This window comes from Engystomops pustulosus, chromosome 7 (assembly GCF_040894005.1).
Source record: "Engystomops pustulosus chromosome 7, aEngPut4.maternal, whole genome shotgun sequence".
Lineage (NCBI taxonomy): Eukaryota > Metazoa > Chordata > Amphibia > Anura > Leptodactylidae > Engystomops > Engystomops pustulosus.
In genome coordinates, this window is record NC_092417.1 from 151,333,772 (window position 1) to 151,588,716 (window position 254,945).

The 254,945-nt window shown below is 43.3% G+C and overlaps 13 protein-coding genes across 28 annotated transcripts; 6 read left to right on the forward strand and 7 right to left on the reverse strand.

Annotated features, from left to right (window-relative positions):
- Positions 1–13,652: 13,652 nt before the first annotated feature.
- On the reverse strand, positions 13,653–19,959 carry ZFPL1 (zinc finger protein like 1). Of its 3 annotated transcripts, none has more exons than XM_072118262.1 (8): positions 19,835–19,959; positions 17,899–18,014; positions 17,696–17,807; positions 16,854–17,047; positions 16,656–16,731; positions 16,410–16,571; positions 15,779–15,902; positions 13,653–15,155 (listed from the first exon to the last, which is right to left on the reverse strand). In XM_072118262.1, exons 2-8 carry the CDS (start codon positions 17,998–18,000, stop codon positions 14,969–14,971), a joined length of 957 nt encoding a protein of 318 aa, XP_071974363.1. In that variant the 5' UTR covers positions 18,001–18,014; positions 19,835–19,959; the 3' UTR covers positions 13,653–14,968. The 3 variants fall into 3 exon arrangements, with proteins under 3 accessions (XP_071974363.1, XP_071974362.1, XP_071974364.1); XM_072118261.1 differs by having other exon boundaries at positions 19,706–19,841; XM_072118263.1 differs by lacking the exon at positions 19,835–19,959 and adding an exon at positions 19,491–19,639.
- Positions 19,960–19,969: 10 nt separating this feature from the next.
- CDCA5 (cell division cycle associated 5) lies at positions 19,970–34,657 on the forward strand. 2 transcript variants are annotated; one of them, XM_072118259.1, is made up of 10 exons: positions 19,970–20,100; positions 20,181–20,391; positions 20,767–20,837; positions 21,799–21,861; positions 22,949–23,068; positions 23,154–23,192; positions 26,029–26,145; positions 26,232–26,270; positions 26,845–27,333; positions 32,769–34,657. In XM_072118259.1, exons 2-10 carry the CDS (start codon positions 20,334–20,336, stop codon positions 32,847–32,849), a joined length of 1,077 nt encoding a protein of 358 aa, XP_071974360.1. In that variant the 5' UTR covers positions 19,970–20,100; positions 20,181–20,333; the 3' UTR covers positions 32,850–34,657. The 2 variants fall into 2 exon arrangements, with proteins under 2 accessions (XP_071974360.1, XP_071974361.1); XM_072118260.1 differs by having other exon boundaries at positions 19,976–20,100; positions 20,184–20,391.
- Positions 34,658–37,370: 2,713 nt separating this feature from the next.
- LOC140071042 (uncharacterized) lies at positions 37,371–46,487 on the forward strand. The gene is made up of 7 exons (XM_072118266.1): positions 37,371–38,557; positions 39,271–39,299; positions 39,720–39,851; positions 40,309–40,375; positions 41,032–41,139; positions 43,184–43,585; positions 45,276–46,487. The coding sequence occupies exons 1-7, from the start codon at positions 37,451–37,453 to the stop codon at positions 46,215–46,217; spliced, it is 2,787 nt and encodes a 928-aa protein (XP_071974367.1). The 5' UTR covers positions 37,371–37,450; the 3' UTR covers positions 46,218–46,487.
- A 3,126-nt stretch (positions 46,488–49,613) lies between these two features.
- Positions 49,614–56,837, reverse strand: SAC3D1 (SAC3 domain containing 1). 5 transcript variants are annotated; one of them, XM_072118267.1, is made up of 3 exons: positions 56,706–56,837; positions 54,546–55,172; positions 49,614–51,138 (listed from the first exon to the last, which is right to left on the reverse strand). In XM_072118267.1, exons 2-3 carry the CDS (start codon positions 55,144–55,146, stop codon positions 50,648–50,650), a joined length of 1,092 nt encoding a protein of 363 aa, XP_071974368.1. In that variant the 5' UTR covers positions 55,147–55,172; positions 56,706–56,837; the 3' UTR covers positions 49,614–50,647. The 5 variants fall into 5 exon arrangements, with proteins under 5 accessions (XP_071974368.1, XP_071974371.1, XP_071974372.1 ...); XM_072118270.1 differs by lacking the exon at positions 56,706–56,837 and adding an exon at positions 56,569–56,680; XM_072118271.1 differs by lacking the exon at positions 56,706–56,837 and adding an exon at positions 56,621–56,642.
- Positions 56,838–62,247: 5,410 nt separating this feature from the next.
- Positions 62,248–102,211, forward strand: LOC140071044 (pre-mRNA-processing factor 39-like). 5 transcript variants are annotated; one of them, XM_072118274.1, is made up of 14 exons: positions 62,248–62,707; positions 74,990–75,186; positions 77,272–77,397; positions 82,397–82,515; positions 87,720–87,887; positions 88,069–88,219; positions 88,878–88,982; positions 94,894–95,058; positions 96,683–96,809; positions 96,973–97,241; positions 97,582–97,757; positions 98,137–98,193; positions 99,666–100,428; positions 101,017–102,211. In XM_072118274.1, the coding sequence occupies exons 2-14, from the start codon at positions 75,001–75,003 to the stop codon at positions 101,077–101,079; spliced, it is 2,475 nt and encodes an 824-aa protein (XP_071974375.1). In that variant the 5' UTR covers positions 62,248–62,707; positions 74,990–75,000; the 3' UTR covers positions 101,080–102,211. The 5 variants fall into 5 exon arrangements, with proteins under 5 accessions (XP_071974375.1, XP_071974374.1, XP_071974373.1 ...); XM_072118273.1 differs by lacking the exon at positions 62,248–62,707 and adding an exon at positions 73,201–73,323; XM_072118272.1 differs by lacking the exon at positions 62,248–62,707 and adding an exon at positions 73,203–73,335.
- Positions 91,315–94,289, forward strand: LOC140071045 (uncharacterized). Its single transcript, XM_072118278.1, has 2 exons — positions 91,315–93,791; positions 93,864–94,289. The coding sequence occupies exons 1-2, from the start codon at positions 92,199–92,201 to the stop codon at positions 94,164–94,166; spliced, it is 1,896 nt and encodes a 631-aa protein (XP_071974379.1). The 5' UTR covers positions 91,315–92,198; the 3' UTR covers positions 94,167–94,289.
- A 1,792-nt stretch (positions 102,212–104,003) lies between the features above and the next one.
- Positions 104,004–108,278, reverse strand: MRPL49 (mitochondrial ribosomal protein L49). Its single transcript, XM_072118287.1, has 4 exons — positions 108,090–108,278; positions 107,596–107,758; positions 105,216–105,340; positions 104,004–104,300 (listed from the first exon to the last, which is right to left on the reverse strand). Exons 1-4 carry the CDS (start codon positions 108,276–108,278, stop codon positions 104,154–104,156), a joined length of 624 nt encoding a protein of 207 aa, XP_071974388.1. The 3' UTR covers positions 104,004–104,153.
- On the forward strand, positions 108,235–111,602 carry FAU (FAU ubiquitin like and ribosomal protein S30 fusion). The gene is made up of 5 exons (XM_072118288.1): positions 108,235–108,380; positions 109,923–110,005; positions 110,845–110,989; positions 111,079–111,134; positions 111,441–111,602. Exons 1-5 carry the CDS (start codon positions 108,248–108,250, stop codon positions 111,564–111,566), a joined length of 543 nt encoding a protein of 180 aa, XP_071974389.1. The 5' UTR covers positions 108,235–108,247; the 3' UTR covers positions 111,567–111,602.
- Positions 111,603–117,349: 5,747 nt separating this feature from the next.
- On the forward strand, positions 117,350–119,033 carry ZNHIT2 (zinc finger HIT-type containing 2). Its single transcript, XM_072118280.1, has one exon. The coding sequence runs from the start codon at positions 117,445–117,447 to the stop codon at positions 118,831–118,833; it is 1,389 nt and encodes a 462-aa protein (XP_071974381.1). The 5' UTR covers positions 117,350–117,444; the 3' UTR covers positions 118,834–119,033.
- Positions 119,034–120,601: 1,568 nt separating this feature from the next.
- Positions 120,602–132,247, reverse strand: TM7SF2 (transmembrane 7 superfamily member 2). 5 transcript variants are annotated; one of them, XM_072118282.1, is made up of 11 exons: positions 131,379–131,571; positions 126,951–127,013; positions 126,667–126,863; positions 126,414–126,468; positions 124,575–124,769; positions 124,378–124,481; positions 123,657–123,776; positions 123,224–123,392; positions 122,695–122,775; positions 122,267–122,389; positions 120,602–121,759 (listed from the first exon to the last, which is right to left on the reverse strand). In XM_072118282.1, exons 1-11 carry the CDS (start codon positions 131,452–131,454, stop codon positions 121,599–121,601), a joined length of 1,344 nt encoding a protein of 447 aa, XP_071974383.1. In that variant the 5' UTR covers positions 131,455–131,571; the 3' UTR covers positions 120,602–121,598. The 5 variants fall into 5 exon arrangements, with proteins under 5 accessions (XP_071974383.1, XP_071974382.1, XP_071974387.1 ...); XM_072118281.1 differs by having other exon boundaries at positions 126,951–127,016; XM_072118286.1 differs by lacking the exon at positions 131,379–131,571 and adding an exon at positions 132,207–132,247 and having other exon boundaries at positions 120,604–121,759.
- Positions 132,248–134,526: 2,279 nt separating this feature from the next.
- On the reverse strand, positions 134,527–138,488 carry LOC140071046 (toll-like receptor 5). The gene is made up of 2 exons (XM_072118279.1): positions 138,382–138,488; positions 134,527–136,617 (listed from the first exon to the last, which is right to left on the reverse strand). The coding sequence occupies exons 1-2, from the start codon at positions 138,383–138,385 to the stop codon at positions 134,675–134,677; spliced, it is 1,947 nt and encodes a 648-aa protein (XP_071974380.1). The 5' UTR covers positions 138,386–138,488; the 3' UTR covers positions 134,527–134,674.
- A 7,153-nt stretch (positions 138,489–145,641) lies between these two features.
- VPS51 (VPS51 subunit of GARP complex) lies at positions 145,642–155,408 on the reverse strand. Its single transcript, XM_072118289.1, has 10 exons — positions 155,149–155,408; positions 152,647–152,776; positions 152,402–152,548; positions 151,994–152,213; positions 150,320–151,028; positions 150,007–150,222; positions 149,668–149,886; positions 147,869–147,990; positions 147,694–147,781; positions 145,642–146,209 (listed from the first exon to the last, which is right to left on the reverse strand). The coding sequence occupies exons 1-10, from the start codon at positions 155,314–155,316 to the stop codon at positions 145,949–145,951; spliced, it is 2,280 nt and encodes a 759-aa protein (XP_071974390.1). The 5' UTR covers positions 155,317–155,408; the 3' UTR covers positions 145,642–145,948.
- Positions 155,409–159,740: 4,332 nt separating this feature from the next.
- Positions 159,741–183,753, reverse strand: EHD1 (EH domain containing 1). The gene is made up of 5 exons (XM_072118290.1): positions 183,204–183,753; positions 178,044–178,141; positions 165,461–165,873; positions 164,863–165,027; positions 159,741–163,567 (listed from the first exon to the last, which is right to left on the reverse strand). The coding sequence occupies exons 1-5, from the start codon at positions 183,605–183,607 to the stop codon at positions 163,043–163,045; spliced, it is 1,605 nt and encodes a 534-aa protein (XP_071974391.1). The 5' UTR covers positions 183,608–183,753; the 3' UTR covers positions 159,741–163,042.
- Between the last annotated feature and the right edge of the window lie 71,192 nt (positions 183,754–254,945).

Here is a 254,945-nt window from a genome sequence, read left to right on the forward strand (position 1 = left end):
GATGTTGGCTATGCATAATAATTGCACTGCCTGCATTAAAACTACAAGAGGGTTTGCAGGGGTTATCAATTTTTGGAACCCAAACAAAGTTAGGTCTTCAGAGGTCCATTTATTCCCAGATCTTCAGGCTGCGTTCACACATGACGTTTGCCTTACGTTATGAAATGCAAGACAAACCTGCCATGATTGTAAAAAACAGCAAGGCAAACGCCACATGGTAACGCAGCCTTCGTGGCGTTATGAACCCGTTTTTTGGCCATTTTTAAGGCTGATGCCACACACGGGTTCAAAACGCCACATGTGCCCCCGGCCTAAGGGTGGTGGCACATGTGCCGTTTTGTCTGCGTTTGCGAACGCAGACAAAGCCGCACCCACCGGGGCGGTCCGATCTACAGCCTCCACACAGATACGTGAATTATATGTTTGGTTCCTGTGTGCTCACCCGGGCTGTAACAATTGGAGGAGACATGGGGAGTAAGCACTACTCACTCCTCCACTCTCCAGAGGGCGAATTCCCATGCGCCGTTTTGTCCGTGTTTTTAAGCGCATCCAAAACGCAAGTGGGAGGGGGGTGGGCCAAAACGCAAATGCATTTGGGCCAAACCCCCTCCCACTTACATTTTGGATGCGTTTAAAAATGTGTAGAAAATGGCACGTGGGAAACAGCCCAAAGGAAACTGAGCGCCCATGACATATGGGTCCAAACATAGGGAATGTTTTATCTTTTGTTGTGTTGTTGCCCAGCTCGCACAGTGGGGCAGATTTACTTACCCGTTCCCGTTGCGATCCCGCGGTGCTTTGTCCGACGAGGATTCGGGTCCGGCGCGATTCAGGCTGGTGCCACACGCACCGCAGTTTGTACGATCCGACGCCCCCCCCCCCATTTCTGTCACGTGCAAGGCAAAATCCGATCGCGTGCACCAAAATCCCGGGGCAATTAGCGCGAAACGGAAATATTCGGGAAACCCAACAAAAGTGCGGCATTCGGACCCTTAGTAAATGAGCCCCAATGTGTTGGGAAATCCAGCCATTCAAATTAATTTCCCATAAGGGTGATGTCACACATGGCGTTTTTAGGCCGTTTTTGGGGTGTTTTAAGTTAGGGTGAAGACACACGTGGCGTTTTTAGGCCGTTTTTAGTTAGTGCGTTTTCAGATAGTTAAAAACGCATGCGTTTTTGTCCATTTTTTTATTGCACAAATTTTTTAACGCATGAGTTTTTAACAATCTGAAAACGCACTAACTAAAAACGGCACAAAAACGGCCTAAAAACGCCACATGTGTCTTCACCTTAAGTGCGGTTTCAGATCATAAAAACCGCACGCGTTAAAAACCGCATCCGTTTTTAAAAACTGCATGCATTTTTGTCCATGTTTAACTGCGCAAATTTGGAAAACCGGAAAAAAAACGGCCCAAAAACTACCTAAAAACGCCATGTGTGACATCACCCTTAATGTCAAAGCCTCATTTTGTCTTGTTTTACGGACATTAAAGTTGGGTGTTTTTCCACTTTAATTTTGTGGATGACTCCAATTCAAGGCTTCCATTGGTTATTAAATTAAATTTTATTTCCATTGATGTTTTTTGGGTGATTTTGTTAGCACATTCAACTTTGTACAGAACAAAGTATTCAATGAGAATATTTCATTCATATATAGGATGTGTCATTTGAGTGTTTCCTTTATTTTTTGTGCAGTGTATGCAGCTAATAGAGGTATAGTTAATGGTTCAGGATGGTGGCGCAAAAGCCTCCCGTGGGCCCCCACACACAATATAAAAACAGATAGAAAGGCTTGATCCAGGGATTTATTCTGATCGCCATATTTGGGGTCAGGAAGAAATTTTCCCCTTCAGGACAATTGGCTCATTCCTTACAGGGGTTTTAGGGTGATGCCCCACATTTGGCGTTTCGAGACCGTTTTTTGGTCCGTTTTTAAGCAATCCATTAACAAATGCATCCGTTAAAAAACCTATCCGTTTTTAAAAAACGTGTGCGTTTTTTTAAAGCGCATCCGTTTTTGACAGGTTTTCCGAATTTGCGCTATAAAAAACGGACAAAAACAGATGTGTTTTCGCAAACGCAGACAAAGTCGCGCCAACAAAACAACCAAAGTGCAGGGGTCACCTAAAGCAATCAGAGCCACGATTATATATTTTCATTATATAGAAATAATTTGGCTAAGGCTGGTGCCACACGCCCGGGGCGGGCCGTGATCGGGAACGAGCCTGCGATCGGGAACGAGCCGCTGGTGTTTTGCATTAAATTACCGCAAAACACTGGCGGCTCGTTCCGTGTGGCACCAGACTTATTTATCTACCCATGTTCCCCATAATTTTTGTTTTAAATCACACAGTTTTTAGCAAACAGATTTTTCATTTAGTGACGAACTTGGCACAAAGACAGAAGAAAACCCCCTGACAACTACTCTCCCCCATTGCCTCAATTCCCCCCATTTTACCTAAACAAGTGCAACAAGGGCTGACACAGAGTTATATCACTCCCTTGATGCTGATGGGAATGAATGACAACATTTCAAATGACTTTTGTGAAGTGCATGAGAAAGTCACATTTGATAAGTAACATAAAATTACACTATGTGATAGGATTCATACGACTCTTGCGTCTGACAAAGCCCAATACATGTAGTAGTGGAACCTAATGTGACTATATCTACAATATCCTTGCTCTTCATGCTATTCATGTAAACTTGTTAACTTTGGGAAAAAAACAACATTTCACTATATGCCACGGCATGCCACATTCCTTTCTTCAAGTTGTAACACCTTGAGGAGCTGCTAATGAGTAAAGTGATCAGTTCAACCGAATAGGAAACTCAACCAGAGGGCTCAGCAATCAAATTGCTTTGGGGTCTACTTTGGTGACAGCGAACTTGTCTTTCTGCCGCGGCCATGCAATTACTATTACGTATAAAATGATAGTGTAATATATATTGCAGTGTTGAAGCAGGACCACAGAAGTGTTTCTTGTACTGTGGTCATTCTCTAGAGGAGTATTTCAGAATGTATTTATTGATTACTTATCCTTAGGTCATAACATCGGATAAGCGTGGGGCTAACACCCATGGCACCCCCACCATTCAGCTGTTGGAAGTGGCTACAACTCTCCAATGAGTTTCAATTCTGGGCCCTGCAATGTCCCATCCATTGGTGACATGGTCTTTTGGTAGCTCAATCGATTTATAACCTTTAACATATACAACCAATGTTCTTAACTCTGTTTGAAGAGGACACACATGCTGATCCCTCTCCATAGGGGGACAGGTGTCTTATGTATTATAAAGGAGATGTTTGCTGTCATACTTGTGTTTTAAGTGCCACCTAAAGTGTAACACAACTTTCCACAACATTTTGTAAATCAATAGGGTTGTAAATCAATTTTGGTAAACTTTTTAATATACTTTATCAAATAAATCTGTTCCTGTGCCCTTCTTTTTCCACTGTCTTTCTTCCTTATTTAAGAAGTTTCTATAAATCTACTTTGTAGAAAAGTTGAAATATAAAAGAAGTATCTATTGATTTAACTCTTTGCAGGCAGTCCCTGGATAGTCCAATCACCCCAGAGAATGGAATAATCAAGGGAACTTTTCTCTAGGAAAGTGTTGAAGCGGTTGTCTCAGAGTATGACAAAATTAGGAGCCGGGCTGGAGGTAACATGTACTTACCTCTTCCGTTGCTCCTGAATTCCCGCGCCACAGTCCGTCTGATCCGTGTCCCTGTTTGTTTACAGGGGCACAGAAGCTGTGCTTGGGGAGCTTCCGGTCAGCAGAGGTGTTTTGCAACACCCAACTGTCACCATATCCCAGCACCTGATACAGTGCTGAGAGATAGGGACAGATAGGTACCAATGTAAAGTACAACATGTGACGAAAAAACAATCAATCTCAAAATCACTTTGATAAGTTAAAGTGTTCAAAAGCTATAACCATATAAAACAACCAGGGGCGTGAGTACAGTGGTAGCAGCCATCTCAGTTGCTATGGGGCACACAGTATCAAGGGGCCCAGGCATCCCATCTGACACAATGAAGAATGGAGGATGTGCACCATAATATGTATATAACAGTGCACATCTTCCACAGTACACAGCTTGAAATGACAGTTCCAATAAGAAATGTCAGGCAAGAGGAAGGGGGCAGCAGAATGACAGGACTAGGAATCTGTCCTCTCTAATTCCGGTTGTCTACTTCCTCCATGTGGTCAGTAGCTACTGGGACAGATCTATGTAAATGTATAACTGTATATATCAGTGCGATTCATGACACTGGCCTGTGGGGAAGGGCGTGAGGTTCATTACTAGCTCACAAAATACCACCCCATTAATCCAGCAGGGAGCACAACGGAAGGCGAAAATCGCCTACTGGGTGGTGCACCCGTGGTAGTGGGCGCCATTCAGATGTCTGCTATAGGGCCCTGCCTCAACTAGTTGCGCCCCTGAAAACTATGCATGTCGGTTGACAAAAAATGGGGCTGAGCCTTAACCTATAAACTGGCTGAAAGGGTTAAAGCATAGCAGTGTAAGGGCCCACCCCCAGTAAGTGTTGGTTTATTTTATTATAAAATTATTGTGGGGGCCTATACTCCATTAACATATTGGAAATAGATCCTGGAACCCTCAAATATGTTTTTCTTCTCCTGGTCAATTGGGGTTCAGCATTGGGTTAAGACTTGGGCCAATCAGATGATCACATGGTATTCTGGTTTTTCAGTCCAACACGGCCCCCAGTGCTACAATCCATTCAAAGTTCAGCTTCTACTATCAACACCCCCCCTTTAAGTTTTTTTTAAATAAAATATAAAGGAAGTGTCCTTCAGAACTTGCAGATTGCTGATATGCAAAGTGACCAATTAGTAAGACTAGTGAAGTCAGAAGTTTACAGATATCTCCGAGGCCCACACCCTAAATTTAATTAAAGCTTTGTTTAATTACGATACAGCTAGATTTTTTCCTGTACCCAGGGTGTATCCATTGAGTCAGATGAGTTGTGATCTAGTGAAAGCGAGTAATATGAAATTTGGCTAATGTCAGTAGGTCAGTGCTTTCAGGTGAGGAGGAGTTGGCCGAATCCCAAAGTTCTAGTCATCACATTAAATTACATTAACTTCTCTATAAAAATGCATTGGCTTCTTGTATAAAAAGCATTCCTGGAAAAAGACATCACACCTTTTATTTTTATATATGTCGTGGGAAAATGTGAGCGGGAATCTAACTGGTTGACACATACATATTGGGATGTTGTCGTTCACTGGGACCCTGCAGATTGCGAGCATGAGGGGTCCAACCGACGCTCGACGATCTCCGTCAGCTCCATAGAGTTTAATGGAGCAGAACAGAACGGTCATACGTGGCCGTCTGCTCCATTAGTCTGAGGAGCGGTGGGGTCTCAGCACGGAGACCCCCACTGATGAACAAGTTAGGACCTATCCCGTGGATAGAGCCTAACTTGCCTTTGTGGGAAAACCCCTTGTCACGGGTGCTCCCGCGATCCATGTCGCGGATCGCGGGTACACCCGTGCTCCACTGCCTCGCGGTCCCCGCTCCCCCAGCCCTCACTTACCTCTCCTGGCTCTGGCCTGTACTCTGGCTCCCAGCGTGTAGGCCGCACGCCTCCTTGCCTGCAGTCGCTCGCTCTCACCACTAGAGGGCGCGCGCACACGGACTTCTCAAGCCTTAAAGGGCCAGCGTCCTCCTGATTGGCTCCTGCTAATCCGGCTTGCCCTTATAATCCGGCACCTCCCTTCTATCCCGGACGGATCTTCCCTCCTAGGATCACCTATGGTTTCCATGCCATTTCTTCCCTAAGCCGTTCCTGTGGAAGAGAAAGCCCATTAGCGTTCCCATACGCTCATGGTGTGTCCTGTCTTTCAGCGTTTCCAGACGCCTCCGTGTCTCCAGCGTTCCCATACGCATCTGGTGTTCCTTTCTCCAGCGTTACCAGTGTTCCTCCGTGTTCCTGTCTCCAGCGTTACCAGGGTACCTCCTTGTGCTCCTGCCATCCTGTGTCAAGTCTTCAGTTTGCCTCCGAGCTTCCTGCTGTGCCTCCCAGGGTTCTAGTCCAGCGGTGTCTGCAGTCCGTGCCAGCGTTACCAGTGTTCCTCTGTGTTGCTGCTGTCATCCCACGCTTGGACTGTTTCCTGCACTTCCCTATACCTTGGCTGCCACCGCAGGCCTCATACCATCTCCTGCGGTGGTCCAGAGGGTCCACTGGTCCACAGACTCCTCCCTCCGGACTCTTCCCATAGAGACTTTTAGTTCTGTTGTCTGTGTGACCCGTTACACCCCTTTAAGGTTCTTTGATGAGCTCAGATGATTTGGACTTTCTGGACTTTCCCCAGCTTGGCCAAAACAAAGGGAATAAAGCATTCTTCTTGACTTGTCTTATCGAATGAACATAACCTGCCATTTCTGACCTCTGCCTATCTGACTATGGCTTTCTCCTGCGATTTCTGACCTCTGCTTAACCAAGTTTTTTCTGACAATTTAGTACTACCGTAATTCACAGACATTGGTCATGCAGAACTATATATCTTGTCCTCCCAAACGCTGCCCCTTTAAATAGAACAGACCTAATAAAGAAGGCCAAACATTGTAGGATCTTGTGAGGAGACAGTTGCACAGTTCAAGAAACTTGAAGAGACTTGGATTAGTTCCTCTTCATTTATAGGAGGAGAAGGAGTCACTGCTTACCTAAAACTTTGCAAGTCATTAAAGGAAAATATTATCTATTCTGTAAAGTTCTGTCTGCTTCTTAAGTTGTCCGTAAATATAGAGGAGGCTACTTTCATGTGTCTTCACAAGCAATGGATGAAGACACCAAAAGATTTGTTCCTTCTCCTGCTGCCCAGCATTGGTCACCAGGGGGAGCTCACAGCAGAGGGTTTTTGCCTCTATATAACTTTATATGCAGTGGGCTCCGCCTAGTGGTAAGTTTATATACAAATCCTGAACTATACTTACAGGTTTGTTTGCTTAGCAGCAGGTATCTAACTTACATCCATTGGTAACATATCATTTATGCAGTTATGTATAAATATATACAGCCCCCTTATAATAAATATATCCAGAACCCCTATAATAACTATACATCCCACTGTAATAACTATATACAGCCTCCCTATAATAAATATACAGCCCACTTTAATAACCATATACATCCCCCTATAACTATAAATAACTATATCCAGCCCCCTATAATAAATATATAGAGCCCACTGTGCTAACTATATATAGCCCACAATAATAACAATATTCAGCCCCCCTATAATAACTATGTACACCCCCAGCAATAATTATATACAGACCCCTTATAATAAATATATACACCCCCAGCAATAACTACAGCCCCCTGTAATAATTATATACAGTCCTACTATAATAAGTATGTACAGGTGACTGTGATTACATCCAGCCCCCAATAATAACTATATATACCACCTAGTAATAACTATATCCAGCCCTCAGTAAAATAATAAAATTATACTCACCCTTCCCGGTTCCCACGATGCACGACGACCTCCTCCTCTCCCACTGTGGATTCTGACAGAATCCTCTGTGTAGTCCCCGGGGTTGGGCTTTGGTTTGGATGCATTTCAAAAAACAACATATGACTTGTCTGTACTGCAGACTACTCAGCTCTCAGACCCCACCTTTGTGCTCCTGTACAGCTCCTCCATTTCCCACTGATGTCAGCTCACCAGGCTGTGATCTCTGTGAAGGAGCAGAAGGAAAGAGCTTTACAGGAGCAAAAAGGTGGGGGCTGAGCAGTCTTCAGCACAGAAAAGTCACATGTTGTTATTTAAAATGTATCCAAACCAAAGCCCAACCCCTGGGACTACACAGAGGATTCTGTCAGGGTGCAAGGTAAGGGTGTATTCATTTACCCGTCTGTGGGGATGTATATGCGTCTGGAAATTTGTGGCTGCATAATATGTCCCCATAGATGGCAATGGCTGCCCGCCCGGCGTTACACATGTGTGGCACCGATCCGCACCATTCACTGGGAAAAGATAAAGCGTGTGCGGCCGTGCACCATTTTTTTCTATAGAGAGGGGGGAGGGGTCACCTCCTCATCCTCTTCAGCGCACAGCTGTATACCCGTCCGGCTGTGGCCAGATGGGCATACGGCTGTGTAAATGTACCCTAAGGTGAAAAACACAATTATATTGTAATGCAAATGCTTATAGAAAGCAGAAAGATATATTTGCACTGCAGCTGTAATGGGCTTCTGTAACCTGTCTTTAGTGAAAATGAGGTCCTTTGTGACAGCTTGCCTTTAAAGCAGCAGCCGATTCAGAGAAAAGCTAGGGAGCCAGACCTGCACAAATCCGCCCAAATCACCCACACTTGGTGGGGGGCCCTGGCCTATAATTCAGCCCTGACCATGTATAAATGATGTGCTTCAACATGTGTAAACTTTATGCAAGAGGGTTCTCATCTGCAGCGATTTAACACATGTGGGGCGATGGATCAACCAGCCAATAGAAGCAATCATCGACCGGGGGAGGGGTAGCAGTGAAACCCCTCTGGATTACGAAGCAAGATGGATGGCTATCGGGGACATTTGCTATCTTGCCGCGATCACGGTGTCTGGTCCACTTCCCGCTGCGCTGTTCTTTTACTGCACACATTGGGAAAGGGGTTAAGGGTTATACAATCATTAATCAGTATTATTATAAGTATAATTACTGGAATGACCAGCCATGCGCATCCAATTGTTTACCGATCGCATGTGTTTTACTGCAAAGGAGGTGGAGAGTTTAACACTGAAGTCAACTTCTCTCTTCCCCAGAAAGCCCCTTCCACTGTAACTACCTCCATCCAGAGACATCACTAACTAGATCTCCTGAAGTCTGACGCACATTGTCAACCACAGAGTAGGAGGTGTTCACAGCTCCCACCCTGACTTTAGTGTTAAACTCTCCTCCTCCTTGACTTTATACAACCAATTTATATGTCACTTCAAAGTTGATTTTCTGGATGATGCCACCACATTGGACCATGAAAGATACAAGAACTAGAAGGTGTTATGTTGCCTGACAATATATCAGTAGTGGTTTATTAGATCAATTGCTGATGACAGATTCCCTTTAATGATATCAGAAAAATAGTTTTACAACTTTTAGTATTTTTTTAAAAGAGGACACCACAAAGAAGAGGAAACAAAACACAAAGTGTAGAAAGCATAAAATAACACTTTATTTGATCAATTAAAACAAATCCATTTAAAAAGACAACATACACAGAAAATGTCCACCAATGGTCAAAATAACTATATATACATGATAAATAGATCACAGTAACCTGTATAGAGGTATATGTCAAGGTCAAGTCCTCAGAACAAGCAATGTCAGGCGAATCAAGACTTGTTCTGAGGACTATACCTTCCATACCTCTATACAGGCTTAGACAGCATTCGCACGGCCATTGGGGGATTTATATATGGCTGCAGTATATACATTCCCCAATTGGCCGGCAATGGGCCCAGGGAGCCGAATAGAGCGGTACAATGCAGCCGTTATGTACCTGGGGAAAAGATAGTCCTATCTTTTCCCATATTAGGACGCGTGGGCCGTGTATCTCTATGGAGAGGGGTTGGGGCAAGCAGCACTCACCCCCTCCTTCTCTCCCGTGCGTTGATGTGTTCCCGCCGTGCTACAGTACGGCGGGCATGCGTTCATGTGATTTCGCCCTTACTGGTCCACATTTATCAAAAACAGTGTACGCCAAATGATGAATTGCACGTTCTTTATGAATCTGTCGCTCCCTGCAATGCTCAAAAAGTATGCACCATTTTTTTGGTGCACTTTGTTTATGCTGCAGAATTGTGGTGCGCGGTCGACAACGCACGCCCCTCTAGGTGCACAGTTTTTCTTGTCTTGTATATAAACACGCTCAGGGCAGTTTCAAGGTATATTGTTGTAAAGGGCGAAAACAAAAACATAGCCCCTCCACCAAATATTTTTTAAAATAATTTTGGGTTTGCAGTACTTTTGATAATGTGGGCTACTGTGTCCCCCTTTAATTAAAATGTACAGTGGGCCACATTTATTAACCCCTTACCGACGTGTGACGTATTAGTACGTAACACATTGGCTGCGGATGTAGGAAGAGGGCTCACGGGCTCAGCAATCTTCATACAAGGTGGGTGTTTGCTGCGTATTACAGCAATCGCCCACTGGTAACACTCGCAATCGGTTTCAGTGTTAACCCTTCCACTGGCAGCAAAAAGTTAGCCATGTTGGCTTAGATTGTTGCTCCCTGTGACGTTATCAGGGAGCAACGATTTGTCTCCATGACATCAAAGGGTCTTTGTAAGTCCCGAGGCTATATGATTTCTGGCCATTTGGTCAGCAAAATCTCCATATTTTGCCATACTGTAGTATGGCAGAAAATGATAGGATCAAATCAGACAACTTGAGTTAAAGAACCCTAGGGAGTAAAAAATGTTTTTTGTTTTTTTTTAAAGTTTAAAAATAAATGTAAAAAACATAAAAATTCAAATCACCCCTCTTTTCCTAGAACTGATATAAAAATAAACAATAAAAAATCATAAACATATTAGATTTCGATGCGTCTCAAAATGTCCGATCAAGATATAACGTATTTAATCCCATAAAAAATGGGAAAATAGGGCTCAAAGTCAAAATGACACTTTTTCTGCATCGTACAACAAAAATTTTATAAAAACTGATCTAAAGCTGTATTGGTCACAGCCTCCCAGTATATAACCAGCCAGCCCCCTTTACTATACAGCCATTCCCTAGTAGTAAACAGTCAGCCCCCAGTAAGATACAGCCATCCCCCTGTAGTATTCAGCCAGCCGCCTGTAGTATACAGTTGGCCCCCAGTAGTAAACAGCCAGCCAGCCCCCAGTAGTATACAGCCAGCCAACCCCCGTTTGCCCAGCACTTACATACTAAAATAAACTTACATACTCACCTTCAGGCAATCCCAATGCTCGGCTCCTGTTCTGCCGGCCGGCGCATACTATGACATCATCAGTGGCCGCATCATAGTGTGAGCCGTTTGACAGAGCGCATGGCTACGTCTCTGCCGGCTGTTACAGAAGACAGAACAGGAGCCACTGGGACCGGAGCATCGCAGAGAAGATAAAAGAGGAGAGTATGTAAGGTTATTTTTTTTTAATTGACTCGTGTATAAAAGTCGAGGTGAGGTTTTTCAGCACTTTTTTCAGCACTTCACCACAACAAAGCTCAGTACATACATATGGCACCAGCATGGAGTTACATAAGTACAGTACTAGAACTGAGCTATATACAGAAACTTAGCACCAATTCACCAGGTAAAATACTAGATAGGTTCTTTAGTTTTGTACTTAAATTGAATATGTATGCAAGTCAGAACAGGTATATTTTATCATTGTAGCTCCAGACAAATAATTTTTTTTGTCCCTGTGACATTTGGATTTTTACAACATTTTTGTGCTGCCATAGGAACAATAATTACCCATAAAGCTTCATTATAGACCCCTTAAAGCTGATCATTGCAGTCTGGGACTATAGTAATAGCATCCAGAGAGCTTCACCAGAGGTCACACGGGACAGAGGGGTCCGTCTTTAACTAGGGATTGATGTGTAAGTCGGGTCCTCCAGTACCCCAAAATGATTTGACATATGTACAGACCCCTTTAATTTACATGTATAAAGTACCACCATAATGAATACATTGATCACACGTTTTATACCACTAAGGCATCACCCCTGCAGGACGGGAGCACTGTGCTGGTAACCACAGGGAGAAAACAAAGAATATTCAGAATGGCAGCTTAGGAATCCTGCCCACTGACCGCCCCACCCACCGCCAGTATATAGGTATCCTGCCCACTGACCCCTCCCCCTGAGTATATAGGTATCCTGCCCACTGACCGCCCCCCCCCCCAGTATATAGGTATACTGCCCACTGAACCCCCCCCCAGTATATAGGTTACCAGCACACTGCCTCCCCAGTATATATGTAGGGAGCACACTGCAGCATTTCCCCCCAGTATGTAGCCATCAACACACTCCACCCACACCCAGTATATAGGTACAGAGAACACTGCAGTCCCCCAGCATATAGATATCCAGCACACTGCAGCCCCTTCTCCTGCATATAGGTATTCAGTACACTGCCCCCCCCCCCATTATATAGGTACCCAGCACACTGCTGCCCCCTCCCTTCCCCCCATGCATATGGGTATCCAGCAAACTGCAGCCCCCACAGTATATGCACACTGCAGTCCCCTCCCCCCAGTATATAGGTATCAGCACACTGCAGTCCCTACAGTATATGGGTATCCTGCACACTGCAGCCCCCCTTCCCCCCAGTATATAGGTATCCAGCAAACTGCAGCCCCCTCCCCCCAGTATATAGGTATCAGCACACTGCAGTCCCTACAGTATATGGGTATCCTGCACACTGCAGCCCCCTCCCACCAGTATATAGGTATCAGCCCACTGCAGTCCCTACAGTATATAGGTATCCAGCAAACTGCAGCCCCCTCCCCCCAGTATATAGGTATCAGCACACTGCAGTCCCTACAGTATATGGGTATCCTGCACACTGCAGCCCCCCTTCCCCCCATTATATAGGTACCCAGCACACTGCTGCCCCCTCCCTTCCCCCCAAGCATATGGGTATCCAGCAAACTGCAGCCCCCACAGTATATGCACACTGCAGTCCCCTCCCCCCAGTATATAGGTATCAGCACACTGCAGTCCCTACAGTATATGGGTATCCTGCACACTGCAGCCCCCCTTCCCCCCAGTATATAGGTATCCAGCAAACTGCAGCCCCCTCCCCCCAGTATATAGGTATCAGCACACTGCAGTCCCTACAGTATATGGGTATCCTGCACACTGCAGCCCCCTCCCACCAGTATATAGGTATCAGCCCACTGCAGTCCCTACAGTATATAGGTATCCAGCAAACTGCAGCCCCCTCCCGCCAGTATATAGGTATCAGCACACTGCAGTCCCTACAGTATATGGGTATCCTGCACACTGCAGCCCCCCTCCCCCAGTATATAGGTATCAGCACACTGCAGTCCCTACAGTATATGGGTATCCTGCACACTGCAGCCCCCCTCCCCCAGTATATAGGTATCAGCACACTGCAGTCCCCACAGTATATGGGTAACTAGCACACTGCAGTCCCCTTCCCCCAGTGTATATAGGTGTCAGCACACTGCAGTCCTCACAGTATATGGGTATCCTGCACACTGCAGCCCCCCTCCCCCAGTGTATATAGGTATCAGCACACTGCAGTCCCCTTCCCCCAGCGTATATAGGTATCAGCACACTGCAGTCCTCACAGTATATGGGTATCCAGCACACTGCAGTCCCCTTCTGCAGCACAGAGACATGGCTTTTGGGGCAGAGGAGTACTCAGTGACCCCAGCATAGTCTCATACTTACCTTGTGAAAGTTTGGAATAAGTAGCCAACCCCTTAAAGCCTCATCCATATATTTCTTACTTATAATACAGGGATGTGGGTTTTATGATTTCAGTGCATTACAGACAACACAGTGTGCATGGAATAATTTAATGGGGTCATGTTATAGCTTTCTTTAATATCTTATTTCTTTTAGAAGTATCCAGAACTAAATAAAAAAAATCCACTTTTACACAGTGAATAAAGCTCATGTTGCTTCTTCTTCAATAGTAAAATTTAATTGAATTTCACTTCACAATTTTGTTACAAACTTTCCAAAGAGGATGATTCCTTTGTGCAAATCTGTCACCTGGATAATGTATACACACTTGAAGAAAAGGTGAAGTTAAAAAAAAAGAAACAAAAAAACACTTTGTACCCCAATTCCGGCCACAAATCTCCCTCTATTCTCATGTGAAGCATTTCTCATGATTCTTGTCACTTGATAACACTCTACATCTCCTCATATCTACCCTATGTAGTGGACCCTGTTTTCCTGCTTATCACCCCATGTACCCCCCATAGCGAGTAGATATCTCACCAACAATGGCCACCTATTACCAGCTTTGGCTTACCGTCCTAGATGAATCTATCCAGTCAGGTTGGTACAATGGATGAATTCTGGCTACAAAAAACCCCATCCAGGAGGGTCTACTTTTCCATGAACACTAAGGACACAATGTAAGTAGGGGCAATGACCGATGCTGGAAGAATATATACGAAAGCTAATAGCTCAGTCTGTTTCTCTATCTGCAAATTGAAAACCTTCTCATTGTATCCTATTAAGTCAGCAGAAAACATATGACAAGGCATCTGGAAACCAAAAGTGTAATAGGTAAATTCAGTCAAAAATGTGGTTTAAATCAACTTCTATAAGTGATCCATTCTCGTAGTGTATGTTAGTCTCGCTTGTACAAATGATATCACAGAAAGTATGAATGTTAAAAATTCTGAAAAACTAAAACCGCTGATGTTGTCTAATCCACCTTGCACCACTGGTTAATGGTTATGAGTAAAACTATGAACCAAAGAAAATCTTGCTAGTATATTCACTTAAAAAAAAAAAAAAAAAAAACCTCTGTACATAGAATGTTTTATCCAGTCATACTTGTAGGGTATGATATTCTCTTGGCAAGTCTCTGTATCCGATATTTCCACTATACATAGAAAATTATCATTGTTAAATTAAAGCGCATAACAAAAAGTATAGAAGGTGGTAAACAACACTTTTATGATGTTTGACATGGGAGACTGAGTCTTGCTGTGCACCAAAGTGTCCCATAGCCCATGTAGCATCTAATGCATCCATAACTCTTCTCCGGGCAGAAGAGTCCCCTCAGATGTACAGATCTTTGTTACACCGAAAGGGCAGAGCCTAAAAGATGTAAAGAGACTGGAGACCATCCCTTTACCAGACCACCAATGCACTTCTCCACCAGAGATTCCTTAGGCCTTCTAATTATTTGCAGTTGGGGACAATGTTTGCAATGTTCTTCCCCTGGAATGTTGCGGTATTATCTATTCCTGACCAACGCGGATATGAGGATTGAACAGTGGGTTAAGGTTTGGGTCATTGTCAGCTGATGCTCTGCCCCATTTGGACATGAGGAGAATGAGAGTTAGAAAGCCCAATATACCAATAACTAGGACAACCAAGAACCGTTGTTTGGTGGAAACCGGTCGTGACTTTGATCCAGTGCGATTACTGTAATAGAATCAAGAAAAAAGAAGAAACTCATTTTTAGACTAATTATTCTCAAGGTAAATCTGAAAATAAGGACAAAAATAAGACTTTTCCCTCTAATAAGAACATATGGAAACTTATATACAGGCAGTCCCCGGGTTACATACAAGATAGGGTCCGGAGGTTTGTTCTTAAGTTGAATTTGTATGTAAGGCGAAACTGTATATTTTATAATTGTAGATCCAGACAAAAAAATTTTTGGCCCCAGTGACAATTGGAGTTTAAACATTTTTTGCTGTAATGGGACCAAGGATTATCAATAAAGCTTCATTACAGACACCTTACAGCTGATCATTGTAGTCTAGGACTATAGTAAAGCATCCAGAGAGCTTCACCAGAGGTCAAAGGGGTCTTTCTGTAACTATGGGTTGTCTGTAAGTCGGGTGTCCTTAAGTATGGGACCACCTGTATATATAAATACAAACACATTTTTTTTTTTCAAAGGCCCATAAATAAACAATTTCAGGAACAGTAGAGAATGGAAAAAAAAAAAAAAAGATTTCACAAAGAGGAATAGATGCAGGTATCAAGAACTTATCATACTAGAAAGTACAGTAGTAAAATGTATACAGCAGGCAGCTTACCGGAGTATACGTGCCAACCAGCTCAAAGTGGGTCTCCTTCTGTACTTGTCATCGTCAAAGTCAATGACAGTTTCTTGTGAAGCAGCGACATCTCGAGTATCATAAATCTTTCTAGGAGTTGAAGCTACAGAAAGGGAAAGCAAAAAGAAATCTCCAGTCTTGCACCGATGCATTAAAGAGGTCTTCCACCAATTCATTTGGTTTGTGTAATGAAAAGTTGTACAATTTTCCACTATAATTTCTGTATCAATCCCTCACAGTTATCTAGATCTCTGCTTGATGTAATTATGAGGAAGCTTCATTGTATACTTCCCCTGGATAAAACCGTTCCCTGGCACGGCTCGTTTTACTCCTGGTCATGTTATGTCACACGGGTGCACGGCTTGTTATATTCCCTAGTCATGTTATGTCACACAGGGGGCACGGTCGTAATACCAAAGAGAGTTACCACAGCTGCGTGTTGTAATGGGCCATGCACCTGTGTGACATCATATGACCAGGGACTGGTATTCAGGACACCAGAGAGTTTCAGCCGTCCTGAAATCCCATATAATTAAGTGCAGATCCGAGTTTTTGGCCTGTGGACTCATTAACCCTTCTCCTGGTAAACATACATTTTCTATATTCGTACCTGCATTGATAGTAACACTATCGGCACTTCCATCTCCAATCATGACAGTATGGTCTTTTGACAGGCCACCTTGCTGAGCCATGGAGGTAGGTGCACTGCTGTAGAGATACCCAGACTGCTGTGGTACTTCTGAGGATTCTGACAAATGATCGGATGAGGAGGCTGAAGAGGAAGCAAACACAGAAGCATGAATACACAACTCTTATCTACACCATTATATAGGACAATATATCATCAAATACTTACAATTGACAACTGACCAATCCCGGTAATCTGTGACATCGTGTTCTGCAACCTCCTCTACAGCGGCAGACTCTTCAATCTAAAATCAAATAGCACATACATGTTATGAAAATGTATGGAGTCACCATTAGAATTGGAAAGACAATAGTCATCAGTCAGTAAATGTAAGCCTCAAGTACAGAGACTCGGTTCTCTACTCACCAACGGGAGGCCCAGTCCTGCCCTTGCCCAATTAACCGTAGAGAGCCTCTCTCGGAGGGTGGAGGCCACTGGGCTGACAAGGTTACCAGGAGGAAAGATGGGTCCTTGACAGCTTGGACATTGGTACCCAGCAGGCGCAGTGTTTGGTGGTAGCTGTGCGGCCAGGTCATTCAAACAGGACCAGTGGAATAAATCTGAGGCAACACAGTAAAGTAGAGGTCATGTCTAAACATCATAAAAACGATCTTCTGTTTATAGACTTTTTGATCAGGGTGTTGATGGCCTAAAGAAAATCTCTTTAAAGTAGTTGTACCAATATAGGAAGCTACTCCCCTATACTGTGAGATGGCCCAACAAACTAACGAGTGAGGGTCAGACTGCTAGGACCTCCACTGATCATGAGAATGGGACCCCCAACCATCTGGACAACAAGGGTGCGGTTCCCAGTAATGGGAGGAATGGCAGGGCCAGCATGTGTCTCAGCATTCCATTCAATACTATCAGAGCAGTTGGAGATTGCAGACCACAGCGAGGAGGTGGCATGAATACATGCTCACCCCACCGCTTCAGCCATTAGTGAGAACAGGATCCCTGTTCATCGGATCTGTGGGAGTCCGATTATTATCCCCCTATACTCTGCTTCCACCTGCAGTTGTAAGCTATGAATAGTGAATTCTATATGTTGACTACAGACTCTCATATGTTCAGTAAATTCTTTGCCATGGAGATAAGTAAGAAGAATTTTTGTTTTACAATGAAATAAGCACAGTTTGTATATAAAAACTATAGAACTGTCATATGTCAGCAGGTCCTGTGAAAAACCAGAGAAAGTCATTTCATACCATAACAGACAAGGCGAGCCGTCTCTTTAGAAGACAAGAGAGTGTTACACAGGCGGCAGTTCGGGTTGTAATCGCTGTCCTGAAGCCATTGTAGATATGACTGAACAATGCACTGGAACAGACAATATAAGTCTATTAGATTGTGTCAGGTCTGAATGGGAATAGTAACAGACTAGGTCCAATATAATTACTGTAAGCCTCACCTTAGGATGGTTGGCCACCAGACAATGCTCACAAACATTCACACGGTGTTCAAAGCAGAAGAGATTTGTCACTTTTCTCTTGGGACATTTACAGAGACCCATGATGGCAGGGACACCTGTCGGAGAGAATGAAGATTAGAAATGGAGTAAAATGAATATAAATAAATAGCGTTCTTTATATTTTGTTCCACGAGAAGCTTATCACATAGCATCCTATTCCTAGGGTTTTATAAGAGACACTGCCACCAGCTTTTACCCACCTTTTATGTGAAATCTCAAAATCTCCTCCAAAAACATGTAAAAATAACCAAAGAGGAGTCATAGTTTTCTGAAATGGGTCAAGTTTAGAGGCTGCAGGGGGAGAGTCATTTCAGATGCCCTGAGCTGTGGTTCTATAGCACCAAGAAACATGCAACTGGAGTCATATTACAAATAAGAATCTCATCTTTCAGATCACATCTTTTGGTTCAGTGAACAACAGAACTAGAAATACAGGCAATGATAATGATAAATAAATAATAACAACTAACTAGGTAACTAAAGATATTGTTGGAAATCCAAGCTGTACATAGAAATCAGGTTTCTGTCTTTATCTCTGGTTCTGTAGCTCACAGAACCACAAACCCGATGTGATCTGAAAGATGGGATTTTTACCTGTAATATGTCACCAGCATAAAGAACCAAAGATAAGGGGATCTGAAATGACACTTCTACTGCAGCGACTAAACTCTCCTGCAAAAATATTCTCTCCTCATTTTCACATGACTTTGGAGGAGACTGGTAAATGGATGAGATTCACATAAAATAAGGAATTCTAGAAAGCACATTTTATACCCTACCTGAGGGAGATCGTAGTTTAATGGGCAAAAACTGGTGGCAGAAGACCATTAAAGTGACTAGCATGAGATTGTGAGGAAACCTGGTAATAAGTTATATAACCTTGGCACCATCAATCAGACAATCAGTGCAGGTCAGCTCAAGCCAATGTGAAAAGAAGCAATGTATATGATCAATTACATCACTAAATTACAGGTCTGTCAACTCAGGTGACAGTGGTAATGATTCAGAAATGATCAGACCCGCCTATAGGTGATGAAGACTCAGGAGAAGAGCAAGACATATGTTACAGGAAGACACTTCACATTCATATAACTTCCCTGGTAGAGCAGGGGGGGAGCTTTGTATATCCTGGTATTATTGTTATAGGGCCATTGTCCCTTTAATAGTAACAAGGAACAGTGTTACCCTCATTTTGATCTTTTAACAGGACAAACATTAATAAAAACAGTCATCTAATGCCTATTAGGGCATTTTAGGGCTCCTGTACGTGGCGGTATTTTAGGGCTCTGTCACATGTAATATGTAGGGTGCTCTTCCATTATCCATCAAAAGCAAAGGAAGTCCAATGGCTGAGCATCAGTCTTCATAATACATTTATACAACATAAAATCCTAGGCCTCTCAGATAGGGTATGAAATGTCATTTCTAGAATTCCCTCATATGTCAAAATTTTGTCCATTTACCTGAAAAAAAAATCTTACAAGAAAAGTTACAAGAGAATTAGAATAGAAGAGTAATGGGATTCAAGTTGCCAGAGGTGAGTCAAGTATAGAGGCTGCAGGGGGAGTAGCACTGTAGATGCCCCTATCTTCTGTTCTGTTGCACCTAGAAACAAGCTACTGGTGTCTTATTAAAGATAAGAATCAGATCACACCAGGGGATGGTTCCATGAGCTATAGATGTGGAGATAGTTGGAAATACGAGCCGCAGATGTAATCCCACCCCTACCCCGGACTCATGGACATACCTTACACTGCCAGGGTCAATCACGCCCCCACTTCCGTGTTGTCCTCGCCCCTTCTTTCTCCTGGTTATCAGTGTATGTGATGCCCCCCGCCCCCTCTCCCCATCACACCCTGCACACGGCTCCTGTCACCCGTTACACCCAGGTTCTGTTTCCAGACTTCTATCTGCCACGTCTCTTCCTGGTGACAGTGACAGCCTCAGTCTCGGGGCGCAGTCTCCTCATCGTCACTTCCTCCACCTGCAATATGGCTGCGGGCGATGTGTCATGACGTCACTTCCTCCACCTGCAATATGGCGCCGGGCGGGATGCCAGCGTCACTTCCTGTTCCGGGAACAGAGCGGGCGCGGGACGTTTGAACTATTTCCTCCGATCTCATCGGCGGGGAGACTTTTGGGGTGGATTGCGATGTTTGTCGTATAAGCGGAATTATCTGCTTATAGAAATTCGATTGATGAGAGACGATTTTTTTTTTTAGTAGGAAAGACACGGTGGTCTGGGAGAGGTGTGCGGCGCCGCGTTATGTAATCGCTGTACACACGGTGCGGTAGTACGTAGGCATCCTTTTATATCTTAATACAACACATTACACTGGGAGAGGAGATCAGTGCTGAGAACTGGAGCCGACAACATGTCTGATCGGAAGAAAAAATGCGGCAGCCAAGGGACTGTCACCTGGGGCCATGACAGTGAGTGCAATCAGATGGGCGCCTCATATAGCTCACTACTATATATAGGAGACAAGAAATCTCTTAATACACAGCTGCAAGGGATATTTTCTATGAAATTATTGCATCAAACTTTTTCCATATTTGCATTTCATTTTGGTAGTATGGTACTCCCTGTATCTAGTCATCAGTGACGTCATCAGAGGTCGCTGTGTGTCAGAGGGAAACGTCAGATTTATAATGACATTTTATAGTATATCTGAAGTCTATTTGTGACCCCACCCCCTTGCCATTTATTACCTAATATATTTACATGTATAAACATATGGATAATGCCCTGACTGCTGTAAATTGACACTTTTGTAAATTATATTGTTAATTCTTCTGACCCTGCAGGTATCACTTCTCCACCCACCAGAAGATCCCAGAGAAATTCTGCTTCTTTCAACAAATCTTGTGACAGCCCGGTATGTTTAATGCAAATTATATATTTTTTTGTATGGGCTTCTTGGATTATTAAGGGCACCCTATCCCCAGATTTTACCCCATTAAACCACCAGCCCCCCCCCCACAGGTAGGGGATGAAATGTCCTTTTGAGTATTCCCTCTTTTATGTGAAATCTTGACCATTTACCTTTTAAGAGAAATCTCATCCTAAGTCATGTGAAATTGAACCAAGAGAAGTCAAGTTTAGAGGCTGCGGAGGGAGAGTCAATTTACATGCTCATAGCTTTGGTTTTGTAGCAAATTGAGCAGGTTTATTGGTGTCAAATTGAAGATAACAATCTCAATATAAGTCAGTTAAAAATCTACATCTCACATTTCCAACTATTGAACTGCCTGTATCTCTAGTTGTAGTGACTCTTGTCGCTTTGTTTACATATGACTTTGGAAGGCTAATTTAAAATAAGGGGGAGTTTTAGAATATTTCATACCCTTCCTGAGGGGGGCTGGTAGTTAAGTGGTTTAAAAATTGACTATTTGTCACATGACCCTGCTTCACATCAGTCCCAGACCAATAGTTGTCTGCTTCAGAGACCAACACTTTTTGTGTTCCCGTGTGGATGATCCACCATTTGTCCAAGGTTTTTTTTATATTCTCATCCTAGCTCAGCACTGATATTACAAGTGCAGCCCTAAGCATTATTTAAAGGAATTGTCCATGTCATATGGAATGCTGTTTTATGGCACCTTACTTAAACAATTTCTAATATAAATGTATCTGACCCACTCCATTTTAGCACTGACCGCCCGGTGCCGCTCATAGAGCTTTTGTTCAGCCGCTCTATCATGGCTGTTTTAAAGACATCACTGACTGCTTTACCGGTGGCACTTCAGTGACTGACCTAGCAAAATAACCTGATCTTGAAGTTCAGATCACCTGATATCATCCGAAATAATATCCAATAACATAATCTTTTCTTACAGATGCCTGCACCAGTCATGAAACGTTCCGTCACTGCTAAGAAAATCATGCCTCGCAAAACTCTGGTAATTATCCGTTCAGCAATTTTTTTTGTTCTCTTGTTTAACCATATTAAAATCCTGACCAATCCCTTTTAGAGTGATTTGTTATTCGCAATGGTTGTACCTAAAGGTATTCCTCTAGTCATAAAATATAAGCACATACATTTTATAACCCAATTTTGTTTTATATATATCTATATATATCTATATATATAGCACCTATTCTGATCACCATGTTGTGATAGACGGCTGCAGAGCTAATACCTGGAACCAGTTGCTTCTCCATATGTAGTAGGCAGCAAATCTCCATGTCTTAGTGCCTTCTGTTTTTTCCTCCAAGTTGGTCTTGGTGAATTAGCAAAGGACACATAAGAGAGTATGACTGCAGGATCTGACTACACAGTTTGTTGTCTGCTACCATGGAGACACACAGATCTGCATAGGTGCTGTGCTAAAAGACTGGAAAATGTTTAATTACCGCCAATGACATTTGTTCCATTACACGGTTCAGATGCTTTGCTCTAATAAATTAGAATTAGTTTTGAAAAGGATATTATTTCATAAAACCTATGACATGTTAGGGTGATGGATCAAGACTCTACAGCTGGATGACTGTCCACCTTTATTCTCTGTATAGGTTACAAAAAACCTGTGGCTGATTTTTTTTTTCCAGATACAGCGCCTCTCCTGATTATGGGTAGTGCATGGTATTGTAACTAAGCTCCATTCATCTCTATACAGCTGAGTTGCAATACCAGCACTAACCACGGTCAGGTGTAGCGCTGTTTCTGGACTCTATGTACAAGTTTAAGAGAGGCCTGGATGCCTTTCTGGAGAGCAAAAATATCACAGGTTATAGGGAAAAACATTTAATTCTTAAAGGTTGGACTTTAAGAAGTCCAACCTTTTATATTATGATACAATCCTGGAAAACCCATTTAAGTCTGGCAGTTGGTCCAAAAACCTGATGTGTCTGGCGATAATGGAATGGGGCAGTGCTGGGGTCTGCTTACTTGTTTGATCCCTATGACCTCCATATATTTATAACTTTTTATTGAATATATTACTTGTATATAAATTAATAGTACATCTGGTCCCATTTATCTTCCAGGCCGCCCTCGCCTCTGCTGAATCCAAGCCCAATGTTACCACTCTGATAGAAGAACCCAGTCCTGGCTCCAGATCATCTGAGCCTAACACTCCACTGACTGCAACACAGTCCACCCCAAAGGTAAGTGTTTCAACTGTTCTAAAGATGCTTCATCAAATCTCTTGGCAAGGAACTTGAGTGCTATTACAATTTCCTTTAACCTTAGGAGAAGCCGCAGTCTTTGAAGCCCAGGAGAAGCTCAAGGGTGAGTGCAGATTTAGCAATATGATGACTCCTGATAACTGTGTGCTTCCTAGAAGGATAGGATTCACCTAGGAAGGGGATCAGACATTCTGCATGCCAGCCATTTGGATCAAAGCTATTTTATGTGTATGACTTAGAGGTTTTCTGGGTTCAGAAGATTTTTGATATGTGCCTCTGGAGGTATATATCAAATGCTTCATCACATCTCTTGTTTAAATTTATTCATATACTATTTAGACTATCTTGAGCTGTGCATGCGCAGAACGCCATCATGACGGACGAGGTAGCTGCGCGCCGCACGCAACAGGGTAGGAGGAGTAATGTGGCTACTGGGGCGTGGAGTAGCCGCGCTGTGTAGCCTCGTGCCGGCTACTCCACGCCCCAGTAGCCGCATAACGAAATTTACATATTAGGTCAATAAAGTGTACCAAAAGTTAGCGGGGACGTGAGGATTAGCTCTAAAAAGAGCTCTCCTTTATAGGTAGATTCGTGGTGGTAGGTTCCCTTTAAGTCCCATCCCATGCAGTAATCAAATAAAACATTTTTTTAAAAAATGAAAATCGCCAAAAAACACAACACATAGGGTATCACAATGTCGGTAACAACCTGTACAATAAAATAAAATTGTCACTGAAACCGTACGGTGAGCGCCGTAAAAAAAAAACCACAAAAAAACTTTCAAATTATTACATTTTCACGTGTGACCACATAAAAAGTGATCAAAAAGTAAAATTTATCCCAACATGATACCAAGAAAAAGTACAGCTTGTCCCGCAAAAAATAAACACTAAACCAGCACTGTAAACAAAAAAATATAAATGTTCTACCCATTGTTACTTGCCCATGCAAAAACAAGCAAATTTCTCACAAAATGAGTTCTATATTCTGCAAAACAAGTTTACCATAAAAAAGCCATATAATTGGGGTATCGCTGTAATCGTGATGACCCATAGAATAACGATAACACATTATTTTTATGGTACAGTGAACGTCCGAGGAAAAAAAATGCTAAAAACCATAAACAAGAATTAATTATTTTTTTTAACCACCACCAAGAAAGAGTTAATAAAATCTGATTAATAGCTATTGACAATGCAGATCTGCTCTGAATGGCGCCTCCTACCCTTCTATGACCAGCCGTGCGCCCGTACAGCAGTCACCACCACATATGGGACATCCTCATACTCGGGAGAAATTGGGTATCAAACTTTGGAGTTTTTCGTCATTTAATACTTTGTGACAGTTTAATTTTTGGCCAAAATTAATATATTGTCTAAAAAAAAACTTACAGCTTGTAAATGACACCTCTATTTTGCATCTGTGAAGCATCTAAAGGGTTAACACACTTCTTAAAGTTGGTTTTTTTTCTGCACATTGAGGGGTGTAGTTTCTAAAATGGCATGATTTATGAGGGTATACTGCTATTTAGGCCTCTCCAAGTCAGTTAAAACTGCGGAGATGCCTCTAAGGGTTTTGGTGATTTTCATAAAAAGGAGAAAAATTGCACCCAAAATTCTGATCCTCCTAACAACCTAGAAAAGAGAGAAGATACAAAAAACCCTATGCCGATATGAAGCAGACATTGCGGAAATGTTAGTTATAAAGTTGCTGTGACTATCTGCCTGAAAAGCAGAACATTTTGAACTTTGAACATGAATAATTTTTAGAAATTTTTGCCAAATTTCAATTTTCAATTGTATTCAACTAAATACAAAAGTTATCATCAAAATTTTTCTATTACTTTGTTTTACCGTCACACATTGTACTTCAATCTCAAAATCCCCTGGATATGTTAAAGCGTCACGAAGTTATAACCTCCTTTAATGATACCGGGCAAATTTTAAAAATCAGGCCTGGTCCTAAAGGTCTAAAATGAGAGGTTAAGAGAGACCACTCACCTTTTTCAGATGACGCCGGAACAGTTTTTTTGTGGTTATGTGCTAGTCATTGTTTCTATGGCTAGTATATGTCCATATTCTCTTCTATGTACTCAAGCATAGGGTTGTTGTTTCCCTGTCCCTGTGTATGAGCTGAAAAACTGAGAGCAGGTCCTATTCCTGTCCGAGTTTATGGCTTGAGCTATCTTTTATTGTCATTGGCACGTAAAGGGACCTCACACATGGCTAACACTCAGCCTGAGAGCTACGCACAGTCACACGAGGTTAGCCTATGGACGTATCGGATGTTTGATATACAGGCGGTCCCCTACTTAAGGACACCCGACTTACAGACAACCCATAGTTACAGACAGACCCCTCTGACTTCTGGTGAAGCTTTCTGAATGCTTTACTATAGTCCCAGACTGCAATGATCAGCTGTAAGGTCTCTGTAATGAAGCTTTATTGATAATTCTTGGTCCCATTACAGCAAAAAATGTTTAAACTCCAATTGTCACTGGGGCCAAAAAAATTTTTGTCTGGATCTACAATGATAAAATATACAGTTTCGACTTGCATACAAATTCAACTTAAGAACAAACCTCCGGACCCTATCTTGTATGTAACCCGGGGACTGCCTGTATGCCGCGAGTGGGTGAGGGCTCATATACTCCTCCTGTGAATTTCTTGTCCTGCGCCATTTTGTGTGCCCACTGACTGCTACTGCAGCAGGTGCAAGGCTGTGGATGATGCGTCACTGCCTCTATTTAAAAAAAAAAAAAAAAAAAAAAAAAAAACGAGCCCGGCTAGTGGCAATGCTGCTGGCTTGGAGTTCAGGAGAAGGAGAGTCTGAGCGGTTTATTATTTCTATAGCCTCCCCATGTGCTCTATATATTTATAACCTTATATTGATTATTTGAGTTGTAAGCTAATTGTGTCTGTGTCCCATTTATCTTACAGACCACTAACGCCTCTGAATCTATGCCGAATACTATAACCCCAGTAGAACAACCTAGTCCTGGCTTAAGGTCATCTGAGCCTAATACTCCACTGTCTGCACCACAGTCCACACCAAAGGTAAGTATTCCAACTACGCTAAAGATGCTTCATCAAATCTCTTAGCCAGGAACTTGAGTGATAGTTACAATTTCTCTTATTCTTAGGAGCAGACGCAGTCTTTGAAGCCTAGAAGAAGCTCGAGGGTGAGTTCAGATTTACCATTGTGATGATACCTGATGGCTGTACGTGTGCTTTCTAGAAGAGGGGCAGACATTCTGCACACCAGTCATTTTAACTAAAGCAATTTTGTGTGTATGACTTAAAGGGATTGTCTGGGCATAAACGTATTAAAGTGGTTGTCCAGTTACCACAAGTGAGTTTCTATCCTTTGGATATGAGCTAACTTGTTGGTTGGTGGGTGCGGACCACCACGGATCCCAAGAATGCGCCTGTTTCTCTATTCATTTCTATGGCGCTGCCGGAAGTTCCATAGACGGTGAATGGAGTTGCAGCGCGCAAATGCGACTGGCTGCTACCTCCTTTTGGGGTACACTGGATCTTACGATCCATTGGGGTCCCACCACTAAGACCCCCACTGATCAGCTTACCCTGTGGATAGGGGCTCACTTGTTGAGACTGGACGACCCCTTTGAACCTCGTACCCTCTTCAGCACACTCGTTCCACTGCGGCACCCTGCCACTATTGTTGATTAGCCTATTGTCTGTGAAAGCTTGTAGTAATACTATGTCTTCTGAAAAAATGTCATTCTTTTACAGATATCACCAAACGCAGAGAAAGAAAATGCAGAACTTCACAAGCCCCAAGAAATAACTAAAGCCGCACCAGACCAATCCATAACCTCCAAAATAGACATCTTATCTCCTATTCCCCTGAATGTACCTCAGTCTCCTGGCTTCGAGGACCGGCAGAAAGTGATGTCCCAGAAGGTGCGGCGCTCCTATAGCAGGCTGGAGATGTCTATGAACGGCAGCTCATTTCTGTACAGTCCCACTAGAAATACGGATTCATCCGACACCTCAACCCCAAACTTTACATCCAAATCTGGGAGGAGGTCACTTTTTGGATTTGACAAGCTTCTGAGCTCAGAAGAGGAGGTGGAGAACAAGAAAGTTAGTGAGAAAATGAAACAGACATTTAATGAAAGTTCATCCAAGAGGTTATCTATGGAGGAGCCCGATCTGAATATTCCTGGGGTGGCTCTTGTCAAGCAGAAGAGGAGGAAACGTAAAGTTCCACAGATTGAGGTACGAGTGGGGTTCAGGAATTTGTTAACACCAGAATGCTACACTGCTGGGCTTTACATTGGGGGAGAAGGATAAATCATTACTCCAAATTTTGTTTTCAAATATATACGTTTTCTAGATCTTTTTACTGAAAAAGGATTTTCTAAGTTATAAAAATTGAAAGGTATATATTCACCCATATTTTTATGGTGGCACAATTGGTAAATTGTGCTTAATTACAAAGTAAACTTTTAATCTTAAAAGAAAACAAATGTTGTATTTAAGGGCAGTGGAGTTGTCTGTGACCTTTGGTGGAGTTGTGATAAAATGAATCAACTCGGACGCCACAAACACGTGATATATTTTAAAAAAAATAAAAAAAATCCCTATAAATGCCTGTTCTATTCCTGAAAGTGCTCGGATAGCGATCGGTTGGCATGGCAGCCCACAGTCTCATTGAGACCCGCAGGCTTGCCATGTGCAATGATCTCTAATAGTAGTACTGCAGTATATAGTATTAGCAATCGGACCCTGCAGGGTTAAATTACCCTGGAGGATCTGAAATAATGGTTAAAAAAAAATAAGTAAATCGCCCCCCTTTCCCTAAATCACATATAAAAGCAAGTAAACCGTAAGAATGAGAAACATGTTTGGTCTCATCGCGTCCCAAAATGTCCGAGTTTAACCCCGTAACGTAAAATGGTGCCCAAAGTCGAAAGTGACACTTTTTTGCCATTTTGAAAAATATTAAAAATTCTATAATAAGTGATCAAAAGGCTGTACAGTCCTCAAAATGATAGCATTGAAAACGTCATCAAAATTCTCAAAAAAATGACACCACCCACAGCTCCGTGAACTGAAGTATGACAAACGTATTAGTTCCAGAACATTGCAAAATGAAGAAGTTTTTTTGTACAGAAGGTTTTAATTTTTTTAAACTGCAGACACTGATGCACCAATGTATGTGCTCGTGGCCGATGTGATGGGGTAAATCATTTTTGTAGACCGATATTTCAGTGTAGGTATCACACTTGGATACAAAGAATAGGGAGAATGTACAAGTTGAGCAAATTATTTTTGACATCAATTTAAAATTCCCTGGTGGTCACAAACGGCCAAGCACATAACATGCAGTTCAGCTACTTACCTTGTGGCAGAGTGCTTCTTCTCCCATCTCCTGCTACCGAACTACTACCGGCAGCATTAAAGGGTATAAAGGAGTTATCTGGGTATACAAATTTAGTTATGGCCGGGCTGTGGCAGGCTATTTAAAAATAATAAACGGGTACTTGCCTCGTCTGGCCCTGCTGATGTCGGCGCTCGGCGGTCAGTCTCATTTGTGCGCTGGCCGGAAGCTCCCATCCGACACCATCTCCCAGCGCTTACATTGCTTAAAAGGACGAATGGGAGGAGCCGGCCACATCGCGGACCGGACTTTCCCTGTGCGCAGCTTCTGTGCCCCTGTAAACAAACGGGCACGGATCAAACGGACCAGGGCGCGGGACATCAGCGGCAGCCCAGCCCTCAGTAAATTTGTATACCCGGGTAACCCCTTTAAGGACTTTACAGTGATGCAAGAAGCATGTAATAAGGTCACTGTAAGGTCCTAAAAGAGAACCTGTCAGTGTGATTTGGGTCACTAAACCACCCACAGGTCCTTATGGACCTGCGGTTTGTCTCTCGTCACCCTTTACCATGTCCCTATGTGGCTTTATACTTGCCTAGATATGAGTGCACTGGACTTATCTCTTGTGCTCTCGCTCCCTTGCAATTTTTCAATGAAGCTGCAGCCGGGCTTTATTGCACAAGAACAGTAAAAATGAAGCCACGGTGTAGTACGCCAGCTTGACTGCGCAGTACAGGCGGTCCCCTACTTAAAAACACTCGACTTACATACGGCCCCTAGTTACAGACGGACCTCTGGATGTTGGTATTTTATTGTGCTTTAGTCCTAGGTTACAATAAACAGCTATAACAGTTATCACAGGAGTCTGTAATGAAGCTTTACTGTCAATCCTGATTCTTATGACAACCCAACATTTTTAAAATCCAATTGTCACAGAGACCAAAAAAGTTCTGGCTGGGGTTACAATGATAAAATATACAGTTCCAACTTAAATACAAACTCAACTTAAGAACAAACCTACAAACCCTATCTTGTACATAACCCGGGGACTACCTGAATTAAGCTTATTATGTTAATAGTGGCCACTGAGGGACTTGATAAGAGGCCATAGGCTCAGTGGTTTAATGTCTCTGACAGGTCCTCTTTAACCTCCCTAATTCAGCTGGGAATAGTTAGAACCAACAAGGCTGTGCTCTCTGTGATTGGACAAAGTCTTTGGCATCGTTACACAGATACTCAGGACAAGGGTCAGTAGAGGCTGGCGGTGCTGGATTCTCCTGACATTTATTTGCTAAAAAAAAAAGTGCAACTTTATAGTTCAACGTTTATATAATCAAAAAATTAGTTTAACCCCTTATCACCGACACTAGTTTTCAGCTCAATGACCAGACTCGATTTTTCAAATCTGACATGTCTCACGATAATTGGTTATAACTTCGGAACGCTTTAACATATCCAGGTGATTTTGAGAATGTTTTCTCGTGACACATTGTACTTCATGTTAGTTATAAAATTTAAGTGATAAGTTTTGCGTTTCGTTCTGAAAAAAAGTGAAAATTTGGCAAAAGTTTGTAAAAATTCTTCATTTTCCAAGTTTGAAATGTTCTGGTTTCCAGACAGGAAGTAAAAATACCCAAAAAGTTTGATAATTAACATTTACAGAATATCTGCTTTATGTTGGGATGATATTTTATGCTTCCGGTCATTTTTCTAGGATGTTATGAGGTGCAGAACTTTAGGTGCGATTTTTCTTATTTTCATGAAAATTGCCATAACTCACATTTTGAGGGACAACTCAGCTTCCAAGTGACTTTGAGAGGCCTAAGTAATAGTAAAACCTCATAAATTACCCCACTATAGAAAGTTCACCCCTCAACATATGTAAAACAACTTCTATTAAGTCCATTAACCCTTTAAGTGTTTCACATGGGTTAAAAAATATGGACCTGCGATTTAGAAACTATGGAATTTTTTTGGAAAATACATTCATTTAGGCCAAAACTGACATTTTCAGAATAAATTAAATGATGAAACGCACTGCAACGCTTGATGCCCAATTCCTCCCGAGTGTACTGATACCCCATATGTGGTGGTAAACTGCTGTACGGGCGCACGGCCGAGCATAGAATGAATGGAGGCGCCATTCACTGCAGATTTGTATTGTCACATTGTACGACCTATAAATTTTTATTTTTTTTGGTAATGCGATCATATGAGGGCTTATTTTTTATGGGATGAGATACAATGTATAAATAATTTATTTTGGGAGTCTAAAGCTTATTCATGAGATTTTATTAACTATTTCAAGGGGGACACAAACAAAATCATCAATTTTTATTTTGGATTGTGAGCATTTCCCCCCCAAACTCCCCCCCCCCCCCCGCTCACCGTAACGTAAATATAATATTTTATCTTTATTCTCTGGTTCACTACGATTGCGGTGATACCTCATTTATATAGTTTTTCTTATTTTGCTCAATTTTCCTGAGCAAAACCAATATTGGAGAAAATCGCATTGTTTTTACTATTGACAACTTTTCAGGGCCATAACTTCTGTATTTTTCTGTTGTCAGATCTGGTTGAGGGCTTATTTTTTGCGAAAACAGTTGTTCTTTTCAGTCGTATCATATTAGGGAACGTAACTTTTTTTGATCACTTTTTAGAACATTTTTTGTGATGGTGTTTGATGAAAAATTGTATATTATGGGAAGTTTTTCGAGTTTTTTTTTTACGTAGTTCACCGAGCGGGTTCAATATTGATTTAGATTTATTGTACAGATTAATACGGACGCGGTGATACCAAATATGTACGTGTTTTGTGTTTTATATACTTTATTTGCATTTTATGTGTTACTGGGGAGATTATGGGACTTTTATTTTATTTATTTAATTATATTATAAAAAGATAAAAAAAAATTTTTTTTACTTTTTTACATTTTCTATTTCTTGGCTTGAATAAGCGATCATCCGATCGCTTATTCAAGCCTTTACACTGCAATACACTTGTATTGCTGCGCATGCTCAGTTACTTACAGCCGGGTCCTGCCAGGAAGGCAGGACCCGGTAAGAAGAGGAGCCGACAGCCCCGGGTCACTCGTCGGAACCCGGGGCAGCGGCAGGAGGGATCGGATCCCCCGGTAAGCACACCGGGGGGGTCCGATCCACGGGGGACACACTTGCACGCCGCGGTCATGCTTGACCGCGGCGTGCAAGGGGTTAAACACCCGGGATCGGAGTTTTTCCGATCCCGGGTGTTAGTGCCGGGTCTGGGCTGTGATATCACAGCCCGGCACCAGCGAGACCCGGTGTCCCGAAAACTTCTTCTGATGCGCCGCCGTAGAAAGGCGTCGCATCAGAAGAAGTACCCTTAATGACCGCCGTAAAAACCCGATAGGGCGGTCATTATGGGGTTAAAGGAAACCTACCACTTGAAGTGGCAGGTTTCAGATGGAAATACCGAGCACCAGCTCAGGGTGAGCTGGTGCCGGAGCTGATTTTTGTTAGTGTTTTAAACCGCTGTATTGCGGTTTAAAACACTTTTTAAACTTTATAGCTGGAGCAGGGAGGTACGCGCTCGGCGCTTACCATGCGCGTGACCGTGCGCGCGGCTACATAGGAAGTGAAGGAGCGCCGAGCGCGTACCTCCCTGCGCCGGCTATATAGTTTAAAAAGTGTTTTAAACCGCAATACAGCGGTTTAAAACACTAACAAAAATCAGCTCCGGCACCAGCTCACCCTGAGCTGGTGCTTGGTATTTCCACCTGAAACCTGCCACTTCAAGTGGTAGGTTTCCTTTAAAATGCTTAGTTACCCTGTACACCTATGGATGTGTATTGATTTCTCTCTCCTCTCACAGTGACTGGTGGCAGTGCCAAGGGCAGCGATCCATTATGGGTCTGAGCTATTTGTAGTTGTGGTTGTGATCAATAACTGGTGCCTGCAGTATATTCCATAGCTGCTGCGCTGTCGCCCTCCTCACTGCGTTATCGTAGAGTCACATCATTACTGTAGTTCTTTAACTGTTCTTTGTTCAGTGCCGCATAGAGGTAAATGTAGCTTGACTTGTATGGGAGCTACTGGACCCCACTTTATTTAAAAATAAATAAATAAATACGTTTTTGACTGGCTAGCAAGACGCCATAACCGGTTTATTGGCAGTACGCAGTGGGTACTCGGCTGACCAATTGCCAGACAGAATTGGTCACGTGATATGTGGAGTAAAATGGGAACCTGCTATTCATAGTCATTATATTTTACTGATGGTTTTACTAAAAACATACAAGATCCTATAAAATGGCGCATTGCTTAACACTTTTCATGTTATTCCCAGGTGTCGGCACTGGACGAGTGGGCGGCAGCCATGAATGCGCAATTTGAAGAAGCGGAGAAATTTGACCTTCTTGTGGAGTGACCGCACCGCTTCACATTGGACTCTGCTTGTATATAGACGTCTCTAGATGTGTTCTTATATTGAGTTGTCTTGTTTGTTGTTGTATATGTTTATTTACGTTGCCTATTTTATGGTGGCAGGTTCTTTTTACTGAAGATGGATTATGTAATGTTTCTTATATTCCCTCTATATTGAGGAGTTAAATATAGCGTGCTTCCAGTCACGAGTATATACCGTATTTTTAAGATTATAAGGTGCACAAAAAATCATTTGATTTTCTCAGAAATCAAAGGTGTGCTTTATAGTCCGGTGCGCCTTATATGTGAATCGTACTTACAGACAATAGCTGCCTTGAACTGTGCACAGGTCTGCCACCTGCTGGTCATTCATCCTTATATGAACCTAGACGTTTTAACAGGCGTTTATTGATGGTGCTCCTTATAATCCGGTGCGCCTTATAGTCCAAAAAATACGTTCTATTATATTCCATGATGGTGGTTTAGTGTAGCCTCCATAGAACGGATGGGTCCAGAGCCATATCTTCATTCACAAATCTATGAACAGATGTGAATACTGCCTTGCAAGATGAGGAACCTACGTGAGTTGGCTCCTGTAAACCAGAGATGCCACTTCTTCTACAAAATGTATGGCGTGGGTGATAATGTATTCGTATATATTCGCATATGTGTTAAAGTTCAGTGTAAATGTAACATAGCATTAATAGATGAATAGCAGGTCTGGTTCTGCTACATCTTCAAATGCTAATAATTTATTAATTGGCAATAGAAGTCCCTTCACAGCCAACCATATGAAATGCACAATATATTTACGGCTTCATTCACACAAACATAGAATTTGTGTGCAATTTGCAGATTACAGGGGTAGTACATGGGTAATATAATTTGGGTAGGCTCATACATAGTTTTTTCTGCTATTGTCTAGTGGATAGACCTTGCACGCCAATGATAAATGGTCCACCAACAACAGATCTGTTGTTTGGCTCCAAGAAAGCACACGAAGCAGGCTAACAGCGATGAAATAATTACAGTGGGGGAGATTTATCAGAAGTCTCTGAGGTTAAACTGCTCTAGTTGCCCATGGAAGCCAATCAGAGCTCAGCTTTAGTTTTATAAACAGTTGTGGGAATATAAACACTGAGCTCTGATTGGTTGCTGTGGGCAATTACAACAGTTCTGCTCTCAGACACTTCTGATAAATCTCCCATAATATATGTCTACCATCCAGGTGTGTCACATACAAAAAGGATGTTTAACATGCATTGCTCTGTGTTATAAATCATGAACGTTTATAGTCCAATGAAGCTAAAATGGCACAGAAAATAAGTGGCAGAAAATTGTGGTTTAGTTATTTTAGGTTTTCCAATGGATGTTTATTAAGATTAATGGATTATTGATAGTAGTGTCCGCTATGTGGCATTATCCCCTAAGCAGCTACAGTTTTAGTTTATGGAGTTGCCTGGTAATAATACACTGCTAAATGACATCAGATCTGCTCCATGGTTAGATGATGTCACGGCCTCTCACATTCAGATATGTTGGATTACTGCTCAGGGACTTCTGAAATTTTCACTCATTTTAATGTATTATATCCCTTTTCCTTTAGTAAACCTAGCCGTATAACACAAACTGTGTCCTTTTATTAAGATGTTGTTAATAAAAAAAAATGCAGATGAATATCCCAAATTCATGCTGAACATGGTAACTAAGATTTTAAGAAACTATGTATCATAAATCTGTGTGTGCATGGAGAACAAAATGACATGTCACTAGAAATGTGTCCTCATCCAATTAAAGGGGATGTAGCAAGTTTCCAAGTTGTCCACAAGACCTATTTTTTGTTTTACCAAGTTTTATGATAAACAAAGGGGAGGTGTACAAGCCTTGAAATAGTCAAATTCTTGGCACAAGGCCACCTCCAAATAAGGAAGGGGTGGGGGGCTGGAAATGCCCTTCATCAGTCAAAGAAGGGATTTAGCCACAAGGTTGTGTGCCAGATTTTTTTTTTTTTAAGAGGACAAAGCCTCTTACTAAATCCAATGTAGCTGGAGGAACATGCATCAGCTCTTGATAAATCCCCAATATTTTGGGGGATTTGTGATGTTCAAAAAAAAAAAAAAAAATCTACTTGTTGTATTTACTATAAAGTGATATATTCTGTAGAGATTTTCTGTACAGCAGTTCTGTCAATTCACATATACATCCACATATAGGTTAACAATAGAAGAAATCCTGAGATCACAGCTTATCTACCCCTATCTGTACTGATCACATCTCTAAAATTCTCGATAGACCCAATGAATCAACTCTAGACCACTTCTGCCTAAGGCCACGAGAACAGAAAAAAAAAAGCATAAGCCGTATAACAAAATGCTGTTACTAGAGCTCAGGCAGAATGGCTGCCCCTATAATTATTGATCGGAAATGAAAGAAAGAAAACGGATTCCAAAATGAGTAATATAGTTACGTAAATAGTTGATGCAGTCCCTTTAATTACTTCAACAAGGATAGTGTTGGATATAACCTGAAGATTGGTGCAATTCTCCAAGGATTTGACTCTGCAGACCATTGGCTAGTTATTCTGGATGATAATGCAGGCGTTCCTTAAACTTGTGTGAATCTGCTCCTGTTTCAAATGGACAGATTCATATCTGAGTTAAGTAGTAACTTTTTGCTACCTGTCCTTCCACATCTTTAAATTTCTGGCCCCTTGAGGCCACCTTGAAAGAAGGAGGGCAAATTCAGACTATTGTTGTAGCTTCTCTCTGGGGTCTCTCTGTACAGGAAGAATGGTGGTTCTAGCAGGATGATCTCCAAAAATAACGCAGTTCTGTCAAAACCGTCTAAACTTTCCTGCAGTTCCAAACAGCCGAAGAAGTTTCGCTTTAAAATAGTGCTCAGAGCAGCATTGCCTGGGACTGAAGGAAGATTCAGTGTTTGGTGAACTCTGTCCTAGGGAGATGACCTGAGTGCACCTCCTGTCAGTCCACTTTCCATGTAGTGGGTATAAGTGAGAAAATAGTTGCAATTCCTTTAGTCCTATTTAGATTTAGAGAATATAACATTAAGAAGCACTAAATAATTTAATGAATAACAAGGATTATTATTATTTAGGAACACTGGCACGTGTCATTTTTGCATACATCAATCATACAAATGAGTATAAGAAACTTTGTAATATGTCGGAGCAAAGTTCCAGTTACTTTGGCAGTGGAGCAGTGAGTCACAGCAGCTACTTCTCCACCCAGTAGCTTTGACAGGTCTACAAGCCATTCATGCAGACTGCAGTGATGAGATAAACTCCAAAATGAAGGCTACGTGTCACATAATGTCCAGAAACAGTAATAGAAAACAGAAAATATTGTCACACATTACAAAATTAGTAAATCTTGCACGTTTGGCATATACTTGGCTGGTACATGATCATTCAAACTAGAGGACACCCTCTTATTTTGGGAACTAAAGAAAAAATTACATATGTGAATAGTAATGGCTTGGGGGGGGGTTCTATCTTATAAAGTATGCCCAGAACATAGTTGCCATCTTGAAGGCCACTATCAGTGGCATAGCTTATGGGCCCCAGTGCAAAGTCTGTGCCAGGCCCCCCGACTATAATGTATGGTATATAGTGCTAGTTTTCTCATATGGGAAAGTGACACCTCATGGGCCCCTAAGCCTCCAAGACCCGGTTGTGATCGCACTCTCTGCACCCCCTCAAGTTACGCCGCTGGCCACTATATTGGGTAAAGTTTTTTCAATGAAAAGTGGTATAAATGTAGTTTATTCCCTTCTGCCCTATTCTTTCTATGCCTTGGATCGAAATAGCTGAGCACCGTCAGTTCCATAGACAGTGAATGAAGTGGCAGCATGCATGCCCAACCTGCCACTCCGTTCTTTTTGGGGACGGATGGATCCCTGTTCTCGTGATCCGTGGGAGTCCCACAACTGAGACCCCCATTGATCACCAATTTAGCTCCTATCCTCTGGAAATGTGGGAAATATTTATTGTGGTTCTAAATTTATCAACATAAAAAGTTGCAAGCAACAACAAGTCACATTGCATGTGGTGCACAGCTATTTCACATGTTCTTCATGGTGCTGAACACAGAGCTAAAGACACTGGACCCGCATGAGAATCCATAGACAATATCTGGACTGATGACTTTTGAAGTACAAGAGATGGCCTAAAATGCATGACATATTTCGCTTGTTTGCAGTACCCAGTGACAACAACTACTAGGCACGAATAAATGTCATTATTTTGCTCCCTAATAAAACTTCCTCTGCACTCTGCGGGGTTATGTAACAGTACCTTGTACACATTCATGCTCCACAGGGTCATTGATTAAATGTCAGGTCACATTTTTGCATCCAGTTACATTTTATATTTCTCCTTTTAATGGAATGGATTTTTTTTTCATCTCACTATGCCCACAGGTGTTTTTCACAAAAGCCATCAATATTACTCACTGTGATGTGTTACATTTTCCGCTCATGTGCCTTTCTGTACGTCAGCGGGCTTCAGTTCCGTACTCATATTGAGATACAGGAGAGGAGGGGGAACACATTTAGTTTGTGGTGGGCTCACAGGGTGTTTTAGAGACCATGAATACTAAGCAAGAGGTTAGAAGAAACAGACTTTCAGAACCCAGGTCAACCTGGGAGGATCAAGGTAGTTCTGAAGTAGCCGCTGGAAAATTGGAAGTTATGGAGAAATTCTTTACACCATTACCCCATTCTTCTGGCCACAGAGCAGAGAAGGGTAGAAAGAAGGAAGAAGCAAGATGGGAAGGAATTAGGGACCAGTACTATAAAGAGTGTATGTCTTCTTCTTCCCCATCCTCCTCTTCATCTCCATGGTCATCAGAATCCAATTACGGAGTCAGAGGACGGTTTTCTGGTTACCAGTCTCTTGCCCCCCACTCACGCTCCTGCAATGATCTATCTATTGCAAGGACAAAAGGTAATGGAGAGAAGAATGATTACATAGTAAAGCAGAAGGATCTAGAACATCTAAGAAAAGCTAATAGAAGTAGCGCAGAACGACTGTCCCCAGGAATATCTAGAAGTGGATCAACTCAGAAGAGTCATGGAGGACAAACCAGAGATGCGACACCTGAAAGAAAGAGTCGACCGGATGATAAAAGAACCCTAAAAAATGGAGGTCGCAGGGCAAGATCCATGGAAGCTCTAGCAGAAAAACAAACAAGGAAGGGGCAAGGAAATGGTAGAAGAAAGGGGACAGAAGAGAAGCAGAAATTTTCTCGTTTTCTAGATGAGATTACCATACAAGTATTAAGTCCTTCAAACCTTAATTCTCTAGGAGTCAAGGAAAGACACAGTTCACACAGCAATCGAGAACAATGGAAGAACTCGAGCACAGATAGTTCAGGCTCGAGAGGCAAAAGGACTCAGCACAGTATTTCAGGAGAACAAAGGAAAGGAAAAGGCAAAGCTGAAAAGGCAAAGACAAAAATGGCCACTGAAGTTCCTGTACCTCGGAGGAACAGAGACATGAGCACCAGCCCTGATTCTGTATCTTCCGCAACATGGCGGAGAGGAGAAAGAGTTGAAGACAACCTAGGTGCCTCGACCCATCAACCGAGGAGGGCGAGCCGCAGGATGTCACACGAGAAAGGGATGAATAGCGGAAACACAACCGAAATACAAAACGAGAAAAAGGAAAGTGGCGGAAGTTCAATAAAGGGGAAGGTGAGTTGATGGCCTCTTAACTATCTTGTGTATTGCACGCTAATTCCTTGGTGCCAGGTTGGTAGTGTAGTATGGGAACTGGTGTATTCTATAACATGTGAAATGTGGTTTCTATCTTAGTCTTACCATATCTCAAACCAACCCCACAGTCTTTCTGACCGGAGGTATTAGATTGGTTTACTGGGATAACAATATTGATAACCCATCCATGGATTAGGTCCTAAAAAAAGACCCAGCACCCTCATACATTACTTGTTCTCTGCAGTTGAGGTGAGTTGGGGGCTCATTGGTTAGCACTACAACCTTGCAGCGCTGCAGTCCTGGGTTTAAGTCCCATCCAGGTCAACATTTTCAAAGAGTTTGTATGTTCTCTCCGTGTTTGCATGGGTTTCCTCCCACACTCCAAAAACATGCTGGTAGGTTATTTAGATTGTGAGCCGCATTGGGGACAGGGACTGATTTGGCAAACTCTGTGCAGCGCTGCGTAATCTGTGAGCACTATGTAAATAAAGAATTATTATTAAGCTGCAGTGACTTGATTCAGCCACAGCACTGAGAATGGCAGTGTCTCCTTCCTGCTCCATACTCTGTTTGTCGATCATATATATCCTTAAACCTTTCTCTTTACTTTACGGAACAGAAATGTATGTGAATCCCCAGTGACATTATTGAAATCTAAACTCTAACCATTATTTTTTTTTTATTATTTTTAGGTTTCATACTCTGAAAAATCTCAAAACAGGTTAGTTACTTTAGATCTGAATAATTTCATATATGTTAGTACATTTTCATTTAATAGGGTTATTATTTCATATCAGGCAGTTCTTGTGATGTATCTGTTTTAGTACAATTATCCGCATTTTCTCTCGTTTGGTTCAGATTTAATAACTGCATCATTTTATTAAAGCAATTACCCTTCCCGAGCTTCTATTATATGAAAAATTGTTTTGTTTTATTACTGTGATTTGTGAATTCCTCCTGAATGGATGAACTAGTGGATCTCTTTCTCCCTATCAGTATCATTGACATCACTCTATAAGTGATCATTAATAAAGAGTAAGATACACATTAAGTGAAGTGACAAAATGTTCTTATTGGAGTCTTAATTCTTTGTATCTGGTTGTATCTCTCTATTGTTGATGTATTCTCTTCCTTCCATCAGCGGGTGTGCCACAGCCCATACTACTAAAATGCCCATCACACCCCAAACATCTTGGTGGGGGAGTCCTAGTGGCCCACTTTTATCTCCTCACTCTGAGAAAAATTTGGAGAACTTCACTGATACATCTAGAAGGTATGGAATCTGTTACTACGAAAATTCAGCACAATTGTGAAGGCAGCCTGTATCTGCAGGCAGCATGTTATGTAGCCGGAGGACATGAGAAGATTGTACATAGAGTCCTATCTGCAGGCAGCGTTTTATAGAGCAGGAGGAGCTCGGCAGATTATACATAGTGTCCTATCTGCAGGCAGTGTGTTATAGAGCAAGAGGAGCTGAGCAGATTGTCCATAGTGGCCTATGGTGCCCCATTATGATGTTTAGATATATCAGTTATCTAAGGAAAAATTACAGCACAAAAAAATGCCTGCATACAATATTCATTAAGTTGACCAAAGATTTTTTTTGCTAAATACTATTTGATTTTTTGTTGTTGCGTTGCAGAACATATAAAATCTTTGATTTGTAAAGTGCTACGGAATATGATGACGTCATATAAAGATTATTATTTTACATATTTTCTCCTTTTCAGAAAGAATGATAAGTTTTCTGGCACACACGCAACCGTCCAGATCCAAGACACTGATCACCAGTCCTCGGTGAGTTTGGTTATGCTGCCCGAGTTCAGGAGGAGGGGTAGGCAGCCACTCTGCCACTCAAATTAGGGATTAAACCTGGGAAGGGGGTGAGTGTGAGTTCACAATGCACACTCCAGTTAAGAAAGTGTACAAAAACAAAACAGAGCACTCTCCTCGTGTATTTAAAGATAACCAGGGTACCCCTTTCATATAAGTAAGGTACTTACCTGATGCAGCAGATATAAAAGCATATAGATGTATAGCCTGGCAGCTGCTCCTGTGTTGCCTCTCCCCCCGGTGTTCCAGGAAAAAAAAAACGTGGGAGATGTCAAATGATGCGAAATCCGGTAAATGTGAGACAACGTTTTTGTTACCACAGTATATAGGGCATCATTTTTAGCATCACAGTATTGTGTATTTATCTCATCTGAGTTTTTACATTTTTTTCCTCTTTTATATAATTTCCCCATTACTTGGCCTCCAGCCAATAAACCGTGTGAAATATTATATGGTGCCGCCAGAAAGCACAACTCGCTCTCCAAACATAAAGCCCTCATATGGTTATGTGAATGGAAAATTAAAATGGAAATAGATTGTAACTCAGATTAACGCTTTTGTACAAAATACCCAGTAACAAATATTTCCTATATCTCCCTCCTTACTTCTAAATAACCCAGACTGAGAACTTGGATCAAGACAAGGATTCCTTGAACCAGAAGATCACCGAGCTCCTGGATCATCTTGCACGGGCACAAAGTACTATTTGTGCTCTGGAAAAACTTAATGTAAGCTCCCTCTATTTATTCTCACAAACAAGCTACCGTATATACTCGAGTATAAGCCGACCCAAGTATAAGCCGAGGCCCCTAATTTTACCACAAAAACCTGGTAAAACCTATATATTTTTTACTCGAGTATAAGCCGAGTTTGGGTTTTCAGCACATTTTTTGTGCTGAAAAACTAGGCTTATACTCGAGTATATAAGGTACATATTCCAGATGTAAGAACCAATATTCACTTATTTCCTGGTTGATCTTAAAGTGTAACTAAACTTTAGACAAAATGTTTAAAAATCAATAATGAAGCTATTGATAAATTATTGTATATACTTTTTTGTTATTCAAAGAAATCTGTTTCTGTGTCCTTCCTCATTTAAAGGAAAGCTACTATCAAAATCCATCATGATATACCAGGGTCATTTACTCTTAGATCCAGGCATCGTGACTGTGGTAATCTTCTTATATTGGCTGTCTACTGTTTCCTTCCCTCTAAAATCACCTTTTGTAATTATGTTAAAGGAAACCTACCACTGCCCGCATGATGAAATCATGCGAGCAGACCACCCCGTAGGCTACTTAATGCTGATGCCGGCACATAGTTTTGTTAGGCTCGGCAAACTTTACTTATGTAAAAAAAAAAGTTTTTTTTAGCTAATTTAAATGAGCCCTCCGGTGCTACCCTGCGCCATCTTCGGGCTGGCGGTGGCTTTCGATGTTTAATTATTCCTCCTTCAGGTGCCGAGAGCTTGGTGACGTCACGGCTCTCGGCACCTGAAGGAGGAATAATCAAACATTGGAAGTCATCGCCAGCCCGAAGATGGCGCAGGGTAGCACCGGAGGGCTCATTTAAATATGTAAAAAAATAGTTTTTTTTAGCTAGAGTAAAGTTTGCCGAGCCTAACAAAACTATGTGGCGGCATCAGCATTAAGTAGCCTACCGGGTGGTCTGCTCGCATGATTTCATCATGCGAGCAGTGGTAGGTTTCCTTTAATGAGTTAGTGGGACTCTAAAAAGTCTTTCCAGAGCCCCTCAGTGGTGTAGCTTTGTGGGCTGTTACAATGAGGAGAGCAGGTCTCCCCTCCTCCTGCACTTCCAGCTGCTGCTAGATTACATAGGCTAAAGGGAGGAGGAAGCAAGCAGGGGGACGGGTGAGACATGTTTTGCTCATTGTAACAGCCTGTGAATCTGCAGCATGGAGGGACTCTGGCAAAATCCTGAGGAACCCTTCAAACTCAAAGCATAATTTTAAGATGATTGATTTTAGAAGGAAGGATATGAATAACAAGTAGAAGAAGATCATGGTGACTAGATGTATGAGTAAAACTAAAGTTTTAGATACTCTTTAATTAAGGCATTTATCTGCGTTTCTAAATAGAGGGAGAAGCCGTTAGAATTAAGCCCCAGTCTGGGGGTGTGGACAAAGCAGGAAGTCTGCGAGATGCAGCTTCAGCCAATAGTTGCACTGCAGGAAGTAAAGACCGAGAACTTTGAGGGTCCAGAGTAAAAGACTTTTTCAATCTTTAAATATAAAATAACCCGAATTGTTCTATTTGACTATGTTTTCACAAACTTTCCATTTGTGTTCTATGTATGATATTGATCACTGAGTCATGTGGAGGGGGGTTCCCTTTACTAAGTTATGATCATGTGTATCTGATATCAGACTATTTTACCATAGCATAAACTATGTACATATACAGCAAATACAAACATATATTACCATACCATATGCACACACTTACAGCATATACACACCTAATGCATACACAAGATTCTGGGGTCCCATAGCAGCTGCTATGGCTGATCTCCCTGTAGTTACACTCCTGCATGGGGAGATAAATCTCTCTCAGTCCTTTCTCCTTAGTAGGGGGAAGAACTGGCCAAAAGGCAGAGTAAGGTGATGGGAAGCCCCGCCTAGCTGGCTTTCAAAATTTCAGAATTTTTATAAAAATGTCAGAATTACACGCTGCTCATGGCTCAGGCTCAACGTACAAACCAGGAAACAGGTTACATTTTTAATACACTTTGTGTTTCTATACTACTATACAGGTATCCTCCATTCTTCAACATTTACCTGCTGATAAGTTGGACTCAATGAAAGAATCCCACCGAGGTCCTAACAGTGGCCTTCAAATAGAAAGCAAACAAGACCTCAAGTCGACCAGCACCATCTCTCTACAAACTAGTTGTGCGGACATTAATAGTGGCGATGTGAAATGTAACAGAGAGGAGAGCAAAGAAGAGGGGAACGCTACACCACGTCTGACTGCGTTCACACCATGGAGTCCTAGGAGGCAAAGGTCATTCCCTGCCCTTCATACCCTGTACACCTCCACTGAAAGCGAGTGCAGCTTAGAAGATACTCTACCTACATGTAAACTGCTGTCTCCACGTTTTCCTAACCTTGGGGAAAGTTTTTCAGATGACCGGAAAGATGATGGAAACTCTGATGTAAGAGAATGCATTTTCAGTGGATCAAGGCAATTAGGCTAGGAATGAAGTAAAGAGGGGAGAAAGACACCTAAGTGAAGTTGCCCCCCGCCTTGTTGAAATCTAACAAAATTGGCGTCAACCGTTTGTGCAGCAGAAATTTTAATTTGTGCCAGTATCGTTTTTAAGATATTAAGAAAAGTTTCCAGAGGTCATCAGAGGTTAAGCAGGCCCCCCCCCCCCCATTACCCAAATCAAACAAAACTGGTGCCAATCAATTGTGCTTTGTATTTGCTGCTCAAATTTTTGTTTGTGAAGCTTTTGTTTTGAATATATTAACACAATTTTAAAGGTTAAAAGGTCGCACAGTGCCTGCCCCCCCCCCCCCCAAATTAACCGAATCAAACAAAACTGGTGTCAAACATTTGTGCTATGTTTGTGCCGCTATCGTTTTTAATGTACTGATCATTTTTTTCCAGACGTCATCAGTTCATTCCTTCCAAAGTGCAATGTGTTTGCTAGCTCCCTCTGGTGATCAAACCAGGGAAGTGTCAGTAGGTTTGTTTTTTTACCAGTTCATCCTAAACACCTAAACCTATGTAAACACCTAAACATACTTTAAAAACGATAGCAGCACATGAAAATTTTTGCTGCACAAACCAGCACGAATGTAGCACTAACGTTTGACACCAGTTTTGTTTGATTCGGTTAATGTGGGGGAGGGAGGGGGCCTGGTCGACCCTTTGCCCTTTAAAATTTTGTTAATATATTCAAAACAAAAGCTGCACAAACAAACACAGCACAATTGATTGGAACCAGTTTTGTTTGATTTGGGTAATGTGGTGGGGCTGGTTGACGTCTGAATGACTTCTGGAAACTTTTATTAAGATCTTAAAAACGATAGCGGCACAAACGTTTGATGCCAATTTTGTTTGATTGAACAAGGTGGGGGGGGGGGGGGGCAACTTCACTCAGGTGAGAAAGATTAGTATCAGATTTTTGGATAGAGGATGTACCACATCAGAATGGCATTGAATGTCCAGAACAGGTCACCTCAACATACTGTATATTTCTATATGATGAAACAGAACAATCTAGGGTAAGTTCACATCTACGCTAAAGGTTCAGCTATGAGCCTCCATCAGAGATTATCTGACAAATCAAGTCCAAACAAGCCTTTTGCATTTAGGACTTTTATGTCCAACAAAATGATAGACACCGAAACAAGTCCAATGAACCTCATTGTCAATGGGATCTTATCGGCTCCTTTGATGTTTGTCATTCATTAGTGTAAAAATTGGGGGTTTCTGTTAATTTAATTGTTCTGCTCCTATGACGAAGCAGAACATTGGAAGCTCCCACAGAACGTAGTCTGCATCTATAAATACTGTAGTTACTCAAATGTTGTGAGACCATCTATATTGCTGCTCCTTTATATATGCATAACCCAAATTGTACAAAATATAAAATGATAAACAGTTTGGTTGCTTTGCAACTATCCTCCAAGATTTACATTATAGGGTGCACCCCTTAGAACCTATAGTTATATTAGCAGCCCTACCTGGAAGCAGACGTGGTGGTGCTTAAGCAGTAGACCAGGCAGATGAGTAGACGTAGTTAATTGATTTTCTCTTTGATTTTACCTTCCGAAATGTTGTAATAAAACACGCTCATGCTGATCACACTGAATATAATCTATTTATACTAACAGAACTGTGAAACCAGAACAGAACAAAAACTATCCGGGTCCTTGAAGCCTTCTCTTCCTCTTCCAAGCCTACTTCCGACACATCGCATCCCACAACCAAACCATCACGCCAGAGCCAGTAGTTCGGAAAGCTCTGGGGAGGATACACTCATTAACTGGGTTGAGATGAGATCGCAGGATCCAGCACTAGATTATATGTCTGCACAAAAGATCCTGGATACACTTTTAGGATTGACCCCACCTTCGGATAGATTTGCCGTTCCTAAGTCTCAAAGTTTTGTTGAAATCTCCTCAAAGATTGAAGGGCATGTAATGAGAGGCGAAATTCAACTTCCAAACTACCCAAAAGGAAATCCTTCAACTAGTGATTCAAAGAATATGCCGTATACAGCATCACACCAAGATGATTTCTACAACTACAATGAGAGATCTTCTCAACCAGACAATATGGTCTACAGCTATTACAATCCTTTGCACAGTCTTCACGATGACTTAAACCGAAGAATGCAATCTACAGACTTCATAACATCTCCAATACCAGCTAAAAGATCTTCATTTTCAGGAAGTTTTGCAGATACTTGCCCTGTGGGAGAGGTTGGGTTTCGACCTTTAGGAAAACATGAAGCTGCCGCCCACCATAAATCAGTTCCTCCAAGTTCTTTGTCCATACCTGATCAGCCTACTGATCCCCATAACCAATGTATTCCATTTGTATTAAGAAGTCCATCGGGAAGTGAATCACTTATGGGAACCTGGGAAGGCCAACATCATGGTCAAGAAGGAGGAAAGGAAAGGAAGGCCAAAAAAGAAAGGACAGTGACTTTTCATACAACGATTAATGATAGTCAACCAAAACACAGTCAGATCACGGTCAGGTCAAAGTTTATGCCCACCAGGTTTGGAGATCAAGGAGATAACTCATCTCTGGATTCTACTTTACTCTAGGAATTGTGTCCATTGTACATTTAACATGGACACAATACTATACATGTTGCACCATAATATGTTGTGTATTTATGGATTTTGGACAAAGGCTTGGCGAGAGATGAAAAACTATCTATTGTTCCATGACTGTGATAAGTCACCTTAAATTTATATTTATTCTAAGCCAGAATGACATTTAGACATCTCAGATTGCTTCAAATATGTGTATTTAAAAAAAAAAAAAATCTTCACACCAAGTTTTTACAATCAGTTCACTATATACGTTGGGAAGGTTCCCAATGAATATGGTTAACAGGCCAAAAAATGAATTCCATTGGGAAAATAAGGTAGTATTCCTTCGTCGTCGGATCAACCTGCATGAAATACCACTATTTGATGTGCTTAATGACATAGAAGCCTATGTCGTTGGATACCAGCCATGAGGAGGCTTCTTTGACCTGATGGTCGCAATCATATTGTAAACAGTTTGAAGAACCATGGTGTAAAAGAAGCCTTACTGTAACTATATGTTGTATGACCTGTAAATTCCACAGGAGTAGCCTATATTCTGTTCACCCTACAATTATGCCTTCCTGTATTAAAGTGGATTTATTAGAGTGACCGCCTCCTTATGAAACGGCATGAGCCTGCGGGACATTACATCTGTACACACTGACCTTGAAAACTTTCTGCTAGGTCCTACACCCCCTCCTCTTCCTTTTCCCTCACAAGGTTTGAAATAAATAATCTGTTCAATAAAAACAGAATATAATTTATCGCTTTAGAATTTAATGTATTGCTCCACAAAAGGATAGCATAAATCAGCTCCAGGACTGCAGCACTAGTAGCCAACACAACACAAAAAGCAGCACCAGGAGAATACATAAACTGTGTGGTTTTGAGTCCAGCTGTATACATGAGGACTGATACCTCCCCTTGCTTATAAATGCATACAGGAAATGTGGAGTAAAAAGTCTGCTCATAAATACAGCTGAACTCAAACTATGATCACCAGTACTACTGACCTATAGCTGTAATTTTCTGTGGATTAATTCAGTGGTACACTTTACCGAGATATACCAAGTTAAATAATTCCATTCCACCAATACAAAATTATTTCTAATGGCTCCATTCCGCTGTTATAGTAAAAAAAAAATAAAAAAAATAGTAAAACAGTCTATACATTTAAGGCCTTCATACAACAGCAACCTGCAAAACTTTAAGACTATATTCACACACACTTGTGCCAGCCGTAACGTAGCACAGTGGGCACACGTCGACACCCAGGACAGCGATATATGGCACACGTGTGCTGCAGCGTACAGTTCCCGTATAGCACCGTGCACCCATTGCCATCTAAGGGGGACGTATATACGTCCCCCATACGGCCATGTGAATGTAGCCCAAAACTTATAAAACAATCATTAAAAAGGAAGATATTTATATTGTATATTGTGTTCCTTGAAGTTTTGGGATCCATTATATTAAACAGTTCTAGTAAATATCCACAGTTTATCATCTTTTTTAGTCAGAGTTCACTTTAAGGAGGGATTTTCCTCTTGAAATTTATTGCCATGTGTAAGAATTGCCCAGACTAACAGTGCCTGCTGATAAAGGGTTACAAGTCCTTCCCTGTACCTTAATTACAGCCATTTTTCTGATATGCAAATTAGCTATTCTAAGAGATACCAGTGAACCATGCCCCATTACTCTGACTGACAGCTCAGTGTCTTTTCAAATCTGCCTCCTTGTACTTAGGGACCATCTACTAATATTCAACTACAGACATATAAAGCTCTATGTACAGATGGGAAATATTGTGTCAATCTTTTTACACGGTGCCTTGTGTTACATTCATGACATGTGACCAGTGACAGTGACATCACAGGTCCTTCAGACTTAAGAATAGCAAACTGTACCTCATGTATGTGTTTTCATGAAATCACAGCAGCCTCCATGGAGGATGGAGAGGAGTTGAAGTCCATGGAGGCTGCTGTGACTTCATGTGGTCAGATACATGCATGATGTACAGTTTGCTATTATTAAGATGCTAAAGGACCTGAGAGGATGTCACTCTGGTCACATGACTGTGACCATTAAGGAGGCATAAGGAGTATTAGATGGGAGGGGATGGCCAAGCAGGACACGCCCCCCTCTGATGCCAGGTAATATAAGGTAAAAGGTGATTTCTGAGGATGTAAGCGAAACAATTTTTAGCTAATAAGAAGTGTGTCAGTCAGTGAATAGAGCTCTATAGGAACCTGTCTGTTTATGTGCACTAGGGACACTAGCTGTATATGTGCAAATGTAGTGAAAGGTTCCCTTTAAGCCAGAACTCACATCTGTGTCTTCAGTTTAGCTACATTTTTTTACAGGAGAGGAGACAGAGTTCCTGCCTTGTTATTGGTTTAGACCTCTGCCATTCGGTCTACTTACATGGGATGTTATGTATAAATTAATTGGAGTTTTTCCTTGTGCAGGCACAGTGGGTACAAGGCGCAGTGCAGATGAAACCGAAGTGCACACATGCAAGATCTTACAGGAAAATAGTGATGTTATATGCTCGGGGCAGCTTGCAGCATTAGAAGAGGTGCTGTAGGAGCAAAATCAACGTGTCAAGCACCAGGGGTAGTGGACCCAATGGACCACCGCTGACGATGACACAAGTCTACACCTGGGACTGGAGTCTAGGTGGCACTCTGTCTTCACCAGAGCCTCATGCAAAGTGGGTTGAACTTGCTGCGTCGTGGTACCACCAGGTCGTTCCATAGGTGCGACTTTATTCGCAGTGGCAGCCAGGACGTCAAGACAGACGGCAGAGGTTCAGGGTTGGAGGCAGAGCAGAAGGTCAGGACAGGCGGAACAGGATCAGGGTCAAATGCAGAACCGGGGTCACAACGGGAAATCCAAACACTAGCACAAGGCAGGGTAAAAAATAAATAAATGCTTTCTCAACGGCATGAGCCAAAGATCCAGCAGGGAATGCTGGGAGACGTCGGCCTTTAACCACCTCCTGAAAAGGGCCAGCACTAATCGGGCAGTGCGCTGGGGCTTTAAATCTTCTGAAGCCAGCGCGCGCCCTAGGAGACGGCCACTAGGCAAGAGTCAGGAACGGCGAGAGGCAAGACCGTGTAGTGGGAGCGCTAGGGCACACGAAGGATCACGGGTGAGCCCGCGACCCGAGACTGCGTCACAGATGCTCCCGCGACCCACATGTCACAGGGGAACAATTTAGCTAAAAAGCACAAAATGTATGTAAGAAAGGATGGGCCTGTGCTTTCTGTAGGTAAAGGTATGTTTAATATGTAGATCTAGGAAACCGGTTACATATTGCTAGGGAACCAGATTAAGAACAAAGAAGATTAAAGTATAAATTTGGACACCTTCTCCAAGGCACAGAGAATACAAGAAACCAGAAATGATCCAACGCCTAATTTATACAAAAAAATAAAAAACAAAACCTGTATTTACATGACTTTTACAATATATACCCATATACACCAATAAATAGCTCAGTAAAACAACCCCCAACCCTCCATGAGCAGACTGAATGAGAATGACCCCCACTAGACACAGGACGAAACCAGCAAAGGGGAAAAGTGCTCTTAATACAGTTTATAAAATCTTAAATTATGACAAGTTTTTGAATGTAAATCCATGTCATTTCACTCATAAAAAAATACTTAATTGCTGAAAACTGTGAAAAAACGTCAACTTCACCATCCGAATTCTTTACCATCACACATTCATCTCCATAATACATAGTCACAATTTCTGAGATCAAATAAAACGAAATTCAGCAACTTGATAAATACTATAATATTAGATACATCTGTGCTCTTATTGTTTTAGCATTAGTTCCTATGGTCTCTCACGGCAGGGACTTAAGGTCCTTGCCCATATGCTCTGGTAAACCTGGGATTAAGGGCACGGTGACATGGTACGTTCTTAAACAAGTTGAAAACGCATTCATTTCTGCATGTTTACCAATGGTTTGAATAAGTTTTCTGGAAGTGCAAGTCTTTCCATTATGTATCACCTATGTATAGACACTAGAAAGACTTGCACCTGTTCTATCCTTTCTGGCTTTGAAGAACAATAACTGATGACCTATCAAAGAAGTCAACTGGGCCTAAACAATGACCACCTATCTGATACTAAGGAATCCGTGATAAAATATCAAGAAACCCCCTTTAAGCTGAACTCCAGCAAAGCCAATTGAACCATCTTAAAGGCCAATGTGTGATACTGCATTTGTCCTGCATCAGGTCACCTGTTCTGTTTCACACATTCGATTCTGTCCTGCAGAAGTATAACCCAACTTATTAAAAAAAATAACTATAAAAAAAAAAACTCAGAATAAAAGTTATCCCATAGTGTGGCAGAAATAAAAACAACCACTATAGAGATGACACATCCAGTCTTCCTGGTTGTGGAATATAGAGATGTTATTACGTCAAGTTTGTGATGACGTTTTCCTGTCCAATCATCACTTCTGACCACGACGATTTGCCTTTCTTTTGCTCCACTAAGACAATCTCTCGGTTAGGGAGTTCCGGCTCCACATCGTTGAGTGCAGTTTTCAGGAAGAGGACGTACGTCTGTTCTCCGGATATTACGGTCTGTCCTCGCTGGGTGCACATGTTGGCTGTCAGTGAAGGGCTATCCAGTGCCAGCAGTCTGGTCAGGTGGTAGAGTGGGAAGCGACAGTTCCGGCTGCTGTAGGCATGTATCATGGTGCAAAGTGCCTTGTTACGAGAACGTGATAAGTGGCGGTAGAAAGCGCAAGCCTGCAGGCAGTTCAGCTGATGGAGTAAGCGGAAAAGCCGTACCCAGTTATTTTCTAAGTGCGCTTTGTTTATGTCAATAGCTAAGCAGACATGTGGCCATTGCTGGACCTCACTGGGGAGTTGCAGACATCTGCGTATAGTGTCCAAATTACCTTCATGGGGAAAAAGGAAAAAAAGGAAGAGGGAACACATTATTATATGCATTTCAAATAAAAATAGCATTTGTCTGGATAAGGCATTCTGACATTTTTTAATCAACCAAAGTCAGGAGTAAAGAAATAAAATGTAATGGAAAGCTGAATATGCTTCACTTTTTAAGCTACACAGTTTCTGGGATATAGAAGTTATTCTTAACAGGGTTTTCCCAGGAATTTTCACTGATTGTTTATTCTCAGGACCAACAACAAGTCCAAGCACTGATCAGTGGTTTTGGCTACAGACAGAGCGCTCTGACCTGTATGCTCAATGCATTGGACAGAAGCCAGAACTACAGTCACAGCTCCAATACAATTTACCAGGAGCCATGCATGAGGTTACAGGTTCCGGCCAATACACAGAAAACTGTTTGGGGCTCCTGGCTGTTAAGAGATTGATGGCCTATTGAGAGGATACACCATCAGTCCTGAAAAACCCTTTTCTGTTCAATAAGTTTTATTGAAGGATATAACATACATAAGAAGATGATGCATATGTGCATAAAATATTGCAGTAGATAAGAAAAAACATAGAGAGAAGAATAGGACACTGAGACAATACTCAATGTAGTGACAAAATATCAGAATCCAAGTCTCTCCATACCAAAATGATACAGGACTAGAATAATAGGCAATTGTCCAAGTCAACACAGACAACACACTAAGGCTGCACTCACACGACAGTCGAGGGGACGTATATATACGGCCGCAAGCTTGTCCCCCGTAGACGGCAATGGGCGCACGGAGCAATACAGAGCAGCACACGCACGGCACCGTACTGCTCCATACACAGGGAAGAGATAGGACATCTCCCATCTTTCCCCGTGTTTGGCTCCGTGCATCCCTATGTCACCCCTCCTTTCCATCGCTTCGAATGTATGCCCGCTCAGCTGCCCATTTGTGTGAATGCAGCCTAACAAAAGAGAGGGAAAGGAAAAGGGGATAAACACTAGGGAGGTAAACTATAAGATGCAGGGAGCATAAAGGGGAGGAAATACAGTAAACACATATGGGAAGGAGACAGGAGGCAAGGAATCTAGCTGTCAAGTCACAGAGCTAAAAATGGGAACTGGACAGCATGAGTTACCTAAACCCAAATCAGGGCCACCTCCTACCCAGTGACCCAGAGGCTAAATGCAGCTGAGCTACGGAAGTCAATCCACGGGGACCGTATCATGGTAGATCTCGAAATATGTAGATCTGCCAGGCGCTCCATGGATCTCATCTCTTCCATCCTCATGATACGATTAAATGCTTTGGCCCACTGAGACCGGTAGGGCATGTAGTGGATTTCCACAGCCTGGGAATAATTTCTCTCATAGCCCAAATGCAGCGCCTCAAGTATCCTTTTTTGATCGAAGAGATCCACGAAGCACGGACAGAAGAGTCGGCATGGCCGGCACCAGAGGTTGCATTAACGCCTCACCATGCATCATAGATGCACGATGAGGCACCATTACCCCCCAAAATAATTGTCATGCGTAAAGTTACACTTGGCAATTATTTCCTGTAGCGCGCAGGCTGAGCGATTCGGCGCACGCTGTAAAAGAGTGAAATGTCAGTAGCGCGATTACAGCGCGCGCCGGACCACTCAGCTGTTTGCAGTGTGTGAGTGTGCATTACCGAAATTTATATACTCCTCCTCGGCTAAAAAATACTCCTCAAAAACGGTGAGAGAAGTATTTTTACCCTTCTGGAAAAATGTTAGCGCAACCTCTGGCTGGCACCTTAGCAGACCATAGTTTGATGTACAGGACAAACACCGCTTCCCATAAGTACCTGAGCCCAGGGCACGACCATCATATGTCTACCATGTATCCCCTCTCCGCTTTTCATCACCAGCAGATATTCAAAGTATTGGGGAACATCCTGTGTAACTTCGCAGGGGTTCGGTACCCCCCAGAAATTATCTTAAAGTTTGTTTCCTGAATCTGCAGACACATAGAGCTTGTGTGTCAGAATACATGCCTTATCCGATTCTTCAGGGAGAAAAAGGGAGATGTAGCTCCTTTTCCCCTGCAATAAGGGACATAACCTAAAAACCCTTTCAATAAAAAGATACATAAATATAATTTTTCAATTTGATTTGTTTCTTTTCAGAGAAAATATTCTTGAATGTTAAAGTGCTGCCGATTTGGGTTATGTATTTTCCCCATCTCTGAGTCCTGCAAACACTAATAAGAGAACCCCTTCTTTACCATTACAAATCTACGTGGCTCTTACTCGGATGCCCCAAAGGTTCTGGGCCTTCATGATACAAAGGAAACGCTACACAGCCAGTCATTGCTTTAGGTAGGTCAGTATTGCAGTCAGTGATTGGCTGAGCAGCAATTACTTGTGTGTCAAGCCGGGGCCTAGGTAGTGTATGAGTGATATAGCAAGTATGGGGTTTATTTTTAACTGAACATCTCCGTTGTAGAAAAACACATATTGGTGTGACAAACCCTTTAAAACACAACAGTCAATTTTAGTCACTGAAATAATGGTAGTGGCTACAGAATAGAGGCTTTTTATGGTTATAAATGGCTGCAGTGGAAATTGTGCTGTATTCTGTCCTGTCCAAGGGTTTTTGCCATGAAGGAAAGTTAGGCCCCATCCATGGGATAGGGCCTAACTTCCCAATCAGTGGGAGTCTCAATGCCGAGACCCCTGCAGATTGTGAGAACGAGGGGTGCGACTGACCCCTTGCCGCTCCTCAGACTAATGGAGCAGACAGCCGCACATGACCGTTCTGCTCCATTAATCTCTATGGAGCTGGAAGATTGCCAAGGGCGGCACCGTCTGCTCCATTAGTCAAACTTCTGGGTTGAGCATACAACATAGGGCATCATGCACGCTGCTCCATGCTAGTTTGTTCCTCTCAAGCTTGAATTGGCTGTGGCTGTGGATGAATGATGCATCGTAAGACTATGGTGCATTTCACTCCCGTACCGGAGATGGCTTCTATTTTACACCTGTGGACACCACAGGTCTGATAGCCTAGGGAGCCAAACTGGACAAGATGTGTACTAGTGAGGTCCATGAAACAGAACGGTTGCTACCTCAAATGAGAGTGACAATAACAAAAAAAACTCAAATTTCATAGTTGTGGCAAGAATTCAGAACATTCATATTTAGGCCTCATGTTCAGATCTTCATACAAGGTGACATGGGATGACACTAGCTCCTGCAAGACTCTGACATCACAACTTTTTGTTGGGCACATAGCAGCTACCTAAAGGTAGCCTTATGATTAGTCAGATTTAAACGAAGATGAGTGAATATGTCCTTGCTGCCTTTGCAATCTATTGGCCACTAGCAGTCGAATATTTGGGGATCATTGTATGACAGTAACAGTGATATATAATATATTTGATAACCCTTACCAAGGTCATAAAGAAGAAGAAGAGACTGAAATTCTGCTTGTCTGCAAAATCGTCCACCACCTTTGTAGCATTCGATCAGTTCTGCAAAGCATTCCCGCACTTGTGTAGAGTGTAGCACTTCATCGTAGTCCGCCAACGGCAGGTCCCTCACCAAGTAAGGGGCACAAAGCAGAAACCCAAGGCTTCCTTCTAGAACAAGAGCCCCTGCCTGCCCCCTAATTCTCTGCACAATCAGGTCCTGTCTAACAGCACGTAGCCGGTCAAACACAAAGGTGTAAGCCTTGGCCAAACTCGACAAATCCTTGTAGTTGACACTTGACCAAATTTCCATCAAGAGATACTGGACAGTTTTCACCAGGGTTGCAGGTGTTCGAAGGTCCGTGGGAACGGACAGTTCTTTCCCTGCTGCAGGACGTCTATACTCCTTGACAGTCTTTTTGGAATCAGCAATAGGACGACCTCTACCTCTGCGACCTTTATACGTCCACTGAATGTTCTGTATTTCAAACTGATGCAGGCGTCCTTGGCTCTCTCGATCACGTCTCTCTCTTTCTGGACACATTTCAAGGCACAACCCAACCACAGCAGAGGAGGAGTCCATGATTCCTGACTGCAGATTACTATAGTCTGAAAAGTAGAGGAAAAAAAAAAGTCTGCATTTAACCCTGAAAATGTAGAGATTAATTTCACAATTCGATTCATTATTAACCACAGTCCTGTGACATTACATCTATGTGCTTTCTATTTGCAGCTCTGTACCAATCAAGTGAATGGCGCAAGGCTGCAATACCACGCAAAGCCACTATATTATATGCAGTGCTGTACTTGGTAGACAATTTTTTTTTTTAGTTAAGCTGCAAAGTAAAAATGGAAAAACAAATAGAAATAATAGGTGAGATTTAACAGTGCTTCTACACATGGCTGCCGGAGTGTGCCAGCACGGGGCGTTCCTGCCACTGAACATTTACAGGCTTTTACGCAAATGCCAGGTCCGACCTTTGGATCTGCCACCACAGCATGGCTCGCAGATCATAATCTCTAAGCCTCATGATGTATTCACCGTGGCGTCTGGGCTTTATTATACACACAGTACAGACGAATGTTAAATCTCCCCAAGAGGAACACATTATATTTGTTTAAGGGAATCAGACGTCAGCTTTTACTCCTCAGGTAGGATATGAAATTTCCTTTCTAGAATTCCCTAGAAGTCATGTGAAATCTCAACTGTCTACACACACAGACGGTCCCTGACTTAAGAACACTAGACTTCCAGATGACTTCACTTTAGCCCCAGCCTGCAATGATCACCTTGATATCCCCAATTTTTTTTTTCTAATTGTCACAAGGACCAAAAAATAATATGTTTGGAGTTACATAAAATATACCAGTTCCAACTTACATACAAATTCAACTTAAGATCAAACCTACCAAGTCTATCTTGTACGTAACCTGGGGACTGCCTGTATAATCTTCTTCAAAGTAATATGCAAATCATCTGAGAAGTGTCACACTGCTTCAGGTATTTTGGACTCCATAGGTGTCATATTAAAGATAGGAATCTCATCTTACAGAGCTAATCAAGCTTGTAGTGTTATAGGCTACAGGATTGGAGTTACCATAGTTACCAAAATAGGTGGGAATTGACTTTCTTATTGGTGCAACTGAGCACAAGGTTATACCTAAAAGAGGGAGTTTCATAAAGAACATTTTATGCCCTGCTTGAGGGGGGCTGGCCTCTTATTTAGGTAAAATCTGGCAACAGGTTCCCTCTAACAATACAAACTCTCTAAATAATCCCCAATACATAGTGATGGACATTTCAGCCAAAGTTTCTGCAATTTCCAGTCCTGTAGTGTCTGGTCTAGTGTACATTATGTATTGACAGATCTGAAGAATAGACTGGAAGGCGGAGAATCCATAGCACAGCCTTTACGAGGTATAGAAGACTGTAATCAGCCGTAAAGCAGAGCTACATTACAGCAATAGTATCACAGCCATGCTCAGCACCTGTTCACACACTCACACTACAGCGCCTGGCAGGGATAGACAGATCCCCCTATACCCCAGCCACGCACATGGACCCCCACATTGCACCGCGCCAAACGTGCCTGTCCAATCACTCGTGTTTACTTCCGGGTTCCCAGCATGCCTCTCGCTTACCTGGGGCGAGTTATCCCAGCATGCCTCTGCCTATCCACACTGCGATGCCGATATATAAGCGAGAGAAATGTGTACTCTTCGGTTTAGGACGACGTTGTCACTGCGCATGCCCAGTCAGAGGCGTCAGCGGCTCGTGGTGCCGTAACATGACTCTACTCTGGCTGTAGTGCGTGGTACTCACCACTAGATGGCGCTGTAGCATCGCGCGGGCCTCTGATTACATTACCTTACGTGTAGGACAAGTTTTTTACGTGTTACGTTCTGCATGATGGATAATAGTGGAGATGAACGGCATCTACACATAAAGTAAAGAAAAGAGCAATTTATTAGGAAATTGAGGAATTTTTTTTTTAAATGTGGTGGAATTGCCACATGAAAAGCAGCACCTGCACCATTTTCTTAAAGGAATTGGTCACACGTTTACAGCTCCGCGCTACCGTACGGGGGCAGCATGCGATTGCTAACCAGAACCCAGTGTCTAGCAGTAAAATAATGGTTACCCATCGCTTGCCTTTCAATAGAAACACATATGCAATCCTGCCGAGGCCCCCGTGCGCTAGCGCTGCGTCTTCATGTGACCCTGATGAGGGTTTAGTTTTCTGAGCTTTCACTATTCTTTGGGTCAGTTCGATTTATTATATTTTGTTATGTCCTATTACCGAAGAATAAGAAATACATTGCAAGAATAAAAATGTATTTCTATCATCATATATTTAGACCCATACATTTATAATTAATAATCTTTATATAGCGCAATCATATTCCGTAGCGCTTTACAAATCATAGGGGACGTATACAGATATATTACATTACAAAGAACAAACAATCATATAGAACAATAGGAGTGAGGGCCCTGCTCACAAGAGCTTACAGTCTATGAGGATGAGGGGGTGACACAAGAGCTTACAGACTATGAGGATGAGGGGGTGACACAAGAGGTTGTATAATGGTCCAGCCATTCTTTATAAGGGAATAATATAAAATAATTTAATAAATAATTCAATAAATAAAATTCTGCTGCTTGAACCAGCCATCAGCCGCCATCTTATTTAAAGGGTCCAAGGTGAATAAGGCTGCAGAGAAGCCTGGAGCTTGGTATATATCTGCTGTTCGCCGAATAACAGACGGAAGATTGGATATAGGATTAGTAAAGGGAGAGTTGACGTTTCATGCAGTTAGCAAGTGTGATAGACTTACCTAAAGAGCTTTGGAGTGTGGGTATTAGTCTAAGAGTCCGGGGGAGGGCATTCCAGAGAATTGGGGCAACTCGAGAGAAGTCCTGAAGACGTGCATGAGAGGTTCGAATTAAGGTAGAGATTAATCTAATATCACTGGCAGATCGAAGAGCACGAGAAGGGCGATAGACTGAGATGAGAGAAGAGAGCATAGGGAGGTGCAGCATTATTAAGCAGCTCAGTGTTAGAATGATAGCGTTATCGGTGTATTCATGACGGGGCAGGATTGTGGGCAGGTTTAGGAGAGGAGACTGCTGCATGACGCGTGGCAGTCACCGCCGGACTATGGAGCGAGTGGGGCGGTCTAGGGAAGAGGCAGCGTCTCGGACCACCCCCTTATGAATACACTGGACCGCTTTCCGATAACGCTATCATTCTAACACTGCAGCGTTTGTTTTAGCACTATGAGGTGCTTACAATGTTTACAATGTACTCCGCCGCAGGGGTTTGCGGGGGGAATCTGTCGCATGCGATCGGATTGTGGCGCACCTGCACTGGAATGTGCCCCTTTGTGTTTGGCAGCCATTAAGATCTCATTACCAATTGATTGGGTACATGCCACAGACCTAACTGTACAAGATGCAGATAATCAACCTTGAGAATTTCTTCTATATCAACACTTTCGTGTCCATAACGATCATCTTCATGTCAGCCTTCATAGTCTGCAGTTCCCCCATAGTCTTCTCTATTCCTTCCAATGTCACCTGTGAAGTAACAGTATGAACTTATAATGAACATATTTTCTTACTATCCACACCCATCAAGGAGTATATGGAATATATACATTTGTCCCATTGTTGATCTCCTGCCAAGCACAGGGATCTTCCTTGGACACTTTGCATGAAGGATTTCTGCTCCTCCTTCCAGTGATGATTAATGGTTGGAAACAGATACATGGATTGGTGTCAGGATTCAGGAGTGATGGACCCACTGGACCACCGCGAACGATAACATAAGCAAGCAAAAATGGGTGTATATACTGAAACTATGAGGGACTGGATATAATTAATCCATGGGGTCTGTATTTAATAAAACATGCGGACTGTATGTAATATACCTATGAGGAGCATATTTAGTGTGTTTTGTTTCTGTGTTTTTCACGCTGCCACATGAGTTCACTTGAAAAGGACCCCCTAAGTCTCTGTCACCCAGGCGCCTACTGAAAGCTGGAGCCGACCTTGGCAGCAGATATCAGGACATTTCCTACTGGTTCATATTCTGGTTCTTATGTCTTGGCTTTCCCACAGGAAACTTGCAACGAACCTCAATGGACAAATGAGACCCATTTGTTTCCTTTCTATATTGTTTAAGTGGTGACATACATTTAGTATTACCATTATCAGCCATTTGAGACAAGAGTCAAAAACGATATACTTTTCTTCTTTAACAAGCGTTTCTACTAGTGAAGTCCTGAAAGACATGTTTTACATCATCTTCATCATCATTTGGAACCAAGAATGTTTCTTCCTCACTTAATTCAATGATCAGGAATGAGGAGGTGTCATTCAAATCCTCTAGTTCATCATGCACCTGCAGAGCAGATGTTTTCAACAAAGTTGGATGTTTACAATGTGAAGCTATAGGTTCACTTAGAATGGGCAAAATACTTTAGATTTTATTTTGGGATACAAAGAGCGTCATATGTTGTGGTGGAGCTAGAAATTGGAAATTGTTCCTCTTCTGGGTTTTTTTTCTGGGTTTTTCTTCAGTGTTTTTTTTTTCACTAAGACAAATCACACGTATAGGTAGCAGATGTTAGCAGATTTGGATACCAGACTCCTATATACAAAAGACAGAACTGATTATCCAAAAGTTAAAACCACTGTCAAGTACGAGTTCTCCTACCCCGTCTACCTATCCTGCGAACTCGCTATGGTCTACAACCTACCCTTTACAGATGTCACGTGAAGCTTAGGACAGAACTGGGATGTACAGTAAAGTGTCCTCACCGCACGGCCATATTGCCAGTTATTGTTCTTTTAATGGCCAGCGTTGTGCGGTTATATAGATTTATATAGAAGTAGATAAAAGGGGTACACTTTCAATTAAATAAAAAACAGGGTAGACCAAATGGCAAAGAAAAAACCCCACATATTTTCTTATATTACCATATAGAACATATGAAGAAATAATAGTGGTTGCAAAATGACTAGGTTAGTTAAGCAACTTTCATATACAAGCAGGGGTGCACCACCCATAAGGCGACCTGAGGAACTCGCCTGGGCCGGCAGCGCTGCCCCCCCCTCCGTTAAATACTGTCTGGCGCAATCCAGGAACACCCTCGTAGGCCGCAGCAAGTGAATTTGCATGTTACAAAAAAAAAACCACAATATCCTCACCTTCGGCTTCTTCTCCCCATGGCTCCGTCTTATTTCGCTCACGGGCCGGGAATAAGACGGAACCACAGGGAGAAGAAGCCGAAGGTGAGGATATGTTTTTTTTTTTCTTAAAGGAAACCTACCACTTGTAGTGGCAGGTTTCTGATGGAAATACCGGGCACCAGCTCAGGGTGAGCTGGTGCCGGAGCTTATTTTCCTTAGTGTTTTAAACCGCGGTATCGCGGTTTAAAACACTTTTTAAACTTTATAGCCGGCGCAGGCAGGTACGCGCTCGGCGCTTACCATGCGCGCGGCTACATAGGAAGTGAAGGAGAGCCGCGCGCATGGTAAGCGCCGAGCGCGTACCTGCCTGCGCCGGCTATCAGAAACCTGCCACTACAAGTGGTAGGTTTCCTTTAAGGTATCCTGCTTTAGACATTACATTATGTGAAGGCTCTACAGAGGACATTACATTAAAGGAGGGCTCTGCACGGGACAGTATATTAAAGGGGGGCTCTGAAGGGGACAATACATTAAAAGGGGGACTCTGCAGGGGACATTGCATTAAAGGGGGGCTCTGCAGGGGACATTGCATTAAAGGGGGGATTCTGCAGGTGGCAATACATTAAAGAGGGGCTCTGCATGGGACAATACATTAAAGGGGGGACTTTGTAGGGGACATTATATTAAATGGGGGACTCTGCAGGGGACATTACATTAAAGGGGGGACCTTGCAGGGGACATTACAGTAAAGGGGGGCTTTGCAGGGGAAATTACATTACAGGAGGACTCTGCAGGAGACATTACATTAAAGAGGACCTGTCACCCATAAATTGGGCACTAGGAGCTGCTTACTAAAGTACTAAAGTAAGCAGCTCCTAGTGCTTAAAGAAACGCCGCAGTGTTAGAAGGATAGCCTCCGGTAACGCTATCTAACACTGCGGTGGAGTACAATATAATCGGCGCTGCCTCTTCCCCGGACCGCACCGCTCACTCCATAGGCTGTCGGTGACTGCCGCGCGTCATGTGGTATAATTAGGTGCCTCGGCTTATACTTATATATACAGTATGTATAGCTTTTTAGACAAATAAAAAAAACAAAATTCCTTCATATTCCCCTAATGACTAAAGACACAAATGTGTAGTCGACTACTTTCTTTGTAGTCAGGTCACATTTGTTCCCTACCAACAACTTATTAAAGGGAACCTGTCACCAGGGACTTCATTTTCACTAAAGATAGGTTGCAGAAGCCCATCACGCCTGCAGTGCAAAAATGCCTTTTCTAAGCATTTGCATTGCAATATAATTGTGTGTTATAACTTACCTTGCAGCCTGTCCCTCCCCCACTGATGTCATCTCACCAGGCTGTGACCTCTGAGAAGGAACAGGAGGTGGAGCTGTACAGGAGCACAACGGTGGGGGCTATGCTCTGAGGAGTGAGTGACACAGACAAGTCACATGTTGTTTTTTGAAATGCATCCAATCCAAAGCCCAACCCCTGTGACTACCCCAGGATTTTGTCAGGGTGCAAGAGTAAGTTATAACACACAATTATATTGTAATGCAAATGCTTATAAAAGATAGAGAGGCATTTTTGCACTGCAGGTGTGATGGGCTTCTGCAACCTGTCTTTAGTGAAAACCTGGTGACAGGTTCCCTTTAACATATTTACTGGCATAATGGTATATCTCCTGAAGCCACTGCTTTACATCGGTGAAGGATTCCTGGTCTGTAGCATCGTACACCACAATGATACCTTTCCTGGCTGGCCGTATCACATATTTTTAGTTTAATAGTTTTTCCATCTAATTCTTTAGTCCCGATTTTAAAATCCACACTGATTATACTGATGTAACTTTCCACGTATGTTTCATCTGCAAACCTAAGCAGAAAGCAAGATTTCCCCACATCAGATTGAGAAGCAATTTAAATAAATAGTCATACTCGGGATTCATGCTGGACATGTCCCTGAACTCCCACGCCACTTCTGAACAAACACTCGCACCAGAGACCCACCACCTGCCAAAGCACAACCGGGTCCAAGAGCGGAAGGCGCCACAGGAGGAAAAAAACTGGAAAGAAATTTAACGTCTACAAAAAGAGGGTAAAAACCCCCTCTTCAGCCAGACAAGAATCGACCCAGCGTCCCGGGAAGAACCCCTCCCAAGAAAGAAAAACACGGCAGAGACATCGCAAGCCCTTGTTCTTTCTGTAGCCCCAAAATTGTTCCTCTTCTGTTTTTATCTTGAGTTCTGTTTTCAATATAGTAACGTCAAGGTACTTTTTATGGTTGGTAAAAGAACACCAACTGCTTCCAAAATGTCAAAAGAATCATTGTCATCGCTGCATGACCTGGAAGGACAACGGTCACTAAATTCTAAGATTTCCATGACGGAAGGAGGAACATTGGAGTCTTGGTGATCAGTTGCTTCACTTGGAACTGACAAGGTGCACATAATTTTACAATGTTTTGATTTAAGTTTGTGTACTTGCATTTCTTTTGCTATACATTGGGTCAGTGGAAACACAGCAGCTTCTTCTGTTTGTGCAGTTATCGGTGTTGACACCTTTGTCAACCAGTAAAAGCTTCTGAATCAGACAAGATGGTTGGGCCAATGTTGCACTGCTTGCTACAAAATAAAATTTTGCTGTATTAACAGATGTTTGGTCAGGCAAAACACTGGGTGCTGTAGAGGATGTAGGATGTGGTTTCAAAGGAACAGTAATTTCCCTAAGCTTTCTTTTCTTTGATGGGGGCTGGGGATCAGCATTTAGAGTTTGTGAATTAGATGTTTTAAGTGGAATATGGAAAACAGATGTAGATGTGTCAAACCAGATAGGGCTGTTGGCGTTTGCATGACAGAGGACACTTTTCCAGAAACTTGAAGAGCTGTTATGGGGCAAGCCTTTGTGTCAACAACCACAGTCAAAGGTTTAGTGTCGGGAGTTTTAGAAGAAGACTTTTTAAATCCAGAGGCAGAAATTACTGGACTTGATGCGGAGGATAAGGATACCATGGAACAGGAAGATGTGGTGGCAGATGGGATGTATGTGCTGGAAGATGTAGCTTCTGACCTGAATTCTGTACCCAAAAGCAATTTCAAATTTGAGAAAACAGAAGAGGGTCTTTGCAGAAATATCATAGGGACTGAAGTACTTTCCTGCACTTTAACAGGTGTACGCTGTTCTCTTTGAGTAACATGTGGTGATGCTATGAGCTCTGAAATAGCAGATGTGCTCTGAACGCTCGATGATGATACTGGAAGAGTAAAAGGTTTAGATGACTGATGACCAGAAAATCCTAAATACATTTTTGTGGCCTGACATGTAGTATTTGCAGGCGACAGAATAGTTACTGATGATGTTGTTGTTGTTTCTGTATTAGACATTTGGCTACTTTCACATGTTTGAAAGAAAACAGTTTGAGGAACCACAGGGACTAGAGTCATTTGCTGCATGGTGGGTTGTGGGGTTACCTTTGGATGAACACCCCTTGTTTCTGTTTTTCTGTCAGAGCAGAAGGGAAGAGTTGCTGACTCAATAAGCTTGATGGAACATTGGAACATAGCCCAGACACTGATGGAATATTTGTAGATCCTAAAGATAATGATAAAACTGAAGATGGATTTATGCCATTAAAAATAGTAGGAAGGGCATTCTTTTTTAAAGTTCTCCGATAAGCATCATGGTAGTAGCTATCATGTGTGAAGTGTAAGGAACACATTCTATAAACGTCATTTGCTTTTCCTAGACATACTTTAAGGACCATATCATCAAGGTCATCGCCATATTGTTTTGTCTGTTGCAGCCAGAGCTTAATTTTTTCAGGTTCTTTTGGAAAACTATGAAGAATTATAGGAGGATCTTGTTTCTTCTTTGCACGAACACAGCCATGCACAATGCAATTTGGCATGATGGAATGCCTACTAAAAAAAAAAGAAAGAAAAGCATTGAGGTATTGTTTATGTGAGAACAAAACTTTGTTGTAAATAGTTGATGTTAATCCAGGGAGTTTTTTTCCCCATATTGGGGTCAGGAAGTATCCTAAACCTATTTTGACCATTTGGCATCAGCCCTGCAGGTTTTTTTAATAATAATAATCTTTATTTATATAGCGCCTTCATATTCGGTAGCGTTTTACAAATGATAGGGGACACATACAAATAAAATACTACATTACAGAATACAAACAGTCATATGGAACTATAAGAGTGAGGGCCTAGCTCGCAAGACCTTTCACTCTATTGGCTTGTAGGATTAGCAACCTTACGTACTATGATAAGATGATGTGTAAAAAACACAATGGGGGACAATTACTATGCCAGAACCTGGCAAAAAGGCATAAAAAAGATGTAATTTATGGCTCCAAAAGTGGGTGTGACAGGGCCAGGAGAGGAACGGGCCAGGGTATGTACAATTGGCCTGATGTATTTACTATAGACTTAGAGGAGATTTCATTCCGGCGGCTGAGTGCACATCTGGATTTACTAAAAGAAGTCTTTACCTTGTACAACCTTCAAATGTAGGAAGCGCTACTGAGAAAATTAGAATCTCATTGCTTCCTATACTAACCTTAAAAGGGGTTCCCCCACTAATGACATGGGATGTTTTTTATTGAGCCAAATTAATGAATTCAATAGGAATATTGAATAGGGAAATATATTCTCAGTTTAGGTGATGAATATTTTGAGCAGTCTGAAACCGAGTATCCCCACCAAGCAGCACTTGGGGTGCCCTAGTAAGCACCCAATTATACTTCACAGACCATTAATGTCAGGTCCATGAGTCATGTGACCTTTTTGCAGATTGGTCCAATTCAGGTGTAGAGAGCTGAACAGCAATATAAAGCATAGCCACCGCACAATGTACAGCAAATAGGCAGTATTCTCCTCAAACAAAAGATCAAAATGAATCATCAATCCTAGGTAAATGTACCATACCAAGTGCCTTACAATAATGGCAACCAAAGACTTGATGTTTTCCAAATGTGTCAATTGTATTGTGCAAGAAACACACGGGGGCACTTATCAAGTGTTGCACGTGGCAGAATAATGGCGCACAATACACAAGTCTTAATAAATCCCCCCCCCCCCCCCCGCTGTGACTAGAGATGAGTGAATCATCCAAGATTCACTTCACTAAAGTTTTGCCGATCTTTTCGAAATACAGGCGGTCCCCTACTTAAGAACACTCGACTTACATACGACCCCTAGTTACAAACGGACCTCTGGATGTTGGTAATTTATTGTGCTTTAGTCCTAGGTTACAATAAACAGCTGTAACAGTTATCAGAGGTGTCTGTAATGAAGCTTTATTGTTATTATTGATTCTTATGACAACCCAACATTTTTAAAATGCAATTGTCACAGAGGCCAAAAAAGTTCTGGCTGGGATTACAATGATAAAATATACAGTTCCTGTGAAGGAAACCACAACGTTCCGGACCCCTGAAGGGTACGTAAGGTCACTCAGTTATCCTTTTACAGACACTCCCAGAACGCACGGGTTCTGAGAGGCGCAGGAAGTGATTTACAGTTGTCCACACAACTTCCGGATATGGCACAACCCTAAATCAAATCCCTGAATGGCTATAAGATCCCTCTCACTAGCCGCAGTGAGACAGAATATTATCAGCCTTATGCTGCCACCAGTTCTCCTTTAATATAAGCCCGGTCCGTAACGGGATTATATAGGGTGAGGAACCAACCCGGTAGCATGTATATAAGCGAGAAACCCGGACGTAAGATTCGTGATCGAGATAAAAGAGCAACACAGATTAGATTTTATATTTAATTGCCTTAAGGGCACACTAGACAATACAGTACACACAATAGATATATACGGTAAACAGAGTACAAATTACACGGGTAGCACCACAAGTCTAAGCAGTTTAGTTAGTTAGTTAGTTACCTTTGTGTGTGGCCTAATGGGGATGGATAGTCCACACTTTTAGATCTTCCCTGCGCTTAGTTGATGTTAGTTTCCCCCAGGACAAAAGACACCAGCCCCTTCAAGGGCGCCCGATTATATCAGGTGTGGACACACCTCTGTCCACCCTAAGGGGGGTCAATGGTCCCTCCTACCTGATATTACATCCAGAGCCCTGGAGAAGCCACAGCTACCCCATGGGAAGGTCCTGGGGTCATGGTTCTGGTATCATTGGATCCGGGTGAATCCCAGGATCGCATTGATACCAAACCTGACCCATTTGCTATGGTCCTATCCAGAGATATTGATATCTCTGGATCTAAGTATCCTAGAGCAATGAACAATGGGTTGTTATGATTTACGAAGAATAACCAATCCAAAAATGTATTTGGTGTTCTGGTGAGACGGACCATAACTTCATAACTGTCTCTATTCAACCTGGTGATGTGAAAGTTTTAATGGCTCTTTGTTTGAAACTTGGGAGACGAGGGGGCGTGAGGCCTGCAGTCGGTATGTCTGTATAGGTCTTTGAAGCCCAGCCACATGCTGGTTTTGTCAACAAACTGGCTCAATTAGGTTAATTTATGGTGGTGAATACCAGCAGGCCTCCCCTCCCCCTGGTCACATCATCACACCTCCCTCCTATAGAGGGCGCTAAGGGGTAATACCTTTGTGTTTCCCCATGCGCCCACTCACTACCTCTCTATGCCTGAGAGATACCCAGCTTCAGCATCACGTCAGTCACCCAGCTGTGGCACTGTTGCACCTCAGGAGGGACCCGGTATGCTGAAAACTGGGATGGGGTTTGGTCCCCGGGGTCCATGTGATGGACTGCCAACGGGTTCCTCCCAGGTTGGTTGCTGAGCAACTCCCGGAAGGGGTGAAGGGTTGCCCGCAGCTGGGACCTTCGGTCCGCCCGGAGCTGCTGGCAAGCCTCTACATCCGCAATGGGTTCCTCTGCCCAAACTGGACAGGGTACCATTGCATGTGGGTCACTGAGCCATACCTCCGGTGTACCCTGCTGAACTGTCCTCTGGTACAGTCGCCCTTGGTCCCAGGCCCGCTTGGAGTCTGAGTCCAAGGGGGACTCTACCACCTGCTTCTCCTTAATTTTCAGGCAAGCGTCAGCGTCTAACGCTGCCGGAAACTCCTGGCTGGACGTGGCAAGAATTGGTGCAACTGCCCCATCTTCTGCTGGCTTCCCAGGATCGATCTCCTGGCCTCTGTCTGACTTGGCAGCCAATTGGTCGGAAGGGAGGAAGGCAGTGGACCCCCAAAGGGCCTTGACGCTACGCCTGCACGTCACCGCGGCAATGGTCTCCGTGACCGCAGGTAGTGTCTGCTTCCTCTCAGCTTCCAACCCAGTCTCCAAGGCAGACAGACTGACCTGGTGCTGTGACATTCCAGTTGGGGATGGGACATGTAGCGAGTCCTTGCCGTGAAGACCTACCTCTACCGGCACTTTCCCGTCCTCGCTGACAGGCCCTCCCTCCTGAGACCACTGACTCGACGTGGTGAGAGTAGAAGAAACCCCCACGCCTTCTGCCAGTTCCTCCGGATCTGTCTCCTGGCCTCCATCTGACCTGGCAGCCACTTGATCAGAAGTGAGGAAGTCGGCGAGCCCCCGAGGGGCTTCAACGCTCCAGCTGCGCGGCCCAGCGGCGATGGTCGCTGTGACCGCAGGTAGCGTCCGATTCCTCACTGCCTCTGACCCAGTCGCCAGGGCAGACAGGTGGGCCCTGTCCTGAGACAGTTCAGTTGGGGATGGGCCATGTAGCGAGTCCTTGCCGTGAATACCTACCTCTCCCGGCACTTTCCCGTCCTCGCTGTCAGGCCCTCCTTCCTGAAACCACTGACTCGATGTGGGGAGAGTAGAAGAAACCCCCACATCTTCTGCCAGCTTCCCCGGATCTGTCTCCTGGCCTCCATTTGACCTGGCAGCCACTTGATCAGAAGGAAGGAAGTCTGCGAGCCCCCGAGGGGCTACAATGCTACGACCGCACGTCCCAGCAGCAATGGTTGCTGTGACCGCAGGTAGCGTCCACTTCCTCTCCACCTCTGACCCAGTCGCCAAGGCAGACGGACGGGCCCGGTCCGGAGACAGTCCGGTTGGGGATAAGCTCTGCACAGAGTCCTTACCTGGGCACTTCACTAGTCCCGGTATTTTCCCGTCCTGCCCTGCAAGCTTTTTCCCCGCAGCTGTTAGCCCCCTGTCTCTCCCTACTCTAGGAGTGTCAGAGGACAACAGGTAACCAGAGGCTGACAGGCCACTCCCTATAGTAGCCTGACCCTCTGCTTCGATGGTCCCCTCCCCCAAGGGCAAAGTGGGACCCATGACCCTACCCACCCCCACATTCCTGGCAGTAGGTAGGTCACACACATCAGTATTATCATTGACAATATCAACATCAGAGTCATAACAATCAATCTCAACAGTTACAGCGGCCGGCTGCATATTGCTGTCTGAGCGATCAGTCCCTGATGATTCTGGGGTCACATACTGTGACACTAGTCGGCCCAAGTCTGTTCCCAGCAGAACACTCACAGGAAGGTCAGGTGACACGCCCACCTCCCTCATGCCCCTCCCCGCACCCCAGTCCAAATACACCTTGGCAATGGGCAGTGCTGGTTCTGTTCCTCCAATTCCAGAAACCGTGAGTGTTTTCCCAGGTATCAAATCCTGTGGGGACACCAGTTCAGGCCGTACGAGGGTCAACCCAGCACCAGTGTCTCTCAGTCCCATGGCCCTAGCCTGGCCTATGGTGACGGGCTGCAAATTATCATGGGATCTCCCACCACCCCCACCCACACATAAAACAGGGGACGGTTTTAGGGACGGTACCGGGGCCCTGTGACGCTGGGGACAATTTGCTTTGGAGTGTCCCGGCTGTTTACACAGATGACATACTCGAGGTTCACCAACCGGCATGGAGAGGGAAGGATGGAAATATGCCCCCTTGGGCTTAGGGACAGGGGTAGCAGGGATGGTCTCCCTGACCGGGATGGTGTTGGTCTTACCCCCTCTCCAGCCAGCAGGTCTCCTGGTCTCCAGAGTCCGGTTGTTGCTGTATTCATCTGCCAGGCCAGCTGTTTCCAAAGCATCTTTGGGTTTCCGGTCACGAAGGTGCTGCTGTAACTCTTCCGGGCAATTCCACAAAAACTGCTCAATGGCGATTAGCTCCTTCAGCTGCTGGAAGGTGGTAAGTCCCAGTCCTGAGGTCCACTGGTCCACTGCTCGGAGAAGAGCCCTCATGTGATCAGTCCAGCTGTCAGCAGACCCCCGCTGCAAACTCCGGAGCTTCTTCCGGTAATTCTCAGGGGTTAGGTTGTACTGATGGACCAGAGCCTGCTTGATATCCTCATAAGTCAGGGTGGTCTCGCTAGACAAATAGCCGAATATTTCAAGGGCCTTCCCTCTGAGACGAGGGGTAAGGTACCGAACCCATTGGTCCACAGGCACATGGTACTGTTGGCAAGTTTTTTCAAAAGCCAGCAAAAAAGTGTCCAAGTCAGTACCCTTATCCAGCAGGGGAAAGTCCTCAGTCCGCAGCTTTGGGACATGGTTCTCCGGCAACACTGGACTAGCAGGAGCAGACTGTTGTAGCTGGAGCATCTGTAGCTGGTGTTCACGCTCCCGTTGCCTTTCTGCGGCCTCTGCTTCCACTCGCTCCCGCCGTTCTGTAGCCTCTGCTCGCTCTCGCCGTTCTGCAGCAGCCATGAGGGTCTCGTATGCAGCATGGTTCCCCGCCTGTAAACTGGACAAGGCAGCTTGCAAGATGGCCGCCGAGCCCATCAGACCATGTGGGTGGGCGGGCAGTGGGCGGTCCAATGTGGGACTGACCACTGGCGACTGGCTCCTTGGGGAGTCTGGGCAGAGCTCCCCCTCGCCTTGAACAATAGCGCCCCCCACCTCCTCCTGGTCCAACTGCGGTACTGCATCGTCCTCTGTAATGTCCACAGCACTGGCAGCATTCTTCCTGCCTTTGTTCCTACCGGCCATTATCACAGCTCTTGGTAACTAACAAAGAACTGCAACTTGATGTACCTCACACCTTACTGTAATTGCACTCTGCTTGTGTCTAGTGCTGAATCGGTCTTAAGATCCCAACACAAAAGCTGCTGTTGGCAATCTTTAGTATTTGAGAGTATGGATTACACAATCAAACACTATTATCTCGATTATCCCACCGCTTGCCACCAATGTGAAGGAAACCGCAACGTTCCGGACCCCTGAAGGGTACGTAAGGTCACTCAGTTATCCTTTTACAGACACTCCCAGAACGCACGGGTTCTGAGAGGCGCAGGAAGTGATTTACAGTTGTCCACACAACTTCCGGATATGGCACAACCCTAAATCAAATCCCTGAATGGCTATAAGATCCCTCTCACTAGCCGCAGTGAGACAGAATATTATCAGCCTTATGCTGCCACCAGTTCTCCTTTAATATAAGCCCGGTCCGTAACGGGATTATATAGGGTGAGGAACCAACCCGGTAGCATGTATATAAGCGAGAAACCCGGACGTAAGATTCGTGATCGAGATAAAAGAGCAACACAGATTAGATTTTATATTTAATTGCCTTAAGGGCACACTAGACAATACAGTACACACAATAGATATATACGGTAAACAGAGTACAAATTACACGGGTAGCACCACAAGTCTAAGCAGTTTAGTTAGTTAGTTAGTTACCTTTGTGTGTGGCCTAATGGGGATGGATAGTCCACACTTTTAGATCTTCCCTGCGCTTAGTTGATGTTAGTTTCCCCCAGGACAAAAGACACCAGCCCCTTCAAGGGCGCCCGATTATATCAGGTGTGGACACACCTCTGTCCACCCTAAGGGGGGTCAATGGTCCCTCCTACCTGATATTACATCCAGAGCCCTGGAGAAGCCACAGCTACCCCATGGGAAGGTCCTGGGGTCATGGTTCTGGTATCATTGGATCCGGGTGAATCCCAGGATCGCATTGATACCAAACCTGACCCATTTGCTATGGTCCTATCCAGAGATATTGATATCTCTGGATCTAAGTATCCTAGAGCAATGAACAATGGGTTGTTATGATTTACGAAGAATAACCAATCCAAAAATGTATTTGGTGTTCTGGTGAGACGGACCATAACTTCATAACTGTCTCTATTCAACCTGGTGATGTGAAAGTTTTAATGGCTCTTTGTTTGAAACTTGGGAGACGAGGGGGCGTGAGGCCTGCAGTCGGTATGTCTGTATAGGTCTTTGAAGCCCAGCCACATGCTGGTTTTGTCAACAAACTGGCTCAATTAGGTTAATTTATGGTGGTGAATACCAGCAGGCCTCCCCTCCCCCTGGTCACATCATCACAGTTCCGACTTACATACAAACTCAACTTAAGAACAAACCTACAGACCCTATCTTGTATGTAACCCGGGGACTGCCTGTATATGGGTTGAATCCAAATCTATTTAGTCTGAACCAATCCTCATATCAGTTTTGTTCCAAATCCTTATGATTTTTTTCCCATTGCCGCTTCCCCTGTCTGCATTACAGTAGATAGCAAATATTTACAGTATACGCTGAGTATATACGCCAGGACAGCTCTAGATATATACACTCAGCATATAAATACACATTCTGTTCAGCATACAGTATGTTGTATACTGTGTAAAATGCAGGATGCAAAGACACAGGTAACAACTTTCCTTTTTGCTGCCTCTTGCTGAGCAATGTGTCAGGGGCCCCTGCCCACTCCCCCCCCCCCATGAATTCAGGCATAGCATACAGTATGATATGTATATGCTATATGTTGTAGGGACACATTAGTAATCCTCTTAATGTATGGATGCTTCTCTATGGCAGCCATGAGCACAGCTGTCATCTGCAGACGTGTACATGGAGCCTATGGCGACGTTCACAAGGTGTGTTTTGAGACACAATCCAAAAGCTCGACCCCTGCTGATATTGCGTTATGTTGAGGTAACATTTGATAACCTAATGTCACTTTCAGGAGGTGGTCACATGGTGCGTTTGGTTGAGTTTTGAAACACATTACAACAGCTAAGGAGAGGTGATTTGCCTAATTACATTACTGTTAACATTTGTGTATGCAAAACAGTGTAAATGTGATGTTAACACATGTGTTAACAAAATTAAAACAAAAACCCATTGTTAACAGGTGCCCCCATTAACCATAATCGGTTAACCATGCCCCATTAACCTGATAAAAATCGCGTTAAAGGTGATGTGGAGAGGGGGAATAGCTGGGCTGATGCTCCCTATTACTGAGTGAGTAGCACTTTTGCCTTGCAGCACTGGAGTCCTGTGTTCTAGTCCCACCCAGGTCAACATCTGCAAAGAGTTTGTATGTTCTCTAGGTTTTCCCCGGGTACTCCGGTTTCCTCCCACACTCCAAAACATACTGGTAGGTTGTTTAGATTGTGAGCCCCATGGGGACAGGGACCAATTTGACATGCTTTGTGCAGCGCTGCATAATCTGTGCGCACTATATAAAGAATTATTATTATTATATGTAATTGGGAGCAGTTCAGGAACCGGCTCTTATCAGCGAGCGAAGCCTAATGAGCCAGCTCACTAATAAGAGCCGGACTTCCCATCACCGTGTGAACATGGCCTTACTTTGTCCTTTATGGCCACCTGCACAGGAGCATATTATGCTGTAGCTGTACACAGTATGGAAGGACGTGCTACATCTGTAATACATCACATACACAGCCATCAACACAAGGGTTGACCCAACAGAACCCAAGGCTGGTCTGGAAGAGCCCGACTTATATTAAATCCAGCACTGCCTGGGGGTCTCTGCTTGTAATGGATTTAAACAAAGACTGAAATGAAAGTTTTATTTAGTTTTTAAAAGTTTCTACTTTTCCATTATTGATGAATGTTTTATATTCCCTCCATACATATGCCGTGTATATAGATTCTACACATGTATATACAAGACTCCCTCCTCCTATAGTGCACTAGTGTACATTCCATACACATCAGCACGTATCACACCGCGCTCCTGCCAGTTACCTCAGCAGCACAGGGCGCCGCCCACAATTCTCACACCCACCACATGGTGTGCCTGACGTCATCACCCGGCGACCTAGCAGCGCGGTGTACGTGACGTCACGCAGAGAGAAGATGGAGGGTGAGTGGAGAAGTAAGTCGGGGTTTTCTGCAGCTGTTGGGGCATGAATTGTGTGGGGGCAGAGAGCACAGCCCCGCGTGCTGCCTGCTGTTACCTCGGGGGGTGCAGTGCAAACATTTTATCTACATTTATATGTAAATATTCTTGTGCTTGTATAAATCGTGCAAGTAATTTTAGCAGCTGTTCTTCCAGTGTCTGGTTACATTACTGAGCCATGGCATGAAGTGCTGTATGTGACCGGTATGTCTACATGCTTGGTACACATAAAGCAGTTTTTATGGATTAAAACAATGATCATTTATTGTAACATTTAAGGGGTATTCTCGTCTGGGCATTCACATTCAGTTTGATTAATCTGCTGTATATAAACATTTCTTCACATAGGTAAAAAATTTTTAATAACATCTATGTGAAGATAACTTATCATAAATGTGGTCATTTGGTCCCCTAGAAACAAGATGGCTTCCTCGGATACAACCACCTCACATTTTGGCAGAGGTGGCCAGACATGCGCAACTGAGTCCTGTCTGACTCAGGGCGGCTGTGGGACCTGCAGTAACTCCCGGACATTTCATATACAAAAAGCTTTTGTTTCTTTGAGCAATCACTCCAAAAAGATTTTTGTATATGAAATGTTCGGGAGTTACTGCAGGTCCCACGGCCGTCCTGAGTCAGACAGGACTCAGTTGCGCATGTCTGGCCACCTCTGCCAAAATGTGAGGTGGTCGTATCCGAGGAAGCCATCTTGTTTCTAAGGAACAACATTACTACATTTATGAGAAGTTATCTTCACACAGGAACATTTTTTTTAATAACATCAAATTGAAGAAATGTTTACATATGGCAAATGCATTAAATTAAATGGGAATGCCCAGATGGGAATGCCCCTTTAAGTCCTCAGTATGAGGCTGCGTTCACACATTGGGGCTTATTTACTAAGGGTCCGTGGATCACATTTCCGTCAGGGTTTCTGATCGCGCCGCAGGGACAGGTATTTAGAAGGAAGTTTTAGCGCACGTGATCAGATTTTGACGTAGTGGCACCGGGTTTCATGCAACACAAATCGGGGGGGGGGGGCAAGACACTGCACCTACACCAGGAGGAAGATTGTGAACTCCGTCCGATCTTATTGAATCGCGGCACAGTGCATTGTCGTGGGAAACTACAAGTATAGGTCATTTATAGAAATCCCAAAGGGGCCACATACAAAACAGGTCTTCATCCCAGACAACCCCTTTAACAATGATCACTGTTGTTTAATCCTTCAGATTTTGCAATCTTCTACTATGAGAAAGTGACCCCCCCCCTTTCCTGAAAAAAGTTTAAATTAAGTGATCTAAAGGGTTCGCATAGCAATGAAATTTATAGCTCAATCTGTAAGAAACAAGCCATCAACATACTTTGTCAATGGATATATATATATATCATTAAAACCCTTCAGATGCCTGGCATGTGTCAAACCTGTGGGAATTATCTTTAAGTGCTCCATACTGCACACAGACCTTTGAGACAAGCACACACAGTATTAGTGACTGTGTAGGGACATATCTCACAACATTGCTGGATCACAGTCCACTTAATCACCCGTGTGTTGTGACATTTTAGACTTTATATTGCACAAGTGCTCGTCACATTCTGACGTTCATTCTCTTGCTTTATTTAACAGGATCCTTCTCTATGTCCAACCGATCATCCCTGGATTGTGATGTCCTCACCACTGAGGATTGTTCAGGCAGTGATGATGAGGAAGAATCCAAAGATCCAGATATGCCCCCAGAATTTACCAATTACTTTAAAATTGCTGTCGCTAAACCGGATGATTTTGCAGCATGGACAAAACTGGTTGCATATGCAGAGAACAAGGTAAGACCATAATCTATATAAATAGCCTCATCATCATTAGAACATTTTTTTTACACCATACATAATATCATGTAACATTAAAGGGGTCCTTTTACACTATTTCTCCATGTGTTTCATGTATGTTAAAGGGGTTGAACCAACTTTGCAAGCTATTACCTATTCACATGATAAGAGATATCAATCTGATTGGTGAGGGTCTGACTGATGAGACATCCACCGATCACAAGAACAGGACCCCAAAGATCCATTCATTTATATGGTTGTGTTGTGGTTGCCTGAGTTGGGCCTTCAGTTAGAGATAGCGCTGTGCTTGGTTATATCTGACAATTCCACACAATTGAATAGATCTGCAGTACACATGGTCCTCCTGCCACTTCACCCTGTAGTGTGAACTGGACCCCTCTTCTCTTGATTGGTGGGGGTCACAGTTGTTGTACACTCAACTTATAAAGTTGGGGGAAGGCTCACAGCCCCATTGGTAACGCCCACAAAGAGGGAAGTATAGCTGGCAATATTGACCTTGACCATTGCTTCCTGTGACGCAATCGGGGACTGATGATCAGGTGCCATGATCTATACCAAATTCTCCATCTACTGCAACACATTATTATTGCGGTATATGGTAGGAGCAATCAGATTCCCTAGAGTTAAAGTATCCAATGGGGTCTTAAAAATAGTAGCCGGCCCTCCTGTTATCCTGGGCCATCTTCCGTCAGTGCTGTGCCTTTGTTTGTTTACAGAAGCAGGGCATGCTGACCCCACCACTGCTGCTGGGCACAGCTTTATATTCAGTGCTGTAGCTGGCAACCGTAAGTTGCTAGATCAGCGTACCCCGCCTCTGTAAACTAACAGAGGCACAACACTGGCGGGCGACAGAGCAGGACATTGGCAGCATCGACGAAAGTAAATATAAGCTCTTTTTTCTTTTCTTACCCACCCCTTGCTAGTAATATGTTGAATCGAAGAACCCAAACAATAAAGGGGAGATGTCATTTGGAACGAGCAGTAAAAGATGTAAAATCCGAACCCACGAGAAAATGGAGCAAATGTGTTTTTTCTGCAAAGTACAAGTTTGAAAAGCATTTTCTTGCTATCCAGTACAGGGCATGGAATATTAAATACTGTCCCTACAAAATACAATCTGTTATGCAGAAAACAAACCCTCTCACAAGTCTGTAGATTTTTGAAGATGGGGAGAGAAAAATAAAAACACAAAAACAAAGTATGGCCAAGTTGTTAAGGGGGTTAACCAGAAAACACCTGAATAGGACAAAAGGTGAGAATTGTCAAAAGTGATGCAGGTTGCAGATTAACTGCTTGGAAATTCCTAGACCTGCATAATGTTGTTTATTCTGCATGTCATTTTTGTATTTTTATTGTTGCATCACAACATTTTATACAGAAGTGGAGAAGATAATCTATTTGGGTTCTGCTTAATTGTGGACCTGCACTTTATTTTTATATACCATATACAGCCAATACAAGCCACTTACAATATTTCCAGTAACAATACTGTGTTTATCCCCGAGGGGAAATTTGATTACTGCATACAGCTCAACTATACAATACATCCAAAGATACACAACACATATAAAAAATAGAATTGGTATAAAAATTAGTAGAAAAATTAATAACTATATGTGCACATTTTCACTTCCTTACAAGTGCAAAATGTGTAAATCTGTCTTACACTTCAATTGTAAATACCTGTTACTAAAAACACTTTTTTGACTCTCTAATATATCATGGACTGGATGTTCCGAATTCTCCATCAATTTTCCTAAACCTAGCCAACACTCTCTTTTCTAACACATCATCCCAAACATCTAATTATTGCCCAACTACAGAACTTGCCCTCCTGATTCGCTTATTCAGCCTGGATTTGTCCTGCACTGCAATACACATACCCCACCAGGCAACCGCAAAGAAAATTGTGCTCTCAAATACAGTAGTGCCCTTTCTTCTCAGATCATGGGCGCTAGTTTTCACTCGCTCTTTAGTGTACATGTAACATTATATAATTCTTTTATTGGACCTTTGTTATGTTGTTTTGATGTGTAACCTTTCCTCTTTTAACTTCCACAGAAAAACCTGGCAGCTTGTAGGAAAGCTTTGGAAGCCTTCCTTATTCGTTTCCCATTTTCCCATATCTATTGGAAGAAATATGCAGACATAGAGCTAAATCTTGGCAGTGCAGAAGAGACTGAGAAGGTAAGTGTGTCCTACACCATAAAACAGTCGGTAATCTTATAGAACGGAGGGGAATTGTTAATATATATATGTGCACTCCACATACTACTTTCTATTACAGGGTACAGTTTTTGTTTGCCATTTCTCTCAGTAAAGATGTCTATTTAGCAGTGAATGTGGTCATGAGAGGGTTTACAAAGGGGGTTAAAAAAAAAATCTACTTTAAAGTTGTGGATTTTAGTGCTCGCTAGTGAAATCTTCTCTCCTGGGGGTTTCCCCATTAAGTTGCAGTTCACAATACAGTTATGTAATATCTCAGTCAGGTACACTCCACATTACTTCAAGTTTGAGAACATTAGTTGGTCTTTAGGCTTTTGCTTATTACATTAAATTGCAAATGTCCTTTACCTTTTTTTATTCTTTACATTATGGAACGTTCATGTATTGTATTCTTTTTCCCTAAAGAAATATAGTATAAAGGAATTTGTTATTGATATATGTAATATCTAAAATTCTCTGTTTTTAACTTGTACACTCTAGTGCAGTATTAAATGGGTTTGTATTCCATTTTAAGGAAATGGGTATTATCGGAGTGGGATTGCTTTGGACCCCTCACTTTGAGCAAGGACAGAGGTCTGCGTTGCGCAAGTTTCTCCTAGACTAATAGACTTAATCTGACCAAATATTACATGGGCAACCAATTGTATCAATATCTGCCATGCAGTTCTACTATTTTCCTGTAATATCTAGATGGCAGCTACGTTGTTAGGGTACAGAATCTAAGGGCCATGTTTAGAGAGGTATTGGGGGAGATTTATTAATCTGTCAGTCTTTTAGACCAGTGCAGTAAAGAACTATACGGTTCTCTGCTGCACCAGATTTATCATTGTGTCTGATGCTGGATGATAAATCTGGTGAACTATAAGACTGGTGAGTCGTATTTTGCACATCCTTTTGGTTGATCTAGTTTGTTGTGCCACAATATTGAACTTTATGGCTCACGGAATAAATTTTCTGTTGCACAGGTTATTTCTGGCTTAGGAGTCGGAAAACAGACTAAAATTGCTCTAAAACCTTTAGTAAATGTGCGCAGGGCATTTCATGTGCAAATTACTCCAGTTTTCTGGTGTAGACAGATTGATACATCTCCCCCATTGTCTTTTAAATAGAAGAACCAAAATTAAAATTACAGCAATAGATAAAAAAATATATATTTTAAAGGAAACCTACCATTTGATTTGATGCACTATGAAGCAAACATACCTTGAGATTGCTGTAGCTACACTGATCCAGGATCATATCTTGGTTAAACCCTGTGCTAAGTGGTTTTGTTGATAAAACAATTATACCATTCAGGACCTTTGGAAAGCTGGGACAGGCTTGAAATTAAAAATGGTGGTTAGTCAAGCATGCCTAGTCAAGCACTAATCAACCTGAGCTGGATCACTCATACACAGCAGCTGGGGGATGGTGCAGCAATTGATTATTCTGTCTCCAGGCACAAGCCAGATTGCATCAATCTTTCCTGCAGTCATGTGCTAGACAAGCTGTGAAGGAGCCACAGAAGCCATTATCATAATGTTATCTCTGTTTTATCAGCAAAAAGACTCAGCTCAGGGATTAACCAAGATATGATCCTGCATTAGTGTAGCTACAGCAGTCGCAAGGTATGTTTGCTTCATAATGCATCAAATCAAATGGTAGGTTTTCTTTAAAAGTACTATTGATCTGGATTTGTTAATCACAAAATTTGGGTCAAATACAAGGCCAAGTCTGCTCTCTGCTTTCCAATGTGGCCACTATCTTCCACTATGGCCAAGATGGAGCCTAGAGAAGAGGAACAACGAATGGTGGACTGCAGGAGTTATCCACGTTGCATTGTGGTAAGAGTCACCTCTCCAGCAGAATGCTCAGTATGACACTGCTCCTCAGACTGTTCTGGAGTCAGAAGAAAGAAGACAAGAAGTTGAAACATGGAAAATCTGAAGAAGCAAAGTCTCTCCTACAGTGCAGTTTGTTGCTTCAGTCTGTTGAAGTATTTCTGAAAATGAAGAGATTGTACAGGGTGGATGTTCCTCTCTGTAGTATACGGCACAATACAGTACAGTACACCCCTGTATTCTGTCACTGGAGACCCTCCACATTATCCTAAATAGATAAAAGAGAATTTTACATAATTTTTCTTCCAACAGCTTTTGCTATGCAGATACCTGGAAGATACCACCAATCAACAGCACATTGTATATGACTGTCCCCTTCCATATAAAGTCTTATTATTCCCCTTGAACTGTATAATATGCAGATATCTGTGTATTGATGCTAACATTCACTTATTATTTTCTCTTTTTTTCCTGATTTGCTGTTATGTTTTTTTTTCACATTTTGGTTTAGCTGATGCTAAAAATTATGGACCCGCTACACATGTGGTGATGATGTATGTTGGCTGTTGCATGTGTGACTGACTATGGAGGGATGGGAAAGTTAGAGGTGTCTGGAAACTGCTTCTGCCTCCATGTGCACACTTGGCCAAGCTGAGCCTGAACATTTATTGAGTGTCTTTAAGTCTGGGGTTGTGAAGAAACTTGTTGATTGGGATATGAATGTGTTTGTTGTATATAGTTTGGTGTAGAGAATAGAAAGTGAGCAGTGAGATGCATATTGTTACCGTATTTTTTGGACTTTAAGGTGCATCGGATTATAAGGCGCACCATCAATAAATGCCTGCTAAAACATCTAGGTTCATATATAAGGCGCACCTGATTATAAGAATGAATGATCAGCAGGTGGCAGACCTGTGCACAGTTCAAAGCAGCTATTGTATGTAACTATGGTTCATATATAAGGCACACTGGCCTTATAGTCCGAAAAATACGGTACTTTTTCTTTTGAATGCTGGACAACCTATTAAAATAAGGCTAAGGCCACCCAAAAACTGAAAATTTAGAGGTAATTAAATTTCATTTCAATCTAACTTGCTTTCTACAAAGACATACACAAACCATTCTTTATACTATTTAAAGGGAACTTATTATCAGGTTTTCATGTTTAAACCTAAGAGTCCAAAGCTTCTTCTATAATAAGTTATGTGGTTGCCGCTCTCCATCCTCTTGACTCATCATGGAGCAATGGCTCTCACAGCTCCCAATTTCCCCCCTCCCTTCTGACTATGTCACTGCTTAAAAGGGGTTGTCCTAGATTTAAAAAAAGAAAAAGTGTATGTATGTATGTATATATATGTATATATAATATATACACTCACCGGCCACTTTATTAGGTACACCATGCTAGTAACGGGTTGGACCCCCTTTTGCCTTCAGAACTGACTCAATTCTTCGTGGCATAGATTCAACAAGGTGCTGGTCCATATTGACATGATGGCATCACACAGTTGCCGCAGATTTGTCAGCTGCACATCCATGATGCGAATCTCCCGTTCCACCACATCCCAAAGATGCTCTATTGGATTGAGATCTGGTGACTGTGGAGGCCATTTGAGTACAGTGAACTCATTGTCATGTTCAAGAAACCAGTCTGAGATGATTCCAGCTTTATGACATGGCGCATTATCCTGATGAAAGTAGCCATCAGATGTTGGGTACATTGTGGTCATAAAGGGATGGACATGGTCAGCAACAATACTCAGGTAGGCTGTGGCGTTGCAACGATGCTCAATTGGTACCAAGGGGCCCAAAGAGTGCCAAGAAAATATTCCCCACACCATGACACCACCACCACCAGCCTGAACCGTTGATACAAGGCAGGATGGATCCATGCTTTCATGTTGTTGACGCCAAATTCTGACCCTACCATCCGAATGTCGCAGCAGAAATTGAGACTCATCAGACCAGGCAACGTTTTTCCAATCTTCTACTGTCCAATTTCGATGAGGTTGTGCAAATTGTAGCCTCAGTTTCCTGTTTTTAGCTGAAAGGAGTGGCACCCGGTGTGGTCTTCTGCTGCTGTAGCCCATCTGCCTCAAAGTTCGACGTACTGTGCGTTCAGAGATGCTCTTCTGCCTACCTTGGTTGTAACGGGTGGCGATTTGAGTCACTGTTGCCTTTCTATCAGCTCGAACCATTCTCCTCTGACCTCTGGCATCAACAAGGCATTTCCGCCCACAGAACTGCCGCTCACTGGATGTTTTTTCTTTTTCGGACCATTCTCTGTAAACCCTAGAGATGGTTGTGCGTGAAAATCCCAGTAGATCAGCAGTTTCTGAAATACTCAGACCAGCCCTTCTGGCACCAACAACCATGCCACGTTCAAAGGCATCAAATCACCTTTCTTCCCCATACTGATGCTCGGTTTGAACTGCAGGAGATTGTCTTGACCAGGTCTACATGCCTAAATGCACTGAGTTGCAGCCATGTGATTGGCTGATTAGAAATTAAGTGTTAACGAGCAGTTGGACAGGTGTACCTAATAAAGTGGCCGGTGAGTGTATATAATATATATATATATTATATATATATATTATGGCTGGGGGAGGTGGAGTTATCAAAAAAAATAATAAGCATGTTGTATTCTCATTTTCCGGCACCCATGGCACCTGTCACTGCAGGTCTCTGTTTGTTTACAGAGCCCGGTGGTGGGGTAATGACCACAGCTGCGTGCCTTCTACAGAAGGAGTTTCACTTTCTAAAGCTTTCTTTTTTACTTAAAAACAACAATGGATTTTTGTTTTAAGAGGCATTTTACTGATGACGGGTTCCCTTTTAATAAGAAACAAATGTCAATTCTTTTTAGATCACATTTCGTTTTGCCTGTAACCTGAATGGGTGGTGTGTGACTGTTATATTCCATTAATAAGTATTTTCATTGCTCATAAAACCGAAAATGCTGAAAATTTATTTTTTAATTTTTAGAAAATGTATTTTATACAAATTTTTTATTTTCTCATCTATAGTTTCTTTTTGTCTCCTGCTATATCAGGGGGGAAATCTGTTTTTTCACTTTCTTGGCAGAATATATTCACTAGGTGATTTTGGCCTATGATTACTAATGTTTGTGGTTTATGCAGATCTTTGCTCGTGCTGTGAAGGCAAACCCACTAAATGTGACCATTTGGACGAGCTACATCTTATTTTTGTTAAAGCAAGTGAATAAGAAACTACCAAAGACTGCTGAGACTTTACAAGGGTAAGGGTGATGGTAATCTATTAGCATGTGAATATATACATATACTGTATACACACACACACATACACTCACACACACATACACACATACACACACACACACATACACACACACACACACACACACACACATACACACATACACACATACACACATACACACATACACACATACACACATACACACATACACACACACACACACACACTAACCAATGTTTGTTATATAATGGTGATTGGATTCTTTTTCAATTTATAAATGGACTTATTTTGTAGATGCCCTTCCTATACAGCTTGCTGGGGTCCACCACCCATACACAAGTACAATTTACGTTGTTTTATTTTGTATGTCATTCTGATTTCCTTCTCCAGGACCATCCTTTTTGCTTATTTGCAGGGTAGGTGATTAATGTTAGAATAGTGGGGCACATGTGGTGTCTTCCCAGCTGCTTGGCTGCAGCTAGGAAAAATGTGAATCCAACCAGAAGCCTATTACAGCTGTCACTCATAGCAGGGGGGGTGGTCTATGAGCAGATGGCTCTTCCAATTCAAGCATCTCCCCTTTTGGCACTTGCAGAGCTGCAGACATGGATACACATTTAATTTTTCACAATCACGGTGCTGCTAACAACATACATAAAGGCACAAAACACCAAACACTATATGCAGCTTTGGATGATCAAAACTGTTGATTCCATTGTGAATTTTGTGGTCCTTACATTTTTGGGATTTTGTTTATTTCAATCCTTTAGGAGCTTGTCTGTCACTAAGTTTGAATGCCTATGGAATAACAAAGGAGGTGTCACTTTATCTATGCTCTGCCGGTATATGTAAAACATTTGAGGAATTAAGTATTACCCACCAATTGCCACAGGCATGGTTCTATCAATATCTCCAGCTGCCGCATGCATACAACACTCAGAATCGTGCAGGTTAGATTATATTGGGGCCTTGTGGGGCCTTGAATAGAGCGCTGAAGTCCACTACAACCAAGGGACTAATCTCCTTCTATAATGTTGTTTTATTAAATAAATCCCTAGGCAACACACATATCAAAAGCCATATTAAATGGAAAAGAGATTTAGGTCCTATATCGGATGAACAATGGTCCGACTGTTTAGAAATTGTGCCTACTTTATCTCCCAGTGAGGCCCATAGGATGTCCCATCTTCTTATTCTGCATAGGGCATATAGATCAGCACAGTTGCTATGCCACATAGGGGTCCGTAGAGACTCTAATTGCCCTAGGTGCGGGTGTGAGGAAGCCGGCATCTTGCACGTGATGTGGGGAAATGGGAAGTCTTTGGAAAGAACTACTGGAAATCTTAGGCAGGGTGTTCTCGGTTACTATCTCCTGTCTGTTTGGATTTATGGATATAGATAACTTATTGACACTTCAAACTGTGGGGATTCAGTGGTCTCTGTATCAAGTAAGGATTAGGCCACAACCTCCATCTGTGAGGGAATATATAAATAGGGTTAATAATGTAATAATTCTGGAATATAGTTCTTACTTGAACAGAAATTCTAAAGCTAAACTTTGGGGGAAATGGATGGATACATTGGGACTGCCATCACAACAGCTGCTACACATAAGAACGAGTATGCAATATCAACTCTCCCTAGCTTCACAGGCATGTTACCGATGTTACGGGATGTAGTGAAATAGGGAGGTGTGATATTCTAGGGTGTATGTGCCCTGCCCTTGGGAGCTTTCGTTATCGCATTTTGTTTAATTAAAGAACCATGCTTTGGCTAAATGTCCTTAGGTTTATTGTACTTCAGGATTGTAGGAAAATACAGGCCACGCTTGGCTGACTATGTACATGTCTCCTTATAAAGTACATATAACCGACTGTAACGATATGTTTGTGTATGTATTTGCTTATGCTATAAAATCAATAAAAACAAGTTTGATTTAAAAAAAAAGCTTCAACGCTTATAGGATAAGTATAGGTGAGAAATGTATGATAGCTGAGACCACCATCAATCAAGGGGATGGGGTCCCTGTATCATCCTCAGAATGATGCAGTGGTCACACATGTGCACTACTTCTATCTATAGGACCAATATAGAAATTGGAGTAAAGCGCTCAGTGGTGCTGAAGAGTTTGGGCTAACATTAAAATCTCATCTCAATTTTTCCCATGAGGGTTTTCCCAACTTATCTCTATTCCCACAGTTTCTTCTTACCTTACCACAATCCAGCTCTCTGTGACCCTGCTGCTTATACCTCTCTACCCCCATCCATGTTGCCCACACTTTTTCCTATTTCCCCACTTCTCAGTTTCTCATTTTCCTCTGTTGCCTCCCTTCCATTGTGCTGTATGCTGTCATCTCACTTATACCCTCCAATTCTATAAACTAAAACAGGCAGCATCCAGGAGATGGAGAGATGAGCCCCCAGCTCCAGGGTGGAGATAACATGTGGGCAATGAGCTGTCCCCTGTCCCTGATGATATTTACTCTGCCCCCGTTCTGCTGTAAGCTCCTCCCTGGAGTGGAGACAACAACAATTTTGTGGTTTTGTTAAAAATCACAATTGTTCTCCTTTGAATTGGTGCAATCTGCATTGGTCCCATAGACATTTATTCTAACCATACTGTTCATGAATGACCACAGCTTCTGGGGGTCCCTGAGAATGAAACTCCATGGATTAAACATTTTAACATAATTTTTTTTTCAATAGGTGACATGTTATTAATGGGCAAGCCACTTAAAGCAACAGAGAAGATGTTTTTATTTTATTTTAGGTGTATGTTCTTATACCCTGTTTTATTTCCACTGTTAAACTTCTATTACAATTGTATTACTTTGTATAATATGTATGTATTCATTTAATAAATCAACTTCAGTTGTTATTTTTTATCCTCAGTGATAAATGTATTATATTTAAGAAGACTGAAAGTTTAGCTTTTTTGTTGCATGTAGTTGAATGTAGTTCTTGCTTAGAATAGCTGAAGCAAACTTCAAGAGGTGCAATGGGTTATAATACAATAAGATATGTAATATGTTATAATGGGGAAACCCTTTCATTTATTTAGTATTTATTATTCCATTATAGAGATTAACACCTCCAGGATTATATATTATATATTTATAATATTATAGATTTTAATATATATTTTATATATATCTCTGAGGGAGGGGGTTTAAACAATAACTCGCTTATACTCACCATCCAACCCTGCTGGGTCCGTTTACAGAGGATGGTGGTGCAGCCCCGACCACTACTGCACAGCTGCTATAGCATGAAACTCCTGCTGTAGCAGGCCTGTGACTGTGGTCAGGGCTGCACCACCATCCTCTGTAAACAAACAAAGACCCAGCAGTGATGGACAGCACTGAGGATAAACCAGAACATGGCGAGAGGTGCATAGTTTTTATAATCCTAACCCATGGGGTGAAATGTAGTAGAAATCACCCTGCAAGTCAATACAGTAATCCACAAATAAAACCTGCAGTAATAATTGACTTTTGTTTCAATACACTTTGCTGCAGCTGTAAACTGATGCAGATCAGCCGCCCACGAAAATGACCTCCGTGACATTGCTCTCCATACAGTTCAAAAGTTTTTTTTCTTTGTCTTCCCTGATCTCATCTAATGTATTTATTATCGGTTTCTGTAATTGCCTTCTTCTCCCATTGACCTCAGTGCTACGGCTCATCAGGTCTCCAGTGCCAATACCAAACATCATTTAAGGTTTTGTTTATAAAATCTCTTAGCCCCACTCCTCAAAAAGTTACATTACTTTAGGAATGTTTATTCTTCTTTATATTTAAGCCAACTTAGTAATGCCCAGTATTCTCATTTAAACTAAATGAGGTTAGTTTTATTGTGTTTTTGTGGACCATGGGGCCACTTAAATAAAAAATAAAAAAATTAGCTCTCTATGGGACAACCCTTTTAATGTCTTTTTGTGTATATCCGTCATTGTAAGAACCTAATGTGTGTGCATGTGTGTTTGAGCGATGTATGCACTTATCTGTGTATATCCATGTCTGTGACTATATATGTATTGTAAACCTTCATTAATATTAATGTGTGCATAAGAATGCATGTGTTTGTGTGTATATGCGTCTGTTCTCATCTCTGTATATCCATATTTTATATGTGTATATGAATGTATCTATGAAAACAAAATACCTTTATGTCTGTGTCTGTTTTGTGTTAAACTTCCTGTGGGTATATGTTCTTGTGTGTATCTGTAATTGCTGTGTTCCTATATACTTTATGTTTGTGTTTATTATGTACCTATATGTTTGTAGCTGTTCTTATTTTTATTCTTGAAGCTTTCATTTAGTGCAGAAGATAGCCTGAAGTTTTATTGTGATTGTGAATTATATGGGTTTTATTCACTGGGTCATTTCACGGGTACCATTAAAGGGGTTGTCTGGGATTTTTGCTCAGTGCCAAGCACACCACTTTACACAGTACAGAGGCTGCGCTTGGTGCTCTTGGGTCCTTCCACTTGAATGGGACTTAGCTGTACATGGACAGAAGTACGTAGTGTCACTGGCCTGTGATGTAGAAGGGGCACTCACTGGAAGGATTGACGCTGGTCTGGCACCCCTGCCAATCTCCAAGTGATCACCTATCTTAAGGCTAGATGATACATTTTTGTAAAAGTGTCTGTCTATATCTAAATCTGCCGTTTGTTTATATATCTATGAAGTATACATCGAAATGAGGCTGGTGATGGATGGAATAAACTGATGTCTGGTACGGTGCCATACTGAAAAATACAAGCCCCCATTTACGTTTCCTCCTTCTGCTGTGTATTTTTATACAGCTAAAACGCTTCTCCATCAGGGACCTTTGTTGCTAGGTGTCTGTTAATTAATACAATACTGTTTGTTTATGTGGGTTTTCACATCGCATCCAAATCCATTCAGACCTATGATTGACTGCCCTTGCATCACATTACAACAACTGGAGCTGCAGCATCCTAAAGAGGGTAGTCAGCGTTGGATCGAAAGGGTGAGTTATAATGTTGTTTTTTTTTTTTTGTTTTTTTTACTACTATGTTGTACTAAAGCAACTTTTAACTTTACGCCTACAATGTGGCATCAACATGAGAGCCAGGTCAATTTAGGTAACAAAGCAGGCCAGCACATTCTCAACCACGCCCTGCTAGAACAATCAGAATTTGTGATGATTCAGAAACCGAACCTTAAAATATGATTATAATATAAACTTTTGCAGAGTGTTCAATGAAGCCGTGGACGCTTGTGGTATGGAATTTCGCTCGGACGATATCTGGAACCATTACATAGAACACGAGATAAAACTTGGGAACTTTAAACAAGCCATGGAGCTATATAATCGTGTACTGAACATCCCTACTCAGCGCTATGTGCAGCAATATGAGAGGTGAGGGCTTTACGTATTCCTATACATGTGGTATGTGTCTGGGAAACATCTTCCCCTTTAAGCATAACTAAACTTTTGACATTTTTTGTTTTTATTATTATAAATGAATAGAACAGATGATAATGGTTAATTATGTAATCTTTTAATAAAGAAATATTTTCTTATCTCATATTTTGTACAGGTTCAAAATATTTGTAGCCAAATATTCTCCTATTGAACTGTTGACCACAGAGGAGCTGAACACGATCTACTCGAAAATACAAGACGAAATTGAAGATGATCAGATCGTGTCAGAAGATGTACCTTCAGCGGACTTCACAGAATCACTAACAGTGTGTAATGTTCCTGACAAATGCCAAATCAATGGGTGCCCCACCACTGGGACCACCACCCATCTCTGAAGCTTCTATTTCCCTTACTGCACTACAGTGGTAAAGAAATCTTGGTTGTGCACTAGGGGGGGGAATAGAAGTTTTGGACTCTAATTCATTTGGTCAGTGCTGGTCCCCCTGTAGTCACCGGACATGATGCACTGGCCTCTTTCCAAAACGTTCTTAAAAGTAATAAGAGAGAATCTATGTATTAGACGAGTTCTGATGGTTCTTGGGATATGGTTATGCAATCCAGAACACATATTTGCAGGCTAAAGATAGATTGGGTCTAAAAAGCAGTTTTACAGTAATTTAGGAAACCATAATCGGGATAGCTGTAAGACAAAAGAATAAAGTATACTTACCCTACCTTTTGCTCCCCAAACATTGCCACTCTCTGATGTTAGCCGTAAGAGCACAATCGTTGATTGTCGATGGTCATTAAAAAGTAACTACACCACTTCCTATAGAGACCACTGATTGGCCATTACAGCTCACCCCTGGTTAAATCCCCAGCGGATTTGGTTCCTAAAATTTTGGGGATAAAAGAAGATAAATTTTCTTCAACTAAACTTGGATCATGGGTTTCTGGTTTTGTGTCTTTTTTGTGTGTGTTAAGGCTGAAGAACTGCTGAAGATACGTCAGAATATTCTAGATACAAGGAAGCAGATGTTTCTTCTAAATGAAGAGCAAGTTCTTAAACGGCATGTGTTTGAATGTGGGGTAAGTATTGCTGAATATCAAACATAAAAATCATTGATTAGGGTTACGTTCAAACATAGGTTTGGACTTCTGCTTCTGGACTTCCATAGGTTTGGGAGCAGGAATATTTCACTGTTCTTGTGATTAAAAACCCCAACAATACATCATAAAGTGAGTGTAGCCATTTGTTGATGATATGCCTGCTATTAATAGCACCTCAGTGTTGTGGCTTCTGTAATAAACTAGGCCACAATGCAGGGGCTAAGGGGTTGTGCCACTAACAACACCTATTTCCATAACGTCCCCCATGACGGCCCACTAGGAGGATGACCCTTGACCTCTGTAGGGACAGGAAGCAGAGAGGTTAAAAGCCTCCCCCCCACATCCTCCCGCCAGTGTCTTCCTGTCCCTACAGGGGTCAGGTCAAGAGAGGGTCTCTCTCCTCCTAGGGGGGGGGGGGGACGTTTTAAAAAAAAAAAAAAAAAAAAAAAACGGAGAAGGATCTCCATACTTACCAACCTTACCTGGGGTTACGCCGACTGCGGTCCAAGTTCCCCTCCGGACAGATCCTCGGTTAGCCCGGCGGCTGCGGGCTCTCCCTGGACGGAAACATCGTCCGGCTGGCGTCCTCTCCGGCGGGCTGGCCTCCAGACTCTCGCGCGGACGCAGGGAACTACGTTTCCCAAAATTCCCCCTGATCGATGACGACTTCCGGTCGCGACCGGAAGTGACCGCGGACCGGGCGCGGGACGCGGAGGAGGCCACCGGCAGGGGGATGGGCTCCCCATGAAGGTATTTAAACCCTCAAAAGCGGGTAGTCAGTTGGTCTGAGGTCTATGACTTGTTCTTCTTGGCTGGCCGTCCCAGACATCATAATGGCTGATGAGGCAGACTTGGGCCTACTCCACCCCCCGGTGCACGTGAGTGGTGCTGTATGGCAACATATACAATTATTTTTTGTTGTGAGCTCCAAGTCATTGTCTCCTTGCCTTCCTTCCCTAGGAGCAAGTTTCTAAGGGGAAAGGCAAGGAAGAGAAATCAGGAAAGTCTGAAAAGAGTAGAGAAAAACCTGAAAAAAGCAGGATTCCTGTTAAAAAATGCAGTATGTGCTTCCGTACCCTACTAGAAGGCTATAAGAAACCGATCTGCAAACCCTGCATCGAAGAATTTATGCGGGAGGAGAAGACGTCTTTTATGGACGAGCTTAAGTCCTTTATAGACGAGAAAGTGGTTTCTTCAGTGGCGGCGGCTACGCCGGGAGCCCCCCCACGTAAGAAAGCTCGGATAGTACCGGCTTCCTCCTCAGAGGAAGAAGAGGGGTGCATTTCAGACTCTCCTTCCTGCTCTCTGGCGGGAGACCAGGATCATCAGGATCGTGAGCAGGCAACATGCTCCCGTTACTTATTCCAAAATGAGGATCTGGACGATCTTCTGAAAGCTATGCGAGATACATTGAACCTCGAGGACGAGGAACCCCCTCTTTCTCGTGAAGATGAACTATTTGGGGGACTCAAAGCCAGGAAACAGCGTGTTTTTCCCCTCAACGATACCCTGAGGGGACTAATTAGTCAGGAATGGAGAGACCCTGAGAGGAAAATCGCGGTCTCTAAGAATTTCAGGAAACGCTTAGTCTTCGACCCTGAAGAGTCAAAGGATTGGGACTCATTCCCCAAAGTTGATGTACAGGTTTCCAAGGTCTCTAGGAAGATGGACCTGCCCTTTGAAGATTCGGCTCAGTTAAGAGACCCGATGGACAGGAAATCTGAAGCTCTTTTAAAGAAAGCATGGGAAACTTCCATGCTAAGCCTAAAGTCGAACTTAGGAGCCACCTCGGTGGCAAGAACACTATATTTCTGGTTGGGGAAATTAGAGTCCCATATCCGGGAGGGTACTCCCAGAGAAGACTTACTGGAAAGCATACCATTGTTAAGATCAGCTACTGCCTTCCTTGCTGACGCATCTGCCGAAGGAATAAGGTTTGCTGCAAAAGAAGGAGCTCTTACCAATGCCACCAGGAGGGCCTTATGGCTGAAACAGTGGAGCGGGGACATCCGCTCTAAATCCAAATTGTGCAGCATTCCTTTCTCCGGGGACTTTGTGTTCGGACCCGAATTGGACGCTATACTTGAAAAGGCGTCTGACAGAAAAAGGGGATTTCCAGAGTCCAAAACAATACCCAAGAAATCTTCCTTTCGTCCTTTTAGGAACACCGGAGAGACTTACCGTGGCAAAGGTAAGCAAGGACGGTGGAGTTATCCCAAAGGAGGAAGGGGAAGGGGGTTCCTTTTCTCTAACCTCCCAGAGGGTCCAGGAAACAAGAAACAATGACGCCAGAGTGGGGGGGCGTCTCCTGGGATTCCTATCCCAGTGGACAAAGGTCACCTCGAATCCCTGGGTACTGTCTATCTTGGAATCGGGCTACAGGATAGAATTCTCATCACCCCCCCCTTCTCCAAGGTTTGTCGCTCCCTTACCATCTCTCTCTCACTCTACACATTCCTTCATTTGGCAGGAAGTATTTCATCTAATCCACATGGGAGTGGTGGTGCCGGTCCCTCAAGAACAAGAAAAATTGGGATTCTACTCCCCGCTGTTCCTTGTCAAAAAACCAGATGGATCAAATCGCCTAATTATCAACTTGAAAGAACTAAACCGCTTCATCGTTTACAGAAGATTTCGCATGGAGTCGGTAAGAACAGCTACCCAACTTATTCACACAGACTCCTATATGTGCACTTTAGATCTAAAAGATGCATACTATCATGTACCTATTCACCCCTCATCTCAGAGATTCCTAAGATTCTCGGTTCTCTCTCCCGAGGGCTCTGTCTTACACTTTCAATTCCGGGCACTTCCATTCGGTATCTCATCGGCTCCAAGGGTCTTTACCAAGATCATGGTGGAGGTGGTAGCCTTTTTAAGACTACAAGACATATCAATCATCCCTTACCTAGACGACTTGCTAATTATAGGGAAAGACAAACAAAAACTAATTTTGGCAAGAGAGTCTTCCCTAAGAATTTTAACAGAGTTGGGGTGGTTAATCAACCTGAAAAAATCAAGTTTAGTACCCTCCACTCGAAAGACCTTTCTAGGGATCATTCTAGACTCAACTCACCAAATGTCTTTTCTTCCTCAGGAGAAAATATCCAACATAAAGCATCAGATTCGTTCATTCAGACGGAAGGACTCTGTACCAGTCAGACAGGCGATGAAGATCCTGGGGCTCCTCACAGCATGCCTACCTGCGGTCGCCTGGAGTCAGAGCCATACTCGGATCCTTCAGAATTGGATCCTAACTTTCTGGAACAGGAAGTCTTCAGGTCTAGACAAGAAGATCCGGATTCCTTCCTTTGTAAAGAGGGACCTGCTGTGGTGGATGGAATTAAGGAACCTAGAGAAAGGGGTATGTTGGCACCACCTCCCAACCATCACCATAGTGACGGACGCAAGCAGCTCAGGCTGGGGAGCAATCCTTCCTTCCCACTACGAGCAAGGGTCCTGGACTCTAGCCCAAGCAAAAAACAGCTCAAACTACAGGGAGTTAAGAGCGGTCTGGGAAGCGCTAAGATCGAACACAGCCTATCTGAGGGATCATCATATCCACATTCTCTCGGACAACGTCTCGACAGTGTCCTATTTAAGGAGACAAGGGGGTACAAGATCCCCTGTATTATCGAGTCTGGCTCGTACCATCTTCCAGTGGGCAGAAGAAAACATCCTTTCCATCTCTGCCACTCATTTGAAGGGATCCCTAAACAGAGAAGCGGATTATCTCAGCAGGAGAGAGATCCTACCGAACGAATGGTGTCTCAACCAGGAGATTTTCCTACATCTAACCAGCGTCTGGGGCATGCCCCAAATAGACCTATTTGCCACGAGGGAGAATTCAAAATGCCAACAATACTTCTCTCTGGAGGCCGGCGAGTCCAGAGACCACTTGGATGCGTTCAGCCATCGTTGGAGCGGAAGTCTCATGTATGCCTTTCCCCCAATTCCCCTAATTGCGAGAGTACTCAGAAAAATCCTGCTCGACCGGTCAAGGGTGATCCTGATCTGCCCAAACTGGCCAAAAAGAAGCTGGTACCCACTGTTGAGGTCCCTATCTGTCCAGCAACCTTTTATTCTACCGATTCAGAAGGACCTTCTATACCAAGGTCCGATTTTCCATCCCGATCCAGGAAGACTCCGTCTGGCGGCTTGGATCCTGAGTTCGAGTTCCTAAGGTCCCAAGGTCTCTCTCGAGCTGTAATAACTACGTTGAAGGCAAGTAGGAAAAAGGTTACTTTCGCCATATATCATAAGATATGGAAAAAGTTTGTGACCTTTTGTGGGGCTAATCCCCCCTCTCAGTCTAACCCAAATATTTTACAGGTACTAGACTTCCTGCAAAAAGGACTAGAAATTGGTCTTTCTACTAGCACTCTGAAAGTCCAAATTTCGGCTCTGAGCGCATTCTTCGACCATCCCCTGGCGGACCACAGGTGGGTCAAAAGATTTATTGCTGCTGCAAATAGAATTAGGCCTCAGATTCTGAAGCGGGTTCCCTCCTGGGATCTCTCCCTGGAGAGAGACGCTAGTATAAAAAACTTAACTTTAAAGACTTCCTTATTGGTAGCTGTGACTTCAGCTAGAAGGCTGGGGGAACTCCAAGCCATTTCTATTAGAGAACCCTATATGTGTATTCTCCCTGACAGGATAACTCTGACTCTGGATCCAAGCTTTGTTCCCAAAGTGGCGTCCAGGTTTCACAAGAATCAAGAAATAATTCTTCCATCATTCTACGGGAATCCTTCTTCAAGCAAGGAATTGGAGTGGCATTCCCTGGATGTAAGGCGCTCGGTCTTAGAGTACTTAAAAGTTACAAAACCCTGGCGCAAAGATCACAATCTCTTTGTTCAGTTTCAGGGGAAGAACAAAGGGGTAAAGGCATCCAAAACCACGATCGCCAGATGGTTAAGGACTGCCATAGCCTCTTGTTACACAGAACAAGGGAAAGAAGTTCCTCCTAACCTTAAAGCCCATTCCACCAGAGCCATATCCGCCTCCTGGGCAGAGAAGAGGGGCGCTTCTCTTGAACAAATCTGCAGAGCTGCCACCTGGGTTTCTTCGTCCACCTTTGCAAAACCCTATCGGCTGGACTTGCCTAACTCACAGGATCTCGCCTTCGGTCAGAAGGTTCTCCAGGCTGTGGTCCCACCCTGACTCTACTAATTTTGTAGATCTCCTAGTGGGCCGTCATGGGGGACGTTATGGAAATTGGGAATTAGACTCACCGGTAATTCGGTTTCCATCTAGTCCTCCATGACGGCCTATATATTTTTCCCTCCCATGTTTCTTTCACTTTATTGAAAATCCTGTATGTGATTCAAACAAGACAGAATAAAAATATGTTGTATCTTCCACCGGTGTAGTTATTTGGTAGACACTGGCGGGAGGATGTGGGGGGGAGGCTTTTAACCTCTCTGCTTCCTGTCCCTACAGAGGTCAAGGGTCATCCTCCTAGTGGGCCGTCATGGAGGACTAGATGGAAACCGAATTACCGGTGAGTCTAATTCCCAATTTTTTATCCGCAGGGCAGAGGGTACATGTCTGTAGGTAGGGATCTGAGCACTGGGACTCCCATTGATCACATAGACAAGAATCACAACTCTCCTCATTTCTAAGCAATTGTTGCTTATAGCCACTACTGAACCTAGAGGAAGCCAAGTATAGCACCATGCTACAGCCAACCCTCCACTCTATTCAAAAAAGGGGTCCGAGGTTTCTCAAATCTTGTGATTGGTAGAGGTTAACCAAATCTATTGTACTTTATCCTGTTGATAGGTGATACCTGTTGTTTATAGTACAACCCCTTTAAAGAGTTGTAAATTAAAAGTTCTGGTGAAAATAAGAAACTTTGGTAATTTTTTTTTTTTTTTGCTTCATTTAGATTAAACGGTTGTATTACTGTGCATCACCACTAAATGTAAAACAGCTGCAGAACTGGAGAAAATATCTGGACTTTGAGAAGTCTCAGGGTCGGCATGAACGAATTATCGTATTATACGAGCGCTGTTTGATGCCATGTGCAAAGTATGAAGAGTTCTGGTTGTCGGTAAGAGTTGCTATAAATGTTTCTAAATATGCTTGTGCTTGGTCCATCATTCAGTATTAATTATAATAAGATTTGTATATGGATGCACAATCACGGCCCAAACGGTATTGTAAGAGAATACATGTTACTCATGGCCATAGGAGAGTTGTATTACATCCCTCTGGTGAAGCGGATGTACAAAGAACAGTCGGGAAGTACAAGAAAGTGGGCTAACCTCTTTAACGGCAACCTGTCACCAGGAATGTGATTTTTAGCTGATGACAGGTTCCAATTGCTGTGAAAATGTCTTTCACAGCATACTGAGTAACTGAGTAATTTCGGTAGCTTATATAAGTTTATTTTATATTACCTCGCTCCCTGTCAGGAGTGTATGGTGAGTCCTGAGGGATGAGGTGAAGCTGCAGCAGCCTGTTTCTTGCTCTCTTTTCCACACTCGTCCAGCACCCACTCCTCTCTTCTTGTCATGTGTATTGGGAAGGGAGGGTGATGGTATGGAGAAGAGGAAGAATTTATGAGGAGACTGAGACACAGGTTGCCGCAGCTGCCCAAACTAACACCCACCACTGCTGGCAGGGAGCCAGGTAATGTGAAATAAAGTTTTCTAATGTAGTGATTGATTCAGAATGCTGGCAAAGACATTTTTAAAATCAGCATATTACAGTTTTTAGGAACCTGTCAGCAGCTAAAAATGATATTCCTGGCGAAACAGTGCAAGTGTTGTCAAAGTGTCTGATACTGGATGATCTGGCTAAGTTTTTTTTTTTTTTCGTATCTCCTATTTTTTGGTTTAGGTAAGGCTAAAAAAAAGTAGCAAAATTTGATGCGTCTTGTCAGTGTACCAAGAAATAAGTCTGTAGCATAGTTTCCTTTTCCTCCACATAACAGACTCCTTTCCTTCTTGCCCCAATCTCCCTAAACTGAACTTGGCCTGTGCGCTGCTTCTGTGTGAGAGAAATAAACTCTGTTTTCTCCAAATACTTTCTATGGGAGAAATTATCTCCTCCTTTAGGATTAGAAAACTGGGGATTAGAAATGAAGCCTACAGATAAGTCATAAAAAATTGCCACTCCTCAGGGGTGCACATATAGTAATTTATCCTAAAAAGTTACTATAAACCTTAAGTACTATTTAAAAAAAACAAAAAACAAACATACAATATGATAATGAAATTTGTGTACGTAGTTTTCAAATGTTGGCACTAAGAAAATGTGCCCTAACATTACCTTATAGGAAATATACCATATATACTCAAGTATAAGCCGAGGTAACTAATTTTAGTTAGGTAAACTAAACATATTCTGCAGCACATTACAAATCATGGTCCCATTACAGCAAAAAATGGGTAAACTCGAATTGTCACTGGGGCCAAAATTTTTTTTTGTCTGGATCTACAATTATAAAATATACAGTTTCGACTTACCTACAAATTCAACTTAAGAACAAACCACCGGACCCTATCTTGCAGGTAACCCGTGGACTGCCTGTACAATAAAACATTCTAGTAATAACAAGGTCAGATGGAGCAATATGAATGAGGGCCCCGCACACAAGAGCTTACATCTATGATAAGGAAGGGACGTATATAAGCTGGAATGATATCTGTATATGATGTATATCTCCCCAGTATGCTCAGTACATGGAAGAATATTCTGTGGATTCTGCCCGCGCTATATTTGAGAGAGCCTGCCGGGTGCATTTGCCACTAAAATTTACCCTGCATCTTCAATGGGCTTTATTTGAAGAAAAGCATGGTAAGTCTAGTTCTATGGCTAGTTGCCCATTATCCATACTCTGCAATGAGTTTCTTACCTCATATATATATATATATATATATATATATATATATATATATATATACACATATATATATTTTATTTTTTTTTTCCCATGGTGCCAATGGTTTTCTGATATCAGGACAACTGGACTCTGCTCGGGCTATTTTTCGCAACCTAGAAAATGTATTGCCAGGGGTCACCATGGTGCGCCTGAGGCGGGTGAACTTTGAGCGACGTAATGGAAATCTGCAAGAAGCAGAGAGATTGCTCCAAGAAGCTGCACGGAATAGCTCTGGCTCAGAAATGGCTACATTTTATACTGTCAAGCTTGTTCGACTAGTGCTGAAGCTGAAAAGAGATCCAGAAAAGGCCAGAAACATACTCATCGAAGCTCTCAAGAAGGAACCAGTAAGTAAATAATATCCAAAGATAGCCGAGCACTGTGCTCTGCAGCTTCCTACACTCCCCTAGTATTAAATGGAGCAGAAGGACACAGGCTTGATCTGTTGCTACACCCTCTAGTAAGAACAGGACCCCCAGCAATCTAGAGAATCGGTTCTTGTTCTTACTAAATACTATGATCAGTCTCCTGATTGGTGGGGGGGTCATATTAGTCGGACCTTCAAGAATCGGCTTGTTATTCCCTAACCAATTTGGAAGGTTGGTACAAATCTCTCAACTTGTGTCTTATGATCTGGCACTGCAAACACAAAAATAAGTCAACTTTTTTTTCACTTTTTTCTTTTAGAATAGTCCTTACCTGTATCAGTGTCTGTTGGAAATTGAGATCTCCCGAAATGCTGTGGATGATGTGATGGACTGTGTGGAAAGAGCGCTGCACAGCAAGATCCATGATGGTGCTAAGGGGATCCTGTCACAAAGACGTCTTGAGTACCTGGAAGACTGTGGCAACAGCATTAAAAGGTTGAGAGTCCTCATTGTATTGTAAGATCATACACTAATACCTAAGATGCCTGGTATTAAGCATGTATAATTAATTGGCAGTGCTGTCTTGTATGACTTGTAATCTACTCTTATTTCTTTAAAAATTTTCATATGTTAAAAAAAAAGTAGAGTCCCGCCCACGCCATAGAAGCTTATAGTGGACACCAATTATTAGCCACTTGCAAATAATGTAAAATACAACATGGTAAAGTAACTGCTAAGATTCATTCATTGCCATTGTATGTATAGACCAACTAAATCGGAATCAAGCACAGATATGCAGTTCACCAATACTGTATGTTCAGAAACAATCTATGCTTTACATTGTAAACTTTACTGCTTTTATTTCTACTTGCAGTTTATTAGCTGCCTATGACGTGCATCAAACACTACTGAAGAGGAAAACCGATGAAAAGTAAGGGCCTCTATAAACTTATGCAAAAACAAACCCTCAGCTAGGTCACAGATACAGTTGCCCTGATATCTGCATGTCTTAGAATTTGGATTCCAATTCCAGCCTCAAAGATTTATACTAGAAACAAGTTTAATATACTCACAATTGATCTGTATATAGATATCACTACTGACAATAGATGATGTCACAGCTTATCTCCTCCTCCCTATACAGTGACCTCTATATAGATAACACTGACCCATCATTACATCACTACTGACAATAGATGATGTCACAGCTTATCTCCTCCCCCTCCCTGTACAATAACCTCTATATAGATAACATTGACCCATCATTACATCACTACTGACAATAGATGATGTCACAGCTTATCTCCTCCCCCTCCCTGTACAATGACCTCTATATAGATAACACTGACCCATCATTACATCACTACTGACAATAGATGATGTCACAGCTTATCTCCTCCCCCACCCTGTACTATGACCTCTATATAGATAACACTGACCCATCATTACATCACTACTGACAATAGATGATGTCACAGCTTATCTCCTCCCCCTCCCTGTACAATAACCTCTATATAGATAACATTGACCCATCATTACATCACTACTGACAATAGATGATGTCACAGCTTATCTCCTCCTCCTCCATGTACAATGTCCTCTATATAGATAACATTGACCCATCATTACATCACTACTGACAATAGATGTCACAGCTTATCTCCTCCCCCTCCCTGTACAATGTCCTCTATATAGATAACACTGACCCATCATTACATCACTACTGACAATAGATGATGTCACAGCTTATCTCCTCCTCCCTGTACAGTGACCTCTTTATAGATAACATTGACCCATAATCTCATTACATGAAGGCATAACCATAAGTTTCACTGTCTGTTTTTTTTTTTTTTTTTACTCGTTTTATTGAAAGCGTACAACAATCACAATAAAAGAATTGACCACAGTACATGATATTATGTCTTTACATGTCATGCGTACACAGATTAATAATCTGTGAGGAGCAATATTAAACAAAAACATACCAAAAACAAACTCTGCAGTGCTGCTGCTAGACCACATCCATAATTTCCATTATATATGGGATATCAGTTTTAAAGAAAAATTCTCAATGAATACTTTTTCCCATTAATTTGCTATGCCATTCCTCTCACTATCTGGTTTTTATAAGTAAAAAACATAAATGATGATCAACTTTCCTATAAGGAGGTTGTCTGGGATTAGAAAATCATCTCTTCCAAACACAGCACCACGGCTGTCTGCAGGCAGTGTGTGGTATTGCACCTTAGTTTTATTTACTTATGGAAGTGAGGTAAACTGCAGTACCAGATACAGTAAAGTATAAGCATTTCTTTACATAAGGTCGTCTCTTCCTCCTCTCCATTGATTACCTGCCTACACTGATTTCATTGCTTAAATTTAATATTTTGTCTTCCTATACAGGGATGAAGAAGATGAAAATAACAAAAAATCCAAAAGTGATTCTGCTAGCCCCCATGAGGACATTTCCATCCCTGGTGTATCACAAGCCACAACTCAATCTGTTGCATTGACACAGAGTGTTTCTACAACAACTGCATGTACAACTATATCAACTACAAAAACTACACAGAGAATTGTAGAAAAAGTACCAAGACGAGCAAAACCTGTCAAGTTTCAAAGACGCCCTGTACCAAGAACCCAAGTATGGCCATATCGCCCTCACAGAGCAATGTATATAATACAGCCCCTCTTTAGACGTCCTTTTCCCCCACCCATGCACTATATACAACCTATGCCTCTGCATCACATGGGAGGACCTCCTGGACCCGTTCCTCATAACATGGGAGGCCTTCCTGGACCCAATCCTCATAACATGGGCGGACCTCCTGGACCCGTCCCTCCTAACATGGGAGGACCTCCTGGACCCGTCCCTCCTAACATGGGAGGACCTCCTGGACCCGTCCCTCCTAACATGGGAGGACCTCCTGGACCCGTCCCTCCTAACATGGGAGGACCTCCTGGACCCGCTCCTCCTAACATGGGAGGACCTCCTGAACCAGCTCCTCCTAACATGGGAGGACCTCCTGGACCCGCTCCTCCTAACATGGGAGGACCTCCTGGACCCACTCCTCCTGACATGGGAGGACCTCCTGGACCCGCTCCTCCTGACATGGGAGGACCTCCTGGACCCGCTCCTCATAACAACTATGGAACATGGTTTCAGGTATCTGGATATATAGCCTTAAAGAAAATCTGCCAACAAAAGCTTTCATGATAAATCAGGGGCACTTACTCATAGATCCAGGGACTGTGACTGTGGTAATCTTCTCATATATATTATGCATGGCCTCCTCCTTTCTAAAATCAACTTTTAAGATTGTGCTAATGAGCCTGAAGTCCTCTGGAAGGTGTTACCAGAGCCCCTTATTGCTGCAGATTCACAGGCTGTTACAATGAGCACAACCTGCCACACCACCTCTCCCTGCTATCTCCCATTTGCCTGTGTAATCTAGCAGCAACAGGAAGTGCATGAGGAGCTGAGACTTTCTCTGCTCATTGTAACAGCTTGTGAAGCTGCACCAATGGTAATGCCTCCCATAGCAGGTTGGGATTATTAGCATAATTGTATTAGTATTATGAAGGAAGGAGGTCAGGTATAACAAATTGAAGATTACCACGGGCACGGTACCTGGATCTATGAGTTAGTGCCTCAGGTTTACCATGATGGATTAAGATGGTAGATTTCCTATAAGATGTTTGTATTTTTGTTTTAATCTGTTTTAATACAAACAAACCTTTTAATTCCTCCTAGAACTTCAGAGGACAAGGCTGCCCGCCACCTTGGAACTACAACAGATTTTACCCGCCATATTGATTGCCCAGTTGTTGCTGACTGTTTCAAGCCTTAAATTATGTAGGAGATATTTTGAGATGACCTCTATTATCGGGACCTGCCTGAAAGATACCATTAGCAGTGGCGTCTGAGTAACAGATGCAGAAAAGTCGTGGTCGGCGGCATTTGTTTGGAGTTCATGTTAAAAGTTTCCAGGTTTGGGGCCTTGTGCTTATTCTCTTGTGGTTTGGTGACCCAAACCTATTAATCTTGTTCTCATCAATTGATAACGTTTCCCTGGAGATTGGCCCCAGATTGGACTCTGGATACGTGTGCATTGCACAGATAAAGCCAAGAATCTACCTTACTACATTGTACAACGAAGCGCCATGTTTTATTCTCCACTACAGCAGCAGATCTAACTTACAAGTTATTAAACCCAGTGATGGATGGGTACGAGGTTCCCAATGTGTGGGGCCCTAAACCCCAACTGAATGAGCTGATTAAGGAGTTACTTTGCAATCATTTCTTTAAAGGGGTTTTCCCTTGAACACAAGTTAGGCCCTATCCACAGGATAGAACCAGCTTGCTGATCAGTTGGGGGTCTCAGTGATGAGACCACACAGATCACAAAAACAAGGGGTCCGATGGGGGTCCCACGTACCTCCGTCGGACCCCTCGGCGCTCCATCAGAGTAATATAGCAGAAGGCCGTGCGTGACCATTCTGCTCCATTAATCTCTATGTAGCTGGCTGAGATAGCCTTGTGTGGCGCTCACCGATCTACGGCAGCTCCATAGAGATTAATGGAGCAAAACGGTCATACGTGGCCGCCTGCTCTATTACTCTGATGGAGCTTGGAGGGGTCCAGCAGAACCCCCTCATTTGCATCACTAAGACCACCACTGATCATCAAGTTAGGATAGGACCTAACTTGTGTTCATGGGGAAACCCCTTTAAGGTTGGGTTCATACGGTGCGAGTGTGTTATATTTTTCATGCGGAACAGCAGGAACTGATCCTTATAAGAGCTATGAGAGACATGTGAACCAGTCCTTGCTTTTAAATGTTTGCTTTCTTTTAGTTCAGGACTGTTCTAAGAATGGGGAAGACAGAAAAATTTTGTTTTACTGTTTTTGTTTTTTATTTTTGTATTAAAGTTAAACAAAGAAACCATCTAAGTGTCATGGGGTCCAATACTACAAGGTTTGAAGGGACATTTATGGGACGAGCTGAAAAAATTCTGTAACCCACTTTCAGGGTCGAGTACATTTTTAACCCAATTTATTATACCAAACATAAAAACCTTTTTGGTTTTACAATATTGGTGGCGTATCCTAAGAAGAGGTCAACAAACTGTGGATTTTATATAGATGGCGCCCCGACATTTACACCTCTCTAGCCCCACTTGGTGTGTGGGTGGTGTAATGGGGGGAACAAGGCAAAATCCCTTGCAGTGCGCCAGGAATTGCATCTACCCAAGGGCTCGTACTACAGACTAAATGTACAAGCCCTGATAAAGTGGCCCAATAGGTCCCTTCTTCCCCACAGAAAGCCTGGGCAGGTTCTAGTCTTAACCTTGTACCTTAACTCTTTGTAGTCTCCAAATAACTGAAGCAAAAACTGATGAAATAACAGGTGTTACTTGCACAACCTTTGCATGTAATAGCTTTACCTGCTTGTTTAGCAATAGTTTTTTTTAAGTAACTATTACCAAAAATATAAGGACTGTGTAGATTGTACTGTCAAAATAAGTGATGGTTAACCCTTTATTCCCACGTTATTGCCCAGGCAATTTTTGAATATATATTTTTTTTCTCGATGCCTTCTACAAGCTTTAACTTTATTTTCCAGTACCACAGCTGGATGGGGTCTTGTTTTTTTGATGGGCCAAAATTTAGTTTTTAATATCACAATTTTGGGTTTCATAAGTCCTGCTATTCAGCTTTTATTAACCTTGCTGTGCAGCATATTTAAAAAGGACCGCAAATCTGACATTCTTAGGTCCCACCATAAATTAAGAAAATTACTAACATAAAACCTGGTTTTGGGTCAATATGCATACACCGATATCAAATGTATTGGGTTTTTTTAATGACCATTTACATAATGAAATCCTTTTTATGAAAGAAAAAACATTCAACCTTTAATTTACTAAAGCCATAAATATTTTGTCAGTGTGCTGTATGAGGGCTTATTTTTCACATAAAGTCCTGTAGTTTGTATTTGACGACATGAATAAGCCCCTCTGCGGCCGCTGTCAGCGCGCCGCATCACATAGTCGGCAGCGATTGTGCAATACATGCGCTGCTGCCGGCGATTCTGACAGGGGCGTGGAGGGGGGGGGGGGGGTGTAGGCCGCCCCCCTCATGAATACATTAGACTGCCAGGGGACCTGTACGACGATAAGACCTCTTATTTGGTAAGAGGTCTGATCGATTAAAACTATGTTTGCACACACAAATTGTAATAAAAATTTTATAAATTTAAAAGGGCAGGGGACAGGATTAGGGGGAACATATTTGGTGGGGGTATTTTTCATGGGGGGACAGGTCCTCCTTAAAGGGGCTAGTGATATGTTTTTTCTTTCCAATTACTTTGCCCCACTAGGGGAGACTGAGAGGAAATCACTTGATCTCTTTTATTATGCAATGCAGTACCTATAACCGGTCTATCCTGACGCCTACTGCCAGTTTTTCTAACCTTCAAAGAGCACATGGGCTGCTTATGTCATTGGCACCCAGTGATTGCTGCTCTGGGGTGCCGATGGGTGTCAAAGGAAACCCATTCCCTCTGCACCTGCTTACATACACTCAGGATGGGAGCTTTCTGATCCCAGGTGTTTGTGGGGTTGGGCTTTGGCAAACAAGCCTGATGTCCTGCCATCTTCCTAAGAGTTATCCTGAATGACCGCCGTAAAAAGCCGATGCCATGGTCATTAAAGGGTAAATATCAATAAACAATCATATTCACACATCAGCAGATTTATTTTTTCTTTTAATTTTAGACAAAGTTATTTTGGAATAATGGAGTTCTGAAATCTGCCAGTCTTAATACATTGGGAAGGGTTTGACTAAAGTCTCTGTGTTTTCCTTTAAGGATAGTAGTTCCAGTTATGTCAAAATCCCTTTTCAGCCAGCCATGTCTGTAGTTCCTTATCGTAATAGCCTTTAATCCGGATTGAGTTGTTGATTTCATTAACTTGAGTTGCTGGAGTCTTTCCTGTCAGATTGGTCAGAAATTCCCGGACTTCTGCTTCAAGAGCCTTTTAAAAGATAAAAAAAGAAAAAGTGGATAAAAACATTTGTCAGTACCTTTCACATGGAATACATACAGTGTAACCCCCAAGTTTTTGAATAGTTCTCAGATGTAGAATTAGATGAGATTGTTAATGTGCAAGTCTTTAAACCAGTTCAAAGTAGAACTAGACAGTTTAACATTCTTAGGCTACATTTACACGACGTGTGCCCGCCTGAAGCACGCCTCTCAATAGCGCCGCTTTAAGGATAGGACATGTACGGCGCCGTGAGCTCATTGCCGTCTATGGGGGATGTAAATACGTGCCCCATACGGCCGTGTGAATGTAGACTTTTATACTGCACCAGATACCGTAATTAATCTGATGTACAAGACTGGCGAGTCGTACTTTGCACCTCCTATTAGTTAGCCTAGTTTGCTGTGCCACAATATAGAAATATTCTATGTCCTGTGAGGCCATGCTGCTTTTCATAGACAGATAACTGCTTAAAAATGGACTATAATCCTCAATAAATGTGGCGCTTATTGTTTCAGGTGCATATAACTCCAAATGTTCTGGTGTAGACAGATTAATACATTTACCCCAATGTCTACATAATGCTGCTTCTGCCAGAAAGGAATAGTGATTTACTTACCCGGTCCATTCGCGATCCAGCGGCGCATTCTCTGCACTGGATTCGGGTCCGGCCGGGATTTATTAAGGCAGTTCCTCCGATGTCCACCAGGACATATATCGGAAATATTCGGGTAACACGTTGGGAAACCGCGAATCGGGCCCTTAGTAAATGACCCCCATTGTTCAGGCTCGGCAGTTGCTAGGGGTGTCAAAATGCTGAATCGGCCGGGAATATGTTAAGGTTGCGCGGCCGAACCTGTACGTTGGGTCCTCATTTCTAGAGACAAGTTCAAAGATATCACTCACCCATATGTCACCTTCAATCTTTCGGATAACAGTCATGTGGCGATTCCCATGAGTGATGTCCGTGTACACTGGAATATTGTGCATGCGGGAACGTCTGACAACGTAAGGAAGATCTGGTGGTATGTCTAGGAAAAAAAACAAAAAAAAAAAAAAACAAGGTTTACAATCAACATAGTAATAATCTAAGACTCCTTCACACAAGCATATTTAGTCTGTCAAATAAAAACCATCTGCACTGCTCAGAAGATATAGAAAGGGAACTTGTCAGCGGACACTGACCTAATGAACCATTACCAGTATGTTGTCAAACAGCTTAACACCTTCCAAATAATGTATTTTTTTCATGGACCTGTGTAGTGACCTCATCCTGAAAAATCTACTCTGAAGTGCAATGTAAATTGGTTGTATAAAGTCAAGGAGGGAGAGAGTTCAGGACTGAAGTCCAGCTCTCCCCACCTAATAACACCCCCTCTGCCATGATTAACAGTCCTGCGTCATCTTACATCACAACAGACTCTCCAAAAGTCTAAGTGAATGGTGTCACAGCAGAGCTGAGATCTCCACTTTTATAACAGAACCAGTTTACATCTTGCTTCAATGTAGATTTTCAGGATGAGGTCACCACGTAGGTCCATGAAAGAAACAATCTGGACGGTGATAAGATGTTAATTAGGTCAATATTTGCTGACAGGTTCCTTTGAAATACCACATCCTAGATCTCAATGAATGAAATATTAAAGTTGCAATTCTTCATTCCTTACATAGTATAATGAGTTGAGATCAATGAAACAAAAATGTTTTCAAATGTATCAAAATTGCCATGAAGGTCTGGATTTGGAATGATACTCAACATCGAAGTGGAAAGATCAAACTTTAGGCTGATCCAACTTCAGGTAAAGTGGCTTAGTAGTGTTTGTGACCTCCACATGCCTGTATGACCTCCCTACAATGGTTGGGAATGATCCTTATGAGGCAGAGGATGGTCCCCTAAACAATCTCCTCCCAGACCAGGATTAAAGCCTGGACAGTAAGCGATGTAACATGGTGAATTGAACAAGACATGATGTCCCAGATGTGCTAGATTCTATTCAGGTCTGGGAAATGCGCCGTCCTCTCCATAGCAATAGTGACTTCATCAAGCAAGAATTGCTGACACATTACATCCACATGAGGCCTAGCTTTATTATCCATCTGAAGCAGCCCAGGGCCCACTGTCCCTACATATGGGATCTCATCCTGGTACGTAATGGCAGGTTAACTGGGCGGGTTAATGACACAGAAGTGTGATGTTACATTGTGTTATTCCATTGTGTCTATCAGTCACACTGAACACTGACCCCTGGACCCAGTTTCTGGACAGTTATCGATTACCCAAGAAATCCCTCTCTCCTTCTAGGACTATATCTTTATTCTGTAATCTTACTTTCAGTTTCAGTGTTGAGAGGTGGCAGGGCTCCTGTGTTCTGGGTTCAGTCTGGAAACATATGGTTCGTATTTTAGGGACGGAATAGACTGGCATGAAAGGGGTCCAACCTTGAAACATGTCTAAAACCAGTTTAAGATGAGTGTAACATGGCTGCATTTTGCAAATATTACAGACACCATGGTGTATGATGAAGCCCCTGTCCCTCCAAATCGATCAGGAGGCTCGCTATAGTACAGGTACTGGGCAGGAACACCCACTCTGCTGCTGGCCACGACCCACTTTGCATAAAGGGGGCAATAATCACAATTACTGGCGTTTTGCTGGTGATTGCACTTATTACAGGGCTTGTACGGCAGAAAACTTATCCCCCAAGATTGTTATGATGTCAGAGGTGCACAGTTGTCACAACCTTATTACGGTCATGACTGATCACCATTATTGATAATGCATGAGCCATACCCTATTGAATGGAATAGAGCTGCACCAATAGATTACTAAAAAAAAAAAAAAATCATATAGATCGTATTTAATCTTGTACAGCCCCTTCGAATCAACATGATCAGGAATTTCACAGACCAACCACATTGCAGAGGATAGGACTCAGTGTATCACAGTGATATTTGATACTAGGAATCTCTGCTTCCCCGTTAAAGAGCAGAGGTGAATTGTAGTCATGATTATAGTTCTGCTCTACAGTTTTGCAAGGAAGCAAGGACTACGGGACTATCACTACGATGCTCCGATTCCCATCTTCTGCATTGTGGTCATCCAGGAAAACCGGCCAGTGTATAGTCCATATTCAAAGATCGACCCCACTTGTGTGCTGCTGGTCTAAACTGAAGGGAAAGGGAGAGGACATGCTCACTTAGTGAACCATAGCCGTCTGGTCGACATCATGCAATATTCCTACACACCTGTGTCAGTATCCTGCACAGAGAACTGTCGTGTACAAACCTTTAGGGGGGATCCATCCTGATGGGGTTACTCCTGTATGTTTTGGAGGTTTGGGCACTTGTGTCGGGGGTATGAGACGCTCCACATAATGGAACTCTTCATGGGACTCTATTAACCCGGGGTACTGAGAGGTCACGTTGGCAGCTGACCCGCTGCATGGACGCTGTAATAAAAAAAATTACCAAATAAACTGAATATAACAACACAAAATTCTTATTTTCTGCATTGAGTGCGTTAGATGCATATAAGGCAGGGTGTCTGCACAGAGATGACGTCACGTATGTCCATCACCCACCCCGCCAATCACTTACCTCTGTGATACTGGTACATGTAACAGCAGTGGTGTCATTATTCTATACCATGTCATGCACTTACAACCCCTGTAACCCCCAATGAGAACCTATAAGTAGCATCATTTCTCATGTCATGTTTATAGTGACAGCTCAACTCTTAAAAATGACATAAACCTGCCAAGAATTAAATAAATTCTGTACCTGGAGCTTGATAACCGCATTGAGTGCACCCAGTGCTGTCCTTCTCAACATGGGGGCAGCCATCTTTACTCCGCACTCCCCTCCAGCTTCCGTTTTTCTTTGGGTGTAGAAACATGGACGCCACGCATCATCCTCAGCGCACTTTTTAGAGTACCAACATGGGGGGACAGCGTCGCAGCTTGACGTCATTACCTCATGTACGTGCGCGTTCAGGGATCGGTTTTAAGATACGTGCGCGCCGCCGTCTCCTCCTCTTTCCTTTCCTCCATTTTGAGAGACGCGGAGCGGCCGGTGAGAGACTCAGGCGGTGTGGAGGGGTTATCTGCCGGGCGGCGGAGGGTTACGGGAGGCGGGTGGCTCAGGTGTGATGTGGCGGCAGTGATTAGTCGGTCTCTGTGTAGTTCCGCCGCTCCTGGCGCCTTATCACGTGTCACATGTGATCCCTGCCCCGGCCATGGAGTAACGTGTGAGCTGATGGAGGGCTCCCCTCTGTTATAAGCCTCCCCCGGGTACATTACACCGGGGCGCTACACATCCGCCTCCTCTTGTGTTGTGGCTTATCACATAGCCATGTTCACACCACACTTTATCCCTAGTAATCCTACCTCCGTTTAATGGCCCAGGAAGTGAAACAGCAGCTATAGAAAAGTGAATATTGCATCAGGAGACATCACATCTGCAGTGTGAACATGGTCTTACATATCCATATGTTACAATTGAATTGTTTTGAACCCAAATTCAAACCTAACATATACTTTACCCTAAAGTAACAAAGTATAATGCGTTTAACCTCTTAGATTTACTGGGGTCCTAATAAGCTGCCTGTCGGTGTCTAATACGCTGCAATATCACGTGTCCAAGCGCTGGTCCTAAAAATGTAAAACACCAAATCTGTAAACTGTTCCAAAAAAAATACACAATTTCTCTTAAAATGCTGTTTTTATAGCAAAATTGACACTTTCGTAAGGCTCAGGGTATTGTGTTGTGTGCTGAAAAACGAAAAGTAAAGTTGGACCCTCCCTGATCAACTAGTTACCCCCCTCTGATAGGGGATAACTCAAATAGGTGGTCCAACCCCTCTAAGCTCCACAGCCCAGTCACTGCTGCTTGTTCATTGCCCTTATAACTGCATCCTGACAGGCGGCCACGGATGACAAATCTCAATGTGCAATTCTTTAGTTCTCTATGGATAATGCAGTGTTTGACAGTGACTTAGGTGTTAAAGGGGTTTTCCCAGGAAACAAGTTAGGCCCTATCCTGTGATGAGACCCCCACAGATTACAAGAATTGGGGTTCTGATGTACCCATGTCGGACCCCTAGCCGTTCTCAGAGATAAGCGGAGCATCTCTATGCAGCGCTTGGCGATCTCCGTCAGCTCCATAGAGATTAATGTAGGAGAACGGTTTTCGTCTGGTGCATTAGTCTGAGGAGCAGCGAGTGGTCGGACCCCTCGTTTTCACAATCTGCACGGGTCTCAGCAATGAGACCCCCCACTGATAAGCAAATTAGGCCCTATTCCTCGGATAGGACATAACTTGCCTTTTGTGGGAATTACTGAGGAAGAGTATCTGTATCATCCACACTTCCATGCAGTAACCTGAATGTGTTAGTGCAGCTTCTGCACATGTCCAATGAATGGTTAATCCAGATGCATAAAATTAGTCTTCAATTTCCTTTCTTCTATTGTGAGAGGAAAATTGACATGTTCAGATGGTGAACATTTGTTTGTATGTCCTCACCCCCCAAGATATGTTAAGAGTAATGTGTTTATGATTGCATCACAATACAAGATCTCTAAATGTGACCTTTATCTCATTCTTGTCTCTTTGCAGCTGAAACCATGCAGCTTTTTGTAAGAGCGCAGAATCTGCACACCCTTGAGGTGACTGGGCAGGAGACTGTTTCCCAGATCAAGGTAAGGACATGGGAATAAAAAGCACTCGGGGCAGATTGGAGATGAGTGTCTCTATGTAGGGGCTAGCAGCTGGGAAAAATAGTACATAAACTTCTGATTGTCCCATATATTAAAGGACACCTGTTGTGAGGTTCTCAATATTAAACCTAAAACCCGGTTCCCACAGAAGTCTTCATACTTTGCTTTGTAAAAATCCATCGCTCTGTTCTAGCCAAAAACACTGAAAAAAAAAAATCTAAGCGGCGTTTTCTCTTCAACCATGTCCCCTAAAGATGAGGGGGGTTGAGAGAGATGTTGTAATGTGTGTGTGATTCTGCTCAGCTCCCTCATTCCCCCCTCCCTCAGGATTTCTCTTCAGCGAGTCACACACATCCAGCCTCTCAACTCCCTAGAGAGAGCTGAGGTCTCACAGTGACTTGGATGAAGAGAAAACAGGCCCCTGTGACTCAGTCTCCTGGCAAGGTGCCATAACTGGTTGGTGGTTGTTTATTTTCTGTCTTTTTTAAGCTTGTGATTTTAGCTCATTCTCATTTGCAGATTTTTATTAAGTAATAGAAAAATACCGGGCACACTAGGGAGACTTCTGTGTGATCCTGTCATTGGGTTTAATGGGGCATACTTGATGATGGGTTCCCATTGATGTGGCCTCTGGCACCTTATCAAAGCGGGGACTACATTTGTTTCTGTGTAAGCTCTTTCGCCTCAGTATTCTTCCAGAACAGATCTAGATGTTTCTACTGTACATACTTTGTATTCAGCATGGCTCAATAATACAATGTGAATGATGCTGTATACAGCACTGAAGTGACTACTGATTGTTCTTTTATCTGTTTGTTTAGGCTCAAATCTCCTCCCTTGAGGGAATCGCCTGTGAAGAGCAGGTTATCCTCCTTGCTGGTGCCCCTCTCTCCGATGAAGCCACCCTAATCCAGAGTGGAGTTTGCGAACTCAACACCTTGGAAGTTGCTGCTCGTCTTTTGGGAGGTTTGTACATTTCACTGGAAGTTTTCCTACTGTTGTCAAAGTAGTGAATGAAACAAGGACTATAACATGTAAGTGTTCTCTACCAACAGGTAAAGTCCATGGTTCTCTCGCTCGTGCCGGAAAAGTGCGTGGTCAGACCCCAAAGGTATGTGCTGGACTCCATGTTCTTCTGGTTTAGATTGTGGAGAGGAGCTGAGTGATATTTCAACTCACGGTTCAGGGGTTGGACGTGTCTTGAACTCATTTTAGGATTGGGGGAACACACAGCTGCCTGGATATCCTACGATATTCACGAGAGCTGTAAAGAACAGAGTATGTTCTGTGTGTTTTGATGGACATGTTTTCACTGACCTGATTCTCCTATTGAAATTGACTGCTTGAGAGCTGATTTTTGGCCATGTATGATATAGCCTGGATGCATGGTGTGACTATATACTTCTATCTGTTGCAGGTGGCCAAGCAAGAGAAGAAGAAAAAGAAGACTGGACGGGCAAAAAGACGCATGCAGTACAACAGGCGTTTTGTCAATGTTGTTCCAACCTTTGGCAAGAAGAAGGGACCCAATGCCAACTCTTAATTTCCCATAAAGAGTTAATAAAGATGTAGATCTTCACTGTTCTGTCTGGAGTCTGTGAAATTTTTGGGGGCAGAATTATAGGAAACCTGCTTAGGATTTAGGCCACTTTCACGCATTGCCTTTTAAATTTAGTTTTATTAGCGCAATTCAAGTACATTGGGGAGGAGTTAATCCTGAACACAGAGGAGTCCAGACCAGTGTTGGTCTGTGCTCCGGGACTAGAAAAACTTTTGCTGACGGGCAATACATGTGCTGGCAGTCCCAGAACGTTTGGTATAAACGCATCTGTGTTCAGGAGTATCTACTGTTTGATGCGCTTGAATTGCATTTCATATATTGATGCATCTTATGAATAAGTATAATAAACCAATCACCATAACTGTGGTAATCGTATATATTTGTTATCCATGGCCTACTTCCTTCTAAAATTATGCAAATGAGCCTCGGGCTGCAAATTCACAGGCTGTTGTTACAATGAACAGAACATGCCTCATCCTACAGTCTGTTCTCTGCCTGAGGCCGCGGTCACACGTACCGCTAGGCGTCCGTCATAACGCATGCGATCTGCTTAACAATCGCATGCGTTTCCCCGGAAACGCATGTGCGTTAGGGCCGAGGACCTCCCCCTGTGCGCTAGCGTCGCGTTATGAACGGACGTCTAGCGGTACATGTGACCGCGGCCTAAGTAATCTAGCAGGGGGAGGGGAGTCCTGCTCTGCTCGTTGTAATAGCCTGTGAAGCTACAGCACGGAGGATCTTTGAAAACCCTCACCAGAGCTCATTACGGCTCATTAGAATAATTATAAAAGTTTATTTCGGAAGGAAGGAGGTCAGGGCATTTTAAGATGATTAATAGACACAGTGCCTGTGTCTGAGTAAATGGCCCTGGTTTATCATGATGGATTTTAATGGTAGATTTGCTTTAAGTATTTTAGATAATGGTGCATGGATTTCCACTTTGTACTAAGGTTGCGCCAGTCTCTAGTAAAAAAAAAAAATTATATATATATTATTATATATATATATATATATTTTTTTTTGCTGCAACACTTATCACTGTGATGATATTTCTGTTGCAGGATGTTGGTACCTAGTTTTAGTTGGTTTAAGCGTCTGCTGGCCACCAGCTAGGTAAGGGGGATCGTGGGTGTATATTACCCAGACACACTGGGTCCTCTACTCTGCTCCTTGCCACCAGCTGCTTGCCTTGCTGGTATCTATTTGGGGAGCTTGTCAGCTATAAATGATACAAAGAGTTTTGTCCATACTATGCTATGGGTTCCTCATACTGATAACTGGTTGCCCACTTATGCAATAAAGCTTATAGTAACTTTGGAGGCCGCAGTGCACATGTCATTCTCTTTAGTTTAGAATGGATGTGTTGCAGTGATGGTGTAGGGTAGGTGTTGGTGTATGTTACAATGTGAAATCTCATGAACACGAATGTGTATGCATGAGGGCTACAAACAACAAGCTGTGGACAATTGCTTGCAGCCTGGCGGATTTGTCAATTGAGTGTGACTGGCCGCTCCGCAATAGGACTTGCTTCTTAATTTGAAGCACTGTGAATGTTTATAATCAATGTCAATGGGGCTATGGAAGAGCCACAATTTGTTCCGAATACGGCTGTGTGCATATGAGGCCTTGGTGTATCAGATGTATTACAGTGACACTGGAAAATATAATCCACACCCAGTGGTTGTCCGCACCTGGCAGTGGTTAGGAGGATGGGGCGCGTGCCAGCAGTGAGGGCTCTGCGTGCCCTCTCTGGCATGCGTGCCACAGGTTCGCCATCGCTGGCCTATAGTAACAAAAGTATATATATTTATAAAGTATATATTAAAAATAAATCTATACATACTAGGGGACATTTATCTGGACATTTCTGTCATGTAAGTCTTGAAATAATCCAGAGTAACCAGTGGCGGCAGTGGGGAAGAGACTTATGCTGGTGAAGGAACACCAGTGGATGATAAATATACCCCACTGTAAATATTGTGCTGTGCCTGGCGTTATTAGTTTCTGGAGAGGTTAATGTTCATATTCATTATATAATATGATCCCTATGGGGCAGATTTATCAGGAGTGTCTAAAAAAGAAATGTTCTAGTTTCCCATGGCAACCAATCAGAGCTCAGGCAATGCCGAACATGCAATTCCACTTTTTATGAAGCTTGTTTTTAACTGATCAATTGTGAGTATACCTATTAAAGTTACAATTTTAATAGTGAAAACCTTGTTGCACTATTGCGATTCCTGAGTGGAACTGGTGCTTTGTGGAGTCAAGCGGAACTAGTGGTGGAGCAGTGTGGTTTCCAAGCCGGAAGACCGGACACCTGCACCGTAACACACCTCGAGCCGTGAGACCATCAGGCCACTCCAGTCGGATGAACGCCATACAGAGGGAATGAATACACAATAGGATTTTGCCTCTACTCGAGTAAATAAATTAGGAGCTTCAAAGGTACTGTTCCTACTGACTGTCCTACATTACATGGTTATTGGAGAGACATTGAAGCAGAGAAATCTTTGTATTCTTGCAATCAGAGCTCAGCTTTTATACTCCAAGAGCTGTTTATAAAATTACAGCTCAGACATTTCTTATATATCTCCCTCATGTGTATATACTGTTGTGGATGTTTATGATGGCTAATTATTTTTTCCATTCGTCATGATAAATTTTTTACAAAGGGAAAACATTATTATAAAATCCCATTACTGCATGTGTAAGCAGCATTACCTCTATGTGTTATACAGCTTCTCCCCTGTTTTCCCTTTGGCCTTTTCCCAAAATTGCTGCTGATGGTGGGAGATGTGACTAGACCTTTCCATCAGTGGCCTCCATTATATCCCCATCACACATAGTGCTGCCAGTGCGTCATTAAGCAACTAGAAGAAGCCGAACATTACACCTCTACTGTATACACTGTGTACTGCGGGTATATTGTCCTGTGTATAGTGTAAGTAATGTGTGACTAGGACTTACCAGGGGGTGCAACCTGCAACCAAGAAGAGTCTTAATAATACAGAATAAGAAACAACACACAGAAAAATATGCAAATACACCCAGTGACAATTACAAATACACACAGACAAAAACAGACACCCAGTGACAAATACAAATACACACAGACAAAAACAGACACCCAGTGACAAATACAAATACACACAGACACACACAGACAGTGACAATTACAAATACACACAGCAACACAAAGCAACAAGTAATACACAGGCAAATATACACAGAACAACAGGTAACAAAAAACACAAAGATAAAGCTCCTGTGCGGCTTAGAAGTAGAAGGAATCCAAAACGCTCCTGGAACAAGATGCTGTGGACGCTTCCTTTCCACTGACTGGCAGTTGGTCAGTTACTGAGCACGTGGCAGGTAGTGACCAGTCACATGCCAGGCATGACACTGTCAGCGTCCTGGAGGGGAAGTGTTGGGCCTAGGATGAGGCTTCAGGGAGAAAAAGTAGGTGAGTATAAATTTGTTTTATTTTGTGCCGTGCTGCATGTATATATACTGGGGTATGTGCTGGGCTACATATAAACTGGGGGCAAGTACTGGGCTACACATATACTGGAGGCTTGTGCTGGGCTATTTATATACTGGGGATATGTGCTGCACTACCTGTAAACTGTGGGTTTGTGCTGGGATACTTACATACTGGAATATGAGCTGTGCTGAATCTGAGTGTGCCAGTAAGAAGACCTGAATGGACCAGGCCAACACAGATGTATAAGTAAACAGCTGCAACTTAATTTGAACAGTAAGTGCTGTCTGTGCATGTCTGAATGCAGCCCAGGTGTGCAGTATATTTAACCCTGGTATATATTTTATTTATGTGTGGTTATTTACAGCTGATATATATTCATGTGTGCAGCATATTCATTTCTGGTATATATTTATATGTGTGACCTAGTCTTTGGTATCTCTGTGTTTGGTATATTAATTGGTGGAATCTATTTCTGCGTTTGCTACATTAATTTCTGGTAAATATTTTTATTTGTGGTAAATACATTGCAGGTATATATTTATATGTTTTAACCAAAGACAATTGGAGTATATGGTACAAAGTACACATTTTTTTTTTCTTAAAAGCAATGAAACTATATTAGACTTACAAATTATTATAAGCACAATATGTCAAGATCCCGAAATAACACCTATTCAGGCACATAAATACGCACGGGCACGAGATTGCGTCAAAGAAGTTATAAGTAATAGACTAATGGTATTATCTATACAGGACACATCTCAGAGAAACACAATAAGTTGCGTGCCCAGTGGCAAAGTAACATCCTTATCCATGTTGTGGGAGATAGTGGCACCTGACGCCCCGACGCACGTTTCGCGGATTGCTTCCTCAAGGGATACACTGTCATAAAAATCTAAAGCTCTACTTGCAAAACGCTTGTTGATTGTTACTGATCGCAAGCATTTAATTGGAAATGCATATGTGATTGTGCAGAGCCCCGTCCCCTGACGTTTGCATTGCGTTTCTGTGCACTATGTAAACGCCCCATATAACTGCACCATAAACTTTGAATTCAGATAATGCTTTTTCCTTTACTTGGAAGTATTGTATCAGTGTTGAGTATTGTGATGCCTCTCTTGGTATCGTATCAAACTCAAAATTCTGGTATTGGTGCAACCCTACTCCTAGCATGCATGATGTTACTGGAAAGAGCAGAGCCTCTTGGAAATGAGGTACAGCGAACAATAAGAGGGGGAGCTGCTGAGGAAATTATACTGTGTGGGGGTGGATTAAGGGCCAGAGTAAAAGACGTAGTTTAGGAAAATAAACCTCTTCTGCTGCTCGTTACATGCACTGCATTGTTTGTCCCTATTTTGCCTCTATGAATGGCAGTATTCTTTACATTTAAAGGAAATCCCCCCCCCCCCCCCCCCCCCCCCCCAGCAGCTCTGGGCCCCGGCACTTGCCCAGCTCTGAGCACTGGGGACCTGGGTTCAATTCCCAGGGTCAACATCTGAAGAGTTTGTATGTTCTCTCCATGTTTGCGTGGGTTTCCTCCCACACTCCAAATCATACTGGTTGGTTCATTAGATTGTGAGCCCCATTGGGGGCAGGGAACAATTTGTCAAGCTCTGTGCAGCGCTGCGTAATCTTTGTGCGCTAAATAAATTGCTATTAGGGGCTCTTACTCGTAGATCCAGGTACTATGACTGTGGTAATCTTCTTATATTTGTTATTCATGGTCTCCTTCCTTCTAAAATTAACTTTCAAAATTATGATAATGAACCAGAACTAGCCCCTCTATTATCTGGCTTCATAGACCGTTACAATGTACTTTTGCAGTGAGCACTTCCTGCTGTATTCTCAGCTCTGAGGAAGCAGGAGGGTGAGACGGTGTAACAACCTGTAAAGCCAGATCACTAGAGTAGCCCCTCGGGCTCATTAACATAATTTAAAAAGTTGATTTACAGATAACCCTTATAATAAGATTATCACAGCCGCGGTGCCTGGATCTATGAATAAGTGGTCCTGGTTTATCATGATGGATTTCGATGGTGGAGTTGTTTTTAAAAGATGTTCTGCAGCAGCTGGAAGATCCGCCCCTCCAGCCTGTTATGTAGTGGAGTTTGTATTGTGTAATCAACTCCATTTTAACTTCTCACTAGTAAAAGGTCTTGAATGGAATTGCTGGAGGGAGGACAAACAAAAAAGGAGCTCTGGGCGTCACGTTACCACTCACATGCTATAGGTTTCTTTCTACGGAAAGCACCAAGGGTCAATTCGACGCGTGGTACTGAGCGGCTTCCTGTTCTGGGGTCACGTGACGCACTTCATGGTCCTCATTGGCAGACGCCGGAAGGCGCGTAGTTCGCTACCACGGTAACCCGGCTAGTAATGGAGCCTGACATCGTGTTACCAGGCCGCGGCTCTTCTCCCACACCGGCTGACGATGGCGGCAGGAGCCCCGCGGTGTGTGCGCTGTGCCTGTCTGCCCCCGGGAAGTACACGTGTCCCCGGTGTAACGCGCCCTACTGCAGCCTGGCCTGTTACCGGGGCGGCCGGCACTCCGCCTGCTCCGAGCTCTTCTACCGGGAGTCCGTGCTGCGGGCACTGAGCGAGGAGGAGGCGGGGAGCGGCGGGAGGAGGCAGATGGAGGACGTGCTGCTGAGGCTGAGGGAGGAGGAGGCTGGTGGAGGCGGGAGGCGGCACATGGAGGACACTGCTGGGGATGAGGAGAGCGGCCTGTGGAGCAGCCTGTCCCGCCAGGAGAGGGAGCACTTCCAGAGCCTGCTACAGAGCGGCCATATTGGGGTTCTGGTCCCTAGGTGGAGGCCGTGGTGGGACACCCATCAGGGGTCAAAGATCACAGTGCTTCCTGATCTGTGCCCTGAATCCCCTCTGCCGCCCGGTGACTCCCAACAGACCTGTGATAGATCAGCAACCAGATCTACACAAGAAAAGCACAACCACAATGTCTCCACCAACCACCAACAAGACATAATATCTCCTGAAGAAGTCCAGAAGATGGAACTTAAAGAGGAGGTATCTGCCAAACATGGCAGCCACAAGACCAAGGATGACAGGAGGCAGGATGATAAAGTGTCACAAGTTATAGAAGGCGACGCGTCCTCAGTATCAGAGATTCCATCCATTCTACCTTCTATCCCACCGCTCAGTACACTCACTCACAGCCCCTCCCCGCTGGTGCGTTACATCTTGGTCAATGTCATCTACAGCTATTCCTTCTCCCTCCTGAGACACAACGGTGACCTGGGTGACAGTGAGATGATGCTGGAGTTTATAGGGACCTTACTGTCTGTGTCCGGTGCGCTCAGCACCACCAGTGTCTACAACTCCACAGCTCACGCCATAAAGAGCGCCGTACGAGCCGCCTCAGACCCTCTATTGGGAGGAGATGAAGGTGCGGCTGTTTTGGCCATGGAGGCCACAGCTAAAATCCTTCTAGGTGATGGTGGTAAAAGCTATTCCCTGGCTGCCCTCTCCCATCTGCACCGCGTCCTGGGAAAGATCCGTAAACTTGTGACAGAAGAGAAGGATTTGAGGAAGACTGCTTATAACGCCAAGAAGAAATGCCTGTTCCTGGCGGCGTGGGTGAATGAGAATGGGGAAGTTTTGCCTGTGTTATCTGCGGAGGTCACGATGGAGTATAAACAACATCTGAAAGATCTGAATGAGATGTCACAGCTGACAAAAGGACTGGAGAACGTCTGGGGTGGAAAAAGGCCACCCCCCAAAAAGCAGCTCATAGAAGAGGTTAACTGAGAGAAACTGTCCACGTTTTCTAATTTATAAATGTGCCCTTTATTGGGTTTTCTGGATATGAGTGGTGCAAGTCCAGCTTTGGGGGAAGGTACATTTCTGTGTTCAGTCTGGAATTATTATGGACACACAGACTACATGTGGTCTTGTGCATGAACCTGCACTCACAACACCTAAAATAACTAAATTATCTTGAGGAAGGACACAGCTGTATGTTAGAATGGAAACACCTCAGAAATGATCTGTGTGCTTTACTTTTGGTTGTCTAAGAGTCTGTTGGTAACAGATAGATGAACCGGGGCCCTCTCTTAGAATAGAGAAAATTAATGAATCTGAACAATTTTAATCTATCTTGATAGCTACAACCATAATAATAAATTATTATACCCCTGAATGGCTGGAGCGAGGGCAGGGAATATACATAAATGATACCTACGTCATTCTGGCCTGTTTCCCACGTCCTTCTATTACATTAACACTTTTGTCTGGGTCATGTATGTGTTGAATTACTCTGTTTCTCCTTCCGATTAATGCTTAGGCCACAGTGATCACGCAACAGATCAGTAGATAGAGCAAGTTGCCTGTAACTGCTATTCTGTAATAAAATAAGAGCGGTATAAATAACGTGTGTGTAACAGAAGGAAAACTAGCGTAAAGGCTTCTGTTTACTATTGTTCACAACTTCCACGGAACAGACTCGCAGATACCACTAACTGTATCAACACTTTTTTTCTTTCCCCCTGGAGCTTTTCATTTAAGGTGGAATCCGTGCAGTGGAGGATACGATTTCTGTATTCATAGCACTTTCTGATTTCCATTATCATGAGTCCTCTGTCGCCAGCTCTATACACGGCCAGTCTGCAGGTGGATAGACACTGGACTAGTAACATATAGCACGAGTGCTTTTCATATTTTGTCTCTGTGGCTACGAAACTGTTTTTTTTTTTTTTTACACATGGATTTTCTATTCAATAAAGGCCTATTTTTGTATCCAAAGTATTCTAAGGTGTGTAACATAAGGGACCCCTCCTGTGCCTGGTAGACTGGGGCCCTGGTAGAGGATCTTCCAGAATGTCTATAGACTAGGGTTGCATGATGCATCCAAATCTCGGTACTTGATCGATACACGGAACAGTTTAATCCTGGGTTTCTGTCATGTTTGGTACTGAATGACTTGTGCTGTTCTACAGACTCCTTGTATTTGTCTGCAGGGGAGACATTGGGCAGGGAATTCTTTGAATAGGTGTCGCTGGTTGATCATTACTGATAACATGCACATCATTGGAAATTCAGTCTTAGGGCTGAGCCCTGTCCCCAGACATTTTCAGTGAGTTTCTAAACACAATGTAAATGCTCCACGTGACCACACCCCTTGGATTAAATTCGAATAATATTTTTCTTTTCTTGAGAGTATCGTATTGAGTATCTTGATACCCATAGAAGTAGCATATCACACTCAAAATTCTGGAATCCGTGCAACCCTACTATAGACATGACAAGGTGAGAATGGAGGTTTGAGGTAACATCGTGTGTAACTGATTCATATTCGGGAGCAGAGTTGCTATGTGTGACCTGCTGCCTTCACAATGAATGTAAGGGTATATTCTACCATTGACTTCATTGGTGGAAAGGGATGCATTCTTTGGCAAGAATTGACCCTTCTAAAGCAAGAAGTGGGTTCTCAATGGATCTCCAGGACATTGCACAGTGAAATAAAATTGCCATTTCTTCTGTTAAATTATTTTATTGCATTTTCTTTTAATTTTATACAAATTACCCTCCAGTAAAATGTCCCATAGGATCAATAATCTTGGCATTCTGGCGATTTTTACTACAGCTTTGTACAGGGGATCGGATCCCATCAGGAGAGTAAAAAAAAAAAAAACCCAGGGAATTTCACCTGTGAAGGTTTCCCGTCTTGTCATCTTCTCATCCTGTTCTCGGCTCCTGCACATGGCCATAAATTGGGCTGGAAAACCTGTTCTGTGGATTACTGCAAGTCCATGGTTCTGCTGACCTGACATGATGAGTTCAGTTCAGAGTCGTATTTGACCCAGTAGATCAATGCAGTACACAAACTGTTTACCAGCTGAAATGGGCTGTTTCAATCCAGCCAATGAGCAACTACCTGCACATGAGGCGGCTTGATTGATTTAGTTAAAATATAAAATAAAAACAAAACAGCATATGGTATGTAAATCTTGATTAGTTGTATGGTATGAGAACTGCTGCACACCAAGGACCCAACTACTTTCCCCACCCCCATTGCTTACCAGGTCCTCTTTGATCTCCAGGACCTGTCCTTACACACTGAGAATGCCCGCTCAGCCAATCACTAGTCGGTTCCTGGCATTTCCTTTGTGTCAGGATGAGATCAGGCAGTAGAAAATGACCTGAAAGTCCTTGCAAGTGGTCTGGTGATGGCTAAGGCAGCTTTAGACGTTATGTTGGGCAACCACATGCTAATCACTGGCCTCAGCAGGAGGTTACTGCTGAGGCCAGTGATTGTTCCAATGGTGACAGACATCACACAGATATATAAAAGCTGCTGAAGTTACTGTAGTAGAAGGGCCTGCATGGGAACAAGTCGGTAAGTCCATTTTATATACTCGTACACATTGCTGCTTTCAAACAAAAAAAAGACACCCCCTTTAAACCATGATGTCCTTTGAAGATCACACTGGGATTTCCATAATCCACATACATTTTAGCAGTCTGTGCTTGTTGTGTGTTTGTCACACTGAAGCACTAGATGATAGATTAAAGATTTAATAGATATATGGGAATATCCTGTAAGGAACCCTTCTGCAGTATTCCTGCCAGGCCAGTCCATACTTCTTCATACACTGATGCTCATCTCTTGCCTCCCGATGAATCAGGAGACCGGTGAAATAAATAACATAGAAGTAGGGCAAGATGTGGCCAAGACCTATTGGAAAGAACAACACACTTGCTTAGCGTAAGTACAGTGAGACTGAAAAATAATACATTTTTTATAAAGAACCCTCCACATTGTGATTAGACTATGCTAGGAAAACATCTGAAAATATTGCAATGTTACATAAATGTGACAAACTATAAGGATGACCTGTACTACATTGTGTTTTATGAAATAGGATATGTTTCTATGAAGATAAAATGACACCAGAACTGTGTGTTTAGGTGCTACAGTTCAGATATAGCAGTTTGTATCTAGGGCTTATTTTTGGAGACCCATGGTACTACATGCAATGGTGAATAATAATAAATCCTTATAAAGCGCCATCATACTCCATACGGCTTTACAAATCATGGGGTACACATACAAACAAGACATCACAGTAATAACATCGTCATAGAAAACTATAGGAACAAGGAACTTGCTCACAGGAGCTTAAAATCTATGAATATTATTCCTCCCACCACCAGGAATACTTGAACGGCACCAGGGACTCACCACATGGCAGTGACCAGGCCAGAGCCATAATTAAGTCTCCAAGGTAATTTGGATGACGCACAAGACCCCACCATCCGGATACCAGAAGCCGCTTTCCAGTTGCTGTTGGGATGGTTTCCAGCCCTATAAGTATTGGAAGCAATGGATTACAAACACTCCGGAAGACAATCTCAGGCAAACCAGAATATTTCAACAAAAGTAAACAATCTTTTTGGATTCACCATCAGTTTATCTCACTGATTTAGGTGAGTCCAAATGTAAGGACCCAAACCAATCCTCAAAATAAAAGAGCAAACCTCCCCCCCCCTCTTGCACACTATCCATCCCCTGTGTAAGTGGTGTCAACAATTTCTAGATATTGCAATTTTGGATTCCTGCATGAGGATGCAGCCTGATACTAATTAATTTCCTATTATAAGATTTCTTACCTGCGACACTTGGGTCAGAAGGATTTCTTCTGAAGGCGTTTTTCTGGGAGTTGGAACCTCGGAAAATGATGTATCCAACACCTGCCAGAATGTACATATATTAACATCCATAAACCTACAGATGTGTAGATAAACCCCATGCAGGACAAAACCCGAACAAACATCCAATCCCTTTATAGTAGATCTGACCCCAAGTGTTGTTAAAATTCAGAAAGATGCATAGAAGCTGCACTCCCAAGTAATGGCATCTATGTATTCACCCATGGTGCAGGACACAAGGTGCAATGTTTCAGCTGATTCAGGGTGATTTTAAAGACTTCAGTATGAGTCGTATTATTATTAATCCCAATTTGTTGAAGGGTTCCAAACAAAATTGAGGATAAATAGCAGCAGCCCCAAACTACAGATTTTTCAGCCAGTAAGTGCCACATACACACCCTACCACATTATACCATCATCATCATCATGACCATCACCACAAGTACTGCAAAGGCATGTTGGAAATTTGATAAATCTAGAAAAATCCTACCATTGAGAAGGACAATGCCCAGAGCAGCCAGGGTGCTCAGTTCCTGAGGGTGACGGACTAAGAAGTATGCCTGGAGTGAATATGTGAACGGGACCCAGCACAAATCTCCAAACGCCAGCATAAAACCAAAGCCATCGTGTACAATGTCCATGGTAGTGAGGATCGCTTCCTATTGACAAAAAAGTGCACAAAATGTCATCTGCATCCCCCAATTTAGTTATGGTCTGTGCTCTTCACAACCGTATTGTATCCAGATTCTGGTATGGCTGTACCAATCCGGGTGGCCGCTCAGCTTTGTATGGAGAGGGGAGGAGTGAGGAACACTCCCCTGTCCCTTTTCTCCTTTGCTGCACCATGGTTACGGCCCCAGTGGTCACACAACTGTCTGCATGAGGCCTAAATATGATATATTTCTAGAATAAGGAACACTGACCTCATGCCAAAGAGCATCCATGACATAAAGAGCCTGGAATCCACACACCAAGATTATGGAAAGGGAGGGGGAGCCACGGAGCTCAATGTCCTTCATCAGGAAGCACAGGTTGATCAAACACTGGAAAGGAATATATTGTGTTATATACATTAGGACTGATTAAAGAATAAGAATTATTACAAAAATTACAAGGACGCTTTGGTCCAAGTTGCCTCCTGCAGTGCTATAAACCAGACATTTTGCTGCGGCAGTTGAGGAGAGCTAAACTGTTGCACTGCTCTTGTGTTATGTACCATATTAACCTGCAGCAGAACCCGCAGGTTCACAGCGAGCGGATGGGATTTGTATAACTCCGATTCACTTTGCTGCAAGAGTAAATCATTGCAGGTTAGGCGCAGACTATTACAATGTGGGTTTCCCACATTCAACCCGCTATGGTAGTCCCCCAACCTTAGTGTCAGATAGCTGGAAGTCATACAACAGAAATGCCAGCAGTTAAAGAGGGAACAAAAGTCCCCCTGGTCCCTACTTGAGTATTAGAACCAGCGTTCTGCTAACTACTACAGGGCTGTTCAAGAGCAACGCCATATAAGTGAATAGAGCGCAATTCACACAATAGAATTATCACAAAACAACCTACATAAAAGATCATCATCTTGTCTTTGTCTTTCTATAATCTTTCTATAGATTTCCCTCATAGGTTATCAAAATGAATTCTCACCCAACCAATGAGTCCGGGCCGGAGCTCACAGAAATACTTCAAATCAAAGGAGCCAATACGAGGGTTCAGTTCATGGCCAATAAAAAAGTCATAGATGAGATTTCCTTTATTAAGAAAAGAACAAAAGTCAAAGCAATAATCAAGTTGATTGAAGACAATATTTCATCATTATAGTTAATGATCTTTATTAATTGTACCTGAATTACCGCCTGGCGCCAGCGCAGACTCTGGTGCCCCCAGAGACTTCATGTAAAGGAAAATACTGAGCGACAATGAAATTATCGCTGCGGCCACAGCAAACTCAATGAAGTGGTCATAGACATAAGAGAGGTGAAGCTCCATCTTTATTGCCAGGCCTGCCAGGAGGGCACTCACCAGGAACGCATAAAATGCTGCCAAGACACAAAGAAACAGAACACCCTACATGTAAAGAGATGTTAACTGTTTGGCCATGAAGGTAAATTCTCAAATTATAATCCCCTAGTCATGGTTACACAATAAAGATTATTTTTAGCCCCCATACTTTGCAATTTTACTCAGTTTTATTGATGTTTTAGCTCCTAGTGACGGTCAGTGTAATATTCTCGAGTGTGGTTGGTGACTCTCTAAGCACACACTTCATGATCCCTCTAGTGCTGTGAGATGCTGTGTGCTGACAATGTGCTTAGATTATCAGTGTCCAGGTTTATCTACAGTTATCTTCTGAACATTCTACTAGTATCTGACACATAGAAAAGGAGAAATGAGAGAGATCAGAGATGAGGAGATCAATGATCAGCTATGCTACATGTCTCCTTTCCCTGCTATAAAATCTTATCTGCAGCTTGTAGAGCAAGTTTTTGCAAGCTGCTTGCCAGCAGGAATTGTCTGAGCTTGTCTTGTAATGGGGGGGGGGGGGGGGGGGGAGATCACACTGCATGGAGCAGACAGGAGAAGCAATTCATGAGAAGAATCTGTCCTGCCCAACCGTAAAAATCTGAAGATTTACGGTCGGATCCTGGGGGAAATGAAATTGTATACAGCAGGACTGATAGAGAAAGGTTGGATTTATATCAGTAAATTGCTGTATTTTTGTTAATATCAGTGAATTAGAGAATGTGTTATTTTGTATATTTAAGAATCTTGTCTTTGTGGGAATACCCCTTTAATTTTAGAAACCGTGTAGGTAGATCTGATGGCAAATTTCCACCATCTACCTACTACTTCCCTGTCCAATCTTTACATTCAGTAGATGCTGAGAAAAATCTTATGCAAATGATCGGCAGAGACTACTAGGAATTGGAGTAGCCTTTCTGTTGCTCCATTTGGCTCTGCGCAAGCACAGATGCTACGTGATAAGATAGCAGCAGGGAGCTGAAACGTGCCGAGGAAATGCTGGGAGTGGGATCAGCTGAGGCTTCTGGATAGTGGAGTAGCCTTGGCTCTGCTCCTTGGAGAGGCTACTACATGCACCAGTAGCCCCTGCCAATAATTTGCATAAATAAAATAAAAGAATTTTCTCAGCATCTACTGAATGTAAAGATTAGACAGGGACAAGTAGGTAGCAGAAAACTACCATTGGATGTACCTTATTAGGTAGATCCCTGATGATGGTTTCCTTCTAAGGGAACCTATCATCAGGATTTTCCCAATTACAGGTTTCCTTTAACCCCTACTGCAACACCCAGGATCAGAGAACATCTGGTCACTGATGTTTAACCCTTGCGATCAATAAAGATTGGACAACTCAGGTCTTTGAAACTCCCCTCCAACCACTGCTATGGGAGTGGTTATGATGGAAGAGGCGTGCATACAGTAATAGCTTCTGGCGGATGGAGGGGGACGTGCAGATATCAGGATATTGGGCTCCACAGAACAATCCAGGGTTTTGTTGTACGTGTTCTGTGGCTCCCAGTAGAGATTGAGAAACTTTATCAGGGTAAGTATAATATTGTTGACCCTATTAGGGTCCTTTACTTACCCTGTTATACATTTTCTTTAAATGGCCAACCCCTTTAGCGTAGGCATATTAATATCTGTAAATTTGTATAACTCACCATTTATTTTATACTTCAGGCGAGTGTTGTCTCTCAAAGTGATCCCTTCTGCTATCTGAAATGAAAGCACAGCAGGTTATTTTAAGACTGTAGTAAAAAAAAAAGACGACATGGCAGTCCCCAGATGTGAGGTCTATGGGAATGATTAGAGGGGATACTCCACATCCACTCATTATAGTCTTACATTATACAAAACATTGTATGTTCTACTTAAAGTAGGTTTTTACAAAAAGGAGAAGAAAAATGACCATACCGTTCCTATGGGCAGCATATATATCACCGCCTGTAGTGCAAACCAGCAAAGCAGTAAGATCAAAGCAAATGGGTTCCATAAAGACTGCAGCGTGGGAAGAGGACCTGGCACCTGGAAGACACTGGCGCTTTCTGTGTTACATGTGATAAGGAGGTAGAGGACGGTGCCAGGCAGAGCTATCAGCATGAGTAAGGCCCCTACATACAGAGAAAGAAAAATCTGTAAGTATATCTGTAATACCGCAATATTGTGTCACCTCAACTGATATCATCATACACACTTACCAATGGCTCCTCCAAACTCACGTTCTTTAGTACGTGGAGTTTTTATCTTGTCCGCCATGTTTCCTTCTAGAAAAAGAAATTTTATTAGTCATGAGCAAAATACTGAATTGAAAATACAAGATAAATGGACGTCCAAGTCTTTAACGCCTTAATGGGTGTTTGGGCTTTAAGGGTCGAGATTATTTCTCCATTCTCAGCTTCCACAAGATAGAACTTGTATTTTCTAATGGCATACACATATGACGACTTGGAGTTTTTCAATGGCACTATTTTTAGTGTAAATATTCATAAAAGTTAGTTTAAGAATTTAAATGCATTCACACTGGACTAAAAGAGCAATCCAGCAGCTTGTTTTATCAAATACATAGTTTTGTGCCACTCTCCATACAGTACAAGCAGGCCCCAACTTAAGGAGCCAACTTACAGACGACCCCTAGTTACAGACGGACCTCTGCCCACTGTGATGTCTAGTGAAGCTCTCCGGATTCTGTACTTTAGTCCCAGGATATAATGATCAGCTGTAAAGTGTCTGTAATGAAGTTTTATTAATAATCTTTGTTCCCATGACATCATAAAATTTAGCAAATCTAATTGTCACAGGGGCAAAAAATTGTTTTTTCTGGAGTTACAATTATAAAATATAAAATTTTCGACTTACATAAAAATTCAGATTAAGAACAAACCTAAAAAACCTATATTATACATAACCTATGGACCACCTGTATTAATAATATGGTAGCAATACTCCATAGATCAGTACAATTACAGTGTTACCAAATATGTACAGGGTGTTTTAGGATTTATTACGGTTATAAAAAAAAAAAAAGAAAGCTTTTTTTTAAAGAAAAACAAATAACTTTTTGTGTCTCCATATTTTGAGAGCTACATCTTGTTTATTTTTACAGGGCTTGTTTTTTTGTGCGATGACAAAAAGGTTTTATCTTATTCCATTGACAGTAGCCGAGATATCAAGGGAAAAAGTGGAAGGTGGTTTATGTTATTATTCTTGTCATTGTTGGTGGGAGGGAAAATGAATCTCTAAGGCTACATTCACACACATGTATGAGGGACATATATATACGGCCGACATACATCCCCCATACACTTCTATGGGCTCACGGCCCTGTACGGGTCGGCTCCGTAGCCCGTAGGACATGTCTCATCTTTCTATCTTTCTACGTGATACGGCGCTGTGCGCTGCATATTCCTATGGAGAGGGTCGTGGGTGAGCGGCGCTCATCCCCTGCTCCTCTCCGCAGCGCTGATGTATGCCCACCGTACATCGTGTGCATGTAGTCTAACACTGTATATTCTCGGTGTAGATTTTTTTTATTTTGCACATAACGTTCAGGAGGGACTTTAACCTGCACTACAGATACAGATATCAGGGACCTGTGACCTTTGTGTTAACGAGATATGTAAAGTGATTTGACTGAAGGCCATGGCTGAGCCTATATTACACAGGAGAGGTCAGACCCAGGTAGTTCATTGGTACATAAAAACGCTCATGTGCTGAGAGAGTATCTATAGACACTGGATATGTTGATATTATCTATGGACAAAGCAATGATATTTTCACTACTGCTCCGTACTCATAGCCTTCTAGGGCTCAGGGTATGAAGAGAGAAATTGATGTAGGAGTCACTTCTATACACTCTGGGACACCTGTCTGACTTGCAAGGGCAAGGAGACTGCCCCCTATAAATTAAGTAAAGGAGATTAAAGGGGAAATTCTGACTTCTGATTTGTCTGTCAGGGCACATGGTCCACTGTGTAAATCTTGCACATCATCTGTCCGCCCCGTCTATATATATGCTTATATAATGACAGACGGCGTTAATAAATCTGCCAAAATTAGTTGCCCATCCTGTACTGATCACAAGTTATAGAATTAAAGTAGATGTTCTATGGGCTCAAAGCAAAATGCGCAAATTAGATTTAAAAAATAAATAAAAAGGGTTTAAAATAGAAATTTAAATCAAAGATTTAAAGGGAACCTGTCATTAGGAAGTTCATTTTTAGCAGGTGATATAGCCTGTGCTATGCTGATGTTAAAAATGCATCTGTCAGCATTCTTAGTACTGCAGCAGCCTGTGTTCTTCCTCTCCTCCATAACATCCCCCTCCCTCTCCTGGCTGCGCAATGCACCTCCCTTTTCCCCCCTCCATGACTTACCACATGCTTCTGGCAGGGACACAGGTAATGTGAATTAAACTTATATAAACTACTAAAATGATTCAGAATGCTGACAAAGTCATTTTTAGAAAATCATTCACGAAGATCCTGTCTGGTGAATTCTGTGCTGGGACAATGGCCTGGGTGCCCCCACTGGCATTGGCTATTGGAACCTGTCACCAGCTAAAAATCACATTACTGTTGACAGGTTCTCTTTAACCCCTTCCCGACAAGCAAAGGCTTACCGGTAACACCCGCGATCTGTGCCGGTGTTTTACCGCTGATCGCCGCCGGCAAAGGTTTTCGCCATCTTTCCGTGGATTGTCGCTCCCCGTGACGTCATCGGGGAGCGGCGATCCGTCGCCATGGTAGCTTCGGGTCTCACGAAGACCCAAAGCTACTTCGGGTTAACCCATTCATTACAATGTGCTGTCAGTATGAGTAGTAAAATCCACATATACTGCTATACTGTAGTATGGCAGTATATGATAGGATCGAACAGACACCCTAGGGTTAAAGTACCCAAGGGAGTCTGAAAAATAGTAAAAAAAAAAAAAAAAAATTATAATAAAAAAAACTAAAAATTCAAATCACCCCCCTTTCCCTAGAACTGATATAAATATAAATAAACAGTAAAAATCATAAACATATTAGGTATCACCGCATCCAAAAATGCCCGATCTATCAAAATATGATAACGCTTTTTCACTGCGATTAACCCCGTAACGGAAAATCGCGCCCAAAGTCGAAAATGGCACTTTTTTGCCATTTAAAAAAAAATTTAAAATTCTATAAAAAGTGATCACAAGGTAGTACAGTCCTAAAAATGATAACTTTGTAAACGTCATCAAAATCCGCAAAAAACGGCACCACCCACAGCTCCATACACTAAAGTATGAAAAAGTTATTAGCGCCAAAAGATGGCAAAATCCCCCCAAAAAATTTTGTACAGGAGGTTTTAATTTTTTTAAAAATATGAAAACATTATAAAACCTATACAAATTTGGTATTCCCGTAATCGTACCGACCCAAAGAATAGAGTAGACATGTCATTTGGGGTGCACAGTGAAATCCGTAAAATCCAAGCCCACAAGAATACGGCGCAAATGCGTTTTTTTTTTACCAATTTCACTGCATTTGGAATTTTTTTCCCGCTTCCCAGTACACGGCATGGAATATTAAATACCACCATTTTGAAGTGTAATTTGTTACGCAGAAAATAAGCTGTCACACAGCTCTGTACATGGAAAAATAAAAAAGTTACAGATTTTTGAATGTTGGAGTGAAAAATGAAAACGCAAAATCGAAAAAGGGCTGCGGCGGGAAGGGGTTAAGCTGTGACTTTCCTGCGGTAAAGGGGTGGCTCCCGGACAGAATCCTCTGTATAGTCCTAGGGGTTGGGCTTTGGTTTGGAGGCATTTCAAAAAACAGCATGTGACTTGTCTGTGCTGCAGACTCCTCAGCTCTCAATCCCGCTTTGCATTCCTATACAGCTCCTCCCTCCCCCACTGATGTCAGCTCCCTAGGCTGTAACCTATGTTCCTGTGAGTGAAGCAACTGTACAGGAGGACAAAGGTGGGGGCTGAGAGCTGAGGAGTGAGCTCACATGTTGTTTTTTCCATGCATTTAAAACAAAGCCCAACCCCTAGGACTTAACAGAGGATCTTGTTGGGGTGAAAGGTAAGTTATAACACACAATTATATTGTAATGCAGATGCTTAGAGAAGGAAGAAATGGATATATGCAATCCAGGTATGATGGGCTTCTGCAACCTGTCTTTCTTGAAAATTAGGTCCCTGGTGACGGGTTCCCTTTAATAACACAGTATGACTACATGTTTATGGTGACGTTCAGACTGTGAGTGGAAGGATCTGACAATCAGAATAATGGAAGGAAAATAAATTAATCTCTCTCTATTTCTTCCCTCATTCATTTTTGGGTTTCAAAAATATATAATTTACCTGTTTGATAGATACAGCTGGCTCCTACATGGAGCGGCGTCCTATGATCACTAATTCTGCCTCACAGTGAATCAGAATAGATTAACATTTACTTCTTGTCACCCCAATAATGCATTCATGCAACTTGTCCCTTTAACTGGACCACCCCTTTAAGTGATGGTGGTGACAACTATAGCAGCTATATATCTACAGACCTGTAACACATCAGCACCTGACATAGAGACAGAATAGGACTGCAAAGGACACATCGCTCCGCAGGAGGCCTGCAGTACTCGCTCCCCCGCACACTCACCTACCTGCTGCTCAGTCCCAGTGACTCCACGTCCCGTCGCTGTCCCTTTAATTCTAATCTCCTCCTCTTTGCTCATCTTCCTACAGTGTCACTAGGTGCAGGAGCCAATCAGAAGCCGGATTCCTCAAACCGCGCCTTCCCTCCGCCAATCCAGTGCAGGCATCTCTCGAGCCACGCTCGTGCTCTGAGGGGGATTGGCTGCGGCGGTGGCCATGACAACTCGCTGTCCTGCCCATAGGCGGGGGATAATGTTGTATATAAGATAAGAAATAACTGGTCACCCCTTTACTACGAATCTAATCTACACCCGTCACACGCGTTATACATCGTATTACACATCCGTATCGCACACGACATGCGCATGCCCAGTGGTTCACTCAGAAATTAGGAGCTGCTACTTGTTTGATCACTTTTACTCCAGTGATACTGAGCTGCAGTAACAGACAAAGCCTGAGCACAGGAGGGGCGCTGTTTCCGAGGCGGTTTATTTCCGCTTACATCTATTGTTTTTCCATGACACGTTGTTGTGATCGGGCTCATACATAAATGGTGATGTAAATCGTGTAAAATTCATGAATTTAATTACTTTTTATGCTAAAATTGTCAGTAAATAAAAAATACTTTATTTCCTATGTACAGTATCCAGTGACTTCCATAGTCTGTAGTAAAGTAATAATCTAGTATCTGCTGCCATCTGGTGGACGCCTCTAATATTACAATACCTTATACTAATGGTTATACTGCCATCTAGCGGACACCAATAATTTTACAATACCTTATACTAAAGATTATACTGCCATCTAGTGGATGCCTCTAATATTACAACACCTTATACTAAAAGCTATACTGCCATCTAGTGGACGCCTCTAATATTACAACACCTTATACTAAAAGCTATACTGCCATCTAGCGGACGCCTCTAATATTACAATAGCTTATACTAAAAGCTATACTGCCATCTAGTGGACGCCTCTAATATTACAATACCTTATACTAAAAGCTATACTGCCATCTAGTGGACGCCTCTAATATTACAATACCTTATACTAAAAGCTATACTGCCATCTAGTGGACGTCTCTAATATTACAATACCTTATACTAAAGGCTATACTGCCACCTAGTGGACGCCTCTAATATTACAATACCTTATACTAAAGGCTATACTGCCACCTAGTGGACGCCTCTAATATTACAATACCTTATACTAAAGGCTATACTGCCATCTAGTGGACGCCTTTAATATGACAATAGCTTATACTAAAGGCTATACTGCCATCTAGTGGACGCCTCTAATATTACAACACCTTATACTAAAAGCTATACTGCCATCTAGCGGACGCCTCTAATATTACAATAGCTTATACTAAAAGCTATACTGCCATCTAGTGGACGTCTCTAATATTACAATACCTTATACTAAAGGCTATACTGCCATCTAGTGGACGCCTTTAATATTACAATAGCTTATACTAAAGGCTAAACTGCCATCTAGTGGACGCCTCTAATATAACAATACCTTATACTAAAAGCTATACTGCCACCTAGTGGACGCCTCTAATATAACAATACCTTATACTAAAAGCTATACTGCCACCTAGTGGACGCCAATAATATTACAATAGCTTATACTAAAGGCTATACTGCCATCTAGCGGATGTCTTGCATATTGCACAACCTTGTACCAAAGAATATGCTGCCAGCTAGTGGACGCTTCATAGATTGCAATACCTTATATCAAGAACAATGCTGATATCTAGTGAAAACTTTCCATATTACACTACCTTATACCAAACACTATACTACCATCTAGTGGACACTTTTAATATTGCAATAAACTGTTCCAAGGACTATACTACCATCTAGTGGACACTTTTAATATTGCAATGGCTTATACCAAGGATTATACTGCCATGTAGTGGACACTTCTCATATTGCAATATCTTCTACGAAAAAATATACTGCTGTCTACTGGAGTTTGGGGAATATGCAAATATGTTTTTCAGAATGGGATAGGGAAAACATTGCATATAAGCTTAAAGGGAACTACCTAATTTTCTGTAGTGAGTTGCTCTGCAGGATGATATTGAATTGAGTCAGCGGTTCCAGTGATTATAAAATGACCCCCCCCCCCCCCACTGTACATTGTATCCTGTGAATGGAGTCAGATGGGTGTTCCTGAGCTGATCTGAGTCAGCCTGCAGCCCCCCCTTCCTCCTCTGTCCTCTGGTAAACACACTCCCTGCACGCCTGCTGTACACATCATTAACACCCATTGTGTGCTGTAGCTTAACAGGAGGTGTGTTCAGGGGGTATGTTTACATGAGGGGAGAAGAGGAAGGGGGCTCTGCAGCCTGACTTCACTTCCACAGCTCAGGAACACCCGGCTGACTCCATTCACAGGATTAAAACGCACAATGGGGGGTTCATTTTATAATTCACAGGAGCCACTGACTCATTTCAATATCATCCTGCAGAGCAATTTACTACAGTAAATGTGATAGGATCTTTGGTTTGGGGGCTAGATGTGTCTGACAGGTTTCCTTTAACGTCAAAGATTACTTTCCGGAAGCCTGTTTCAATGTGTTTGTATCTGTTCAGTACAGTGTAGGGAATTGGTTTAGTGACTAAGGGTGTATGCACACGTCGGGTGCGGTGGAGAGGAGGAGAAGGGAGTGCTGCTTGCCCCTCCCCTCTCCATAGAGAATAGCGCACAGCTCTATCCTTTATGCGGCCAAGGCACAGTGAGCACATGTTGGGACAACTATGGGGGACGTATATGTGGCCGTAAATTTGCAGCCCTGCATCCGCCCTAAGATGTTTTTGGTTAGGGAAGAAAGAGTTCTCCTTACAGAGACTTTGCATATTTCTGCACATTGCTGAGTTCTAAAAATAACCTTTTTCAGAAATGTAATATTTTGGTAAAATATTTAGTAAAATCAGTGATGTCAGAAGATCTCTTAATCCCCCCCCCCCCCTTTGAATAACATAATGTGACCACACAGCAGCGACTGACTGTACTGGTAATGAGCAATGAGAAGAGGGTTTAGACTATTAGTGTACAGGCTATTTCTGGGGGGGGGGGGGGGGGGGGTCATAACTATAACATTAGTTGTGAAGTTCAAACTCATACAGACAAGAAAACCAGTATAATGTATTATAATAAATCTTTATTTATGTAGCACCATCATATTCCTCTACTATATTCCTTATATGACCATACAATATGCCTGACCTCGTACATCCAATACATGATTTACATAACGCTCCTTGTCTTCTGTATATGTGAAGAAGACATCTAACACTCATTGAAGTAATCTGCCAATGGGACCTCATGTACTGGTGGAGACAGGCTGAGGCAGGAGATGTCATCTCTATGGTTGACCTTCACAGTCACATTCGTTGTCCCCATCCAATGCCACAATTCATTAAGGGCGCAGTTACATACAAGTGTTATATCTGACAGATCCAGACTCTGTAAAGACACCAGAGGTGTAAAACTTGAAGATGCCAGGGTGACAAGGTTATTGCTCCCTATATTTAAGGACTTGAGGGACTTGAGGTCGGAAAACAGTTCTGGATGGACGAGCCTAAGGTTGTTTCTTGACAAGTCTAAAGTTTGGAGGTTCTTTAAACCTTTGAATAAATCTGAAGGTAAAGAGTTAATTTGGTTCTTTGCAAGATTGAGTGTTTCCAGTGATGCCAGAGGTAAGAAGATGTCTGGACACTGTCCACCATTCCAGACTTGTCCGAGGTCATTATCGGATAGATCCAAATGGAGAAGAGAACTGTTCCCCACAGTCTTTCTGCTGTTATAAGGTGCACACCAGGAGAGCTCATTGCTGCCCAGTAGAAGTTGTTTTAGAGATGATAACTCAAGGATGTCCCACAAGGTCCTCAGATTAGTCAATCGATTACTTGAAAGGTCCAAAAATTTGCAGTTAGGGCAAAAGGATGTGAGACCGTACGTGTCAGTGATGCGGTTTTGTTTCAGTAAGACAAAGTTTAAACTTGGCAACTCGACAGGTGGTATCTTCTGAAGCGCATTATTCCTTAAACTGAGTGAATCCAAGTGGACAAGGCCATTCATGGCGCTATGTTGTATCGCTCCAATATGATTGGAACTGAGGTCCAGAGAAATAAGATGAGAAGATGACAAACTTTCAAAACTGCTCCTCCTAATATCCCCAATAAGATTTCCTGACATGTTGAGGCTTACCAGTTGTCCTAAACCTGTGAAAGCTCCGGGGCTAATGTAGTTGATGCTGCTTGAGGACAGATCTAGAGACAGAAGTTTTGGGAATGAAGAAAATATGTTGGGTGACAACTCTGAGGTGAAGGTATGTGACATGTCAAGAATGTAGACATTGCTGAGGCTGAGACCGGAGAAGGTGCTTTTCTCTGGGTTCTTCAGGTTATTAAAGCCAAATCCACTGCCCAGTCCACCAATATAACGCATCCGAATATGTTTCACTTGAGTCCCAGATATAATGTTAAAGAAGGTCTCCACCCTTTCTGCAGTCCAGCCCATGGAAGATATATCTAAGGTGCCTAATGTGATGTTCCTAAATGGATTGGAGCACACAGATGGGTTAGAAACCTGAAGAGGGTTAGATGAGAGGTCAAGTAGCTCCAATCTTCTTCCTTGCAAGTTTTGGAGAGTGTCTCCACACAGATGGGTAATTTTGTTGAGCTTTAGACTAATGGTGGAAATTTGGTGTAGCCCAAGGAAGCTAGGACCCGGCTGCAGCCTACGTATACTGTTATATGAAAGGTCCAACATCTTCAGAGAGGTTAACTCAGCAAACAAATCAGATTCTAGGACAGATTCATCCAGCCCATTATTGTCAAGGAGAAGAGTCTCAAGCCTAGACAGACCACGGAAAGCATTGCGGTGTAACCGGAGGTTGAGGTTACTGCCAAGGTCAAGGGTGGTGAGGTTGGGCAGGTTTTGAAAAGCAGCTTCAGCTATATAGAAAGATCCATTTGTAGTCTGTGCACCGAGACTGAGAACCCGCAGCTGGGGAAGGTTCTGGAAAGAATCCTGGGATATGGATGAAATACGGTTAAAGGATAATAAGAGAACCTGCGTATCAGGAGGGACGGATGGGACAGATGTTAAACCCTGGGAGAGGTGGAAGTAAATATTTTGGTATTTGCCCAGCTGGGGGATGAGGTTGGCGGAATATGAAGGATGAATAGTCAAGAGCAGAAGTGCGATGGACGGAAGGAACATGATATCTGCAAGAAGATAGTGAGAGATTATTTTTAAAAACAGAGATCTTTGTAAATTTTTATAGATTATAGTTAAACAATTGGACAATAATTATTAAAGGGGTTTTCAAGGACCAAGTGATGACCTTCTATAGGACAAGTCATCGATATCAGATCGGTCAGGGTCCATCTCTCTTAAACACCATTGATGAGCTGGTACCAGTTCTATTCATTGTATAGTGGACTATCGACCCCCTGTTCACTTACATTGGAGCAGAACTCCAGTTACTTGCTCTGACCGCTAGACAGAGAATAAAGTTAAACTTATACTCCTATTCTTTTTATTGTCCCAGTGCAGAGGACGATTCAGAGTATTGGATCTCCACCTTTCTGATACTGGTGACCTACCCTGGGGATAGTCCATCAGTATTATTATCCAGCGCCTCCTCTTCACTCTCCTATACACATGGACAATGAGTTCAGCCAAGCATATGTGTATTTTCAATGGGGAGTGGAAAGTAAATTTCTGCCATACATCTCTGCCGGTGACTTATCTCTAAAGCAACCAAAGGATAAGTGAACGATTGTCACCAGGATTTTGGAGGTCCAGTGTCCATTCAGCTGGTCATTCTTGAAAGTTTTCTTTCGGTGTGAGGTGGAAATGAAGTTGCCCAAAGTCTCATTCAGTTGACAACTAGCCAATTCACAAGTATTTTAACTTTTTAACTTTTTTCAGATTTACACAACAGATTTCCCCCCTTTATATACCATCAAAATCCAGCATAATATACCAGGGACACTTACTCATAGATCCAGGCACCGTGGCAGTAGTAATATTCTTATATTTATGATCCATGACCTGCTTCCTACTAAAATCACTTAGATTTTTATTTTATAACTTTACATCAAAGAAAAGTACAATAAGAGATACATGAAAATGTCATCTTCCACACAGCAGTGCTACAATATCTCAAAGCTTGACATTAAGGATAAAATCTATTTTTAAAAGTATGCTCATGAGCCTGTAGGGCTCTGGTGGGTGTTACAAGAGCCCCCTCAGTGCTGCAGATTCACAATCTTGATTTTAGAAGGGAGGCCATGGATAACAAATATAAGATAATATGGTTTATTATGATGGGTTATGATGGTAGATTTCCATTAAAAAAGCAGCATAAACAACTACAAAATCCACATCTAAAATCTTCAGTAAAAAAAGATGTGGATTTATCATAAACAATAAAATCTCACATATGATAATGTTCACATTTACAACATTTGAGGCAGATTGGGCTGTATCTGCAGAGAGCTGTATAATTCTGCTGCATGGGCCCCTGCCTCTTACTACACATAGATATGTCTTCATTTTCATCTATATAGAAAGTATACATTGATAACCTTCACTAGTCTCTTGTGGGAGGCAGCAGCGCAACTGGTGCAATAATCTGCAACATATGCAAAAAAGTCACCTGCCCTAATGTATTCATTTAGTAGGAAAAGTATCCTGATACTTCCATATGTTTCAGTGGTACAAAGCATAGTATAGGACCATCTGGATTTGTGTTTTATATATAGTATACATATTATGACAATGCGGCCGTGCCATATGTGGAATATGATTTTGTATAGTTTAGGGTACAATACACTGTAGAGAAACCTTATATAGCGCCGGTAAAGTGGTCGTGATAAGGGGTTCATACAGATCCCTTGATAGACACCTTCATAGATGTATGAATAGAGATGTAATCCTATCACAGGACTATAATGGGTGACACATAAGGGAGCAGTACTTACCCATCACTGGAATGCAGACTGACTACAACATGTGTTCTCCAGGTGACTGCGAGCTCTTGTGTTCTCCTCTGCTCCTCCTGTATATAAGTGCCTGGCACATGCAACTACTCAGTGAGGAAACCCAGAGAATGACGTCAGCCAACGTTCAATGTTTGCCAACAATGACAAGGAAATTTTCCTAGGAGATTCCCACATTATTCTACTTCAAAGTAGACATCCGGACCTGATGATCATTACTACTCAGGATGTAGGGTCCCATTCATTGCATTGCTGGTCTCTCACCGCCTATAATACTCTGCCACAACAATACAGCTACTACAATTGCTACTTAAAGGGGGTTTGCCATAGATTTTTATTAGCTAATGGTGCTTGACCCACTTCCCCAAAAATTAGCAATGCACAGCAGCACACATGTAAGAGATGTAGTACAGCACCCTGGTGAGCTTGGAGCATCCCGAAAACTTACAAAGTCCATAAACAGATGATGTTTAGTGAAGTTCTTAAACCCCAAAGCAGAAAATTAACAGTATTTGGTCATTATACAACATGGGGCAATCGAGGGGGACGTAATAGAATGGTAGGGGAATATTCAGTGCTGGGTCCACAAGTGGGTTTTGTACATTGTTCGTCCATTGGGTTAAGATGTTCTCCAACGTTTGTCCCTCTGGTTGCAGCGTCAGATTGTCCCACCAAAGAAACCCCCGGTGGACCCCGGCTTGAACCCAATACTTGACAGAGGACAACAAGTTAACCTCATTTGGAGGCTACTATGGTCTATTTACTAAGGGTGAATGGATTATGGGCCCCCAGTAAATTTGATCTGGTGGGCTCCAGGACCGCAGTCTGATTGCACGGTTGCCATTTCCCGATATACACCTTTGTAGAGTTATTCTAAATGACAGTGATATGTAAATGAAAATGTCCTTTGAGTGTAGACATGAAGTAAAGCTACAGATCCCCAGCAGATAATTTTTATGGAAGTTAGTTTACGATTTTGGCAAGCGTGGTTATAGCGGCACAAGTGACCACACTACCCCATATCAGTGAAGCAATCCATGGTTGCTTAATATTAACGCACATGAAATTTGCCCATATTGCTTAAGTTTCACAAAAAGAACATAGCAGACTTACTTACGCATAAGGCAGATTTTCCACAGTTGTACATTGTGCCCCTATACAGGATAAGAATATGTGTAGTCTGTATTCACGGGTACAGCACAGTACTACCACCCTTATTCTGTATACAGGTGAAGCACAATACTAGTACTCTTATGATTACCGTAATAGTATAATAGTAGTAATATAATGTACCATCAATTTAGTCTTCAAAGATGATAAGAGGATTAGCAATGTGCCTTATTTATATATAGAATACGAGTACTAGCACTTTGCTTTATCTGTATATATAAGAGTAGTAGTACTGTACTGTGCCTTTTTATACTGGGTTAGGAGTATTAGTACTGTTCCCTCATATATTGGTTTAGGAGTAGTAGTGCTGCTGCATGAAAAGATAGGAAGAGACCTACTGTGTCTATATATGCAGGAGAAGTAGTACAGTACTGTGCCTATATACAATAGACAGAAGTACTAGTAATGTGCGTTGCCTATATATGCAGGATAGGAGTAGTTGTACTAACATATATCCATACTGCCCCACAGGATGGGAGTAGACAGACACACACAAGGTCGGAACATAATGCTTCTTATCTGTTCAAAAAGCTTTATTTCATCACTTACTATTATCACAAGAATTAACTGTGAACCTGTTCTCCTCTGTCCACACAACATGCTCCTTAGCACAGGTGAGTCTAGACTTTTTTATTTCTTTCTGTTTGGTCACTGTAGAGTGGACTTTCAGTCCAAATGTTCTTAAACGTTGAGACACTGTATGACGAGACAGATCCTTACCCTGTTCATTACTGAACTGTCAGCAGTTCCAGCTGCAGTGTTGAAACAATCACTCATGGAGATTCTCTGCGTTATCCTGTCCTCTCTTGCATTTGCATTATTGGGGGACTTTAATAAGTTTGTGATGTTGTATTGATGCAATATTCTAAAAATCATAGACTTGGAACAACTAACTTCCCTTGCTGTGGCTGATAGGGTTACCCCTTTGGCCTTCATCTGGACAACCAGCTACCAGACGGTTTCAGTTTAAGGAATGACACAATTTTTGCAAAATCATTATTGAAAACTGGAAAGTTAGGCGCCAGTTAAATACGGTAGTTTTTGTTAGATAATTGAGGAAATTAGCAGCAGGTGCCCGAGTAACACCAATAACGTTTCTGAAAGTTATCTCTAATTTTGATCAGTGTTTGTTTTTTTTTTTCTTACAAAAATCTCATTTACATTCTTACTTGCTGGCAATTTATGAGAGAAGCCTAAAATACTACTATTTTACACATTTTACATTCACAGATGACTATAAAATGACCTTCTCTAATTTTGATCTCCAGTGTATATTCACCAGTTCTATAGTAGGCTGCCTTCCCTGAGGATAATTTGCCATTGGCAAGGGGGTCTTTGGGACAGGGGCCCAGGGGTATTGCCTAGTAGTAACCCCTTCCCCCACTACGACACTAGATTTGTTTCTAAGGCCCCATACACACCCCATGGCCACAAGGAGCAATTCGGTGCCGGTACCGCTCCATACATGGAAAAAATATTGGACATGTCCCATCTTTCCTCTTATTATGGCCCCGTATTAGGTCACCTATCCTCCTCTCCATGGCGCTAGAGGTATGCCCGCCCGGGGGGGCATATGTTCATGTGGCCTAAAGACTTTGTATGATTGATACATTGTACGCCTTCAACACTCTCGGATTATAAATTGGACCTGATAGATCTGCATCTGTTCCATCTAATCTACTGTGATTCTAAGATTGAGAAGGTGAAATCCACTACATATAAATGTGGACCCTGGGCAGCCTCCTCAACTTTCTACTAATAATAGTAAACTTTAAGTCCAAAATGCTAATTTTAACAAAAAAAACCCTCAAAATCCTGAAACAGAATTATAGGTCCCTGAAGAAACTCTGAATCTCTGTACTTTTTTGCAGTCAACCTCAGTAACCTATTAACAAATTAATTTAATGATACAAAAGGGAAATGGGATGTTAGTGGGATGTCCTGTTCTGCCAGTGATGATGTCACATCTGGATGTTTACACATGGGCTTCCTTTATGTAAGTACAGGGCAGAGGTTATGCAGGATGTTTGGGGAGGAGAGTAACGAGACACCAAATAATGTACAATGCAATAGTTGTAATGGTGAAATAACTGTGTGACAATGGGTATTGCTCAACAATTAAACCAAATCTTATGTAACAATAAAAATTTAGTTGTAAATAATAAAACAACAAAGAGTCAATGGATATATTTTTACAAGGGTTTTATTAGCACGGAACCAGGACATGTTCAAGGATCTAAAGACCACAAAGTGGCATAAGGATTGTGGTGTTGCGTGTAATGGCTGTCCAAGGGTTGCTAAAGTTTTCATATATCTTGAACCTTTTCTTATTGTTAAATGTTATAAGCACAAACTTTAATGTGTTTTAATTATATTTTCTGTGATAGAGTAACATAAAGTACAGGCAGTCCCCGGGTTACATACAAGATAGGGTCTGTAGGTTTGTTCTTAAGTTGAGTTTGTATGTAAGTCGGAACTGTATATTTTATCATTGTAATCCCAGCCAGAACTTTTTTGGTCTCTGTGACAATTGGATTTTAAAAATGTTGGGTTGTCATAAGAATCAATATTAACACTAAAGCTTCATTACAGACACCTGTGATAACTGTTACAGCTGATCATTGTAGCCTAGGACTAAAGTAAAATAAACTACCAATATCCAGAGGTCCATTTGTAACTATGGGTCGTATGTAAGTCGAGTGTTCTTAAGTAGTGGACCGCCTGTATTTGTAAATAGTAAAGAAAATGTTATATTCTTAATGGGATTTAGACTTTGAGTGGGCCATTGTAACAGATTGTGGTACACCATCCCATTGTAGTGTAGCTGTATGTTTAGGGTACTGTACTGCTGGAAGGTGAAACTCAAGTGTTTTGCAGCCTCTCAAATGAAGGCTGCTGTGATTTCATGTGATGTCATTTAGTTAAGAATTTTATGTGACTGTCATTTAGTTAATAGGGTTCTAATGTGGTGACAGGTTCTGTTTAAGAAGCTCTGGCGGCTGTTGATGTCACATTATGTTATAGTAATAAATCGGACAGGAAAACTATTTTTGCTGCTGGGCAGCTCTTTATGCGCCTTACTACGTTTTAACCTTCAGGTATATTTTGTGATCTGTCTCTTAGCGCTGTAACTATTTTCCCTCATTTATTTAGGATGGATTGTATTTTGGACCTTATGATGTTATATAACACTATGCCTAATGTCCATTGTATAATGTTGCTGCCCAGCACCTTGTTGGCTTTTGCCATGCAACTACCCAGATTTATGTGATGTTCTATTTTTAATGTATACCAATAAACTTTATATATTTTTTAGTAACGCATGCTCACTTTATCTTCTTTTTTGGTAATTATTTTTGCTGCTAATTGGATGACAGTGCGATAGTAGTCACGTACTACCAGGAAAATACCCGGCTTGTGTAGCAATCTCTGGTAATAGAGGCGTGGATTGTACAAATACAGTAATGTCACTGGACGCTCCAGGGCAGAATTAGAAGATACTTGTATTTGCTTTGTGTTGGTTCTGAACAATGGAACTAATCTCAGGAGAACTTAATCAGGATATAGAAGTGCACGGAGAATATGAGGACATGACCTCTACTGTTATACATTGATAAACACCCAATAAAAACAAACCTAGAACAGTCACACAGCACAGAGTATATACTGATCCAGATTTACCCCCAGCCTCTGGTTTCATAAACAAAACCAATTCATTTCAACCTGAACAAATTGTCTTGTTATTGGGTGTGATAATTAGGGCCTGGGAGGCCTAATACTACTCACATCCCCCACTTTTCCCCAGCCTCAGCTTAATTAGCCTGATGGAGATATCAGGCTGGCACGGTAGGGGGCCGAGCTTTAAAGCATTTCCCCAGTCAAGGAGTCATAAAATGGTCCATCTCAGCCAAAGGGTAACTACATTTTTGGATTTCTTATCTTCAAGGGATCATAGTGGTCCAATTCCCGAGGCTCTAGCACCCTTGGATCCAGAGATATAAACATCTCTGGCTAGGACCATAGCAAATGGGTCAGGTATGGTATCAATGCAATTCAGGGATCCATTGATACCAGAATCCGGACCTTACCACTTCCCCTTGCAAAGCTATGACTTCTCCAGGGTTCGGGACGTAAAACCAGGTAGGAGGGACAGAGGTGTGTCTGCCCTTGATATAATCAGAAACCTCTGATGCCACATAGTTTTCTTTGTCTGGGGACCCATTTTAACATCAAATGCAGAGGAAGATCTTAAAGTGTGGCCCATACACAGGGTAACTAACTTACTGAACTGCTGATACTTGTAGTGGTACGTACCTTGTATTTTGTAATCTGTGTAACTGTATATATCTCTATTGTATGCTTTGTTTTGTCTAGTGTGCCCTTAAGGCAACTAAATATAAAATTTAACCTACGTTGCTCTTTTATCTCGATCCACAAATCCCACGTCCGAGTCTCACTTATGTACATGCTACCGGGTTGGTCCCTTTATAATCCCGTTACGGACTGGGTTTATATTTAAGGAGAACTGGTGGCAGCTTAATTGGGATGATAAGATTCTGTTTCAATGAGGCTGGTGAAAGGGGTCTTATAGCCATCTGGAAGTTGTGTGCACAACTTTAAATCACTTCCTGCGCCTCTGAGAACCTGTGGGTTCTGGGAGTGTCTATAAATGGATAACCATGTGTGACCTTGCGTACCTTTCAGGGTCCCTTCATTGGGACTTTGCGTTCTAATCAAAATATCCAAATCCCTTGTCATTAAGACATAATAATCGGATCAAATTCTCAGTGGCTCCAGCCGACACTAGGGGTAGCTTATAATAACATATATGGATTTCTTATCCATTTCACTATGAGCTGTATAATAGTTTATGTCATTGAGTTCCACCTAGTGAGCACATAATAACAAGGGTTCTCTGGGACTAAAATATTGACGATCTGGTAATATTTATATAAGATTAATCTCCATTCGTCTACTTTTAGAAGAGACAACAGCATTTGGATGAGCACTGCAGTTTTTTCACAGCTTACAAAGTACAGCACCGCATATATTTTATACATTTTAACATAGTAGGCTCCCTATAAAATATGATAAATAACACTCTGGATATTGCTACACCGTGTCCTGAGATAACTGGAGTGTATGGTAAACATGTAATACATATTACTTCACCGGTGGATGGGGAGCAATAACCTGATGAAATGACCACAAAACCTGTTGCAAATTACAATGTAGAAATCCATACTTCTCCTTGTTCATCCACAAGTAGCGAGACCTCAACAAAAGTTGAGGTTTTTTAATGTAGATGAAGAGGAAAAAAACAACACCAATGGAAAGATTGATACTAAAAACATAAATAACAAGAAAAATGACAACAAATATATAAATCATCTCACCCCTTCCCAAAAATTTGTATATTTTAGCAACAGCAAAACCACAATACAGTTCGTTCTTCTTTATTCATATTATAACCTGATGTAATACCTGAATTCCTGTATATGATTTCACATCACAAACCCTACACACCCCTATATAATCTTGTGTACCAACATACAGCCTGTACATATCCACAAGACCTTGTGTGCCAAAGTACAGCCTGTACAAATCCCACCCTATGGCCCGCTTTCCTCCACATGACCTCACGTACCATCGTACAGCCGGCACTCCTCCACATGACCTCACGTACCACCGTACAGCCTGCACTCCCCCACATGACCTCACGTACCACCGTACAGCCGGCACTCCTCAACATGACCTCACGTACCACCGTACAGCCGGCACTCCCCCACATGACCTCACGTACCATCGAACAGCCGGCACTCCTCCACATGACCTCACGTACCACCGTACAGCCGGCACTCCTCCACATGACCTCATGTACCACCGAACAGCCGGCACTCCTCCACATGACCTCACGTAACAATTATACAAAGTAATACGAGGGGCAGTGCCCTGAGAACACTGTGGCTGTTTGCCTTTCGTCCACACCTCTAGCCATTGGGTCCTCATAGAAAACACTGTATCCACAATATACACCATTCACAAACCCCTTCATAGAGAATGTAAGCTCTATTGTTCCATACGAGTGTTTGTACTCTTTAATGTAATATTATATTTGTACACGTCATCCATGATTTGTAAAGCGCTACAGAATATGATGGCGCTGTACAAATAAAGATTATTATTATTATACATGGCAGCATGTGCATATTGTAACCAGACTTTATTTTACTCAGAGTGATGCATTGGGAGCACAGCTCTTCATCAGATTGCAGTAATCCTTTATATACAGATAATACCAGTGTATTTAAGATATATACATCCCACAAGTTTATCCAACATCATCCACATATAGAAAACAGAAAAATGTCTCCTCCTGTCAGCCCCTCTCACAGATGACCTCGATCACACTCTGCTCCATGGGTGCCGGATCCAAGCATCGGTGAGCGGCGCTGCCCACAACCTCATCCAGAAGGCAATGGACCAGATTCTCATCACTGACAAAGCGCCACAGGTAGAGCTGCAGGTAGTGACAATCTACTTGTATCTGCTGGAGGCCAAAGCGGCCAAACGTCCTTAGGCGGACGCACTCCAGGAATGTCTTCAGGCTGATCTTAATAATTCCAGTAAGAATGGAAACCTGAAATGAAAGAAACTGGTAATAAGCATATGAAATAGAAAAACATACAGTTATAAATGAAACCCACAACAGTAACCGCAGAGGTAAAATTAGATACCCAAGGACTTAAAGGGATTGTCCACTTTCAGCATATTCCAGTAAATAATTGATATTGTTTGTGTAATGGTTACAATTTTCCAATATACTTTCTATATCAATTTCTAGATCTCTGTTACTTCCTGTGGATAAACACAGGTCCCTGGTCATGTGATGTGATGTCCACAGGTGCACGGCTCGTTGATATGAGTAATGCGCCTGTGTAACATACTACTCTGTGTTATGTTCTGTGTACAGTGATGCAGTACAGAACTTAAGTTCCCTCTTGTGGATTAGCACAATAGTTTCTTGGCCGTGTCTGCCATTGATTGTAACCACGTTGCATCCACAATCCTTAGTAAACAATTGTTTCCCTAGTTGACAGCATTGCCAATAGTTGAGTCCCTACCAACTTCAGACAATTATTAATTTCACAAATCAATCTCTCTTCGGATGTAGGACAATTTTGCCTATGACATTGCCTATGTCCAGCAGTTTCTGCATATAACAGTTCAGCATATCCCTGCAGTAGCTCTCCCGTGGATGTGCTGATTAGGTCTCATTTACACAAAACTAGTTGGAATCCAACTTCTGGAGTGGAGGGGCTGCTGCTCACTTAGTAAGGAGGGGGCATCAAGTGTAGCTGTGTGTGTATCTAGCAGGAGAGCTGTGTCTGCAGCTCTGTGGATGCAGAAATCTCCTACACAGAATATTGAGGTAGAAGATATCCTTTGTTACCCGTCTCTTCCCCAGTTTGTAATTCTACATTACTTTGTGCGCCTCATGCTGTGTCAGACTCCACTGGAGCAACCCTCCCCCCGGTCTCAAGACACTAACCATTAGTGCTCGCAGTACAGAACATACATTTCATGTAACTGTTTTACTGCTGGCTTCTACTACTTATTCCCTGCTTTTCGATTTGATAAATCACTTTATTGATCCTATGTGTGGATTTACTTGTAGGAGTTTCACTGGATTTGCTACATTACTTTATGAGAGAACACACATCTTAATGGGACATGAGAGCAGATTATAATTGGCTCAGCTTTAGGGCAAAAAAAGCCCACTAAACTGCTGCTGAGGAGGATTTTTGATAAGTGGTTAAAAACAGAAAAATGCCACTGGAAAAAGTGGAGCAGCACAAAATGGGCATCATAACGTTCTGAGATGCAGAATTTGCATATAATTTTGGTTAAAATCATTAGTTACACTTTAAAACGTTGCTCCAACCTGAATCCTAATGCAGGCAATATAGGTTATCTCCTAAACTCATATTTCATAACAACAGAAACCAAGACCAAACAGTAAAAAACAAGTCATTTATTCAGTGACCTGGTGCAGAGATAAAGATATCAACACCAGAAGGATGCAGAATTCATGGGAATTAGAAGTCAAGCCAATAAGTTTACCTTGTTGAACTGGACGGTGCTGAAGATGTCTATTCTCTCAGAGAACAGCTTCTGGATGTTGCTGAGAAGATTTGTATCGAGGGGCGCACTGGTAGAGAAAAAAAAAAACTGCTGTAAGCAATGATCTACATGCAGGCAATGTGTCCTACAAATCTGTGATCCCGGTTAGATTTACCTTGGAGTGTAGCTCTGAGCGTATCTCCCCTGCAGTCTGGAGCTGCTGTATACAGAGAAAGTGCGTTTACTGGAATCACTGCTGTGAGCTTTCCGGACCCCTTCTTCATACAAAAGTCCCACCTGGGAAAATGCACAGAAAAATGGGTTGGGCAGAATTGCATCCTGACTATCAGACATGTATATATGTTTCCTTCCCATAAGTGGCAACAGGCAGCCATAATCATTGGTGAGAGATAACAAAATGTTAGGATATGATGTCATATCCTTTACTTTTTAGCTTTTGTGCAGTAAAATAGTTAGTCTTTTTTGTTGTTAAGATAAACTGGGAACCTCAAGGACCTGCCCCAATAACATAATGCTATTAAACATACCAATGAAATCCCAGTTCTTGCCATTCTATTTACATTATGAGGATACTTAGGATAAGGGCCTAGCTCTGCCCTCCACCATTTCCCTCCACTCTCCATATATTCCATTGTACTACCTAGTAAGTAGATTATTAAAAGAAAGGAATCTATGAGCAGAAATGTGTCTGAAGAAAGATATACCCTATATACTCGAGTATAAGCCGTCCCGAGTGTAAGCCAAGGCACCTAATTTTAACACAAAAAACTGGGAAAATCTATTGACTCAGGTATATGCCGAGGGTGGGAAATGCACTGCTCACATGCCCCCCAGTATATAGTCAGCGCCTGCCCCCTTGTATATAGCCAGTAGTCACCTGCCCCCAGTAAATAGCAAGGAGCCCACTAGTATATAGCCAGCAGATCCCTGTCCCCCAGTATACAGCCAGTGCCTGCCCCCCAATATATGCATGAACCCCCTCCTGCCCAGCATAAAAAAAAAAACACACAAAAAAACAAAAAACTCTGTAGTCCCCTTTCCGACGCCACCTCGGGTCCTCTGTCCTGTGAAGCTCCGGCATGAATGATATGTGCAGGGAGGTGCTTACAAGAGGACAGTGGAGGAAGGGGGAGCTGCAGCTTGACTCCATTCATCGGATTACAATTCAGAGTGGGGGAGGCTCATTTTATAATAAAAAGGAGCTGCCGACTTGTTTCAGAGCAACGCACTACAGAAAAAGAGTTTGGACCTCTGGCTTGGGAGGGGGGGGGGGGGGGGGTAGAAGGGTGGGGACTACATGTGCCTAACAAGTTCCCCTTAAAGTAAATCAACAGTTTAAAAGAAAAAAAAATTACCTCCACTCCTTTTAATGTTGATCCCAGACGCCAATCTTGCCACACCAAGATCACCTAGAAAAGAAACTTCTAACTAGCAGCACAGGGTGCGGGGACGACATGTCCGGCACTCCGGGCTGCTAATAAAGCAAGCCCCCACAACTCGCTCTGCCATGCTGGGAGCACGGGAGAGGGAGGTGACGTCACGTGGAACGTGTGTATTAGCAGCCTCTTCCCTGCACTCCGTGCTGCCAGTTAAAAGCTTCTTTTCTAGGTGATCTCAGCGTGTGAAGAGTAGCGGAGGACAGCGCTGGAATTAACATCAAGAGGAACGGAGGCAAGTTTTTTTTTTTTCTCTAATGGTTGATTTCCTTTAAGCTCTGAGAGAAGCTCTGAGTTCTGAGAGAATAGCAAGTTCTGCAAAAAAGTAATGAAACCTTAAAATGTCTGACATTTGCATTTAGAAGTTCAGAGAAAGTCACCTGTTAAGTTCACCTGTGTTAGAGTGCATTTGAGGTTAATCCTGACATTTCACCAATATAAAAACCTCTCAATTTTGATTAGAAGTATGAATATGATATGAAGTATATGAATGGTCCTGACACAAAATCAAACTCACCTGCACATCTACACCAGTGATATCTTCTACTACCCGTTTCATAACAGCTCGAACATTTCGGGGTTCAATGGTGGTCACCCAGTCCCTGGTCTCCACGCTCTTGCGTAACATCTGAGAAATGACGAGTCCTTGAGACTTGACATACTGATTGAGGAGGGTCTGGGCTGTCGATCGAGCCAGGGAACAGAGACTGCTGACCGGGGTTACTGGAGAGTGGTCCTAAAAACATGGGGAACATAGCAGACGTCTTTAACATATTTAACACGTACTGACATAATCATACCTGCAGAAAATACAGGTATAATAAGATTTATCAACAGTAATGGTTGTTCCTTTTACCTGTCCCAGAAACTGTTCATCTGTTAGAGTCAGGATATAGCTAATGGTTGAGGTCTCGTAGTCCAGGCAGAGGCGTGAGAGGAGCAGCAGCAGCATTGGTGGGGTATTTGCACTCTTCTCTCCAGGGGAATCACAGAACTGGCGAGCTGACTGGCATACCGACTTAATAAACGCCACGATCAAGCCTTCTCGCACACCCTGACTACAGAACGCACCCTGCAAGAAAGAAACAAATGGAAAGTCTATTAGAAGACGCTACGACAAGGTGAAAAACGTACACTTCTCGTGATGACTATCTACCGATATGCCTCACCTTGAAGTAGGGCTTGTCTGAGAAAGCCACATCTTTAGCAGTAAAGAGATGTACAGAAGCCAGAACAGATTTAATTTGGTTTAAAACGGATCCAGATAGCACTGCCAATAAGTCACCTAGTGCGGGTGCCTCCTTCCCAGGTACCCTTGGTGCAGCGAGGGCTTGCCGGACATCAGTAATACAACCTTGGAAGAATTCTTTCAATGCTTGTAAGTATTGAGACAATCGCTCCTGTGCTGCCCTTACTACGATCTCTGTGCCCCTTCTATTAAAACTGCATCCAGGTACCAACTTAGATGGCGCCTGCAGCCGCCTATGGAAACGATCCAGGGCTCTTACTAACAGAGAGTTGTCACCCAGATTCTTCTCTTCTCGTAGTCGCTTCTCCACTAACTCAAAGTATCCCTCACTCAATTCATCTAAGAACTTGGTCAGTTTTTCCTCAGCCATCTGAGCGGTGCTTCCCGGCTCCTTGCAGAAAAGGCTTTGATAAGATGCCGCCAGGAGACAGGCGTCGCTTATGAATCCACCGCAGCCCCTGTCAACAAACTCCAGGATGTCACTTGCCCCTTCTAACTCAGAGAGGTGGGAGGCCAAGCGGCCACGTCCATGAGATAGGAATTCATCACATAGGAGGTGAGCTGGTTCCTCCAAACTCAAGAGGAGCTCCACACATTCAGAAAGGTCCTGTGGGGAAGAGGAAGGATCCCTGGAGAAAACAGATAAGAACAACATTTAGTGATGGATCATAGTCCATAGAAGTTATCAAATCAGCCAAATCAGATGAACAGTCACTCATCATACCACCAATTATTTTCAGTGGATGGATGTGACCATCTAAACCAGATATCAGAAAAGATAAGTATCAGGAAGGATCAAATAAGTGCCCTGTCCTTTATTACTTTGGGAGATACCGCTGCTTATTACACATCCAGTGATGGCGAACCTATGGCACGGGTGCCAGAGGCGGCACTCAGAGCCCTTTTTGTGGGCACCTGGGCCATCGCCCCAGCACACCAGATAAGACTCAAAGAATCTTCCGGCAGTTCCAAGCAACTTAAAAGATGCTGCTTTCAGTCATATTTTGATACTGACTTCGCTACTTGGGACTGTAGGAAGAGGGAGAATTAGACAGGGTCGAATTATTTTAGGACCTCCTGCTGGCCCCACCATCCACTGTACAGAGGGACACTGGAAAGAAGCTAAAATTATGAAACTTTTCCATCTTTCTACTGTGTTGCTGTCCTCAGGAGGCTAATATGATTAAAAGTTGTTGAACAGGAAGCAATAGGTTACTGCTTTAATTTTTGGTTTGCACCTCCCGATAAATAAGGAGGGTTTTGGGTTGCAGTTTGGGCACTCGGCCGCTAAAAGGTTCGCCATCACTGCTCTAAAGTCATGTAGTGTAGAGTCAAGTTTAGAGGCTACAGGGGGAGAGTCAATTCAGACGCTTCTATAGTAGCAAGAAACATCCTTTTGGCATCATATCTTTCAGGTTGCAGGCAACTGGAGATAGAGACAGTTAAAGGAAATCTACAACAAAAATCCTGATATTATTATAAACCAGGGACATTTTTGGTGGTGCTGGAGTCAGCTGCTTGGCTTACCAACCCTACAGCCCTGGTTTAATGGGGTAAAATCTGATGACAGGTTCCTTTTAATATAAATAAATACCTGAATCTCTGGCGTAGTGTGTCAGCCAAGCCTGCCATGATGGCCTGACAGTCAGTCTGGATGCCATGGAAGGACGGCATATGCTGATACTGATGGAGTACGCTGCGGGCTTTGGCGTGGTAGGACACAGCCTGGACGTAGGCCCCAAGCTCAATGCATTTCTTCAGCCGAGCTGGAAGTTCGAACAAAAACTGCAACTTACGAAGAAGCGTGTGGACTCCTGGATGGCACAGAAAGAGGCATCAGCAAAGAGACTTCTGAAACAAGCTGTTTATTTAATACTGAATTAAACTGTGATTTTATCTCTGTACATTCAATATATTCGGTCAGGGCCTCTAGAACCCATGTCCTTATCCATTCATCCCCACACAGCTCCTTTCACAGAGATTGCAGTACAATGTCACTTACCTCCAAGCTTTGTAATGTGCTGATGTCTCTCTTGCAGGGTACTACTGATGCTGGCACTAAACTCCGTTATTACCGCCATGTTGGTGGCAAGTCCATCCATCTCATCCTCCATCTTTTTAAAATCATTTTTCATCTTCCTTATGGTATCTGATAAAGAAGAAATACCAGTTAGCACCTTGTCCTGCGGATACACATCTGTCCTATCTATAGATCAGTGTGATCATGTACTTGCTCATTTGACCTACCTGTAGCGGAGATGAACTTATTGTAATTCTCATACACCAGGGTCTGCATGTCACTATCCAAAGCTCGGATCTGTCGCACCATGTCAGCCTCAATGTCCATCAGCTCAGCCAGAGACTTCTCCTTCCGCAGCTACACATAAAGGATGACAATATAACAACATATATTTAGTATTATAGTCAGTGAGTATACTCAGGCAAGCCAAGGGAGACCGGCATATAACAGACAAACTGGCCAATCCCTTTAAGCTGACATAATCCACATCACAGATCAGTGATGTTGTAATGTGGAACCGCAGTCCGTTCGCGATCCAGCGGCGCGTTCTCTGTGGTGGATTCGGGTCCGGCCGGGATTCACTAAGGTAGTTCCTCCGCCGTCCACCAGGTGGCACTGCTGCGCTGAAGTTCCCCGGAGGCGCGCTGGAATGCCCTGAAATTCACCGGCCTATACCTGGTGAAGGTAAGTGTAATTTTCGCAACACATTTTTTTTCTTAAATGCGGCGGTTTTTCCGAATCCGTCGGGTTTTCGTTCGGCCACGCCCCCTTGATTTCCATCGCGTGCATGCCAGCGCCGATGGGCCACAATCCGATCGCGTTCGCCAAAATCCCGGGGCAATTCAGGTACAATCGGCGCAAATCGGAAATATTCGGGTAACACGTCGGGAAAACGCGAATCGGGCCCTTAGTAAATGACCCCCTTAGTGTTTTTTACAACAGATTTTGTGACTTTCTGAGGTTTTTACACCTGCTGTGCCTGGGCGTTGCAGGGCCATTTTGACCAACCAAATTTACTATGACCTCCACCAGAAGTCTGGCGCAGACTATATAGGTCTAACCTGTCATAGATTTGGATTTCAGTGTACGACTGCTGTACAGTAATTATTGTGAGGTCAGAAACTCTTAGTAATTACTATCCATCGCACCGGGTGGAACGACTACCAGGACTGGCGCACATAGCCAGTGTGATCTGGACATGCGGCACTGCATTCATTCATTCTGGGGGAAGTAGAGATTCCCTCCATCATATATCACTATGCTGCATGGAGTCCAGTCCTCAGCATTGTTGTCATCCATGAAATCCAGTCAGTGGACAATTTGTTTTTCTCAGACTTTTCTCATCAGTTGTGTGCCACTGGCCTTAAAAGAAATCAAAATCCATCATGATAAACCAGTGACACTTACTCGTAGATCGAGGCATCGTGACTGTGGTAATCTTCTTATATGTCTTATCCATGGCTTCCTTCCTTCTAAAATCAACCTGAAGGGCTCCTGGGGGGTGTTACCAGAGCCCCACCGTGCTGCAGTTTTACAGGCTGTTACAATGTCTACCCCTCCTTCAGCCTGATGTAATCTTACTGCAGCAGAGGAAATATTAGCAAACTATTTGTTTATTTTTTTTTCCCCCCACAAAACTTTTTAAGTTTTTTGTTTCTATTATACAGAGATCACTGTGCTGGATAATAATGTGATACTTTTCTAGTATGGGCCCTTTAAAGGTAGCAATACTAAACGCTACAATTGTTAGAATTTGTTGTTCATTTACATTACGTAGACCTTTTTTTAAAAAACTTTTTGTTAATATTTTTGGTCGACTTGAGAGGACAAGACTTATGCAGTGCATTTTATGGGACTTTCTGATCCATATCGGACTGCTCTGCGTTGAGCATGTGTCTGATATCAGATCTTACCTCCGATACGGGAGATGACATGGCATTTAAATTCCATTTAATTCATTTGCCATGTGTAAACATTTCTTCAATTGTATGTTATTAAAATAAATGTTCCTGTGTGAAGATAATTTCTCATAAATGTAGTCATGTTGTCCCTTAGAGACGAGATAGCTTCCTTGGATACGACCACCTCACATTTTGGCAGCAGGGCCAGACTTGTGCTATAGAGCCCTGCCTGACCACCTGGATTCAGCAATCATTACTACAGGACGGCTGTGAGATATGCAGTAACTCCCAGACATTTCATATACAATAACCTTTTGCTTCTTTGTGCAATCCCTCCAGCAGAGGTGGTCGTATCCAAGGACACAGTCTTGTTTATAAGGGACCACATCACTTCATTTATGAGAAATTATCGTCACACATGTAAATTTTTTTATAACATCTAATTGAAGAAAATGTTTATATATGGTAGATTAATGAAACTGAATGTGAGTGCCCAGATAAGAATACCAATTTAATGTTATCAGACCCCAGGTAGTCAGAGCAACACCTTGGCTCCCTCTAATGACCAAGGGCTCTATGGCGGGTGTCTGCTGTATGTTACATCTGTCACCCGTTACATATGACGCTTAGAGGGAACCATCTTCCTATAGTGTCCTATATGTACAGGGCAGATGTCAGGGAGGTGACAGCCCCTGCACTATGTATGGCTTGCGGTGCCCTATAGAGGGGGCATTGACATTAATGCCCTCAGCTGGTGCACGTGACACCTTCTGTATAACCTGATGACGTCACACCCTTCCAGCAGCTCCTGGGCTCAGGTGACGTCACCTTGGTGAGGTAGAGCTCCGGGTTGAAGTGCACGCCATCGATATCCGTAGGGTCTAGTAACTTCTCGCTGCTTTTCCCTTCGTCATTGATTCCATAATAGAGCTTCAGCATCCCGTGAGCCTTCCGCCTCTTCCCCTCCTCGTCGTCTATCGCAGCGGTGGCCGCCATCTTTGTCGTATCCCGTAGCAGAGCGAACAAGAACTACGCAAGCGTCAAACAGCTGATTTCTGCGCAGGCGCAGTGTGGCCGGGATGTCTGGCCAACTCTCCTTTACTGCGCATGCCCCCGTTGTTTCCTTACACCAAGGGATAAGGTGCAGAACAGCGCCCTCTACCTGACATGACACGCCACTACCGGCGTCTATAGAAATACAGATGGTAGAGGTGGCCACAAATGTTCCAGTAGTAATACTTCCAGTTTACACCTCACATATAAGCAAATAATTTCATTTGATTCCTCAAAATCATGTATCAATTAAAAGGTGTTCCAGGATTAGAAAAATGTATTTTTCTGAAAACTTTGCAACACTTGTCTTTTGGCTGTATGTGGTCTCAGCTGGTCACCAGTCACATCCATGGAGAAGAGGGAGGCTGTTCCAAGAGAAAACTCATTATGGGGAGATTTATCACCCTGTCTGCGTAGTAATGTACGGAAAAAACTCTGAAATTCCCCTAGGAAGCTGTAGAAAAGGGAGCACTATCAGGAGGTGGCTATAGAAAGGGGGCAATATAAAGGGGTAGCTCCAGGAAAGGTGGTCATTATAAAGAGAGCAGCTGCAGGAAAGGGGGCACTTTAGATGGGGGGAGGGTTCGGGAAAGGGGACATTATAAGGGTGGGGGTTGGTCATGGGGAAAAAAAAATTAGCTTCCTCTGGTCCCTGGTTACAAGAGTTGGGGACCACTGCTCTAGAGAACTCTAGTCTGTCAAGGGAAACCCGATTCAATGGGTAGCGACACTCCATGGCCCTATGTCGTTTACCAGACACATTAAAGTGGTGATGCCTGGTATTGCAGCTCTGTCTCCTAGTGGTGAATGGGTCTTTTTTAATACTAGGGGAGGTGGCACTTATCAATATATAATCAGAAGAATTCTGGGAGTCAGAGCACCTCTAATTTTTATGGTCTATATACTAAGGGAAAGGTATCTATTCTGTATATTAGTCACCTATGGGCACCTAGGGAACAATGCTCATACATTTTTTGGTATCTCAAGGTATTACCTAATTTACTGAAGCGCCACAAACATAATGGATGTTTAAAGGAAATCTACCATATGATTTCATGCATTGTGAACCAAACATACCTTGAGAATGCTGTAGCTACACTGATGCAGAAACATATTAAGTCCAAGAATAGCTAAGAATGCTCTACAGAGTATATACCTCACAAAACAAATACTAGAGCTGTCTAGCTGCCGTTGGGCAGGTCCTTGCTCCTACCTGCGGTTTGTACTTGTAACCCCTGCTATTCCCTGTTATTATGTACGGCAGCTAGACAGCTCTAGTATAATATGGTCGTAGAATTGAATTAATTTTATCCTCACATATCCAACAGGGATTATATTAGCACTATTTATCTTTCCACCAGGGTAGTGTGCATTGTATTGTTACTGTCTGTTACTCTTGAATGGTCTACCACATGTTCTTACCTATGTCTGTAAGGGGCATTTTATTTGTATACAATAAAGATTATTGACATTTATTTGATTTCCTATTGTGTTTATCTATATAACTTAGGTTCGTGCTTTTTGTGTGTGGAGGTGAATTTGTTGTGCCCGGCTTTTTCGCCCCCCCAATTCGTTGTGGTGTAGTAGAAACATATCTTGTTTAAAGGAAACCTACCATTTAGAATGGCAGGGGTAAGCTGTAAGTACCGAGCACCAGCTCAGGGTGAGCTGGTGCCGGTACTTACTTTCGTTAGTGTTATAAACCGCGGTATCGCGGTTTTAACACTTTTTAAACTTTAGAGCAGGAGAGGCTTCGTGCGCGCGCAGCATCTCCGCTATTTCCTATGTAGCGCCGAAGCCTGTTCTGGTCTAGAGTTTAAAAAGTGTTAAAACCGCGATACCGCAGTTTATGGTTTTTCGGAAAAAAACAATTATAACATTCAGAACACTGGGAAAGCTGGGTTGGATTCTGCCTGCCATTCATAAACACATTACACAGAGCTTCCTGAACTGTCCGGGTGCGGTCACACGTCGCGTTTACTGCATGCGTTTACTGCATTTAAAAACGCACTGCTACAGCTGAAGGGAGATTTGCCTAATTAAACAGCTGTATACGCTTGCGTTTACAAAATGCAAGTGTTAACACATTAACGCATGAGTTAAAATTGTGGTTAACACATGCGTTAACATTGTGGTTAACACATGTGTTTTGTAAACGTAGGTGTTAACAGCTGTTTAAATCTCCCTTCAGTTGTAGCAATGTGTCTTTAAACGCATGCAGTAAACGTGACGTTTGACCGCACCCTCCAGACAGGACTAATCAACCTGAGCTGGATGACTCACACACAGCAGTTGGGGATGGTTACTTCTGCCTGTCAGGCACAACATTGATTACATCATTCTCTGGAGCAGTGCATACTTAGGCCGCATTCACACGACGGTAGGGGGCCGTACATACATCCCCCGTAGACTGGCAATGGCCGCACAGAGTGATACAGTACCGCACCCATGCTGCATCATACTGCTCCATACACAAGAAAGATAGGGCATTTCTTACCCTGTGTTACGGGCCATACCTATTGCATTGCATTGGAGAGGGGTCACCCCCTCCTCCTCTCCATCACGGCTGACGTATTCCCGCCCAGTCGTAGCCGTGTGGGAATACGTCAGTGTAAATGCACCCTACTGTGAGAGGAGAAGTGCTGGACCAGGCACAGAAGCAACATTATGATAATTTTATCATTGTTTTTTCAGCAAAAGCACTCAGCTTAAGGATTAAACAAGATATGTGCCTGCATCAGTGTAGCTAAAGCATTGTCAAGGTATGTTTGCTTCATAATGCATGAAATCAAATGGACATTGTAAGCCCCAGGGATGGCAATAGATTGTCTGTTGGGAGTAGGACAGCAGTAGGCAATGGATAGATGTAATCCAGGGTGATAACCGATTGCTATATTTGTGGGTCAGGAAATAATGTTTTTCCTGCTCTGAGACTGAGATCTGTAGCTTGGGCTCCAGGGGCCACAACTCCCATAATTTTGTGTCATATCATACAAGCCGTTATACGTTTATTGACAATAAAATATTTATAATCAGAAACTGTACGCATCATATACCTTACATACATCTTACGCATACATAACATATAGAACATACAGGTCACATTGAATTTAACATATATAGAACATACATCACATACATCATCATCATACATACACCTGTATACAAATCATAAGCATACATTCATCCACATACTTTATATTCACAATCCACTCCTACATCATATGTAGAACATACATACATCACATACAGAGCATGTAGAAATATATGTACGGTGTGATATCTTTCTCTTATTGCCAACTTTACCCTTTTGGGGGTTCTATTACACAAGCGTAACTTTTGCTAATTACTAGGGGTGTACCTAGACATGGCAAGTTTTAGTGGCAGACATTTTGTAATTTTTAAGGATTCACATAGCACAGGATAGAAATATGATGCAAGGACTCCCTCAGTTTGCAGCGATGACACTGAAGTTTGGCCAGCAGACATATTTCTGTATGATGCAAGGATCCCCATTCTATGCAATGTGTGCAGTCTGTGGAATCTGCCCAATGTTTGTACGCAGGTTGCCTAAATGATACATTATGCAGCAGACATTTACAATCCATCGTACCGTACATGACTTGCTTGACAGTTTTAGGTCTCCTCCTTGCACTATAGTGTATACATGTGTGATAATACACTACTTATCCTCTTCCAGGTATCTCTCCTGACCACTGGGTTGTAAATAGGTTTTATAGTTGAACCCATGTACAAACCCTAGTAGTGAGCGCTTCCCTTCAAGGCCGAACATAACATATCTACCATAGATAGACTCAAAAGGCTGTAAATGACATGGACGAAACAAAACAGATACCAAAAGACCATGGTATTTATTACCACCCACTTAAAACATCCAGAGAACCAGACAACATGGCGTAGAAGATGAAAATATGTGACTGTATAACTTCTATTAGTAATAGACCAAGTTTCTCACCCCATATAGGGCGATGATGAGCTGTTTAGTGCTCTGCCATGACCCAGTGCTATACGCCAAGGGATGACATTTTATTTGAAAGGGAACCTGTCAGGAAGATTTGGGACACTTAACTGCCCACAGGCGTTTATGGACTAGTGGTTTAGGGTCTTAAATCGCCCTGTATGATAATTTTTAAATGGGCATAACCCCCCCCCTCCCCCAAAAAAAAAGTTACTCGCCTTTTTCATGTTTCGTTTTGCACCTGTGCATTGCTGCTACACCACACAAGCACTGTAGATATAGTGAATGTACAAGAAAGCTGGGGAACTATTCCGGCTTCACTTGCCGCAGATATGGGTCTGATGTGCCTCTATTTTTCTCCACATACAGCCCTCATATCAAAGCAAGAGTGATCTGGTTTTTGTGGTTTTGTTTGTTGTGATCTGGTTTTTGTGGTTTTGTTTGTTGTGATCTGGTTTTTGTGGTTTTGTTTGTTTGTTTGTTGTAAACGGATAATGCGATGGCAAAATTTAAAGGAAATCTACCATTCGCTTTTATGCATTGTGAACCGAACAGACCTTGAGAATGCTGTAGCTACACTGATGCAGAAACATATCTTGTTTAATCCATCTACTGAATGGTTTTGCTCAAAAAACTATTTTAAAATTCAGGACCTTTGGAAAGCTGAGTGCCTACATAAACACATTAGTTCCACATACACAGGATCTTCCAGAACTGTCCAGACTAATCAACCGGAGCTGGATGACCCAAACACAGCAGCTGGGGGGTGGTGTAGCTATTGATTACTTCTGCCACAACACCGTGAATACTGCATTATCTGAAGCTGTGAAAAATTAGGGTAAGGAGAGAAGTGCCAGAGCAGCCACAGGAGGACCAGAGCCTCATTATCATAATTTTATAATTTTTTTTTAGCAAAACCACACAGTTCAGGAGATATGTTTCTGCATCAGTGCAGCCACAGCGTTCTCAAGGTATGTTGGTTCATAATGCATAAAAGCAAATGGTAGATTTCCTTTAATAAATATGATATGATTTAAAAATCATTTTTTAAAGGCTATATTCACACTAGGCGCAGGGGAGAGAAGGAGGGGATGAGCGCCACTCACCCCCACCCCTCTCTGTAGAGAAAAATGGGGCGTGGCGCTGTATTCCGGGGAAATATGGGACATATCCTTTCTTTCTCCCGGCTACGGAAGGGTATGGTGTTGCACGGCGCCGTACGCCCATTGCCATCTATGGGGGACCTGTATACACTGTATATACGTTTCCCATACAGCAGCGTGAATGTAGCCCAAGAGTGATCATTTTCCATACCCCTCGTACAATGAATAACACTCAAAAGGTGGGACATGAACACATTGCCACAAAAATATGTCAGTCTATAAAAGCTTAGATAAAAACTTTTATATGGTATATTACAGAAATCACAAAGAATAAGAACTTCTATAGAAGGAAAGGCACAGGCTGGTGTTCTGCATTATATAGGTTTAGTATGTGCAATTTATAAAAGGGTAACAAGTATCTCATGACATTAAAGTGGACATCTCTAAACTGACATCAAGAACATAAAAGAGGGAGAGAAGTTGAAATCTTTTAATATAAAGGTTAATATGATATGGAGCAGGGTTTCTGAGTGAGAACCTGAGTAAATTCTAAAAGGACTCCTAGGAGAAACAGAACAGTCCTGCTTAGCACAGTGATGAGGGCAATTGTGACTCTGTGTGGGCAGGTACTTGACACCCTTGCTGGCAATCACTGTGGGTGGGTTCATTAGGATTCTTCCTGTCAATTGCAGTGCTTGGGTGGGGTAATCAGACCTCTCCATGTCAATCACTATGTGTGGGCGGGGTCATCAGCCTTACTGTCACGCCATGAGCTCACTTGGACCAGATCCTGGGCATAGCACATCGCAAGGTGGAGAATGGAGGGGGCTTGAGCGTTCCATACCTCCTCCTCTCTGCATTGAAATTCCAATGGCCGCAACGCATTGGAATGGTCAAATATAGGTCACTTCCTACATTTTATGGGGCAGCTGCCCAGATCGGTCGGACATGAGACAGTGTGCCTACTGCTTCATTACAGGATGCCATTGACCTCTAACGTGGCTGGGATCTGGCCACAACTCGTGGTCACAATTACAGTCATGTAAATGGGGCCTCAGTCACTATATGCGGGAGGGGACAAACCAGTATCTCAGTAATCCCACTCCATATCATATAAATGTATATATTGTAGAGCTCATCTTCTCTCCCAGCATCTTGTCCTGCTATCAGAAATCCCATATGTCGGGACTCTGACATTAATCTATTCCAGTGCCTACAAGATAACACATTCCATTCTGTGCTCATTATAGAGATAATGCATGGACCTAATTACCATCCGCATCAATATCCACATAAATGTGCTTACATGTGGCCATACAACATCTCTGTGATAACACTATAAACTATAATCCTAAATAATCTACATTAAGGGTCTTTTAAATAACAATCCAGATAATTCTTTAATCTCAGATGTGACTTGGGCAACGATAAGAAAAAAAAAAAGTAAAGCACAAATATATAATACTGAAGGAGGCTGCAGAGTTCCTCAGTATTGGCTCAGTCTAGTAACCATCATGTTCATAGTTTAGGACCATTCAAGCTAGTGAAGGTAATGCAGGATACTGGGGAAGTAACACTGTCAGCATGGAAGCATTGCATTGTTCACACTTATTAGCAGCTTCAATGATTTGCAAGGCAATAAAATAAGAAAATGAAACAAGGATTAATATACATCCAACAAGATGGCCGCCACGTGATAGGATGAGCTTCCTAAATTCGCTTTCTGCAATGGAAGCAGCATGATGATGGTACTAAGAGAAACACGTCCATCTCTAACCATACTGAGGAACATCAACTCATTTACAATAGTAACAGTTAAGTAATATGGAAGAAAAACCATTTGTGAGGACACATCTTCAAAACCGGCCAGTTAAGAGAAGCTGGTGGGTTCCATTTAGGTATTAATCCAATAACACCACCGCCTGGAGGACTCCAACAAATAGTTGGGGCAACTTTGATGTATTAAGCAAATGAGTCAGCAAGTGCTCTAGGGCTGTTCCAAGATGGCCAAGTGCTCCGAGTCATCAACATACCCCACTTTCTCTGTCTTGATTGACACCTGCGCCATCATTGAATATGACTGCAGTAAATTACAGACATTACAAATAATGCAGACATCAATCATGACCGACGTGGAGATGACAAGCTGAGAAGGGTTTACCAATAAGATCTTGACCACTTCCACTGTTTAGGACTTGCAGTCTCAATAGCATAATTTGCTTGAAATTTGTGCACGTTGGAATATATATTTAGGTTCCCCTGTTATTGGATCAATAATAAAACAATTAACAGAGCCCTTTAAAGACCAGGCATCACAAAATTTGTCTAACACTTCATTGTAGGTCATGGGTGGTGTCCTCAGCTTGGCCTTCTTACTCCACCTCACCGACACATCACCTATGCTCCACCGGTAAGTCAGTCTCATTTTATTTAGAGCCATTTTGTAAGAATATATATATATTTTATACATTTATTAAAAAAAAAAAGTTATGTATGCTTTAAATCTAGTCTTTACTGTAGTTCTTTCAGATGAGGCAAGAAAAGAAATGGAAGACTCTGAAGATGGGCGGAGGAGGGGGGGTGATGGTCACTCTCCCCGTCGTTTAGAAGGAGGAATTAGATGAGTTGGCAGATCTGCTGGCAGCTCGTGCCCTTCTAACTTCACTTTTATTAGGTGATTAGCTAAAGCAAACTCTTCGTCATCGAGAAATCCATCTCGGTCCACATCCGCTAACTTCCAGATTTTGCCCAATACGGTATTGGGGAGCTTTGACTTCACCATTTCCTTTTTGGCACTGGCACCAGTGATTTTTCCATTGACAGGAGAAAGTGTGTAAAATATCTCATCATAGGTTGGTTTATCTTTACCTACTACCCACTCCACATCATCAATACCCTCGCCAGCTCCCTCCCCATATCCATGGCCAAATGGCCCATTCATGGTTCCCTCGAAAGCTCCGCCTTTGACCACTTGATTTGTCATTTGGGATTCCTCCTGTCTGACCATGACCATGAGCTTAGCAATGTCATTCGACAGCATGTCATCAACCGCATCCAGTAATTTTGGCTTTATGGACTGGAATTTGGAAAAGTCTTGGGTCATCAGAATTTCCTATGGGGAAAAAAACATTGAGACTTTTAGTATGAAATAAAAATATAGGGTTCTATTTTTCTACAATTGCAACCTATAGTATTACTAAGTCTAGTTGTCAGATAACAGACTTTAAAAGGATCCATCCATCATCAGTTTTACCATAATAAAATGCAGACCTTGAAAGGCCCTAGAGAACCGGGACCTCTGTGTATGCAGTAAGAAGCAGCAGGACTGAGAAGTGAATGCTTAATCTGGCTTAGCAGCTCCTGTAAGTGCTCTGGGCGGGTTGTTCAGCCTGAAGAGTTTTATTTCAATGAACTGTTCCACAGCCTCTTCCCCTGCTCTGAGTGACTACTGTAAGCGAGTGATGTAGCTCCTATTCCTAGCCAAGGAGAAGGACTGTGGAACAGCAGAGTGCAGACAGCAGAAAGCTCTTCAGGCTGAAAGATCCACCCAGTGCCCTTGTAAGAGCCTTAGAGCAAAATTATAACTTCACTTTTCACAGTCCCGTCACTACTGACAACTTACACAAATGTATGGATATACAGCTCTCCGGGGACAAATCCTAACACGGTCTATTATTTTGTATGGACAGATTCCCTTTAATATAAACCTGATGAACAATAATGAGGTTGCAGGTTGTAACCCTTGTATACAGCTGATCTAATAATAATGACCCAAACCAAGATCATTACTACTACTCTCCCGAAAACACCCTCAAATCTTCCATCATGTGCTCCTATAACACAATATCACAATAGATAAATCTTTGCAGCCTGGCAAAGCTGTCATGTGCATATGCTGGTAAACGCATTTAGTGAAAGACTAGCTTGTACTGTATGTGCTATGTACAATGGCTAGTCCTTTGTTTTATGTAAGAAAAGGCAAACAATTGAGTCCAGATGCTGGAGGCACCGCCGGCCATGTACACAGACATCAGGTATCTGTAACTACATGTGCGCTCTGCATACACCACTGAGTTCAAACTGCAAAACCCACAGGAAATTGTGCACTTTCCTAGGCAGATGATAAAGTAACATTCACATCTCATATTCTGCTGGTTACTATTTCTGTAAATAGATGTACCTCAATGCAGGTTACTGCCTCTACCATAGTAGAAGCATTAGCGGTAATGGTGAAAACCTACTAACAAACAGCGGATCTGTGGGGACAGGTGATCTCCTATTAGCCTGGATGACAAAGTTATTAAAGAAGCCTGTGAGGACTATTTAAGACTCTTAACCACCCACAAGGCCATATAGACCAGTCACCAAATCACCCTCTATGAGTCCAGTCCAACAATCTTCTGTTACCTGCATCTTCTTAATACTAGGGAAATCTCCCGGAGAGATCTGCTGCTCTTTTTCTATCTTCATGTAGATCTCGGCCAGGTTATTGATCAGCTCCTTCTTTTTGTTGTCTTTACCAAAGACGTTGGGCATTTCCTTTTTTAATGCACTGATGATGTAGGCGTGGACCTGAAAAGAGAAAATTGGAGGCAAGTTACTAAGGATATGCTCCTACCCAGCTCTCACAGAGGCAGATAACAGCCACATTATTATACATCAGTTTAGGAATAATAAGCTCTGCGCCCATTTTCTTCCTTTCTGTAGCAATGTCCTCTCGTTCTATAAAAGGAGAGGATAGCCAGAATGAAGAGCCTCTAGGGTGCACAATAATTACAATGAAGGGCAATTCATATGGTTGGAAGCCATATATTATCATATTTGTCCTACAGTGGATGCAGTTCGCTCTTATAATAGTAGGTACCAGATCTAATCTGAGAGGGATTGTTCCTGAGGAGACTCCATGAAGTACAATGTTTCCACTTAATAGGCATCCCCCATATCGCATGGGGCAGAGGGAAGGCATTTTTGGTAGGTCTTAAAATCTAGTGAATAAAGTGCTTACCTTAGCCAGTCTGGCCCTTTTGATGAGGTCATTCAGCTTGCGGAGAGCAGCATTTCTAGGTAAGGACTGAATGTCCTTGAATAAGTCTTGTTCCTCGGCCTCAAACAATTTCCGGTTGTCCGGAATGAGCAGAGGATGGGACCAGAAGGAGCCGATGTAAACGCGCACCACCTCGGGAGTGTTGATGATCTTTCCCAGGGACCACATGAGGGCCCCGTACACCCTCATAAGCTGCTGGGTCTCAATCTGATCTGCCTTATTCAATACAACTCGGATTTTGTCTTCATGGTTTTTGAGAGCTTTAATGACCTCAGAAAATTCATCTGATATATCCAACTTGTGAGCATCAAAAAGCAGAATGATGCGATCCACGCGTTCAGCAAACCACTCCAAGACTGCGGCAAAGTCATAACCTGTGGAGAACGGAAAGAGGTTTAGGAGAGTCTTAAAAATAAACACTAAACCATCTGCTAACAAAATGAGGATGTGGTGACAAAAGCAAGTGCCACCTGGCAGGGGACATGGCGGGACACCTGAGGGGGGTGAGATCTGTCACAGGAAAGCCTCCTCTGCAGAAACGTACTCAAATACTGATCCAATTCCCCTTTCACACTAATGTGTGAGGGGACGATATTTTGGTCATATTTTGTTCGCTAAAATGATAGTCCCAGTGACTAAGGCTCTGAAGAAAGCCATGGATGTTGATGTATCAGAGCCAGAGCGCAATGTACACAAGGAAGTAAATCGGCCCATGTGAGGTATCAGGTCTAGAGGGGATTGAAAACAGACATCATCCAGTTATGAAAACCAAAGAAACTAATCAGAACATGGTAAAGCTAGCCAATATATATATAACGTCAGAGGGACCTGCTCTGCTTATTGGGAAAATACATCACTGAAGGTCACGGCTAACATCCCCCAGAGCCCTTGTAGCATGATTTTAAAGTTGATTTTAGGAGAAAGGAAAGAAGCCATGGATAGATATAACAGATATAAGAAGATTACCAGTGTCATGATGCCTGGATCTATGAGTAACTGTCCCTGGTTTATTGTGATGGACTTTGATGAGAGATTTTCTTAATAAAAAACAAAAAAACAAAACATAACACCAACATCTATAGTATATGCCCACATGAGATTCTCAGGGAAAAACTAAATGTGCAGACCAATGCCTAGAAAAGACACAAAGACAAACTCCAAACCTTCACATTTTTGAGAATCTAATGTCAATTCTGAGTGGCCTCCCAATGATTTTGATGGGAGAAGATCAGTGTCCTGAAATCCACTGTGTGGACAAACCCTTTAAAACGCGTTTTCCAAGAATTGGAGAAACACAAAAAGCGGTAGCTTTTTTCTTTAAAAAAATTAAATCCAGTATGCTTTCGCCTCCTGAAGGAACCCTCATTTCCAGCATCAGCTCCTGTGGAGGGCATGGAGTGGTGATGTCACATATGCTGTGAATGTGACCGTGGCACCATTGTGCACATACCTGACTGAGGTCAGGGATTGAAGTCAGATGTGACAATTGGGGACAGCATGACGATATACAAGCACCTATGAACAGGGAGCTGCTACTAGAAACAAGCAGACTGGATATGGCCGCATGCTATACCCTCCTTAGTTCATTCATGCTCCTATGATACATGGGCCTCGGGCAGGGTCGGCTGAAGGTTCCAGTAGGCCCCTGGGTGGCAGAGGCTTAGTGGCCCCTTTGCAGTGAACTTACATGGCAGCATTCAAAATTCAGTAACTAAAACAGTCTCTTGCTCCCTAAATTATTCCCTAGCTACTTTGAATAAGCCCCCCCCCCCTAAACACTATGGATTCATTAGGTAAAGCCATGGATTCCTTATGTGGGCCCTGGCATTTGCCCAAAAGGCCCAGTGCTGGTGCCGGTCCTGACCTTGGGACATGTATTCTAGTAAAGGGTACGATCCCCAGGATTATACATATCTGTCCTATGGATGGGTGAGCCTACAGAAAACAAACAAAGTCATTTCTTGTAAGACTGTAGCAAAGAGGGAGATTTGGGGGCAGTTTTCTGGATCCTCCAACCCTCATGGCACTTTTGGCATGTCTGAGGGCGCGCAGGGTCGTTTACTCACAGCCCCTGAAAACGTAGACTAGAACAAAAAAAAAAAAAAAAAACTCTGCCAGTTCAGACCGTGTTCAAAAACGCCAATCTCAAAGCATTCCCCCTGTAGTGTAACTGCTGTAAGAGCTGATGTATAACATATGTACAGTGACAGCAATTACAGGATAATGTTAAGCCCCAGGTATGAATAACACAGAAACTGAAAAAGTGACTGTGCCTACGAGACGTATTAAAGTCTGCGAGGATTTTCACAAGGCGGCTATTTTTAACCATGAAGATAGCTTCTCCAGATCACCCCCATAGATAAGGCAGTGACTCACAGCATCAAGTATATAACTTTCACTTTCTCTAAGGTAGAGGGGGCTTTCCTGGGTGGACCGGGGGATCAGCCGACAGCCATGACAGCAGCATTGCTAAAGACCTTGGGCTTCATATTCCTTAAATTTAGTGCCACAACAGATTTTTCCCTTTTTTGTGCAGTTACTCAACTTTTCCAGGCCAATGGGATTTTATACTTAGAAACATGTTTATGTGGGTCTGAAGAAGCTCCCTAATACCGCAGCACGGTCTACAAGCTTTCCCGGCTTCAATCTTAACCCTTCAGGGATTTAGAAGAAGTCTAAGGTCAAATGCTAGGTTTAACTTCCCTTATAAGGCTATAAAAGAGATGGTGCCTATTTATATGAAGAAACTTCTGCTACTAAAGAGCGTTGAACACAACATTGACAATTACACGTTCTGTGTAGGACCAGGCCTGTCCTCTGACAGCTGAGAATAGTAGGACAGGAAAAATGGAGCAATACATGATCCTCATTAAAATGAAGATGGGCGAGAGAACGCTTGTTTGCCCCTGATCTCCTCCTATAGAACACAGAGTCTAAATGCAGAATATAGGATTTCTCAAAAGGGTTGACCACTTTTAGCAAATACCGTATATACTCGAGTATAAGCCGACCCGAGTATAAGCCGAAGCCCCTAATTTTACCACAAAATACTGGGAAAACCTATTGACTCGAGTATAAGCCGAGAGTGGGAAATGCATTGGTCACAGCCTCCCCAGTACATAGCCAGCCAGCCCCTGCCCCAGTGTATATAGCCAGCCAGCCCCTGCCCCAGTGTATATAGCCAGCCAGCCCCTGCCCCAGTGTATATAGCCAGCCAGCCCCTGCCCCAGTGTATATAGCCAGCCAGCCCCTGCCCCAGTGTATATAGCCAGCCAGCCCCTGCCCCAGTGTATATAGCCTTCCGGCGCTGCCGGACAGATCGCACAGAAGATATACAGGGGTCGCCGGAAAGGTGAATTTAGATATATTTATTTTTTTGACTCGAGTATAAGCAGAGTTTGGGGTTTTCAGCACATTTTTTTTGCTGAAAAACTAGGCTTATACTCGAGTATATAAGGTAAATGTTCTAATTTGTATTCTAAAAAGTTGTACAAAATTTTACAATATTCTTACTGTATCAGTTCCTCTGTTTTCTAGATCTCTGCTTGCTGTCATCCCATAGGAAGCTACATTTAGTGTAAGCTCTATTCATATAGGGCTCAAGCTCTTCAGACAATGAGTGTATGTGGTTATGCTCAATTTCAATATTATTAATATCATATTGTGAAAAGTATGCGGGTATAAGAGACAATTGTGCGAGTACTACATATATTCCCTGGTTAATGAATACGCTTGTACATCTGGTATCTTAGACGAAGCAAACGTTTCTGTAACCTAATCTCACATGCTCCTTCCTGCCCCCTCCACCATCATAAGACAAGTTAATAAGAATCTTGTGATCCTTCTGTGCACAGGGCAATCCCAGACCGCTCAATGCTGAAGTCTAGACCCCAAGAACAAAACTCAAAATCACAAAACATGAATGTATATGCAAAATAAAGTGATTTCAATGTGCTCTGAAAAAGAGTTTAGGCATACACACAGTGTTAGGGGCGGCAAGGTGGCTGAGTGAGTAGCACTTCTGCCTTGCAGCACTGGGGTCCTGGGTTCGAATCCCACCCAGGTCAACATCTGCAAAGAGTTTGTATGTTCTCTCCGTGTTTGCGTGGGTTTCCTCCGGGTACTCCGGTTTCCACCCACACTCCAAAACATACTGGTAGGTTGTTTAGATTGTGAGCCCCATGGGGGACAGGGACCAATTTGACAAGCCTTGTGCAGCGCTGCGTAATCTGTGTGCGCTATATAAATAAATTTATAGGGCAGTGATGGCGAACCTTTTAGAGACCCAAACTACAACCAAAATCAACTTATTTACCATGAAGTGCAAACATGCCATTTCAAGCAGTAACTTATTGCTACCTGTTCTTAAACATCATTCACTTGTATTGGCTCTCCTAAGGCCACCAATGCAGTTGAAAGAAGGTGGGCAAATTCAGACCATCATAGTAGATTCTCTCCGGGAAGAAAGGTTGGTCCAGCAGGAGGACCTCCACAGACAATGCAGTTCAGTCAACACCTTCTCAATTTTCCTACAGCCAGTGAAGTGTCGCTTTAAAATAGCACAGAGAGCAGCATCCTTTAAGTTGCCTGGGACTGCAGGAAGATTAGGTGGATGTGATCCTGTATGGTGAAATTGGGGTGATGGCCTGAGTGCCCACAGAAAGGGGTCTGGGTGCCACCTCTGTGCCATAGCTTCGCCACCACTGTTATAGGGGTTGTTTAGAAAATAATGACTGTACACGTAGCGGCTGTGCTGTGTTCAGTGAAGAGCAGAGTTTAGCTACAATCCTGGAATATTAATGTCTTTTTCACAGTTCTGCTGGGAACAACAACACACAAAGGTTACACGGATCTCCGGAGTCTAAACCAAGTACTTTCTGCAGCATTGTGTGGTCAAAAGTTATGAAAGATTCCCTTTGAATTGTTGAATAATTAACCCATCCCAGCCAAAAACACCACATGCTAAGACATCATGGGAATTAAAGTCTACTGCAGGGGTTATTCCTTGACCCATCGTCCATCATTATGGAGAATCACAGCTACGCATTGTTCCCTACAGATTATGGAATGGCAGTTGGTACTAATTCAGGAGCCATCAGCTCTGACAGGATTCGGGGGTGGGCACTGAAAAGGGTGACCAAGCACTATACTTGTAGGGCCGTGTTCACTTCTGAGACAATGTATCTCATTTTGTTAAAAATATTAGTATTAGTACAGAACAAAATACCACTTCCCACACTGGATAATACTGAAGAACCCCAGAGGAGCCCACCCCCCAAAAAAAACCCTCTCCTTCCCTGGCTCATACAGCTTCTTCTCCACTCCATGTGCGGATCTGCTCTATGACCTGCGCTGGTTGTATGCACCGACATCAGAAGAGAGCTGTGCCAAGCGCATGAGAAGTCCCGGGAGCAGTATAGTACAGCTGGCAGGCACTTACCCCCCTGGGAATTCTCCTTTCAGCGTCAGCAGTCGGGACACAGAGGAGCAGCAGGAGAGGATGTGGCCGCCTGCACTACCATCTATTATGGAAGTACTCATTGAACTGACTATGACTATAAGGGCTCATGTACTCTAACATGTGCCGCCCGGCCGTAGCCGTAAGGGGACATGTCGGGCGTGCTGGAGAGGAGGAAAAGCGAGCGCTGCTCTCCCCTCCTCTCTCCATAAAGAATAGACCCTCATGGGCGTTCTTCTGGACAAAGATAAAGCACGCTCCATCTTTTTTGCCACCATGGCACGGTGAGCACACATTGTGCTCACCGTACCAAGCCTGAGTCGCCATAGACAACTATGGAGGCCATATATGCGGCTGTATATACGTCCCCGGTATGTTAGTGCACATGGACCCTAAGGCTGCGTGTGACCTGTTGGCGCAGGTTGTGCATCCTCTTCAAGGCTTTTGTTGAGATGAATGTGGTTGCACCGGAATGGGAAGGCCGCATTCATCTCAGTGCTAGCAGAGTGGCCAGGAAAACAGGACTGTAGAGTCACTGACCATTTGGGTGGTGTTGGAGTGGGAGTAAGGGAAACTCAGGAATTAGAATCGGAAGTTTGGCGTACCAACTCCACAGCCCAGGAAGCAGTACATAGCACGTAAACCATTTCACAAACAGGGTCTGCACTGTCAAATAGTAATGAAGAAATATGCGGTTATAGCAGAGTAATAAGGAATTCTACTTCACTACATTATGGATACTCCCATAAAACTGGTGTGGGAGCAATGTGGTAGGGGCTTGTAGAGAATATTCCTATCTAACCAAATGACGTATTACTAAAGAAATGCAAGCACTGTGGCAATGCAACCTCTATGCAGTCCTGCAGAGGTCAGAGCGCCAATCATAAAGTAATGGAATCTCCTATCAATGGGAATACTCCATTTATACATCCCGGCCCCGTAAGTATTTGCCAAATATCTGTCATATCCCAGCAAATTTTTCCTTGACTCCCTTCCCTTATCAGGACTTCTAATTCCTGATTCCAAAGTCAAATTCCAAAGATTACATGGAATCTCTTACAAAAACGATAAAGTAAGAATGTATAAGACATTTAATCAGAACTGATTTCACATAAAATTATTTCATTCCTCTACATTCAGAGCTTATTTAGTAGATAAGTATGGATGCTTTCCTTCTAAATAGCACATCACTGACCATGGATTGTATGCGGTGTCGCAGATAAATTCACTAAAATGTAGCTGACCTGTGTATACCAGGTGGTGCCTATTTCTACCCATCTACCCATCTACCCTTACCACCTATTGCCACCAATCTACATCCCTTACCACCTATTCCCACCAATCTACATCCCTTACCACCTATTCCCAAGATAACTGCATACATGCTACCACTCCATTCACCTCCAGGGTATACCCGAAGTACAGTGCTTGGCTATCTCTGGCAGCCCTATAGATGTATGTTATATACGAAGCAGCAAGTTCAGAATCAGAATTTTCCAGGGATAAACATGTCAAATTTCTAATTTTGCCAAGACGCAGGATTTTAGAGTAAAAAGCAATCCTGATTGTCCCCACCCACACACAATGATTGACAGGGAGAGTCTGGATTGTCACAGCTGTTGTCTATACACGGATACAGGGGAAGCTGTCATTCGCTGTGTGTGGGTGGGGTAATTGGGAATCTTAACTCTTCTAGGGGTCCCGTTAGGACTTATTCTGCTTTTTACTCAGGGGGAAAAAATCCTTCTCCAAATCAGCACCCACATTCTCTCCCCCTACTGTATCCAGCTCCTGGATAGGATATCAGACATCTCCCTGCAGGTTTGCAAACCAGTCAGCTCCAGGACCACATATAATCTATACATTTGGTTTTATCGGTGGTGTGTTCTGCATCTAAATGTAGAGAAGTCTGGATTTTTCTTTAGATCAAGGTGCAGGTCATATATTAAGTGACCATTAAGTTTAATAATACCTGGGGAGATACTGAAACCTAAGGGTGGAATTAATATGAGAAGTCTCCCCAACCACAGGTTCCAGAGAGACAAGTCATCAATGTTTTGCAATGTTGGGTGAGACTGTAGGGTATATGCACCAACGCTGAGGCCATCTTTCTTCTCGGCAGAACACAGAAGTTGTCTTATAAGTCAGGCTCTGTTATTTCTAATGTGAACTTTGGTATAAACTAACACGACAGGGATAAAGTACACTCCTGCTCGCTCTCATAACTCTGACATTGCATAAACCTCCTCCCTGCAATTTATTCTTCCGCTCGGTGAAGTGGAACAAGTTAGTATTTCAAGTCGGGGCGTCCCAGGGTGCACACAACACAATGGGCTCGCATGTCCCCTGCTGACTCCAGCTTCCTGCGCTAATGCTATGAAGAGCGCTAATAAAACTGTTATCAGATACCGTATTCACATCGGGATGGAACGCTGAGACTTTTATTGCATGAACTGTACAAAGCTATTATGTATCATAATAACCATGGACCTAAAAATATTCCGGACATTAGATTGTTTATGGATACTGTAACCAGGTATAAAAACACTATGGCCTGATCACAGCCCTGGGAGGACCATGAGGGTCCCACGAGTCACCCCCACCCATGTGCAGAACAGACAACACTCTGTACAGACACAGGGGTGGTACATGTTCTGGCACTCCAGAAAATCTTCATAAAAATGTGGACAGCTGCCATCCCCCTACGTGTGCCCTCTCACAAGAAGAAGAGGAAAAATTCTGAAGGAATCTGCGACATTTAAGTAGTGTACTTTCCCCGAGATAAGGATCACAGAACACTCTGACCAGCCAGAACATTAAAAAGTTTAAACATCACATCTACTGCAATGTAACTGCTGAAAAACTATGGAGTTTTCCTGCTTTTTTTTTTTCCCAGTCAAAACTTTCCCTCGGGGTATCTGCACATATTACAAATTACATGCAGATTTACCACGTTAATTTTATTGTGGAATATGCAGTGTATGTGCGGAAAGTGAGTGTGTTTGGAAAAGAAATGCAAGTGTAGTTGTAGTAATTAAATGTAGGCAAAGGTTTTGTTTTTTACCCACCAGGAAATTGTTGCGCGATGCAGAAAATTTTTTGGGTTGTGTATTTGGATTTGTCTTTTTAGTGAAGCCTATAGGCTTAGGATAATCTCCATGTAACACACAAACAAACTTGGTTTTGATGTGAATCTGCTGATAATAAAAACAAACAAAAAAAAATACACATGTAAATCCATATGTAAAAATAGACTTCACAAAAATCAGTGTAAAAACAGAGCATATCTGATGCAGATTTTCGACATGACAATCTACAATGTGCACAGATAGCCTGAAGTTTTCGGTGTGTTGCAGTCTTTGAAATGTTTACATTGCCGTAACATTGTTTTTACATAAACGTCTTATAAATGTAATGTTAACGTGTTGTAAATGCAATATTTAGTGATGACCAGTCCAACTCCTGGCACACATGTACTACACTTGTTACACTAGGGGAAATTCTGGTTGGAACAAAGTCCCTCTACCTCCGGGCAGATGACTTCCATCTACAAGGTCTTGATAATTGCTTTATCCATCATTATTAAAATGCCAATATTTTGTTACACTGTGAAACCTGAATTGAGATGAAAGGAATTTGAGACCAAACCCTCGGAGATGAACTATTGTTTAGAGACACTTCCGTGCTCTGGCTCCCTGGACCCGTTACTGGGGTCTTATCTCCCACAGCACAACTTTTCCTGCCGCCTGCATGAAGGAACTGCTGACCAGGCAGGGAAGAGCAGAACAAATACAGGAACAACTGAGCGAGCCTGGGTTAGTCAGTTGGAAATAAAGTATAGCTAGTATGTCCACAACAAGCAGCTGCCAAAGTCATCACCGTGCTGGTGTGCCTGCTGGGAGGTGCGCCGCTCCCCATTCCCCACGAAACCCTCATTTTCCACTGTACTGTATCCAAGCTCCATAAAAGTTTGAGGGGTTTTTCTAGAATCTACGATGTAACATTAAAAGACATCGAAAACTGCCTCAATATTGTTCTGCTCCTCCTGCCTGCAGTTATAACACTAAAAACAGCACAGCCCCTCCTGCTCTGTAACAAGCTGTCTACAGAAAGGATAAGATGTACAATGGACACATCTCCACCTGCTAAAACCGATTTATACACATGAGTAGTTCATGCTGAGCTAGTACAGAACCTTATACTGCAGGTGAGTAATGATCCTGCTGGGTGTTTTTTTTTGTCACTTACATGTCCCAAAAAGGAGAATAAATTAGCAGATTCCACCTAGAACTAGCTGTGGGGTATCCGGCATGTTTGGATTACAAACATGTCTATTTTGGCAGAGGTGAGCACATTTCTTCTACAGATGAAAACTGGTATCTCAAGGACATCTCCTTCACAAGTCCCAAAACTTTCTTTGTCCTAGTCAGGAGACGGTCAGGCTGCTCCAAACACCATAAAGAGCCCTGGGCTGTGTGCTCTGAACGCTTCCCAATACCTTCTCCCCTCCTGTAGGGAGAGGGCTCTAGTCATCTCCTGGATCATCGCCCAATATATCATATGCAATATGGACTAAAACTTTTCTCCCTTGCTTACACAACCAGAATGCTCATCCACATAGCTTGCATAGTTTACATGTAACTTATTGAGACATGTTGGCAGTCTCAAGGGTAAAACCACCAAACTCTTTAATATTGCGGGAGCTACGTGTCAATTCAGTGTCCACCTAGCTAAAATGACTGCTTAATTAAGCAGGTTAAAGGATCCAATCTCCACATAAGTAGGATCCAATTTAACAAGAAATATATGGCATATCTGGTAGATGTCATGTCTGTGTTATACTATTCAATACATAAAACAACATGCAGAGAACAACCAATGGGTTAATTTTTACACATCAAAAGTGTTATGATTTGTAAAGTGCTACGGAATTTCATGGCGCTATATAATACACTTAATTTCTAATCATCCAATCACATGGTGGCAACTCAGTGCCTTTAGGCATGTAGACATGGTCAAGACAATCTCCTGCAGTTCAAACCAAGCATCAGTATGGGGAAGAAAGGTGATTTGAGGTCTTTGAACGTGGCATGGTTGTTGGTGCCAATAGGGCTGGTCTGAGTATTTCAGAAACTGCTGATCTACTGGGATTTTCACGCACAACCATCTCTAGGGTTTACATAGAATGGTCCGAAAAAGAAAAAACATCCAGTGAGCGGCAGTTCTGTGGGCGGAAATGCCTTGTTGATGCCAGAGGTCAGAGGAGAATGGGCAGACTGGTTTGAGCTGATAGAAAGGCAACAGTGACTCAAATCGCCACCCGTTACAACCAAGGTAGGCAGAAGAGCATCTCTGAACGCACAGTACGTCGAACTTTGAGGCAGATGGGCTACAGCAGCAGAAGACCACACCAGGTGCCACTCCTTTCAGCTAAGAACAGGAAACTGAGGCTACAATTTGCACAAGCTCATCAAAATTGGACAGTAGAAGATTGGAAAAACGTTGCCTGGTCTGATGAGTCTCGATTTCTGCTGCAACATTCGGATGGTAGGGTCAGAATTTGGCGTTAACAACATGAAAGCATGGATCCATCCTGCCTTGTATCAACGGTTCAGGCTGGTGGTGGTGGAGTCATGGTGTGGGGAATATTTTCTTGGCACTCTTTGGGCCCCTTGGTACAACGCCACAGCCTACCTGAGTATTGTTGCTGACCATGTCCATCCCTTTATGACCACAATGTACCCAACATCTGATGGCTACTTTCAGCAGGATAATGCGCCATGTCATAAAGCTGGAATCATCTCAGACTGGTTTCTTGAACATGACAATGAGTTCACTGTACTCAAATGGCCTCCACAGTCACCAGATCTCAATCCAATAGAGCATCTTTGGGATGTGGTGGAACGGGAGATTCGCATTATGGATGTGCAGCCGACAAATCTGCGGCAACTGTGTGATGCCATCATGTCAATATGGACCAAAATCTCTGAGGAGCTTCCAGCACCTTGTTGAATCTATGCCACGAAGAATTGAGGCAGTTCTGAAGGCAAAAGGGGGTCCAACCCGTTACTAGCATGGTGTACCTAATAAAGTGGCCGGTGAGTGTATTTGCCATTGCTTTAATAGAGTCAAGAAAAGATTCTAGGTTAAAACCACAGAGTGGGGGAGATTTATTACTGCTTCTATGGCGCAGAAGCAGTGAAACAATCGCAAATTCTTGCAATTAAAACAGCGAATACGCCACCTCCGCTCCATGTGGGCGCGGAGGGACGTAGAGGCCAGTGGAACGGGCAGGCACGGGACGTTCTTTCTTGCCTGCCTTCTGTTGAAAAACCAGCAGACTATTGTTTGACAGGTTGGACCATGCGTAGTTGTGCTGATACATCAAGAGGCCCAAGCCTCAAGGAGCGCCACCCTATGATAAATCTCCCCCACAGTATAAAAACCCCAAGCATGACATTAACATAAGAGGTGATAGTGTAAGCTTCATGTCAGGATGATGAGGTGCTAACAGGCGGACAGTGTGGGTGATATGGCGCTGCCTGGTACAGTATTTGGCATGCTAGGGAGGGGAATTCTTAGAAGGAAAGGAATCCCCAGTGATTTAATAGCTGCTCTCATATCCTGGCACTGGTCCCACCACGCCTGGCATTCCTCATCTCCCTCTACATATGAGGAATGTGCTACACCCTCTCTAGGGTATTACATATTCTAAAGAATTTGACAGGATTTCAGAAGGGAACCTGTGAAGGACACTTGTACCTGCATTCTATTCACTTCTATAGGACTGCAAGCCCTGGTCAACCCCCGAAGTCCCACAGATGTGAACTGGGCGTGTGTGCCAGCATGCCATCTTGTACTTGGCAATACAGGGAGCCTTGAGCCCTATCCTTAAGATTTCTGAGAGATCAAGCAGGACAGTAGGCCCGAAAAATATATATAAGAGATTTTGGACAGAATGTGTCAACCTTTTCTTCTGTTCCTATTTACTGTGTGAATGTCTGCTGACTAATTCATAAGAAAGAAGTGAGAATGAGCAGAAGTTCTTTGACATTTTCAGTTCTGTTAATAGGATAAAGCACTCACCTCTGCTTATTCGCTGTTTCTCCCCAGACAGTATTCCGGGTGTATCGATGATGCTGATGCTCTCCAGCACAGGGTTAGGCAGTTGCGCGCACATGAACCTAGAGGAAAGAACTGAATCTATTAGTTCTACATTCATCATTCAATACATCCATAACTGGAAATAGTGGTAACATTCGCACAATGGTTATCTAGAGGGGCAAGTATGTCATCCAATCCTCCTAACAGATGGACTATTCCCTTTAACTGCATTCATTTCATTTTTCAGAATTGTTCTCAGCCACAGGATCTTATGATAGTAATAGTGTGATAATAGTGAAGGCCACATCCATACATGCATCAAATTAATATTTAAATGGAGGCAAGAAGAAAACAATCTAAAAAGTTATGAGCCAATAGAAAACATGCAGGGCACTTGGATACTTGTGGTGTCAGAGTCGCTATATAAGGGATAGTAAAATGTCAGCTGTTCACTGCAGGCAGCTCCAGCAATGTCACTTGTCACCTGCTGAGGCTTCTAATGTACACTATACATAACAGAGCATCCTGCGCCGCAGCAGAGACATTGGCACGGATCCCCGCTCATGATTCACACATACTTCTCCAGGGTGGGAGCAGCGCATAGACAAAAACCATCTAGGGGTGAAGTGAAGTGCAGCAATATACGAGGCAATAAAAAGGAAATGGGTTTTTGAAAACCACTGCGAAAAGTAGAGACTGGTTATTACAGGGTGTGGCTGCAGGCTTATAGTATTTGACATGTTCCTGGGACATGTGTAGCATCAGTGCTCGGACCCCCAGCTCTTAAAGGGACGCCCAGCAGTCCATAGTATGTAAAAGTATAGGCACTTAACCTGGGCCTCCACGTTAAAATATGGTCACCTTCACATGCGGGGGTGACCTCATCTACGCCATAGATTAGTATTCATTGTGAAACTGAGCTCCTAGATCTCTATGATACTGATAGTCAAGGTCAGAGAATCACAGCCATTACAGGATTTGTGCCCGTCATACACTACATATAATATGGACACATTATAGCCGTATGAATCCTGATCATGGGCCTTATTCACACGTCAGTATATTGCTTTGTATTTGTGTTCATCATCGGCCTACATAACAGTCCAAGATCCATTGAAATGCAGCATGTAGAGTATTATGAATAATCTGGCAAAAAAAAAATGTCTAGTCTATCCCATATGAACATGTACCAACTGTTACCTATCACGTTATATGTAGATATGTGTTAACAGATCCCTTTATAAAATAGTTTATTAGGAAGTGAGAGGGAAAGAAAATTAAGGGAATTCTTAAAAGAATGATTCATCCACAAAACTCCTCACTACAGAAATTGTGCTGGACATCCCCATAAACAAAGGCTCACAATATCTTGTACAAAGAGATTAAAGGGAATGTGTCACAAGAATTTACCCCATTTAGCTACTACCCCCCTCACGTAGGGTATAAATGCCCTGGCTATAATTCCCTCTTTTTGTGAAATTTCACCCATCTACCGATAAAAAAATCTCCAAAGTGACGTAAAAATGAGCAGAAAAGAGTCACATTTTGACGGAGATGAGAAAAGTTTAGAGGCTACAGTAGGAGGGTCGATACAGGTCGCATTAACGTCTGTACAATCATCATATACAATTAAATCCACATGAGGCTTTTCTCCTCTGTCCTTCACTTTGCGACAGTACAGGATCAGGCAGTGCCAAGCAGGTCCTTCCTGTAGCAGCCGGGATGCTAGAGGTCAGGTGATCTATACAGAATCCCTGAGACCCAGGTCACATGATGGCTGCGGGCGGCTGCTTCCAGAAGGACTTGTCTGTGATCCTGCATGCGGTGCCATCGGCAGGACCCCGACCAGGCTGATCCTGTACTGTGACAGGGGGCTCATACAATAAGTCCCCTGTCACAGCACTGTGCACAATCATGCCTGAGCATCCAGTGACACAAGTGATGACATCACTGGAATTCCCGGAGGAGGTTAATATACATGTGCATCTTCTCCGCTGATCTGTGTGTAAAGAATAACAGGTAATAACGATTTAAAGGCCTGTTACATTCAGATCACCGTTACATGTGATGGGTATATAAAAACTGCAGACTATATGAAAATTTTATACCCCTCCTGGGCTAAAAATACTCCGCAAAAGAGGCAAGAGAAAAAATTTTGTGCAACCTCTGTCACATCAGACACCCGTATCTTCAGTTCTATAGTACCTACAAACATAAACAGCTCACACAACATCAAGCCTGTTGTCATCTGGAAGATGAGATTCTTATCTTTAGTATGACACCAGCAGCACGTTTCTAGGTCTTAAAGAACCAAATATTGGGAAATCTGAAGTAACATTCCCCCAGCAGCCGCGAAACTTGACTCATTTCAGACAGAAAATGACTCTTCTCGGGTTCACTGTCACAGGACTTTGGAGGCGATTATTTTATAGGTAAACGGATGAAAGTTCACATGAAAGAGGGAATTCTAGAAAGGACATTTCACACCCTGAGGGGTCTATAAGTTATAGACCGGAGGTTTATTGTCTCAGATAAACCTAAATATGCTCTTAATCCCTAAACTCTGCAGGGGACCTGTCAGAACTACAGGAATAGAAGAAGAATATACATTTTTTTATTGGGGTAACGGATAAGTCAGGTCAAGTTCTAGTTTCCTTCCGAAAGGATATCCGAAGGACAGACCCGACAGATAGAATAACATCTGTCAGCACGGGAACAACAATGTAAAAGATCAAAAGTCAAAACTAAGGGGAAAAAGTGTTCTATAGGTCACAGGAGATGGGCGAGACTTCTCAGCCCTCTACATCTCTGTGCCAGTGCCTCCAGCCAGCATCACAGAGGAGGGAGGGCTTCGTAGACTCGGAGTGTGTGACTTCTAATGTCATTTTGTGAGATAATTAAAGTAAATACAATAAAGGGAGTCCTGCCAGAGGATTGTACCAGCTAGGAGTCCTGAGAGATGGGAAGAGAGAACTATGGTTTTATCTGGTGCCAAGGCTTCTCTGCATTGAGCTGCTAAGTAAATAGCTGTAGGATCTCTTAGGTGAAGGTCCCAGGGGTACGACCCACAACTATCATCGATTCATTACATCGTGAAGGTGAGAAAAACCCTTTAAAGGGTATTACCACGTCACCCATATATGTAGTAGTCACGGGATACACCAGAGACGTCTTCTAGACGGCCCACCTATCTTGAGATAAGGATTGAAGACCCCCTGAGAATGTAGGCGGGTGCGTCTCCTTGTTCATTCCTATGGTAAATGAGAATATCCGTCTGATTTCAGAAACCCATAGAAGTGACTGACAATACAGGCACAGCCACCACAAGGGCCATAAGATGGGGGCCCCTACTGTTATTCTTGATCCAGAGTATGGTCCTAAATCTATAAGACATTTAGAGGGGTTGTCCCTAGCATAGTTGTTATAGCCTATCCACAGAATTAATGAGGGTCTAAATGCTGGGACGAAAATGGGGGTCCTATTCTGACTAATGTGTGGAGTGGTAGGTTGAGAGTGTGTCCTGCCTCTCCATACAAAACTATGGAAGAGTCAGAAATTGGTGAGCACAGGCCTAAGGTATATCCAGCATTTATATTCACTGTCTGTGACAGTACCAGAGATATCCTAGCGCTGTGCTCTGCCTGACACCCAGATCATGAACTCCTGTTCTCATTGAGTGTCCCATTATTGTGATCATTGGGGGTCCCAGCAGGTAGACCTTCGCTGATCACATTGTTATGCCCGACCCTGTGAATAGGGGATAATAATACTTGGTACAGCCCCTTTAAGACCTATACTGTGTAGAAGAAGAGGATGGATGGGACCACAATAGATGACATGGAGCGCAGAGGGCACCACCAGGGGCAGAAGAGAGCGCGGCGGGCACCACCAGGGGCAGAAGAGAGCGCGGCGGGCACCACCAGGGGCAGAAGAGAGCGCGGCGGGCACCACCAGGGGCAGAAGAGAGCGCGGCGGGCACCACCAGGGGCAGAAGAGAGCGCGGCGGGCACCACCAGGGGCAGAAGAGAGCGCGGCGGGCACCACCAGGGGCAGAAGAGAGCGCGGCGGGCACCACCAGGGGCAGAAGAGAGCGCGGCGGGCACCACCAGGGGCAGAAGAGAGCGCGGCGGGCACCACCAGGGGCAGAAGAGAGCGCGGCGGGCACCACCAGGGGCAGAAGAGAGCGCAGAGAGCACCACCAGGGGCAGAAGAGAGCGCGGCGGGCGCCGCCAGGGGCAGAAGAGAGCGCAGAGAGCACCACCAGGGGCAGAAGAGAGCGCAGAGAGCACCACCAGGGGCAGAAGAGAGCGCAGAGAGCACCACCAGGGGCAGAAGAGAGCGCAGAGAGCACCACCAGGGGCAGAAGAGAGCGCAGAGAGCACCACCAGGGGCAGAAGAGAGCGCAGAGAGCACCACCAGGGGCAGAAGAGAGCATGGCGGGCACCACCAGGGGCAGAAGAGAGCGCAGAGAGCACCACCAGGGGCAGAAGAGAGCATGGCGGGCACCACCAGGGGCAGAAGAGAGCGCGGCGGGCGCCACCAGGGGCAGAAGAGAGCGCGGCGGGCGCCGCCAGGGGCAGAAGAGAGCGCGGCGGGCGCCGCCAGGGGCAGAAGAGAGCGCGGCGGGCACCACCAGGGGCAGAAGAGAGCGCAGAGAGCACCACCAGGGGCAGAAGAGAGCGCAGAGAGCACCACCAGGGGCAGAAGAGAGCGCAGAGAGCACCACCAGGGGCAGAAGAGAGCGCAGAGAGCACCACCAGGGGCAGAAGAGAGCGCAGAGAGCACCACCAGGGGCAGAAGAGAGCGCAGAGAGCACCACCAGGGGCAGAAGAGAGCGCAGAGAGCACCACCAGGGGCAGAAGAGAGCGCAGAGAGCACCACCAGGGGCAGAAGAGAGCATGGTGGGCACCACCAGGGGCAGAAGAGAGCGCAGAGGGCACCACCAGGGGCAGAAGAGAACGCAGAGGGCACCACCAGGGGCAGAAGAGAACGCAGAGGGCACCACCAGGGGCAGAAGAGAACGTGGCGGGCACCACCAGGGGCAGAAGAGAGCGCGGCGGGCACCGCCAGGGGCAGAAGAGAGCATGGCGGGCACCACCAGGGGCAGAAGAGAGCGCAGAGGGCACCACCAGGGGCACTGACCTGTTGAGGAAGGCGTTCCCGAAGGCGCTGAGTTTCCTGAAAGGTTTCTTGGGGTCCACGACCAGCGCATTCCCGGGCACCACCCCCTCCACCGGGCCGTGCATGACGGCAATGAAGGAGTCAGTGGTGGGCTCCGGGCCGATCCTCATGCCGGGGAAGTCCTGCTCCATGAGGTGTCGGATGAAGGTGGTCTTGCCCGTGCTGTACTGCCCCACCAGCAGCACCATAGGCTTGTTATGGAAGTCGGCATCCTCTAGAGCCGGGGAGTGGAAGTCATGGAAGCGGTACGTCTCCTCCAAGGGCAGCAGCTTCTGGTTATACACCTTACGGAGCCCGTCTGCCACCGTCTGAAAGAGCTCGGGTTCGTTTTTCCGACGACCATCTTTACTGGCCCAACTGAACATGGCGGCGGTGGTGGTGACCGGAGCAGCGGCGGCTCTAACGGACCCGGCGCGAGCTCCTGCGGCTCAGGGCTAGGGGGATGCCTGGGTCGCGCTGGGCGTGGCGTGGGGGCGTGACCGACGCGCTGACTGGAGGACGTCCCGGGCACGGTGCGCGTTCACGTAGATCCCGTATGCAGAGGAGACCACTGGGGTCGGGGCGACGGCGTAACTCGAAGCAAAGTCGGCACCCATTCATGTCCTCTGTCCATCTAATAGCCCCTCATTCATAATAACGTATTATCCCCATAATAATAACTAAGAGGGAGGAGGGGGAATCCTTCCCACCCTGCTGACGTCACTCTTCCTGATGACGTCACTAGAGGCTGAAGCGTTTGATTCATGATGACACGTGTGAAAAGGAAGGATAGAAACATTTTGGGCGTGGAGGATGATTACTATACAGGAAATATGTGTAATGCTCAGCAGCAGCTGTACTGGAGGGGGATCACTGGTCCCTAATGCTGGCCATAGAGGGGCATCCAGATCTGGAATGAGATGTGCCCGTCCACAGATATTAGTTATTGTCTTGTGGAAAAGGGATCTGTACTTTATGACTACTAATTTAAAGATATATTCAAGCTTTTATATGTTGATCACTTAATTCTAGGTGATCAATATGAGATTGATTTGAGGGGGTCCCACACCCTGCACCCCAATGGTCATCTATTTCTAATGATGATAGCGCTGCTATCGCTTCACAGGCCTGGGACCTTATATCCCACCACCAAGACCCCCAAGAAATGGTAGAAAAACCACAGTAGTGGATTATAATACAGGCAGTTTGGGTGGTAGCCCAGGGCCCAAAAGTTTTAGGGGGCCTAAGGCCGCAAAAACAACTCATAGAATTTTATAGCCAGAAGGACCTTCAACCGTGAAATCCTTCTATATCTGCTCTCAATCCACATTAAGGTCCACCAAAAGTCCTTATAGGACATGTATCACCAGAATGAAAGAATGTATCCAAATGAGCCTGAGGGGCTCCATTAACAACTATGGAATTTGGAGCCCCTCCGGCTCATTTTCATGCAGTAATTCATCCTGGTGGTAGATGCCCTTTAAACCACTGATTGAAAGCAGCAGAAGGGACACATCCTCCATTCCCCAAGAAGCTGATTCTAGTACTTCATGTAGGAAGTGATTCCAGACTGGTAGGATCTATAATACTCATACTGCCAAGGGCCCATTGGAGTCTTAATCAGCCCTCGTAGAACATGATGCCCATGGTCCCTAAGTTGCCCTGTGCTAGGATTGTGAAGGATTTCCACTATTGACCAATGTGGAGCTGAGAAGACCTCATGATATGTTCCCTCTGGCCCTGAAAGTTCTGTCATTTCTGCAAATTTTCTTTTCGTCTTTGAGCTATCCGGTTTTTGTAACTGACGGTACACTGACACATTCATTTCAGTGGAGCCATGCAGATGAACCTGTTTTTCAGATATCTGTGTGGAGGTGGTAGAATAACAGATCTTATTCTTGCCTGTATTTGTGTCTCAGGCCGTCCCATAGAAGTCTATGGAAATATAAAAATACGGATGCCGTGTCGGTGTCATCTGCGTGCGGTCCGTGTTTATGTTAGGACAATCTTTGGCTGCATTGTCTTTTGCAGACCCACAAAAGCATACAAATGAAACACAGGACATTTAGCAGACATACGGCTCAGAAATGGATTACACGCTAATGATACACTGAACGCAAACATTGGGCGGTGGGTCAGTTGTTCATGGCCTGTGATATGCACGTTTGTGTGCAAGAAGCCAAAAGCAGAGTATATATAGCAGCCTGTGTGTCTCCAGAGTCAGCTGTTCTGCTGAGGGATTAGCAGAAATGTAAATATATTTTACTCCATATGACATTTTTTGTCAAGTTATTTTTAAAGATGTTGTGTGAACAGATATTTTCTGGCCACTATGCTCTTTTAGGTCCTGTTCACACATTTCATAGAACGAACACTTGGGCTCATTTACTAAGGGGTGTGCGCTGACTTTCGCCAGACTTTGCACTTTTTGGGGGAGATTGCATGGCTCGGACAGGTATTTTACAGGTGTCTGCGCTGGGATTGTGTCACATGTGATTGTTTTGGCGCAGCTGTGCTGGGTTACATGTAACACACATTGGGGGGGCGTGCCGCTGTACAATCCAACTGATTCAGACTGAGCGCGGGATTTAACTTTCAAATTGTGACGCAAGCTAATGCACTTACATGCACCACTTTAAAGAAGGTGAAATCTGTCGGACCTAAGCGGGGAAGCGACACATGCAGGATATTGGGCGCACGATCTTAGTGAATCTTGGCACAGTGCATTATTGGCGGACAATGCACTTTTGGTGAATTCCGTGGACAGGGTAAGTATATGTGCCCCAATGTCCCAAGAAAAAGATTCCAAATAATATAGTTCTATATGACGCATGGAACAATCCTAACATTTTACCGTATGGGGTGGGTGGCTCGCAGATATTTCTAAAGACTTGGAGGGAACTCTTATAACTGTGTGCCTATTATCTGATCGTTGCGAACAGGTCTTCCATAAAGATAGTGTTAGTGCATAGTTTGGGTCAGCTTCTGTTCCGTTTCTTGCACATTGCCTGAGCAGCTGGGGGGTGCATGTGTGTAGTCAGTGACAGGGCCTGTTATGTCTGTGACAGCTGGCGTGTACAGTCAGCAGAGCAGGGTACACCCACCGGGGTTAGGTCCTAGCCAGTCTGTGCAGGCAAACCCAGATATTACTATTGACATAAGTTGTAAAGAAAACACAAGGAAAATGTCATAGATGGAGAATGCTGTAGGGTAAGGGGGGTTGCTTAGCAGGACAGATGTCCTTTAGGGGGAATTCACTGGTGGGAGATATTCCCTGGTTGTAGAAATTTCTATTCCTTAAAATCAGTTCAATTCATATGAGAGGAATCATTTTTCAGCATGCACATGCTTTTCTCCACAGCCTCATTTACATGAATGGGGCTTTCCGTAACAAATCCAACATATGTATGAATTAGGGAAATTCAACAGTGTGTTTCTCTAAAAGTCAACCCAATAAAAAGAAAATTAACCCCAAATTTGATGTTTTCTCCTTGGAAAACCAGCAGGAAACTTCGGGTTCCTTCTGTGAGGAAGCGTGAGACCTGCAGCAGTCGTGTTGTGTGTACTTTTTTCATTTTAGGTCTCTTGCCCTCAAGTGTTATTCTTGTACTGTTGCGGTCTGAGTCTTCATTATACAGCACTTGGAGAGAACTCCGACTCATTGATAGTCTATGGGAGGAGCGTAACTTGAGAGGGTGCGGTCGCAACCGGGCCCATGAGGTTTAGGGGGCCCATACGGTGTCAATTTCCCATATGAGAAGACTAGCACTATACAGGCAGTCCCCGGGTTACATACAAGATAGGGTCTGGAGGTTTGTTCTTAAGTTGAATTTGTATGTAAGTCGAAACTGTATATTTTATAATGGAAGTTCTAGACAATTTTTTTCTTTTGCCCCAGTGACAATTGGAGTTTCAAAATTTTTGGTGTAATTGGACCAAGAATTATCAATAAAGCTTCATTACAGACATCATACAGCTGATCATTGCAGTCTGGGACTATAGTAAAGCATCTAGAGAGCTTCACCAGAGGTCACATGGGGCAGAGGGGTCCGTCTGTAACTATGGGTTGTCTGTAAGTCGGGTGTCCTTAAGTAGGGGACCGCCTGTATACCATACATTATAGTCGGGGGGCCTTGCACAGACTTTGCACTGGGGCCCATCAGCTTCTAGTTACTCCACTGGTCTATGGTACTATGCAGACTTACATGTCCCACATTTACAGGCTTACAACTGCACTACTTGCTACTATCATGCAGCAGGTGACACATTCATGAAGACCGAATCGCGTGATACAAAAGCTCAAAGTGCAGGAATTGTATGCACTAGTTTTTTTTCTGGTGCACGCTGTTCAAGAGGCGTGCACCACATTTCTGTTGGACTTGCTGACATAAATGTGGTGTCTGGTGTGCACAGAATTGTGTTGCGGTGTGTATAGTGCAGCTATATTTATGCGCAGTCTACGCCAGAATTCTGGCACACACTACTTAGAAAATGTGCCCCACAATCTTTTGAAAGTTACATTGATCTTATGTGATTAAAGTAAATCTACCACCAGTATAAAGGATTGTAAACCAAGCACACTGACATACTGGTCTGTGCCGCTCTGGCAAGATCTGCTCTTTTAGCTTCTTATGCCCTGTTTTTTTTTATTTTTTTTTTAAAGCTTTTAATATTATGCAAATGAGACTGAGGGGCTCTGGGCTCCATTGCATTCAGGCTCATTTGCATACATTTGGAATCCTTTTTTCAAGGACATAAGAAGCTGAAAGAAGAGAGGATCATGCCAGAGGCGCACACCAGTATGTAAGTGTACTTGGTTTACAATCCTTCATCCGGGTGGTAGTTTTCCTTTAAAGGCTTATTCACACAGGCGTATCCGTTGTGTATCCTTTACAGACAAAACCCGGTATCATCAGTGTAAAAAAACTGACTGCACTGCACTGACCACAGATACGTTGATAAAAAACTAATCTGTGAAAAACAGATAGAAAGGGTCAGCTGAAATCACAGATAACATACTGAGAAAAAGAATGGATTGGTGGATAAGCCAAAAAACACTCATTTAGACCAGCGTTTTGAACGCCAGTCTTTGAATTTCCCCTGGTGGTGCAATGGCGCCCATAATCACTTAGTTTACACCCATGTCCACTAAAAGGTTGTAGCCTCTGCCACATCCGACCTGTAGACCATATCTGAACTGGCAGAGTTTTTTTGTTATAGTTTCCAGTGGTTTCCGTGAACGCTTCTGGTGCCCGCTGCAGCACTGGAGATGCTGGTATGACTGGCACAAGACTGCCAAGAGCAGTAATGGCATGTTACCACTGCACACAAAGCAACCACTGGGTAGATGGCGATCGATCGGCACAGGATTTATCTGTTGAGTAAAAGTTGATGTCATTTATGAATTCCCTCTCTTTGGATTAATTTTTATTTCCTTTTTTTACAATCCCAGAAAACCCCTATAAAGAGAATTTTTTGGGAGTTGGAGTGTACAAAAAGTTTACTGAAACTCATCCTCATCAATGCAACCAGCAGCTACTTCTCGTTTTATGACCACAGCGGTCTGTCTGAAGGGACTGCGGGGGATTCACTGTCACAGTGGTATACTGAAACTGGTAGGATGGGAATCTTCTGATTTGTTTTTCCATGAAGCTTGGTTCATAATAGACAAAAGAAGTAAACACCCAATGATCAGTTCTGTTTAAGGACGTAATAGGGTAACTCTGCAGTGTACCAGTTCTCTGCCATGGGGAAGAGGCTGTGTTTACAAGGGAATGTGGGGAGGGGGGTGAGACTGTGTATACAGGAGGGGCTGCCAGAGGCTGTGTATACGGGGGGGGGGGGGGTGTGGCTGTGTATACAGGGGGGCTGCTGGAGGCTGTGTATACAGGGGGGGGTGAGGCTGTGTATACGGGGGGGGGGCTGAGGCTGTGTATAAGGGGGGGCTGAGGCTGTGTATAAAGGGGGGCTGAGGCTGTGTATATGGGGGAGGGGCTAAGGCTGTGCAGACAGGTGGGGGCGGGTGAAGAGGCTGTGCATAAAGGTGGGGGGCAGGTGAAGAGGCTGTGCATATGGTGGGGGGAGGCTGTTCATTACTGGGGGAGGTTAAATTAAAGAGAATCCATCAGGCAAAATAACCCCCCTAAACTTTCATAAACTGCCATTAGAAAGCATTGCCTCTATCACTTCATTGTCCCTTTACATGCCTGTAAACCTAAGCAATGAGGTCCAAAAGCTGTATGCAAATGACATGTGAGATGTCCAATGAGTCATTAGCATATTCAAGCTGTCCGGCTTATTCACAGCCACACCCCCAGTGCTTGACTGACAGCCTGTATAATGGTGTGAGGCTATATAATGATGTGCTTCCTGGTGCTGGTGCCCCCTGCAGCCTGTGTGTATGAGATACTCCTATACACATGACTGACAGCCTGTATAATGATGTGAGGTATAATGGTGTAATGGCTCCTCCATGTGCTTCCTGTTGCTGGCGCCCCCTTGCAGCCTGTGTGTATATAGGAGAGATAGAACAGCTCCAGACAGCCATGTTATAGCAGAATATGTCAGGTACTTGTTTAGCTGATGTCTGTCTCTCACTTGTGTATTAAGAGGCTGCAGCATGTCAGCAAATAAAGCACAGACACTAGCAATGCTTTACTATACATTAGACACCAACATGAGCAGGGGGAGGAGAGGGGAGGGGTAACAGGGGTGACATCACTGCCTCTGACCTTGTGACCAACCTCATTTACATAATAAAGAAAAGATAATTTTGCAATGATTAATGTATGAATTGAATAGATTAAGGCTGGGATGAAATCCTTGTGAGCTGCTCCAAAAGGTAGTAGTGACAGGTCAAGTGACACAGACCTGATGACAGGTGTCCTTTAAGGCACCTAATGAATTGTGGGTGCTGTATATACTATAATTTGAGTGACTATATAAAGGATGTTTTATGTGGGGAATAGTTTGTTCAGTCATGTTGTAAGGTTAATATATATTAGAAACACGCTCCATTATACTGTAAGTGACTGTGGTAATTTTAGGGCTGCAGTGTGGAGTTGTGCTGCTTGGAGCTGAAGACGTTTGATTGTGAATTCAGTTGAGATAAAGCATGGCCGGGAGAAATCTTAAAGAAGTCTTCTTCCTGATGGAGCAGATCGTCACCTGTAACGTACTAGATACTAGATGTCACTAATGTCTGTGTCTAATGACTGATTACTAGTGTGTAAGGTAGCATTATCAGGCGTGAGGGGCAGCATTTTCAAGTTTCGCCTCAGGCAGCAAATAGGCAAGAATCGCATAATAAATAGTTACATGAGTGCAATATTACAGATAGAAGAGAACAATGAAGGAGCAGTTCTGGATTGTCTATACGGCATCATAGATGATAGAAAGACACATGTATGGGGGACGTGTTATTGGCCGACGTATGTTGGCCCATATACGTCCCCCATATACTTCTATGGGCTCACGGCCCTGTACAGGAGCCGATAGATATTTTAACACATAAACAGCCTTACTTTTGTATATGCATTTTGTATATGTTACGGTCACTGAGGAAGTGGTCGTGGTTGAAGCCAGAGGTCATGGGAAAGTTTAATTTTATGTCAGTATAAAAAGTCTGTGTCTTAGATGTCTTCATGCAAACAGGAATAGATTTTGGCAAAAATAGTAGTTATACCAAGTTACCCTGGAGACTGGGAAGACAACAGTATAGTAAATATAGTAGAAAATAATTTGTGATTGGGAACTTTGTAAAACCATTGGCTTTATAAATAAAGTGGAAAAAAATGGACAGCACTTGACTGCTATTTTCGTGTGGTCAGTTTTGCAAGGAGGTAGCAGGGAGCTGTCAAAATCAGATGTGAAAATCTGACACAACTAGGATGACATTAGATTTACAAAAACAGATGGTTGGATACCACTAGAACAGAAATTGGAAGAAGTCTTTGTACCTTACCAGATTATAAGCTCTTACAAGCAGGGCCCTCGTTCCTATTTGACCATGTTATTGCTCTGTCTGGCCATACCATGTGTGTATGGAGTCTTAACAGCACCATAGACAGTAAACAATATAACATCTTCAGATATCCAGCCTGGTTCTCCTTACTAGCCCTGTGCTAGGAGAATATCTTCTAATGAAATCTCTGACACAAGCAAATGATCCAGGGTTATAGGAAACAACCCAGTAAAGCACTTGTGCTGCTACAAACAGGTGGAGATCCTAAGACCTAAACATCACATCATCTCAGCTGCCTTGTCAGAGACATACCCTTAAAATAAACCTAAACACATGTCTACCTTGTTAATACCTTTCAGAGATTGGATGGGGGATAAGGGTCTTACAACTTTGGGTTTGACCCCTGGGACCCCAGGCAGTCATGAGCATTCCAGTCACTTCTGTGGGACCATGATGGCGACATTTGTCTCTTCCATAGAAGTAAATGAGACAGACTCCTGTGTAAATGGATTGGATCCTCAAAGACACCTGTGACAGAAGTTGTGTGTGGGACTTGAACCTATACTTTTATCTGTCATCAGACCCCGCAATGCGATTGTGAGGTGCTGGTAGTTCTTTGACACCCAAAGGCCAACAACCCAACCAAACCCAACAGCTGTGCTATTTTGTCTATGTATCCACCTTCAGAAAACACAAGATACAGGGGAACATTTACTTACCTATCAAGAGGAGTTCACCGAAAGTGTATTGTCCGACGATAATGCACTGTGCCGTGATTCACTAACATTGTGCGCCGGATATCCTGCATGTGTCGCTTCCCTGCTCAGGTCCGACAGAGTTCATCTTCTTCTTCCTGGTGCATGTAAGTGCATTGGATTGCCACACAATTTGAATTGCACGCTCAGTCCGAATCAGTCGGATTGTCCCCCCCCGATTTCTGCTGCTAAATACCTGTCACAGCCGTGCAATCCCCGAAAATGTTGGAAAATCCGACTATAGTGAGGCCGCGGACCCTTAGTAAATAAGCCCCACACTGGGTACGGAAAGTATTCATACCCCATTCAATTTTTCACTCTTTGTTTCATTGAGTTATCATTAATGTTCACCCTTCACCCAATCTTGACAGAAAAAAATGGAATTGTGCATATTTTTGCTAATTTGAAAAATTAATAAAATGCATAAATATTTGGAAGCTCAGTGACCATATCAACTTGGTGAAAAAAAAGATATATCATTTATGCCAAGTTGTGAACTATGCAGAATTTATCAACTAAAAAAACTAATTGCAGTGCTGCAGTTTTTACTCATTTCTTTCAATTTCTTAAGCTGCACAATGGTGTCATTACAATCTATGAGTTGTATGCAAAAAAGGCACTTATTTGGTTAAATTAATGGAAAAGTCATAAAGTTATAACTCTTGGCATGCGACAAGGCTAATGTGATAAAAATGGATGAGTTGTTAAGGCTAAACATAGGCCGGTCACTAGGGAATTAAATACATAGTGCTGCATGCTTAGGGTACATTTATCTCCACGGTGTCCATGTTGTAGCCTTGACCTTGCATGGATATGGGTCAGTAGTGCCCTCTTCATCACATAGAGGGTGATCTTGGATATTGCACGGCAAACTATTATTTTGAAGTAGTTTGCAACATCTGTGCCTATTTGGGCCTATGTGCCATCCTCTTTCCATATAGTACAGCTGAGGATGCGCTGATGAGTGTGATTTTGTTCTTAGGTTACATTCCGTCCTTACTAGGCCGAACAATGTTTTATTCCTTTCCTGGCTATCTTAATTGATTTCTACGTCAACTGTCTGTCTCCTGTGGATTCTGCTCTGGGTTGCAAACTGTTTGGTTAGCTAAGATGGACAGATTCTTTCTCTACTCACATTTCTTCCCTACTTTGTCTGGATGTCAAAGAACTGGTTAAATTACCTTCTGGGCTCTTACATCTCACAAAAGGTTTGCCTGCCATTTCTAGAAGTCTTCTTTGGAGCTGGCGTTAAGCTTGACTTGCCTATCGATTCCAAACTACTCATCTATGTTTATATTGCCCACTCTTTGTCTCTGTGTTTGCACTTTGGCGAGGGATGGGAACGTCAACCAGTTGTCACCTTCCATTGGTTGGGCAATTAGGTAAGGACAGCTGAGAAGGGGGAGGGTCACCGTCCTTTTTTGACTTCTAACCTGTCCAAGCTATTTCTTAACTGCATTAAAGACTTCTTTAACATGTGAGGCCACGTCATGATATTTTCATATCCAGCGATAACATTGGCGTGTACTTATCATTTATTTGTGCCTGTCTACAAATTCATAGTCAATAGTGTAATGTCTATGGACAGCATAAATAGCAGCCTACACAGAGGTAAGGGGAAAAAGGTCAGAAGTCCTGGGGAGTTTTTCCATTGATTTCTGGGTATTCTCTAAAATAACTGTTCTATGAAGCAACTTCCTATTCTGTATTATCTCTTGAATTCATTAATTATGTCTTTGTTCTAGTCTAAGGCTGGATTCACATCTCTTTTTTTTATACGCTCAGCATATACTTTGGGAAAGCTCCCGCTGAACCCTATAACATATACAAGCAGGTGGAGGCATCGTTTTTCTAGCAAGATACTTCTTTCCATGCTGCTCCCTCTGGCTAAGCAACATATATAGTACATTCAGCGGAAGCAATAGAAGCCTATGGGGAGTGAATGCAAAAGGGGGGGGGGGTGGGATACGTCTGTGCCATATGTTGTAAGGACCTTACAACATATGGCAAAAACACCAAGATGGTAACCCAGCCTAAGGTCTTTATAATGCTTAAAATACAAAACTCCTTCATGAAAACACAACAAACATAAAAAATATATGTTCACCTTGATAAAAATAAAATCTTTGTTGTGGTCCCGCAAACATATTTACCGTATATACGCGTGTATAAGCCGAGTTTTTCAGCACAAAAAATGTGCTGAAAAACGTCCCCTCGGCTTATACACGAGTCAATATACTCGTAAAAAATACTTAAAAAATTATAAACTTTTATACTCACCCTCCGGTGGCCCCTGCTGGGCTGGGCTGTATTCTACTGGGGGCAATCTGTATACTACTGGGGGCAGGCTAGGGTGCTGTATACTACTGGGGGCAGTGCTGTATACTACTGGGGACAGTGCTGTATACTACTGGGGGCAGGCTGTATACTACTGGGGGCAGGCTGTATTCTACTGGGGGCAATCTGTATACTACTGGGGGCAAGCTGTATACTACTGGGGGCAGGCTATATACTACTGGGGGCAGGCTGTATACTACTGGGGGCATGCTGGGGCACATTTACTTACCCGGTCCCTCGGAGTTCCCGGAAGTGCATTGTCCGTCCGGAATGCACTCTGCCGCGATTCACTTAAACTGTGGGCCCGATTTCCTGCATGTGTCGCTTCCCCGCTCAGGTCCGCCGGAGTTCACCATCTTCCTCTCGGTGCATGTAAGTGCTTGGCTTGTGACACAATTTAGAAGTTAAATCCCGCGTACGCCAAGAAACCCTTTTAAATCCGGAGTCCGTGGGGCCCTTGGTAGATGAGCCCCAGTGTGTGTGATAATATAGGGGGCAATATATATTTTAGACAGAAAAGGGTAGCAGTGTAGGTGCCAATTAGTGGGACATTATACTGTGTTTTGGTACTAAGGGGGAAATTATATGGCGCAGGGGACACTGTGTTGTTGTGAGCGTAACTTAATATTTGTTGAATGACTTTATTGGTCCCTCTTTGCTTCCTCGGAAAATTGGCTGCTAAGCAAACACATTTTTTTTTAATGGAGGTAGTAGTATTGTGCATGGATGAAATGGAAAGCCACATTACGATCCTTGCAGTCAAATCCGTCAGGCAGCAGTTAGACAATGGCACGGCAGAGATGTGTCATTTTTCTGTGAATAGTGTTGTGATATGGAAAATGCACAGAACTCTGATATATCTACCTTGTAAGGGGAGCAGCAAGGATGTTGTCAGTGCTTTCCACTTATTGAATAAATTCCCTGCGGTTGCTCATTTCTTGAAAACCACTTCCCATTTTGGTTTCAGGAATTGATGTGGTTATGCCATTTGTTGTTTCCTCTTTTAATTCCTGCTTCCCTGAGATATGACCTTGTGTATACATATTTCCTATAGTTTAAAATAGGTTAGGACGAGGTAAATCGCAGTAAACAACACATCAGCAGTGCTGAGAACAAAAGATGTATTCAAGGCAAGTGTGAGGGGAACAAAGGGTGGCCAGCTATCCCCAGGCGGACCTTATACATGTTATGTTATGTATTATGGCTACAGGTGGATTGTAAATGGAGATCCATGATTCTGTGTGTTCGGATCACTTAACCCATAGTCAGATTGGGATTCTCACCTCTATATAAAAGCATTAGGGGTTAGTTATCATACGCCGGTTCTCTTGATGTATCGGCAGGGTCCTCCAAAGCTGCCTGGCATACACATATGAAATTTTGAACGGCTGCAGTGAGTGCACAGGCGCAGGGACAGGAGCGTCCCGCAACCCTTGGCTGCCCACACCCCCCCTCCACGCCGCATGGAGGTGGCGAAAAGGGGGAAATAATAATCGAAATTGCTAGCAATAAATATCCTCCCCCGCCCCCCCCCCCCACATTATGTCGGTCTGAACAAAGCCATAAGGTGTTTTCCATCCTTTTAAACCCTTGGCACAACTAGGCGTAACCATATGCCCAGGTTAGATGTACAGAATGTACGGAACTACTTTATTGCAGTTATAATACATATAATAGTGACAAAAAAATAATTTCTCTATTAAAAAAAAAGCCTAAATAATAATATAATTCATTAACAAAAAATGTGGTAATGACCCAAGCAACTAAAATAAAATAGTGAAGTGCATTGTGCATTGTGCATGGGCACTGTACAGTAAGAACAACCTGTGTCACCGTACCATGCCGCAGCTGGAAAAAAAGATAGAGCATGCTCTATCTTGTCCCGGAAATACGACACGGCTACACGACTCCCTATGGAGAGGGGTTTCGGCCTAGTCGAGCGAATGGGGTCTCAGCCGTACTCTACAGAGAGAGGATGACACCAGCACAGATGTTACACATATATAATATTTCTAGGTTTCAACATCTGTAATTCTGGGAAAGCACAACAGCATTTTCGATGTTAACATAGATTTTTGACATTGTTTGTGCTCTGTAATTTTATTAGTGGCTGTTTTGGGTACTGCGGCACGGTTACATTCACATTAATGAAGGCAGTCTAGCATTCTTATTGCCACTTCATTTATAGTAGAGGAAATAGATGAATATACCCAATTTCAATACTCCCTATCTTTGAGTGTCCCAACCAGATTGAGTAGAGTGGTGAGCGTGGTTTTTAAACCCCTTTTGTAATGAATCCTGTGGATCACAATGGTAGAAACCCCTAGTTATGTACTATCTTGTGTGGGGTTCAAAAACCGCATTAAGTGTCTTAATTAGGACATCCCATTTGTGTGGAGAAACAATTATACCTCCAATGTCGTATATATGCACTTTGCTGACAGTTTTTTTGCAGAAAAAACACAAATCCATCAGTGAGTAAGGGATAGTTTGTATGACTCAGTAGTAAAACAATGGTAAAGGCTAAAAAGGAGATTTCAGTTTACTTTGCACAATCTGAGTTCCCCGTGCAGGACTCCAGCTGACACATGAAGTTTGTATATTTTAGATCCCTGTTAGGAAGCTCAGAAGTAATGTCAGGAAGTACTAATTCTCTACTACAAGACGTAATAGGTGGGTCCTTCTGCCAAAAGGTGGTGACAAAAGAAAGGGCAATGAAGTAATGAGCAGGATGCGAGGTTTCTAAGAGAGATGTTGTTGGCCACATCACTAATGTATGACATTGAATAAATTGCTTCCAACAAACAAGTGTTTGATCATTGGTTAACTATCTTCTGCTAGACCATCTAGCTTAAATTCAGTTATTTGGCCCTGTTATTGGCCAACGTAAAAGGCTAAAAGTACATGCCGCGGTTGTTCTGCGAATCACACACCATGCGCTAGATGGATTTCACAGGTAGATAATAGTGCTCAGAGACTGGAGCATTATAGAGATACTGTATATAATGCAAGGAGTCCCTTCTGTACAAAAATGCAGCATTGAAGTGTTTTGTGGGCAAACAGGGACTCTTTGCATTAGATATGACTATGATACACAGAATCCCCTCCTTCGCATTGTAGTTGGCACATGATTGTGTTTCACGGATGGATCACAGACGTATACTAAGGGTGCTGTCAGGCGATAGGGTTTTGATTCTGTATTGAAACAGAATCAAAGCGCATGGGGGCAGGTCATGGCCGATCGCATATGCTTTTAAGACAATGCAAGATAACGGGTGCTGGTTCCCAAATACATATGCATTGCATCCCTGCACTCTGGGCTGCCTTTTATAGCTCTTTTTTTCAGGTGATCCTGGAGTGTCAAGATCAAAGAAGACCAACGTCTGGATCGAGATGAATAGGAGTATAGGTGAGTATGTGTAGTTTCATTATACTTTACTTAAGTGGTAGATTCCCTTTAAAGTGTGAACTTTTAACAGCATTCTTTAAATAGACAGAGCAAATGATAATAGTAAATTTGTAATATACTTTATTAAAGAAATCTGTTCTGTGTCCTTCTTTTCTTCCTTATTTAAGCAATTTGTGTAAATCAGTTTTCTGTCCCGTATCCACTGACAGCTGAGAGATAAAGAGCCTGATAAAGTGTCTAATGTCTTACTGCACCTCTTTACAGTCACTGGATAGCTTGTTCTTACAGAGCTGAATCATCAAGGGAAATATGTTCAAGGTATGGAAAATATTAATCATTAGCTTTTTATCCCTATACTTTTGCTGTGTATGGGATTTCAGATACAATGCTCACTACAGGAGAAAGAAGGGACAGATAAGGGCACATAAACCTGCTTTACTTAAATATAATACAAAGTTAAAAAAAAGTTTAATGACACTTTATTACTTTAGGTTTTTTTAGAAACAGAATGTTGAAGGTCTATCATTAGAATAGGCGGTAAACATCAATTTGAGGGGATTGGCCTTTCAACATCACTGACAATCAATTGGTTTAAAGAACATCTGGCACTGGTTATAATATAATTGTTATTTATTAATTTCTGTTTCATTTACCACCATCTGCTTAGTGGCAGTGCAGTGTATTGCTTGATTTCCTCTTATTTAAACAGCTAATAAGAGGGGGTGGCTGGGGTTTGATCCCTCCTAATTCAATATTGATGGGTGTTATTATTCTCATTTCTATAGTGTGTATCCTTGTTCTCTCTGACACTGTAACCCTAATCAGAAGGTGTCACCTCATCAACGAATAACATACAATGAGGTTCTAGGAAAAACATTTCCATGGATGTTATGTTATAATGAGATGCAAGCCTTTAGGTCCTCTGCTTTTGTTAGAACTTAGTTATGATGGAGATACGTTCCAATGAAGATTTCCACTGAAAAAATATGAACAAAAATTACCATAATTTCCTGATCTACAGGAAACTTAACACATAACAAGATTGCGGTTGCCAAATAGGACTTGTGTCCTATAAGAGATAACACTTGCTATGAGTCAGTAGACATATTTTGAGTGTTAGTTGATTCCTTTAACTTTTCACTTAATTTAACATTTGTTATTTTTTTAATGCATCATCCTATGCATGGGTGTGGCCTACGTACATTTTAAAAACCTGCGTTTTTTGTGCTGAATTACTCCAGGTCGGACCTGGGAGAGGCCTCTATTAAGCACCAGCGCACAAGCACTGGCATATGGTATACTCCGTCCTATGTCTTTAACCACCCATGTCTCCGGTACAGTTGCTCACAGAACCATTTAATGTCATTTCAGAGATTCTTATCTGTAATATGACACCTAGAAGCATGGTTCTAGGTATTATAGAGGCCAAAATATGGGCACCTGAAGTTATGCTCCTCCTGCAGCTTCTTAAAAGGACTTATCTCAGGCTCCAGTTCAGTAAGCTGACAGTTTACCATTAAATGGACATAAAATACTATTAAAATACTTAGAGTGCTCTCATATAAAACAAAATAACATACAATTTTTGCTAGGACATTTGGCAAGCATGAATATAAAAAAGCTGGCCACCAAATGCTGTCTCGCCCATTCTTTCCATATAAAGAGACCAATAAACCAACAGTATAACTTTATTTAGCTGATGTTTAGGGGTTTAAAAATATTGTGCTCACCTTTGTCCATTGCCTCATCACAGAGCACCATGGCATGAAAGGTGCCCAGGATCTGCTGAGATTGGTCTGCGTGAGCCTCCTGGTGAAGCTGAGGACAGAACACCTTACTTCACTCAGCAGTTACTCAATGGGGCACATTTATTTACCTGTCCGACGAAGTTCCCTGAAAGTGCTTTGTCTGACCATAATGCACTGTGTCCCGATTCACTAAGATCGTGCGCCCGATATCCTGCATATGTCGTTTCCCCTGCTCAGGTCCGACAGAGTTCACCATCGTTTTAGTGGTGCATCTAAGTGCTTGGGCCTGCGACACAATCTGACAGTTAAATCCCGCGCTCAGTTGGAATCAGTCGGATTGTCCAACGGCACCCCTCCTAAATTGTGTCACATGGAAGTCAGCGCAGCTGCTCCAAAAAGAGATTGTATACGCCAAAATCCTAGCACAGACACTTCTTAAATACCTGTGCAATCTGTGTAAAGGTGCAAAGTCCGACGAAAGTGAGCAGTGCGTACCTTAGTAAATGAGCCCCAATATCTAGATCATGCACAGTCAAGAAAGGTGTGCAGCCTTCAGCACCATTCAGTACACTGCGCATGCGCCAGAGGCTCTTGTGGACCTATATCATTGCACCCACAGCACCTTCACTTCTGTTTTTTTCATGATTAAGGCAGTTGCGTTTTAGGGGTCCCAAATCCCCTTCAAGATTCCCTTTAACACATGCTTGACTTGGCTGTGCAATGGATACTTGCTGTATGGCAGCAGGAGAATCTCTCTATGGTCTATCTGCCTTAAATGAGCAAATCCCTGTATTTTTATAGATTTGGTCAATAATTATCTAATGAGGCCAGAAGTGGGTGTATGTACCCACCCTCTGACATCAATGTAAGGAGGTCATTAATATTTGGCTGACACAAGTACTAGACTCGGAGTCATGGTAGCAGCCACTTTAATGCTACAATGTTGAAGACAGGAGATAACAGGGAGAACAAAGCTATAATGTAAAGGGACCTTGTAATGACTGAGTTTTATAAATTTATTTGCTTTTAGTTTTAACCCAAGTGCAGCTTTTATATAACATTTAACTCCTATGAAGGAGACAGCAGGACGAACGTTAAGATTTCCTACAGAGACATAAGTATATATCAGATTACAAGTGTATATACAGTCCTTAGAGACTAGAAACAAATTAAATTCCCCAAAACTGTAATGTAAACCCGATGTGACCCGGGGGTCATTTTAGCACATTCTATATGGTCTGTTAAAGTTTTCATAGATATGTTAAAAAAAAATAAGGTTCCTTAGATACAGAAAACATCTTTGCCTATAATGGAAGTTCCATATCGTATGTTTCTTATGGGAATTCCTCTACTTTGTGACATATAATTATAGTAATCATAGAGCAGTGATATTTATGTGCTCAGTCTGTGAATTCTAGGATAAGTCTTCCAGCTACGTCACTGTCATTATCATACTAACGAAAAACTGAAGAAGAAATTCCTAATTATTTCAATTACATAATAATCACCTATAAAGGTCCCGTATATTTTGTATAATAAGAACTTTTATTGATAAAGCTACATCACACATGCAAATACAAAATCTACTATGTAGATACGATGAAGACTTTTTTTAGTGGGAGTTGAATTTTTTTTTTCATAAGGATTTTGGCAAATTTTCTGTATCAAAATCCTAAAGGAAAACTGCTGGAAGGCAAGAAACAAAACAGTAATGTCAGTTGTGCTACATTCACACCACTGTATTTTATTCCGTTCAGCGTATACGCCAAGAAAGCTTCCAACGCATATCTTAATGTACCCATAGACATATACTGGCAGACGGAGGCATCCTTTTTTGCCTTTGACTGCGCAGTATATGTCACATCCAGATGTAAACACAGCATGGAAAGACCTAGAAGGCTGCGTCTTTCTGCTGAGTGATGTATTTGCTCAGGGGAGGCCATAAAAGTCTATAGTGGACAGATGTGACTGTATTGGATGCATCCCCGGCCTCTGCTGAGCGTATTCTCTAAAAGGGTCCCCAGGGATGTCACTATCTATATAAAGAAATGTGCGTCACAATTTCAGGGGGGATGAGGTTGAACTGCAGAACATATCCCACTTTATGACCATACAGTGGGATATGTCCCAACCCTCCTTTGGTTCAGTGGCGTAACCAGGATATGTAGGGCCCCATAGGGGACCCCCTTAAAGGAAACCTACCACTTGATGTGGCAGGTTTCAGATGGAAATACCGAGCACCAGCTCAGGGTGAGCTGGTGCCGGAGCTTATTTTTGTCAGTGTTTTAAACCGCTGTATCGCGGTTTAAAACACTTTTTAAACTTTATAGCCGGCGCAGGGAGGTACGCGCTCGGCGCTTACCATGCGCGCGACCGTGCACGCGGCTACATAGGTAGTGAAGGAGAGCCGCGCGCATGGTAAGCGCCGAACGCATACCTCCCTGCGCCGGCTCTAAAGTTTAAAAAGTGTTTTAAACCGCGATACAGCGGTTCATCCTCCAGGGATATCTTGTTTGTTACTTTCATGCCACAAGATGAAAGAATTGCACTTATAATCATGTACACACATTGTCAATGACACACACATCTCTATTCAGAAGTTAAACTCTTTATTTTCTTGAGCTTTCATACCAGGTACAACAAGAGTCTCATATATCGTTGTGAGTACTGTGCAGGGAAGGCTTGTAAGGTGAAGACTCGAACTGTCTTGCTGCCAGCGCCATCTTCTGGTCAGAAATAGAGAAATTGTAATCTGATTTCTTTTTTACAGTAAAGCCAACTGTACTTTGCCCCTCGTGTGTTTCTTCATATTTTATGACCATTATTCATCCTTTCCGTGTAGACTAGCAAGGTGGACGCACCTGTGGCCTACAGAATTGACAGGCAGACTGCGCATTTCCTGGCTGTCAAATCATAGGTCATAGACCCGTTCACTCTCATACTTTGTACCAGCCGTCCTGTATACTTGCACAGTATCCGTAAGGATCTATTTCTTCTTTAGCCTTCATGAATAATAATTCTAATATAAAAATAATGAATTAAGAAAGTAGATTACTTTAACACAGTATAGGGGTATAAGTGTATGACCGCTGGCGTCCTCGAGTTTCCTGCATAAACGGAGCAGGAGAACATAACATGATAGAAACTGTACTCAACTCTATGGAACTGAGAGTGATAGCCAAGTCAGCGGTAGTTGTACACAGGGCCGGCGACAGCACTGGGCATACATGGGCTAGTGCCGGGGCCCAGAGCTGCTGGGGGGGGCCCACATAAGGAATCCATTGAGGTGACAGGGCCTGTATCTAATGAATCCATACGGGGTGAAGGGGGATTTATATAAAATAACCATGGGGGAACTGTTTGGTATGATAAACTAGGTAATATTTTAGGGAACAGGAGAGTTTCTGAATTTTTAATGCCGGCACATGAGTTCACTGCAAAGGGGCCTACAAAGCCTCTGTCACCAAGGGGCCTACTGAAACCTGAAGCCGACCCTGGTTGTACATGAGAAGTTCATTGACATAGGAGGTCCCAGTGTTAGGAACACAGTGGGTTTTCTAGACATTTTTAGACATGTGGATAGGACTAAGCTGTGATACCCGGGACAGCCCATGGGGAAGTATAGCATTTCCTACTCCTGGACACTCCCTCTAATGAGACGTCACCTGATCACAATGTTGATCTTATTAAATATGCAAAAAATGTGATAAATACACAAAGGAACAACTGATACATAAATAATATGACACCTGTTAAACATTTGTGGATGTGAGGGGCGTTCATGAAACGCTTCCAGGTTTACTGTGTGCTCGGCAAATATTTTAAGATGCAAGGTAGTGTTTAGTGACCGTTCATAGACACAAGGTGCTTGGTAAATATTTGAAGACGATGGCAAACATTTACAAACAATGTGACATTTGATAAAGTTTTAGAGACATAAAGTGTTCTGTGCTACATGGAAAATGTGACCTGAGAGTACGGGTGAGCTCATGATGTGGCTGCCACCTACTTGTAGAGCCTGTATGACTATGGAATCAACCCAATGTGGCTAATGAAGTAGAAACCCAGGGCACTCACTTCCCAGGTTAACATTCTGGTATGTTAGCAGTCTTACAGTCTTAAAGAAAATCTATCATCAAAATCAAACCTGATAAACCAGGGACACCTACTCATAGATCTAGGCACCGTGACTGTGGTAATCCTCTTATATTTGTTATCCATGGCCTCCTTCATTCCAAAATCAACTTGGAAAATTATGCTAATTGGTGCTACTAGAGCCCTTCAGATTTACAGGCTGTTACAATGAGCATAACATGTCTCACCCAAGCCCCAGTCTATCCCTCCTCCCTCTGCCTGTGTAATCTAAGTGCAGGTGGGGGGATACCTGCTCTGCCCATTGTAATGGCCTGTGAAGCTACAGCACTGAGGGGCCCTTCAGGCTCATTAGAATAATTCTAAAAGTTTATTTTAGAAGGAAGGAGGGCATGGAAAACAAATTTAGGAACATTACCACAGTCACGGTGCCTGGATCTATGAGTAAGTTCCCCTGGTTTATTATGCTTGCTTTTGATGGTAGATTTCCTTCATACAGGTTGTTCCATCAGTTGATTTCCAGTCATCTGTTCCCGTAACACATTTTGCTGGGGGGCGCCATGACCAGTATATTATCATTCAAATGAATGGATGCCCATGTAATACATAGAAAGGGTGACGCTCCTAGACAGCAGCTCTCTGTCCTGGCTCATAGAGAGAGGTCCTTAGACTGTTTGGTTTGGTATTGTCTACTACTGGGTGATGTCGTTGTGGAGAGTTTGTGGATGGGCTTTACGGTTCCAAAATCCTATATAATGAAGATCTTCGGAATGCTTGCAAGGTCCTCAGGAGACATAGAGATGTCCATCACAGATAACAGCATCTCCACCGGAATACTATTTCCACATTCCACATGGAGTTGCTGTTACAAGTCATGAGCATCAGCGTATAAGACACTGGAAGCGTTATAGCATATTGTCCTGACCTGGAGAGACAAGAACGTCAGCCATAGTTAGAGATGCTCCATATAGTTCTTGACACATTCACAACTTTATCGCACCATGTAATATGGAATAATATGTGAAATAGTTTGTTGCTTTTATGTAAAATTAAGTAAAATCATCGAAAAACAATTGATCCCAATGATCCAAAGTCTGTACGACCTCGATGGATTGCTGTCATTTGGAGTTTATGATGTGTCAAGTTTAATTAAGATTAGATGCCTAAAAGTATATACGGAAAACATACATGTCACAGTATATGCACATCATTAAGATCTCTTATTCATGCAATAACATTACTCACGCTCAAAGCGCAATGGTTGTACCTTTTTTCTTACATCTGTTATTCTTATTCACCAATTTGATTGTACATACATATATGATTGCTATTTTATAATGCATGTCTACATATGTATACAGATGCTTTTACACTAAATTATGATGATCTACAAATCACATAAATAGTTGTGTATTTTTAATATTCTTGATGGTCTTTTTTCAGTATTGGGTAAGAAGTTTAAGAAGAAATAATCCAAGATGGAAACGGCAGTTCTGGGCCACAGGCCAATGAGAAAAGCCGACACTGCCATCCTTATTACTTAGTAGGAAGGAGCGCTCTCAAGGTCAAGTGGCAAAGTTCAAGATAATTATGACTATTCCTCATTCTGTACGAAGACGGTATTACATGATAAGCACCGTCATCCTGTGCATGGAGAGCGTTCAGTGGGTCGTCTGCCAAGTCGAGAAGCGGCTGATCTTCTACTTCTCCAAATTTTATGTGTTGAATTCATATGTCTCTTACCTAATGTTCTACCATAATTGTAATATTGGTAATAAAACATTGTAGTAAGAGCTCCATATGCAAAGGTTCAACTGTATCCCTATACACAGTAGAAAGTAGTCCATTGCTACTCCTCCTAACCCTCCTCCCCATGTTATATATATAATATATTTGTTCTCAATTATAATATTTGCCAATGGCCTTTTCCCCCCAAGAACAAAAGGATTGGGCATGTTGGGGCCCAGAGCCTGATCATTCTGAATATAGACAAGATATAGTCAACCAGTCCCACTGTAATTGCCAAGTTCAACAGTAAGTTGTATGTATGGTCAGAAATATATGGCTTATAGGTAGCTGTCCAACACATGCTCAATTGTGCTGGGTGAAAGTCTAATGGATATTTTTCAAGAAGTATTTTCCTCTGCAGTATTTAGGACATAGGGGCATAACTAGGAGAACTTCTGAATGGGGCCCATTTCCCATATGTATACTACATTCATATATACACACACATTTATATACATACAGTACCTATATACATCAACATACTGTTCTTCACTCATACACACATTTATACACTCGCACACATATACAGCATATATTCATCACATATATGTATATAATGGGCCAATCAACCATTCTTTAGTGTCAGATCAGATGACAGGGCCCCCTGACACTGTGTGCCCCATAGCAGATTCTATGGCTACTACCACTGTAGTTACGCCCGTATTAGACATATCCACAGAACATACATTAATGATAGATGCAGGTTTCATCTATATCAAGAACCCCCTTCCTAATGCCTTTTCCAATCGATGACTATGCCACACATGGTTTAACCATGGACATGTGATCCATTCATTCATTTGTTATACATGTACTTCGTTATTTCCTTTTACCTTCTATTGTTTCTACACATTAACTTAATTTTATAGATGTTTTATAATCTACAGTTTGCCCTGTGGTTGTATTGACCGCACCCTTCTGCAATATAAAAGGTTAAAGTCCAATGGTGTCTACTGATATCGTATAGGTTGTATATTATTTCAGCACATGCAGTCATCTTTCTATGTATACTTCAGTACAGAGCAGTGATTGTTACTGCTTGTGTAGGAGAAACTATTTAGGGGCAATAAAAGTCTATAGTATTAATTCTTCTTATACATCTAGGTCCCTGCAGATTGGGACTATGTCTGATCTCTCTGCTAGACCAAGGTCCATTTATTACCTAGTTCAGATTACTATAAGGTTCTATGGTGATTTAATTTAAAATCAATTGAAATACAGTGGGTTTCTGTATATTTTTGCCATTATATTTAACTACCGAAATGTTACACTACAGTAAGTATTATTTTATTGTGGTTTATCACAAGTAGATTTTTTTGTCATTTTTTTTTTCACGGAAATTACAATTGTTGGCCTTCCAATTACTGTAACGGTTGGATCAATATTGGCCTAACTTACTTCTTTCAGCAGGACAGGGCAGTCACTATATTGGGCTTCCCGACTTTTCTCTTTCGAGGGAGTAAAGGATAAAGTATCAAGTAAAGCCTCAAAAATCCCACTGACTAGAATGGGGTCCAGCCAGTGTCATTTAGATGGGTGAAAAGTTCTCTAGGAAGAACTATTTTTTGTATGTCAAAATCTATGGTTAAAGCTCCTAACTGAGATTGGAGAGGTCATACTCTGATTGACAGCTTTGTCTCTATGTATACTCATACAAGGAAGTCCATAAATCACTGAGTAGGATCGCCACCCTGTATGAGTGGCATAAAGAGATGCAGTCATTGAATAGGACCGCCCACTGGACTCCTAAGCCCTGAAGGAACAAAGACGTAAATTGATAAATGTAAAGTTATACCGCAATCTATTAAAAAGAACTATAACTCATTCTGCTCTGCCTTGCTCTATAACATACTACTTGCAGGCGGGACAATATTTTCATTGTGACTGGTTATAGTCTCATTCAAAATGTATTATTGGCAACATACATGTGACTATGATTTATACAAATATCCAAAAGTCATTCATGACTGTAAATCTATTATGTTCAAGTTATCTTGTGCCTAAGAGCAGATGCATTGTGTTACACCGTGAGATTACTGCCAACCGATTGTATGGTACATTTTCTATAGTTATAGTTATATAGGGTTATAATTCATTCTAGTGGAAAATATAATAAGTCAACATCAACCCAAAATACAGCATCTGTTCTTCAAAGTGTAGAAGTGGGTATGAAAGGTGTTTTCTAAGGATAGATTTTGAAGGAACCACACAAACAACACATACATCCAAAACCAGGAAAACCTCTTTAAGGGCACATTTACTATGGGGCCGTCCGACGGGTTTCCCGAATTTTTCCGTTTTGCCCTGGGTTTTTGGCACATGCGATCGGATTGTGGCGCATCGGCACCGACTTTCATGCGACACAAATCGCGAGGCATTGCCGTCGGACAACCCGACTGATTCAGACAAACCGCGGAATTTAAAAATCAAATTGTGTCGCAAGATCAGCGCTCACATACACCGGGAAGAAGAAGGTGAACTCCGGCGGACCTCAGCGGGGTATATATGTAAATATGTCCCACGTTTACTAAAGCCCATTCACCAGTTTTCTGTTGGACTTGCATGTTCTTTTTAGTACAAACTGCCTCCACATGTATTTAAGAAGTGTCCGATACACAAATGTGTCGCATGCCGCACGTTTGTGCTGCGGCTGCACTATACCCAACATGGATCAAAATTCTGCATATTAAAGGGTCGTTCTGGTGCACAGTCGGATCATACGCCACATTTATCATGCAGTGTCCGACAGAATTGTGTTGCAGGGCTTATATTAAAGGTGCATCAAAAAAAGTTGGTGCACTCTGTCGGAGCTGCGCAGGGGGCACCAGATTCCAAAAGAACGTGCGCCACAAATCATGAATCTGGTGTCCTCTGCGCTATACACAGCCAAATAGCACATAGTGCGGTTTCAACAGTTTTTGATAAATGTCGGCCTACGTGTGTTGGTTGTTTTTTTACTGGCCGAACCGCAGTGGAACTTACAGCGTCATAGTGATTTATGATACTGTTCATTACAAAACTAATGTCTAGAATTATACTCGCATTCATCATAATAATAATTCTTGCAAAAATGTGACAAGGGACCTTCCGCATGCCTGGTGTATTTTATCAGTGCACACCCAGCAATGCCTGCGTGCCTCTGACTACAGAGTTCAAAAGTAAACTTTTTACACGTTTATAATTTACCTCTGTGTTACATGACCCTTAGTCCACATCCTTTACATAGTGATATGTAAAGCGCTTCTCTAGTTATGGCTCCTGCCACATGTCCACGTACTGATGTCTCCTCCACATTACCTCACCGGCTCATTACCTCTGGCTGTCACTGTACCCCATCACATGACTCCGGTTTCTTACTTGCTTTCACTTTATTAAAATTCTTTTTTAGTACATTTTGTGTGTGCTATTCCCATAGCCCTGCTCCATCATTATAAATCAATGAAGCTACATGTTCTGTCGGTTTTCAAAATCCTTATCTCAGTATTTCCCTTTTCCCACTTGTTTTCTATACGCTCACAAAATGTTACAGAAAACCAGTTTTACACACTTTTTAAAATTCTATAAACAAGAATAATGAGATGTATTACGTTTATCTACCATAAATATATACCATATTTTCTACAATAGAGGAATACCATATTACCACGCATGACAAGCTATTAAGAGAACTCACCAGAATGTCCATAATTTTGAGAAGTAGGTTCTGCCAAAGCACCATGCTGCCCAGGAGGGAAATGAGAGCCCGTGCAAGTGCCTCCTATCTTTTTGACTGCCTTAGGGAGGGGGTGTGCAGCCCAGCCCTGGAGCGAGGGGTTAACCATTAACCCCGGCTGTAAATGTTTGATAAACCCAAGAGCAGAAGTCACAAACATGGTGACAAGACTGGTGGATGCGGTGAAGAGAAGGGTGTGGAGGTTAAAAGGTGTGTCTGACAAGGAGTCGAGGGCTTAGGTTCTTTACACTTTGATCTGTCATACAACTACTCAAGTATATACTATAGAGTATTGTCACAATTTAGATCATGTATGTATGACCCATATGATATTTGATGTGGATTGCATACACCTCATTCTGAACCCTATACCTGGCTCCCCCGTTTTCTGTATTATCATAGTGTAGCATAGTTTTTAAGGCTGAAAGGCATTTATTCTATAGCTCTATAGGATTTAGCTATTTTAACATTTAGCTATAGCTCAACCTATTATGTGACAATGATGATCCAGAGGAAGACGCATAACTTTAAATAAGTTGAGGGAAAAATAGATTCCAATTTTTGCAATGCCAATGAAGGTCTCCATATATTTCAGAAAAAATTTGTCTGAACGCACACCACTTTGAGCGGGTTGGGCCGACCATATGAAAAATGGCTTGAAATCGGTTGAAGGAGTTTTCCCACAAAGAAAAGTTAGGCCCTATCGTGTGAGACCCCCACAGATCACGAAAATAAGGGGTCCGTTGGGGTCCCACATACCTCCGTCAGACCCCTCGTTGCTCCGTTAGACTAATGTGGAGACCGCTCTGCGCATGACCGATAGGGCCTAACTTTTCTTTGTGGGAAAACCCCTTACCCCCTACTTTACCGATTCCCCAGTGTAATTTATAACTAGGTTCTCGAGACCAGGAAATGTCCATTTACCCGATTGCTGGCCACAACAATGACCTACATCAGTCAGCGATCGGCCAAATGGGCATTTACTGTTTGAAACCAGTGATGTCTTACACCTCTCCACAGTCCAATTCCATATGAACACTAAGGCTCTCAGATATGTTGTGTGGAAGAATGCAATGGTAAGATGTTGTTGGGACACTACTCAACACAGGGAGACTTTATATACCCCAGACAATTTGATAGGGCAAGTTTCAGAACTACACATGGCAGATAACACTGAAGATAGCCAATACCATGGTCTCCCAGTAGCACCCATCTTTACAGTAGGTTAACAGTGTGACAGATCTTCATTATATGTAAGGTTTGCTATTACCTAGCTACTGTAATTCTTGATTTTAATGCAAAATTTAAAAAAAATTATCCACATTTAAATCATGGTCAAATGTGTCCAACCCATAAATCTTAAATCCTTAATGCCCTGACCCATTGCAGGGACTCAACTTTCTTAATACTATAACTTGTAAGATAACCTGCACATAAGTTGGTACATATCCAATCTACGTTAAGGAATTATGTTTTAGATCAGCTGAATGCCGAGACGCCATCTTGCCTGTCATTACATGATTTTATAAAAAGATTTCTGACCAATAAGCCCACATGTGTTAATCAAAAGCACAGGGAGTGAGTAGTGAGCTACCAATAATAACTTTTGTTACATCCCCCTTCCCATCTACCTTACCTACATGGTATCAATGAGGACATATATTTTGAAGTGGATGCACCATGCACGGGGCATTATACAGGGTGGGGGCTAGTGAGAGGTCATTATAATTTGTGTGGACCAGAGAGGGGGCATTTAAATGTGTAAGGGCATTAAGGAGGAATTATAATATGTTGGGACACTAGGAGGGCAATAAACTGTTTGGGAAAACTAACTGTATGGGACACAGGGTGACTGAAGGGACAAAGGGACACAGGGCGACTGAAGAGCATGACACGGTGGAGTGGGCTAGAGGAGTCTTAGTTGTTTTTTAATGGGGTAAAAATAGGATAACCAATACAAATGACTAGATAACTGCAATAAAAAACTGACAAATAAGACAGCTCATTGAATTTTAAACATAATTTATTTAAGACATTTCCTACCTAAGCCAATGATCCAGAAGAAGGCGAAAAAACCTGGACAATTTGTGTCACAGGGAAAAAATTCCTTCTTGACCCCGAGAAAAGGCGATCAGTTCTAGAACCCTGGACCAAGGCTGTAATAAAACTAACTATATCTATGTGATCAAGGACAACCACCCTTCTTCCAGATCTGTTGTGTCATTGCAGCACATCTACCTCACCGATTGCACTGGCAGCACGACTTCTGTTAAAAGAGAGAATAAACACTGCCCCCCATGTTACAGGTGTATATTTACCTCTGTTATCCTTTTTCACGGAGCCCCTGCATTTTTCATCTTCATGCAGAATCTCTCCTTCACAGGGTGTATTCAGGAGCTACTCTGGAGTTCACCGCCCAACTCTGATATTCTCTAATTTTAACAGAGAAAACAAATACTGCCCCTCATGTTACCGGTGTACATTTACCTGTACCCTTGGTTATAAAGCATCTGCTCTACTTATCTTCATGCATCTCTCCTGCATGCAGCACCTCTCCTTCACTTGGTGCACTCTGGAGCTCACAGCCCAACCTTGATATTCTCTACTATAAAAAAGGAAAACAAACACTGCCCCCCATGTTACAGGTGTATATCTACCTGTTCCCTTGGTTGTGGAGCCTCTGTTCTTCTTATCATCATGCATCTCTCCTTCATACAGCACCTCTCCTTCACTTGGTGCACTCTGGAGCTCACAGCCCAACCTTGATATTCTCTACTATGAAAAAGGAAAACAAACCCTGCCCCCATGTTACAGGTGTATATCTACCTGTTCCCTTGGTTGTGGAGCCTCTGTTTTTCTCTTCTTCATGCGCCTCTCCTTCATACGGCACCTCTGCTTCACATAGTGTATTCTGGAGCTTCTCTGGAGTTCACCCCATAACTCTGATGTTCTCTAATTTAAACAGAGAAAACCAAAACTGCCCCCATGTTACCGGTATACATTTACCTGTACCCTTGGTTATGGAGCCTCTGTTCTTCTCATCTTCATGCGCCTCTCCTTCATACAGAAGGGTGCGATCTGGAGCTCACAGCACAGCTTTGATATTCTCTACTACCAAAAGAGAAAACAAACACTGCCCCCCATGTTACAGGTGTATATCTACCTGTACCCTTGGTTATGGAGTCTCAGTTCTTCTCATCTTCATGCATCTCTCCTGCATGCAGAACCTCTCCTGCACTTGGTGCAATCTGGTGCTCACAGCCCAACCTTGATATTCTGTACAATGAAAAAGGAAAACAAACACTGCCCCCCATGATACAGGTGTATATCTACCTGTGCCCTTGGTTCTGGAGCCTCTGTTCTTCTCATCTTCATGCATCTCTTCTTCATACAGCACCTCTCCTTCACAGGGTGCACCCTGGAGCTACTCCGGAGCTCTCCACACAACTACACGATATTCTGTACTATTAAAACAAAAACTGCCCCCCATGTTACGGGTGTACATTTACCTATACCCTTGTTATGGAGACTCTGTTTTTCTCTTCTTCATGCGCCTCTCCTTCATACCTTCATGCGCCTCTGCTTCACAAGGTGCACCCTGGAGCTCACAGCACAGCTTTGAAATTCTCTACTACCAAAAGAGAAAACAAACACTGCCCCCCATGTTTCAGGTGTATATCTACCTGTGCCCTTGGTTATGCAGCCTCTGTTCTTCACATCTTCATGCACCTCTTCTTCATGCAGCACCTCTCCTTCACAGGGTGCACCCTGGAGCTTACAGCCCAACCTTGATATTCCCTACTATAAAAAAAGGAAAACAAACTGCCCCCCATGTTACAGGTGTATATCTACCTGTTCCCTTGGTTATGGAGCCTCTGGTTTTCTCTTCTTCATGCACCTCTCCTTCATACGGCACCTCTGCTTCACAGGGAGCTACTCTGGAGCTCTCCACACAACTACACGATATTCTGTACTATTAAAACAAAAACTGCCCCCCATGTTACGGGTGTACATTTACCTGTACCCTTGGTTATGGAGCCTCTGTTTTTCTCTTCTTCATGCGCCTCTCCTTCATACAGAAGGGTGCAATCTGAAGCTCACAGCACAGCTTTGATATTCTCTACTACCAAAAGAGAAAACAAACCTTGCCACCCCATGTTACAGGTGTATATCTACCTGTGCCCTTGGTTATGCAGCCTCTGTTCTTCACATCTTCATGCATCTCTCCTTCATACAGCACCTCTCCTTCACAGGGTGCACCCTGGAGCTACTCTGGAGCTCTCCACACAACTACACGATATTCTGTACTATTAAAACAAAAAACAAAAACTGCCCGCCATGTTATGGGTGTACATTTACCTGTACCCTTGGTTATGGAGCCTCTGTTTTTCTCTTCTTCATGTGGCTCTCCTTCATACAGCACCTCTGCTTCACATGGTGCTCTCTGGAGCTCACAACACAACTTTGATATTCTCTACTACCAAAAGAGAAAACAAACCCTGCCCCCATGTTACAAGTGTATATCTACCTGTACCCTTGGTTCTGGAGCCTCTGTTCTTCTCATCTTCATGCATCTCTTCTTCATGCAGCACCTCTCCTTCACAGGGTGCACTCTGGAGCTCACCGGATAACTCTGATATTCTTTACTGTGTAAAGAGAAAACAAACGCTTCCCCCCATTTTCCAGGTGTATATCTACCTGTACCCTTGGTTATGGAGCCTCTGTTCTTCTCATCTTCATGCACCTCTTTTTCATGCAGCACCTCTCCATCACAGGGTGCACCCTGGAGCTTATAGCCAATCTCTAATATTCTCTACAATGAAAAGAGAAAACAAACTGCCCCCCATGTTACAGGTGGATATTTACCTGTGCCCTTGGTTATGGAGCCTCTGCTCTTCTCATCTTCATGCATTTCTCCTTCATGCATCACTCTGCCCTCATGCAGCAACCCATTCTTCACAGGGTGCACTCTGGAGCTCACCGGATAACTCTGATATTCTTTATTATGTAAAGAGAAAACAAACACTGCCCTCCATGTTACAGGTATATATTCACCTGTGTCCTCGGTTATGGAGCCTCTGTTCTTCTCATCTTTATACGCCTCTTCTTGATGCAGCACCCCATCCTCACGCAGCACCCTGCCATCATGCAGCACCTCCCCTTGACAGGGTGTATTCTGGAGCTTAAAGCCCAACTCTGAAATTTCCTACTATGAAAAGAGAAAACAAACACTGCCCCCCATGTTACAGGTGTATATTCACCTGTGCCCTCGGTTATGGAGCCTCTGCTGTTCTCTTCTTCATGCATCTCTCCTTCATGCAGCATCTCTCCCTCATGCCGCACCTCTCCTTTGCAGGGTACATGAACAGGAACTTACCGCCCAAATCTGATATTTTCTACTATGAAAACAGAAAACATACACTGACCCCTTTTTAGCTGTCTCCTCATTCTTGAAGCTGCTGCTCTTTCTGTCTTCATCTTATCAAATGAGCATCTCCATCCAGAACATTCTACATGGAATCATAATGATTGTGACCTCATACGGTGATGTCACAATGGCTGCTTGTATCAGATCATGTGACAGTATGTACATACCACCTCGAAAGAATTTTTTTTCTGAAAGCAAAACGCCTAGTAACATACATATGGGTACATACACCACTAAATAAAAACTTAAAACCCCATATTCATATTCACTATATCACAAAATATAAAATAGGGGTTAGACCTAATTCAGAATGCCGGAGGTGTGGAGCTGAAGAAGCGGGCATACTCCACATGATGTGGGAATGTAGAGAGCTGGATTCCTTCCGGAAATCTGTATTAGAGTTGTTGCACAAGGTATTTTCTATAGCCATCGAGGAGAGCCCCTTAGCATGTCTACTAGGTGTATTAAAAGTTGATAATTTAACAGAACCTAATAATGTCGCAATACAACGTTCTTTATACCAAGCCAGAAAGGTCATAGCTGCTCATTGGATATGGCCTCAGCCTCCGGACAAAAAATAGTTCATAGATCGACTGAATGCGATTATATGTTTAGAATATAGCACATATGTGAAGAGGAATGGTGTCCCAAAATTTGAAAAAAAATATGGGGTAAATGGCTTGATACTCCTGGTTTGCCTTCGGCTTCTCTTATAAGACTAAGGGCAAGTCTAGAATATCAATTATCACTGGTAAAATAAATAGTGCCATATCTTTCTTTTTTAGAAGTATGAGAATGGTTACTAATTGTATTAAGGGAGCTGGCTCGCAAGGTAAGGGGGGGGGGGCAGGGTAAGAAGTATGGAAATGATAGTTCAATATGTGAAAAATGTTAAAAAATAATGCTTTCAATGTAACTATTTTGTAATAAGTCTATGTATATAGAACACAATGACTGTACTGTACAATGTTACCGCCTGCGGCGGATTGTTATATACTTCTTTTCCTGCCATATTTGTTGGGATTGTAAAAGGGGGGGGGGGGGGTAAATGTTCAATAAAAAGTGTTTGATTTAAAAAACTAAATATAAAATATCAAACCAAAGTGCAAATTGAAATTATTAATATAATTTTTGTGTTTCTTTTGGCATTTTAATAAGGGGATGAGGCTAGGTTCATATTTGTGCTAGCCTTGTCTTTAGTAATAAATATAAGCAGCACAAAGGAAAAAAAAGGTCAAGAAATAAGGTTAGGTTCACATCTGGGCTGTTTTCAAATTTCTGTTCTGTCAGTGGATCAGAATAGCAAAAATTAAAAACACAGTAAACATGGTTCCCTATGTCCATTTATTTCAATTTCTTTGCATGGATTTTCCTTAGTGTGCTTCAACCAATACTGCTGTTTCACCAAAGCACTGGAGCATCACTGCGTCATTCATAGTCTATGGGGCACATTTATTAATAATAATAATAATAATAATATATAGTAATAATAATAATCTCTATTTATATAGCGCCATCATATTCCGTAGCGCTTTACAAATCATAGGGTACAAATACAAATATAATAAAACATGACAGAGCACCAACATTCGTATGGAACAAAAGGCGTGAGGTCCCTGCTCGCAAGAGCTTACAGTCTATGAGGAAGAGTGGGGTGACACAAGAGGTAAAAAGAATATATAAAATGGTCCAGCCATTCTTCATAAGGGAATAGAACAAAATATAATATAATAAATAGAAATGCTGTCGCTTGGCCCAGTCATCAGGCGTCATCTTATATACTAAGTCCAGGGTGAATGGAACTGCAGAGAAGTCTGGTGCCTGCTGGTTGCTGGGAGGAGGATACAGGACAGGTTAGTGAAAAAAAAAGAGTTAAAACTTCATGTAGTTAACAAGTGTTATAGGCTTGCCTATAGAGATGGGATTTAAGAGCACGTTTGAAACCTTGGAGGTTAGGTGTTAGTTTGATAGTCCGGGGCAGAGCATTCCATAGAATGGGTGCAGCTCTAGAGAAGTCTTGGAGACACAAGTGGGAGGTACGCACTATGGTAGAGGTTAATCTAAGATCATTGGCGGATCTAAGAGCACTGAGCGTAGGGCGATAGACTGAGTAAGAGAGGAGAGGTAGGGGGGTGCAGCATTATACAGAGCTTTGTGGATGAGGGTTATTATTTTAAACTGTATTCGAAAGGAGACTGGCAACCAGTGCAGTGACTGGCATGAAATGGAGGTGCCTATGAAGGGTTTAGTCTGAAAGACGAGCCTGGCTGCTGCATAAGAATAGATTGGAGAGAGTTTAGTGAGTGGAAGAACGGTTAGTAGAGAGTTACAGTAGTCTAGACGAGAGTGAGTCAGAGCAACAGTTAGCATTTTACAGGATTCAAATGTGAGAAACGATCGGATTCTGGAGATGTTTCTGAGATGCATACGGCAAGAGCAAGAAAGTGATTGAATGTGTGGCTCAAAGGAGGGGTCGGAGTCCAACACAACCCCAAGACAGCGGGCCTGCTGCTTCGGGTTATGGTGACCCCACAGACTGATATGGAGAGGTTAGGATAGGCTCTGTTAGTGGATGGTGCAAAGACAAGAAGTTCGGTCTTAGATTAAGTTTCAGGAAGAGAGAGGACATGATAGTAGAGACAGCAGAGAGACAATCACTAGTGTTCTGGATTAGGCCAGGGCTGAGGTTATGTGTTGAAGTATACATCATCAGCATAATGATGATATTGAACATTTACTTACCCCGTCCCCGGAGTTTACATTGTCCGTTGATAATGCCCTGTGCTGCGATTCACTAGGATCGTGTGCCCGATATCCTGCATGTGTCGCTTCCCTGCTCAGGTCCGACAGAGTTCACCTTCTTCTTCCTGGTGCATGTAAGTGCTTGGCTTGCAACACAACTTGAAAGTTAAATTGTCTGATTTGACACAGCCCCCAATATGTGTCGCATGGAAGCCAATTAAATTCATGTAATCCTTCAAAAAGGCGCACAGTCCGGCAAAAGTGAGCAGTACGACCCTTAGTAAATGAGCCCCTATGAGTCTGGTGAAGATACCCAGTCAGTGTATAAAGACACAATAGAAGAATATAGTTGGAAATTGAGATGGTACCCCTGAGGAAGCTGCCGGAGGAGCAGCAATATGCATGGGGCTTAGTATCCATTCCCTTCAGTCACTTTTTGTCACTGCCTTTGATCTTGGTAAAGTATTACTTTCACTTAGATATGTATTCTAAATGATATTTGCACTAATGCACTTTTTACCATCATGTGATACAGCTGCTTATTAATAACATGGAGGAAGTTGTTTGAGTTTAACCCTTAGCACGACAGGTGTTGTGTCCGCAACGGTTAGAATATGTACAATTGGTGGTCTAATATTGACCCCATTTTTATTTTGTTTTTATGTTATGATATCGAATAAGATATAATGATCAGTGGCGTAACTAGAAGTTAATGGGCCGCAGTGCAAAGTCTGTGCCTTGCCCCGACTATAATGTAAGGTTTATAGCAATAGTCTTTTTTATAAAGTGACACCATAAGGGCCCCCTAAACCTCTTGGGCCCGGGTGCGATTGCAACCTCTGCACCCCCATAAGTTACGCCCCTGATACTGATGTACTCTAGCTCGGCTGTACAAGCTCTTTGCTTCTGTACAAGCTCTTTGCTTCTGTTCTTTGATATGCTGGAAATGGAGATGGTCACAGCTTTGTGAAATTTTTTGTTACAATCTGTAAACTATAAAAATAAATTAGCATAAAATATAACAATCAGAAATCAACAAAAGATGGCGGCAAGGTCCTTGACAACAAAAATCCCTTCGGTGGCATAAAACAAAACTCAAGTAATTTGAGCACACCAAGGTTTGCAAGTCACAGCCAGATCCACCAGCCGCCAATCTCCTGGTTGAATGGCGAAAACCACGTGTGACTAAAACCAAACTCAGCAAACGAAAAACCTTGCTTCCCAGAAGTACTATGCTGGGAAAGCCTAAATATATAAAATAATATAAAAACTTAATATAAAACATAAAAAACTAAGCAACTACTTGTATCCCTTCCTCCCCAAGATTCAGAAGAGTGCAAACTTATACAGTAAAACAAACTGAATCGGGGAGGGTGGATGGGACAATTTTTAATCTGTCAAAGATGGCTGACCCTTCCTAGCAGACTATATAAACCCCATAACGTGTTCCACCCCCAGATCATCTTACCCCACGTCATCCACCTCCCAAAATATCAACCCCCTTTTTCTAACCCCTCCAAATCCTAGTCATGTTCACACTCCACCCAGCTTTTAGCCCTGCTACATGTCCCATGACTATCTTCGTCGGTCTTGGGCCATGTTGTTTTTAAACATGTGGTTTCCACAGCCCTGTGTATAAGCTGATGACCCAACCTGCAAAACTCAGAGCAGCTCCTATTCCTCCTTCAGTTTTTATTCTGTTCCTAGCGCCTGAGTGGACCACATCAATGACACATGGACCGCAAACAACAGACCACAAGCTTATTATTTGAGACCCAATATTGCACACATGAGGCCTTATAGATATTGGGACAGATTTATCAATAGTGATGCAATTTGCGCACCCTGATCGTGCCTAAACTAAGTGCGCCACATTTCTGTCGAGTAGCTGTAATCCGTGTGGCGCATGATCCAACTCTGCACCGGACGCCCCTTCAGGTTCAGACCTCTTTGGCGCCGCAGCACAAATCTGCAGCAGACACTTCATAAATACACGTGCAAGCAGTTTGCATATGTATTTGAAATGCATTTATAATTTTTTCCTCCAAAACTTTTAATACATTTGAAAGGTAACACTATGTTGTCCATGATTTACCTGTTCTCATTTAGCTTGACGTGCAGTGTAACCCAAATATGTATCTTAGTTAGTGTAACAGTGAGTGCCAGCCTGTATATCCCTGCGTGACTTTGCCCTGTGTCTTTGTTTTATGACAGTAACCTTTGCTTTTGTGGTTATCACGGATGCCATATACTTTAATTGCCTTGCTAAGCACAGTGACAGCATCCATGTGAGAACTTCAACCCCTTAGATAACACAAACAATGTGATTGAGGAGAAGGATCCAATGGGCATAAAACACTAATCTTAAAGATATCTCACCCCCCTTGATATTCATAGTGATGTCTCAAGGACTGGGATTAATATTTGTATCACTTCCTTGGAAGTATTGTTGTCACGCATCTAGGGCTATCATCAGGGAGAGAATAGTGGGTCTTCATCCAGTGGCCCAGACAGGAGAACGGCCCGGCCCCCCCGGAGTCCCACTATTCATGCCTCCCCCCGTATCACTTCTATAGAGGTGGGATCCAACCAAGAAGAACCCAGATCCAGGACCAGATCCCACCTCTTAGTTGAGCAGCGAAGCATGGGAGCTTTCAGCTCTGGTCTACATCCATCTCAGAGAGTGCCACATGTGGCCTGTGAGATGGAGAAGCTCCGGCCTATGTATAGAAGCTGTCCTGGCGCGTGCAGGTGCATTATCACTGTGCGCTTGCACCTTGCAGCTCTTTCATGCTCTAGAGCAGTGATGGCGAACCTTTTAGAGGCCGAGTGCCCAAACTACAACAAAGACCTGCTTATTTATCGCAAAGTGCCAACACAGAAATTTAATTTGTGATTTATACTCCCTTCTCGGTCACAGTTTTCATAGATACCAGCACCTGAGGACACCAATAAAGCAGAAAATAGTCCCAGGTACAGCTGTCACTTTAATATAGCTCTGTGCATAGCAAGTCCTGGACTGTCTGGGACTGCAGGAAGATACCTGGAGTCATCTCTGGTGATGGCCTAAGTGCCCACAGAAAGGGCTCTGAGTGCCACCTCTGGCACTAGTGCCATAGGTTCGCCACCACTGCTCGAGAGGAAGCTGCAGCAAGAGGAAGAGAAGTAGGAATAAGGGGAATAGCTTTTTTTGGATGGGGTCCCTGTGACTTGGCTTCTATGTGGGGGTGAGCCCTGTGACTTGGCTGCTCTCACTGTGAGGCAGTGACTGGGCTATTATGGGGGGATCGGGGCTGTGACTTGGCTACTATAGGGGGTAGGAGCTGTGACTTAGTTACTATGGGGTGGCTGTGACTACAAAGCCATCCACAACCTGCCCCCTCCATATATCTCTGAAGGCATCAGCCGAAACTGCCCCACATGTAATCTCTGTTCCTCACAGGACCTTCAGCCTCACTCTATTACTATCCACTCTTCTCACAACCACATCCAGGACTCCCATGCATCTCCCATACTCTGGAACTCTCTACCAAAATGTGCCAGACTGTCCCCGAAATACCAAACCTTCAAACATAACCTGAAAACCCACCTGTTCAGGTTCGCCTACAATGCGCAATTACTGCACTGCTCTGCTCCCTCACCTCATGTCTCTATCCCCCCCCCCATATAGATTGTGAGCCCTCCTCCTCCTACTTGTCTCCTGATTACTGTAGTTTTGTATTTTGTACTTGCATTTGTTTTTTTCTTAATGTAATATATGTGAACCCTTACTGCTTGGGGGCTACTACATGGCCCCTGTGACCATATTGTCTACTGTGGGGCCAATGTGACCATATTGGCGACTTTTGGGGCACTGCGACTATATTGGCTACTGTGGGAGCCCTGTTATTATATTCACTACTTTGGGGTGCAGAGATTATGACTACAATTGTTACTTTGGAGACACTTTTACTTCAGTGTCTACAATGGGAGCACTTCTACTTTATTGGCTACTATGGGAACACTTTTACTATATTGTCTATAGTGGGGGCATTATTACTATAATAGCTACTGTGTGACCACTGTTACTCTAGTGCAGTGATGGCTAACCTATGGCACTGGTGCCAGAGGTGGCACTCAGAGCCCTTTCCCTGGGCACTCAGGCCTTCACCAAAGATGACTCCAGGTATCTTCCTGCAGTTCCAGACAGCCCAGGACTTGCTGTGCACATAGCTATTTTAAAGTGACAGTGCTACCTGGGACTATTTTCTGCTTTATTGGTGTCCTCAGGGTGCTGGTATCAATGAAAACTGTGACAGAGAAGGGAGTATATCACAAATTAAATTTCTGTGTTGGCACTTTGCGATAAATAAGCGGGTCTTTGTTGTAGTTTGGGCACCCGGCCTCTAAAAGGTTTGCCATCACTGCTCTAGTGAATATAGTGGAAGCACTGTATTGGCTTTTGTAGGGGCAGTGTTACTATATTGGCATTTTGGGGGCATAATAGTGATCTCTATGGGAACAGCAGAACAGTTGTCACATAGATAGTACATTGTACTCTGCAGCAGACCATAATAGCATTGGAGAGTGACGATGGGGGGCATTTACTATTTTTTAGCGCTAGGTGTTGTTTTTTGGTGTCTCATTTTGTGGATTTTGCTCTGTGATTTATATAGTGGCCCACGGTCTTTATGAATTTGATTAACCGTAAGGTAAACAAATGAGTGTCAGAAATTGGAAACTCCATTCATAAAGGGGTTTAAAAGGTGGTAGACTTGTTTTTTGATGTTCTAATTATGTGCCACAAATTGTGCCAAAAAAGTGTTAGAAAACTAGAAGTGCAGGAAAAGTGTTGGGATTCAAAAGCTGCACCTAAATTGAGCTACAAAAGTGTGTTGGAAAGAGTGTCGCGGAGCTTGCACTTACCTTCACTCAGCCCGGCTCGGTGTATTCCAGTGCGTTCCAGGGAACTTCAGCGCAGCAGCCTTAATAAATCCCGGCCGGACCCGAATCCAGCGCAGAGAACGCGCCGCTGGATCGCGAATGGACCGGGTAAGTAAATCTGCCCCAATATCTTTTTTTTTTGTAAAAACCAGGGAATAAGAAGCTAAAAGTAGAGAAGCTCCTACCAGAGGTGGCACACATCAGTATGTCAGTGTGCTTGGCTTACAATCCGTCATCCCGGTGGTCGATCAACTTTAAGATGCTTGGACCACTAGAAGCCAGGAATTTTTTTAAAACTATTTTATTGAAAAGAAAGATATATACATCATATTACAATATCCAAAGTAGTGACATTTATACTGGTAAGATACAAATCATGTTATACAGAGTTCTTGATACAGGTCCACAAAACGTATACACATTGTTGGCCTATATTCATCCAATGTCTTTTAAAAGCGATGTATGGTAAAGTATCTCACTGCCTGTACAAGTATAACACCATTCACATGTAAGATATTCCATTGTTAGTTATACTTTAGTATTGTACGTCTACTTGAAGGTTCAAAAAAACCCTATTTATCAATAAAATAAACAGCAGAACAAAAACACAACATCTAGTAACATGTTGCTCATGTGTCAATTCAATGGGGCACATTTACTTACCCGTCCATGCGCATTTCCCGAGGTGCAGTCCCCGACGAAAATGCACAGCTACTGCGATTCACTGAGATTCTTGCATTGTCGCTTCCCCGCTCAGGTGCGCCGGAGTTCACCATCTTCTTCCAGGTGCATGTAAGTGCGTGGCTTGCAAAACAATTTTGAAGGTAAATCCTGCGGTTTGTCTCGCGTGCGACACAATCCCCTTCTAAATCCCTGTCCCGGCGGCGTGATCCCCGAAAAGTCGGAAAACCCGACGGGACCCTTAGTAAATAAGCCCCAATGTCTCCCGATACATTTCTCTTTGAGAAATATGCAACCATCGAAGGTGTGGGGTTAAATGGCTGGTTCATGAGACTACAGTGTAGTTGCCGTGTGGATAGAAGTTGGACAATTCAATGCCAGTAAGACGCAATGGGGCACATTTACTTACCCGTCCGGAGTTGTTCACAGAAAGTGCATTGTCCGACAATAATGCACTGTGTCGCAATTCACTAAGATTGTGCGCCCGATATCCTGCATGTGTTGCTTCCCCACTCAGGTCCACCAGATTTCACCTTTTTCTTCCTGGTGCATGCAAGTGCTTTGGATTGCGACACAATTTGAATGTTAAATCTCATCCTCAGTCCGAATCAGTAGGATCATCCGACAACCCACCCCCCGATTTCTGTTGCACGAAAGCCAGCAAAGCTGCACCAAAATCCAATTGTGTGTGATACAATCCCCTGCTAAATACCTGTCACAGCTGTGCAATCCCCCAAAATGTCAGAAAATCCGACTTTAGCGCGGCCACGGACCCTTAGTAAATAAGCCCCAATGTTGTGACAAATCCAGTACATGTGAACAAAATCAGCTGGAGCCTGTACACATCTCAAACATCTGGGCGAGGATAGCCTACCCATTCAATGCAATCTAAGTGGGATTAAGTAGCTTTGATGTATGATATAAAGTTGGGTTAACCATTTGTTAGCAGCAAGGGATACATAGAGGTTTGATTCTAGCAGATCGGTTACAGGCGGTCCAATACTTAAGGACACCTGACTTACAGACGACCCCTAGTTACAGCTCTCTGGATGCTTTGCTTTAGTCCCGGGCTGCAATGATCAGCTGTAAGGTGTCTGTGATGAAGTTTTATATAAAATCCTTGGTCCAATTACAGCAAATAAATGAGAAAATCCAATTGTCACTGGGACAAAAATACATTTTGTCTGGAGGTACAATTATAAAATATACTGTTCCGACTTACATACAAATTTAACTCAAGTACAAACCCAAGGAACCTATCCTGCACGTAACTCGGGGAATCCCTGTATTAGTTCTTCATCTAATTCCGGTATCAACCTTTGCCAGACTTGCAGGGGCGTAACTAGGAGAGGCAGGGCCCCATAGCAGGCTTCTGAATGGGGCCCCCCTTTCCGCTAAAAAAATATACATATCTGTATACTCACACGTGTGAGTTACAATCACACATTTATAAACTCATGCGCACACAAATAGGGCATTTACCCACACACACAGTGATATATACTAATGTACAGCCAATATACACACATACAGTACATATACACATACAGCATATACACATCATGGATACACCATACATACATCACATACAGTATTGGTGTACATCCTCCATTATTTTGTGTGTCAGGTCAGATGACGGGGCCCCTTGACACTGTGGGCCCCTTAGCAGCTGCTATGGCTGCTACTGCTGTAGTTACACCCCTGCAGACTTGTATGGCTGGCAACTGCTAGATGCCAGGAATTTGACTTTGGATTTTAAATTTTGGATTTGGTACAAGGTGTCACTGGTATTGCCAGATGCATCTTCTTGCTTCTTTCATCCTCAGCAATTTCGAATTGTCCTTAAAACTGCGTAGTTCTCCTTAGAACTAACATTTTGCATGCTACCCCGAGTTCTCAAGTCCTCGGTTATCAATTTTCCTATCCAAAGACAAAGGGAGAGGTTTTTTTTCTGGTCGTGTAAGAGCCAACCTAAAAGAAAACTGATAATGACTTGACCTGAGAACTGGGGGTAGCATGAAAGATTTTCATATTATTAGAGTCCTTGATGATGGCACATGTCTGCCACGTCTTTATGTTGCCCTCATATAGAGGCTGGGGTTATCAGAGTAACATGTTACCTTTATTAGGACTTTCTAAACTTGTTAAACTTACAATTGAGTAAGAATTTATGCACTCCACATATATTCCCATTTCATTATAACTGTGCAATTTTTTTTTTTTTTTACAAATTAAGACATTAATACATTAAGAAATGCAAACATTACGAAATCTGACTCAGTTTTGCAGGCTTTGTTTTACCCAGAAAACTTGTAGTTATTAAACATAGGAATTACTGATAACTTATCTACAAAAATATTCTTATTCTTTCTCTGCCTGTGACTTTTAAACTGTGAAGATGATCTGTATGGTGTTTATGTTCATGAAGTACCGGTAATCTCTACTGAAGACTTCTTATCTGTCGACAATATTCTTAAGGAAATACACTGGGTAGCCAGACTGGCAGAACATTTTAGGTCCACTTGGTATATGTTCTGTGGCCACTTCCAATAGTAGAATAGACTGTGTACCTTAACCCCTTCAAGACGCAAACCATTTCGTAGCTTAAGTCCCATTTTTTGTATTCTGACTGGCGTCGCTTTATATGGTTATAACTTTATACAAGTTTTGCTTTTATTTATTAAAAAAAGATAAAAAGTGATGAATTTTTCGAAAAATTTGCCATTTTCAAAATTCTAAATCATCGTGTTTTCAGGCAGATAGTTTTACCACTTAAATAAGTTGCTGAATAACATTTCCCATACGTCTGCTTTACTTTTTCATAATTTTTGAAATGTCTGGATAATTTATTTTGATGTCGCGCGGCTTACAAATCCAATATCGGTTTTCTGTATTTTCAGAATTGACTATTATGGGGATAATTTCTGTTTTTGATGAAATTTTAAATATTTAACATTAAAACCCCCCCTATATAATCAACCCATTTTCAAATCTGCACCCCCTCATGCTATCAGAAACAACTTTTAGGAAGATTCTTAACTCCTTGCGATCTTCAGAGTAATTAAATCAAAATGGAGGTGAAATTTAGGCCTGGGGATGACCCCTCCCCTCTCAAATGCGATCCATTAGGTACAACCCAAAACACAGGGAAAGATAGGACATGTCCTATCTTTTTCCTGTGTACGGAGCGGTATTGCTCCGTGTGGCCATTGCCGTACATATGCCCCCCATACGGTCGTATGAATGCGGCCTTACACACATTACAAACAATAGGAAGTAAAGTGGCTTACCCTGCTTCCAGAACTTGGCTCCGATCTACTTTAGAGTCATCCTTTTATGACATATAGAGGTTCCCCTATTGACGTCACATGAACAGCGCACACTCACTACAGCCTAATAGAGTCCGCAGCCCCAGGCTGTAGGGGGTCCACGCACAAGGTGTCGAGAGGCCTGAGCCTCTGTAGAGCAACAGATGCCGGGCAGTGATGAAGGCATTGTAAAAGATCTGGACCAAGGACCAAGGTATATGTTCTTTATGATATTTATACCACTTGGGACTGATAAAGTAAAAAAACTCCAAAAAAAAAATAAATCCACAGCTGCCATCAGCTAGTCATGTAATGGCTCCTGGTCTGTCAACCAAAAGGGATAGGCTGATCAGTAGAGATGAGCGAACACTAAAATGCTCGGGTGCTCGTTATTCGAGACGAACTTTTCCCGATGCTCGAGTGCTCGTCTCGAATAACGAACCCCATTGAAGTCAATGGGAGACTCGAGCATTTTTCAAGGGGACCAAGGCTCTGCACAGGGAAGCTTGGCCAAACACCTGGAAACCTCAGAAAAGGATGGAAACACCACGGAAATGGACAGGAAACAGCAGGGGCAGCATGCATGGATGCCTCTGAGGCTGCTTAATCGCACCATTATGCCAAAATTATGGGCAACAGCATGGCCATGACAGAGTGACAGAATGAAGCTAGATAGCATCTAAAACATCCAATAATTGACCCTGACACTATAGGGGACGGCATGCAGAGGCAGCGGCAGCAGGCTAGAGAGTGGCATGGCGACATACCCTAATTGGACTCGGGCTTCAAACCAATGGGTGGCAGAGAGGAACCAAAGGAGGTGAGCAAGAAGCGCTCAAATAATATCGGTACATGATAAAAGTTTGCCAGTATATTTTGTGGATTACACAGCAGGGTGGCGACAAAGTTAACATGGAAGCCATGAAAACAACCCAAAATTCTGCCTGACACAGCTCGTTTGATAAGGGGACCATGTATGGAGGCAGTGAACTAGTAGTAGATTAAAGGTGCTGCAGTTAAAACTATGTTAGTTGGATCTTGGCATGGAGCTGGCGCTCCGCTGCCAGGCGAGCTTTCGCCAATCCAAGCCCCTGTCTATAGGCTACTCCCCAAACAGCACTTCTAAGAACCTTTTGTATAAGATCAAGTGTAGTAGCGTTCTTATAAGTTTAGGATATGCCGGGTGAGGGGAATGTAAACAGCTGCGCAAGAAGCGCTGAAATAATATCCCTAAATGGTAAAAGTTTGCCAGTATATTTTGTGGATAACACAGCAGGGTGGCGACAAAGTTAACAACTTTGATGTGGAATCCATGAAAACAACCCAAATTTCTGCCTGACACACCTCGTTTGATAAAGGGACGATGTATGGAGGCAGCTATATGGACGACTTTTGGAGGTAGCAATGGAGACAACGTGTGGAGGCTGCTATGGAGACAATTTAATTTGGATAGTGCCTGTATGTGGCAGTCCCAAACATTTTTCAAACCAGAGGAGCAGGTAGGTGGCCCTCCAGTAAAATGGAATAGATTGAGTGCCTGTATGTGGCAGTCCCAAAAATGTTTCAAACCAGAGGAGCAGGTAGGTGGCCCTGCAGTAAAATGGAATAGATTGAGTGCCTGTATGTGGCAGTCCCAAACATTTTTCAAACCAGAGGAGCAGGTAGGTGGCCCTCCAGTAAAATGGAATAGATTGAGTGCCTGTATGTGGCAGTCCCACAAATTGTTCAAACCAGAGGAGCAGGTAGGTGGACCTCCAGTAAAATGGAATAGATTGAGTGCCTGTATGTGGCAGTCCCAAAAATTGTTCAAACCAGAGGAGCAGGTAGGTGGCCCTCCAGTAAAATGGAATAGATTGAGTGCCTGTATGTGGCAGTCCCAAAAATGTTTCAAACCAGAGGAGCAGGTAGGTGGCCCTCCAGTAAAATGGAATAGATTGAGTGCCTGTATGTGGCAGTCCCAAACATTTTTCAAACCAGAGGAGCAGGTAGGTGGCCCTCCAGTAAAATGGAATAGATTGAGTGCCTGTATGTGGCAGTCCCAAAAATTGTTCAAACCAGAGGAGCAGGTAGGTGGCCCTGCAGTAAAATGGAATAGATTGAGTGCCTGTATGTGGCAGTCCCAAAAATTGTTCAAACCAGAGGAGCAGGTAGGTGGCCCTCCAGTAAAATGGAATAGATTGAGTGCCTGTATGTGGCAGTCCCAAAAATTTTTTAAAACAGAGGACCGGGTAGGTGGCCCTCCAGAAAAATGGAATAGATTGAGTGCCTGTATGTGGCACTCACAAAAATTGTTTCAAACAGAGGACCGGGTAGGTGGCCCTCCAGAAAAATTAAATGCATGAAGTACTATAGCAAGAGCCAGTGGGCCCTGTCAAAAAATAGCCATTTTCCTCTGCTTTACTGTACAAAGAGGAGGAGAAGGAGGAAAATGAGGAGGAGGAGGAGTGGATCAATTATTCAGGTTGAGCTTCCTTCACCTGGTGGAGATTGGAAATTCTGAGAAATCCAGCCTTTATTCATTTTAATAAGCGTCAGCCTGTCAGCGCTGTCAGTCGACAGGCGTGTACGCTTATCGGTGATGATGCCACCAGCTGCACTGAAAACCCGCTCGGACAAGACGCTAGCGGCATGGCAGGCAAGAACCTCCAAGGCGTACAGCGCCAGTTCGTGCCACATGTCCAGCTTTGAAACCCAGTAGTTGTAGGGAGCTGTGTGATCATTTAGGACGATGGTATGGTCAGCTACGTACTCCCTCACCATCTTTCTGTAAAGATCAGCCCTACTCTGCCGAGACTGGGGACAGGTGACAGTGTCTTGCTGGGGTGACATAAAGCTGGCAAAAGCCTTGTAAAGCGTACCCTTGCCAGTGCTGGACAAGCTGCCTGCTCGCCTACTCTCCCTCGCTACTTGTCCCGCAGAACTACGCACTCTGCCGCTAGCGCTGTCAGAAGGGAAATACTGTTTCAGCTTGTGCACCAGGGCCTGCTGGTATTCATGCATTCTCACACTCCTTTCCTCTGCAGGGATGAGAGTGGGAAGATTTTGCTTGTACCGTGGGTCCAGGAGAGTGAACACCCAGTAATCGGTGCTGGAATAAATTCTTTGAACGCGAGGGTCACGGGATAGGCAGCCTAGCATGAAATCTGCCATATGCGCCAGAGTACCAACGCGTAAGAATTCACTCCCCTCACTGGCCTGACTGTCCATTTCCTCCTCCTCCAACTCCTCCAACTCCTCTTCTTCTGCCCATACACGCTGAACAGTGAAGGACTCAACAATGGTCCCCTCTTGTGTCTCGCCAACATTCTCCTCCTCTTCCTCCTCATCCTCCTCCACCTCCACCTCCTCCGATATGCGCTGAGAAACAGACCTCAGGGTGCTTTGGCTATCAACAAGGGAATATTCTTCCCCCGTCTCTTGTGACGAGCGCAAAGCTTCCGACTTCATGCTGACCAGAGAGTTTTTCAACAGGCCAAGCAGCGGGATGGTGAGGCTGATGATGGCGGCATCGCCACTGACCATCTGTGTTGACTCCTCAAAGTTACTCAGCACCTGACAGATATCAGACATCCACGTCCACTCCTCATTGTAGACTTGAGGAAGCTGACTGACCTGACTACCAGTTCTGGTGGAAGTTGACATCTGGCAGTCTACAATCGCTCTGCGCTGCTGGTAAACTCTGGATAACATGGTCAGTGTTGAATTCCACCTCGTGGGCACGTCGCACAACAGTCGGTGAGCGGGCAGTTGGAGGCGGCGCTGCGCTGCCCTGAGAGTGGCAGCATCTGGGCTGGACTTCCTGAAATGCGCACAGATGCGGCGCACCTTCGTGAGCAAATCAGAAAGATTGGGGTATGTCTTGAGGAAACGCTGAACTATCAGATTTAACACATGGGCCAGGCATGGCACATGTGTCAGTCTGCCGAGTTGCAGAGCCGCCACCAGGTTACGGCCGTTGTCACACACAACCATTCCCGGCTTGAGGTTCAGCGGTGCCAGCCACAGATCAGTCTGCGCCGTGATGCCCTGTAATAGCTCTTGGGCGGTGTGCCTTTTGTCGCCTAGGCTCAGCAGTTTGAGCACCGCCTGCTGTCGCTTAGCGACGGCACTGCTGCTGTGCCTAGAGCTACCGACTGATGGCGCCGTGCCCGCGGATGGTAGTTCGGAGGAGGAGGTGGAGGAGGGGTGGGAGGAGGAGGAGGCATAGTAGGCCTGAAACACCTGGACCGAGGTAGGCCCCGCAATCCTCGGCGTCGGCAGTATATGAGCAGCCCCAGGGTCAGACTCGGTCCCAGCCTCCACCAAGTTAACCCAATGTGCCGTCAGCGATATATAGTGGCTCTGCCCGGCAGCACTCGTCCACGTGTCCGTGGTCAGGTGGACCTTGTCAGAAACGGCGTTGGTCAGGGCACGGATGATGTTGTCTGACACGTGCTGGTGCAGGGCTGGGACGGCACATCGGGAAAAGTAGTGGCGGCTGGGGACCGAATACCGAGGGGCGGCCGCCGCCATGAGGTTGCGAAAGGCCTCGGTCTCTACTAGCCTATAGGGCAGCATCTCCAGGCTAAGCAATCTGGAGATGTGCACATTAAGGGCTTGGGCGTGCGGGTGGGTTGCACTATATTTGCGTTTCCGCTCCAGCGTCTGGGGTATGGAGAGCTGAACACTGGTGGATGCTGTGGAGGATCGTGGAGGCGACGATGGGGTTTTTGTGGCAGGGTCCTGGGCAGGGGGCTGACTAGCAGCTGACACAGGGGAAGGAGCAGTGGTGTGCACGGCCGGAGGTGAACGGGCTTGTTGCCACTGAGTGGGGTGCTTAGCATTCATATGCCTGCGCATACTGGTGGTAGTTAAGCTAGTAGTGGTGGAACCCCTGCTGAGCCTGGTTTGGCAAATGTTGCACACCACAGTCCGTCGGTCATCCGGTGTTTCCTTAAAGAACCTCCAGACTTCTGAAGATCTAGCCCTCGCCGCAAGAGCCCTCGCCACGGGAGCTTCACTAGTTGACACATTTGGCGCTGATGCACCAGCTCTGGCCCTGCCTCTCCGTCTGGCCCCACCACTGCCTCTTCCAACCTGTTCTGGTCGAGGACTCTCCTCCGTCTCAGAAGCACTGTGTTCACCCGGCCTCTCAACCCAGCTTGGGTCTGTCACCTCATCATCCTCCGATCCCTCAGTCTGCTCCCCCCTCGGACTTCCTGCCCTGACAACAACTTCCCCACTGTCTGACAACCGTGTCTCCTCATCGTCGGACACCTCTTTACACGCTTCCACTACGTCAAGAAGGTCATCATCACCCACAGACTGTGACTGGTGGAAAACCTGGGCATCGGAAAATTGCTCAGCAGCAACCGGACAAGTGGTTTGTGACTGTGGGAAGGGTCCAGAAAACAGTTCCTCAGAGTATGCCGGTTCAAATGGCAAATTTTCCTGGGAGGGGGCAGACTGGGGGGGAGGAGGCTGAGGTGCAGGAGCTGGAGGAGTGGCGATTTCGGTGACATGGGTGGACTGCGTGGAAGACTGACTGGTGGTGGACAAATTGCTCGAAGCATTGTCAGCAATCCACGACATCACCTGTTCGCACTGTTCTGGCCTCAACAGTGCTCTACCACGAGTCCCAGTAACTTCAGACATGAACCTAGGGAGTGTAGCTCTGCGGCGTTCCCCTGCTCCCTCATCAGCAGGTGGTGTCTCACCCCGCCCAGGACCACGGCCTCTGACCCCTGCAGTAGTTGGACGCCCACGTCCCCGCCCTCGTCCTCTACCCCTAGCCCTCGGGTTAAACATTTTTAAAATGAGAGTTATAACTTTATTTTTTTTTTAACTTTTTTTTTTTTTTTTTGTGTTTTTTGTTTTTTTTTGTGTTTTTTGTTTTTTTTTGTGTTTTTTGTTTTTTTTTTGAGTTTTTAAAACCAAACAATGCTATCCTATTGCTATGGCTATTTTCTAGCCAAGTATCAAAGCACACTACTATGCCAGATGAGATGACACTGAGTTAGTGCCTAATTGAAATCCAACCCCTACTAAATTTTCCCACTTCGGTCTTTGCTATGGATATGTGCGTCACTAAGCGCAGAACACAGCGGTCGCAAGTCTCACTACAAATTGCTCAGAATTGCCTAGTACATGCACTGCAGAAAGTACAGCCACCAGCAGATCAACCAGAAATCAAATATATAGAACGCTACTGTACGCGTAAGTAAGCTCTTTGTATTCTCCTATGGCTATTTTCTAGCCAAGTATCAAAGCACACTACTATGCCAGATGAGATGACACTGAGTTAGTGCCTAATTGAAATCCAACCCCTACTAAATTTTCCCACTTCGGTCTTTGCTATGGATATGTGCGTCACTAAGCGCAGAACACAGCGGTCGCAAGTCTCACTACAAATTGCTCAGAATTGGCTAGTACATGCACTGCAGAAAGTACAGCCACCAGCAGATCAACCAGAAATCAAATATATAGAACGCTACTGTACGCGTAAGTAAGCTCTTTGTATTCTCCTATGGCTATTTTCTAGCCAAGTATCAAAGCACACTACTATGCCAGATGAGATGACACTGAGTTAGTGCCTAATTGAAATCCAACCCCTACTAAATTTTCCCACTTCGGTCTTTGCTATGGATATGTGCGTCACTAAGCGCAGAACACAGCGGTCGCAAGTCTCACTACAAATTGCTCAGAATTGGCTAGTACATGCACTGCAGAAAGTACAGCCACCAGCAGATCAACCAGAAATCAAATATATAGAACGCTACTGTACGCGTAAGTAAGCTCTTTGTATTCTCCTATGGCTATTTTCTAGCCAAGTATCAAAGCACACTACTATGCCAGATGAGATGACACTGAGTTAGTGCCTAATTGAAATCCAACCCCTACTAAATTTTCCCACTTCGGTCTTTGCTATGGATATGTGCGTCACTAAGCGCAGAACACAGCGGTCGCAAGTCTCACTACAAATTGCTCAGAATTGGCTAGTACATGCACTGCAGAAAGTACAGCCACCAGCAGATCAACCAGAAATCAAATATATAGAACGCTACTGTACGCGTAAGTAAGCTCTTTGTATTCTCCTATGGCTATTTTCTAGCCAAGTATCAAAGCACACTACTATGCCAGATGAGATGACACTGAGTTAGTGCCTAATTGAAATCCAACCCCTACTAAATTTTCCCACTTCGGTCTTTGCTATGGATATGTGTGCCACTAAGAGCTAAACACAACGGTAGCAAGTCCCCCTGCTAATTCCTCACAAAATGGTACTAGATGCAAATTAAAATAAAAAAAGTAGAACGTTATTGTAGCCCTAAGAAGGGCTGTTGGGTTCTTGGAGAATCACTCCTGCCTAACAGTAAGCTAATAGAACACCCTAACGCTTTCCCTGACCAGCAGCAGCTCTCTCCCTAGCGGCATCCAGACACAGAATGATCCGAGCAGCGCGGGCAGCGGCTAGTCTATCCCAGGGTCACCTGATCTGGCCAGCCAACCACTGCTATCGACGTGTAAGGGTACCACGTCATGCTGGGTGGAGTGCAGAGTCTCCTGGCTTGTGATTGGCTCTGTTTCTGGCCGCCAAAAAGCAAAACGGCGGGAGCTGCCATTTTCTCGAGCGGGCGAAGTATTCGTCCGAGCAACGAGCAGTTTCGAGTACCCTAATGCTCGACCGAGCATCAAGCTCGGACGAGCATGTTCGCTCATCTCTACTGATCAGCAAACAGCACCTCCTGGCAGTCCTGTCACAGATCTGTAAGTTTTAGACGTACAGGAGAACACCAAAGCCTGTAGGACACCATACCTGACCTGAGCATGTACTTTATCTGCTTTTTTTGTTCCACAGGAAGTTCGCATGTACACAGTCATGGCTTTGTTATTTTTGTTTGATCACAAACACATTACATTTGTACAGGTGTCATTTATTGGCATTTCACTAACAACCGGCATTTATAGGAATTTTGCTTACACACCACTGATTTCTTAAGTCCAGTCTCTAGGGAAATCATTGCGCTGCAAGGCACACAAGCCTGTGTATTCGCCAACAAAGCCATAGTCTGTGCTGTGCGGTCACGGGGGCATATTTATCAAAAGTGTCTTAAAGTTACTGGGGCAGCCAGATTTTTGATGCAATTTTCCACATTTCGCCATTGACATGACCAATAGTTCAGGTCTCTAAAAACTGTCTTGATAAATGTGGTGCAAGGGGGTTTTTGGCGCAAGATAATACAAGATTCTGTCTCAGATTGATAAGTCTACCTTGGTAGGGTTCGCTTATGATGACACTGCCGGCTCATACACAGGTTGGGGAAACCATAATTGTGTACATGAACTCAAATAAATACATGCAGACATGTGCTACTCCACTGACCCAGAAAGGCCTCTGACCTCTCCAGACCCTTCTGTTCTACTCCCCCAGGCCCTTTGATGTCCTCCTCCAGACTCCTTTGCCCTTCACCTCCAGATTCCTCTGCCTCAACCTCCAGATTCCTCTCCCTCAACCTCCAGACTCCCCCGTCCTCCTCCTCAAGATTCCTCAGTCCTCCTCCAGACTCCTATGTCCTTCTCCATCCTCCTGTGTCCTCTTCTCCAGACCGCTCTGTCCTCTAGACTCCTCTGTCCTCCTCCTCCACACTCATTGATCCTCCTCCATACCCTCTGTCCTCCTCCAGATACCTCTGCCCACCTCCGACAGGCCCCTTTGTCCTCCACTTTCAGACTCCTCTGTCCTTCTCCATCCTCCTGTGTCCTCTTCTCCAGACCGCTTTGTCCTCTAGACTCCTCTGTCCTCCTCCTCCACACTCATTGATCCTCCTCCATACCCTCTGTCCTCCTGCAGATACCTCTGCCCACCTCCGACAGGCCCCTTTGTCCTCCACTTTCAGACTCCTCTGTCCTTCTCCATCCTCCTGTGTCCTCTTCTCCAGACCGCTCTGTCCTCTAGACTCCTCTGTCCTCCTCCTCCATACTCATTGATCCTCCTCCATACCCTCTGTCCTCCTCCAGATACCTCTGCCCACCTCCGACAGGCCCCTTTGTCCTCCACTTTCAGACTCCTCTGTCCTTCAACTCCAAAATCCTCTGCCTCCTCCCCCAGGCCCCTAAATCCTCCTCCAGACTTTTTGTAGTTGTAGTTTTTATTTTTTCGCATTTGGGATTCATAAAGCTTTTTGATCACGTTTAATATACATTTTTGTGTGATGGATGATTAAAAAATGTTACAGTAATTTGGCCATTGGCTATCTTTTATCTTAATAAATAAATAATATTATAGTTTTTTAAGCCTCGGTTGGTACAGGTGTGGAAGTAAAAAAAATATTTTTAATTTTACATTCTTTTTTTTTTAAAGGGGTGTGCAATTTTTGTGCTGGTGGTGGGTTTTTTAGCCTTTTTTGTTACATAAACTTTTTAATTTTTTTTTTTTATTACTTTGCCCCACAAGGGGGCACTAACTGGAGATCCCATGATTATGTAGTGCAGTGCATTATCCTGCTAATAACAAGCTTTCTATTAGGCAATACCTTCAGCATGGCCTAATAGAAAGCTACTACAGGCAGCTGCGGGGGTCCTTCAGAGAGACCCCTGCTGCCTGTTACATCATTCGCAATCGATGCTCAGGGTTGCCGATCGGTGTCAGAGGGAGCTCACTCCTTCTGCATCTGCTTAGACACCTTGTTCCATGTTTTAAAATTGCCAAATCTCTTAGAAAAGTCTTCTGCAAAACTCAAAATTTATAAACCTTATAGGGGTCGTCCACTTTCAGCAAATAATTAATATTGTTTGTGTAATCCAAAATTACGCTATTTTCCAAAATACGTTCTGTATCAATTCCTCACAGTTTTGTAGATCTCTGCTTGCTGTCATTCTATAGAAAGCTTCTATGTTTACTTCCAGTGGACAGAAATCTGACCATGGTCTTGTGATGGACACGCAGGAGCTGTTGGTATCAAAGAAAATCATCAGAGCCGTGTGATTACAGAAGACAGAAAGGTATTAGAAATATGAAGATAAAACAAGCTCATAAACAGAAGAAAATGTAATTAGTCCATCAACAGGTAGAACTATTCTACTGGGTCAGTGCCTCACTATCAGGCTGAAAGCAAAGCACTTGGTACTCGTAAATGCAGAATTTTCCCTTCAACCGTGACTGAGTCACACCCAAAAATAACTTCCCTTATCTCTTCTTCCAGTCAGACACTGCAAAGGGGCATTGATTACCAGCACCAAGGGAGCACCCATAGGAAGTGCTAAGTCATAGCATAGGTGAAACAAAACAAAAAGTAATGGATAACCTTTAACCTTTTCAGTTGCAACAGGTCTCTGCGACAGACATGAGACACTTCCACACCTTTACAGAATTTATGAGAGATCTGCTTAAATATCGGATAATAGTACAGGAAGCAACGGCGACTATAAATGGAAAAATAATTGTAGGTAAAATAAGGAAAAAAATCTGCGCCACATTCATGGTGCCCAGAGTGCGGTCTTTATGAATGTGGTGCACACCCCCAAAGTGCATAAACTGGTGCACTTGGTTTAAGGGGTCTGCGACACATTTATGTTGGACTTAATTGTTGTGCATGGTAGGAATATGCCCAGAAAGCCCCTTTCTGCAGAACGCTGAATACATTGATGAAGCATTGTGCCACTTGTTAGGATTTCAACCTTCCCTGCAGAGAGGCAGAAGTAATGTACATCACTGGCCTCATCACCAGGGCCGCCACTAGGAATGAATTCATTCTCCTATATATAACTCCCTGGAATTAATTATAGTGAGTACACCAACCCCCAATTTATTATATATACTGAACTGATTACATGCAGCATATATATACATATACAGTATATGTTTATGTAGCCTAGCAGATGCCCCACAGTGGATAGGTAGCCACAGCACATGCCCCACAGTAGATATGTATCCACAGCATATGCGCCCCCCAGCAGATAGGTAGCCCAACACATGCCCCAGTAGATAGGGAGCCACAGCACATGCGTCTCCAGTAGATAGGGAGCCACAGCACATGCCCCCCAGTAGATAGGTAGCCATAGAACATCCTCCCCAGTAGATAAATAGCCATAGCACATGCCCCCGAGCAGGTAGTTAGCCACAGCACATGCTGCAGTAGATAGGTAGCCACAGAAAATGCGTCCATTAAATAGGTAGCCATAGCACATGCACCCCAGTAGATAGGTAGTATGGTTATAGTGTTCTTTGTAGCCCATAGTAACAGAGCCATAGTAGTAGCCGAAAATCAATCACAGTACCCCACAATTTACAATATTCACAGGGCCAATACACAGTAGCCAATAATCACTTTGCCAAAACAGCCACTGGTCACAGTTGCCCCAAAATTAGCTCATAAACTCACTGTCCCCATTACAGCCCATAGTGATAATGCCCCCCACAGCAGCCCATAGTCACAGTGCCCCGTGTAGCCAATAATGACAGTGCAACCAACAGTATCTCATGGTCACAGTACTACCCCATGTAGTCAATGATCACAGTTTTTCTGACAATAGCACATACTCACAGCCCCCACTGTAATTGCCCATAGTCGCAGTGCCCCAAACAGTTGCCCATAGACAATTTATCCCCCACAGTTTTCCATAGTCCCAGTTCCGCCCACAGTACCCAAGTAGCTATTGTCACAATAACCTCTCCAGTAGGGCCCTTTCCTCTTTTTTCATGTCCATTTTTCACTCCCCATCTTTAAATATCTATAACTTTTTTATTTTTACACGTAAAGAGCTGTGTGACGGCTTGTTTTTTGCGTAAAAAATTGCACTTCATAGTGATGGTATTAAATATTCCATGTCATGTACTCGGAAGCGGGAAAAAATTCCAAATGCAGTGAAAATGGAGAAAAAACGTATTTGCGCCATTTTCTTGTGGGCTTGGATATTACGTTTTTCACTGAGCGCCACAAATGACATGTCTACTTTATTCTTTGGGTTGGTACGATTACGGGGATAACAAATTTGTATAGGTTTTATAATGTTTTCATACATTTACAAAAATTAAAACCTCCTGTACAAAAATTATTTTTTTGATTTTGCCAACTTCTGGCGCTAATAACTTTTTTATACTTTGGTGTATGGAGCTGTGGTGTAATTTTTTGCGAAATTTGATAATATTTTCAATGATATCATTTTTAGGACTGTACGACCTTTTGATCACTTTTTATAGATTTTTTTTCTATTTTTCAAAATGGCAAAAATTTTCGACTTTGGCCGCTATTTTCCGTTACGGGGTTAAACGCATTGAAAAAACATTAATATATTTTGATAGATTGGCCATTTTCAGACGCGTCGATACCTAATGTGTTTATGATTTTTAGTGTTTATTTATATTTATGTCAGTTCTAGGGAAAGGTGGGTGATTTGATTGTAATGAAGGGGTTAAAACAAAATAGCCTCGGGTCTTTGGAAGACCCGAGGCTACCATGGAGACGGATCGCCGCTCCCCGATGACGTTACGGGGAGCGTCGATTCCCAGGCAAGATGGCAGCGCCCATGCGCCGCTATCTTTTTGAGGCTGCCGGCAGCCATCGCTGTGATAATACCTGCGATCGGTGTTACCGGTAAGTATTTGCTGCAATATGCAGCAAAGACTTACCGGCTATGGAGAGGGCTCAGCCCGTGAGCCCTCTCCATGCAGCGCGACCCGACAGCCGCCGTGAATACACGGCGGGCGGTCACGAACCAGTTAAACAGACACCAGTACAATTGATCATGGGAAAAATCCTGGGACTTCAGGGCCCAGGCTTAAGCTTTTATGTGCCTGTAGGGCCTATGCTGTAATAATGCGTGTATCCAAAACGTGATGCTAACATGTGCAACATCCCCCCACCGGGGCCTAGCCTTTTCTTGGGGCCTGGAGCTAGCCTGGGCCCGCAGTACCTGAGTGGCTGGCGGTTGCGGCCTAAGCACGCTTGTGTCACAGTGCTTGGTATGGGGAACCGGAGGGCTGTCCTACAGCCTGGCAGGTCTCCAGCAGGGTGGTGTTGGCAAGAAATGATGAGGGAGAGGCTGCTATAGCGGATCTCCCTGGGGCAACCCTTTGGTGTCTAGAGTATGAGTCTCTGTGTGGTGGACAGGGTGCCCGTGATGGTGACAGCCGGAGTAGCAGGGACCAGACGGAGGCAGAGGTTGAACAGAAACACTTACAGTTCTTTATTGGAACCGACAGGAACTTCAGCAACGTGCCTTTAACAGAGTGATGGAGTACTGAGATGCTTTTGGAGGAAGCCACAGGAGGGATTCTCACCAGCCTGGATGCAGGGGCAGGCTGGGAGGTAGCGGTGTCCTAATAGGAAGCTTCAGCTTGATCCTGGATATCTTCAGGTATCACCCTGGAAGGTAGGATGATACCCCTTTCCTCACTATACTAGCTAATCTATCAGCTCCACTCTTCAGAGACAGGGGCTAGGCTCTTCCTGCTCTTATCTGGTATGCTGGCTGACTAGATCTCTAGCTGGTGTCCTGCAGACCCTCAGGTCTGACCAGGACTGGTCTCTTCTCCCTTCTGGGAGAGACTGCTCTCCTCTCTCTCCTGAGAGAGACTCCTCCAGAACATTCCTGGCCAGGGGTTTTATTATCTCCCCTTGGTCAGGTGGTGGCAGCTCCTCCAATCACATCTCAGCTTACAGAGGACAGGATATAATACAAGACATTGGATGATAGGTTTATACACATCTTGCATCATACACAAAGTTAACTTTTGCCTTGCCAGGCAGGATTAACCACTGCAATGTCCCCTGTGTGATGTGATGACATGCTGTGGGGCTTATTCGCAAGCACTCCTTCGCCATTGCATCGGTGAGGGTGTTGCATACCCCCGGGGCAATTGAAAGAGCCGCCCTCGGCTCGACTACAGATGGTTTGGGGGCGCAGAGGTAGATACGGGCACTTCGGGGAAGTGCAGGCTATGTGAGGTGTAGGGACAAACCGCCCATGGTCCTGGAGACAGGCACCTGGGTTGGTGTCGGACTAAGACAAAACATGTAAGTGCTTGACAGTTGGTCGCTGACGCCATTAAACCGAACTGTACAGTAGGAAAGGTGTGGTGTCATATCCTGTAATCCACTCCTTGCACCAAGGCCTGTATATTTGTTATATCAACACTTCTTCCCTGGCGACAAATATATAATGTGTATATCTGCATTGCGTTAGCATATGCGACACGAGTACCTCCTGACTGACATCCTTACCCATAGTATGAGTGGCATCCAGGTGCTAACTCTGTAACACCCCCGGTCCCCGAAGGACCCGCAGTTTACGGACTACCCCCATGTGCAAACCTCGGTTTGGGGATTAAGGTAGCGGTCAGTGTTTCACAGAAAGACGGTCCGACACAGCCACACTACAACCTGTAAAGCCTATGAAAGGGTTAATGCAGACTACTGGCATATATTCTGACAGTGTGCAAACAGTAGGTAAATTCACATTGGCTTAGGAGCCCAATGGGTACACATCTTGAACGTTACAAACGTTACAGAGGTAGGCTACTCAGGGTAGCAGGATAAAATGTCTCTTTACCTGAAAAGGAAAAGGCATAAAAGTGCATGCAGAATGTCCATACCTAAAAGGAAGGCATTAAGTGCAATATAAAAATAAGTCAGTAAAGTAGCAACTTTTCCCTAGAGTTGGCAAAAGTCTCACAGAAGGTCTTTAATGGCAAAGTCCATCTTCTGGGCACAGCCCTTGATGTGGGGAAAAGTGCAATAAAGGATGCAAAGGGTCTCCTCTATGTGTAGAGGGACAGAGTCCTTTGGTAGGAATCTCTGCTGTGGCAGAGGAAGGGGTGCTATCATAGCACAAGACAGTAGAAAATCTCTTGACTGAGATAAATAAGGGTAAGAGTCTCAGGACAGTTTCTGGCTCTTTAGGGAAAAGAGGAATAGATACACATATATACACATTGTACAGCACCTGAAGTGGGCTACAGCCCTTCAGGGGTTAATCTTGCTGCTCAAGAGCAATGGCTGCAGGCATGGGAGCAGGAACTGCAGCAGGGACATCATCAGCCTGGGTGAAGAAAGCAGTGTTGAGATCTGTCACCTGAAGACATCTGGTGGTAGAAACTGGAACTGCTGACATGGGGCACCCAGAAGCTGGAGCTGGAACAGCAGGGAGGTCATCTGCGGCGGCAGGCATCTCAGCAAAGGAAGGAGACAGGCACTTCTCTGGCTGACCTTCTGTAGCTGGGGGCGCCGTGGAGCGCATGATGATGACCGCAGGAGCTGTAACTTCTTCATGGCTGACAGCTGAAGGATTGTTGTTCCTGGACTGACCTGTAGCTCTTGGGGGCGCTGTTGCGCTGGCGGTGGTAACCTCTGTAGCTGGCAGGGCGTTCTCACCGGGCAGCCTGGGCCTCTTAGCCGGTGGTCCTGGATACTCCGCAGGACGGTCAGCAGCATTAGATAAGGGGTCAGGCCCCTTTAAGAGAGTCCCTTTTGTAGCCGGGCCTCCTATGGGGAGATGTTGGCCCTCTGCAGGGAGGCCGGACTGTACCCCAGCCGGGGCTAAGGGAGATATAGTGACAGTCACTGTAATATAGGCCCTGGGGGCCATGGTACTCACATCCGCGGTGGTCCTCAGGAGGTCCGGAATCAGAGGAGGCAGCCGCTGTGGAGAATCCGCCATTGAAGACTGCGTACAGGAGACAACAGTAAGCGGTGCAGCAAAGGAAGGTGCCCGAGGCTCGTGGGCAGGCCATGCGACACTTGGTTCTTCATTTCGGAGGCTGTGCGGCATGTCGGCAGGACAGGAGACAGCACGTGGAGAAATCCAAGATGGCCGATTAACCTCTCTGATGCTGGATGGCGGCTCCGCTGACCTCGTGGGCTCTCACTGGCGTTGCAGCGCGGGAGAGTTTCGCGCCAGAGGGCGGAGCTTGAGTCTTTCCCGCCAGGAGTTGTGGCGGGCTGAATTTTCTGCTGCGCCACAGCGCGCTGAGGCAGGATTCGCGCCATACGCGCAGGGGGCGGAGCTTAGTGATGTCTCTGGGTTTCCCGCCAGTGAAAGTTTTGGCGGGCTGGAATTACTTGCTGCGCCCCAGCCTCTGAGGTAAGATCTTCTGGCGCGGCAGCGCCGGATGTAGCAGAGCTGACAAAGTTTAACCTCTTGAGTGCTGGAGCGGAGCTCGACAGCACGTGGCAGCATTAACACAGTTCAATGTGAAACACACAAAGTCACTTGGGCCTATCCCCGAATGGTAGCAGGGTTAGGCAGCACAGTCTTTTCAATAAAGGATAGTCTTTAATGCCGGAATAAGGCACAGAAGTATCAATCCTGTTCGTGACGCCACTTGCAACATCCCCCCACCGGGGCCTAGCCTTTTCTTTGGGCCTGGAGCTAGCCTGGGCCCGCAGTACCTGAGTGGCTGGCGGTTGCGGCCTAAGCACGCTTGTGTCACGGTGCTTGGTATGGGGAACCGGAGGGCTGTCCTACAGCCTGGCAGGTCTCCAGCAGGGTGGTGTTGGCAAGAAATGATGAGGGAGAGGCTGCTATAGCGGATCTCCCTGGGGCAACCCTTTGGTGTCTAGAGTATGAGTCTCTGTGTGGTGGACAGGGTGCCCGTGATGGTGACAGCCGGAGTAGCAGGGACCAGACGGAGGCAGAGGTTGAACAGAAACACTTACAGTTCTTTATTGGAACCGACAGGAACTTCAGCAACGTGCCTTTAACAGAGTGATGGAGTACTGAGATGCTTTTGGAGGAAGCCACAGGAGGGATTCTCACCAGCCTGGATGCAGGGGCAGGCTGGGAGGTAGCGGTGTCCTAATAGGAAGCTTCAGCTTGATCCTGGATATCTTCAGGTATCACCCTGGAAGGTAGGATGATACCCCTTTCCTCACTATACTAGCTAATCTATCAGCTCCACTCTTCAGAGACAGGGGCTAGGCTCTTCCTGCTCTTATCTGGTATGCTGGCTGACTAGATCTCTAGCTGGTGTCCTGCAGACCCTCAGGTCTGACCAGGACTGGTCTCTTCTCCCTTCTGGGAGAGACTGCTCTCCTCTCTCTCCTGAGAGAGACTCCTCCAGAACATTCCTGGCCAGGGGTTTTATTATCTCCCCTTGGTCAGGTGGTGGCAGCTCCTCCAATCACATCTCAGCTTACAGAGGACAGGATATAATACAAGACATTGGATGATAGGTTTATACACATCTTGCATCATACACAAAGTTAACTTTTGCCTTGCCAGGCAGGATTAACCACTGCAATGTCCCCTGTGTGATGTGATGACATGCTGTGGGGCTTATTCGCAAGCACTCCTTCGCCATTGCATCGGTGAGGGTGTTGCATACCCCCGGGGCAATTGAAAGAGCCGCCCTCGGCTCGACTACAGATGGTTTGGGGGCGCAGAGGTAGATACGGGCACTTCGGGGAAGTGCAGGCTATGTGAGGTGTAGGGACAAACCGCCCATGGTCCTGGAGACAGGCACCTGGGTTGGTGTCGGACTAAGACAAAACATGTAAGTGCTTGACAGTTGGTCGCTGACGCCATTAAACCGAACTGTACAGTAGGAAAGGTGTGGTGTCATATTCTGTAATCCACTCCTTGCACCAAGGCCTGTATATTTGTTATATCAACACTTCTTCCCTGGCGACAAATATATAATGTGTATATCTGCATTGCGTTAGCATATGCGACACGAGTACCTCCTGACTGACATCCTTACCCATAGTATGAGTGGCATCCAGGTGCTAACTCTGTAACACCCCCGGTCCCCGAAGGACCCGCAGTTTACGGACTACCCCCATGTGCAAACCTCGGTTTGGGGATTAAGGTAGCGGTCAGTGTTTCACAGAAAGACGGTCCGACACAGCCACACTACAACCTGTAAAGCCTATGAAAGGGTTAATGCAGACTACTGGCATATATTCTGACAGTGTGCAAACAGTAGGTAAATTCACATTGGCTTAGGAGCCCAATGGGTACACATCTTGAACGTTACAAACGTTACAGAGGTAGGCTACTCAGGGTAGCAGGATAAAATGTCTCTTTACCTGAAAAGGAAAAGGCATAAAAGTGCATGCAGAATGTCCATACCTAAAAGGAAGGCATTAAGTGCAATATAAAAATAAGTCAGTAAAGTAGCAACTTTTCCCTAGAGTTGGCACAAGTCTCACAGAAGGTCTTTAATGGCAAAGTCCATCTTCTGGGCACAGCCCTTGATGTGGGGAAAAGTGCAATAAAGGATGCAAAGGGTCTCCTCTATGTGTAGAGGGACAGAGTCCTTTGGTAGGAATCTCTGCTGTGGCAGAGGAAGGGGTGCTATCATAGCACAAGACAGTAGAAAATCTCTTGACTGAGATAAATAAGGGTAAGAGTCTCAGGACAGTTTCTGGCTCTTTAGGGAAAAGAGGAATAGATACACATATATACACATTGTACAGCACCTGAAGTGGGCTACAGCCCTTCAGGGGTTAATCTTGCTGCTCAAGAGCAATGGCTGCAGGCATGGGAGCAGGAACTGCAGCAGGGACATCATCAGCCTGGGTGAAGAAAGCAGTGTTGAGATCTGTCACCTGAAGACATCTGGTGGTAGAAACTGGAACTGCTGACATGGGGCACCCAGAAGCTGGAGCTGGAACAGCAGGGAGGTCATCTGCGGCGGCAGGCATCTCAGCAAAGGAAGGAGACAGGCACTTCTCTGGCTGACCTTCTGTAGCTGGGGGCGCCGTGGAGCGCATGATGATGACCGCAGGAGCTGTAACTTCTTCATGGCTGACAGCTGAAGGATTGTTGTTCCTGGACTGACCTGTAGCTCTTGGGGGCGCTGTTGCACTGGCGGTGGTAACCTCTGTAGCTGGCAGGGCGTTCTCACCGGGCAGCCTGGGCCTCTTAGCCGGTGGTCCTGGATACTCCGCAGGACGGTCAGCAGCATTAGATAAGGGGTCAGGCCCCTTTAAGAGAGTCCCTTTTGTAGCCGGGCCTCCTATGGGGAGATGTTGGCCCTCTGCAGGGAGGCCGGACTGTACCCCAGCCGGGGCTAAGGGAGATATAGTGGCAGTCACTGTAATATAGGCCCTGGGGGCCATGGTACTCACATCCGCGGTGGTCCTCAGGAGGTCCGGAATCGGAGGAGGCAGCCGCTGTGGAGAATCCGCCATTGAAGACTGCGTACAGGAGACAACAGTAAGCGGTGCAGCAAAGGAAGGTGCCCGAGGCTCGTGGGCAGGCCATGCGACACTTGGTTCTTCATTTCGGAGGCTGTGCGGCATGTCGGCAGGACAGGAGACAGCACGTGGAGAAATCCAAGATGGCCGATTAACCTCTCTGATGCTGGATGGCGGCTCCGCTGACCTCGTGGGCTCTCACTGGCGTTGCAGCGCGGGAGAGTTTCGCGCCAGAGGGCGGAGCTTGAGTCTTTCCCGCCAGGAGTTGTGGCGGGCTGAATTTTCTGCTGCGCCACAGCGCGCTGAGGCAGGATTTGCGCCATACGCGCAGGGGGCGGAGCTTAGTGATGTCTCTGGGTTTCCCGCCAGTGAAAGTTTTGGCGGGCTGGAATTACTTGCTGCGCCCCAGCCTCTGAGGTAAGATCTTCTGGCGCGGCAGCGCCGGATGTAGCAGAGCTGACAAAGTTTAACCTCTTGAGTGCTGGAGCGGAGCTCGACAGCACGTGGCAGCATTAACACAGTTCAATGTGAAACACACAAAGTCACTTGGGCCTATCCCCGAATGGTAGCAGGGTTAGGCAGCACAGTCTTTTCAATAAAGGATTGTCTTTAATGCCGGAATAAGGCACAGAAGTATCAATCCTGTTCGTGACGCCACTTGCAACATCCCCCCACCGGGGCCTAGCCTTTTCTTTGGGCCTGGAGCTAGCCTGGGCCCGCAGTACCTGAGTGGCTGGCGGTTGCGGCCTAAGCACGCTTGTGTCACGGTGCTTGGTATGGGGAACCGGAGGGCTGTCCTACAGCCTGGCAGGTCTCCAGCAGGGTGGTGTTGGCAAGAAATGATGAGGGAGAGGCTGCTATAGCGGATCTCCCTGGGGCAACCCTTTGGTGTCTAGAGTATGAGTCTCTGTGTGGTGGACAGGGTGCCCGTGATGGTGACAGCCGGAGTAGCAGGGACCAGACGGAGGCAGAGGTTGAACAGAAACACTTACAGTTCTTTATTGGAACCGACAGGAACTTCAGCAACGTGCCTTTAACAGAGTGATGGAGTACTGAGATGCTTTTGGAGGAAGCCACAGGAGGGATTCTCACCAGCCTGGATGCAGGGGCAGGCTGGGAGGTAGCGGTGTCCTAATAGGAAGCTTCAGCTTGATCCTGGATATCTTCAGGTATCACCCTGGAAGGTAGGATGATACCCCTTTCCTCACTATACTAGCTAATCTATCAGCTCCACTCTTCAGAGACAGGGGCTAGGCTCTTCCTGCTCTTATCTGGTATGCTGGCTGACTAGATCTCTAGCTGGTGTCCTGCAGACCCTCAGGTCTGACCAGGACTGGTCTCTTCTCCCTTCTGGGAGAGACTGCTCTCCTCTCTCTCCTGAGAGAGACTCCTCCAGAACATTCCTGGCCAGGGGTTTTATTATCTCCCCTTGGTCAGGTGGTGGCAGCTCCTCCAATCACATCTCAGCTTACAGAGGACAGGATATAATACAAGACATTGGATGATAGGTTTATACACATCTTGCATCATACACAAAGTTAACTTTTGCCTTGCCAGGCAGGATTAACCACTGCAATGTCCCCTGTGTGATGTGATGACATGCTGTGGGGCTTATTCGCAAGCACTCCTTCGCCATTGCATCGGCGAGGGTGTTGCACATGTTTGCTGTGCTTTCCATTTGCATCTGTTTTCTTATGCTGTAGCAGGAATTAAAGAAGAGTTTTATGCCACTATAACAAGAGTGCTGGACCCTACTCTTTACTGAACTGCCGTGGTGCATGTGTCCGGACCTATCCATGCACCTGTTTCATGCAGTTATATCATCAAAGTAACTGCTAAAATTGGACTAGTTCTGGAAATGCACATATTGGCCCAGATTTACTAAAGCCCCTGTACTATACCTGACGCTACAAAATTCTGCACTTAAATGTGCGTTCCAGCGTCCAGCCGGACTGAGCGCCACATTTAACCTGCAAAGTCTGACAGAAGTGTGTTGCATGTTAAAGGTGCACCAAAAAAATAGTGCACTCTGTCGGAGCAGTGCAGGGGGGGGGGGGGCAGATTCATGAGGAATGTGCGCCACAAATCCTGAATCTGGCGCCCCCTGCACACTACACAGGACACTGCACATAGCACACACTGCACTCTTTTTAGTAAATGTGGACCATTCTCTTCCAGTATGTGAAATAGAATTTTATAACACATGAACATTCACCTCACAGGTAAAGAGATTACTTGATTGTTTGTTTTACTTAAAAAGATTGGTTACTTAAGAAACTGGAAAACAGTTTATTGCTTTATTGCTGGTTCGTATTATATGTCATTTAACTACCATGTACCTAATACACTTTATACCTGTGATGTCATATTACATTAAAGGGTTTATCCACCTTTTTAAATGACACCTGTCATCAGGTCTCTGTCACTATTTCTGTCACCGCTACCTGTTGGAGCAGCTCACAAGGATCCATCCCAGCCTTTATCTAGTCAATTCATACATTAATAATTGCAAAATCATATTTTATTTATTATGTAAATGAGGCTGGTCACATGGTCAGAGGCAGTGATGTCACCCCTGTTACCCCTCCCCTCCACCTGCTCAGGTCTGTGTGTAATGTATAGTAAAGCATTGCTAGTGTCTGTGCTTTATCTGCTGACATGCTCTCTCCTCCCATACATATGTGTGAGACACAGACATCAGCTACACAAGTACCTGACATGTTCTGCTATAACATGGCTGCCTGGAGCTGTTGTATCTCTCCTATACACACACAAGCTGCAGGGGGCGCCAACACCAGGAAGCACATGGAGGAGACATTACATCATTATACAGGCTCACATCATTATACAGGCTGTCAGTCATGTGTATATGAGTATCTCATACACACACAGGCTGCAGGGGGTGTGGCCACCAGCACCATGAAGCACATGGAGGAGCCATTACACCATTATACATCACATCATTATACAGGCTGTCATTCATGTGTATAGGAGTGTCTCATACACACACAGGCTGCAGGGGGTGCCAGCACCAGGAAGCACATGGAGGAGCCATTACACCACTATACAGGCTGCCAGTCAAGCACTGGGGGCCTCCCACTCATGAATAAGCTGGACAGCTTGAATATGCTAATGACTCATTGGACATCTCATAGGTCATTTGCATACAGCTTTAGGACCAGGAGGAGGTCAGGAGGATCCAGCACTGCCAGACCCTTGTGACGGCTGTAATGGAGATAGGGTGATGCCCTGACACATAGCTGCACCCGATCTCCCAGAGAGGAGCCTCCATACTGCTCTCCCCGATGTCCTACAGGACCTGCAGTGATGTCAGAATCATGTGACTGATCACATGCTTCTTACATCACCACAGGTCTCAAAATGCCATGCTGCCCTGAGTGTGTATAGGTGAGCGGAGTGTGTATAGGTTAGCTGAGTGTGTATAGGTGAGCTGAGTGTGTATAGCTGAGTGTGTATAGGTGAGCTGAGTGTGTATAGCTGAGTGTGTATAGGTGAGCTGAGTGTGTATAGGTGAGCTGGGTGTGTATAGGTGAGCTGAGTGTGTATGTGGATGGATGATGCAGAGCTGAGTGTGTATGTGGATGGATGATGCAGAGCTGAGTGTGTATGTGGATGGATGATGCAAGGCTGAGTGTGTAACTATGGATGATGCAGAGATGAGTGTGTAAATGTATGTATGTCTGTGTGTGCTGTGCTTTAGTGCGACCAACAGGGATATTTTATTTGGTGTAAAAAATATTTTTCCTTTTTTCGGAAGCCTAAATCAGGGGTGCGTACTATAGTAAGAAGCGTCTTATAGTCCGAAAAATACGGTAGTTTATGGGGTTTATTTTGCCTGACGGGTTCTCTTTAAACTTGGCGGCCTATCCTTCAGGTACTACTTCACATTAGTCTTGTAAATAAAGCTACTACTATTATGAGTAACCATGCCCTGTTACACTAGCTGATGGTCTATGCCAGTGATGGCGAACCTTTTAGAGACTGAGTGCCCAAACTACAACCTAAAGCGACACATTTTTCACAAAGTGCCAAATACCAATTTAAAGTAACTTATTGCTCCCAGCTCTGTCACAGATTCGAACGTACAGTATAAAGATGGGGCAATGCGGATTATTATTGTAGATTCCTTCTAAGGTCCCTCTAACAGGATGAATCACAGGCCCTGAGAAGGGGCTTCAATGATAATCCAGCTCTGTCCACTCCTTTTGTACTTCAAGTCCCTTTAAAATAGTGCTGAACACGGCACGTTCTGGGCTCCCTGTGACTGCAGGAGGAAGAGTCCTGAATGGTGACCTTTGTGCTGGGTGATGGCCTGGGTGCCCACAGAGAGGGCTCAGAGTGCCACCTCTGGCACCCGTGCCATAGGTTCGCCACCACTGGTCTATGCCCTAGACTCTATGGTATTGTAGGTCCAAGGTTTTGTAGATCCATGCTACAGTAACATCCGCCTATTCAAGTAAATCAGACAATGCCACATACCTCCAAAATTTCGGAAAGCAAAAGTGGGACAAAAGTAGCACTACCTGTATGTGCACTCTTAAAATTTTTTCCCCTATGCCACACATTTGGCATAATTCCTTACTCCACACCCATACTGTATAGTTTCCTCCCTTGTCCCCCCCATCTTGCCCTCACATTGTGCCCCCCAACTTCCTGTCATATTGTGGCTCCCTCTTACTCAGCAGTTTCCCTTAATACTGTACTCTACTGTGCTATTCTGCAATGTGTTCCCTCAGGGTACATGCACACACATGTATGCCCACACGGCTGCACACACGGGGAAAAATAGAGCATCTATCTTTTCACCATGAACGACGGGGAACGGTGCCACACATGTATGGAACCATACCGCAGCCGGGCCGCCAGTGCGGACTATGGGGACATATATGTGTCCACAAATTTGCAGCCGCATATACTTCCCCCCAGACGGTCGTGTGAATGTACCCTAATACTGCGTTTGAGTTTTATCCCTTTCTATTTAATATTCTTGTCCTGTTTGTTTTTTAATGAGGTTCCCGAAAATGATAGGGCAGGGGGTATTGAAATTTTTGCCTTAGGCAGCAAATAGGCTAGAATTGGCCCTGCCTGTAGACTGTGCAGGGTGCAGCATATTAATCAAAACTGGTCTTCATTAATCTGGCGCCCCCGGCACAGCTCGGGAAGTGTGCACCATTTTTTTTGGTGCACTTTGTTCATGCTGCAGAATTGTGACACACGTCAGTAATAATAAATGTGGCGCAAACTCTGACTAAGCAATAACACGCCTCTATAGGTGCAGATTTTTTTTCAATCTTGTTGGACACCATGCAGCCGCGACATAAAACTGGCGCAGACACTTTATAAATACATGTATAAGCAGTTTGCACATTCTTTTCAGTGTAAAGTCAGACAGAAAACTGGTGAAAAAACACTTTAGTAAATGTAATCTATGGTGTTAAGATCTACATTGATCCGTTATATCCAGCACGCCCATAGCCAAAACATTTTCAACATATTTACTTCCATTTGAAAAATGTGTTCTATTTTTGAATAATCCTTTGCATTATTTACAGCACCATTATCGCCATTAACTATAGAAAACTAAGAGCTGCCACATTCCACCAGTACATGAAGACTGTATTCATGGGAGTCAGTTGAGTTGAAATGTTATCAGATCGCCCTTTTATCCGCAGTATATTTTTGCCTGATAATGTGATACTTTGCAGTCAGATGTGCACTCTTCTATCACTGCAGTGTATGCAGTATTTTATGCAGTGTCTTGTGATTTCACTCACATTGGTATAGAGTTTTCATTAAAATTTAGACAATAAACATATTTCAGAAGTATTAAATAGGTTGTTCTGATTATGATTGACCCATGTGGTCATTTTGTATGTTTTATTATCCCTTCCCTTTTAGACTCTGACTCTACACCCCCATTTACTAAGGGTCTGAACGCCGCACTTTCGTCAGGTTTCCCGAATATTTCTCTTTTGCCATGAATTGCCCTGGGTTTGTGGCCCCGGGTTTCGGATTGTGGCGCATCGCCACAGCCGGCTTGCATGCGACAGAAATGGGGGGAGTGGCCGCCGGACAACCCAACGGATTCGGAAAAACCGCAGAATTTAAAAAAGGATTTGTGTCGCAAGATCAAGCACTCACATGCACCAGGGAGAAGCAGGTGAACTCCGGCGGATCTCGGCGCAGTAGCGGCACATGCAGGAACTTGGACGCACGATCTTAGTGAATCAGACCCGAATCCTCGTCGGACAGCACACCGCGGGATCGCGACGGGACCGGGTAAGTAAATCTGCCCCTTTTTGTCAAGGTTCCCAACAGATTACATCCCATTGTCAGGGGTTCCAACCAAAGGAACCATTGTAATATGTTTATACAACTAGAAACCGGTTTGTCCAAAGATGTGGAGGGACATGAATATGTAATATACATATATATATATATATACACATATATACACACACACACACATATATATATACACATATATATACACACACACACACATATATATATACACATATATACACACACACACACATATATATACACATATATACACACACACACACACATATATATATATACACATATATACACACACACATATATATATACACATATATACACACACACATATATATATACACATATATACACACACACACATATATATATATACACATATATATACACACACACACATATATATATACACATATATACACACACACACACACACATATATATATACACATATATACACACACACACATATATATATACACATATATACACACACACACATATATATATACACATATATACACACACACACACATATATATATACACATATATACACACACACACACATATATATATACACATATATACACACACACACACACATATATATACACATATATACACACACACACACACATATATATACACATATATACACACACACACACATATATATATACACATATATACACACACACACATATATATATACACACACATATATATATACACACACACACATATATATATACACACACACACACACTTATATATATATACACACACACACACACACACATATATATATACACACACACACACACATATATATATACACACACACACACACATATATATATACACACACACACACACACATATATATATATATATATATATATATATATATAATGCTCTTTATTTTAGGGCATAACATGTGGTCTTTTAGGTCAACTTATTATATTTTTTTTCTAAGTAAGACATGGAAGTTGTTTTCTGATCTTTGTGGCTAGCAGCACCTAGTGGTACAAGCAGGTATCAACAAGACAGTACATCAAAGGAATACACCAATACAATTAAGAATTCAAAAATAGACTAATGGCTTCCTAGTAAATGGGGCTTCTACAGGCGGCTGTAAACATAAATCTATACCCGCTAAGTTCTAATGGAGGGCTAGAGGATTTGAGGCTGAGTGGTGCTAGAAATGTTTATGATAAAGAAGTTGTCATGTTTTAGAAATAAAAGTTAATTCATCCAAATCCTCCATCATAGAGTCTGACACATTTGTATTCATCAATATATTCGCAGACAGAATAATGGATAACATGCCAGAACCAGATGGTCCTGATGTGTAGGGTGGGGAAGATTGGATTTTTGTAATGTAGCAGAAGAAGTCGGAGGAACAGATCAGAGCCCCCTAGCGGGACAGTGCCTACAGTCCCAAACTATCCTGCTGCATCCTGGAAGGTTTCTAAGTAAAAATCTCCCTCTAAGGATGGACCATTGTACAAGCACTGTCCACCTTCCTCCTCATAGATTCATACCTCCCAACATCTGTGAAAGGGAAAGAGGGACAAAATGGCGGCACGCGTAGCGGCGATCCCCCTAAGCCACACCCCCAATCACTCCCTGGCCACGCCCCAAATTTTAGCCATATTATAGTAATAAAAATCATCTCAATTAAAAAATAAAAAAAAATTTCCTCATTGGGATTTGAACCTAGAACCTGCAGTGTCCATGAACAATAATAACACAGCGCCCCAACCAACTGAGCTATTAGCTCTGTGATTATCAAGGATTAGAATTTTGGTAACTAACTCCCGGGCAGAGTCCTCTTCATACAAGGGTGGGGGTTGTTGCATATTGCAGCAAACCCCCACCGCTAATAACCGCGGTCGTTGCTTGCACCGATCGCGGCTATTAACTGGTCCGTTGCCGCCATCTTTATTCTGATCGCCGCGCCCCCGAACGTCATCAGGTTGCCATGGTAGCCTTGGGTCTTCGTTTGACCCGAAACTATCTGGCTTCTGCAGATTCGTTACAATGAGCCAGTGGCTCATTGTAATGAATGAGCTGCAAAAATGCCATATATTGCAATACAGAAGTATTGCAGTATATAATAGGAACGATCTGACCATCTAGGGTTAATGTACCCTAGATGGTCTAATAAATAGTGAAAAAAAAAGTTTAAAAAAGAAAAAAAAATTATAAAATATTAAAAATTCAAATCACCCCCCTTTCGCTAGAACTGATATAAAACATAATAAACAGTAAAAATCACAGACATATTAGGTATCAAAATATAAAAGCGGTTACGGCCGGCGGGCACCTCCGAGGCGGGAAATGGCGCCCAAATGTCCGAAATGCGACTTTTACACCTTTTTACATCACATAAAAAATGGAATAAAAAAATGATCAGTATGTCGCACAGACCTCAAAATGGTAGCAATGAAAACGTCGGCTCATTTCGCCAAAAATGACACATCATAAAGCTCCGTGCGCCAAAGTATGAAAAAGTTATTAGCTTCAGAAAATGGCAAATTTTTTTTTTCTTTTTTGTACACATTTGTTAAATTTTTTTAAATGTATTAAAACACAATAAAACCTATATAAATTTGGTATCACCGCGATCGCACCGAACCAAAGAATAAAGCTGAGGTGTTATTTTGAGTGCACAGTCAAAGTGGTAAAAACTGAGCCCACAAGAACGTGCACATGCGTTTTTTTTTCCAATTTTTCTACATTTGGAATTTTTTTTCAACTTCGCAGTACACGGCATGTTAAAATAAATAACATTACGGGAAAGTAAAATTTGTTACGCACAAAATAAGCCCTCACACAGGTCTGTACACGTAAAAATGAAAAAGTTATGGATTTTTGAAGGTGGAGAGCGAGAAATGAGCGAAAAAACCCTGCGTCCATAAGGGGTTAATGCCTTGGTAGAGAGGGATCTTCTCAGAGATTATTGTAATTATTGCGACTATTATTATTATTATTATTATGGAGATTATTATTATTATTGAGATGATTATTATTATTTTTTCTATTATTAATAATCGTCTCCATAATAATAATAAAAATAATAACATTTATAATAATAATAATAATAGTCTCAATAATTACAATAATAATCTCTGAGAAGATCCCTCTCTATATATCAGTGCATTAGTCTGTGTCACAGTGTGACATTAGCAGATAACATGTCTTAGTTACCACTGTATCACTGGGCTTATAGCTCAGTTAGTTAAAGGAAACCTACCACTTGTAGTGGCAGGTTTCCGATGAAAATACCGGGCACCAGCTCAGGGTGAGCTGGTGCCGGAGCTTATTTTCGTTAGTGTTTTAAACCGCAGTATCGCGGTTTAAAACACTTTTTAAACGTTATAGCCGGCGC

Bases quoted from the DNA above. Each gene is read 5' to 3' on its own strand.
- CDCA5 (XM_072118259.1), top strand. From the start codon at position 20,334: ATGTCTGATCGGAAGAAAAAATGCGGCAGCCAAGGGACTGTCACCTGG. The intron at 26,271-26,844 runs GTGAGTTCAGAT...ATTCTTTTACAG, and splicing joins AGCCTAGAAGAAGCTCGAGG to ATATCACCAAACGCAGAGAA. The intron at 27,334-32,768 runs GTACGAGTGGGG...TGTTATTCCCAG, and splicing joins GTAAAGTTCCACAGATTGAG to GTGTCGGCACTGGACGAGTG.
- VPS51 (XM_072118289.1), bottom strand. From the start codon at position 155,316: ATGGCGGCCACCGCTGCGATAGACGACGAGGAGGGGAAGAGGCGGAAG. The intron at 151,029-151,993 runs GTATTTATTTAT...TGTTTTCTCCAG, and splicing joins ACACTACGCCAGAGATTCAG to GGATCCTTCCTCTTCCCCAC. The intron at 149,887-150,006 runs GTAAAAGGAACA...CCATGTTTTTAG, and splicing joins ATGAACAGTTTCTGGGACAG to GACCACTCTCCAGTAACCCC.
- ZNHIT2 (XM_072118280.1), top strand. From the start codon at position 117,445: ATGGAGCCTGACATCGTGTTACCAGGCCGCGGCTCTTCTCCCACACCG.
- LOC140071042 (XM_072118266.1), top strand. From the start codon at position 37,451: ATGAATACTAAGCAAGAGGTTAGAAGAAACAGACTTTCAGAACCCAGG. The intron at 39,300-39,719 runs GTTAGTTACTTT...TCCTTCCATCAG, and splicing joins TCTGAAAAATCTCAAAACAG to CGGGTGTGCCACAGCCCATA. The intron at 39,852-40,308 runs GTATGGAATCTG...TCTCCTTTTCAG, and splicing joins TTCACTGATACATCTAGAAG to AAAGAATGATAAGTTTTCTG.
- MRPL49 (XM_072118287.1), bottom strand. From the start codon at position 108,278: ATGACGTCAAGCTGCGACGCTGTCCCCCCATGTTGGTACTCTAAAAAG. The intron at 107,759-108,089 runs GTACAGAATTTA...TTTTTATTACAG, and splicing joins ATGCGGTTATCAAGCTCCAG to CGTCCATGCAGCGGGTCAGC. The intron at 104,301-105,215 runs GTGAGTGATATC...ATCTTTTAAAAG, and splicing joins AGATTGAAGGTGACATATGG to GCTCTTGAAGCAGAAGTCCG.
- LOC140071045 (XM_072118278.1), top strand. From the start codon at position 92,199: ATGCCTACCTGCGGTCGCCTGGAGTCAGAGCCATACTCGGATCCTTCA. The intron at 93,792-93,863 runs GTAAGGCGCTCG...CTCTTTGTTCAG, and splicing joins TGGAGTGGCATTCCCTGGAT to TTTCAGGGGAAGAACAAAGG.
- FAU (XM_072118288.1), top strand. From the start codon at position 108,248: ATGGGGGGACAGCGTCGCAGCTTGACGTCATTACCTCATGTACGTGCG. The intron at 110,006-110,844 runs GTAAGGACATGG...CTGTTTGTTTAG, and splicing joins AGACTGTTTCCCAGATCAAG to GCTCAAATCTCCTCCCTTGA. The intron at 111,135-111,440 runs GTATGTGCTGGA...TATCTGTTGCAG, and splicing joins TGCGTGGTCAGACCCCAAAG to GTGGCCAAGCAAGAGAAGAA.
- ZFPL1 (XM_072118262.1), bottom strand. From the start codon at position 18,000: ATGGGTCTCTGTAAATGTCCCAAGAGAAAAGTGACAAATCTCTTCTGC. The intron at 17,808-17,898 runs GTGAGGCTTACA...TGTCTGTTCCAG, and splicing joins TGGTGGCCAACCATCCTAAG to TGCATTGTTCAGTCATATCT. The intron at 17,048-17,695 runs GTATGAAATGAC...GTGTTGCCTCAG, and splicing joins GGCTCGCCTTGTCTGTTATG to ATTTATTCCACTGGTCCTGT.
- TM7SF2 (XM_072118281.1), bottom strand. From the start codon at position 131,454: ATGAGCAAAGAGGAGGAGATTAGAATTAAAGGGACAGCGACGGGACGT. The intron at 123,777-124,377 runs GTGAGAATTCAT...ATTCCTTTCCAG, and splicing joins GGCCCGGACTCATTGGTTGG to TGTTTGATCAACCTGTGCTT. The intron at 122,776-123,223 runs GTAGGATTTTTC...ACATTCTGGCAG, and splicing joins GGGCATTGTCCTTCTCAATG to GTGTTGGATACATCATTTTC.
- LOC140071044 (XM_072118272.1), top strand. The intron at 98,194-99,665 runs GTAAGGGCCTCT...CTTCCTATACAG, and splicing joins AAGAGGAAAACCGATGAAAA to GGATGAAGAAGATGAAAATA. The intron at 100,429-101,016 runs GTATCTGGATAT...AATTCCTCCTAG, and splicing joins ACTATGGAACATGGTTTCAG to AACTTCAGAGGACAAGGCTG.
- SAC3D1 (XM_072118267.1), bottom strand. From the start codon at position 55,146: ATGGACTCCTCCTCTGCTGTGGTTGGGTTGTGCCTTGAAATGTGTCCA. The intron at 51,139-54,545 runs GTAAGGGTTATC...TTCCCCATGAAG, and splicing joins TCTTCTTCTTTATGACCTTG to GTAATTTGGACACTATACGC.
- EHD1 (XM_072118290.1), bottom strand. From the start codon at position 183,607: ATGTTCAGTTGGGCCAGTAAAGATGGTCGTCGGAAAAACGAACCCGAG. The intron at 178,142-183,203 runs GTCAGTGCCCCT...TCTTTCCTCTAG, and splicing joins GGGAACGCCTTCCTCAACAG to GTTCATGTGCGCGCAACTGC. The intron at 165,028-165,460 runs GTAAGCACTTTA...TTCTCTTTTCAG, and splicing joins AAAGGGCCAGACTGGCTAAG to GTCCACGCCTACATCATCAG.